At 41.0% G+C, this 288,358-nt stretch overlaps 3 protein-coding genes, 3 non-coding genes and 1 pseudogene across 7 annotated transcripts; 5 read left to right on the top strand and 2 right to left on the bottom strand.

Moving 5' to 3' along the window:
• Window positions 1-9,377: 9,377 nt before the first annotated feature.
• Window positions 9,378-117,843, top strand: UTP20 (UTP20 small subunit processome component). The gene is made up of 62 exons (XM_031000985.3): window positions 9,378-9,613; window positions 10,404-10,484; window positions 14,878-14,944; window positions 15,057-15,189; window positions 15,629-15,817; window positions 18,263-18,344; window positions 19,432-19,569; window positions 20,028-20,183; window positions 21,030-21,176; window positions 21,258-21,392; window positions 22,456-22,533; window positions 24,779-24,957; window positions 28,977-29,132; window positions 29,268-29,356; window positions 31,701-31,806; window positions 35,161-35,311; window positions 35,945-36,007; window positions 37,418-37,576; window positions 38,996-39,072; window positions 40,922-41,001; window positions 41,239-41,479; window positions 46,681-46,866; window positions 48,742-48,832; window positions 50,053-50,138; window positions 50,704-50,829; window positions 56,278-56,444; window positions 58,429-58,637; window positions 64,508-64,651; window positions 65,632-65,711; window positions 69,264-69,490; window positions 70,026-70,170; window positions 71,734-71,821; window positions 73,627-73,770; window positions 73,968-74,018; window positions 74,122-74,274; window positions 75,775-75,930; window positions 76,728-76,868; window positions 77,629-77,766; window positions 83,225-83,364; window positions 84,218-84,300; window positions 86,006-86,292; window positions 87,733-87,872; window positions 88,105-88,261; window positions 93,162-93,260; window positions 94,770-94,937; window positions 96,645-96,811; window positions 97,744-97,885; window positions 99,050-99,166; window positions 100,932-101,102; window positions 101,640-101,771; window positions 102,271-102,381; window positions 104,391-104,470; window positions 104,908-104,977; window positions 105,092-105,274; window positions 106,010-106,141; window positions 106,825-106,957; window positions 110,594-110,781; window positions 112,366-112,437; window positions 114,266-114,538; window positions 114,768-114,894; window positions 116,807-116,952; window positions 117,192-117,843. The coding sequence occupies exons 1-62, from the start codon at window positions 9,569-9,571 to the stop codon at window positions 117,345-117,347; spliced, it is 8,358 nt and encodes a 2,785-aa protein (XP_030856845.2). The 5' UTR covers window positions 9,378-9,568; the 3' UTR covers window positions 117,348-117,843.
• On the bottom strand, window positions 89,926-90,027 carry LOC115930372 (small nucleolar RNA U13). The gene has a single exon (XR_004067004.1). It is a non-coding gene; the product is annotated as a small nucleolar RNA U13 (small nucleolar RNA).
• A 6,512-nt stretch (window positions 117,844-124,355) lies between the features above and the next one.
• On the bottom strand, window positions 124,356-139,111 carry ARL1 (ARF like GTPase 1). Of its 2 annotated transcripts, XM_004053747.4 has the most exons (6): window positions 138,803-139,111; window positions 137,010-137,147; window positions 134,025-134,106; window positions 132,228-132,339; window positions 127,586-127,764; window positions 124,356-126,863 (listed from the first exon to the last, which is right to left on the bottom strand). In XM_004053747.4, exons 1-6 carry the CDS (start codon window positions 138,804-138,806, stop codon window positions 126,833-126,835), a joined length of 546 nt encoding a protein of 181 aa, XP_004053795.1. In that variant the 5' UTR covers window positions 138,807-139,111; the 3' UTR covers window positions 124,356-126,832. The 2 variants fall into 2 exon arrangements, with proteins under 2 accessions (XP_004053795.1, XP_063550312.1); XM_063694242.1 differs by having other exon boundaries at window positions 124,356-127,764; window positions 138,803-138,969.
• A 3,405-nt stretch (window positions 139,112-142,516) lies between these two features.
• LOC115930282 (U6 spliceosomal RNA) lies at window positions 142,517-142,619 on the top strand. Its single transcript, XR_004066933.1, has one exon. It is a non-coding gene; the product is annotated as a U6 spliceosomal RNA (small nuclear RNA).
• A 13,046-nt stretch (window positions 142,620-155,665) lies between these two features.
• LOC101146012 (small ribosomal subunit protein eS27-like) lies at window positions 155,666-155,925 on the top strand (annotated as a pseudogene).
• Window positions 155,926-197,959: 42,034 nt separating this feature from the next.
• LOC115930394 (U5 spliceosomal RNA) lies at window positions 197,960-198,075 on the top strand. Its single transcript, XR_004067019.1, has one exon. It is a non-coding gene; the product is annotated as a U5 spliceosomal RNA (small nuclear RNA).
• Window positions 198,076-206,566: 8,491 nt separating this feature from the next.
• SPIC (Spi-C transcription factor) lies at window positions 206,567-216,475 on the top strand. Its single transcript, XM_063693727.1, has 6 exons — window positions 206,567-206,732; window positions 208,058-208,142; window positions 208,792-208,885; window positions 210,703-210,815; window positions 212,216-212,324; window positions 215,821-216,475. Exons 2-6 carry the CDS (start codon window positions 208,140-208,142, stop codon window positions 216,246-216,248), a joined length of 747 nt encoding a protein of 248 aa, XP_063549797.1. The 5' UTR covers window positions 206,567-206,732; window positions 208,058-208,139; the 3' UTR covers window positions 216,249-216,475.
• The last annotated feature ends 71,883 nt before the right edge of the window (window positions 216,476-288,358 follow it).

The following is a 288,358-nucleotide window of genomic DNA, read 5'->3' on the forward strand; positions in this document are numbered from 1 at the left end:
TGCTGAAAAGAGAGGACAAGGAAATCTACAAATATCTACAACAGCCAAGCATTTATTTATCTTTTTTTCCTTTTTTTGAGACGGAGTCTCGCTCTGTCTCCCAGGCTGGAGTGCAGTGGCATGGTCTCAGCTCACAGCAACTTCTGCTTCCTGGGTTCTAGCAATTCTCCTGACTCAGCCTCCTGAGTAAGTGGGACTACAGGCATGTGCCACCACACCTGGCTAATTTTGTATTTTTAGTAGAGACAGGGTTTCATCATGTTGGCCAGGCTGGTCTCAAACTCTGACCTCAAGTGATCCACCCACCTCAGCCTCCCAAAGTGCTGGGATTACAGGCGTGAGCCACCACGCCTGGCCAATTTATCTAAATTTGCCCCTATTAGTTTACACTCTTAAGATGTGGGATAGTGTGGGGACATGAAACAGAGCACTGAACATGAAGTTAGAAGACCCAGCTTCAACTCTTTCTACTATTTAGCAGTTCTCTGAGCCTCAGATCCCTCATTTAAAATGAGGCTACTTATAAAGAACAAAGCTAGAGGCATCACATTACCTGACTTCGAATTATATTGCAAAACTATAGTAACCAAAAACATAATATGCTGGCATAAAAATAGACACATAAAACAATGGAACAAGATGGAGAACCTAGAAATAAATCCACGTTTACAGTCAACTCCCCCCTCCTTTTTTTTTTTTTTTTTTTTTGAGATGAGTCTCACTTCGTTGCCCAAGCTGGAGTGCAGTGGCATGATTTTGGCTCACTGTAACCTCCGCCTCCTGGATTCAAGTGATTCTCTCACTTCGGCCTCTGGAATAGCTGGGATTACAAGCGTGTGCCACCACATCTGGCTAATTTTTTGTATTTTTAGTAGAGATGGGGTTTCACTATGTTGGCCAGGCTGGTCTCAAACTCCTGACCTCAAATGATCCGCCCACCTCGGCCTCCCAAAGTGCTGGGTTACAGGCAAGAGCCACTGTGCCCAGCCAGTCAATTCTTTTTTTGACAAAGGCATCAAGAACATACATTGGGGAAAGGACAGTGTCTTCAACAAATGATGCTGGGAAAACTGGATATCCACATGCAGAAGAATGAAACTAGACTCCTTTCTCTCATCATATACAAAAATCAAATCAAATCAAAATGACTTAAATACTTAAATCTGAGACCCCAAACTATGAAATTACTAGAAGAAAACATTGAGGAAATGCTCAAGGACATTAGTCTGGACAAAGATTTCCTGAGTAAGACCTCAAAAGCATAGGCAGCCAAGGCAAAAATGGACAAATGAGATTACATCAAACTAAAAAAGCTTCTGCACAGCAAAGGAAACAACCAACAAAGTGAAGAAACAATCCATAGAGAGAAAATATTTTCAAAGCCCATCTGGCAAGGGATTAATAACCAGAATATAGAAGAAGCTCAACAGTAAAAATAAATGTGATTTAAAAAATGGGCAAAATATTTGGATAGACATTTCTCAAAAGAAGACATACAAATGGCAAATAGGCATGTAAAAAGGTGCTCAGCGTCACTTATCATCAGAGAAATGCAAATAAAACTACAAGTAGTCCCAGCTACTTTGGATGCTGAGGCAGGAGGATGCCTGAGCCTAGGAGTTCAAGGCTGCAGTGAGTTATGATCATGCCACTGCACTCCAGCCTGGGAAATGCTCAAGTCTGACAAAACAAAACAAAATTTTAAAAAGCTCCACAAACCACTACAATGAGGTATCATCTCACTCCAGTTAAAATGACTTTTATAAAAAAGACAGGCAATAATGGGTGCTGGTGATAATGTGGAGAAAGGGAACTCTCATATGTTGTTGGTGGAAATGTAAATTAGTACAATGGCTATGGAGAACAGTATAGAGGGTCCTCAAAAAACTAAAATTAGACCTATGATATGATCCAGCAATCTCACTGCTGGGTATATATCAAAAGAAAAGGAAATCAGCATATCAAAGAGATATCTGCATTCCAATATTTATTGAGGTAGTATTCATAATAATCAACATAGACTCAATCTAAGTGTTCATTAATGGATGCATGGGTAAAGAAAATGTAGTAAATATACACAATGGAATATTATTCAGCCATAAAAAATATGAAATCCTATCATTTGCAACAGCATGGATGGAACTGGAGGATGTTATGTAAAATGAAGTAAGCCAGGCACAGAAAAACAAATAATATGAGTGTTCTCACTCATATGTGGGAGCTAAAAAAATTGATCTCATGGAGATAGAATGTAGAATGATGGTTACCAGAAGCTGGGAAGGGTAGTGGAGGAAGCATAAAAAGGGGCTGGTTATTGGATACAAAAATACAATGAGATTGAAGGAATAAGATCCAGTGTTTGGTAGCATAATAGAGCAACTGTAGTTAACAATAATTTATTGCACATCTCAAAATAACTAGAAGACGGGAGCTGGATTGTTTCTAACAAAAAAATAATAAAAGCTTGAGGTGATGAATATCCCAATTACCCTAATTTGACCATTACACATTGTATACTTGTATCAAAATATCACATGTAGCCCATAAATATATATAATTATTATGTATCCATAAAAATAAAAAATAAAAAGGCTAATACTATCATACTACTATATCAGAGAGATGAATAGAAGAATTAAATAATGATGATGCAAACATTTATGTAAAGACTAGACAGTAATAAGAATAAACACTTTCTGTAGCACATGGTATGTGCTGGACAATGTTCTAGGTGCTGTAGTATATGTTAAGTCAGTGATTCCCACGCTAGAGCCTGCCTCAGAATCACCTGGAAGGCTTATGAAAGCAGTTTGTTGGGCCCCATCCCCAGAGTTCTTGATTCAGGAGGGCTGGAGCAGGGTCTGAGAATTTACAGTGCTAACCAAGTTCTCATGAGGTGCTGATACTGCTGGTCAGGGACCACACTTGAGAAGCAATGTATGAGGTCATTGCCTCCTCATAACCACTCCATGAGGGGCACTAGTATCCCCCCTATTGATGAGTAAATGGAAGCTCCTAGAGCAGTGGCAGCCCAAGTGTGTGAGCCTGGGAGGGCTGGGTGCAGAGTCCAAGCTCCTTTGTACTGTGATGTAGCGCCTTGTGTTCAAAGAAGCAATCACACTGTAACAATGGAAACCAAAACCAAACCAAGAGAAAGGTGAGAAAATAAAGGGGAGATACAACCCAGTGGTGAGACTACTCATCCTTCCTAAACATGATGCCAACAGTTTAGCTAATGATCAAAAGAAAGGATAAAAATCATAAACAGGGGTAGGTAAAAGTATGTGGATGTTTAAATTGTTCTAAAAGCAGGTTAATTTAGATTATCCTCTGAGATATCTTACTTTAAAGAATAAGGAAATTAAAGTCCATGACAGAAATGCAAATGGTGAGTGAAAGTGAGGAAGGAAAACAAGCTGAATACAGACCACAGTGGTGTGTGTGTGTGTGTGTGTGTGTGTGTGTGTGTGTGTGTGTGTTCAGGGATAGGGAAGGTGTTACAAATATTTGAATACCAACTGAAAAACTGCACTGACTCCGTTTTAAAAAGTTGAATCACTCAACTGGGCGTGGTGGCTCATGCCTGTAATCCCAGCACTTTGGGAGGCTGAGGCGGGTGGATCACTTGAGGTCAGGAGTTCGAGACCAGCCTGGACAACATGGCGAAATTCCGTCTCTACTAAAAATACAAAAATTAGCCAGGCATGGTGGCGGGCGCCTGTAATCCCAGCTATGTGGGAGGCTGAGGCAGGAGAATCACTTGAACCTGAGAGGTGGAAGTTGCAGTGAGCCGAGATCACGCCAGTGCACTCCAGCCTGGAAGACAGAGTGAGAGTCTGTCTCAAACAACAGAAACAACAACAGCAACAACAAGTTGAGTCACTCACTGCATTAAACAATAAAAGCAGCTGCAGAAGCAACAAAAAAATAATCTGCTGCCTATGAGGCATGTTTAAAACCAAAGACGAGAACAGCCTTCTGCCTGAGGAATATTCTGATGCAGAGGCTACACACTGAGCTTTCCACAGGGGCCAGGTATCCACCTTAAGTCATGACATGGGCCTGGGGAGGACAAAAAGGAAGGAGTGGTGTGCACAGAGACAAAGTGGTGGCATCAAAGAGCCACTACTACTCAACTCCAGCTGGTTGTTGCTTCTCAAAATATGGGCCCAGTGTTGCAGTTTTCTTTTTTTTACTTTTCAAGAGAAGTTGAAAATCTAGAGTTTTACCTAAAATTTTCAGATTTTTAACAAATTAAAACATTTATGATTCTGCTGAGAGAGTATCCGATTATAAAAAATAAAAATAAATTTCAAGAATATCATCTGGTATGCTGGGCATGGCAGCTCATGTCTGTAATGCCAGCACTTTGGGAAGCTGGAATAGGAAGATCACTTGAGCCCAGTAGTTCGAGATCAGCCTGGGCAACACAGCAAGACTCACCTCTAAAAATGTTTTTAAAATTAGCTGGACATGGTGATGCACACCTGTAGTACCTGTAGCTACCAGGGAGGCTGGGGTGGGAGGATTGCTTGAGCCAAGGAGCTTGAGGTTGGCAGTAAGTGACGATCATGCTGCTGTACTCCAGCCTGGACAACAGAGCGAGACACTGTCTTAAAAAAAAAAAAGAGGAAGAATATGTTTGGTAAACAAAACTTATCTGTGGGCTACCTGAGCTTATAGGCCCCACAAATCCGCAATTTCTGGTCTAATGTTTCTAATGCCTGAGCTTCAAAATAAGGAAAGGAGAATAGAAGCTCAGTGGTCTCAGGGCTGAACATGATCACACAATGCAAAGGGAAACAATACTTAGTGTTTCTGTAACTCCTCTGTATTGGTTACAGGGGACTTTGCCTGCTTTATATCAAATGGTCTTCTTACTAACTGTTAAGGGAAAAGGCAGAACTAGTTATTATGCCTGTTTTAAAGATGAGGAAACTGAGGCTGAAAGGTTAAGTCAGTTGCCCAGTTACTGGCTAATACATGAAAAATGCTAGAACTGGGACCCAGTTGTCCCAAATCCAAACTCCATGCTCTCACTGCTTCCTGATTTACACACACTGTGAACAATACACAGTTTTCTCAAGAAGAGATATGTGGATCAGCTTTCCTTACTACCACAGTCAAGAACTACTTGGCTGGGCAGGAGGATCGCTTGAGCCCAGGAGTTCAAGACCAGCCTGGGCAATGTAGTGAGACCCCTGTCTCTATTTAAGAAAAAACCAACAAAGAATTACTAAAACTTTCTCTTCTCTTTCTTTTTTTTACATTCACTTCCTTGGTCCCTTGTTCTGAGTCAAATTCTCTCTGCCTTGATACACAGCACTCCTTGAACTGCTTTCTAAACAAGACCATGCCACTAGGTCGACTTGCCCCCTTCCAGATCACCACATACAACGTGTTAATTACTAGACTTGATCTTAGCTAAAAGGCTGAGAAGCGATACAATGTATTAATTAATCTTTCAACTGTCTCATATGACTGTGAGAAGTGATACAATGTGTTAATTAATCTTTCAACTGTCTCATATGACTGTTGACTTTCTCATATGTCTATCTCACTTTACAGATGAGAAAACCAAGGCTCTTCTTACCTCTGAGCTTCATCTTCTCCCTATTCTTTCCTATTATTAGTCCAAGGATGCTAAAGATGATACCCATGGCCAATGCTAATTTGACAGGGTGTGGCTTTGCCTTGGAAACTAAAAGTAACCAAATTTGTCTCAACCGGTTTGAGACAAATGCCTATACTCCTCCCTCTACCTAGATAACACCATTCATGTCCATTCCTTGCCTGGCTAATTCCTATTCATTTTCCAGGTCTCAGCTTAGATGTCACTTCCCCCAAGAAGCCTTCTCTGGATTCCACTTTCTTGTCTAGGCTGAGTAAACTCCTCATGTGCTTTCTTCCCTTCCTTTCCCTCCTCTCCCCTCCCTTCCTTTCCTTTCCTTTCCCTTCTTTCTCCCTCTCCTTCCTTCCTTCCTTTTTTTTCTTTCAAGACAGGGTCTCACTCTGTTACCCAAGCTGGAGTGCAGTCGCAGGATCACAGCACTGGAGCCTTGACCTCCTGGATCAAGTGTTCCTCCTACCTCAGCCTCCTGAGTAGCTGGGACTACAGGTGCACATCCCCATGTCTGGCTAATTTTTGTATTTTTTGTAGAGATGGGATTTCACCATGTTGCCCAAGACTGGTCTCAAATTTCTGGGTTCAAGCAATCCTCTCACCTTGACCTCCCAAAGCTCTGGGATTACAGGCATGAGCCACTGGGCCTAGCTCTCACATGCTCTTAAAGTTTCTTGGCTTGAAATTGCAGCACGCTAAGCAATAAGGAAACAAAAATTAAAAAGCAAAACTTCCAGGAGCACCCTATAAAGCTTAAGAATAAAAGAATGAAAAAATAATGTATGTTATTTACTGGCTGGAGTAGTTAGGACAGGCAGAGCCCTAATGGAAAAAGGATATAAAGGATGGTATAGGATATTCAAAGGCCTTGACAGAGGACAAACGCTGGAGGCAAGGAAATGTTTATAAGAAACACTCGTGCTCTTCACGGATGCTTTTGGTATTCCATTAAAGGTTAGAAACTTAGTTTTGAGAGATCCAAAAATCATGTGGTGCAATTCACATCCAATGCTGGAACTATATTACTCTTAAATTTGTCCGGGTCAATGTAAGTATTATAAGCTTTGTTAATTCAACAGACATTCATTAAACAACTCTTATGTTCAAGGGAACTGATGACACAAAGTTGAAAAAGTATGAGGTGTCAGCCCTTAAGGAACTTGTCAGGTAGCCAGGTAGTAGAGAATAAATGGTCATTTATTTATCCACTTAGCAAACATTTATTTCATGCTCTATGCACCAACACAGTATCTTGAAAGACTGGTATTATTGTCATCTCTATTTTATAGATGAGGAAATTGGGTCTCAGAAAGGTTAAGTAATTTCTGAGCTTGCGCAATTATGGTGTCTGGCACATTCTAAGCATCTTTTATCCATTAGCTTATTTACTCTGCATAATCACCACCCGTGAGGTAGCTACTTTTGTTAGCTTCATTTACATATACGGAAATGTCACTCTGAAAGGGTAATTGACCCTACTAATAAATGGCAGAACCAGGATTACCTCCAGACAACCTGGTTCCAGCATCTATGCTCTCAACCACCATGTTCTATTGACATATTGTTAAGCCAGTCAGAGTCAAGTCAATGTATGAGAGTCATGTAAGGAAGAACAACGCAAACAATAAATGGTCAATATAACTTGTGTCAGTTCTTTCAGTTTCTTTGATTTTTCTCTTCACTCCTTATTGTCCAGTTAACTCCATTACCAAAAGTAAATTGCAGAGAAGGAAAATGGCACAATGATGTGGGGGTGATTTTGGCAACAGGTTGGGAAAATATTGCTTTGAGTGGGGGCTTCTACCCTCAGTTAACTGCAGGCTTCTAACTCTCTGAAACATGCACATTTTAGTGTGGATGAGCTTCTTTGCATCTTTCTGGGAGAAGTTCTACAGCTTTCTTAGATTTCCCTGTGACCCATAAAAGGCTTTAAAAAAAAAAAAGACCAATTATTAGCCTACTGAAAGCCAACGGAACATTAGGCACGTCAATATTTTATTATAAAAAAATCTATAAATGCTATGGAGGCATTAAAATATTTAGAACAACCCTGTGGTGACACAGAAAATGTTGATGCGATAATGCCAATAACAGTTTGAAAGTGTTATGTTCACTTTCTCAACTCTGATTACCTCCTCAATCCATGCATATTTCACTTCCTTTCTTTCAACTAGACTGTACTTAGCAAGGTCACCAGTGACCTTCACCTTGTCAGATCCAGCAACCACTTCTCTATCCTCGAATTTGCAGTATAGTTGGCCACCAGCTCTGCTTCCATGCCATAACTAGTCTGTTTCTACCTTACTGGCTCTCTTTCCCAGTCGCAAATGCCTCACACTTGAGGTATTTAGGTGTATTTAAGTCACGTCTGCAGCCCAGACTGCTACAGTGAGCTCTGTACAACAATATATCCAATTGTCTACTTAACATCACTCCTTGACTAAAATGTAAGCATCTCAGACCAAGTATTTCCAGTCTGGGCGTGGTGGCTTACCCCTGTAATCCCAGCACTTTGGGAGGCCAAGCCAAGAGGACTGCTTGAGTCCAGAAGTTTGATACCAGCCTGGGCAATATAGCAAGATCCCATCTCTACAAATAATAATAATAATAATAATAATAATAATAATAATAATAATAATAAAAGAGCTGGGTGTGGTGGTGCATGCCTGTAGCCCTAGCTACTTGGGAGGCTGAGGTGGGAGGCTCACTTTAGCCCAGGAAATTGAAGGCTGTGAATATTTTCAAATAATTATTAATACTATTATTGCCTTTCTCGTTCGGCTCCCAGAACAGTACCTGGTCCACAGAGGACTCTCAAGAAATAGTGGCTGAATGAATGAATGAATGTAAAATGGGGTAAATAATTATATTTTTAAATTATTTTTTAAAATTGTACATATATATATAACTGTACAGTTTAACAACATGCTATGTGTAGACATTAAAGTGATGGGAAAAACACCAAACATTAAAAGCGGTTGTGCATGAAATTAAAAGATTTTTCTTAAAACTCCTTCTCTATTTTTCAATTTTATTTACAGCGTAGTGGTTAAGAATACCAAAATTTAGAGTCTGAGTGAAGACTGCCAGTTACCAGCTGCACAACCTTGGTTTCCTCTTGTGTCAAATTGGCTTAAAAATATACACAGTACCGGCCGGGCGCGGTGGCTCACCTGTAATCCCAGCACTTTGGGAAGCCGAGGCGGGCGGATTGCCTGAGCTCAGGAGTTCGCGACCAGCCTGGGCAACAAGGTGAAACCCCGTCTCTACTAAAATACAAAAGAATTAGCCGGGCGTGGCGGCGGGTGCCTGTAGTCCCAGCTACTTTGGACGCTGAGGCAGGAGAACTGCTTGAACCCGGGAGGCGGAGATTGTAGTGAGCCGAGATCGCGCCACTGCACTCCAGCCTGGGAGACAGAGTGAGACTCCGTCTCAAAAAAAAAAAAAAAAAAAAGTATATATCTATATATAGATAGACGCAGTACCTCCTTTGTATTAACATCCCTAATAAGCTTTACTGTGAAATTATGGATGAAAGGATCTTTGCACGATGCAGGGTACATAGTGAGGGGCAGTAATGTTAGTTGATAATGATGACAGGTATGTTTTATTTTATAAGGAAAATACATTTGTCTTCTAAACCTTTACCGAAGGCAGTGAAAAGAACACCTCACCCAAACGCCCGCCCTTATGTGCGCAGCCCCACCTCCTGTAGGCCCCCGCCAAAGGGTGCGCCTGCGCCATTCTTTTTTTTGTCCACGTGACCCACTCAGGCTCCTCCTTGTCTCCAACATGGCGGCGCCGAGGGGCTCAAGCCGCACGTGAGAAAGTCTGGGCATCTGGGAATCGGAGAGTATAGCCTGTGAGCCGCTTTCCCCTCCTTACTGTCGGTTGCATCCCTTCGACCCTCCCGAGGCCGTCGCGGGCCACTGGCCCTCTGCAGCCATGAAGACAAAGCCCGTTTCCCACAAGACCGAGAACACCTACCGGGTGAGCGCGGGAGCTTAGGCAGGGAGCCGCGGGTCTCCGCTGCCTCAGTCGTGAGACAGGCTCTGAGCGAGACTCCAGGGGCCTCAGACTTCTAGGCCGAGTGTGTCACTTTCCTGGAGGCTCCGGCGAAAGAGGGAGACACTGGATGTAGTAAACATGGGTTGGGGGAGGAAAGAAGTCTGGACAGCAAGTTTCACCCATGTTTTATGGGGTCTGGCCAGTCCTGGGAATTTCCTGTAGTCCAGAATTAAATTCACTATTCCGGGAGATTGCTTAGGACCGATTCTCCCCTGCTCTTTTATCTTTAAAGACCGAATTGGGCGAGTCGGCTGGCGGTGAGTGATTCCCAGCTAAGGGCAAATATACAGCGCTTTCTCTGTTTGCCCCTTGGTAGATTGTTTCCAGGTCTTCGTTAGGATACAATCATAGGTCTGTATATGTTTAAAAACACTTTTATTGCAGCGACTTTGCTAGGTCCCCATGCTTATGGGAGGGTATGAAACCTAATAGATCTAGCGAGACTAATTGCCAGCATCCACCTAGGCTCACCAGTCTAGCAATGGAAATTTTATTTGAAATGACATAGCTGAGAGAAATTATGCAAACATATAGAAGTATTCATTATCTTTGAACAGTGATGCAGTAAATTTGTTTACGGCCATATGTTTTTAAGTTTATTTTTCCACTTATCCTTTGTGATTAGAGATGCCTACATGCAGCATTCAAATAGATATTAAAGATCTGATAAATATTAAATAATTATGTATCTTAAATATACTTTCCCTTCCAGTTTCTTACATTTGCTGAACGACTGGGGAATGTTAATATTGATATTATTCACCGGATTGATAGAACTGCAAGCTATGAGGAGGTAAGAGAATGTGATACTAGTCAGTCTTCAAGTGTTCATGGTGTTTTAGTTTCTTCTGTTAGTAGAAGTGAATTGTTTTTCAAGGTATTCCTTTTTGAACATGAAATGCTTTAGACCTGTGCTGTTTCATACAGTAGCCACATATGACAAATTGGATTTAAAGTAAATTAAAAATTTGGGTGCCCAAATGTGGCTAGTTGCTAACATATTGAATAAATATAGAATTGGAACATTTTCATCTTTGCAGAAAGTTCTATTGGGTGAAGCTCTATTAGACAATTGACTTGACTTTCAGCTGGGTTTGTGATTCTAGCCTCTCCCTTTCCCTTATGCATTCCAAGCACTGCTGCAGATCCATATTCCTGAAGCTACAACTTTAAAGTGATTTTGAGGAAGCCCTTTTCCCGGGGCTTAATTTTCTCCTTTATAAAAATAAAGGGGCTAGACTACATAATATTTTCCAGTTTTAACCATACTCTGACTCTGTCATCCCTTTATTTTATTTTTTTTTATTTATTCATTTTTTTGAGATGGAGTCTTGCTGTGTCTCCAGGTTGGAGTGCAGTGGCGTGATCTTGGCTCACTGCAATCTCCACCTCCCAGGTTTAAGCGATTCTCCTGCCTCAGCCTCCCGAGAGGCTGGGATTACAGGTGCGTGCCACCACACCCAGCTAATTTTTGCATTTTTAGTAGAGACGGGGTTTCAACATGTTGGCCAGGATGGTCTCAATCTCCTGACCTCGCGATCTGCTCGCCTTGGCCTCTGAAAGTGCTGGGATTACCGGTGTGAGCCACCACGCCCGGCCTTGTCATCCCTTTACGCAGAAGTCTTTTTCTGCATCATGTCATTATTCCTCCTAGCCTTTTAAGGCCCTGTGTAACATGCCTATACCTTGGCGATCCAATCTCAGTTCTTAATATTCTTCTTTACTATAATCAGACTCCACTCACTGTGTCTTTGAATGCATTATCTCCACCATATAAATTCAATGTGTTAAATGATGTTGTCTAGGTGAGCACATTGTGCTTTGGGAACTCATAGTAAAGGGAACCTAACCTACATTCTTTAGGGGTGTCAAAAAGGGTGATCTAGACAAGGCGACACCTGAATTGCATCTTGTTTATATAGGTTTTAACATGATAAAGAGGACAGGAAAGGCTGTTCCAGGCTGAGGGAGAAGCCTATATAAAGGAACAGAAGCTAGAGAATGCATGTCACGTTCAAGAAACTGCAAAGCAGTGCAGTGTGGTTATAGGTGTGTATAGGGTGTTTTTTTGTATTCATAGTGACTGGGATGGGGCAAGGGGGTAGCTGGTGAGATAAAGCTGGAGAGGTAGGCAAGGATCATAAAGGGCTTCATATGTCAAGCTAAGTTTGGGTTTTATCCTGAAGCCATAGGGACTTAGAGTTCTAGGACTGTAGGCAGACGAATGAATGACATGGTCAGGTTTAAATTTCCAATCTCTGGCTTTGGTGTGGAGAAAAGAGCAGGACTGCAGTCCTGCATCATGTCATGATTCCTCTGCTAGCCTTTTAAGGTCCTGTGTAACATGCCTTTAACTTGGAGATCCAATCTCAGTTGTCTAGTTGTGAGGATTTGACTGTCATCCAAGTAAGAAATGATTGTGGTAGCAGGAATCAAGATAGAGAGAAGAGAAAGATTCCAGAGATATTGAGGAAGTAGAATGAATGGATAGGACTTGTGACCTGCTGGGTTTGCAGCAAGGAAGATAATGAGGTTAAGGCTGAATGGTTGAGGATGTTACTCATCAAGATATATTTATAGGTAAAGGAGCACAAGGTTGTAAAGATAAGATAATTAGTTCCATTTGGGGCTTGAGTTTGAAATATCTGTGGCCATCCAAATGATAGTGTCCAAAAGATGTTTGTATATATGGATCTGGAGTATAGGTGACTTCAGAGGTGAAATTACAGATTTGGCATTTAGAATATGGTTAATAGTTTAAGCCACAGGAGAGGTTGAAAGTATCAAGAGGCAGTGTTAAGAAGGCAGAGAAGACAGCCTGAAATTAGAATCCTGGACTGGATGGTCCAGAATGGCCTCTGTCACGTGTCTGGCAGTTGGCTGTGGCTTGTTGATCTTGGTTCTTTTCATGGCCTCTTATTCCCCAATAAGCTAGACTAGGCTTCTTTTCATGGTGGCAGAATCTTTTCAATAGAGTGAAGGCAGAAGCTGTCAAGACCTCATAAAGTTTTGCTTTGGTCATCAGAGTCACTTTCATCGCATATTATTAGTCAAAGCAAGTCAGGAGGCCAGGCCAGATTCAAAGGGTGAGGAAACAGACTCCGTCTCTTGGTGAAAGGAGCTCCAGAGTTACCTTGTAAAAGGATGCGACATGGTCTCTCACACATAGCTGACATGTGCCAGGTCTATGCTAGGCTAGAAATGCGTTCTGCATTTAAGTTTTAAACTGTGTGGCATATTTTCCTTCTGCCTTAAAGGACATGAAAATGCCTTAAAGGACATGAAAATGCCTTAAAGGACATGAAAACAACAACAAAAATTTTTTAATATTTTTACTTTTGAAAAATAGAGATAGGATCTCGTGTTGTTGCCTAGGCTAGTCTCAAACTCCTGGGCTCAAATGCTCTTCCTGCCTCAGCCTCCCACTGTTGGGATTACAGGCATGAGCCATTGTCCCCAGCCTAAAACAAAATTTAATGGGATTCTCTTTCTTTTCTGCCTTTTTCTTTTAATTTTTAGTTTTTAATTTTTGTGGTTACATAGTATCTATTCTGCCTAACTATTGATTTTAAAGATTTCCAAAGAACAGTTTAAGGATTTTTTTTTTTTGAGATTGTAGATTTGGCATGCTGTTTGCATGTGTGCTTATGTGTTTATTCTCTCTTTTTTCTCTCTCTCTATAAACACATATTTGTATTTATTTTTATTTTTATTTCAACTTTGATTTTAGATACAGGGGGTACCTGTGCAGGTTTGTTACTGGGAATATTGTGTGATGCTGAGGTTTGGAGTATGGATCCTGTTACCCAGGTAGTGAGCATAGTACCCAACAGGTAGTTTTTTTTAACCCATCCCCACTTCCTCCACCCTCTAGTAATCCACAGTGTTCATTGTTCTTATATTTATGTCTATGTGTACTCAATATTTAGCTCCCACTTATAAGTCAGAACATGCAGTTTTTGGTTTTCTGTTCCTATGTTAATTTGCTTAGTATTATGGACTCCAGCTGTATCCATGTTGCTGCAAAGGACATGATTTCATTCTTTTTTAAGGCATATAATATTCCATGGTGTATATGTACTATATTTTCTTTATCCAATCTACTGTTGATGGACACCTGGGGCAATTCAATGTCTTTGCTATTGTGGATAGTGTAGAGATGAACATACGAAGGCATGTATCTTTTTGGTAGAATGATTGCTTTGGGGGGGGTATGCATTTATTTATACATCTCTATACACACATACATACATGTATACATACATGTCATACATGTATGATAATTTATTGGCTTTACCTTTCAAAGTACAAAGTAATTGATACCATGTTAACAAGTTAAGTAACATAGTGGTAAACTTACGAAAAGCCCATTATCTCACTCCTCCCACCCCTAATTCCCAAGGAAGCCAACACTGACAGTTCAGTATAGTTGTATTCTTCCATACTGTCCTCTCATGTTCGTATGTACAAACATTTATAGAGGGTTTTTTATTTTTGTTTTTTAAGGAAAATTGAATTCTGCCATACCCTCTCACTGCATAACTTTTATCATTTTGGGGGCATATCTTCAGTGTAGTTCTAGTTCAGTAGAGATATAGCTCTTTTTAGTAGCCACATAATATACCTTAGTATATATAGACCATGGGCTATTCCAACCATTTTCCTATTGTCAGATATTTTAGCCTGTTTAATGTTTCCCCACACTGTAGTTAAGCTGAATAAACATCTTTTACTTATAGGCTTGCAAACTTTGTAAGAACTACCTGGGTCAAAGAGCATAACTATTTTGAATTTTAATAGGAATGCCATATTACTTCTTTATAAGGTTGTAGTAATTCATATTTCTAAAAGCAGAATGAAGGAACTGTAAAGAACCAACACCTTATTCTTTGCCTAAAATTAGAAAAAAACACAGAAAATAATTTTCCCTTAGTGGACAATATATATAGACTACAGAAAATTATTTGCTGAAACCAAATCAACAAAACAGTATTTTATAAGTGGCCTATTGATAACTTCTGATTGCTTTTTAGTGTGTTACTTAATGGCCTGTTTTAAAAAACTAAAAGGAGTTCTTAAACTCTTCAGTATCATTGTCTTAAGATATTAATATATCATTATTCTATTTACCTTGATCATTGCTTTCTTAGAGTTATTTGATTAATGGACTGCTTTAATCTTGACAGGAGGTTGAAACCTACTTTTTTGAGGGTCTGCTGAAATGGAGAGAATTAAACCTCACAGAACACTTCGGTATTTTCTATTTTGTTTCTATTTTATTCACCCATAGTTTGCACTTTATATCTTCCATACAGCTGAATAGTGGTGTGATAGAAAAGAACATATTTTTTTTTCCCCCACTCAGGAAAATTTTACAAAGAAGTTATTGACAAATGCCAATCATTCAATCAGTTGGTCTATCATCAAAACGAGATAGTTCAGAGTTTGAAGACTCACCTGCAAGTTAAGAACAGTTTTGCCTATCAACCCCTTTTGGAGTAAGTAGCATCTTGAGAGAAAGCGCATAACTATATTTGTCTGAATTTTAAGAAAGATTGTGTTTCAAAGCTACATATGCCGCAGATCAGGTGCTCATAATTTAGAAACAAGAAGGATTTTCCTTTTCTGTTAGGAATGAGTGCATTACCATAAAGTGGAATCTTGGGGTATAGTTTCGCATTTGTTATATACTAAGATAATCTCATTTTTCTTTGACACTATAGGAACAGTTGGCTACAACTTGTGATGCAATATAACTTCTTGCCTGATTTCTTTGCTGAGGTCTTAAGATTTAAAGAATTTTATAATTTTTCAGACTTGATTTAGAAGTATTTTTATTTAATTAATCCTATGATCATAGGCCACCTACTATCGTTAAGTAGATTTGTAGCCTTTTAAAAAAATCCACATGATCACTTGCTTCTTTTTTTAATCCAGTTTGGTTGTACAGTTGGCACGAGATCTGCAGATGGATTTCTACCCACACTTTCCAGAGTTTTTTTTGACTATCACCTCGATCCTGGAGACTCAGGACACAGAGTTGTTAGAATGGGCTTTCACCTCGTTATCATATCTTTATAAGTATCTGTGGAGACTGATGGTGAAGGACATGTCCAGTATATACAGGTAACCCCTTTCTCTCTCTAGTATGTTTTTTAATTGCCTGCTTCTTTTTCCCTGGCTTCTTTATGACTCCAAACCACTTTGCCAGCTCAGTGCCTAATTGTTTCCATGTACAAAGTTGATTCTCCAGCCAAAGTGGTCCACAATCTAGTCTGCCAGTCTGAGTTGCCATGACCATCTCTCCTCTCCAGCTACTGGAAGTGTACCCACCCAAGAAGGCCTGACTTGGTCCCTACAGCCTCCACAAACAGGCACCTTTGCCAGAAGTATTAATAAAATTTTGTACTCTCTATCCTCTTGGCATTGTTTAACCACCTATGTCACACAACTTTTACCAGAATTGTTTGGTTATAATGTATTGCTGTCCTCTCTACACCTGGTATAAGGGAGGTTTAAGACAGGTTAAGAGCCCTGTTTTAAACACTGACATTTCCCCAGCCACTAATACTTACTAAAGTGAAAGAGACACTCAGTATTTGTGAGTAAATGTGGACAAGGAAAGAGAATGAATTTCGTATAACCTTTTGTTTAAGCATAAATTGTCTTATTATCTGTTTAAGTCTGGGGTTTGGTGGGATTTTCCACTTGGTCTTCCGGTTGTTTTCATGTTCTATAATTGCCACGGGAATGTTTAATATCAGTCATCAGCCCCTTACCCCACAGTAAATGGTGTATGCATGGTATGGGACAATAGACTTTGTTTTATGCCACCCCTTTCACTCAGCCCACCGTTCTCTTTTAGGAACTTTGAATGAAGAAAGAGAAAGAAATCTTTCTCCAGCTTTTACTAGTTCCCTATGAAGCTTTTGGTCAAATATGTTAGAAACCAATATTATTTCATTAAACAACCAACAAGGTCTTTGGGGAATAATTGATTTAGTTTTATGACTTCAGCTGTCATAAAAGCTGCCACTTTTATGTCTCCTAAGTCAGGCTCTTCAGTTCTAAATTTATTTGCTTTCGGTATGACAATTTCAGTAGCCTGGCTATTTTCACTTGTATTACTGAAACTGAACTCAACACTTTCCTGTTAAATCAACTCCTCTTATCTGTACATTCATTCAAGTGTTCAGTAAATAGGTATTGAGTGTCTGCTGTATGCCAGGGCCTGTTTGGTTGCCCATTTTCTGTCATTAATACTAATGTTCTTCCTGTCTCTGAGTTTTGGGATATCAGAGGCATCACTAACCCAGTTGTCTTCAGAGGTGTCCAAATCCTCTTGATTCTGTCATTCATGCATTTGCTCAGTCAATATTTATTGGACACTGTCTGTATGTCAGGCACTTGAGATACAGTCACAGATAAAACAGATAAAAAACGCTCTTCTCACAAAGTTTACATTTTAGCAGGGGGAGAACGTCTTGGTCACATGCCCGGCAAGAAGTTTTAGGTGGCCGAGCAGCCTGTATAAGGGTGAGACTAGCTAAGTGATGTCAGAGAAGCAGTAGTAAGGGGCCAGACCATCCAGGGCCCTGTGGACCGCTGTAAGGTCTTCAGCTTCATTGTGGGCACTCCTGAAATGTCTACTGGGTTCATCCCTTGCCATTTTGCCTCTCCTTCCAGTCTCTTTCATGCCTCTTAGCCCAAGCTTGTATGACTTGAGCACCTTTCTGATTGAATTAGCAGACTGTTCTTTCCTCCTTTGTTTTATCCTGTATATTGCTGCCAAATTAGTCTTTCTGAAAATAGTCATTTCTCATTCAGCCAACATTTATTAGTACCTGCTGTCAGCAAGGAACTATTAGGTACTGGGGTTATGAGAAAATTGGAGAGAGATATTCCATACCCTTCTATCATTAGGGAGACCAAATTTAACAATGTGATTATATATAAGTAATTATTTAGTTATAGATGCATGGCTGCTTGACCTTGAGCAAGTTGCTTATGCTTTCTGCCTCACTTTCATTATCTGTAGAATGGGGGGATTATAATAGTACCCATCCCATAGAGTTATTGTGCTGATTAAATGGAGTAACACAGAGTAAGTGCTTATACAGATGTAAGCTAGACCTGTCTACCTGACCAACTTTATCCATAGCTGCCCTCCTCTACTGTACCATCTTTCCTCTTTTAGATGGACCAGCCTCCTTGTCATGACCATGATCATTTCCACCTGCCTCATCTTTGCTCTTGCTTTTATACCAGTAATATAGACTGCAGTCCCCACCTAATTCTTCTTTCATTCAGAGCTCATTACAAATTTCAACTTTTCCTGGAGTCTTGTTTGTAAAACCAGTACCACCAGTCCTAGGACTCTTCATGTCTGTGGTCAAGTCTTCCTTTCAACATGTGGGTGTCTCCATAAATGAATGAGATTTTAAATTTGTTTGATACCTGCTGTGTATTCCTTGCATACCTAGCACATTGTTGCCCATATTGTTGACATGTAGTATGTATTTATTACAATTATATGATTAATGAAATATATCTTATTTTTTTCATGTATAGCATGTACAGCACACTCCTGGCTCATAAAAAACTACATATAAGAAATTTTGCCGCTGAAAGTTTTACTTTTTTGATGAGAAAGGTTAGTCTGGTATTTTATCTGTTTGTTGCTAATCATCAAGAATCTGATGAATAGGCCAGGCGTGGTGGCTCATGCCTGTAATCCCAACACCTTGGGAGGCCGAGGCAGGTGGATCACCTGAGGTCAGGAATTGGAGACCAGCCTGACCAACATGGCAAAACCCCGTCTCTACTAAAAATGCAAAAATTAGCCGGGCGTGGTGGCGCGCACCTGTATCCTCAGCTACTCGGGAGGCTGAGACGTGAGAATTGCTTGAGCCCAGGAGGTGGAAGTTGCAGTAAGCTGAGATCACACCACTGCACTCCAGCCTAGGCGACAGAGCAAGACTCCATATCACACACACACACACATACACACACACACTAGTAATAATAATAATAATAATCTGATGAATAGAAGTAGATATCTTTTAAAAATGTGGTTATTATGGGCTAATTTTTTCTATGTATCTATATATATACTTAACAGAAATCTGTTACTATTTTGGATTTATCTCACAGTAAGACTTATTTGTTGCTCACAAATTGATGTGATCTAATTTGGGTCACTATTGTTATTTAGGTTTGTGATAGCTTTCAGTGTGTATATATCAAAAATGCTCTCTAATTCAAGTCAGTAAATACATGAACTGTGACATTAACAAGAACTTTTCTAATAGTTTCCTGGAAGTAACTGGTAGCATGGTGTCATTTGTGTTCGTATAAAATATTCATAGTAAATTTTAGAGGGTTTTTGTAATAAAACAAAAACATTAATATTAAATTTTTTATTTCATAAAATACAAATATTTTACTGTATACAATACAAAATACAAATGTATTTACTTTAAAAGATAGAATGTTGACTTCTGTAGTTTTTTTTGTAGTACATATCTTCCTGTAATACCAATGAATTCACTCTTTTGTGTGACATTCCAAGTGAGAACACACTATTAGAGTAGTTTGAAATCATTACAAATGTCTGTTCCTTTCACAATTTTTTCCTAAGTATATTTAAATAACAATATGTAGAATAGCAAATGAGAGTTCTTCATTTGGATATGTTTATGTTTGTGAATATAATTTTCCATTTCTACTTTATATTTTAGGTCTCTGATAAAAATGCACTTTTCAATTTAATGTTTCTTGATCTTGATAAACATCCAGAAAAAGTTGAAGGTGTTGGACAGTTGCTCTTTGAAATGTGCAAAGGAGTTAGAAATATGTTTCACTCCTGTACAGGCCAGGTACATAATGGGGAGGGGTGCTTAGAGTCTATGTGGATGGATGAAACAGAAAGTAGAAAAGAATGAGGCAAATGATGTGGAGGGAAGACAGCCTAGAGTAGATAGCACTAGATGAGGAGTGTTGGGTGTTCAGTAACAATGCTTACCCAATGTAGGCCTTGGACAGTGAGATGTTACTTACAGAGCCATTGATGTCTTCTTTATTTTGGATGCTAGGGGGTAAGATAAATTGATTAATGGGCAAGGGCAGGTGGGGAGGGAACAGTTGTAATGATAAAATTCCCATCCTAGTTTAGAAGTTCCTTTTGGGACACGTTATTAACCATCAAAGTTGCCATATCCTTGACTATTCCAGACCTGATTTTTAAGGTAGCTAATGTAATCAGAGTGGTGACTCCCAGAGCAATACTTGAAAATAAGAGTTTATATATTAATGTTAATGACTTGTATTCCCACAGGCAGTGAAGCTAATTTTGCGAAAGCTAGGACCAGTCACTGAAGCAGAAACTCGACTACCATGGATGTTAATTGGAGAAACACTCAAAAACATGGTCAAATCCACTGTATCCTACATCTCCAAGGAACATTTTGGTACATTTTTTGAATGTTTGCAAGTGAGTTCTAATCTTTAAGGATGGGTTTTTGATAAGGAGTCTAAGAATTTGTCTGCTCTCAGTTTTGCAAATCACTCCTAGAAGTTATATTTTATAATTATTTTATTTATACTTCTATACACATATTAAAATTTTCCTTCCCTCTGCCCCCCGTGCTATTTTTTATTTGATATGTTATCTTGAGATGCAGTAGAAGGCTCTGGAGCCAGACTGCCTATTTGAATCTTGACCCTTCCACTTACTGCTAGTGTAACCTGGGAAAATTATTTGAAATCTCGATTCCCCAATCTCTTCAGATAATAAATGGGGGTAGTAATATTCTCTCCCTCAGGGTTGCTGTGAGGATGATGAGTGAATACTTGTAAAAAACTTAGAATGGGCCGGGCACAGTGGCTCACACCTGTAATCCCAGCACTTTGGGAGGCCGAGGTGGGTGGATCACCTGAGGTCGGGAGTTCGAGACCAGCCTGAACAACATGGAGAAACGCTGTCTCTACTAAAAATACAAAATGGCGCATGCCTGCAATCCCAGCTACTTGGGAGGGTGAGGCAGGAGAATCGCTTGAACCTGGGAGGCAGAGGTTGCGGTGAGCCAAGATTGCGCCATTGCACTCCAGCCTGGGCAATAAGAGTGAAACTCCACCTCAAAAAAAAAAAAAAAAAAAAAGACTTAGAACAATGCACTCAGCCAATGTTAGCTGTTATCGTTAGTGAGTCCTGGTAAATGTATCATTTTCTTCCAAAGCAAAAGAATGGGAAAAGTTGAACTGTCCCACAGTTTTCATTGTTGGATTAACAGTTGAGTTTGATACTTTATATTCTCTCTGTTAAATTCTTTGTTTGCAGGAATCGCTCTTGGATCTACATACAAAAGTAACAAAAACTAACTGTTGTGAAAGTTCTGAGCAGATTAAAAGGTTGTTGGAAACATACCTTGTACTTGTAAAACATGGAAGTGGGACAAAGATAACCACGCCTGCTGATGTCTGTAAGGTGAGTTCCCAACTTAATATGCTCGAGAGTCTGGTTTTTAAAAGCTGATTGCTGAGTATGCATTGTTTTTTCTTTTTGCAGGTGTTATCTCAAACACTGCAAGTAGCCAGTCTCTCCACATCTTGCTGGGAGACCCTCTTGGATGTAATTTCTGCTTTGATCCTGGGTGAAAATGTTTCCTTGCCGGAGACCCTCATCAAAGAAACCATAGAAAAAGTAATTTACTTCAACAAATATTAATTGAGCAGTTAATAATATGTTTAGCATTGAGTAACCTTCAGAGGAATACAAGTGAATTGTGACAAAGGCTCTGCCCTCAAGGAATTTATAATCTTGTTAAGGAAATGGGAATTGCATGCAGTAATGTAAATAAGCAAAATAAAGTGTGATAAAAGCTTAATTTATATAGCAAATAAGCAAAATAAAGTGTGGCAAAAGCTAAATCTATACATACTCTGCAATATATGTAAGCACATATTGCAGTAAGCAGTAGAGCTTACTGTGTGCTGGGTATGAGCTGGGTATTCCAGGGTAAACAGTGATGCCTGCAGGTTTTGATAGTTGTTGGAGAAATGGAGCCTGGAACCGAGTAGTTATAGTCTAGCGAATTTGTCTGTTGGAGATATATTGAATTATAACTATTAATTCTGCCTGGGGTTGAGGAACAGAGAAAGCTTTTCAAAGGACTTGTATTTGGGATAGTCCTTAAAGATTGAAAAGCAGTCTGCCAGTCAGAAGCGGGGTTAAAAATACTAAGAGAGGGAACAGAAAGGACATGTGTTCATAAATGTTTGCAGTCTGAGCACATGGACACATGATATGACATGATATCAGCAAAGCTCTGGCTTGGCTTTGAAAAGTTAGGTTGGGTTTTATCCTGCATTAGTGGAGGACCCTGAAAGAATTCCAAGCAGGAATATGATTTGATGAGATTTGCATTTTAGTGAATTTGGAAGTGGGATTGAAAATAGAAAGGTTGGTTAAGTTCTTTCTAGCTTAATGGAGCACAGTAGTACACTTTGAGGGGAGATATACAATCATGCTGTTTGCCCTTTCATAATTCACTGTAGCTGGGCAAGAGTTGAGCAGCCTTTAGGAAGAGCCCTGTGTAATCAGCAGAAGCCCTTTGCATCTGTGGAAGCACCTTTGGAGAAGGCCGGGCAACTGGACAGAGCACTGAGTGAAGTGTGCCTGCCATTCCCTTCTATAGCTGCTTGCTGTGGGGATGGGGAAAATACTCTCTGTGTACTTACATTAATATTTTTTACCTTGGTCACAGATATTTGAGAGCAGATTTGAAAAACATTTAATTTTCAGTTTTTCTGAAGTCATGTTTGCCATGAAGCAGTTTGAGCAGGTAAGCAAGTTACTAAGTTCGGAGTATTTTTAAAAACAAATCTGTCAGGAAAAAACGATCAAATTTGAAATCCTGTTATTTCTGTTTGTTTTTTGAGAGGAACAGGATAAGTGCTTGATGTTTTAGTCAATATGTTTTTTAAAGAAATTATATTCAATTCTAGATTACTTGTTTTTTTAATAATCCTTTAGGTAGTTACAGAACCATGTGGTCAAATTGAAAAAACAGTTTAAGAAACTTTTATGTGAATTTGAAGCATAGAAAATAGTTTGTGAAACAATTTGCACTGGCGGAAGTTTGCAAATTGATTTCATTGCTCCAAAATAAGGTAACTGAGTGAGGGAGAAAATGTTCTTATCTAATCCTGAATTTATTTTATTTTTTTCTCTTCCTTCTCATCAAACACTTGGCCCTCCTCCTAACTAGTAACCCTACAGTATACGTCATGGAAACATATCTCTGTATCTGTCCTCTCAATATTCTTCCTTTTTGCCTTTAATACTATATATTCTCATTTGCCTAAAAAGAACACTTTTGTACCTGTCCAAGATCTGTTTCTTTCTGCCCCAGGAAGACTCTTCATCTCGCTCTGTTTAACAACTGCATTTTTCCTTTCTCCCGTGTTCCCTTTGGTCTTTTTATTTTTTTTAATCTTATTTTTATCCAAATACTGCTTACACGTCTGTAGTTTAGGAAGTCAAACCAGGTTAAACGGCAGTCATTTGTTTTCTGCTCCCATCTTATTAGCAGCCATCGGGTCTAATGATTTTTAGCTATTTTTTTTCTTTTCTTTCTTTTTTTTTTTTTAGAGACGGAGTCTCACTCTGTCGCCCAGGCTGGAGTGCAGTGGCACGATCTCGGCTCACTGCAACCTCTGCCTCCCAGGTTCATGCCATTCTCCTGCCTCAGCCTCCCAAGTAGCTGGGACTACAGGCGCCCGCCACCACGCCTGGCTGATTTTTTGTATTTTTAGTGGAGACGGGGTTTCACCATGTTAGCCAGGATGGTCTCGATCTCCTGACCTTGTGATCCGCCTGCCTCGGCCAGCTATTTTTTTCTTATATTTACTTTATACTTTTAAATCATCTGAATATACTGCTTTACCTTGGTTTGCTAGTTTTGGTTCTCATGTGTAGACTTCCTCCTATGGCAGATGGACTTTAGTTCCTTTATACCTCTCATGCTCCCAATAGAATTATATTAGAAATTTTGGTTGAATCCATATTCACCACATACTTATATAAACAAGGAGTATTTTATGATTATATGACCTTTTTGTATACATTCTCATTTTTCTTTCTTTTTTTTTTTTTTTTTTTTTTGTTGAGACATAGTCTCACTCTGTCACCCAGGCTGGAGTGTAGTGGTGCCATCTCTGCTTACTGCAACCTCCTCCCCCTGGGTTCAAGTGATTCTCCTGCTTCAGGCTCCTGAGTAGCTGGGATTACAGTCATGTGCCCCCACGCCTGGCTAATTTTTGTATTTTTAGTAGAGACGGGGTTTTACCATGTTGGCCAGGCTGGTCTCTTAACTCCTGACCTCAGGTGATCTGCCTGCCTCGGCCTCCCAAAGTGTTGGGATTACAGGCATGAGCCACCACACCTGGCCTCATTTTTCTTAGAGTTTATAATTGCCTCATTCTTTAAAAACTGGAAATTGTTTTCTTTGAATGGCTGGCCAAAGAGTCTGTCTTCCAGCAGCTTTATAAATGTCCTTCACATGACAAAACTGTCAGATAATTTAGCAGCTCAATTTTTCTTTTTCTTCTTTCTTGGAGACATTTCTCCTGGAGCAAGTCCAGTCTAAATGCATTGCTTTCTCTGCCCAGTGCACAAATGTTGTACTGGGACTTCCTTTTGCTTCTCTCTTGTTTCCTGGGTTCCGTGTTTTCTTCTTCTTATAGTTTAGTCTCTAATTTTGGTGGAATTTATTTTTCATAATTTCCTGGGGGTAGGGAGGGTTCATGGAGATAAAATATTGAGATGTAATACATCTGAAAATGTCTTTATTCTCTCCTCACACTGCATTATTAGTAGACAGGCTATAGAATTCTAGATTCTAAGTCATCCTTCCTCAGAGTTTTTAAGACATGGCTGCACAGTCTTTAGTTTCCATTGTTCCTATGTAGAGGTCTAATGCCATTGTGATTCTTGATCCTTTGTTTTTGGTCTAGTTTTTTGAATTGTTAGCATCTTCTCTTTATTATATCTGTTAATAAGTGTGATTTTTTTTTTCTTAACTTTAGCTTTTTCTACCAAGCTTTCTGTCATATATTGTGAATTGCTTCTTAATTGATGATGCTGTAGTCAAAGATGAAGCTCTGGCCATTCTGGCCAAGCTCATTCTGAACAAAGCAGCACCTCCCACTGCTGGCTCGATGGCAATTGAAAAGTACCCTCTGGTTTTCTCACCGCAGATGGTGGGGTGAGTTCTAACTTTTTATTCCTGTAATGATGATAAGTTTACCCATTTAAATATAATGTATCAAGAATACTGTAAAAAAAATGATCTATATGTAACGGGAAAGATGTCCATGATAAGTTGTGTGAAAAAAGCAAGTTGTAGAGCTACACACATAGTACGTATAGTATGATCTCATTTTGCAAGGTAAAGCAAAAAGTGTGTATGAACATAGGAAAACATGTGGAAGGATACACAAACTTGTTAACTTTGTTTCATCAGAAGGATGGTAAGGGAAAGACAGAGGTGACTTAATTTTTTAACCATTTATTTTAAAGTTATTGTAGATTCACGTGCAGTTGCAAGAAATAGTACAGAGAGGTTTCGTATACTCTTCACTCAGATTACTCCATTGGTACATCTTGCATGAGCATACTGCGATATCACAACTGTAGAATTGACATTGGTGTAATCCATCAGTCTTATCAGATATCATCAGTTGTATGTGCACTCATCTGAGTTTGTATACTTATATAGATATATAGTTGTATGTAGTTTTATCATGTGTTGATTTGTAACCACCACCAGAGTGAATATCTGGAACTGTTCCCTCACCACGAGGATTCCTCATGCTACCTTTTAATAACCACACTCCTGGCCAGGCGCGGTGGCTCACGCCTGTAATCCCAGCACTTTGGGAGGCCGAGGAGGGCAGATCACGAGGTCAGGAGATCGAGACCATCCTGGCTAACACGGTGAAACCCTGTCTCTATTAAAAATACAAAAAATTAGCCAGGCGTGGTGGCGGATGCCTGTAGTCCTAGTTACTCGGGAGGCTGAGGTAGGAGAATGGCGTGAACCCGAGAGGTGGAGCTTGCAGTGAGCCGAGATTGCGCCACTGCCCTCCAGCCTGCACGACAGAGCGAGACTTCATCTCAAAAAAAAGAAAAATACAAAAAATTAGGTGGGTGTGGTGGCGGGCACCTGTAGTCCTAGGTACTGAGGAGGCTGAGGCAGGAGAATGGCGTGAACCCAGGAGGTAGAGGTTGCAGTGAGCCGAAATCACGCCACTGCACTCCAGCCTGGGCGACAGAGCAAGACTCTATCTCAAAAAAATAAAATAAAATAAAAATAAAAATTATATACCTTTGTATTGTTTCAGTTGTTAAGTGTCATGGATTACTTTCTTAATTTCATTCAAAATGACACATTCTTTAGAAGTTAAAAACAAAGCTTATTTACATACATGAGAAGATTCATTGTATCATTTCTCAAATAGTTAAGTGGGTATGCTTCTAGAAATTGTAGCTTAGGAAACCAGTTCCCTTGTCATTCCTTTGTTTTTATACTTAATCTTCTTATTTCTCTTGGAGTAGTTAGACCTGTTATTGTGTTTTTGGTTTGCTTTGAGGCGGAATTGATGGGCATTCCTTGAGTTTGTGCTGAATACTCGACTTTGAAACATCCATGGAGGTGGGAGTTACTGCCCCACAGTCAGAGAGCAGAGCTAGCTTTTGAGTTTGATCAGCTTGAGATTCTGGAGGAACCTATTTTCTTTTTTAAATGTTTTATCTATTATTATTATTATTTTGAGAGCAGGTCTTGCTCTGTCGCCCAGGCCGGAGTGCAGTGGCACAATCACGGCTCACTGCAGCCTCGATCTCCAGGGCCCAAGCTATCTTCTCACTTGAGCCTCCCAGGTAGCTGGAACCATAGGCACGCACCACCATGCCCAGCTAATTTTTTAATTTTTGTAGAGACGAGGTCTCGCTATGTTGCCCAGGCTGGTCTCAAACTCCTGGACTCAAGTGATCTTCCTACCTTGGCCTCTCAAAGTGTTGGGGTTACAGGTTGACCCACTGTGTTTAGCAAACTCATCTTAACACCTACTTATATCTTCTGTATACCTTACAAATTGCTTCTCTATTAAAATATGCCAACAGAATCTTGTTGGTTTTTAAATGTATTGAATTCTGATTCCTGAGGAATGGGTAGTGAGTAACTCCAATAGAATTATTCCTTTGAAACTTTTCCCTTGATTTGTCAACACCCAAGCCCATCTCCAACAGGCAGATTCCTTGCACATGCCAAAACTGGGTTCTGTGCAGGGAGAGTGAAGCTGCTTTGTTGTTTGGCTTCCATGAGGTGAAGCTAAGGGACTGACTGAGACTGGGCGTCAGACCTTCTTACCCCATCATCTCAGCCATCTCAGATCCTCCCAGGAGGGTGACGTGTTAAATAAATAAATTTCGATGTGCTAACTCATGGCAAGTTCTTCCACTTCTGTGTTTCTTTCTCTGCAAAAACACCCCTCTGCCACCCCCAACAGAGATATGGTATGTGTGAATGGTCACCTTTGTTTTGATTCCTTCTATGACGATTTTAAAATCATAGTTTGAATATTACTAGTAACACTCTATCTACCCATTTCACCAGTTTGCTGTGAGAAAAAATAAAGATAATAAATGTGAAAAGACTCTTTAGGAGATAAACTTACTGTCATTTGACAACTACTTACGGTATCAGGCACTGGATACTGGGGCGCAACAAAGAATAAGAAAAAAGTTCCTTCTTTTGGGGAAAGGAATGTGGTGAGGCGGGTAAGCAAATAAGCAAGATGATTTCAGATCGTGATCGTGATAAAAGAAGACAAAGCAGTGTTGAGAGGGAGACTGAATGGAGAGGGGCCACTTTCCAGAGAGGGAACGTTTGGTCCAATTTTAAGCTGGGAAGGATCCAGCCTTGCAAAGATCTCAGTGAGAGACTCTCCAGACAGAAGGAAAAGTTAACCGCAGAGACTCTGGGACAGGAATAAGCTCAGCATGTTTGAAGTACAGAAAGAAAACCTCTGTGGGTAAAGAGCAAGGAGGAGATTGGGATGAGAGGAGATGGAGGTGGGCGAGGGTCAAATCACAGAGGGCCTTACAGGATGACTTAAGGAGTATGGACTTCATTGGTGGAGCATTGGCAGGTCTAGAAAACGGGAATGACGTGGCAACTAATGACTCATTTTTGTTTTTTAAAGCATCTTAGTATTTTGTAAGATTTTTGCAGATTGTTGAGTCATGATTATTACTAAAAAGACTATATATATCAAGATGTGGTGACTTTAAGGAATTGATAATTAAATTAACTTAATTATCTATCATGATTTCCAAACACTAAACATCCTGGTAAGTATGAAACAAAAGAGAATGTAGCTTTTTGGAGAATTTTTTTTCTTTGTTTTTGGTTTTTTTTTTTTCCTTCCTTCCCCTACCTGACCATTTTTTGGTGAATTTTAATGATAAAAAGGGTGCAAGAGTAAAAACCTGATATTCCACTTCTATTGCATAACAAGCTAACCAAACTGGAGTTGGAGGATAAATTGTAAAACAGATCATTTAACTTAAGATTTCTGTGATTTTTCTTTTGATTAGATTTTTGTCTTTCAAATAGGACCGAGGTGTAGTACACTGGCAAAAATAAAAAGAGGCTAACAAGAATAGTTAGCCTCTATCTAATCTGTGACCAGAGTCACAGATATTCAAAACAGAACGTCATGTCAGAAAATGTCATTGAGCAACTGTGTATCTGATCAAAGCAGCAGGAGAAAATTACTTATATGTCATAATCATTTTAGTGGTATTCGTCAACTTCATCACAGTAACTTTGCAACATCATTCCACATTTGTGGAAAGTAGTAAAATTCATGTCAAAAAAAGGAAAGGGAGAATGGAGGAAGTCAGTTCATTCCAGTGAATTGCCAATCAAAAACATGCCCAGGAGCACAAAATTGAGAAATCATACTTAAAACTAGAAGAAACTTGGTTTAAGTTATAAAGCAAATTAAAATAGAAGTGAAAGGAAGTAGAGCCAGTGGAGTTGAAAAAGCTTCTCACTGAAAACTCAGTAAATGACTCACATTTGTTTAGCTCAACCACCACCACCAATTCCTTCCCTCTAATGCTCCACAATGGTAAGAATCCAATTTTATTTCAGACTTCAGAGGGCAAGAGCGATTACATTCTCTGTTATTTTAAACATTTTTTTTAATCCTTCAGATCCTATATAAAGCAGAAGAAGACTAGATCCAAGGGAAGAAACGAACAGTTTCCAGTATTGGACCATCTTTTATCTATAATTAAGTTACCCCCAAATAAAGATACTACTTACCTTTCACAGTCTTGGGCAGCCCTCGTGGTGTTACCTCATATTAGGTAAGAAAATAAACTATGTTTAATTTTGAAAGAGATAACATGCTGATTAAAATATGTTAGCCATTCCTTGCTGTTCTCTGAAACAAACCATTGAATGCCGGTTTGAACTTTTCCCTTTTTCTCCCCCTTGGACAGACCTCTTGAGAAAGAGAAGGTGATACCACTCATCACCGGCTTCATAGAGGCACTCTTCATGACTGTTGACAAAGGAAGCTTTGGGAAAGGTCAGTTACAATCATCATTTGTTCTCTTCTTTTCTTTTCTGGCACACTCAAAGTAATTGTAAACACATGAGCTATTAGAGAATAATACTTACATTGTGTTCTGGCATAACCCCCTGGATGATAAATCTGGAAGAAATGAGGATATGATGGGCATGTCTCACTTGTACCACATAATGTGGTGACTGGGTCACGGTGGCTTGAGCATAAGGAAGGGGACATATCAAAAGGATGCCATGGCTTAGAAGGCCATTTGTTTTTGAGCCCCATACCAGGTCCTCTTTTTCATCTCCCACGTACATCTGACTCCTAGTATACACCTTATGCTCCAAGCAAATCCATTTGCTTACCCTGAGAAAGACACATTCTTTTGCAACTTTTACAACTGTATGGCTGCCTTTGCCCATGTGTTTCCTCTGCATGGAGACCCTTCTAGGTCTTTGTCATTCAGTGAACTCTTGCTTATCTTTCAAAACTCAGCTCAGGCACAACACCTCTAGGAAGGCCTTTATGACTCTTCAGGCAGAATTAGACTGCCCTGCCCAAAACACCATTTCCTATTAGATATTTATATGTCTCCCCCAGTAGCCTGCAAACGGCAATTCAAAAGCAGTTATTTAATATTTTGTTTTATTCTAATGCAAAATTTTTTAAAAATCACGTGTATATAGTGGTCATTCATTCACTGAAATATTAATGTGCTACATTCTGTGTTAGATACTAAGCAGACGTATTAGAGAATAAAGTGGACTCGCCGCATGTCAAGTGCTCTGTAGCCATATGTGACTGGTGGCTGCTGTACTGGATTGTGGCGACATATTAGGACAAGTATTTTTACCATTGTAGAAAATTCTATTATACAGCACTGATCTAGAGCCTAGAGCAGGGACTGGTAAAATCTTTTTGTAAAGGACCAGACAGTAAATGTTTTAGGTCTTATGGGCCACATTCAGTCTTTGTGGCATATATATGTATATATACACAAATACATATATATATCTTTTTAAACAACCCCTTCAAAATGTAAAAAACATTTTTAGCTTGCAGTCCATATAGAAACAGGCTTCTTACCAGATCTGACTTGCAGACCATATAGTTTGCTGACCTCTGGGCCAGAGACTAAATGAGTGTTTAATTAATATCATTAATTATGTTGGATATCATGGCTTAGGCCTGTAATCCCAGCACTTTGGGAGGCTGAGGTGGGAGGATCACTTGAGGCCAGGAGTTCAAGACCAGCCTGGGAAACATAGTGAGACCCCCGCACAACCGACTCTCCATTTAAAAAAATAAGGCTGGGTGTGGTGGCTCATGCCGGTAATCCCAGCACTTTGCGAGGCCGAAGTGAGTGGATCACCTGAGGTCAGGAGTTTGAGACCAGCCTGGCCAACACGGGGAAACCCCATCTCTACTAAAAATACAAAAATTAGCTGGGTATGATAGCACATGCCTGTAATCCCAGCTACTGGGGAGGCTGAGGCAGGACAATCACTTGAACCTGGGAAGTGGAGGTTGCAGTGAGCCGAGATCACACCACTGCACTCCAGCCTGAGCGATGGAGCAAGATTCTGTCTCAAAATAAATAAATAAATAAATAATATCATTAATTGAATGTATTATGGGTAGTAGCCATTGAATATGTGACTTCTTATAAACTTGAAAAATAAAATCAACAAGTTTTATACCAAGATAATTTCTTAGCTATTGATAAATCCAAGCCTGCACTCCTCAAAAGTACTAGTTTTGATAACATCAGTGAGTGGGACCATTATACTTGATACTCATTTTGGTTAATGGAACATACACATTTTTATTCTCTACTTCTGAGTATTTATTTATTTATTTATTTTGAGACTGTCTTGCTCTGTCACCCAGGCTGGAGGGCAGTGGCACGATCGTGGCTTACTGCAGCCTTGACATCCCAGGCTGAAGCAATCCTCCCATCTCAGCCTCCTGAGTAGTTGGGACTCCAGGTGTGAACCACCATGCCCAGTTAATTTTTAATCTTTTATAGAGATGAAGTCTCACTGTGTGGCCCAGGCTAGTGTTGAACTCCTGGCCTCAAGTGGTCCTCCCACCTCAGCACCCCCAAAGTGCTGGGATTACAGGTATGAGCCACCATGCCCAGCCTGTATTTTTCTTAAAAAAGGTAAAATATAGGACTTGGAAACTTCTCTTTTCTGTTTCTTTCTGTTATATTCGGATGTTTGACAGACAGTTCTTTGGAAGGCATAAATTCACTTTAAGAACTTCCCATAAGTAGCAGGTATTCAATAAATAAGGTGTTTGATAGTTAATAATGTCAAAGAAATAAGTAATGTGGTTTCTCCTGTTTTTCTGCCCTTAGGAAACTTATTTGTTCTTTGTCAAGCTGTAAATACTCTACTAAGTTTGGAAGAATCTTCTGAACTTCTTCATTTGGTTCCTGTGGAACATGTGAAGAATTTAGTATTGTAAGTAAACATCTTCCAGTTGGCTTAGTAATGAATAAAATATAAAAGCCTCTATTGTTGTGAAATCTTGGACACAAAGAAAATCCCTTTGATCTATTTTATACCTGAGTTGTATTCACGTAGTGAAATTTAATATTGATTTAGATCCTCCAGTTAAAATAAGTACATTTGACAGTCTTTAAATACAGATTCATCTTTGTAAAGGGTGTTTTATTGGGTGTGTAGATTAATGTCGTAAAGTTTGAAGGGTTTGTAATGCTGATCATTCCCAACTGTAACGTGGCATGATGTTGACCTTTTATAACTTCTTTAGTGGTTCCAACATGCACATTCCCACTCTTGTTCGGCCTCAACTTGAGGTGATCAGCATTTCAGAAAACTTCCCTGTGGTCTTTTTACTGCACAGTGAAACAATCCAGTTTCTTTTTTTTTTGTTGGTTTGGTTTCTTTGTTTGCTTTTTAAGTATAGTTTAGCCAGCCTTTGATTTTGATAGCAGCACAGAGCCATTTGAGAGGAGCCAACAATATATCTTTTCTAAAGGTCAAGCCTTGCTGCTTTTTCCTGAAGTCTACTCCATTTTATTTCCAAGTGTTTTAAAGATTTATTCATTCACTTTGTTCAGTAGGTAATCATTTGCTTTTCTCACATGCCAAGCCCTGTTCCAGGCGCTGTGAAACATAGTGAATAAAACAGACAAAATTCTCTGCCTTCTTGTAGCTAATGCTCTAGCCAGAAGAGGCACTAAACAGAATAAAAAGTAAACTATATAGCGTGTTAGGAGGTGCTAAGTGCTGTGAAGAAAAACAAAGCAGGGTCAGGAGATAGGGAGAGTCCAGAGGTGAGGGGAGCAGTAGCAGTTTTAAATCAAGGTGAACTTACTGAGGAGGAGACACTTAAGCAGAAGGCGGAAAGCAGTGAGGGACGTAAGCCATGAGGATACCTGCCGTCTGGGCTGCTCCCTGGGTTCCAGACCTGAGGCGACATGAATGCCAACGCTCTGTGGGGGTGGTGGGTGCCTGGCTTGAACAGCAAGGAGAAGTCATCTTGGCTGAGCAGAGCACGACAGTGGGCGGTAGGAGAAGAGGACAGAGAGGTGGAGGCAGTAGACCTCCTTAGGTCACCGTAGGGCCTTGGCTTTTACTCTGAATGAAAGGGGAGGCCATGGGAGGATTTTTGGCAGTGGAATGACTTTGACCTAAACAGAATCACTCCGGCTGCTGTGTTGAGACTGTAGGGGAATACTATAATAATCTGGAATCTCTTTGCCTTTCCAAATCTGGGTGAAGTTGGCATTTCTCCATGGTTAATTGCATTGGTTTAAATTAACTTCCTGTAGAGAGGATTAGTTCTTTGACACCACCGCATTTACCATATTACATAGTCTCCCTTTTAAAATCATTCTGTTTAAACTTCTCATACTTTCACCCTTGGTATAAACAATTGAAGGTGGCTGTAGAAGTTGAAACAAAAGACACACGTAGCGCAGAATGGGGTCCATGTTCCCCTTGGGGAAGGCCAGCTTGCCTCCCAGCCAGGTGGCTCTAAGCCTTGGAGACACAGTTGTCCAACAGGAGTGGCTCTGGTTTTGAGGGCAGGGGCATAAACTTGCAGAGTTGACACAGGATTCTGTTCTCTTTGCTATGCTATGCTATGCTAGTAGACTGATGAGCACCTAGGTTTCACAGCCAAGACTGCCTGGTTTTGACTCTTGAATCCACCACTTACTAGCTGTAGCCTTGGGTGACTTAGTTAACCTCAACTTGATTGTCTCTCAAAAAGGGGTAGTGAAGAAAAAAAGGAAGGAATAGAAATCTCACCTTGTAGAGATTAAGTTATACAATGCATGCAATAATAGTAATAAACAATTGCATTGATTGTGTCACAACAATTCCATGATGTGTGGGTACTGTTATCAGTATAGATGGAGGAACTAAAGTTTCAAAAGAAAGCCCTGGTCTGAACTCCTTTCTTCTGCTCTTGCCCTGCTGCTTCTAAGTATAGGACAGATCATGCCACTCCTTTGCTCATCACCCTCTAATACAGTGCTTCTCAACTGGGAGCAACCCTGGAGACTTTCCAGCTGTCACAGCGTGGGGAAAGAGCACTGTTACTGGCATGTAGTGGGTGGAGGCCAGGGATGCTGCTGAGCCCCCTGCAGTGGGCAGCACTGCCCTCCACCACAAAGAGTTCTCTGGCCCAAAATGTCAGTAGTGCTACTGTAGAGAAACCTTGCTCGAGAGGTATCCCATCTCACTCTATAAAATCCAGCATCCTCATCATGTTCCTTGGGGCTCCGTATGAGCTAACCCCTGGCTAGTTCTGACATCTTCAGGCACTCTTTATTAGTTCCAGCTGAGATGGCCTCCTCGATGTTCCTGCAGACAAGCACACCTCAGACTTGGCATTGCATTTCCCTCTGCCTAGAATGCTTTTCTTTCAGATACCCTTTTAGGTGACTTTTTCACTTCCTTCGGTCTCCGTTTTTTAGGAGCACCCCTGTATCAAATGGTGCTTCTCTTCACCTCCACACCATCTCCCCACAACTTCCTGCATGTCAATCTCTTTGTCAAGCCTTTTTCCCCTGGTTTTCTGGAGAAAACCAGGGTTTTCTCCAGAACCTGGTTTCTCCAAACCTGGTTTCATGGAGCCTTTCTCCATGACGCTCATCACTGTCATAGTACTTATTTATTGGCTACTTTCCCCTACTAGAATATAAGTTCCAGGAAAAGGAACTTTGTCTTTTGTTAACTGCTATATCTACAGTATCTAGAAAAGTCACAGTACATAGTAGGTACTCAATGAATATTTGTTGCATAAGGATGGTACCAAGAGGTTAAGCAACTTGCCTGAGGTTACGCCGCTTATGAGTAATGGTGCCAGATTCAACCCTGGGCTGCCCTACCCCAGAGCTCGTGTGTGAGACCACTCCTCTCTACTATCCTCATTAGCTCGGTGCCTGGCACATGACAAACACTTAATATATATATATATATATATATATATATATATATATATTTAACAAAAGCCATATATATATATATATATATATATATATATATATATATATATGTGGCTGTCATTTACAACTATGTGGATTGAAGAGGCAACATTGGAGTCTAGCATATTCTGCTCCCACCTCTGCCTGCAACCAGCTGTGTGTCCATGCATATGTCACTCATTGTTGCTGGGCCTCAGATTCTTCATCTATGAAGTGAGCCAGATATCCATGTGAGACTTTTGCCTGTTACCTTTTACATTTTCTTCATCAGTGATCATTTTCTGTGGCTTATACTATAGTCTAGATACTCTGGGTTATATGGTACAATTTGGGTCTAATGAACATCTCGTTGCAGAACCTTTCCCCTGGAGCCATCTGTGTTGCTGTTGGCTGATCTCTATTATCAGAGATTAGCCTTGTGTGGCTGCAAAGGGCCACTTTCCCAGGAGGCTTTAATGGAATTATTTCCCAAGTTACAAGCAAACATTTCAACTGGTGTATCCAAGGTAATGGTGTTTTGTGGTAGTGTGTCCTCAGTCTCTCTTCTCCTGTTTCTATATGGACTGCAGTGGTTTTCAGAGCATCTTAGTTAGAAAGTGTTGCTGTGGGATGATTTCTGTTTAAAGCAATGATTCTTAAATGTTGGCCTGCAAACCGATTGCAGTAGGATTAGTTAGGGAGATAAATAAAAATACAAATTCTGGGTCCCTACCCTCAAAGATTCCAATTCAGTAGGGCTAGGGTAGAACTGAAAAATCAACATAGTTTTTTTTTTTTAAGTCTTCTAGGTGGTTCTCCTGCTCATTTAGGTATGCGGAAATACCTGAATATTGTACATTACTTAGGAATAAAAATCACTAACTTTAATTGAATTGTCAACTTAATCAACTTCTTTGTACTTATTTACAGACATGGTTATAGTGTCATAGTTCAAAGAAACTACTAATTGTTCCATGTACTATTTTAACTAGGTGTTGGTTGGTGTTGAATATGAAATAAGGGCTAGAATAGGCACATATTACTCTGGTCAAATGGTATTTTTTTTTTAATTGTATAAAACTTAAATCTTGCTGACTGTGAATCAGTTTCTTTTTATGGTTAAACTTTGGAATTTGAAAGATGCCTTTTACTTTCTCCAGATTCGGCTTTTGACAATAAGGATCCTAAACCATTTTGATGTCCAGCTTCCGGAATCAATGGAGGTATTTTAACTGTTTGAGTGGATAGGTTTCAAAAAAACATAGTTTTACATATTATTGTGGTTTCCAAAATGATACCTTTGTAGAAAATTAACACACTATATAAATATCTATCGTAAAAATTGATTTTTTTGGCTGGGCGCGGTGGCTCACGCCTGTAATCCCAGCACTTTGGGAGGCCGAGGAGGGCGGATCATGAGGCCAGGAGATCGAGACCATACTGGCTAACATGGTGAAACTCCGTCTCTGCCAAAAACACAAAAAAAGAAATTAGCCAGGCGTGGTGGCAGGCACCTGTAGTCCCAGCTACTCGGGAGGCTGAGGCAGGAGAATGGTGTGAACCTGGGAGGCGGAGCTTGCAGTGAGCCGAGATCGCGCCACTGCACTATAGCCTGGGCGACAGAGAAAGACTCCATCTCAAAAAAAAAAAAAAAAAAAAAAATTGATTTTTTGTGGTAACTCTTACTCCTGTCTACCAGTAAAGTCACCACTGAAAATCCACCATTAATCGGCAAATATTCTTTCAAACTTTTTGAATACACACACACACACACATAATTTAAACAAATGGAGTTTTTCCATATGATTACCTCTATTTCTACCTCATACCTCATTTCTTTTCTTTTTACGGGGTCTCACTCTGTCACCTAGGCTGGAATGCAGTGGCGTGATTTCGGCTCACTGCAATCTCCACCTCCCCGGCTCAAGCGATCCTCCTGGCTCATCCTTCTGAGTAGCTGAGATTATAGGTGCCTGCCACCATGCCTGGCTAATTTTTGTATTGTTAGTAAAGATGGAGTTTTGCCATGTTGGCAAGGCTGTCTCGAACTCCAGACCTCAAGTGATCTGCCCACCTCATCCTCCCAAAGTGCTGGGATTACAGGTGTGAGCCACTGTACCCAGCCAATATTTATCTCATTCCTTTTGAAGTTTGAATACTACTCCACAGTTGAAAATGTCTTATTTAGCCATTTTCTTGTTGACGGATGGTTAGGTAGGTTTTGCATTTTTTTAGGATTTCAAACAATACTGCAGTGAACATCCTTATATGGATATGTTTATGTAGGGAAATAGTTCCATAATGCAGATTACTAGGAATAGATTTGTGAAGCAAAAGCATATATACATTTTATTTTTATTTCAACAAATGTTGCCAATCAATTTGAGTGACTTGAGAATGATTTTCCTGTTGTTTAGTTGTCATTTATGCACTAGACACTAAATTATCTACCAAGAAGTAAATGGTATGGGGAGAAAAGAATCATTTACCAAAAAAAAAAGTGTTGCTTATTTCATTAAAAATATTAACATATTCCAGTTTTTCTATTTTTAGACCTTTGGTCACATTTAATGTTCTTTTTGGAAAATCAAAATACTGACCGGTCTTCTCCATGGTTTTCTCTGGTTATTCAGGATGATGGGCTCTCAGAGCGGCAGTCTGTCTTTGCTATATTACGCCAGGCAGAACTTGTTCCAGCAACTGTGAATGATTATAGAGAGAAGCTTCTTCATTTGAGAAAACTAAGACATGATGTGGTACAGACTGCTGTCCCTGATGGGCCGTTACAGGAGGTAAAAATAGTGTTCTTTTATTTTTCCTTTTTAATTCATGCTTTAAATCCTGTTTGGGGAAGCACACCAAGTAGTCACCAAAATAATAATAATAATAATAATAATTTATAAATAATAAGGGAAATCCCCAGTTCTCTTAGATGCTTTGAGTTAAATAGCTCTACCAGCTTTTTAAGTAGTAGGAATAATTTAGTATTCTCTGTTTCAGGCATGAGCCACTGTACCTGGCCATGTTAGTACCTTTTTAGAAATGAGTAAGCAGGGGCTCATTGAACCTGAGTGACGCAGGTAGGTAGGTAGGTAGTGGCAACAGGACTTAATGTCAGGTTTAAAGCTTGCTCTTCTTCACTAGATTTGTTTGCTGCTGCAGAACATCAGCCCTCTATGTTTTTTTTTTTTTTTTTTTGGAGATGGAGTCTCGCTCTGTCGCCCAGGCTGGAGTGCAGTGGCGCGATCTCTGCTCACTGCAAGCTCTGCCTCCCGGGTTCACACCATTCTCCTGCCTCAGCCTCCCGAGTTGCTGGATCTACAGGTGCATGCCACCACACCTGGCTAATTTTTTTGTATTTTTAGTAGAGATGGGGTTTCACTGTGTTAGCCAGGATGGTCTTGATCTCCTGACCTCGTGATCCGCCCTCCTCGGCCTCCCAAAGTGCTGGGATTACAGGCATGAGCCGCTGCGCCCGGCCCAGCCCTCTATGTTTTATATCAGGGTTTTCATTCCATGACCCTTGAAGATACATCACAGACCTCTTTGGGAGTAAGGCCGAAAGGAGGCATTCTCCCTTCAGTCAGAGCAGTTCTTCTCTTACCTGTTTTATAAATTAGGTATATAAATATACTTCTGTTTCATTTGGAAAAAAGACTGCTGCTAGAATATATACAAACACCCCATCCCTAAATAATAATAAAACTACCAGTCTGGATGGTGCCTCCCTAGCACATGGGAATGTTAGTAATAATGACCCTTATTCCAAAAGGTGACCGGGAAACTTTAGACCCTCTTACTGAACTTGCAAAGCCTCAGTCATTCACAGCATGTTTCCTTGCGTTCTTCGGCATGTGTGCATTTCTGACTACTGTTGAAGTTTTGTCTTAATCTGGTGACAGCAACATTTGTTAGAAGGGAATTTAATCATTAGTCAAATCTGTTCATTTAAATGAATGAATACCTGGAGTGAATTTGAATACTGTGTTTGCTGTAGCGATTCTTCTATTTTAAATAGTGAGTGACATTTTGGGGAGAAGAGGAAAATTAGTATACATTGAATTTTGGATTGGTGCCTGCAACTTTTTTTCTTATCGCACAGGCTTCTTTCCAAACCTCAGGTTGTCCAACTTGGGATGTTTGCATTTCAGTACTTCTGTTCTGTATTGTATTTCATTACCCAACACTAAACTAGTCTTTTGTAATTGCAGGTGCCGCTTCGTTATTTGTTAGGCATGCTATATATTAATTTCAGTGCACTCTGGGATCCTGTTATTGAACTCATAAGGTAAACATGGGTTAAATGGGATGAAACTATTATACTTTACTGCAGAATGATGGGGCCCAGATTATACTCCTTCTGGGTGTGATTTAAATGAATGGGTGTATATGGTATTTACAGTACTTTAAATCCTTTGTGAGACAAGGTGAATTAAAAATAAACATGAATTATTCTCTCTGATGCCACATCTTCAGTAGTTCCAATATTGTACGTGTGTCTCTTTGTGTGTTGAAATAACTTGGAGGAGTTTCTCTTTTTGCTTTTTATGATACTTTTTTGTTATTAAAATTTGTTACAGGAAGGAAGTATAATAATTGCATAATTTTATTTCTATATTTTGAGTCATTGAGCCATACTTTAAAAATAAAGACTTTTTCAAAACCTTGCTGTCTAGCATCCAAAATCCCTTTAGCCCCAAAATGTCTTCAGTGGTCACATAGAAAATACATGTTATAGGCCGGGCACGGTGACTCATGCCTGTAATCCCAGCACTTTGGGCGGCTGAGGCAGGTGGATCACCTGAGGTCGGGAGTTCGAGACCAGTCTGACCAACATGGAGAAACACCATTTCTACTAAAAATATAAAATTAGCCAGGCATGGTGGCACATGCCTGTAATGCTAGCGACTCGGGAGGCTGAGGCAGGAGAATCACTTGAACCTGGGAGGTGGAGGTTGTGGTGAGCCGAGATTGCACCATTGCACTCCAGCCTGGGCAACAAGAGTGAAACTCTGTCTCCCAAAAAAAAAAAATACGTGTTATGGCTGATGTGTAGAAATCTGTCTTCAGACATTTGTCTTCAGATAATACACACTCACTTTTTTATCAGATTGGAAATATGTCATGTGAGGCCTTTCAAAACCCCAATGATTTAGTTATTAGTTCTTATTTGACAGAATAAGAGAGTTAACATTTATAGACAGATCCCTTTACAATTTGAAACTAATTTGTCTACCTATACTACCCTTGTCTACCTTTTACTATAATTTGTCTACCTTTTACTACCTTTCAAAGCCATCAAAACCAGTGTGCCAAAAGCAAGATTCTCCCAACATCAGCTTCATTATTTTGTTTATTACACTTTCAGAAGAGAGAATTTGACATACGTGTTACCAGTAGCACACTATCAACAATGTTGGTTCTTTACTGAATGCCATAAGGCATTCTCCCTAGTGGCTGGGCTGTCTTCCTGTTGGGTACCTCTTTCTGTTTGGAAGGATAGAAACAACAACATACCTGTTGGTTTGTTTTCTGAGTAGAGTCAGTTCCTAACATATATAATACATGTCATGTGTAAAGTTTATGCATATTCTTAGAAAATTAGTGACAGAATATTTGAGAGTATTGTTGCTAGGATATCAAACTACATAAGCACTTTATGTAATACATCTAATGTCTCCTTTTAAGTTCTGAAAAGTGTGTTTCATGTAGTTAGTGAATGTTTATTTTGTCTTTGTGTTAATAAGTATATTTAAATTTGGTGGAGGGAAACTCATTATTTTTAAGTTAGTTTTGAACAAACTGACTTTTCTCTCCAGAGGGCCCCTTCTTCTCTTAATGGATCTTATTCATGCCCCACGCCCCAGTTTCATCAGTGTGCCTTTAAAAATGATTTTCTCAAGGATCTACTTATATTTTTAAAAATACTCTTTAGTGCTTTATGACTATAAAAATAATTTGTGCTCAGTGCAGGCATTTTGAAAAATATAGAAAAGTGCAAAAGGTGTTTACGACTCCACATTGAGGGATAACCTAATTGACATTTTAGTTATATCCTTTCACTCTTTTTTTTTTCTATGAGCAATCTTAAAATGACCATACCACACTTTTCATTTTGTGATTTTTTTTTTCCTTAGTTCTCATGCACACGAAATGGAAAATAAGCAATTTTGGAAAGTCTACTATGAGCATCTAGAAAAAGCAGCTACGCATGCTGGTATGTAAAGGGGTTGTGAGGAAGCTGCGAAGAAAAGTGGTTGTTTAACTGTTTTGTTTTTACTGCTTAATTACTCACGGAATTGGAAAACAGAGATGAAACATATATTATCATGATAACTTTTGGGAGTGACATTCTTTCCTTACATTATAGAGAAAGAAATGCCCTCTCTTGAGAAAACACTTAAGATAAATGTTGATATTTGTCTGGTGGTTATGACAACTTTCTTTCTTGCAGAGAAGGAACTACAGAATGATATGACAGATGAGAAGTCCGTTGGAGATGAAAGTTGGGAGCAGACCCAGGAAGGAGATGTTGGAGCTCTTTATCATGAGCAGTTAGCATTGAAAACTGACTGTCAGGAAAGACTTGACCACACCAACTTCAGATTCCTGCTCTGGAGAGCTCTGACCAAATTCCCAGAAAGAGTAGAGCCACGGTCCAGGGAGCTTTCCCCGCTTTTCTTGAGATTTATCAAGTAAGTTTCCTCTTCTAAGAATATGTCCCTGGTGGGGCATGAAGAAGAGAATGTGAGAAGTATTAACCTCCCAAAGTGGCTGAGTTCTTTGTTTTTTGCCTTCTTTCTTTCTGCTTCCAATCATCCATTAAGCTGAGGTATTTTTTGTTTGTTTTTGTTTGTTTTTGTTTTTGTTTTTTTTTTTTTAGACAGAGTTTTGCTCTTGTTGCCCAGGGGTGCAGTGGCGCGATCTCGGCTCACTGCAACCTTCACCTCCCAGATTCAAGCGATTCTCCTGCTTCAGTCTCCCAGAGTAGCTGGGCACAGGCATGCGCCATCACGCCTGGCTAATTTTGTATTTTTAGTACAGACGGGGTTTCTCCATGTTGGTCAGGCTGTTCTTGAACTCCTGACCTCAGGTGATCCACCCACCTCGGCTTCCCAAAGTGCTGGGATTACAGGCGTGAGCCACCACGCCCAGCCTAGGCTGAGTTCTTTATACATCTGTCACGTTTTCAAATCATTGGCACAGCTACAAAGCACTGGCTCTCTCAGATGACAACTAAACTAGTTTAGTTCACCATTTGATTTTGATCTAAATCAAAATTTAACCAGCACACCAGTGGTATTAATAAAAAATTCCGGGTTACAGTATAAGAAGGGTCACACTGAGTTTGATTCATGTAGAAAGGCCTTATTATTTCTTGCCCTGTTATTCATTATTTTATTGCCTGCCTGGGGCTTGAAGGTATTTTCCAGTGACCCAACAGCAACACTGCTTGGGGCCTCTTGATGTTTCTGCCTATGATGCTGAGGAATAACAAGAGTTTTCTGGAGCATTGTTTTGTTTTAACTGGATATGCTATGTGAGAGTCTGATTGTATTAAAACTAAAGATGAGGGGTGTGGTGTGCAGAACATTATTAAGTAATACATAAAAAGCATGTTTTCCTATAGTAGTTTCCTGGGAAAATGCTGTAGGGTTAGGTCAAGCAGGCCATAAACCACAACATGCCTGGCTTGTTCAAAGAACAGCAAGATCTGAGTGGTTCTAGCAGAATGATCCAGGGAGGACATGGTTGGAGATGAGGGCAGAAAGTCAGCAGGAGATGAAAGTGTGTAGGCCTTTAAGTGATAGGAAGGACTTTGGCTCTTACTTTTGGTGAAATGAGAAGCCATTTGGAGGTTTAAGCAGAAGGCTGACCTGACCTAAGTTTTCTTAAGGATTTTTATGGCTGCTGTGTTGAGAATAGACTGTAGAATGACATTGGTGAGAGTAGAGAGACCAGTCATGAGGAGATTGCAAGTCCAAGCAAGAAGTGATGGCGACTTAACCAAAGCTATAGCAGTGAAGATGGGCATTTTTTGAATGATTTCAATTCGATAAGATAACATTTGTGAAAGGTTGCAACTAGATCAGCCTGTGAGATTTGCCAGCAGATCAGATGTGGGACGGGTGTGTGTGGTGGGGAGTGGGACAGGAAGGAGGGAGGGAAGGAATGGGGGAGGGACAGAATCAAGGATGTTCCCTAAGGCTTTGGCCTGAGCAACTAGAAGAAAGTTCTCATTTACTGAGATAGGAGGAATGCAGGAGTTGCAGGTCTGTGGGGGAGAATTAAAAGTTCATTTTTAGATGTTTTAAGTTTAGGACACTGAATAAATAACCAAGTAGAGTTGTCATGTAGAGAGGCATTTAATTTAGAAGTTCAAAGCTCAAGGGAAAGGTTTGATCTGGAGATAACAAATTGGAAATTATCAATATATGGATGGTATTTTAAATGATCAGATAGGGAATAAAGTCATCTAGAGTGTGACTGTAGAGAGAAAAGACTTTCAGGGACTGATACCAATATTTAGAAGTTGGGAGATAAGGAACCAGCAAAGGAAGCCAGGAAAGAGTGATAAAAGAAGAAAGACCACTTGCTATCCTGGAAACCAAGTGAAGAGACTAAAGGCGGCAGTAAACAGTTGACTCAGATGTGTCTGAAAAGTCCATCAGGTGAGGAATAAAGTGACCATTGGCTTTGGAGTGACCTTAGTCAGAGTGACCCACATGAAGGTGACCTTAACGAGTTGTTTTATTAATCTGATAGGGATGACAGCCTAATTAAAATAAGCTTGGCTGGGTGCAGTGGCTCATGCCTGTAATCCCAGCACTTTGGGAGGCCGAGGCTGGTGGATCACAAGGTCAGGAGATCCAGACCATCCTGGCTAACACGGTGAAACCCTGTCTGTACTAAAAATACAAAAAATTAGCTGGGCGTGGTGGTGTGCGCCTGTAGTCCCAGCTACTCGGGAGGCTGAGGCAGGAGAATGGTGTGAACCCGGGAGGTGGAGGTTGCAGTGAGCCAAAATTGTGTCACTGCACTCCAGCCTGGGCGACAGAGCAAGACTCTGTCTCAAAAAAAAAAAAGAAGCTCAAGAAAGAGGAAAAGAAAAATGAAAACAGCAAGTTTGGACAGTTTTTGTAGTAAAAAAGAAACAGACATAGGGATGTAGGTGGAGGGAAATGCGGGGGCAGAGAGGGAGCTGTTGTTGTTGGGGTTAAGACTTAACAGTGTTGGCTGGGCACAGTGGCTCACACCTATAATCCCAGCACTTTGAGAGGCCTAGGTGGGCAGATCACATGAGGTCAGGAGTTCGAGACCAGCCTGGTGAAATCCCGTCTCTACTAAAAATACAAAAATTAGCTGGGCATGGTGGTGCCTGCCTGTAAGTCCCAGCTATTTGGGAGGCTGAGGCAGGAAAATCACATGAACCCGGAGGCAGAGGTTGCAGTGAGCCGAGATCGTGCCACGGCACTCCAACCTGGGCAACAGAGACAGAACGAGACTTTGTCTCTGCTCCCAAAAAAAGACTTAACTGTGTGTGTATGTGATACTAGTGCAAGTGATCCAGACGGGAGGGGAAAATTGGTAATGCAAGAAAGGATAAAATGGCTAGAACCGGCCAGGCACGGTGGCTCACGCCTGTAATCCCAGCACTTTGGGAGGCTGAGGCAGGCAGATCATGAGATCAGGGGTTCAAGACCAGCCTGGCCAATATGGTGAAACCCTGTCTCTACCAAAAATACAAAAATTAGCCGGGCCTGGTGGCATGCACCTGTAGTCCCAGCTATTCAGTAGGCTGAGGCAGAAGAATCGCTTGAACCCGGGAGGCAGAGGTTGCAGTGAGCTGAGATTGTGCCACTGCACTCCAGCCTGGGTGACAGAGCGAGATTCTGTCTAAGAGAAAAAAAAGGCTAGAACCATGTCATCAAATAGGTAAGAGGAGATGGATACAGTACATAAATTCAAAGGTTTGCATGGATAATTCATTCTGGCAAGGCACAAGCAAAGATGTAGCAGGTCAGTAGATATAGTGGCAGAAAAGCAATGATTTTCTCTTTTTCAAATAATTCTTTGGGCATAAATTTATAGAATAAGAATGATATTTAGCTTTTTTTGCTTTGTTTTGAGGGTTATATAAAATAACATTTATCAGTTTTTTGAACTGCAAGGGCTGTACATATGCCAGCTGGCATTTATGGTGTTAGTAGCATATAAACTTCATACCATGTTAATTTTCCAAGTTTTTCCCTAAAGAATTAGTTTACCCCATGGCTTAAGGATAAGATCTTAGTCTAATGGTACAAGATGCTGTGGGGTAGAGGTAGAAACAGGAGCCTGTAACAGGGAGTGGGTCTCTGAGTTTAGAAAGATTTAGAGACTAAAGATACACAATTCTAAGGAATGTTTAATACTGGTTGGCATGGATTACCTATAAATAATACATTTATAGATGATCCGAACTAATGGAAAACCCAAATGTCACCTTTAATTCTGTCTTTGAAGTATATTACAGGCTTTTTATTTTTTGGCTAGCAATTTATATTTCTAAATATGTTTCAATTAATTTGGTATTACAACTAATTTGTGAATCCCTTGTAAACATTCTCTGAGACGAACCAAACCAGGAACAAGAACGAATGACTAACAATGGCAACAGCATCCCAATAAAAGGTGACATTTAGTGAGTACTCACTGTGTGCTGGACACTCTTATGGATGCTTTGTGTGAATTGTTTTATTTAATAGATGAATGAGTGAACATGCTGTTCACGGAGATAAAGGTTACAGCATGTAATGTGTGGTTAATTGAATGTTGTGAGTGTAATAGGTATGATATTAAGTGGATGATGGTGCAGTTTGTAACTTACAGAAACTTTACTTGTTTCATTCATCCATTTTTTGATTTATTAAGTGCTAGATTCTGCCAGGTGAAAATACCAAGTACCATAGTGTCCCGGCCCTCAGATTGTAGTTTAGTGTTATTGATCTGGAGGTTAACTTGGGCTAAGCTAGAGTTTCTTTTAGGAGGGTTGGTAGGGTGCTGTCCTCAAACATGTTATTTTATCAGTGTGTTTTTGAGTGAGGACTTGAAAGGCCATCCAATCAGTTTCCTAGCATCTTTAGCCCAGTGCCCTGCATTCAATAGACAACAAAAGGTTAATTGTTTGGGTGAGTGAATGAAAGTGACATAAACTAATGCATTAAATGACAGACTTCAAGATAATGTTCATTAATTGCAACATTGGACTAAAAATAAAGGATGAAATTTAATAAGAACAAAGTGAATACTGTATTAAGCTTAGCTGCACAAGCTTAGTTTAGAGGAGATAAAACATAAAGACTCACTGATTTTCATTACATGGACATTCAGTTTCAATCTTTGTCATGTTGTGGCTGCTCAAAAAAGTTCTGGAGATGGTAGTTCCATCTGTCTTATCAATCCATACCTGGAGGACTAAATTTTGTGGTGGTACTATATTTTCAAGAGAACTTTGGCAAAGTAGAATATATCTGATGGAAAGTGACCAGCACAGTCCTAATGCTATACTTTAATCATTTAATATCATCCATCCCTAACCCCTCATCCCCCAGTGGTGGTTCCAGAGATAGGGAGGCTGATTTCCACTTAGTCCAAAATAGACATTTCAAATATTTTCAACAGTATAACAGTGGAATGGGCTATCTTCTACAGTTAGTGATTCGCTTGTCAAATAGCATACTAAAGAAGGACCAAGTTAGAAAAGAGTAATATTGTGGAAGCTTGACTAAGGTGCCACTATGTCTCTTCAGTGTGTGATTCTGTGAACTGTGGACATCTCTCATGAACAGAATCAGCACCTTTCAGATTGGTGTGCGTTCTTCATCAGTATCCTGTGACTTTCTTTCCACGGTAGCAATGAGTATTACCCAGCAGATCTGCAAGTTGCTCCAACCCAGGATCTACGGAGAAAAGGCAAAGGGATGGTGGCAGAGGAAATCGAAGAGGAACCTGCCGCAGGAGATGATGAAGAGTTGGAGGAAGAGGCAGTGCCCCAAGATGAATCCTCACAGAAGAAAAAGACGAGGAGAGCTGCAGCAAAGTAAGTTCACCACTGCTGAAAGATCACAGATCCACAGTTCTGGGAGGAACAGGAAGAGGTCTTTTACGGCTTTATACAAAATCAACTACTCAGATAATTATTTACGTAAGTGCTACATCTTCCTGGGATTTTCTTTAACAGCCTAGAACTGTCAGGCTTCCAAGTTTTTTGGTTGATTACTTATTAGTTTTTTCTTGGTTAGCTACATAATGTTAGATTGGGGGACTTTTGAGAGTCATCTAATTATAGCTCCTTTTTATAGATGAGAACTTTGGGACCTGGAGTGTTTGGATATTCTTTTGACATTTGTCGTGCACTTTCCCAGTGTGAGGGTATTGTGTTTGCATGCTAGGGGAGCATGTAATGGAACATCCTTTTTCTTAAAAATAAGCATGTTAGCACTTTTTTTTTCCTTCCACCAACCTTCCCCACCATCCTGTTAGCACTTTTCTCTGCCTTTTAACTTGCCTTCTACTGGTTACTTTTTTCTCATGCTGTTGTTATACTCTCTTTCTTATTCTCTTAGTTGTTCATTTACCTAAATTGTTAGAAACCTAAAAGAGGAAGTGATCATGCTTTTAGAAGTTACTTCAGCTTACTTGATGATTGTCTGAATTGAGTGTCTCAGGTCCACTGGATTGGTGCAAATGTTATTTTAACACTTTAGATCTCAATCTGATATGCCCATTTGTTGCGTATTTCCCCTGAGCCATTTATTAGTTCATCCATTCAACAACTGTATTGAGTACCCTTTGCTAAGTGCTGGTGTGCAGAGATGAATTGTACAGAGCCACTGCAATGCAGGAGTCATAGTCAATCCTGCCTGGGTAAAATATTTTTATAGGAGAAATATTTTTAAAGAAGTTATTGGAGCACAGTAAGGAATTCCAGGCGTGGTGGCTCATACCTGTAATCCCAGCACTTTGGGAGGCCGAGGTGGGTGGATCACTTGAGGTTAGGAGTTTGAGACCAGCCTGGCCAACATGGTAAAATGCTGTCTCTACTGAAAATATAAAAATTAGTCAGGCATGGTGGTGCACGCCTGTAATCCCAGCTACTTGGGAGGCTGAGGTAAGAGAATCACTTGAACCCAGGAGGCAGAGGTTGCTGTGAGCCGAGGTTGTGCCACTGCACTCCAGCCTGGGCCACAGATTGAGACTCCATCTTGAGGAAAAAAAAAAAAGACCCAGGGAAGGCCCTCTGATGCTGAAAGATGAAAATTTGCCAGACAGCTAGAACCAAGAAAGTCTTGTCCACTAACAGAAATAGTGAATGAAGCACAGGGGCAGGAAAGATTATGGCCAGCCTTCATGTCACTATACAATACTCTCCCCTTATCCATGGTTTCACTTCCCACGATTTCAGTTACCCATGGTCAACCACAGTCTGAAAATATTCAGATATATTTCTTCTTCCTTCTTGGTGAGCAACAGCCATTGGTTGCCTTAACCTGGACCTCTGTTGCCTGACATCTGTATTTACATTATATGAAAGTGAGGGAGAATATATTCTACTACTTTCCTGTCTGCCACATAGAACCTAGACAAGGAATAATTCCAAAAATCATCTGAGTTCAATTTTGGAATATTTTACTAGTTTGGTTACTTTCTAATTTTTGTTCAATTTAAACCATTCTGAGCACACACTGAATGATTTTTTGGTGTGGAGAACCTGAATTTTAGGGACAGGCCTGCCCAAAATACGGGATTTCTGGAGAATAATTTCCTAAATGTAAATAACTAAGTCTTGTTTATATAATAGTGAAACTATAGGCGGGGTGTTTGAAGTTCTAGTCAGAATAAAATTGTAGATGTCAGTTTAAGAAAATGATCTCAATTCTTTAATTCTGTAACACTCTGTTTTGTTTTTGTTTAGGCAATTAATTGCTCATTTGCAAGTTTTCTCTAAATTTTCAAATCCACGGGCCTTATATCTGGAATCCAAACTATATGAGTTATATCTTCAGGTCAGTAAAATAAACTCTTGGCATTATAATTCTTTGTGAACTTTTCTCTATCATTTTCTTTGTCAGAGTAGCTTAGATTTTCAATAATTGCTGAATAGGGCCCATGTCTACATTTTAAGTATTAAAGCCTTTTTTTTTTTAATTAATAGATATATTTTCTGTTATCTTGAGAAACAATTTTAGCACTAACTTAGCTGATTTTGAAGGCATTTTGGGTGACTAAACATTGATTGGCTGTGTTAACAGTGAGAATAGCAAAGCATGAATTATATCATGGAAATTAGCTTTTAGAAGGGAGTAGGGTTTATACAAAAAAACAAGTGACTACTTTTCCCTTCTAGTTTAGTCAGACTTCATAGAGGACTGGGATTTCAGGATCTATTGTAGTCCATTGCAGTCATAATTATGTGGCCCTGAATTTCAGATAAGCTTGCAGAAAAAAATTAATATCAGAAATGAAGTAAGCATTGGATGTCATTCTAAGCCATCTGGGGAAACAAAATTTTCGTTTTTCATTTGGATGTTTCTTCTGGCATCTTATTGACTATCATTACCTTCATAGGATAAGAGATTTTCCTTAGTACATGACCAGCCTAGTTGGCTTAAATCCAGATTCACATAGAGAATCGACCTCACCAGGCCGCACACAGTAGCTCACGCCTGTAATCCCAGCACTTTGGGAGGCCAAGGCGGGCAGATCACCTGAGCTCAGGAGTTCGAGACCAGCCTGGGCAACATGGTGAAACTGCGTCTCTACCAAAAACATAAAAAAATTAGCCAGGTGTGGTGGTGGGCACCTGTGGTTCCAGCTTCTCAGGAGGCTGAGGCAGGAGAATTGTTTGAACCCAGGAGGCAGAGGTTGCAGTGAGTCGAGATCGTATCACTGCACTCCAGCCTGGGCAACAGAGCAAGACTCTGTTTGAAAAAAAAAAAAGAGAAAGAGAGAGAGGATTGGCCTCACCCAAAAGCTGGTAGACCCCAGGGTATGACTGTGGGATGCAGGTGTCAGAGAGTTTTGTTTCCATTTTTACTTTGCACGTATTCTGTTCATCTTTTTTTACTTCCAGGAAAATGTGAAGCTGTTGTTAGCAATCAGGTTTAGGTCTTGTGTAAAAATTTAGAATTTTTCAAATCTCATTTAGCAAATAACCACAAGTAAATTGCTATCCTATGGTATATGTATATATGACTTCATTAATTCTGTAAAATACTGTTCTTAGTTGTTGCTACACCAAGATCAAATGGTGCAAAAAATAACCTTGGATTGCATAATGACATATAAACATCCTCATGTCCTCCCTTACAGGTAAGTTACTTGAAGCTTAAAGAACTGTTATTTCTTCAGCTGATTTTTATATTTCTGCCTAAGAGCCTCTTCTAGAATAATTTATTAAAGGCCTAGAAAGTTTCCCTTTTTTCTGAGGTCATCGTATTTCCAAGCAGAAAATGAAAACGAGTAGTATATTTGTTGCGTTGTTCTCCATAGATACTAAAATAGAGAATGTTAATTTTAAAACTGTGTTGTAAATATTATGTCATTTTCCTCTTCTTATTAATATAATGCCATAAAATCTTGGTGGTTACTTAGAGAATCAAAGTCACTCTAAGAACTGAGGAAAGCTTTTTGTATCATGCTTTTTTAAACAGCTGAGTTATGGACAGAATCTAATCTTTTCTAATCCATTATACTTTTTGAAATGTACAAATCTGTCATTTTAGGAGATTTTTTTGAGGATTTTCCTTTATGGATATCAACCATAATATGTACTATATACCTTATTTTAGTTATTACTCTGTACATATTTCACTCTTTCATTATTCAAAAGCACTGTTGATAAAGTGGTGATTTGTGCTGTTCTCTGTTTTTAAAGGGAAAACTTACAAAGGTTGCTTGAAGACAGAAGCTTTAAGGAAGAGATAGTGCATTTTAGCATTTCAGAAGATAATGCTGTAGTGAAAACAGCCCACCGAGCAGATCTATTTCCTATTCTGATGAGGTATTTATGCTGTTCAAACACTGATTTTTAAAAAGTTAATAACAAACACAATTGTGAGTACAGTATTATGGTTCTTTCAACAATTATAATAGAATATTTCATTTTCTATTTTCTTTTGATTGCATTTTCCTTGGAGATGGGGTCTTGCTCTGTCACCCAGGCTGGAGTGCAGTGGCATGATCACAGCTCATTGCAGCCTAGACCTCCCAGGCTCAAGTGATGCTCCCACCTTGGCCTCCCAACGTGCTAAGATTACAAATGTGAGCCATCACCGCCAACTGCTTTTTTTTTGAATTGTACCTTTGGGAGAAGTCAAATTGTTATAGAGACTAAATTTTGTTCCTAACATAAAGAAAGATCTTTATTTATTTTTTTTTTAGAGGGAGTCTCGCTCTGTCACCCAGGCTGGAGTGCAGTGGTGTGATCTCAGCTCACTGCAACCTCCGCCCTCCCAGGTTCAAGCTATCCTTGTGCCTCAGCCTCCTGAGTAGTTGGGATCACAAGCGTGCGCCACCATGCCTGGCTAATTTTTGTATTTTTAGTAGAGAAAGAGTTTCACCATGCTGGCCAGGCTGGTCTTGAACTCCTGACCTCAGGCGATCCACCCGCCTCTGCCTCCCAAAGTGCTGGGATTACAGGCGTGAGCCACCGCGCCTGGCCCCTAATATAAAGAAGATCTTACCATAGTATTATTGTGATAATAATATAATTAAATTTAATATTTTCCTAAATTTTACTGTTGAGATACAGTAGAAATATTTCACTCTGTTGTCCAAATATCATGTGATATTTAATGATGTTATTATTCCTTTAATTATAAATGGTAGAGCAAAAAGATGATCCATAAATAATACAAAGTTTATATATGCTGGGTATAAAGAAAAATGAAGCTTAAATCTTTCATCTCACCAGCTCTGGAATGATGAGAATTGGAAAGATCATGGGATTGGGATTTAACAGGTTTGCTTTTGGTCCAGCCCCGTACTGTGTAGTTCTATCAGATAGAGAAAGTCTTTTAGATCCACTGGGCTTCTGTTTCCTTAATAGGAGCTGGTTCAGATATGCTCAGGGACTCTGCTAGCACTTATCTAATGGCTCTGTTTAGTTCCATTTGTAGCCAGCATTAAGATTCCATTTATAGCAAGCTTTAAGAACTTTACTATAATAGACATAAAAATATTTGAGGGAGTGAATAAGTGAATATACAAAATTACAGTTATTGGTGGATAACAGAAACAATAAAAATAGAAAGCAGAAATCATCTTATATCCAAACACTCAAAAATAACTACTATCAACTTTATAATCTCAAAAACAATAGTAAATAGGAAACATCCACAATACTTGTATATTTTAAATTTCTAAGAGTAAAAAGCAGATGGTTGTATAAAGTCCAGAGTAGTTGAATACAAGCTACCAAAAAACATCTAAATAATACACCCATACAAGTTTTTGAAAGAAAATTGAGATGATATTTTATAAAATGTTTTATAACCTTTTTTCACTTAATATTTTACAAGAATTTTCTTAGATCATGAAATGTTTCAAAATGTGATTCTTCATCATATAGACAAGCTGTCATTTACTTGTGTTGAGCATTTTGCCTGTCTGTAGTTTTTGTTGTTTATTTTGGTTTTTTTGCAAAATAGAAAATCTTACATTGAATACCTATAAATCTTATTCGATTGATGGATTAGAATAGATTCTTGATAGGAAAATTGATGAAAATTTTAAAACTTTTTGGTGTGTATTACCAAATTGTTGTTCAGAACTACTTCTTTCCAACCATAAGTTTGAACCACTTTATATTCCTACCAGCAGTAGGATGCCTGTTTCACACCATTCCAACACTAGGGTGTTTGTTGTTATTATTTTTTGATTGTTTTAATTCTTAATTTGTCAGTGATAAATGATATCATGTTGTATGACTTCACATATTTTAGATTTACTAGTGAAGATGAATTGTTTTAAAAGATTATGGGTCATTTGTGTTTATTTTCTCATGAAATTTTTTTTTAATGTCTGACAACTTGTATTTTCTAAAACCAGGTAAATAATATTCCTCTCTGTTTTCTTCTCATTCTGCTTGTTTTAATTTGATTATTTTATTCATCTGGAATTTATTTTGATGTATGAAATGAAGTAAGGATTAAACCTAATTTCTTTCCAAATAGTGTTACCCAATTGTCGCGAGACCATTTCATTTAAAAAATCCAGACTTTCAGCTGGACGCCCCCTGGTGGCTTACGCATGTAATCCCAGCTCTTTGGGAGGAGGAGGTGGATGGATCTCGAGGTCAGGAGTTGGAGACCAGCCTGACCAATATGGTGAAACCCCATCTCTACTAAAAATACCGAAATAAGCTGGGCGTGGTGGCGCGTGCCTGTAATCCCAGCTATTTGGGAGGCTGAGGCAGGAGAATCACTTGAACCCGGGAGGCGGAGGTTGCAGTGAGCCGAGATCGCGCCACTGTACTCCAGCCTGGGTGACAGAGCGAGACTCTGTCTCAAAAACTAATAATAATAATAATAATAATAATAAATAAATAAATAATAATTTTTTTAAAAAAGTCTAAACTTTCTCTACTGATTTGAGAGCCACATTTATTTATTTATTTCAGAGACGAGGTCTCTCTCTGTCACCCAGGCTGGAAGGCAGTGGTGCCAGCACAGCTCACTGCAGCCTCGATCTCCTGGGGTCGAGCGATCCTCCCGCCTCAGCTCCCCAAGTACCTGGGACTACAGGCACGTGCCAAAACGCCCAGTTAATTTTTGTATTTTTTTGTAGAGATGGAGTTTCACTGGATGAAAATTTTTGTATTTTTTTGTAGAGATGTTGTCCCGGCTGGTCTCAAAACTCCTGAGCTCAGGCTGTCCACCCACCTTGGCTTCCCAAAGTGCTATGATTACACACATGAGCCACCACGTCCAGCCAGAGTGCCACTTTTAATATGCACTAAATATCCATGTATAATTGACTCTTCAGTTGGCTTTTGCTGGTTTTACATTAATCTGCCTTGTTCCAATTCTGCACTGGTTTGTTTATAATAACAATCAAAAATCTCATTAGTCCTTTCTTTCCAAAATATTTTGTTTTTTTTAAGAATCTGGATGAACATTTACTTTGATTTTCCCAAAGTAATTTCCCCTTTTGATTTGAGGAGAAGTTGCATCAGTATTTATATTCATTTATTCAAATCATTCCTTTTTTGTAGTCTTTCAATAAAGTGTTTTCATTTTATAACTACGTTTTGTTCTTGTAGAGGGAATTTTCCATTTATATTTTCTAGCTTATTTTTGCTACATAACTAATTATATATAAAAGCTACTGATTTTTGTGTTATTTAGCCATCCACATGACAAAACTTTTATTAGTTTTAGTAGTTTTCATTGGGTTTTCTTGTATTTTCTCTATTAAAAAAATCATAAATGGTAATAACAGTCACAGATTATGTTAGTCCCCTGTTTACAAACCTTTTGACATCTCATTTTACTCAGAATATAATAGAAAGTTCTTACTGCTACCTACAGGGCTTGATATGGTGGCTTCAAATGATATCTATAACCATATTTCTTCCTGTTTACCACCTCTCTCAGAACCCACTTTAAATTCTTTGCACTTGCTCATCCCCCTGCATAGAAGACATGCCAGCTGACATCTCATTCATTTGGTCTCATCTCAAATGTGTCCTTATCAGCGATGCCTTCTTCAAGTAGTTTGAGCCTCTGCTGCTGGCCAAAAGTTTTTTATGCTGCTACTACTAAGACATTATCTTTTTTCACTGTGTTGACATTTGTACTGACAAGGCAAAAACAATGGTGGGTAAAACTCCTAGTACCCTAGCACGTGAGTCAAGACGGTAGCACCAAATTCTACCAGTCATTCTTCATTGCCACATACTTGGAGTTATTTAACAAACAAACACACTTGATGAATCTTGACCCTGAGTACATGTATGATAAAGTGGGAAGAATACATAAAATACTTTTGCTGTGCATGGGCTGTCTCAACGAATGGCACCCATGTGAGTATTTGATGTACAAGCTGAACTAGCTACTTTTCTTATTTGTAAGACATATAAGCTAGGATTCTTTTCACAGGCATTTTCTTGAACATGAACGCAGTGAGTCTGCCACTTCAAGGAAAACAACTGTCAGCATTTATTTCCAATAACTAAATTCTAGCATTCAAGTGGAAATTAGGATTGGAGAAAACTTTTATCTGGTACTGTGAACCTGACATCTTCCCAATGCTTAAAGACTTTTCTGATGAGATGATTAGTGATATTAACAAATGTTAATAAACAAATTTTTTTGTTTGTTTGCAATGAAATGTGTCAACATTTGACATTTCTGCATAACTTAGTAAACCAATATTTTCCAAGTAACTGATGCATGTAATAGTATCATGTGTGGGTAAAAGATTCATTCAAAGTGCAAGATAGATGGATTTTAGTGTAACAGAGTTCATCAAGTTTGTTGAACATATATTAAAATGATTATATTAACTTTTACCAGGAACGATTAATCTGTATTAATCTAGTAGATTTTACTAATGACTCTTTCTTGCATTTCCTGGGGCAATCCTTATTTGGTTTCAGTGCAGCACTGGATACTATAGTTACAAATGTTGTATTTGATGTTTGTAAGCAAGATTGGCATGTAGTTTTATTTTCATTAACCCTTCTCAATATCACAATTATGCCACATTAATAAATGAGAAAAGACTGTTTCCCTCTTTCTCTCTGCTATGAAACTTCATAGCATAGAAATTATTTTTTTTCCTTGAAAGTTTAAAAAGCCCACTTGTAAACTGTATTAGCTTTGTGTTTTCCAATAAGTATCGGTCTCTGTGGGTTTTCTTCTCAAGTTCCTTTTATTTATTATATTTATGTGTTTTTTCCTGAAAATTAGCTTTTTCATTGAACTGTTTCCAGCTTCCTTATTTTACTTATAATTGTATTCTCTTCTTTTATTTCCTTTTAATCTATATATTCTCATTTTCATTTTTTCTTGATTAGACTTACCTTTGATTTGCCTACTTTTTCTCCCATAACAAACCACCTTCTGGCCTTTGTCCTTCCTGCTTCCCTTAGCTTTGTTTTTTGTTGTGTTTTGTTTGAATTTTTGAATTTTTTTATAGAGACGTGGTCTCACTAAGTTGTCCACGCTGGTTTTAAACTCCTGAGCTCAAGTGATCCTCTGGCCTCAGCCCCTCAGGTAGCTGGGACTACAGGCACGTATCACTGCACCCAGCTCTCTTAGCCTTATTTTGTTGTTGACTTTTTTCATTGTCTGTGTTAAATATCTAATTTCTGTTTTCATGTTTCTGTGTTTTATAATATATCCATTTAAATCTATTGAGTTGCTCTTCTAGCCTTTTAGGCAAATAAAACAACTCATATTTTAGAATTAATGTGCAAACAAATAATGTGCTTTTGCCTTTTCAGAATTTTGTATGGGCGAATGAAGAATAAGACTGGGAGTAAAACTCAGGGGAAATCTGCTTCAGGCACCCGCATGGCCATTGTCCTGCGGTTCCTGGCTGGGACCCAACCTGAGGAGATCCAGATATTCTTAGACCTGCTGTTTGAACCTGTGAAGCATTTCAAGAATGGTAACTATCAGCTACCTCTCACTCTAATACCTGTTGTCTGCGGTGGACTTCTCACATCTCAGGCTACATTTCCCATGCTCCTGGGCGTCTAACAGGGTTGTTCCTCCCAATCTTGATGGCAGTCTTTTTGCTGAAGTGCAGCTCATTTTAAACTTCGATTAAATTGCGTGAAACTGACTGTTGGCCCTGTGGATTATCGGCACCCTTGTGTTAGAGCCCCTGATGAGAAATGTGTATTTTTATTGCATATTTAGGCCATTTGAAAAATGGTTATTACTTACCCATATAATACAAAGAATAGGTTTCTTCTAAGAAATTCAAAGCACACTGCAAATTAATCTTAATTGTTTGGCATTTATTCATTCCCTGAGTCATTCATCTATTCAGTAATGATTTATTGAATACCTCCTGTGCCCTGGACACTCTGTTAAGTTAAAAATAGAAAAGTACAATCTCTGCCCTCAACCTGATAGTTGAGATGAAATGGATGTAATCGTGTATACATTGAGCTAGAGTGCTCTGTGGTATGTTCTTTGGTATGCAGTGTCAGTAATTATTAATAACAGTAATGACTAACATGTATTGAGTGCTTACTTTATGCCAGATGTTATGACAGACCCATTTACTTATAACTCAGTTGATCCTTCAGACAATCAACCACATGAGCTGTCATTACTTGATTATCCCCATTTTACACATGGGGAAACTTAGGCTTAGAAAGGTATTTCACCCATCGTAACTCAGATGAAAACTGGTAGAGTTGGGATTCAAACTCAGACCTTTCTGGTTATGAAACCTCTGTTCCAGTCCCCAAATTGCTTTGCTTGAGGCCAACATAGAGAATTATTTATAGGGTATTCTGTTGCATTTGTTTTTGTATTTTTTCTATGATAATAGGTCCAGTTGTTAACAGGTTTTTCATTCAGTATAATATTGCCCTGTAAAGGAGGTTGGCTCTGATGAATGCCAAAAAAAGTTTCTGTTCAATGTATAACTCCCACTGTAGGAGGTAAGTATAGATGATACTCTTATGGATGGCCCGTTTGGGTGTATGAATCCATAAGCTCATGACCTCACATCAGATGGTTTGAAATAAAGGTCAAGCAATAACAATTCATATCTTTTCAGTAAATTTTGAAATTAATATGGCAGCAGCTGTTTATAAGGGACTCTGATTTTATTTACTAACTAGGATTTACAAGAGAAATAAAACTTGATTCTCAGCCTTCAAGGAACTTGTAATACAGAAAGTTACTTCTAGTGAAACTGCCAAACTCAGTAGAGCTGAGTGAAACGGAAAGTAAGAAAAGTGTATAGAAAGTTACCAGATGGAGGGCCAGGTGCAGTGGCTCAGGCCAGTAATCCCAACACTTTGGGAGGCTGAGGTGGGTGGATCACCTGAGGTCAGTAGTTCGAGACCAGCCTGGCCAACATGGTGAAACTCCAACTCTACTAAAAATACAAAAACCAGCCAGGTGTGGTGGTGGGCACCTATAATCCCAGCTACTTGGGAAGCTGAGGCAGGAGAACCGCTTGGACCCGGGAGGCAGAGATTGCAGTGAGCCGAGATCGCGTCAGTGCACTCCAGCCTGGGCGACAGAGTGAGACTCTGTCTCAAAAAAAAAAAAAATTACCAGATGGAATAAGAAACTATTCATAACTCAGGTTTTGAGGGATAGTGTAAAGAAATTGGATGAGAATTAGGCTTAGAGACTTAGTTCTGTCGCAGATTTCTTACCCTCTTATTCCTTAGTTTCTTCTTCTCTAAAGTGGGGGTAGTTAAACCTGTCTTATGTAGCTCATTGAATATTTGGTAAGAGTCAAAAGGAGATAATACATAAGAAAAGTGCATTGTCATCTATAAATTACCATGACAGTAGAAAATACTGTATTATTAAGGGAAATGGAAATAAAACTACAATTATAAATAGTAACAAACTAATATGTTACCTTACATGACCTCTCGTCCTCTTTGTTTCACTAGGAGAGTGCCATTCTGCAGTCATTCAAGCAGTAGAAGACTTGGATTTGTCTAAAGTTCTTCCTTTAGGTCGTCAGCACGGTATCTTAAACAGCCTTGAGATAGTATTGAAAAACATTAGTCATCTGATCAGCGCATACCTGCCGAAGATTTTGCAGATACTGCTCTGTATGACAGCAACCGTATCACACATCCTTGACCAACGAGAAAAGGTTAGAGATTCACTATAGATGCTTTCTTCTTGGGCTGATGGGTGTCTGTGTTGTCCTTGGGCATTGGGTTGGGCCTGGTTTACTAACACTCTCCCAAGTTAAATCCTTATACAACCCTTTGAAAGTATCTTCTTAAAACAGTCTTCCACATAGTGGGACTCTTTGCTGTTATAAATATTTACTTATAACCAGAAAATGCAAATTGTTTCAAGTGTATATTTTAAAAAGAGATGGATTAGTAGTGAGTGGGTTAGTTCTCTGTGTTTCTCAGGAATCCAAGTCAAGTGCTTGAGCTGATATTTCTTGGATTTTAATTCCAAGAGCCTAGAAGTATAAGGTATCTTCCAACTCTCATTTCTCCAGAATGGCTGGAGAATGAATAGACCATTGTTACCATCAGCCCTGTTATTTTGAAAGTTGCCTGGAAGTCTTTTAAAAAGTAAATGCTTACCTACAATAAGTGCAGTGTTTTGAATAAATGTAAGTAGCAAGATGGAGCAAGACAAAGCAGCTGGCCAACTGCCAAAAGGTACTCAGGAAGTGTTTTCTAATTGTCTTCAAAACTATTTGTGTTGTATTGAAATAGATCTGTGGACATGAGTGAACTCTTTGGAGTTTAGGGAAATAGTCCATAATGTCTTTTTTTTTTTTTTTTGAGACGGAGTCTCGCTCTGTTGCCTAGGCTGGAGTGCAGTGGCGTGATCCCGGCTCACTGGAACCTCCGCCTCCCAGGTTCAAGTGATTCTCCTGCCTCAGCTTCCCGAGCAGTCCTCAGCTGGGACTACAGGCGCCCACCATCACGCCCAGCTCATTTTTGTATTTTTAGTAGAGACGGGGTTTCACCATATTGGCCAGGCTGGTCTCGAACTCCTGACGTCAGGTGATCCACCTGCCTCGGCCTCCAAAAGTGCTGGGATTACAGGCATGAGTCACTGCGCCCGGCCTCATAATATCTTAGGGACTGAAGGCTTCTGGGAGAAAATGCAACTTGAAGTAGAGCTCCAGACTTAGATTTCTGCTGTTGACTCTCAGTTAATTCCAGATAGGCACAGTTTTAGTTTGGCCAAAATTTATTTCATTTGATTTCTAGATATGCCCAGTGAACTGCCTGTCAAATATGATCATGATAAGTGAAAATTGACTGCCAAAATTTTAGGCTGCTGGTTTGGGCTATGCATGGATGTGAATCTGTTTTAGTAATGAAATTATATTATCTGATAAACAAGATGCAGAGATTTAGAACACTTCTTCCATTTTGGTAGGCACCATTTTGTTTTTCTCATTCTTTCATTCATTTCTTCAATAAATATTGATTGAGCCTCTACTATGTGTCAGGCACTGTACTAAGCACTGGGAATAGTCAACAAAGCACACAGACATTTATGTTCATTTATTTGTTCATTAAGTACTTATTGAGCACCTACTGTGTGCCAGATATTGTTCCAGGTAGGGAGTGAGACATGTGAGGACTCAGTATATGGGGAGAAAAAGAATAAATAAATAAATACACATAATTAAAATAATGTCAGAGGGAAGTATATTCTGAGAGGAAAATAAAATGAGGAGACCCTTCTGCAAGTCCCTGAGGCTCATTCTCTTTGTAGCTCTCTCCTGTCCAGTACTCTGCCCTGTGAGTTCTAGCTGTCTTTGCCTCCCCAAGTTGCCCAGCTCTGTCTCTTTATCTCAGGGTCACTGGACTCTGCCTGGACTCTTCCTCCCTGCACTGAGGACTGAAAACTCTCCAGGCAGTAAGCTAGGGAAATCACAGGGCTCATTTCCATTGCTTTCCGCCTCTCAGGGATCACTGTTCTCTGCTGCCTGATGTCCAATGTCTGAAAATTATTGTTTATATATTTCGTTCACTTCCTTAGTTGCTTAAGAGAGGAGGGTAAATCGAGTCCCTTTTACTCCATCTTGGTTGGAAGTGCAAAACCACTATAAAGGAGCAGGCAAAACAGTCCTCAGACTAACACAGGACTGGAAATAGCCTACATCCCCAACAGCCACAGTAGAAATCCAATAATACACAATGCACCAGGGGAGAGTCTTTGGAAGATGTTGCCTCTGTCATGGATCCAAATTAGCACTAGAATAGAGGCTGCTATGGGCTCACTTTAAAAGGTCAAACGTTTTTCAAGTTTGATCCCAGAACAAAGCCCAAAATTTAAAATGATTTAAGTGAAAATAAATTTCACAATATCTGACATGCAGTCAAACATTACTAGGCATACAAAGGAGGAGGAAAATTTTACCCATAATGAGGAGAAAAGGCAATCAATAGAAGCAGATCCAGAAATGACACAGATAATAGAATTAGACAAGGAGGCTGATGCCACCACTTTGGGAGGCCAAGGTGGGAGGATCACTGGACGCCAGGAGTTTGAGACCAGCCTGGACAACATAGCAAGACCCCATTTTTGCAAAAAAGTAAAAAATTAGCCAGGTGCGGTAGCGCACACATGTACTCAGGAGGATAAAGTGAGAGGATCACTTGATCCCAGGAGATTGAGGCTGTAGTAGGCCAAGATCACACCACTGCATTCCAGCATGGGCAACAGAGTGAGACTCTGCCTCTTAAAAAATAAAAAGAAAAAAAAAAGGGACATTAAAATAGCTATTATAAAAACACTCCATATATTAGAGAAAGTAGAAGAAATCATGAGCATGTTAAGGAGAGACATGGAAGATGTGCAAAATTTAATGTAAGACGAGGAAATATAATAGAAAGTGATCAGTGTAGGGGTGGATAGGTGCTGCATTTACTAGGATGGTGAGGGTCCTCTATAAAAAGGTGATCTTTGAGCTTACACCTCACCATGAGAAGAATATTTCAGGCAAAGAAAATGACTAGTGCAAAATCCCTGGTTGGGAATGGTCTTGACATGTTGTAAGAATAGATGAGGCTGTGGTGGCTAGAGCACCAGGAGCGGGAAGAGTCATGTAAAGTGAGGATGAAGAGGTAGGTTGTAGGGGCTCTGTAGGACCTTGTAGGCTATGACGAGGGGGTGAATTTACTTCTAAGGATAATGGAAACTGCTGAGAAGCTCGAAGCAGGTGAGTGATAAGGACTGTGTAGTGTTTTAAAAATATTGCTTTGGTTGCTTTGTGGAAAAGGGACTATAGGAGGCCAAGAATGGAAGCAGAAAGAGGTCTTAGAAAGTTCTTTCTCTGTTATATGAGAGCGTAATAAGGGCCATGGGAAGAATCAGGTGAGAACCTGTTTATGCTTTGTAGCAAGTGATAGTGACTTTATCTGTATATGAATATATTAAATTGTGAAAGGTTTGCCTGTGTAGTGCCTTCACATTTTTGGTTAACTTAGGAGTTACTTAGTAATGCAGCCTCACTCCCAAGTCAATAATCAGTAACTCAAAGGATCATTTATGCAGTTTCACAGTTCATTAGTTAATGAGATTTTAAGCTTGTTGACAGATAGGAGCTTTCTTATATTTTCCTTTGAAATTCTTGGACCCATCCAAGGAATTCCTTAAAGTGAATTATTGCACAGTAGTTTTGCTTAAGTGAGTTAAAGTTCTACATTTATGTGCTTGAGCTCAGTTATATATTTACTTTTTTGTGTCTTTCCTTCAGGGCATTGATGGACATTGAAAGATACTTGAAAATTGTTGGTTTTGAGGTTTTTTTGTACATTTAAGCAACAGTGTAACTTGTAAACATACACAAACTCAATCATATTGACTGTTCCTCTAGGAATTAAATTCTATGATTGCTCATTTTCAGGATTTTTCTCTAGTTTATTCAACAATTATTGAGTAAATTGGGCAGCTGGCACTTTAGTTACAGAAATGAATAGAACATGCAGATTGTACCCGATGGGAAGGGTGGTTGGTGGGAATGGGAGACGGGTAGGGAGTGTCTATTTGATATAATGTTTGCAGTTGTGAGCTTCATATTTGCTCCGGATACCATGTTTTTTCAAATATCAGGGATAATTTTTATCTTTCACTAAACTTGATGCAGCTGATGAAAATATTGCTATTAGAATTGAAGCAGAGCAGAATGACTTGTAACTACATCACCTTGTGCTTGCTCACCTGTCATTTCCTTTGTAACTTATATAAGATAATAAGCTAAAAGTAGACCATATGTGAGATACCGTGATTCCTCAGGCTTGCTCAGCAAACTAATGACATCCTTGTTCATATTTACTTGAATTTAAAATGTGCTGTATCAGATTCAAATACCTCTGTCTGTCAGATTATCAGATTTTCATGATAAGTAATTTTCCTATTAGTTTTCTTCATGTTATCTTGGCCATAAGACTTGATATTCACTATATGAGAGCATTTGTGTTGTCTTTATAAATTGCAAGGTGGCTTTTAGGTTTTAATGTAGGTAATTAAGGTGATATATAAAAATAAATTATCACTCGTATGTCTAGAGCCCACAGTTTACTAATCAAGTGGGAAAACAATTAGGGGTTGAATCTTCTCCCATTTGTTTTGTTTTTTTTTAACATTCTGTGCTAGGGAAAAATCCCTTTGAGGCCCTTGTCTTTCCTCTGCTTGGCCTAAAGCTCTTCATTCTTTAATACCCAGTAGAAATCTGCCTATTCCATGAAGCTCTATCCTGAAATTTGTAGAAATTCCTCCTACTGAAATATCTTTGGGCTGGGTGTGGTGGCTCACGCCTGCAATCCCAGCACTTTGGGAGGCCGAGGCAGGCAGATCACCTGAGATGGGGAGTTCGAGACCAGCCTGACCAACATGGAGAAGCCCCGTCTCTACTGAAATTACAAAATGAACGGGGCGTGGTGGTGCATGCCTGTAATCCCAGCTACTCGAGAGGCTGAGGCAGGAGAATCACTTGAACCCAGGAGGTGGAGGTTGCGGTGAGCCCAGATTGTGCCGTTGCACTCCACCCTGGGCAACAAAAGCGAAGCTCCATCTCAAAAAAAAAAAAAAAAGAAATGTCTTTGGCATTTTCAGTCTCTCACATACATTCAATAAATTTGCCTTTAATAAGATTTTCAGTTGAAGACGGACCTCAATTCATACTCATGGCATGCCATTGGAGCCATTAGTAGGGACTCAATAAATTGTCCTACTCTGAGCCTGAACAAATTGGCTGCGTATTTGTGATTTTAAAACTCACAGGGAAGGAGATGCCAGTGGAAGTAGCAATATTTGTTATTTTAAAGGTTTGCTTTTATTTCACACTCATTCCAGCCTCTACGCCTCTAAACAGACAAATCGTATTTCTTTCTAAATTGCATTTTTCTTTGAACTATGTATGTTGAGATCTTCCTATCCCTTGACTCAGTCACATCATCCTCTTGCTGTACAAAGTATTTCACTGTATGGAAAAATCATAAATTCCTTAACTAGTCCCCTAGACTAATTTTAACAAGAATAATTTATAACTTCTAGTCTTAAAAAAGTAAAATAATAAGTATGGAAATAAATAGAAAAATGGCTTTTATTTGAAATGAAGATTTAATTTTTTTCCCCCTAATATAAGGCATTATGTTGGTAAAATAATTTTTTAAAAAAGTTTTGCTTTGTTTAGAATGTTCTGTTCATGGGAAGAAATCAGGATTTTACTTGAATGAAAAAGTAAAACAATACAGAATACAAAACAACTATTCCAGTTGTAATATTTTTTCTTAAGGATAACTAGTGTGACTACTAGGCAGTGATATTGTTTTAGGACTCTGCTTTCTTTTCTTGTTCAATGAGAAAAGTAAAACAGTTTGCTTGGTTGGTGTTCCCAAGTAAATCAAGTCAACAGATTTAGTAACAGGATTTCCAGTTTGATTCTTAGCCACCTGAGCAAGAGTGCCTCTCTGAGGAATCAGGGATAAAAATGATACATATGTATTTTTTGAACAGAAGATCTTTGTTTTACAGATACAGCTGAGATTTATTAATCCATTGAAAAATTTAAGACGTCTTGGAATCAAAATGGTAACTGATATCTTTTTGGACTGGGAATCATATCAGTTTAGAACAGAAGAAATTGATGCTGTGTTTCATGGTGCAGTTTGGCCCCAGGTAAACCTCAATTTCTACATCTGCCTATGTACCTTCTGCTTTTTCCTTTATTACTAACTCACCAACATAGCTACCACCCAGACATGAATGCTTACCCGGATCTTTCCTTTTACATTGAGCCCTTCTTTCTGGAAGTTTTTAGAACACTTTTCTTTGCTTTCACTACCACCTAAAACTCAAGAGTTAGTTTCTGCTATACCATGGCATTTACACTTAAGGCTCAGTTGAATATGAATGTGTCTCTTAAGCAACTGTAACATAACTGTTTTTTTGAGATAGAGTCTTGCTTACTGCAATCTCTGCCTCCTGGATTCAAGAAAGAGATTCTCCTGCCTCAGCCTCCCAAGTAGCTGGGATTACAGCCATGCACCACAATGTCCAACTAATTTTTGTATTTTTAGTAGAGATGCAGTTTCGCCGTGTTGGCTGGGCTGGTCTTGAACTCCTGACCTCAGGTGATCTGCCTGCCTCGGCCTCCCAAAGTGCTGGGATTACAGGCATGAGCCACTGTGCCCGGCCTGTAACATGACTTTTATAGCACCTCACATAGCGTTGCCTCTGGCTTTGGACAAGCGTGAGGGAAAACACCCAGGTGTTTTTATTACATACTTCCTATTTTGATTTCTCTGGTTGTAACCCCTTGGTGATGGTAACTGGTATAGGTATAGACTGAAGGAGAGACTTGATTTTAGGAAATGTTTCTAGGTGTTTGAGGTCCCAGTCATTTCCAACACTCTGAAACCTAAAATACCATTTCCTTTCAGGTGTCTAGCACTTCCATGCATCACCTTTGCCATTTTTCCTATGTAGATGTTCTTTTGGATCTCTTTATACTTTTTCTTATTATGTCATTTGGATGTTCATCTCTGTCCCTTGTCTTTTTCATCCTGTGCTGTGATTTCTGTACTTGTTAGTTATTTGTGGTTTTTCTATAATTTGGTATATGTATTTGGTATTCTGTTTTTTACTTTGTCTCCTAGATCAGCAGGCTTGGATCTGAGAGTCAATATTCTCCTACTCCTCTGCTGAAACTGATCAGTATCTGGAGCAGAAATGCCAGGTATAACCTTTCTTTTTTCCTTCTTTAAAAAGGGCAGTGTTTTAGATGAATCTGGTTAAAGCAGTCCAGGAAACTAATAGTGTAATTTATGGTCTTTCCATACAGTGAACTACTTTTGGTACAGTTAGAGAATGAGGCAGCTGAGTAAAAGCAAGGAAAGATCTCAAAATACATAGTTTAAAGAAAAATGTAGCCATGCACGGTGGCTCACACCTGTAATCCCAGCACTTTGGGAGGCAGAGGCAGGATTGCTTGACCTCAGGAGTTCGAGACCAGTCTGGACAACGTAGTGAGGGCTTGTCTCTACTGAAAATCAAAAAATTGGCTGGGCATGTGGCGCATAACTGTAGTTCCAGCTACTTGGAGGCTGAGGTGGGAGGATTGCTTGAGCCCACAAAGTTGAGGCTACAATGAGCCATGATCATGCCACTGCATTCTAGCCTGGGTGAAAGCGAGACCCTGTCTCAAAAAAAAAAAAAAAAGATAAAAAGATAAATTGCTAGACAGTATATATAGTGTGATCCAGGAAGGTATGTGTCTATGTGTATAAATATGAAATGAAATAGAAACTGTCCAGAAGGACACATGAGAACTGTTAACAGTGTGGCCATAGCACGTGGAGGTTTGGGTAGACCAGAGCAGGGAGAGGAGACTTTTCATAATACATCCTTTGGACTGTTTGAATTTTTTATATTAATTAAACAGGAAAAATAGGTAAAATAACGTCTTGCAAAGTAATGAAAATTTTAGAGTATGTATTACAGCTAAAACTAATACTTTTTAATAATTTTTACAGTTTGATTAAAACTTGAAAATTTTAAGTATTAGAATTGATAGAGATGTTCTTCCAATATATGTAATAATTATGTCAGCAGTTTGATTTGGCCTGGCAAAGGGAGAAACAATGTGAAACACACCAGATAGTTATATCATCACATAAATATTATCATTTTCTGCATGCTTGCTTAAAAATAAATGCTGACTTGTAGTTGGCATTCTATGTCTTTCTCCCAGTTCCCACTGAAAATCAGGAAAACCTCACAAGCTTTCTAGATTTTCTAGACCGTTGTCTTCTTTGTGAAACTCCATCTAAATGTACATTCAGCTCTCATGGTCAGAAAAGGTTTTATTATTGATTCAGTGATGTTAAAATCATAGTCTTGGTTTTTTACAAGATTGGAATCATACTGTACTGGCTTTTGATTTTGTTTTTTTCATGTATCTTTATGTCATGAACATTTCTTCATGTTACTAGTCTTCAGAAACAAACCAAAAACCTTGACATTGTCTTCCTCAGGAAAACTTGTTTATTTTACTAATAGTATGTTCTCTACATTTATTCCCCAATTTGACACAGCAATTTTATATCTTTATCATTGGACATTTGTAAGCGACACTTCATAGGCTTACTTGAGAAATGTTGTATAGTTTTGTCATTTCTATGCAAATAAGCCATGAAGGACTTTCATCCAGGAAGACTTTACAATAGAGATTCATTTTTATATTAATTGGGTCCTTATTCAAGGTATTGAGCCACATTGTTGGATGCCACTTCATTCTTTTCTGTAATTTCTCATTTTTTGGTTGGGTAAATAGAAGCCATATAGCAATGGAAGAGTTAGGCAGCAGAACCTTTTTTTCCCTTTTATACTTAACACTCACCTGAAGAAATCTATAAAAGTGTTGACTTCCCTTGGAATCCACATAGCAATAGATATGCATATAAAGTTGTGTGTGGAAGAATTAACGAATGAATATTTCAGAACCCCTTCAATGGGAATGTTACTTTTTAATTAAAAAAATTTAGATTTTGAAGTGTAGTTGCAGTTTACATAGTGTCAATCAGAAATTAAAACAGATTTTTCATCTATAGAGAAGTCTAGCATTTTACTAGCTTATAAGTAAGTTTAAATTTTCTCAGAAATAGCTGAACTCAGGACAGCAAAAACTTACTAATTAGGGTGAACATGTACTTTTTTGTCCAAACTGAAAAACTCCTGAGGTTGAAAAGAGTTGTAATAAGTAAGTCAAAACAGCCAATGTAAGCTGGGACTGTCCCAGACCCCTCTCTTAGCTGCTCTGGTTCTAGTCACCACAGCCCCAGCATAGCAGTCTCTTCTTCCTGCATGCTCTTTCCAGCTCTGTAAGGCCCTGTCATCACATACTGCCTTTGTTGTATTCATCTATCTTCATAACGTATTATCCACAGCTCCTTCAGGGCAAAGACCATGTCTCATTTGTTACTCCACAGAGGGTTACACATCTTCATCCATGTGTAGCTGATGATCATTGCATGTTGTCTAAGTGATTGGAATTGCTGATTGAGCCATTCACGTTAGCATGTAGCATGCTCATTGTACTGTGGCAGCAAGTTACGTTGGTCGAGGGAAAACGGTTTGGTCACTGGGAAGTTGCATTTTATCTGAATGGGCTCTTGCTAGGACTTTACCCGCAGTTGAAAGCAGTTCTCTTCCCTTTTCTGCTAGAAAAATTTTAAGACAACAAAACAACATAGTGGTTAAGAGCACAGTTTCTGAAGCCACACTAACCTAGCTTCAAATCCTAGCACCACTGTGCGTTCTTTTGGTCAAGTTTGCCTCTGAGCCTCAGTTTCATCACCTGTAAAATGGATATAATAACAGACCTACTTCATTGATAATAGAGATGATAATATATAATATAGTGTCTTGTGTAGAGCCTACCCCATACCATGCACAGTATTTGTTGGACAGAAAGATGTATGAATATAACCTCTTAGAACTTTTCTGTCAGTTTGTCAATGCTAAGTATGTTAAAGAGCTCAAGCTCTTTTGTTTTTTTTCCAGTGATGATAAATTGAAAAAGGCAAACTATCTGAATTGTTTCTGTTTGACCTTCCTAGTAATTGTTAGGATTGCATTTCTGACTGAATCAACTGCCGGTTTACCCTTGGCTGGAAAGCCTTTGTCTCTCTGCCCTTGTTGGTGCATTTGCATCAGGAAGGATATTTATAACTTTCATGTAAGTCTTTCATTATTGGGGATGGATTCATCCCTGTCTCCCAACATTGAATGTTCCATATCCTAATCAATAAATGTTTGTTTGGTCTGTACTCCTAACTCCTATGTTCTAGTACATAGGGTTTTATGTGAGTGTATAAACATTCACATTCTTGAAAGCTTATAATTGAAAAGTAGTTTGTTTTCAGTAAGTCTCTTTTAGAAAGAGCTTAGACATTGGAATTAGATTGTGATTCAAATCTCAGCTCTATTATTAGCTCAGTGGCTTCGGACAAATCTGTTTTTTCATCTGTGATGTAGGGATAATGATACGACCACATAGAAACGTTGTGAGAATTAAATGAGAAATATATATAAAGTGCCTAAGTAATGTGTTTGTAAGTTAATACTTAGAATTATTATCCATCAAATTTTAGATTTAAACTAATTCCCCTTTGAATAATCTTATTAATGTTGAAGATTTGTCAAACTCACGGTGAAAATTCATATGGACATGTTTTTAGAAGTGAACATATTGAGAATAAGATGATTACTACAATGTTTTTTCTTCCAGATATTTCCCTTTGCTGGCTAAACAGAAGCCTGGGCACCCAGAATGTGATATCCTGACCAATGTTTTTGCAATTCTCTCAGCGAAGAATCTTTCTGATGCCACAGCCAGTATTGTAATGGACATAGTTGATGACCTTCTTAACCTTCCAGATTTCGAGCCTACAGAAACAGTTTTGAACTTGCTGGTAACTGGATGTGTATACCCTGGCATAGCAGAAAACATCGGTGGTATGTATGCTGACAAAGCAGATAATTCTTAGACTTCTGCTGTAGCAATTGTTTCCTTGGAAGAGAAAAAAAATCAGTATAATTTGACTCACTCGAGAGCATATGCTCAGAAGTTTCTTTTCCCTGGGAACTAATACTAATTTATATAAACTGAATTTTCTTTGTAGTTATAAGAATAGATTATTTACTCTCCAAGAAGTCTCAACTCTGCTGCAGGAAATTATGAAAATGATTTCTACTGTCATGTCTCTACATTCTTCTTACCATATTATCCCAAATAATTCCCTTACTGTTACCAAAAAATGGTTTAAATAAAGCCTCAGGGGTCTCTTAAATAAGTTCTTGATTTAGCTAGTAATATAGCTATTTTGAATAAGAAGAAAGTTGTTTATTTAGAATTTAGAATTTATTTAGAATTGAAATTTAACTTAAATGTTCATAGTGGTTGAGTGCTTTTCTTATCATCATGAAGATTTTGTACAATTATGCCTTAAGAGAGTTTATTAAAATCAAATCAAATCACTATCTATTTCAGAGTCTATCACAATAGGAGGAAGATTAATTCTACCTCATGTACCTGCAATTCTTCAGTATCTCAGCAAGACCACAATAAGCGCAGAAAAGGTGAAAAAGAAAAAGAATAGAGCACAAGTCAGTAAAGAGCTTGGCATTCTTTCAAAGTAAGTGATATGTTGATACTTAAAAGATAACATTACCATCCTTGGTTTTAACTTTTTAAAAAATTATTATCTTGGCCAGGCGTGGTGGCTCACACCTGTAATCCCAGCACTTTGGGAGGCTGAGGTGGGTGGATCACCTGAGGTCAGGGGTTCAAGACCAGCCTGACCAACATGGCAAAACCCTGTCTCTACTAAAAATACAAAAGTTAGCTGGGCATGGTGGTGGACACCTGTAATCTCAGCTACTCAGGAGACTGAGGCAGGAGAATGGCTTGAACCCAGGAGGCGGAGGTTGCAGTGAGCCGAGATCGCGCCACTGCACTCCAGCCTGGGCGACAGAGTGAGACTCCATCTCAAAAATAAAATAAAATAAAATAAATTAAAAAAAATTATTATCTTGTTTTTCAGGTGTTGGAATCTGTCAATAAGAAGCTAAAAAGTTTTTTACTATTTTTGAATGCCCTTTACTTTTAAGTTAATGCAGAATTCCCTTTCTCTGCTGGATTACTTACTAGAAACCGTTTATAGCATCTGCCTTTATTTAATAAAATTAAAGGGGACAGATTTTTCAAAATCCTAAAGTAGACTAATAGATTTGTTTGTTTAGCCTTTGTGTATTTTGAGTTTTGTGGAATTGCAGTTTTTTACTCTTTAGTGTAATGATAAAAATAATTAACTTAAAAGAGCAGATTGTTCGGTTTTTTGAGTCAAGATCTCACAAGGGTTGTTAAAGAGTCTGTTTGGCAGTAGACCTAGGAGTGTATTGTGATTTCGGTAAAGGGAAAGGTTAATAAACCTGAGTGCAAGAAACAATTCTATCTTAATTTTAAGTTGACCATTACAAGGCTTAGTTGTTGAAAATGTATTTTTTCTGTTACTTACAACAATATCAACTAAAAGTGATATGTTCAAATCCTCTAGAAACTTCTTTGCAATGCATTTTAAAATACTATTGTATTTCTAAGTTATGCAGAGTGGGAAATCATACTCATACACTCATTAAATTTCATCCCAGGCTATGTAGTAGTAGAAAGATGATGAGAGGAGATTAGGAACCAGAAAGACCAGAGTTTGAAAGACCTGCTGTACTTCTTCTAGCTGTGAGACATCAGTTTCTCTGAGTCTCAGTTTTTTTCCGGGCAAAATCAGGCTGATGATTCCTATATTGCAGGGCTATCGTGGGTGTTAAATTGAAATACTGTACATAAACCCTTAAGTCTTGGCATTTAAAAATGTTATTTCTTTTCAAAATAAAACAATTACTAATTACCAGACTGGAGTTCACTCTAACCCACCTATTCACCTGTTCACTCTAACCCACACAATCAGATATTGCAAAAGAAATAGAATAGTGGCCATGAGCTTGATGTTGGAGAGGAGTAAGAGTGAGCACAGCTAAGTAACTGAGGTAAACTTTTTATACATGCACACATACTTAAAAGCTAGCTGTGTATTGGAATGCTAAAACTGTGTCTTTAGTCATTGTTTTTCTACAAAAAGTTTAACTTCTTAGAGAAATATCCTTGTATATGTTCCTTACATACCCGTTTTTTCCTTCTTTAGGATCAGCAAGTTTATGAAAGACAAAGAACAAAGTTCTGTACTCATTACGCTTCTCCTTCCATTCCTCCACCGTGGCAATATTGCTGAGGTACAAACTCATAGGACACTTACTTTGTCTCTAGAGTGGCACTTTATCACTAGGTTTACTTGTGAGCAGCAATTTTACTGGCTAGATTTTGTGATGCATTTGTCCCAAGGAACTTAAAATACTTTATATAGAAATAAAAAAAATTAGAAATAGAGGGAAAAGATTGGGACAGACACTAGGAATGGGGGCAGGCAAGAAAGCGGAGACATCGTCATCTACAACAACAAAGTACTAGCCCCTTTATTTCCCTTGTTTAGCTTCTGATTCATTTCAGGGGTTTTTCTTTCTCTAACAAGCCTGGAACCCAAGAAGTGCATTGTGTAATCTTTTTTTTTTTTTTTTTTTTTTTTTGAGATGGAGTTTCACTCTTGTCCTCCAGGCTGGAGTGCAGTGGCACAATCTTGGCTCACTGCAACCTCCACCTCCTGGGTTCAAGCAATTCTCCTGCCTCAGCCTCCCAAGTAGCTGGGACTACAGGTGCCTGCCACCATGCCCAGCTAATTTTTTTGTATTTTTAATAGGGATGGGGTTTCACCGTGTTGGCCAGGCTGGCCTGGAACTCCTGACCTCGGGTGATCTGCCCGCCTCGGCCTCCCAAAGTGCTGGGATTACAGGCATGAGCCACCGCGCCCGGCCGCATTATATAATCTTAATTGTAGATCACAGGGGCAAAACAGAATAAAAATCAGACTTTCAATATTCAGACACAGCTAAGTGTTCCTGATATGATTTTCAAACCCTAGTTCAATCTTAATTAGGAGTCCTCCAGTGGCTCAAGCTCATTTGTCAGACCTCAGTAGTGATACTAAACATTTCTCCCCACATAGTTGTTCAATTTAGAAGATCACAGATCTGTAGACAACCAGAAATGTATACAGTTGGCCCTCTGTATTCACATTTCCACATATGTGGATTCAACCAATCATAGATGAAAATATTTGGAGAAATAACAATATAATTATAAAAATGATAGAAACTTTAACTGGCAGGGCACGGTGGCTCACGCCTGTAATCCCTGCACTTTGGGAGGCCGAGGCGGGCAGATCACGAGGTCAGGAGTTCAAGACCAGGGTGGCCAACATAGTGAAACCCTGTTTCTACTAAAAATAAAAAAATTAGCCTGGCATGGTGGCGTATGTCTGTACTCCCAGCTACTCAGTAGGCTGAGGCAGGAGAATTGCTTGAACCCAGGAGGTGTAGGTTGTGGTGAGCTGAGATCATGCCACCGCACTCCAAACTGGACAACAGAGTGAGACTCCATCTCAAAAAATATATAAATAAAATAAAAATAATACAAATTTTAAAAATGCAGTATAACAGCTATTTACGTAGCATTTACATTGTATTGGGTATTATAAGTAATCTAGAGGTGACTTAAAATATACAGAAGGGTGTGTGTGGGTGATATGCAAATACCATGCCATTTTATATAAGGGACTTAAACATCCTTGGAGTTTGGTATTTTTTGGGGTCCTGGAACCAGTTCCTCTTGGATACTGAGGGACGACTGTACTTCAGCAAGCTCATTTTCTTGTATCTTTTTTGATTAGATAATAGAAGAAATTATGTTTCAAAACTACATATATTGCTTATTAGAATTAAAGGAAGAAACTGGTTCACACATTCTTATGGGTTTTACATTAAATTAAAATGCTAAAAACTTTTAAAAGACGATAAAATAATTTTTCGAATTACTACTTTTACATCTTATTCACAATTGTTTTCTATGCTATAATATATTAAAGTATAAGTTGACCAGTTTATAACTTACTGAAATATGATTTCTCTGATTATTTCTTCTCAAGGATACAGAGGTTGATATTCTGGTGACAGTACAAAACTTGTTAAAGCATTGTGTGGACCCTACAAGCTTCCTCAAGCCTATAGCAAAACTTTTCTCAGTTATTAAGAACAAATTGTCAAGAAAATTGCTTTGTACGGTTTTTGAGGTCTGTACTATTCATTTTTACTCCAAATCACCCTTTTAAAAAAATTTAATTATGACTTGTAAACCATATTAGGGGCTTTCTTCATGCCAGGGTGATGTTTTTATATGAATTTGAATGGGGACAGGTAGCTGAGGGGAGGAGGGCAGAAAAGTTAAAGTTTTATTCACTGATAAATACACTGTTTTCTTTCTTTTCAGACTCTTTCTGCTTTTGAGAGTGGGTTAAAATATATTACTGATGTTGTCAAGGTAAGAAAGAAGGGTTTCTCTTTGGCTTCAAAAGTATTATCATTTTTGTTTACTGAAGATTTATATGCCTTCTTTTATATAATTTCAATGGCATTTCTTACAGCTTAACGCCTTCGATCAAAGACATCTTGATGATATCAACTTCGACGTTCGCTTTGAGACTTTCCAGACCATCACCTCTTACATTAAAGAAATGCAAATTGTGGATGTTAACTACCTAATTCCAGTTATGCATAATTGTTTCTATAATCTAGAGGTAGGTTATTATAGCAAAATTTTTAAATTATTTTTTATTGTTTTGGTAATACGGCTGCCTAATACAGTGACCTGATCTTTAAATTTGTTTTTTGAGGGGGGACAAAGGTTTTTAGGATTAAATTTCTTTTAGATGAAGAATCTTATGTCTGGCAAAACAGTTATTCTCATGATTTAAAAGGCAAATATTGTGAATAAAATAATACATATGAAAGCATTTTGAAAAAAATCAAGAAGTTATGTATTAGAATAGGGAAATTCATAGAGATGAAGTACATTAGGTCACTAAAGGCTGCAGAAAGGGAGGAATGGGGCGTGATTTCTAATGGGTATAGGGTTTCTTTTGGGAGTGATGAAAATGTTCTGGAATTAGTGGTGATGATCACACAACCTCGTGAATATACTTAAAACCACTGAATTGTAAATTTTTTTTTTGGAGACAGGATCTCGTTCTGTCACCCAGGCTAGAGTGCAGTGATGCGATCTTGGTTCACTGCAGCCTCTGCCGCCAGGTTCAACCAATTCTCCCACCTCAGCCTCCCGAATAGTAGCTGGGATTACAGGGGCATGCCACCACACCCACCTAATTTTTGCATTTTATTAGAGACGAGGTTTCACCATGTTGGCCAGGCTAGTCTCGAACTTCTGACCTCAGGTGATCCGCCCATCTTGGCCTCCCAAAGTGCTGGGATTATAGGTGTGGGCCACCGCACCCAGCCAAATAGTCAGTTTTTTAAAAGGGTGAATTTTATGGTGTGTCAATTATGTCAATTTTTAAACATGCAACTATACTAATTGAAAATTATCCCTTTTTTATTGAAGTTATAAGAGAATTAAAAAGTGTTGGGAATATATTAAGTGCTATGTTGCTGAACTGAATTAAAATCCAAAAATGCAGAAAATGAAACCTTTGATTATTGTTAATCATGTAGTGGCATCAGTGATCTCTTTGTGGCATTTTATAGTTATTCATCTAATATTAAGGATTACGTAATATATGAAAAAATAATCTCCCCGTTTTATACTCATTCTTCATAATCATGCCAAAATTCAGCACAAAAAATTCTAAGTCGCTGCCTGGCTGGCTGAGTCAAGGATACCTTCCCTACACTCACTTTGACATTCTTCAAACCACAAACTCTGGAGCAGCCAATTCTGTCATTTTCAGTAATGACCTAATACTGAATATTGAAAACTGGCTTTAGTGAACCTTTTAGACTGCCTGCTTTGGGAAGTAAAACTAATTAACAAGGACATTTCGTAGTGCTGCCTGAAATGAAATGACACTTCTTGGGAAGCGTGGTTTTTCAGCCATTTACAGTATTATATTCCTCACAGAACATTTGGTTCTCCCTTAGGTTTGAAATATTTGTGGGAACTTGCTTAGTAGGCATTTTTACAAGCACAGTGACAGATTTTTGTAGATGCTTGCACTGGGAAGTAATATTCCATATTGTAGTTATTACAGAGAATAATTTCTTTTTTTTTCTCTTTTTTGCAGTTAGGAGATATGAGTTTAAGTGATAATGCCAGCATGTGCCTGATGAGTATCATCAAAAAGCTAGCTGCCTTGAATGTCACAGAGAAAGACTATAGAGAAATCATCCACCGTTCACTCCTGGAGAAATTGAGAAAAGGTCTGAAGAGCCAGACAGAGGTATATAACTTTGTGTTTTAGGCACTACTGTCTGAGGCTGTGTTTTGTTTTGTTTTCCCACGTTTGCTACTGTTGTATAGAAAAGTAGTCAGGCTTAGTACATTTAATGAGAATACTTGGTTGAGTAAATAGTCACCAGACTTTTAATGGGAGTGGGTCTAGAAAGGAGAGCACTTTTTTTTGTTGTTTTTTTTTTTTTTTTGAGACGGAGTCTCGCTCTGTTGCCCAGGCTGGACTGCAGTGGCGTGATCTTGGCTCACTGCAACCTCCGCCTCCCGGGTTCAAGTGATTCTCCTGCCTCAGCCTCCAGAGTAGCCGGGATTACAGGCACATGCCACCACGCCCAGCTAATTTTTGTATTTTTAGTAGAGACAGGGTTTCACCATGTTGGCCAAGCTGGTCCCGAACTCCTGACCTCAAGTGATCCACCTGCCTCGGCCTCCCAAATTGCTGGGATTACAGGTATGAGCCACCGTGCCTGGCCACCAGTCACTTTGGATCTAATATAGCTGTCAGGTTTTTTTTGTTTTTTGTTTTTGAGACAGGGGCTCACTTTGTTGCCTAGGCTGGAGTACACCACCACACCTGGCTGATTTTTGTATTTTTTGTAGAGACAGGATTTCACCATGTTGTCCAGGCTGTCCTCAAACTCCTGGGCTCAAGCAATCCTGACTTTTTTTTTAACAGTGGAAATATTTTACTTTTTAAATTTTTATGTTTTTTTCTGTTTCCTCATATTATCTCAGAAACAAATTCTTTTTAAAATAAAATGTTTTTTCTCCACTTCATATTTACAGAGTATTCAGCAGGATTATACCACGATACTTTCCTGTTTAATTCAAACCTTTCCAAACCAACTGGAATTCAAAGACTTGGTACAACTTACTCATTACCATGACCCAGAAATGGACTTCTTTGAGAACATGAAGCACATTCAGGTAGAAGACAATTCTGCTTTTTCCTACCTACGACATAAGCATACATATTTCAAACAGTTCTACCTCATTTGGAAAGACATGTTTTAACTTTCCAAAAAGGTTTAAGCTTCTCTTTCCTTGGTCTTTATGATCATCATTGAAATTTGTGTTAAGATGATCATTTCCTGGATTCTAATTTCTTTGGTGGTATCACAAACCACAGTTAATAATAGTGTCGCTTTTCTCTGCCTTTTCCTAAGAAGTATAAATGCTTTGGGTCCATTGTTAAACAAATGCTACGGATTTTATCTCTGAAAGCAAATCAAGGCACAGGTGTTTGCTCTTGTAACACATGGACTGTGTTTCACTTCCTTAATCTTTGTCTTTTTTTTTTTTTTTGAGATGGAGTTTCGCTCTTGTTGCCCAGGCTGGAGTGCAATGGCGCAATCTCAGCTCACTGTAACCTCCGCCTCCAGGGTTCAAGTGATTCTCCTGCCTCAGCGTCCTGAGTAGCTGGGATTACAGGCATGCACCACCACACCCAGCTAATTTTGTATTTTAGTAGAGACGGGGTTTTCTCCATGTTGGTCAGGCTGGTCTTGAACTCCCGACCTCAGGTGATCTGCCCATCTTGGCCTCCCGAGTGCTAGGATTACAGGCATGAGCCACCGCACCTGGCCACTCCTTTAATCTTTTCATGAAATGAGAATACGATACTAAAATGGAGCTGGTTGTAGGTGAGATTATTCGGTAACTAATTCATATTTTATCTTACCCATAGATCCACAGAAGAGCAAGAGCCTTGAAGAAACTTGCAAAACAATTAATGGAAGGCAAAGTTGTTCTGTCTTCTAAATCTCTTCAGAATTACATCATGCCTTATGCCATGACTCCAATTTTTGATGAGAAAATGCTCAAGGTAGGTCATTAGATCTAGAAACCAAGGACCCTCTTCCCATACCATGACACACTTTGCCAGAATATACATGGAGTTGGTGGTGTTTGTGTTGATGTCATCACCATAATTAGAGGTTTAGAATAGTTCTAAAGTTCTTAGAACTGTGCCTGACACATAGTAAATGCTATATAAATGGTGGCTATTATTTGTGTTTTTGCTATTATTAGCTCACAAAGGCCGAGCGCAAAATATTCTTCCTCCTAGAAATTATCCCATTATTAAAATTGCATACTTTTATTTTTGTGTCATAGGACTTAAATCTGGTTAACTCCCCTAGTCAGCAGTCATTATTTTTGCAAATGATTTACAAGAAATGAAATGAAATAGTAGGTTATCATTAACACCATACCAGGTACCAGGCACTATTTCAAGTGCTTCATTCTCACAACAACTCAACTCTCTGGAGTAGGGTAGGGACTATTCTTCAACTACTATTTTACAGGAGAGTAATCTGAGAAGAAGTGAGGTTATATAACTTTCTCAGAGACACCCAGAGTCAGAACTGGTATTCCAACTTAGGGCTGTTTTAACCTTTATATTACACAGTGCCTAGAATGGTGCCTGGCACATAGTAAAGACTAGATAAGTAATTATTGATTAAAAAGATTAATGAGGTCAAGTGCAGTGGCTCACACCTGTAATCTCAGCACTTTAGGAGGCCGAGGCAGGTGGATCACTTGAGGTCAGGAGTTTGAGACCAGCCTGGCCAAAATGGCAAAAACCCGTGTGCACCAAAAATATAAAAATTAGCCAGGCATGGTGGTGCATGCCTGTAATCCCAGCTACTCGGGAGGCTGAGGCAGGAGGATCATTTGAACCCAGGAGGCAGAGGCTGCAGTGAGCCGAGATTACGCCACTGCACTCCAGCCTGGGCGACAGAGCGAGACTATTTGAAAAAAAAAAGATTAATGAAAGGTGATATTAAATGATCATAGAAATTCAAATCTAACTGCAGTAATGTCAGGATTTGTGACTTAAATTTATACTGTTGATTACATGGCCTTATACAATAATAGATTTCCTCTGTTGTTTCAGGATATTCAAAATGTTTAAAAGAATTACCTAAGTAGTTAAAAGATAGCTCCCTTATATTCTAGTTTAAAAGCTAGTAAGCACAACCTAACTGTTTGATGCCATTGAAATATGAATGGTGTGTAGACAGGAAAAAAATAAAGTATACTTAGCTTTGGTTGATGTTCACATGGTATCTCCTTTTTTTGAGATGGAGTCTTACTCTGTCACCTAGACTGGAGTGCAGTAGCATGATCTCAGCTCACTGCAACCTCCACCTCCCAGGTTCCAGTGATTCTCCTGCCTCAGCCTCCTGAGTAGCTGGGATTACAGGCGCCCGCCACCACACCCAGCTAATTTTTGTATTTTTAGTAAAGATGGGGTTTTGCCATATTCTCCAGGCTGGTCTCTAACTCCTGACCTTAGGTGATCTGCCCACCTCGGCCTCCCAAGGTGCTGGGATTACAGGTGTGAGCCACCACGCCCGGCTGGTATATCCTTTTCTAGCCTTATATTTTTAACCTAATTATGACTTTACATTTAAAGGTGGTTTCTTATTGGTAGCTTGTAACTGGGTCTTGTTTTTTATCCAGTCCAACAACCTTTTAACTGGTATTTAGACCATTCACATTTAATATGATTATTTATAAGGTTGTGTTTAGATCTGAGTCTTGTTATTTTCCATTTGACCCAATTTTTTTCTTTTTTCTCTTTATCTTTTTTCTATTGGATTAATTGTACTTTTTGAGATTTTATTTTATCTCCATTGGCTTATTAGTTATTGAGGGATTTTTGCCATAGGTTTTGCCTCTCCATTCATTTTAAACCACACAGTACATTGTTGTCATTTTCACTTTAAGTAGTCAATTATCTTTTAAGGAGCTCTTTGAAAATAAAGAAAAGGTCTTTTATATTTGCTTACATATTTGTAGTTTCTGGTGCTCTTTTTTTCTTTGTGGAGATCCGGTTATTGATCTGGTATCATTTTTCTTCTTTAAATTATATTTTTAAAATTTCTTATTTATTTGTTGTGGCAGGAAACAAAGGAGGATTTTTTTGTTGTTGTTTGCTTTTTTTGTGTGTATGTGAGTTTTTGGTTTTTTTTTTTTTTTGGAGAGACAGGGTCTCCTTTGTTGCTCATGCTGGTCTTAAACACCTGGCCTTAAGCAACCATCCCACCCCAGCCTCCAAAGTACTGAGATTACAGGCATGAGCCACTGTGCCTGGACTTCATTTTATTTCTGAGAAGAGGACTTCCCTTAATTTTTAGTACAGGTCTGCTAGTGATTGATTCTTGCAGCTTTTGTTTGTCTTTTCTTGTCTTTGTTTTTGCAAGGTAATGTTGCTGGGTATAGAATTCTAGATTGACAGGTTTATTGTTTTTTTTTGTTTGTTTTTTCCTTCCAGTACTTTAAAGATGGTGCTCAACTGTATTCTGGCTTGTATTATTTCCAATGAGAAGTTATTCTTAACTTTGTTCCCCCAAATGTAATGTGTTTGGGGTTTTTTGTTTTTGTTTTGTTTTGTTTTTTGTTTGTTGTTGTTATTTTATGGCCTGGCCCTTGTAGACAGTTTCTGGATTTTTTTCATAGCTTTTTCTTAACTGCTTTTAAAAATGTATCTCTTTACCTTTGGTTTTAAGCCATTTGATTGTGAGTACCTTAGTGTTGTTTCTTTTATGATTCTTGTGCTTGGGGTTCATTGACCTTCTTGAATATGTAGATATGTAGTTTGCATCAAACTTGAAAATTTTTTTTCTTTTTTTTTTTTGAAACAGAATCTCACTCTGTCACCCAGGCTGGAGTGAGAATGTCACTCTGTCACCCAGGCTGCAGTGGCACAATCTCTGCTTACTGCAACCTCCTGTCTCTCAGGTTCAAGCGATTCTCCTACCTCAGCCTCTCTGGTAACTGGGACTACAGGCATACGCCTTGACTCTTGGCTAATTTTATTATATTTTTGGTAGAGACAGGGTTTCATTATGTTTTCCAGGCTGGTCTCGAACTCCTGACCTCAAGTAATCCACCCACCATGGCCTCCCAAAGTGTTGGGATTACAGGGTTGAGCCACTGTTCCCAGCCAAACTTGGAAATTTTCAAATATTATTTCTTTAAATATTTTTGGGTCCCCTTCTTGCCTTTGGAGACTCCAGTGTACATTATTAGGTCACTTGAAGTTGTTCCATAACTCAGAGACTTTTATATTGTTTTGCTTTGTTTTTTTCATCTTTTTTTTTTTCTGGGTTTCATTTTGTTTCATTTTTCTGCTGCTCTGTCTTCAGGTTCACTAATCTTTTCTTCTGCATTGTCTAATCTGCTGTAAATCCCATCCAGTAAATCTTCCCTCTCAGAATTGTCTTTTTTATCTCTAGAAGTTCAATTTCATCTTTTAAAAATATCTTTCATGTCTCTCCTTAACATGCTCATATTTTTCTCTCACTTCTTTTATTTTTCTAAATATTAATGTTTTAACCACTTATAACCATATGAGAATTTTATAAATTATTGCCAAGGCTGCTAGAAAACTTGCACAGTGTCTCGCTCTGTCTCCCAGGCTGGAGTGCAGTGGTATGATCATAGCTCACTGCATCTTCAAACTCCTGGACTCAAATGATCCTCCTACCTCTGCCTCCCAAGTACCTGGGACTCCAGGTGTACACCACTGCACCTGGCTAATTTTTAATTTATTTTTTGTAGAGATGGGGTTCTCGCTTTGTTGCCCAGGCTAGTCTCAAGTGATCCTCCCACATTGGCCTCCCAAGTAGCTGGGACTACAGGCAAGCATCACCATGCCCAGCTGTAATTTCTTATTAGGTGTCAGACATTATGAATTTTACCTTACTGGGTGTTGGGTACATTTGGATGTCTTTAAGTATTCCTGAGAATTATTCTCAGGTGCAGTTAGGTTACTTGTGAATAGTCTAATTCTTTAGAGTCTTGCTTTCAAGCTCTCTTAGGGCAGGAGCAGCCTTTAGTTTATGACTAATATGGCCCTGTTACTACTGAGACACTACCATTCTGAGTACCTAAATACCCAATGCCCTGTGTAGCATGAGGCATTTCACTCTGGCTGATAGGACTGTGAACTAGCCTCAACCTTATATGGTCTTTGATGATTGTTTTGCCTGTTCCCTTCTGTGGTTCTTTTCCCGTGTCTTCCTTACTCACGCTTACTGCTCAGTACTCAGCCGAAGACTCTAGGGGCTTGCTCTGTGCAGCTTTCCTCTGTGCAGCTCTCCTCTCTGGTGCTGTGCCCCGTGGACTCTAGCTACTGTAGCCTCAACCCTGTCTCCTAACTCAGAAAGACCACTGGGCTCTTTTTGGGTTTCTCTTCCTGTGCTGCAACTTAACAGTTCTCTCCACACAGTAAATTGGGGTAATTATAAGCCTCACTTTATTTATTTCTTTTCTCTCAGAGATCACTGGCCTGCAGTGGTTGATATCCAAGATTTGGAAACTGTCGTTTCATGTATTTTTTTTTTTTTTTCCCAAGACGCAGTCTCACTCTGTCGCCTAGGGTGGGGTACAGTGTCACAATCTTGGCTCACTGCAACCTCCGCCTCCCGGGATCAAGTGATCCTCCTGCCACAGCCTCCTGAGTAGCTGGGATTACAGGTGCACACCACCATGCCCAGCTAATTTTTGTATTTTTAGTAGAGATGGGGTTTCACCATGTTGGTCAGGCTGGTCTTGAACTCCTGACCTTGTGATCCACCAGCCTCAGCCTCCCAAAGTGCTGGGATTACAGGCGTGTGCCACCGCGCCTGGTCCGTTTCATGTATTTTGCCTGCTTTTCTAGTTTAAGGTCTAAAGGTAAATCCACTCTCTGTTTTTCATCATGGCCTGAAAGAGATGGCTCTGAGGCAGTGTACTTTTTTTTTTTTTTTTTTTTTTTTTTTTTGATAAAAGTTGCAGGGTACATGTGCAGGATGTGCAGGTTTGTTACATAGGTAAACATGTGCCGTGGTGGTTTGCTGTACCTACTAACCCATCACCTAGGTATTAAGCCCAGCATGCATTAGCTATTTTTCCTGATGATCTCCCTCCCCTCAACCCCCACCACCCACAATGTACTTTTGAGGGCTGAGTAGCACAATATATAGTTTTTGTCATTTGTCGATTTTTCTACATTGAATTTATTTCATTCGCTTTCTGTAGTCTTGAACCTATCAGGGAGGTCTGAGTGGAAAAGAGTCCAAAATATGTTAATAGCCTTTAAAGAATTATGTCATTCCTTTAAATCTATAGCATGTTTTCCTAGGGTTAGAGGGAAAAAATTAGTATAGTTTGGACATTCTTTCTCTTCTGTAATTACTGAGAACTTACTAACTTTTTCAATATACTGAGTTAGCCTTGCATTTTATTAGCAAATACTTGTTCTGCATGGATGTTCTTGATTTATTTTACAGCATGAAAATATAACCACTGCTGCCACAGAGATTATTGGAGCCATTTGCAAACATCTGTCTTGGTCAGCGTATATGTATTACTTGAAGCATTTCATTCATGTCTTACAAACAGGACAGATCAATCAAAAACTGGGTGTCAGGTGTGGTCAAACTTCTTATTTTTGTTTTGTTTTTTAAATGTAATTTATGGCTGCATAGTATTCCATGGTGTATATGTGCCACATTTTCTTAATCCAGTCTATCATTGTTGGACATTTGGGTTGGTTCCAAGTCTTTGCTATTGTGGATAATGCTGCAATAAACATACGTGTGCATGTGTCTTTATAGCAGCATGATTTATAGTCCTTTGGGTATATACCCAGTAATGGGATGGCTGGGTCAAATGGTATTTCTAGTTCTAGATCCCTGAGGAATTGCCACACTGACTTCCAAAAGTGATAAGTTCATGTCCTTTGTAGGGACATGGATGAAATTGGAAATCATCATTCTCAGTAAACTATCGCAAGAACAAAAAACCAAACACCGCATATTCTCACTCATAGGTGGGATTTGAACAATGAGAACATATGGACACAGGAAGGGGAACATCACACTCTGGGGACTGTTGTGGGTTGCGGGGAGGGGGGAGGGAGAGCATCGGGAGATATACCTAATGCTAGATGACGAGTTAGTGGGTGCAGTGCACCAGCATGGCAGATGTATACATATGTAACTAACCTGCACATTGTGCACATGTACCCTAAAACTTAAAGTATAATAATAATAAATAAATTTTTAAAAAAAGTAATTTAAAAAATATTTTCTGAATTAGTCTTTCTGTAATCTCAATTTACTTTTATCTTGTATTAATAAGGTTATGCTAATACTTGTTAAAATTAAAAATACTAATAAAAATAATTTTAATGTTTATTAGTGTTTAAATTTCCTCTCCTTTTATAATCCAATGATATTAATAATCAAATGAACATTTCTGTGTACTTTTTTTTTTAACAGTTTGCTAGTAATAGTGTTAGAAGCATTCCACTTTGACCACAAAACTCTTGAAGAACAAATGGGAAAAATTGAGAATGAAGAAAGTAAGTTTCTTAAACTTTCTTAAACAAGATTTTCATCTTATTCTTGGATAGTGTATGGCAATGGATTAAAGATGGTGACATTCAACTTAATCCCTTTGTCTGCTCTTACTAGCAATGGACAGTTAATGAGTCAGGAAGGAGACTAAAATAAATGGTTTAAGTATTCTTGGAAAACTTTATTTAACAAAGGAGAAGGCTAGTCTAAATTGTATTAGTGAAAAAATGTGAGCTGTAGATTATTTATATAGAAATCCAGTTTTATCACCTTCTTGTGTGAAAAGAGCATTACACAATGAATGGAAAGAAAGTGTAAGAAAATAAGTAATTAAAAATTAAAGCAGCAATTGGTGAAAAATAAACTGGATACAATAGAAAAGATCAACAAAGCTAAAAATAAATAAGTATTTGAAAAGATTATAAATTGGGCCAGGGACAGTGGCTCACAACTGTAATCCCAGCGACTTGGAAGGCTAAGGCAGAAGGATCAGTGGAGCCCAGGAGCTGGCTGCAGTGAGCTATGATCACCATAGCACCACTGCCTTCTAGCTTGGGTGACAGAGTGAGACCCTATGTCTAAAAAAAAAAAGAAATTAAAATAAATTTTTTAAAGATTATAAATTGGCAAATGCCTGACAAGATTGATCTGTAAAAATAGAAGATGTAATAAACATTACTAGGAATTAAAAAGGGTCACGATTAAGTGAAAAGGTATCTTTGTATTTATAAATGTGAATACTTGGCTGAGATGTACAAATTCTTAGAAAAATATAATACAAAAACTGACTTTAGAAGAAAATAGAAAATCCAGATAGATTTCTAACCATTAAAGGAATTGAATGCACAGTTAGGCTGGGGCACGGTGGCTCACACCTGTAATCCCAGCACTTTTGGGAGGCCTACGCAGGTGGATCACTTGAGGCCAGGAGTTCGAGACTAGCCTGGTCAACATAGCAAAACCCTGTCTCTACTAAATATACAAAAAATTAGCTGGACATGGTGGTGCACACTTGTAATCTCAACTACTCAGGAGGCTAAGGCATGAGAATTGCTTGAACCCAGGAGGAAGATGTTGCGGTAAGCTGAGATGTCACTACTGTACTCCAGCCTGGGTGACACAGCAAGACTCTGTCTCAAAAAAAAAAAAAAAAAAAAAGAAAAGAAAAAGAAATTCAATCTGCAGTTAGTCATCTGATGAAAACACCAGGCACAGATTGTTTTATGGCTTTTACCAAACATTCAAGGGGTAGATCGTTTCAGCCTATACCAGCTATTTCAGATGATTGGAAAAGAGGAATTCCCACTAACTTGTAAAATTGTTGTAATCGCATACCAGAAACTGACAAAGACTCTGGGCAGTTGGCTGTCATTAGGATTTTCATGCTCGTGAAGGGAGGTGCTTTATTTGGTTAAGATGTTCCTGCCCCCCAAGCCTCCCAGTGTGTTCCCCAATTACCCTGTACTTGCAGTTCTGTGTTCTTTTATAATCGGCAGTTTATTTGTCTCTCTTTAAACTCTAAACTGTGAGAAAGCAAAACCCATGGCCCTCTCATTTACTGCTCTTTCCTCAGCGCTTACCTTGCCTGCCCACATTTGCTGATTAGATATTTTTTATCGGAAGTTGGATGTTGGTGGGAAAAACTGCTTACCACAACTGTGTGGTTTCATTATTTGCTTTAAGGTGACTTTTGTTGTTTATTAAACATAGATGCAATTGAAGCAATTGAGTTACCAGAGCCTGAGGCCATGGAGTTAGAGCGTGTGGATGAGGAAGAGAAGGAATATACGTGCAAGAGTTTGTCAGACAGCGGACAACCGGGAACCCCTAATCCAGCTGACTCTGGAGGAACATCAGCTAAAGAATCCGAGTGTATCACAAAGCCTGTCTCTTTCCTTCCTCAAAACAAGGAAGAAATAGAGAGAACAATTAAAAATATCCAAGGAACCATAACTGGGGATATTCTCCCCAGGCTACATAAATGCCTTGCATCTACGGTAATAACTTTATTCGGGGTCCAGCAGGTCTGTGTGAATTCTTGTGTTGATGGGGCCCTGTCACACTGAGGCTCTTGGTGATTATTGGTTGATTTCAGCTTTTAGATTTCCTTTTATCTCAACACTTCACAATTCACCCCTCTACTCTTATCTCTTCAACTTCAGGCTTATCCTGCTGCAACTAAGCAGTAACGCTCCTTCTTTATGATTTTGATAGGGTAGATAAATGCTTTTCCATCTCCAAAGTAGTTATTAAGAGACTCCCATGTCCCAAAAAGGTTATTAAAAATTAGAATGTTTCCAATTTTCTACTTTTTGGTCAGTTCTGCACTATTCAAAATTCATCTTTCCTAGTTAACAGGGATAACATTCAGCAGTGCATTCTCATGAAGCCAGAGCCTTTCCTTCCTTCTCAGGGTGAAACACGGGTTGGCCAGCTATGGCTCAGGGACTAAATCTAGCCTGTGGCCTGTTTTTGTACGGTTTTATTGGAACACAATTATCCACTTGTTTACGTAGTGTTTAGTACTGCCTGTTCATCACAACAGCAGAGTTGAGTAACTTCAACAGAGCCCATAAAGCCAAAAATACTATATGGCCTTGTTCAGAAAAATTTTGCTAACTCCTGGTTTAAAATACGGATTTATATTTTGTATATTTGTAAATATTTATTTATATTTTGTATATTTGTAATACAAATTTATATATTTGTAAATAAACCTTTATTTGAGGCCCTGTATTTATTATATACTAACAGTGTCACTCACACAGTTGACAGTTCCCACCGACACACGTTTTATATGAGTTTCCTATACTTGACAGCAGTCTTAAGCCACATTGGTGAAAATCTGGCTTTATTTTTTTCTCATGGCTTCTTCGAAAAGTAGAACATGCTTACACCTGTTATTTTGATAATTTTTAGAGGGTTATCCTCAAATTAGATATTTGGTTTGTTTTTAAATAAACTTAGAAATGGGCTTAAGATCTATAGAAAGAGCGAGCTGTTTTTGTTTTCTTTCTTTTTCTTTTTGAGATGGAGTTTTGCTGTTGTTGCCCAGGCTGGAGTGCAGTGGCACGATCTCGGCTCACCACAACCTCCGCCTCCCAAGTTCAAACGATTCTCCTGCCTCAGCCTCCCAAGTAGCTGGGATTACAGGCATGCACCACCACGCCTGGCTAATTTTGTATTTTTAGTAGAGATGGGGTTTCTCCAGGCTGGTCAGGATGGTCTCAAACTCCCGATCTCAGATGATCTGCCCACCTCGGCTTCCCAAAGTGCTGGGATTACAGGCATGAGCCACTGCACCCAGCCTTTTCTTTCTTCTTTTTATGATCATCCATCCTTCTAGAAAAACTTGTCTTTCAAATACAAAGTTGCAGTGTTGGTAGATCACTGATCCATTTATTTTCATTTTAGCTTAACCTAAATTTTTCTTACAGACTAAAAGGGAAGAAGAACACAAGCTTGTCAAGTCAAAGGTTGTAAATGATGAGGAAGTTGTTCGAGTTCCATTAGCTTTTGCCATGGTTAAACTAATGCAGTCCCTTCCACAAGAAGTTATGGAAGCTAATCTGCCAAGGTATGTTTTTTAACAAATTAGAAGTTTAGTGAAACTCAAAAATTGGTTCTTTTCTTCCTTACTTTTGAGTCTCTTTTGTCAGGAAGAGGAAAAAGTACTGTCATAACTTGCTGTGGTTTCGAATCTTAACAGGAAAATTTGAGTTACGAGTAATTAAGAGACTAAAGGATATGTGTATGTTTAATTGCTTCTGTTTATTTGATTAGTCATTTTTCAACTTCTCATTTTCTAGTATTTTGCTGAAAGTGTGTGCCCTACTCAAGAACAGAGCCCAAGAAATCAGAGACATTGCACGCAGCACTCTTGCGAAAATAATAGAGGATCTTGGTGTGCACTTCCTCCAATATGTTTTAAAAGAATTACAGACTACTCTTGTCCGTGGATACCAGGTAAATTGCATCTTGTGCTTTATATTCAAGTTGTATTGGAGTTAAAATATTTGCAGCTTGAACACTGTAAGTTATGGAACTTCGGGCCTGTCTTTAATAAATTTGATCCACTGAAACACTGAGCAGTAATATTCAAAAGTTTCCAATTAGTATTAAGGAAATCTGTTGTTTAAATAGTTCCTATATCTGATTTTTAAAAGATCCTTATAGGCCTGGGTTACATGACCTATCTTTTTCTCTCAAATTACTTCATATCAAGTTTTATATTCTCTGAGTTCTTAATATAATTCTTTTGGGATGTGTATTGACTGTTATCACTGGTGTGAACGATAAAGAACATACACATCTGTTTAAGAGTTGGAATATAAAATGTAAATTACAAAATAAGGGGCTGGGTGCAGTGGCTTATGCCTGTATACCCAGCACTTTAGGAGGCCAAGACGGAAGGATCACTTTAAGCCAGGAGTTCAAGACCAGCCTGGTTAACATAGTGAGACCTTTTCCCTACAAAAACTAATAATAAAAATAGCCAAGTTTGGTGGCACACGTTTGTGGTCCCAGCTACTCAGGAGGCTGAGGTGGGAGGATTGCTTGAGCCTGGAAGGTCAAGGCTGCAGTGAGCTGTGATCGTGCCACAGAACTCCAGCCTGGGCTGCAGAGTGAAACCCTGTCTCAAAAAATAAAATAAGAGCGCCAAGTGGAATATACAGCACTCCAAGTAGTTACGTGGTATCTAGCCCCTCGCTGCTCCAAGCATGGCACCTGGACAGACAGTATCAGCAGCATCTGGGGGGTTGTGAGAAATGTATGATTTAAAGGTCCTACACCTGACCCTACAGAAACTGCATTTTCATATGATCCCTGGGTGATTTAAAGTTTGAGGAATGCTGCAGCTTCTTTTCAAGTAAGCAGCCATGTTACTTGTTGGGGTGGGGATGAAGAATGATGCTCAGAGAAAACAATTTTGGTACAGTCTACATGATTAAGACTCCTGGTAGTTAGCTTTACTTTGTACATCCTAGTTTGTTGATGGGTAAGGTTCCTAGTCTACAGACTGTAAGTCTAACACACTAAGAAATGTCATATTCATTTTGACTATCTTTCTTTGTATAGATTTTTAGTAGTTGCTCTATCGATTACCATATATTTCAATAGTCTACTGAGAATCAGTATTTTACCAATTCAAGTGGAATGTAGAAACCATATCACCCTGTATGGCCCTTTGCCCTTCACCCTTTGTATTATAGCTCTTTATGTATTAACGTTTCCGTATATTGAAAACTTCATTAGGCAATGTTATAATTTTTGTTTATAATTGTCAAACAAGTTTTAAGCACTCAAGAGGAGAGTAGTCTGTTCTACCTAGATATTTACAATTTCTGGTGTTCTTCCTTCATTTCTGAATTTCCACACTTCTTTCTAATATTTTGCTGTAGTCTAGAGGGTGTCATTTAGCAATGCAGTGGAGCAGGCATGGTGGGAACAGATTCTGTTAGTTTTCTTTCTTCTATGAATGTCTTCCTTTTACCTTCATTCCTGAAACATATTGTTGCTGGATATATAATTTCACTTTAACAGTTTTTTCTTTTTAGCTGTTTAGTTCTTTCCTTTAAAAATATTGTTCTATTTCCTTCCAGCCTTTGTTTTCTTTTCTTTTTTTTCCACATCAGGCAGATAATGCCCAACTATTGTAACAAGGTTGAGGGAGACATATCTCACACATAAACACAGAAAGCCAACCATCACACTTATAAATTATGAAGCATCCCTTCCTACCTTTCTGTTGAGTTATTCAATTTGTTGTCCCCCTCTTACTAATGTGCTGTTTTTCTCAGGCTGCTTTAAAGACTTTATCGTTATTTTTCAGCAGTTTGATCATGATGTGTCTAAGTGTGGATTTCTTTGGTTTACTCTGGTTGGCATTTTCTGAGCTTCTTGATCAAATTTGAAGACTTCGGCCAGTATTTCTTTGTTTTTTTGTTTTGTTGTCTTTTGTTTCTGGAGACAGAGTCCTGCTCTGTTGCTCAGGCTGGAGTGCACTGCGATCTTGGCTTACTGCAACCTCCACTTCTCGGGTTCAAGCAGTTCTCATGCCTCAGCCTCCGAAGTAGCTGTGATTACAGGCATGAGCCACCATGTCCAGCTAATTTTTTTGTATTTTTAGTAGAGATGCGGTTTCACCGTGTTATCCAGGCTGGTCTCAAATTCCTGGCCTCAACAGATCTGCCTGCCTTGGCCTCCCAAAATGCTGGGATTACAGGCGTGAGCGACTGCACCCAGCCCCAGTATTTTTTAAAGTAAATTTCCTGCAGTGCACTCTTTCTCCTCTCCTGGGACTCCAGTGAAATGAATGTTTATTTTTCTCCCACTGGTTCCTGAGGCTGTGTGTGTGTGTGTGTGTGTGTGTGTATGTGTATGTATGTGTGTATACATACATACATATATATATATATATATATATATATATTGCTCTTCTTCCACTCTGTTTAGGTTGGATAATTTATTTCAGTCTATCTGCAGCTTCACTGACTCTTCCCTCTTTCATATCTTTCTGCAATTGAGCTCATCCAATGAGTTTCTTATTTCAGTTTTTGGGTTTTTCAGTTCTAAAGTTTTCATTTATTTTTTCTTTAGATCTTCTGTTTCTTTGCTGACACTTAATTTTTGCATTTGTTTCAGTCTTTCAGCTAGAAAACTGGGGCTTTATTTTTCCCACTCTGCCATGTGCCTCCTGCAGCTGTGCCCATGTCAGGGGCCAAGCAATGGCAGCACAGAAAGAGAAAAGCAACTAGACTAGGCCAACCCTCTCAGAACTGTAGTTCCAATGAATGGAGAGGAAGCTTCCTCTCCCAGAGTTGTAGCTCCCGCCCTTCCCCGTTTCAAGGCCACTGCCACCACCACAGCATTGCGAGACATGGTACATTGAGAACTGGACATACAAGGAGGAATACATCTCTGTTCTTGAGGATTCATGCACACATTTTTAAGGAACACCTGAGGTGTTTAAATGAGTAGCCCTTTTTTTCTCTAACCATCTGTTCTTCAAGTCTATCCCATTATTAGTTAAAATAACTAAATTAGAGTTGAGAGAACAACTGATTTCAGCTTTAGTGTTAATCATGTAGACTGTACCAAAATTGTTCTCTTCGAGCATCACTCGTCATCCTCACCTCCACCAAAAGGATTTTTTACAGTTACAGGAAAGTTGGGCACAGTGGTGTGTACCTTTAGTGCCAGCAACTCAGGTGGCCGAAGTGGGAGGTGAACACCTTGAGCCCAGGGTGTTCAAAACCAGCATGATAACATAGCGAGACCCTGTCTCAAAATATGTATGTTAATTTCACAGCAAACATTTCAAATACAGGTGCTTTTTGACTTTTATGATGAGACAGTGTCCCAATAAATCCATCATAAAGTTGAAAAATCATAGATCAAAACATTGTAAGTCGGGAACCGTCTATATATAAAAGTACTTAAAGATCACAAGTAGGGGCCGAATGCTGTGGCTCACACCTGTAATCCCAGCACTTTGGAAAGCTGAGGCGGGCAGATCACTTGAGGTCAGGAGTTCAAGACCAGCCTGGCCAACATGCTGAAACCCTGTCTCTACTAAAAAATATCTGTATATAAAAATTGGCATGGTGGCACATGCCTGTAATCCCAGCTACTCGGGAGGCTGAGGCATAAGAATTTCTTGAACCCGGGAGGCAGAGGTTGCAGTGAGCTGAGATCGCACCACTGCACTCCAGCCTGGGTGACAGAGCAAGACTCTGCCTCCAAAAAAATAAAAGATCACAAGAAGGTACATAAGAAACTATGCGTTTAAGACCCAATCTACATTTTGACAACTAAATGTGTTTCCTTAGCCTATGACCATTATCTGTTATTTACCTTGTTAATTTCACAGCACTAGAAGCAGCATAAAGAATTCAAAAAGCCTGAGAGGCAGGATAACCTGTTGTGGAGCCTGGGACTCTGGTTTCTAATCTTCACTCCACCAGTTCCTACCTATGACCTCTTTGTGCCTCAGCTTCCTCATCTAAAAACTGCTGATGATGTAGTACCTACTCCATAGATTGGATGAGTGAGGCTTAAATGATTTAATACATGTAAGGTATTGATATAGTACCTACCCTGTAGTAAGCTCTCAGAAAACATCAGCTTGATTTTTGTTGGGTGCAAAAACTTGTTTCCTTCATAATATTTTATTTACAAGCTTTGATTACATTCAACATGGGCAAGCTCCTTAATTCACAGGTTGGTCTTCTTTCTTTAAAGTTCAAGACTCTTGGCCAGGCATGGTGGCTCACTCCTGTAATCGCAGCACTTAGGGAGGCTGAGGCAGGCGAATCACCTGTGGTCAGGAGTTCGAGATCAGCCTGGCCAACATGATGAAACCCCATCTTTACGAAAAATACAAAAAAATTAGCCAGGCACGGTGCCGGGTGACTGTAATCCTAGCTACTCAGGAGGCTGAGACAGAAGAATCTCTTAAACTCGGGAGACGGAGGTTGCAGTGAGCCAAGATTGCACCATTGCACTCCAGCCTGGGCTACAAGAGCAACACTCTGTCTCAAAAATAAATAAATAAATAAATAAATAAATAAAAAAAAATAAAGTTCAAGACTCTTGTGCCTTTCTTTATAAATCACTGGCCTGGTTTAGTCACAACAATAGATCCTAAGAATGGTAGTGGGTTTCTGAACACCTTTGGTACAAAGTGATCATTTGGTTACAAGATTTTAGATAGTGAAATAACTATGTGTCATTTGTCGAAGCTTCTTCTGGCAATAAAAGACATATAAACCCTGAGTGTTCTCTTTGCAGTGCTTCCTAGATCTTATGTTTTCCTAGTGTGACATTGTTAATATTCATGTTGTTGCTGTGTGTCTCATGTTAGGTCCATGTGCTGACTTTCACTGTTCACATGCTGCTGCAAGGCCTCACCAATAAGCTGCAGGTCGGAGATTTGGACTCTTGTTTAGATATAATGATTGAGGTAAGACTTACAGAAACGAATTCTAATTTTTTTTTAAGTGGGCCAACGACACAAAAAAATCAATTCACAAAATAAGAAATATCCCATAAAAATGAAAATAATGTAACACCTCATCTTTTAGATTAGCAGAGGTTTAAAGAGCTAAGACTAAAGCGAGATGGGCACTCTGTCACTGCAAGGAGGTCATAAATTGATATGATCTTTCCGGAAAGTAAGTTGCCATTTTGTATCAAGAGCTTTTGAAATGAGAAAAGATTTTCAGTCACATCTAAGAATCTATTTTTAAGAAATAAGTTATGTTCACAGGAGCTTTATTTATAATACAGTCGGAAATTAATAATAACTTTTAAAATTGGGCCGGGCACTGTGGCTCATGCCTGTAAACCCAGCACTTTGGGAGGCTGAGGTGGGCAGATCACTTGAGTCCAGGAGTTTGAGACCAGCCTGGCCAACATGGTGAAACCCCGTCTCTAACAAAAATACAAAAACTAGCCAGGCATGGTGGTGCGCACCTGTAATCCCAGCTACCTAGGAGGCTGAAGCAGGAGAATCCCCTGAACCTGGGCCGTGGAGGTTGCAGTGAGCACAGGCTGCGCCACTGCACTTCAGCCTGGGCGACAGAGTGAGACTCTGTCTCAAAAAAACAAAACAAAACAAAATTGGATAGTGTGCTAATTTGGAGGCTACCATTGTGAAGATAATAAATTTGCCACATAACCTTTTGTTCATTTGTTTTAAAATGTAGACACTAACATTTTGAATCTCAATTTAAATATTTACATTAGGCCAGGCACAATGGCTCACACCTGTAATTCCAGCACTTTGGGTTGCTGAAGTGGGTGGATGACTTGAGACCAGGAGTTTGAGACCAACCTGTGCTACATGGTGAAACCCCATCTCTGCTACAAATACAAAACTTAGTCAGGTGGGGTGGCACATGCCTGTGATCCCAGCTACTTAGGAGGCTGAGACACAAGAATTGCTTGAACCCAGGAGCTGGAGGTTGCAATGAGCTGAGATCATGCCACTGCACTCCAGCCTGGGTGCCAGAGTGGGACTCTGTCTCAAAAAATAAGGTAATTAATTAGACTAATAATTAATTAGATTGCAAATATTTGTAATTTATAATTAGAATGTAAATAATTAATTAGATTGCAAATATTCTGAGAACTTCTTGAAGGGAAATTAAGCTACTCTTTGGTACATCAAAAAAGAAGTAACTGTCTGTAAAGTCATACAATTATATATGTACATCTGTGAAGGATTTTTCTTTGTTTCCCATTAGTATCACCTTTAAGTGTTTCTTATGTGTTTGTTCTTTTAGTAATTGGTCCCTAAATTGCATTGAAAACAAGTGCATTCTAAAAGAAATTTCTTCCGTCTAATTTGAGTCCAGTCCAACTTGCATTTCTTTGATTTGGACATACCAGGGCCTTTTTTCAGTGACTGCTTATGTTGGCATATCTTGCTGAGTGCATATAATTGCCATTTGTCCTTTTTCTTCCAAAGATTTTTAACCATGAGTTGTTTGGTGCTGTTGCTGAAGAGAAGGAAGTAAAGCAGATCCTCTCCAAAGTCATGGAAGCACGAAGAAGCAAAAGTTACGACTCTTATGAAATCCTCGGCAAGTTTGTAGGAAAAGATCAGGTTACAAAACTCATCCTTCCATTAAAAGAGGTAAGGACATAAATGCAATTCAGGAGATCACAGCATTACAATCTCATGAGTTCCTAAAAGGAACCATGCAGGGCAAACTGAAACACTGTTCTTGATCACCCATGATTTCCTTTGGTGATAGGGCCCCAGGACCATATGGCCAGTGAGTGAATGCTTTGATTCAAAAATCATAGTCCCCTATGTAAACCATGAGATGAGAAAGAAAGGCAACAAGAATTGAGTGCAGGTGAATATTATAGCTGGGTCAAGTCAGCAGCTAAGAACATGAAGAAATCCAGAGGCACACAAGCCGCATAGTGCTTATCTCTGAGGTTGAGGTTATGAGTAACATTTCCTTATATGTTATGTCCATGTTTGAAATTTTATTAAGAATTTATTTTAGGCCAGGCATGGTGGCTCACACCTGTAATTCCAGCAATTTGGAAAGCCAAGGCAGGAGGAATTGCTTGAGCCCAGGAGTTTGAGACCAGCCTGGGTAACATAGCAAGACCATGTCTCTATTTAAAAATGTATATTTACATTTACAAAAAAATTCATTTTAGTTAGGAGTAAATATATATTAGAAAGCCTTTGGACAAATTGCCACTTCCAGGTTGCCAAGAGGAAGAAAACTGGCATTTATTGACATATTATATTCTAAGCACTGCTACATTATCTCTCCTAATCTTCACACCCTGTGAGATTGCTGGTACTTCCATTTTACAAATAAGAAAATTCAGGCTTGGAAAGGTAGAAAGGAACATGGTTAAAGAGAAAAGTCAGGGTTTAGGGTTTAGTTCCAGATCTTTCTGATCCAAGTTCACATTCCTACCATGGTTTCATTCTGCCTCCTGAAGATCAGGGAATGTAATTTACCCACCTTCCTATTGACTTCTGTGCCTATTGCAGAGGTGAACATCCAGTAAATGTTATTAATTTATTAGTTTTGTGTATTAAAACTAGAGCAAAGAGCACTATCTATTGACATGAATTACATTAGGTCTAAATGTTCTGGTGCTAGATGAACTCCATAATTACTCCTAGAATGCATTTACTTTTATCTGAGCCTTATCTAAGAATGTTAGATGCATTTTCAGGATGAAAAAGAGTCAACAGAGCACATATATCCATGATGTATATTACAAAGTCCCTCCAAGGTATTGAGAGTTAATACTATGTCTCATGCAAGATAATAGCTCTGAAGCACCAAGTATTTCCTGAGGTTGCTGATCCTGGTTCCCATTAGGTTCCTCTGATTTGGCCCAATAATTGATATCAGACCCTGAGGCTTGGCCATAGTAGCACTTCATTCTCGTGGTTTTCTATGAGGAGTGAATACATTTTGTTGATTTTGTGTGTGTGTGTGTGTGTGTGTGTGTGTTTGCCTCTAAGTCACCCCTGTTAATGTACCAGGAGAGTTGATGTTAACTTAGAAGTCTCTTATCTCTGGCATTGTGCTCTGAGGCCTCACCAGCAGAGAACAGGGAGGGAGTGGAGGAAACCCTGAGGCTCACAAGCCTGCACAGTGGTTCTTCCTGGGATTGAGACTATAGTTAACTTTCACCTTATATGTTATATCTGTGTTTGAAATTATATTAAGAATGCTTTTTAATTAAGAGAAAGCCAAACGTATATTAGAAAGCTAATATATAAAAGAAAACTGCCATTATGACAAATCAAAATGCATTTCTGTGTCATCTCAGCATGACATTTATGTTTTGCCTTTAGATCTTACAAAATACCACGAGTTTGAAACTGGCCCGGAAAGTTCATGAAACTTTACGCCGAATCACAGTGGGATTAATTGTAAATCAGGAAATGACAGCTGAATCCATTCTATTACTCAGTTATGGTTTGATCAGTGAAAATCTTCCCCTGTTAACAGAGAAAGAAAAGTAAGTTGGAAAAAAAACAAACTGTCATTTAGGTCTCTGCGTCTGATAAGCCATTCTGTGGGTTGTTTTAATAATTTGCTTTAGTAAAAAATAAAATTATATCCACCTGAGTTCTCAGATGGTACTTTATGGTGTGATACATTTCAACATGAGATTTTCTCATAAATGAGGTAGCAGTGACAACAGCCAATTATTTTGGCATTTCCCTGATACCATTTTTTAAAAAGATTTATTGATTCAAAGATAGGATAGATTTTAAATCTGTATCGTGTATTCTGATTAAACAGAGATTGAGACCTTAAAAGATTTTAAAATATCTTATAGGCTGGGCACAGTGGCTCATGCCTGTAATCCCAGCACTTTGGGAGGCTGAGGAGGGCAGATCACCTGAGGTCAGGAGTTTAAGACCAGCCTGGCCAACTTGGTGAAACCCCGTTCTCTACTAAAAACACAAAAATTAGCCAGGCATGGTGCTGGGCACCTGTAATCCCAGCTACACAGGAGGCTGAGGCAGGAGAATCACTTGAACCCGGGAGGCAGAGGTTGGAGTGAGCCGAGATCGCGCCACTGTACTCCAGGCTGGGCAACAGAGCGAGACTGTCTCAAAAAACAAAATCTTATATATTAGTAAACTTCATTTTGGTCTTGCTTCTGTGGTCTAAGAGAGACTCGTTGGCATTTATTTTCAGAAATCAAACAAGGGAGTATCCTGCTGTTGATCCTAATATAAAGATGTTGTCCTAGTAACCTTAATCAACAGCCTAATAATCTCTTCTGTGTCTCATGGTTTGGGGGTTCGGGGAGGGGCAAAACCCAAGCAAATGGCACATTATTTAGTGCTGGGCTCTCGTCACTTTAGAAGGGCCACTCTAATTTCTTGGAATGCAGCTGACAGTGTTCTTTACCCTCTTCTCATGCCACGTGATTGACAGAAATCCAGTAGCCCCAGCACCAGATCCACGTCTACCACCCCAGAGCTGCCTTCTGCTTCCCCCAACTCCAGTTCGAGGTGGACAGAAAGCTGTTGTGAGCAGGAAAACCAACATGCACATATTTACTGAGTCCGGGCTTCGGGTAAGAATTAACCTTAAAATGAGACTTGCTACTTTCAGGGAGTCTGCACCTTTTAATCTTCTGTTGAATTTCTAGTACTGCTCACTTCCATTGGAAATGCCTTACTGTAAATACATTTTAGATTTTTTTTTTTACAGGTGCATTGGTCCATTTATTATTTATCTCTTGCAGCACTTACATTGAAGATGTAACTGTCCCAGAATTAATGATTCTGCTCTAATATGTATTAAGGTCTTACTGATGCTTTGCCCATGAGTCCCTCTGAACTACTTTGAATTTTTTTAAGAGATGGTGAGTGGCCAGACATGGTGGCACACACCCATAATCCCAGCACTTTGGGAGGCTACGGCGGGGGGATCACTTGAGGAGAGGAGTCTGAAACCAGCCTGGGCAACATAGCAAGACTCTATCTCTACAAAAAAAAAAAAAATATTTTTTAATTAGCCAGGCATGATTGCACGTACCTGTAGTCCTAGTTACTCAGGAGGCTAAGGTGGGAGAATCACTTGAGCCCAGGAGTTTGAGGCTGCAGTGAGCTATTAACGCACCACTGCACTCCAATATGGACAATATAGTGAGACCCTATCTCTAAAAAAAAATAATAAAAATAAAATAAAAGATGGTGAGCTTTTAAAAGCATAAATCTAATCATTTCCTTTTTAAAACCCTTCATTGACTCGCATTTTTCTAACACACGTTCCAGCCACCCTGGCTTCCCTTCCCATCTAGAAAGTCACCATACTCTTTCCTGCCTTAGGAACTCACCGCCCACTCTTTGCTCTACAAAGATTCCCACAGAACTCTCAAAGCACCCTACCTGTACGCATCATCATTTCCTTAGAGTCTGGCTAAGATCCATCAATACAGAGACCATGTCCATCCTGGTTATTGCCATATCCTGCGTACTGAGCCAGTGCCTGGAATCACAGTAGATGCTGAGAAAATTGACTGGGAAACAGTGGTAGCATCTCAGCTGCACAGCGAGCTCTCACTTTGACTTACTGAGACCCTCCCAGACAGTTTGTCGTTCCTTAAAAATTTTTTATTATTTCTAATAGAAGTATCTTAACATTTCTTGCTTTTCTCTAAACATCATTTCACATTTACCTAACTCATCTGGTCTAATGGGCAACTAATGTGAAATACCTGTTTGAACTCTCTTAGCTGCTGCATCTGAGTCTGAAGGCTTCCAAGATCAAGTCTTCAGGTGAACGTGTCCTGGAAATGCTGGATCCTTTTGTGTCTCTCCTCATAGACTGCCTGGGCTCCATGGATGTAAAGGTAAGCATCGGTTTGCACTCTGCATTGGAGCATTTATTTCTTCAGAAGAACTATGTTTTGCAGAATACCTAATGGTTGTATTTGGGCTCAAGCTTTATGAGATGATTGAGGTTTTTTTGTTTGGTTGGTGGGTTTTTTGGGTTTTTTGGGGTTTTTGGTTTTTTTTTTTTTTTTTTTTTTTTGAGACAGAGTCTCGCTTTGTCACCTAGGCTGGAGTGCAGTGGTGCAATCTTGACTCATTGCAACTTCCACCTCCTAGGTTCAAAGGATTCTCCTGCCTCAGTCTTGCCTCAGCCTCCCAAGTAGCGGGGACTACAGACGCACACCACTACGCCCGGCTAACTTTTGTATTTTTAGTAGACACGGGGTTTCATCTTGTTGGCCAGACTGGTCTCAAATCCCTGACCTCAGATGATCTGCCCTCCTTGGCCTCCTAAAATGCTGGGATTACGGGCATGAGCCACCGTGCCCGGCCGAGATTATTGAGTTTTTAAAGAGATTTATGACATCGTGAACCAACCACTATTTGCTACATTAAATCGCTTCTCAATTTACTAATTCTATACATTTGGATAGCCTTTAACAGTTCTAAAAGCCCTCCTAGGTACCTTAAGGATTTCACTGGATCCTCACAACTTCATGAGGGTGAATGATTTTGTCCCCTTACCAATCATCATCATCATCACCTTTGTCACTATTACTGCTCCGTGCTATGAATCCCAAGAACATTATTTCTGATCCTCACAACCACCCCTGAGGCATATATTCTTACTATTTATGTTTTATAAATGAGAAAATTAGGGCGAGGGCCTAGGTACAGATCTAGGCTATGAACCTAGGTGCCGAGAGGTTAAGTAACATCTCTAGAGTCAAACAGGTAATCAGCTGCAGAGCTGGGATGTAAGCCAAGGTCTTTCCGACTCCCAAGCTCGCTCTTCTGTGTCTTAATCCAGCCCACTGAAGAGCTCTCAGCAGCCAGAGCAGCACGGGTGTTATTAGATGGAGCTGAACTAGCTGATCCTGGTGCTTTCAAAGGTTTGGCCTTAGAGGTTCAGGGATCTCAGCACACTTTTTCCATGTCTTTTGCCGTAGCACTTTACTATATTAAATGATAGTCAACTGTTCCCGTGCCTAATTTCTGAGTTAACTGTCTGCTGCATAAATGCAGAGATGGTATCCTTTTTATCTTTGTATTTATAATACCCAGTAGAGTGCCTTGTATACCTAATTCAAGCTTAGTAAGAGTAGATTACATTAAAGTACCATTCTAGAAAACAGAAAAGTCATTTAAGATGTATTTTTCCAAAAAAATTGTAAAATTGACCAACCTATCCAAATCATATAACCTCCATAAACCCCTATAAGTAGGTTAAAAATATGGCCGGGCATGGTGGCTCAGGCTTATGACCCCAGCACTTGGGAGGCTGAGGCAGGAGGATTGCTTGAGCCCAGGAGTTCAAGACCAGCCCAAAAATGTTTAAACAAAGATTAAATTGTAAAAAGAATATGGTGCCTTTTCTTATTTCCTCATGATCTACCATCATAAGGATCCATTGTTACGGATAAGCAATAAATTCTTCTACAACCACGAATTGTAAATGTCTTTATCTTCTTACATTTTGGGCACAGTTCTTCCAGAGTGGGCTGCGCTTAGCATCTTATTTATTCAGCACAATCATTTAAAGAGTCTGCATAGCCTCAGGTGCTGGATAGTTGGATTCGGTCACATCACAGGTTGGTGGTGTTTTGTTTTGTTTTTTTTCAGGTGATCACAGGTGCTTTACAGTGCCTCATCTGGGTCTTGAGGTTCCCACTACCTTCCATAGAAACAAAAGCAGAGCAGCTGACAAAACACCTCTTCCTTCTGCTGAAGGACTATGCAAAGCTCGGGGCCGCCAGGGGCCAGAACTTCCACCTTGTGGTCAATTGTTTCAAGGTGAGATGTCTTCACTTGCACTTGGAAAAAGCCAGGATGGAGCCGGATGCAGTGGCTCGTACCTACAATCCCAGCACTTTGGGAGGCTGAGGTGGGAGGATTACTTGAGCCTAAGAGTTCAAGACCACCTGGGTCAGCATAACGAGACCCTGTGTCTACATTAAAAAAAAAAAAAATTAGCTGGGCATGGTGATGTGTACCTGTAGTCCCAGCTACTTGGGATGCTGAGGCAGGAGGATCACTTGACGGGAGTTAGAGGCTGCAGTGAGCTATGATCACATCACTGCACTCCAGCCTGGGTGACAGAGTGAGACCTCGACTCATAAAAAGCTAGAACCAGGATTAACATCAAAGTTAGTTTTCTCCATTGCCCTTTGTGGTTATGGCCAAAATTTTTTCCAGAGTAATTTGCCAAGGCTAGAGGGCTGGCACCCTGTTTGGAAAAGCATACTTGTGTGTTGTGTTAAGTCCTTGTCATTTCACTGGATCCCAACTGTGGGATGTGCTGGCTGTTAACATCACTATTGTAACTTGCAGTGTGTGACCATACTTGTCAAGAAAGTCAAGTCTTACCAGATAACTGAAAAACAGCTCCAAGTTCTACTGGCCTATGCTGAGGAGGACATTTATGATACTTCAAGACAAGCCACTGCCTTTGGTCTTCTGAAGGTATGGTGTCGCCAGAATGTTGACTGTTAACGGTTTATGAGTTTCACAGCAGATATTTTGAACACATAGATCATAGTGTTTTGACTAGCCGTAGACTTCTGAAATTGAGTAATTTGTAAAGATTATTATGATTTTGGTGGGTCAATTACAGGCGAACATTTGCTTATGAAAAATGTTTAAATGTGAGCTCTGTATTAACATTTCCGGGGAATTCTGTACAAATACAGGTATTCTGTTTTTATTTATATGTTTTTCTTCTTAGTGTAGTAAAATGTACATAACATAAAACTCACCATTTAAAAAAATTCACCATTTTTACCCATTTGAAGTGTATGTTTAAGTGTTGTGTGTTCTTTGTGCTTAAGTGTCTATCCTTTTTCTTTTGAAGATACTTTCTTGTGTTTGAAAATGTCCTGTGGTTGCTTTAGCATCAAATCTGCTTCCACGCATCTGCAGCAAAACACATGAAATGAGAATGTCTTTTCCTTTTGTATCTTAGGCAATTTTATCAAGAAAGCTGTTGGTCCCAGAAATCGATGAGGTCATGCGGAAAGTATCCAAGTTGGCAGTCTCTGCACAAAGTGAACCTGCCAGGGTCCAGTGCAGACAGGTTTGTAGAGAGCACTTATCCCCATAGCAAGGGCTGGGCCCTGCTGCATCTTTGTGGCAGAGGTGTCAACATTGGCTGAATTCTGAAGACTACCTTGTGTCATATTGTTGCTTTATGCTGAGACTTGGGCATCCTGGTGCAGGTGGTCAGGGGAGGCTTTTCTGGGGACTGACAGGCAGGCCAAAATTTGAAGGAAGAAAAAGGCTTAGCTTTCAAGGTGAGGGGGCAGTAGAGGCTTGAGGTGAGTGAGAGCTTAGCTTGGTTGAGGAACTCAACACAGGTAAGTGAATTGAGGGGTGGGGAGCCAGGTTGGGCAGGACCTTGTGGTCTTGTTAAAGATTTGGGGCTGGCCGGGCGCGGTGGCTCACGCCTGTAATCCCAGCACTTTGGGAGGCTGAGGCGGGCGGATCACGAGGTCAGGAGATCAAGACCATCCTGGCTAACACAGTGAAACCCCGTCTCTACTAAAAAATACAAAAAATTAGCCGGGCGTGGTGGCGGGCGCCTGTAGTCCCAGCTACGCGGGAGGCTGAGGCAGGAGAATGGCGTGAACCCGGGAGGCGGAGCTTGCAGTGAGCCGAGATCGCGCCACTGCACTCCAGCCTGGGCGACAGAGCGAGACTCCGTCTCAAAAAAAAAAAAAAAGATTTGGGGCTTTGTTCTTTTTTTTTTTTTTTTGAGACGGAGTCTCACTCTGTCGCCAGGCTGGAGTGCAGTGGCGCGATCTCGGCTCACTGCCACCTCCACCTCCCAGGTTCAAGTGATTCTCCTGCCTCAGCCTCCTGAGTAGCTAGGACTACAGGCATGCACCATCACGCCCAGCTAATTTTTGTATTTTTAGTAGAGATGAGGTTTCACCATGTTGGCCAGGATGGTCTTGATCTCTTCACCTCGTGATCCACCCACCTTGGCCTCCCAAAATGCTGGGATTACAGGCGTGAGCCATGGCGCCTGGTGGGGCTTTGTTCTAAGAATAGTAAGGAGCTATTTAAATCCTTAGGGAGAGGAGTGATAGGATCAGGTTTATATCTATACATCTGTCAATCTCTAATTTTATGAGCACATACTGTGCCCAAAGAGGTGACGGTCTAAGTTGGAAATGGGAACTCAGGGTTGCAGGTGGGTTTGGGCTGCTGAGGAGGCCAGGGTGGAAGGGAAGATGCATGTCTCTGGAAATAATTGCTTGGCCACTATTAGGAAGACGAAGGGTCAGCTGCTATTAAGCACTAGCTGTGTGCCTGGCACTTTAAATGCATGACCTCTGTTTACAGGTACCCTTCAGAAGAAATGGTATCCCCATTTTACCGTGAGGGAAAGGCAGGCCTTGGAAACTTGAATGATGTTGCTTAGTTCTCACAGTTTATTAATAAAGGAGGCTAGATACCATAGTGGTTTGAAAGTGCAGCCTTTGGACACAGACTAGGCATGGAATTCTGGCAGTGTCACATGAACAAGTTTCTTATTGTCTCGGCCAACTTCATTCCCTTCAACTAGAAAATGGGCTATTATCACGAACTTCTTAAGGGAATGATGAGATTTAACTGAGAAACACTTAATGCAGTGCTTGGCACATAGAGGGTTTTTAGTAAATGCATTAGTTATTATTATCAGTATTGATATTATCACTATGTTGTTATTCTTGTTGAAGGGGAGATACCAGATTGGACCACAGTCCATACTGTGGTACACCTGTCACCACCTGTCACAGAGAGATCAGCTTCCAACCTGTGGGCTTAGATTTGTAGTCTTAAACCACAGTGCCAGTGGCAGGCCAGGGCTTGCCTCTGTCAGGCACATAGGGCAGGACCAGATAAATGGTGGGAGAAATGAAGGGTCACAGTTGCCTATTGACTTCATAGGCAGATTTAGCTGGAGTGCATTGGAAAGCCTGATTGATTGCCATTCTGTAAAGTTTTTATAACCTACCAGTGAGTTCCAGAAAGCAGCTTAGGAAACAGGAATACTAGAGGTGAGATCCAAATAATCATCTGTGTGACTTTTGTTCCTAGGTTTTTCTGAAATATATTCTTGACTATCCCCTGGGTGACAAATTGAGACCAAACTTGGAATTCATGCTCGCTCAACTGAAGTAAGCTTAAGCTATTAACTACACAGGGGCGGAGGGTAGTTTCTTCTTTCCCTTTAACATGGCGGCTGTCTTAAAAAGGATGGGGCCTAAGTATAATGGTACATTCTCTGAGCATACTGTTATATGACTCATTGACTTGATAATCAGACATTGTGCTTGGCTTCATATAGCCGTTCTCTGAGTTGCTTTTCAATCTAGTTTAACCGTTGATTGTCATAAGAGTCCACTTAGGAGAATGTTGAAATCTGACACACTTACATTTAAAACTGTACAGTGATAGCTTAATGGATACATACAAGCATTAAAATTAGGAAAACAGAGCATTTTCCATTTTTTTAAGAAGTAAACTGACACCTTGATACAATATTTTCATTTTTTAAATAATTATTTGTAAATTTAGAAGATACTAACAAATCCACCTAATGTCCTTCCCCTAGTTACGAACATGAGACCGGGAGAGAGTCCACCTTGGAAATGATCGCCTATCTCTTTGACACGTTCCCTCAGGTACTATGACCCCAGAGATAAGCCCTGTGACTCCTGGAAGTCCTCAGTCCCCCTTTGCTAGAGCATCTGTAGGAATTCCACTCTGAGTGCTCACACATGCCTCTTTTCTTTTAGGGGCTGCTCCATGAGAACTGCGGAATGTTCTTTATCCCTCTTTGTCTAATGACGATCAATGATGACTCTGCCACGTGCAAAAAGATGGCATCCATGACAATCAAGTCCCTACTTGGTAAAATCAGCCTCGAGAAAAAAGATTGGCTGTTTGATATGGTTACCACTTGGTTTGGAGCAAAAAAGGTGTGCGTTGCTTTTAGTCACAGTTCAGTGACAAGTCTTAGCTTTGGGGATCATAGTTTAAGTAAGAATATATGTCATACACTGTTGAATTGGCTTTTTTCCCAAATAGTGTTATTTTTGTCTGATTATGCAAATAGTATATTCTTAAAGTTTCCCAAAATGTAAGAAGTTATAAAAAGTAATATAAAAATCACCCGTATTCCTACTATGTTATTGTTAGGAAAGTATTCCACTACATGAATGTAATATAATTTACTTAACCAGCTCCTAATGATGAATACGTTTGTTTCCAATTTTGCATATTTGATTACTTAAATGTAATTTTTATCCTTTTATTCACTTGGTACCTCTGCCACCATCATTGTTGGCCCATCTTTGTGAAACATAAACAACATGTGCCCTGTGTTAATGAGTAACTTGTTGCATACCCACTTAATGTGGGGTGGGCATGAGACTTCTTTCCATTTCCTTTTAATTAAAAATGGAAAAAAAAATTAAAGTATTCACTGGATAATAATAATGCCTCTTTTTAAAATGTTATTCTTGAGTGTAAAAATTTCCCCACATTTTGTATATTGGCCATCAAAGCTCCATAATTTACTGATTTCTGGCATCAGAAAGAAATGTTTATTTTCTCTGAATGTTGAGGAAAAAATAATGCCCACCTTTATTTTACAGTTTCAGTAAAGGCCTCCCAAGTTCTCTTGACATTGTCTTGTGGTTTATTTTTGCTAGCGCTTAAATAGACAACTTGCTGCCCTGATCTGTGGCTTGTTTGTGGAAAGTGAAGGAGTTGATTTTGAGAAAAGACTTGGAACTGTCCTTCCTGTGATTGAAAAGGAAATTGATCCTGAAAACTTTAAAGATGTAAGTAATTTGCTAGGGAATAAAACTTTTCTAACTTATAGTTTCACTTGAGGTAATGTAGCTAACAGATTAGATATCAGCTTATAGGTTAAATATTTATATTTATAGCTATAGCTATTTATAGCTAATCAATTAAATATTTGTGTTCAAACAGTGTCCTTTATCATAAAAGCAAAAATTCAGTGTAATTGGAACTTTTTAAAATGAGCATTATAGCCAGGCATGGTAGCGCATGCCTGTATTTCCACCTTTTCAGGAGGCTGAGGCAGGAGGACCGTTCCACTGTACTCCAGCCTGGCTAACAGAGCAAGACCCTGACTCAAAAAAAAATGGGGGGTTGGGGGATTAAAGTTAAAGTATCTTCATGGTATATGAAGATCAAAGGTTCTCAACTCAGGCGATTTTGCCCCCCCAGGTGACATTTGGCAATGTCTGGAAACATTTTTGATTGTCACAACTGGAGGGTGGAGGTGCTACTGGGATCTAGGGCATAAAGGAGCAGGGATGCTGGTAACATCCTACAGTGCACATGGCAGCCCCCACAGGAAAGGATCATCTGGCCCACAATGTCAGGAGTGCCGAGGGAGGTTCAGAAACGGGTGGATTGACGTGCTGGAGTAAAATTGTCCATCAGATACTTTCAGATTGTTGTTTTCATTGATTTACATCCGTCTTGTTTTTAGATCATGGAAGAAACTGAAGAAAAAGCTGCAGATCGCCTTCTGTTTAGTTTTCTTACACTGATAACTAAACTTATCAAGGAATGTAATATTATTCAGTTTACCAAACCCGCTGAGACTTTGAGTAAAATCTGGAGTAAGTATTTCCTTTTTTATTTAAATCAAACACATTTGTTGTCATAGAATTACTGAAAGTAGATTTGAGAAATTCGAATATGAATACTTCAGAAAGTATACAATGTCAGGAAAAGAGTCCATGAGAAAAAACTTAAAAGGTTCTGTCAGAGTGATCACAGTGAAAATGTTCCCTTCGGAAAAAAAACGTATCTGTGATTTCATAAGTAAACCTTTGAAAGTAAACCTTTCAAAGTCCTGTTTGGTACTTAATAATTTCAGATATGTGTCTCTTTTTTTCCTATTTATTTATTTTCCCTCAGGTACAACTGACAAGTAAAAACTGTATATATTTATGGTGTACAATGTATTGTTTTGATGTATGTACTTGTGGTCTATATTTCCATCCAGTCTTTCTTTTTGTTCAGTAGGCATAGGGTTTTTTTGAGAGGTTGCTTAGTTCCATATAAACTTTGATATCCTGTTTGTACCTAAGTAAGTATATTACTATCTATAAGACACCTAGTAGATATCCTTTTAAATAGCTATATAGTAGTCCATTATGTACATATGCCATTATTTACTAAATGATTTCACAAGTTGTCACACAGTTGCACATCACCTAACAATAGAGATACATTCTGAGAAATATATTGTTATGGGATTTTGTTGTTTGAACTTCGTAACAGTACACTTAGACAAATCTAGATGGTATAGCCTATTACACCCCTAGACTATATGGTCCAGCCTGTTGCTAAAAACCTTTACAACATGTACTGTAATGAACACTGTAGGCATTCGTAACAGGGTCATTGTGAATCTAAACACAGCCAAAAATAGAAAGGGTACAGTAAAAATACAGTGTGTATTTTTTTTTAATGAGTAGTGCCAAACTGTTTTATAATCTTATGGAACCACTTTTTTGTTTGTTTGTTTGTTTTTTGAGACAGTGTCTCGCTCTGTCACCCAGACTGGAGTGCAATGGCACGATCTCAGCGCACTGCAACCTCCTCCGCCTTCCGGACTCAAGTGATTCTTCCGCCTCAGCCTCCCAAGTAGCTGGGATTACAGGCATATGCTACCACACCAGCTAATTTTTGTATTTTTGTAGAGATGGGGTTTCACCATGTTGGCCAGGCTGGTCTTGAACTCCTGACCTCAGGTGATCCACCCGCCTCGACCTCCCAAAGTGCTGGGATTACAGGTGTGAGCCACCACACCTGGCTAATTTTTGTATTTCTGTAGAGACGGGTTTCACCATGTTAGCCAGGCTGGTCTTGAACTCCTGACCTCAGGTGATCCACCTGCCTCAGCCTCCCAAAGTGCTAGGATTACAGGCATGAGCCACTGTGCCCAGCCGGGACCACGTCTTATGTGGTCTGTTGTTAACTGAAATAAAGTATTCACCTGGTTTAAGAGCCAGAACTCAGATTTGTGAGAAATAACAAGGTTACTGTATGACCTTCTCAGGTGTGGCTTCATTGCAACATGGCCAGATTATTACAAAGATTCATGTAGATCAAAAGTAAAAACATGTCTATGAAATATAGCAGTAAAGACTAAAACTGAGATATGACATGGTTAATCCATCCTGTTCCCCAAAACCCACATTATAAAACTTTTTCTTTTGAGATGGAGTCTCACTCTGTCACCAGGCTGGAGTGCAGTTGTGCGATCTCAGCTCACTGCAACCTTTGCCTCCCGGGTTCAAGCAATTATTCTGCCTCAGCCTCCTGAGTAGCTGGGACTACAGGCGCATGCCACCGTGCCCAGCTAATTTTTGTATTTTTTTGTAGAGACAGGTTTTCACCGTGTTGGCCAGGATGGTCTCCATCTCTTGACCTCGTGATCCACCTGCCTCGGCCTCCCAAAGTGCTGGGATTACAGGCATGAGGCACCACACCCAGCCTAAAACTTTTTTTTCTTTTCTTTTTCCTTTACACGGAGGGGAGATAACAGCAGGGAAGGGGAAGTTTGGGTCTCAATGGAGTGGTGGTCACTGGAGAGGGGTCACACTCAAGGCCAAGGTTTCTTCAAAGATAATTTTTAGACCATTAGTGTAGTCAGACTTTTAATTTGCTTATTTAGCATGCCCATCTTCCATTATATGTTTAAGTCCTTTACCAGCATTGGGAAATAAGATTAATACTGTCTGTGCTGCCTCCTAAGAACTTTGTTGATGGTTAAATGAGATCATGTTCATGAAAATGTTAGGGTCTCAGCTGGGCATGGAGGCTCATGCCTGTCATCCCAGCACTTTGGGAGGCTGAGGCTTACAGATTGCTTAAGCTCAGGAGTTCGAGACCAGCATGGGCAACATGGTGAAACCCCATCTCTATAAAAAATAACTTTCTGAGTATGGTGTATGGAGAATGGCCACGTAGCCAAATGCTGAAGAATTAAGAGTTTGAAGGTCAGATCAAGCTAGGGCCCAGGCCTGGCTCTGCCTGTTATAGCTTAGCATGTCACACAGCCTTTCTGGAACACTTGTTTCTTCATCTGTAAGATGGAAATTATAATTCCAACGTCACAGAATTGTTATGAGGTCTAAATGAGATAATACATGTAACACAATTAGCCCTGTCCCTGGCATATAGAAAACCTTCAGTAAGTAAATGATAGCTTTACAGGCAGCTACTTGGAGCCACCAATTCTATTGATTAGAAACAAGCCTGTACCTATATACATACTTACATTACTCACTTTAGAAAATGTAACTGTTGGCCAGGCACAGTGGCTCACACCTGTAATCCCAGCACTTTGGAAGGCTGAGGCAAGTGGATCACTTAAGGAGTTTGAGACCAGCCTGGCCAACATGATGAAACCCTGTCTCTACTAAAAATACAAAAATTAGCTGGGTGTGGTGGTGAGTACCTGTAGTAGCAGTTACTCAGGAGGCTGAGGCAGGGGGATTGCTTGAACCCAGGAGGCAGAGGTTGTAGTGAGCCGAGAGTACACCACTGCATTCCAGCCTGGGCAATGGGAATGAAACCCTGTCGCAAAAAAAAAAAAAAAGAAAAAGAAAAAAAAGAAAATGTAACTGTTAATGTCACCTTATCTCCCTTGAATCTGAAACTAGTTCTTACGGAACTGGTCTGTTTGAGGGCTGTTTATACCCCATTAGAGTCATTTAACCACTCTAGGAGTTGGTTTTCTAGTCGTTTCCAGTACCTCTCCCACCTCACTTCTCTCTAGCTCCTGTGAGCTTCTAAGAAGCAAGGACTATTTGTCTTTTTCTAAATTGATACATAATTATGCCTACTTATGGGGTATCTATGATATTTTGATACATGCATACAATGTCCAATGATCCAATTGGGGTAATGAGAATATCCTTCCCCTTGAACATTTATTCTCTGTGTTGGGAACATTTCAAATCTTCCAGCTATTTTGAAATGTACAGTACATCAGTGTTAACTATAGTCACCCTACTGTGCTGTCCAACACTAAACTTATTCCTTCTATCTAATTCTATTTTTGTACACATTAACCAATCTCTTTTCATCCCCTGCCCCCACTTCCCAGCCATTGGCTTATTTTGTTCATCTTTGGTTCCCCACTCCAAACACATAATACTCTGTAAATGCTTAACTTAGTCATATTTACCTCTAATCAGGAAGGCCATGTGTCATCCATGAATGCTTTTTGGTTCCCTTAGGTCATGTGCATTCTCACCTGAGACATCCACACAACTGGGTGTGGCTCACAGCAGCCCAGATTTTTGGGTTACTCTTTGCCTCTTGCCAGCCAGAGGAGCTTATTCAAAAATGGAATACCAAAAAGACCAAAAAACACCTCCCAGAACCTGTAGCAATCAAGTTCCTAGCCAGTGACCTTGACCAAAAGGTAAGGTTTCTCTCAAACCTTTTCCTTCCCTCGTGACTGTAAGATGTTCCTTCTGGTTCATGTAACTATCTTCGGGCCAGCCCTTGGGAGAAACTCTTCCAACCAACAATTTGTTGTACAGGTGAATCAATAGGAATATTAGTCACTGGAGAGGGGTGACTCTCAAGGCCAGGGTTTTTTCAAAGATAATTTTTAGACCATTAGTGTAGTCAGACTTTTAATTTGCTTATTTAGCATGCTCATCTTCCATTATATGTTTAAGTTTTTTTTTTTTCTTTTCTGAGATGGAGTCTCACTCTGTCACCCAGGCTGGCGTGCAGTGGTGTGATCTCGGGTCACTGCAACCTCTGCCTCCCGAATTCAAGGGATTCTTCTGCCTCAGCCTCCCGGGTACCTGGGATTACAGGCACACGCCACCACGCCCAGCTAATAAGTTCTTTATCGGCATTGGAAAATAAGATTAATACTGTCTGTTTTGCCTCCTAATAACCTTGTTGATGATGTAAATGAGATCACGTTCATGAAAATGTCAGGGTCCAGGCCAGGCATGGTGATTCACATCTGTCATCCCAGCACTTTAGGAGGCTGAGGCAAGCAGATCACTTGAGCTCAGGAGTTCGAGACTAGCCTGGGCAACATGGTGAAAACCTATCTCTACAAAAAATACAGAAATTAGCTGGGCATGGTGGTGTACACCTGTAGTCCTAGCTACTTGGGAGACTTACATAGGGGGATCACCTGAGCCTGGGGAGGTCAAGGTTACAGTGGGCTGTGATCAGGCCACTGCACTCCAGTCTGGGCAAGTCCGAGATCTTATCTCAAAAAAAGAAAAAGAAAGAAAGAAAAGAAAAGAAAATGTTAGGGGCCATGATATGTGTGTCTCTGGTTTCCTAGGTCCTAGCACAATGCCTCACTCATAGTGGAACCCCATAAATATTGAATGAGTGGAGGGTAGAAGGGAAGAAAAGAGGAAGAAAAAAATATTGGACGGTAGTAAAGTGCTCTACTAGTAATGTAGAGGATTGGCCGGGCGCGGTGGCTCATGCCTGTAATCCCAACACGTTGGGAGGCCGAGGTGGGTGGATCACCTGAGGTCAGGAGTTCGAGACCAGCCTGGCCAACATGGTGAAACCCCATCGCTACTAAAAATACAAAAAATTAGCCGCATGTGGTGGTAGGCGCCTGTAATCCCAGCTACTTGGGAGGCTGAGGCAGGAGAATTGCTTGACCCCAGGAAGCAGAGGTTGCAGTGAGCCGAGATCACTCCACTGCAGTCCAGCCCGGGCCACAGAGTGAGACTCTATCTTAAAAAAAAAAAAAAAAAAAAAAAATGTAGAGGATTATTACCTGTTTCTCCCCAGAATGTGAAAGTATCCCATTTATTTGGGATGAAATGCTTAGGGCAGGTAGAAGGGAGCAGTATACCACTTCTGGTCATGAACCTTTCCTCTCCAAATCTATACAGGTGGTCATTCAGAGCAAAATCCAGTATGTTAGTTGTATTATAGTTATTATGTTTAGCTTTTTAAAAACAATCAGAAATGTCCTGTGTTTTGTCTACCAATGTCCATTTTCTTTTCACAGATGAAAAGTATCTCTCTCGCCTCTTGCCATCAATTGCATTCCAAATTCTTGGATCAGTCTCTAGGAGAACAGGTAAGAATTGTAGTTCTCCCAGTTTAAAAGAAGGGGCCGGCTGGGCATGGTGGCTCGCGCCTGTAATCCCAGCACTTTGAGAGGCCGAGGCGGCCAGATCACCTGAGGTCAGGAGTTCGAGATGAGCCTGGCCAACATGGCGAAACCCCATCATCTCTACTAAAAATACAAAAAAATTAGCAGGGCGTGGTTGTGGGTGCCTGTAATCTGAGCTACTCGGGAGGCTGAGGCAGGGAGAATTGCTTGAACGTGGGAGGCGGAGGATGCAGTAAACCGAAATCACGCCACTGCACTCCATCCTAGGTGACAGAGCGAGACTCCATCCCAGAAATAAAGAAGGGGCCTATTCTATCAACAGTCTAAGCTTACATTTGTTATTTTGTTTTGTTTTGAACCTATCTTAATGCTTGGGGGATTAGATGAAATACAGATATACACTCAAATATATGTTCAAATACACATATGTCTTGTCAACGCTGGGTCCGTATTGGGATTACTCTTTGCTCCATTTAAAATTCCCAATAAGGGTCTGGATGCGGTGACTCACGCCTATAATCCCAGCACTTTGGGAGGCTGAGGCAGGTGGATCACTTGAGGCCAGGAGTTCAAGACCATCTTGGCCAACATGGTGAAACTTCATCTCTACTAAAAAGACAAAAATTAGCTGGGCGTGGTGGCGCATGCCTGTAGTCTCAGCTACACAGGAGGCTGAGGCAAGGGACTCACTTGAACTGGGGAGGCAGAGGTTGCACTAAGCTGAAATCACCACACTGCACTCCAGCCTGGGCAACAGAGCTAGACTCTGTATCAAAAAAAAAAAAAAAAGAGAGAGAGAAATAGTTATTTCTATGTAGAATGGCAGAAGGAATTTAATGGAGGTAGAGATGAAAGCTGTTGTTAAAAATGTAAAATGGGGCTGGTGTGGTGACTCTCACCGGTAACATCAGCACTTCGGGAGGCCGAGATGAGCAGATCTCTCGAGGCCAGGAGTTCAAGACCAGCCTGGCCAACATGGTGAAACCCTGTCTCTACTAAAAATACAAAAATTAGCTGAGCACAGTAGCCTGTAGTCCCAGTTGCTGGGGTGGCTGAGGCATGAGAATTGCTTGAACCCAGAGGCAGAGGTTTCATTGAGCCGAGATCGCACCACTGCACTCCCGCCTGGGTGACAAAGTGAGACTGTGTCTCAAAAAATACCCAAAAAACAAAACAAAACAAAAAATGTAAATGGAGGGCCTAGAAGGAAATTGTTTCCTTATTCTGTGTGACTTTAAAGGGTAGAACTAGTCCAGATAGATCAAAGTTACATGGAAATGGGTTTGGATGCCCTATGAGGAAGAACTTAAGAATGATCTAGGCCAGGCACCGTGGCTCACACCTGTAATCACAGCACTTTGGGAAGCTGAAGCGGGCAGATCACCTGAGGTCAGGAGTTTGAGACCAGCCTGGCCAACATGGCGAAACCCCGTCTCTACTAAAAGTATAAAAATTAGCCAGGCATGGTGGTGCACGCCTGTAATCCCAGCTTCTCAGGAGGCTGAGGCATGAGAATCATTTAAACCTGGGAGGGGGAAGTCACAGTGAGCCGAGATTGCACCACTGCCCTCAGCCTGGGTAACAGAGTGAGGCTCTGTCTTTAAAAAAAAAAAAAAAAGGAATGATCTAAAAATGGAGCCATCATCATTTAATAGTCGTTAAATAGTTGTAATGCCTAGTTTGTTTTTGTTTTCTAATTGTAGAATACCTATTTTAGCTTATGCTCTACTAAGCCTTATTTATTTCAAAATCAATGTCCAATTTCTTCCCCCACCCCGTTTTTTTTTTAAAGGTTGTTAAGAATTTGTTGTTCGTAGCCAAAGTCTTGTATTTACTGGAACTTTATTGTGAAGATAAGCAAAGTAAGATAAAAGAAGACCTGGAAGAACAAGAAACTTTAGAAGATGGTGTGGCCTGTGCAGATGAGAAGGCGGAGTCTGACGGAGAAGAGAAGGAAGAGGTGAAGGAAGAGCTCGGCAGGCCGGCCACGCTGCTGTGGTTGATCCAGAAGCTGTCCCGGATTGCAAAACTGGAAGCTGCTTATTCGCCGAGAAACCCCTTAAAGGTGCGATGAATGCACAGAATGACTGAGAGTAGTCATTTCTCTTTAAAAAGTATTTTAATGATATTAGTGATCCTCCTAAGTCCCTAGAAACTTTATCTTTGAACCCCAAACTGCAGCAATAACATCCGTCCCAAAATAGACTGAGCCCTGTTTTCTCAATTAATGCTGTGTCTATGATTGAGTGCTAAAGAGAAGTATTTCAAATGAAAAAAATGATCTGTACTTTCAGAGAACATGCATCTTTAAGTTCCTCGGCGCCGTAGCAATGGATCTTGGGATAGACAAGGTAAAGCCGTATCTCCCAATGATCATAGCTCCTTTGTTTCGAGAACTGAACAGCACCTATTCAGAGCAAGGTAACCCTGCCTCGTCTGTTCTCCTGCCTTTTGCACATGAGGATTTCTAACTTCTCTCCTGAATGTTTCCTTCTTCCTTTCTGTCCTCCCTCCCTGCCTGAGATTTATTTTTATTTATATATATATTTTTAATTATATATTATATACTTATATATGTTTATATTTATATATATATATATATATATATACACACACACACACATACATTTAAAAAAGAGAGAGAGACGAATAGTGGTCTATGTTATGCCAGGCTGGTCTTGGTCTCAAACTCCTGGCATCAAGCAGTCTTCCAACCTCAGCCTCCCAAAGTGTTGAGACTATAGAAGTGAGCTACTGTACCCAGCCAGAGTTTATTTTTAAAAAGAAAACTTATATCAAGATAATTAACAAATAGGCATATTTGTATTATATTTGATTGCCCTCTTCTGTATGCTTTCTGCTGTCCCAGAAAGAATGTTTCTCACATAAAAGATGATGCTTTATCCTCAACATAGATTAAATAGTCAAAGAAAACTATGGTTCAGGGTAGTTTTAAACCTCATAGCACAATGAATAATAATGAACAATAAAATGTCATTACATTCTCATCTTAAAAATTATAGGCTGGGCGTAGTGGCTCACGCCTGTAATCCCACACTTTGGGAAGCCAAGGTGGGAGGATCACTTGAGCCCAGAAGTTCAAGACCAGCCTGGGCGACATGGCAAAACCCCATCTCTACAAAAGATACAAAAATTAGCTGGGTGTGGTGGTGCACACCTATAATTGCAGCTACTTAGGAGGCTGAGGTGGGGGGATCTCTTGAGGCTGTGAGGTCTTCAGTGAGCTGTGATTGCACCACTGCACTCCTGCCTGAGCAACAGAGTGAGACACTGTCTCAAAAAAAAGATTATATGGCAAAAATATAAGTATTATCATTTTTATATGAAATAGTTTTAAAATATCATTTTAACATTTCTTCTTTTTCCTTGCCTGATACATTTCCCTCACTTATTCTAATTGTTGGTAATAACAGGTAAAGAGGGAACTGGGGGCAGGAAGGAAAGGAGGTAAAGTGAATGTTCAGAGTTTGAAAATAAAACAAATGAAGCAAATGTCAAAGCAAGAGCTTTTACAGTCCTACAACCTTGAGAGAAAGTTTCCTCACTCTTACAAAGGAAAAAGCAATGGTAAAGGTTGAGGCTGCTGACAAAAGCAGGTTCAGGTGTGCTTTGGTTCAACCCAGTCAACATTTAATGAGCATCTAATATCTGCCAGGCACTAGGGATTCAACAGCAGGAAAGTTTTCAAGAAGCTTGTGATCTAGAACAGATGTCCTGAGCTCCTGTGAAATTGAAATCGGGGGTTATTTGTATATAGGGGTGAGTGGCAGAGAGGGGTGGGAGAAATGGCTTTTTTGTCAACTTCACAAAGGAGGCTTTGACACTCCCCCGCCAAAAAAAAAAAAAAGTTACTGTGGGCAGAGCTAAGCCTCTGTGACCCATCATGGATTAGAGAGGGAATCTCACTTTTCCCCCCATCTGCAAGAGCTCAACAGGTAAACAGAGGTAATTCAAAATGTTTCTGTCAAGGTCCCAAGTTACTTTAATGTCTTCAGGGCCAGGTTTCCGCTGGGAAGTGGGCCTCATGTTCTCTGATTTCTTATTGCATCCTGGGTGAGGTGGTGGCTGGAGTGCTATGTCTAGCATTGCTGGTTTCCCCATCCCAGGAACATAGAGGCTAGTTTTATATCAGTGTTTAATGTTGAAGTAACAGTGATAATGCTGCAAGAGTTTAAATTTTTTTTTGTCTTATTTGGGGTTTCTTGCCAGATCAGTAGCTGGATATAAATGTTGTACATATTGTTGATTTTGTTGATGTTCAAATGTGTCCTTTCCTACCTGTCTCTGATCATTACTCTTTGTGTGTGATTAGATCCTTTGCTGAAGAATCTATCCCAGGAAATCATAGAATTACTCAAAAAGCTGGTTGGGCTTGAGAGCTTCTCATTAGCCTTTGCCTCTGTACAGAAACAGGCTAATGAGAAAAGGGCACTCCGGAAAAAGAGGAAGGCCCTGGAGGTAAGTTTGCTCTTTGAAAATATGGCATGTTCATTGGACTTGATAACTACTAAGTGTGCATGTTTGTGTCACACTTACACTTAGGGAGGATCAAGGGTTTGAGCGGTTGGGGACTTTATAGCTGGGACTTCAGATTTTCTTTAATGAGCATGTGTTTTTTACATTTATTTCTGTATTTGATTCTTATTGGTTTAACATTTACTTTAAAAGTAATATAAAATTTCTATTCTCTTTTCCAGTTTGTAACTAATCCTGATATTGCTGCCAAGAAAAAAATGAAGAAACACAAAAATAAAAGTGAAGCAAAGAAGAGAAAGATAGAGTTCCTGCGTCCAGGATATAAGGCCAAGAGACAAAAAAGTCATAGCCTGAAAGATTTAGCAATGGTGGAGTAATGTTTCCCTGTGCTGATACAAGCATGAACTTTCTGGAATATTCTGCTAGTCTGAAATTACAGCAGGTTGTCTGGGGTAGCGGGGAGGGTTTTTTTTTTTTTTTTTTTTTGAGACAAGGTCTCACTCTGTCACCCAAGGTGGAGTGCAGTCACGACATCACAGCTCACTGCAGTCTCAACCTGGGTTCAAGTGATCCTCTCACCTCAGCCTCCCAAGTAGTTGTGCCTCCTAGGCACACACCACTATGCCCGGCAAATTTTTTGTATTTTGTATTTTTTGTAGAAACAGGATTTCGCCATGTTGGCCAGGCTGGTCTCGAACACCTGGGCTCAACTGATCCGCCTGCCTCGGCCTCCCAAAGTGCTGGGATTACAGGTGTGAGCCACCCTGCTCAACCAGGTTTTATTATTTAAGTTAAACTTTGGATAGATTGTATAATATATAGTTTAATGTAATCATGCTCATATTTTTTAAATAAATAAAACACTTTATACTACTGCTGGGTCTTCACTGTCTAAAAAGCATGTGACACTAGTCAGAGTTTAAAATATAATTTGTAAATAAAAGGATACATTTTTAAATAGCAAGAAAAAATGTAGAAGTTAGCAATTAATCAAACAAAAGATTTGCAAATACTGCTCTATAGTACTTGCTAAAATTTTAGGAAAAGGCAGTAAGAAAGATCTGCACAAACAGAATTATAACCATGTTCATGGCTAGGAAGATTCAGGATCATAAAATGCTACTTTTTCCCAAGTTGATCCCTTTGGTTAAATGTGTATCTGAGCAAAATCCCAAGAGTTCTTCACGTTAACCCAACAAGCTAATTCTAAAATGTATATGGAAGATACTAAGCCGAGAATAACCATGACACTCTCACAAAAGTAGAACAGGATGAGGGGCTTGCCCTATTGGATATCAAAAGTAAGACACAAAAACTATCTATAGAGAGAACGTGTAATAAATCCTACTTCATTAAGAACTTCTGCTTAGGAAAAAACACCAACTGCGACATGGCATACAACACATACTGTTAAACAATTAGTAGTACCAGGACATATAATGAATACTGATGAATCAACACAGATAATCTAGTGGAAAAAGTGGCAAAAGAGAGAAATGAGCATTGCACAAAAGGAGAAACATAAATGGTCCTTAAACATTGTTAGCTGATATGGCTGTAACTTTTTTTTTTTAAGTATTATGCACTGCTTGGTAAGTCATTACATTGAGACCCCCAAGTGCCACCCTGGCTACATGAAGTTCTTAGATTTACATACCTTCTCACACCAGAAGTTAAAGTATACCTGGACTAGTCGGAGTCCTACTGTACTAGCTATGTCTAGTTGTTAAATTGTTTGAGTCACTCCTGTATTTAGCCTCATTAGTAATTAGCAAAATGCCAGTTATCACCAGAATTAGATTCCATTTTGAAATCATCAGATTGATAAAGCTGACAATACCAAGTGCTGGCAAGCATGGTGGAGCCATAGGAAATCTTATAAACCACTTTGGAAAGCAGTTTGACATTATCTTGTAAACCTGAAGACAGGTATACTCCCTGATCCCGAGTTCCACTCCTAGAGAAACCATGAACCATGGATCTGAAGAATGTTCTTGAACCATTGCTAAAAGTCAAGAACTAGAAGCAATCCAAGTGTCCTTCCACAAGAGAACAAATAAAATGGTTTATTCATATACTGAAATAAAGTAGCGGAAATCAGCTAATTATATATATATATATAAATACAGATGATATTCTAGAAACAATGTTGAGTGGGGGGAAAAGAAAAATTAGAGTTGAATACCACTGTAATAAAATTTTGTGTACATATATAAAGCTGTAGAAAAAAATTAACGATTTCAAAGTTTTCAGGATAGAAGGTACTTCTGAGAAGGAATAGGATCAAGGGAGAAGAACACGGTGGGGTTGGAGGACTTAAACTGTCCTCATAATGTTCAGTGTCTTACATTTGGTGCCAGATTTCCAAGTTTATAATGCTTCATTACATTACTTTCTGTACATAAAATATTTCCTGATAACATTTTCTAACGTTCGGCCAAAACCACATTAATACAAAGTTATTAGTACAAAGAAAACAGGTGGTTTCTTTGAAACTTTACTTTGAAGGCAAATTGGATAAAGAGTCAAGACCCATCAGTGTGTTGTATTCAGGAAACCCATCTCACATGCAGAGACACACATAGGCTCAAAATAAAAGGATGGAGGAAGATCTACCAAGCAAATGGAAAACAAAAAAAGGCAGGGGTTGCAATCCTAGTCTCTGATTAAACAGACTTTAAACCAACAAAGATCAAAAGAGACAAAGAAGGCCATTACATAATGGTAAAGGGATCAATTCAACAAGAAGAGCTAACTATCCTAAATATATATGCATCCAATACAGGAGCACCCAGATTCATAAAGCAAGTCCTTAGTGACCTACAAAGAGACTTAGACTCCCACACATTAATAATGGGAGACTTTAACACCCCACTGTCAACATTAGACAGATCGAGACAGAAAGTCAACAAGCATACCCAGGAATTGAACTCAGCTCTGCACCAAGCGGACCTAATAGACATCTACAGAACTCTCCACCCCAAATCAACAGAATATTCATTTTTTTCAGCACCACACCACACCTATTCCAAAATTGACCACACAGTTGGAAGTAAAGCTCTCCTCAGCAAATGTAAAAGAACAGAAATTATAACAAACTATCTCTCAGACCACAGTGCAATCAAACTAGAACTCAGGATTAAGAAACTCACTCAAAACTGCTCAACTACATGGAAACTGAACAACCTGCTCCTGAATGACTACTGGGTACATAACGAAATGAAGGCAGAAATAAAGATGTTCTTTGAAACCAACGAGAACAAAGACACAACATACCAGAATCTCTGGGATGCATTCAAAGCAGTGTGTAGAGGGAAATTCATAGCACTAAATGCCCACAAGAGAAAGCAGGAAAGATCCAAAATTGACACCCTAACATCACAATTAAAAGAACTAGAAAAGCAAGAGCAAACACATTCAAAAGCTAGCAGAAGGCAAGAAATAACTAAAATCAGAGCAGAACTGAAGGAAACAGAGACACAAAAAACCCTTCAAAAAATTCATGAATCCAGGAGTTGTTTTTTTGAAAGGATCAACAAAATTGATAGACCGCTAGCAAGACTAATAAAGAAAAAAAGAGAGAAGAATCAAACAGATGCAATAAAAAATGATAAAGGGGATATCACCACCGATCCCACAGAAATACAAACTACCATCAGAGAATACTACAAACACCTCTATGCAAATAAACTAGAAAATCTAGAAGAAATGGATAAATTCCTCGACACATACACTCTCCCAAGACTAAACCAGGAAGAAGTTGAATCTCTGAATAGACCAATAACAGGAGCTGAAATTGTGGCAATAATCAATAGCTTACCAACCAAAAAGAGTCCAGGACCAGATGGATTCACAGCCAAATTCTACCAGAGGTACAAGGAGGAACTGGTACCATTCCTTCTGAAACTATTCCAATCAATAGAAAAAGAGGGAATCCTCCCTAACTCATTTTATGAGGCCAGCATCATCCTGATACCAAAGCCTGGCAGAGACACAACAAAAAAAGAGAATTTTAGACTAATATCCTTGATGAACATTGATGCAAAAATCCTCAATAAAATACTGGCAAACCGAATCCAGCAGCACATCAAAAAGTTTATCCACCATGATCAAGCGGGCTTCATCCCTGGGATGCAAGGCTGGTTCAATATACACAAATCAATCAATGTAATCCAGCATATAAACAGAACCAAAGACAAAAACCACATGATTATCTCAATAGATGCAGAAAAGGCCTTTGACAAAATTCAACAACCCTTCATGCTAAAAACTCTCAATAAATTAGGTATTGATGGGACGTAGCTCAAAATAATAAGAGCTATCTATGACAAACCCACAGCCAATATCATACTGAATGGGCAAAAACTGGAAGCGTTCCCTTTGAAAACTGGCACAAGACAGGGATGCCCTCTCTCACCACTCCTATTCAACATAGTGTTGGAAGTTCTGGCCAGGGCAATTAGGCAGGAGAAGGAAATAAAGGGTATCCAATTAGGAAAAGAGGAAGTCAAATTATCCCTGTTTGCAGACGACATGATTGTATATCTAGAATACCCCATTGTCTCTGCCCAAAATCTCCTTAAGCTGATAAGCAACTTCAGCAAAGTCTCAGGATACAAAATCAATGTCCAAAAATCACAAGGATTCTTATACACCAATAACAGACAAACAGAGAGCCAAATCATGAGTGAACTCCCATTCACAATTGCTTCAAAGAGAATAAAATACCTAGGAATCCACCTTACAAGGGACATGAAGTACCTCTTCAAGGAGAACTACAAACCACTGCTCAATGAAATAAAAGAGGATACAAACAAATGGAAGAACATTCCGTGCTCATGGGTAGGAAGAATCAATATCGTGAAAATGGCCATATTGCCCAAGGTAATGTATAGATTCAATGCCATCCCCATCAAGCTACCAATGACTTTCTTCACAGAATTGGAAAAAACTACTTTAAAGTTCATATGGAACCAAAAAAGAGCCCGCATCGCCAAGTCAATCCTAAGCCAAAAGAACAAAGCTGCAGGCATCACGCTACCTGACTTTAAACTATACTACAAGGCTACAGTAACCAAAACAGCATGGTAGTGGTACCAAAACAGAGATATAGATCAATGGAACAGAACAGAGCCCTCAGAAATAACGCCACATATCTACAACTATCTGATCTTTGACAAACCTGAGAAAAACAAGCAATGGGGAAAGGATTTCCTATTTAATAAATGGTGCTGGGAAAACTGGCTAGCCATATGTAGAAAGCTGAAACTGGATCCCTTCCTTACACCTTATACAAAAATCTATTCAAGATGGATTAAAGACTTAAACGTTAGACCTAAAACCATAAAAATCCTAGAAGAAAACCTAGGCATTACCATTCAGGACATAGGCACGGGCAAGGACTTCATGTCTAAAACACCAAAAGCAATGGCATCAAAAGCCAAAATTGACAAATGGGATCTAATTAAACTAAAGAGCTTCTGCACAGCAAAAGAAACTACCATCAGAGTGAATAGGCAACCCACAAAACGGGAGAAAATTTTCGCAACCTACTCATCTGACAAAGGGCTAATATCCAGAATCTACAATGAACTCAAACAAATTTACGAGAAAAAAACAAACAACCCCATCAAAAAGTGGGCAAAGGACATGAACAGACACTTCTGAAAAGAAGACATTTATGCAGCCAAAAAACACATGAAAAAATGCTCCCCATCACTGGCCATCAGAGAAATGCAAATCAAAACCACTATGAGATATCATCTCACACCAGTTAGAATGGCAATCATTAAAAAGTCAGGAAACAACAGGTGCTGGAGAGGATGTGGAGAAATAGGAACACTTTTACACTGTTGGTGGGACTGTAAACTAGTTCAACCACTGTGGAAGTCAGTGTGGTGATTCCTCAGGGATCTAGAACTAGAAATACCATTTGACCCAGCCATCCCATTACTGGGTATATACCCAAAGGACTATAAATCATGCTGCTATAAAGACACATGCACACGTATGTTTATTGTGGCACTATTCACAATAGCAAAGACTTGGAACCAACCCAAACGTCCAATGATAGACTGGATTAAGAAAATGTGGCACATATACACCATGGAATACTATGCAGCCATAAAAAATGATGAGTTCATGTCCTTTGTAGGGACATGGATGAAACTGGAAATCATCATTCTCAGTAAACTATCGCAAGAACAAAAAACCAAACACCGCATATTCTCACTCATAGGTGGGAATTGAACAATGAGAACACATGGACACAGAAAGGGGAACATCACACACTGGTGACTGTTGTGAGGTGGGGGGAGGGGGGAGGGATAGCATTGGGAGATATACCTAATGCTAGATGACGAGTTAGTGGGTGCAGCGCACCAGCATGTCACATGTATACATATGTAACTAACCTGCACATTGTGCACATGTACCCTAAAACTTAAAGTATAATAATAAAAACTAAAACGGTAATAAGTCACACTTATTTAGAGGTGGCTCAAGTTGTTTCTGCTGTTCAACCATATAGCATCTTTTGCCTCACTCTATACTTGATGTGGAAGAAATATTCTTTAGTGCCCCATATATTTGGGGGCATATGGGGTGGGAAATCCACCCTATGTGCCAGGCACTTTGGATACATTTTGTTTAATCCTAGTATTCCTGAGAGATTTCTACAATTGGTTCCTATTTTACAGATGAATAAACTGAGACTCAGAGTAAATAACTTGCCTAAGGGTGATACAGGATGTAGGTGGTACAATCAAGATTCAAAGTCCATGCTTTGAGCTGAGCGCGGTGGCTCACACCTGTTATCCCAGCGCTTTGGGAGGCCAAGGCAGGTGGATCACTTGAGGTCAGGAGTTCGAGACCAGCCTGGCCAACATGATGAAACCCTGTCTCTACTAAAAATACAAAAATTAGCCAGGCGTGGTGGCACGGCACCTGTAGTCCCAGCTACTCAGGAGGCTGAGCCAGGAGAATCGCTTGCGCCTGGGAGGCAGAGGTTACAGTGGGCTGAGATCGTGCCACTGCACTCCAGCCTGGGTGATAGTGAGACTCCATCTCAAAAAAAAAAAAAAAAAAAAAAAAAGGTCCATGTTTTATAATTTGTAATTACGGGCTTAGAATATGACAGCATGTGGCACAGAAATCAAATGTTCATTCACTTCAGCATCTGTGCTTTGATGTAGTGTGTATCTCAAACGGGAGTTCTCACCCTTCTAAGGGCTTTGTAATGTATCAAAAGGAGGCCATCTTAGAAGACTGATTTTAATTAATTCTAAGTGACTTAAATGCATGTATTGCTTTCATAAAATTTTTAAAAATAAACTACTAAGGCAAAGATCAGAAAGGACAAATATATCTGGCATATTGAAGACGTCTTTGTTTTTAATCAATACATATTTATTGAGTGCCTACTGTGTGCCAGGTGCATCACACTAGATGCAAGGGATACTAACAGTAAATAAGATACGGTCCCTGCCCTCAGAGCTTACATTTCAACAGTTTAAAATGCATCTCAGGTATTTCAGATAACAGAAGTAATTCTACCACTCTCAAATTTTTTTTTTTTTATGCAAGACACAACACAACCATAGGCCAGAGTTATAAAATAGAATGTTAGAAAGAAACGTTTGGTATCATTTGTCCAGATCCCATTTTACAGAAAAGAAACTACAGGAGTGGCCATTTGCACCTATGTTCTGATTTCAAGTTTGGTGTTTTTCCCATTGCCAGGCCTCTCATAAAACAATATTCAGATTTGCCATGTATATATCAATATCCAAATGCTGGTAGCATACCTGTGCAGTTGTCTCCTGCTAGACAAGGACCATATAATTTATAGCTTATTTAAGTGTCCACTTTCTTTATCCCATCCTATTCTTTGTGATAAACCAGAGGGATCAGGCTTAACCAAGTGCTGAACTTTGGGGCAACTTCACGCCCTAGGATTCAAGATGGCCAGCAGCTACATGCCAGGTCTGCCTGCCAGGACCTTACTTTCCATTTTTTGCAGTTTTCCTGAACTGCCGGGAGGCAGCTGTACAAGCTTTACAAGCCTCAGGCTGTAAGTGAACTTGCTTTCTGCATTTTCCAGCCATGTGCCACTGACCAGAAGTGAACTCAAGTATAAATTGCAAAGGGCTACTTGTCAAGATGACAAATATCTATCCTACTGTTTCAACTATGAACATATTCTGAAATGCCATATGCCAGGTGCCATACCAGATACTAGGGACATAAATATGAAAAAGTCTTTGCCCCTTAGGAGTAATATTGGTTGTACTGGAACACTTGTAGCTGAAGGAAAATCTCCAAAAAAGATTTCAAAGAGACTAAAGTAGGAATGGGTGCTGGTGAATGAGCAAGAAGGGTGAGAGTCCCGCGGGTGAAGGGAGAAAGCAGCAGAGAATGAATATAAGCCCGGAGAATGAACATAAATGTGAGGGGAAGAGGCCAGAGGCCAACACTGGAAGGACAGTGAGGGCCAAGAAAGGAACTACTACTGTTTCTGAGACCTGCGGGGAACCATGGTATTAAGCTCTCATTACCAGCACCTAATTTTTTAGAGGCTGGTTTTCCAACTTCAGTGAAAGAAATTCACCCTGTTTTTAGCAATTATGAAGCACTATATTTACTTCTGTCACATTAGCTGATTCTGTGGTAGACTGGGTAATTTGAAAAGCTCCTTTGAACATGAATTGTTTTTAAACACAGTCTAGCAATAAGCCTAATTTTTAAAACAGAATGCCTAATTTCTCCCTGTACAACCAGTAAGATTTTGATTTTTAACAAGTTTACATGTCCAATTACATGTAGATAATGAAAACCAGTAAAGACACCTTTTATAATCTGAAAATAGATTTTTAAACCTTCCTTTAATGTGTTATGAATTCCATCAAATATAACCATTTAGGATTATTTATAGTATGTCACTGATCACTTCTACTAGTATAGACAAATAAATTTATAGACATTATTTTGAATGTAACTAATTAGCATAATTTTATTTAAGAGTCAGACTGTGTTGTCAATACTGACATTTTTGGGAATATATAGTATAGTTTATGACTCAAGCTTCTGAACCAAAAGTTTTACTTTGAGCCCTATTCCTACCTTACCAGCTAGCAGGTGACCTTGGGCAAGCCAACCTATTAGAACCCTGGGTTCACGTCCATACAGTGAAGACATCATAACCTGTCCTACCTACTTCACAAGCTTCCTCTACCGATCAACTAGATCAATATATGTAAGATTTTTTTTGACAACTGTAAAGTACTATAAAATGACAATTACAGATAAGTCAGTGAAGTTAACCATCAAAACAATATTCATGCCTATAACCAAAAGCTTTTAAACAAAACAGCTTAATAAAAAGTGGTCAGGTAAGCAAATAAAGATTATATTATACAAACTATGTTCCTCACCTACTCTCATACTGAGTCTAATCTTTGGAAAGATAATTCATTTTAAGGGGAAAAAATCTGTTAAGATATTTTTTAGTATTTATACAAACAAGCTGCAACTACTATTCAAAAATAGGTTTTTTTCATCCAATAGGAGTATACTCTTTAATAGAACTGTATTTGAATAAGAATCCCATACAAATAGAATATATACCTTAACACAATAAAGCAAGAAAAGAATATTTTACATTACATAGAACATTCAGGTGATTCGATCAAATTATCCCTCCAACTAAATACTTATTTTCCCTATTTACTACAAATATTGCAGTCAGTCAGTATATGCCAATAATCATATAGTTTTAACATCTAGTAGTGTGAAGTACACTTGACTGTTTCCAAAGGGAGAGAGGTGACGCAGTCTTCATTTCAGGGGAGAAGAATGGACTGAATTACTGTCTGCTTTTTAATGTTTCAACTAACCTGTAAAGAGAAAATGAACTGTTTTATAAAATTAATTTTCAGGTATAAAGCATGATCATCTATAATAAACTTTGTATTGGAGGTGGATTCCAAAGTACTTAAAATGATGACAGCTAACACAGATGAGGTTATGCACTAGATATCCATAAGGTTCCTTTAAGCTTTGAATTTGTCTATGATTTGAATGAAAAATTCAAAAAAGACCAAATATCTATTTTCCAGGCTACTACTTCTGGGCTACATATGGATGACTCAGAGGTGAAACTAGTCTCAATCCTCAAGGAGGTGATTATCTAATGAGTAGATGAACAAATCAAACTTACAAGACAGCAAAACAAGTACTATGTCACTAATTTGTGACAAGGGCATCTAACTTTAAGTGAGTGATTAGGCAGTAGGAATAGAGATACATTAGGAAAAGCTCTTCAGAAGAGTCTTAAGCTAATTCCTGAAAGATAAGGAATTGGAGGGTGAGGTGAGGCAGGGAAAAGGCTAAAAATTGGCAAAGAATTTGCTTATCTAAGTAACTGTAATCAGGTAGGTGTGGTTGAGAAGACAGATGCACCTGAAGACCAGTGAGAGAAAACGCTCGAGGAACTTATGAAATAAGCTGCTAAGTAAATCAAAGTTCATCCTCAACACTGGAGAAAAATTACACGTGGACGTGCGTAGCTGCAAGCACACACAAATGCACAGATGGCTTCTGGAAGCATGATACTTGCCATTCCATTGCCTCATCAAGGCCGGTGCCTTTGGTTGCTGACGTTTTGAATATTTGCCATTTTCGGTCCTTCAAGGCAGGTAACCCAAGTGAATTTGCCATCTCTGAGGAAGTCATGGCCTGTTCCATGTCCTGTTTATTTGCAAACACCACTAAAATGGCTTTTCTCAGCTCTTCTTCCTAAATGAAATTGAAAATATTTAATTTCTTTTAACTGAAGTGCTCTCTCGAGTTTAGAAAATGTCCAAAAATGCATTTTAAACATGTATTTTATAATTATTAATATATTATACATTATGAAATTATATAGAAATTATATAGAGAAGTATAAAGAAAAGAAGCTTCACTCATAATCCTACCTCCCAAATATGATCACTGTTAACATTTTGGGTGTTTTCTACTAGTACTTTGTTTTGCAGATACTTCAGAGTTTATTTAGTAAATACATTTACACATTTAAGATCACATTTATATATAGTTCCATACCCTGCCTAAAAATTAAAATCATGTTTCTCCAAACTATAACAACTTTTTCAAAATAAAAAAATGGCTAAACATGCTCTACGCTATGGATGCATGCACCATAAACTGTGTTAACTATTTTCTAGTATCTGACTCTTATAGAGTCTTTCCACTAGACTATTAGATAAACCCAAGTGACAGGGTCTTTATACAAAAATTTCTGTTTGAATCTGTTTCCTTAACACAATATTCTAAAAATGGAGTCAAAGTATGAACAGTTTTTTTCAGGCTTTGATAAACTGAATACATGCATGAACAGCTTTCCAGAAAGGTTACCCTACCAACAGTGTATAAAAGTCTCCATCTTCAATGCAGCCTTTGTAGAGTTGGGAATTATTTACTTTTCCAAACATAGCATCTCATTATATATTACTAGGGTATTCGAAATGCACGTGGGCTGAGGCAGGAGGCTCGCTTAAGTCCAGGAGTTTGAGACCAGCCTGAGCACCACAGGGGTCTCTACAAAAATTTTTTTAAAAAAAAAAACAAAAAAGGAAGCAGAGAGAGGAGCTCAAGGTTATAAGAAGCTTTGGTTGTGCCACTGCACTCCAGCCTAGGGGACAGAGGGAGACCCTGTCTCTTTTTTTTTTTCTTCTTTTTTTAAGACAGTGTCTCGCTCTGTTGCTTAGGCTGAAGTTGCAGTGGTGCAATCTTGGCTCACTGCAGCCTCTGCATCCTGGGTTCAAGTGATTCTCCTGCCTCAGCCTCCTGAGTAGCTGGGACTACAGGTGCCCGCTGCCACGCCCAGCTAATTTTTGTATTTTTAGTAGAGATGAGGTTTCACCATGTTGGTCAGTCAGACTGGTCACGAACTCCTGACCTCGTGATCCAACCGCCTCGGCCTCCCAAAGTGCTGGGATTACAGGCATAAGCCACCGCGCCCTGCTGACCCTGTCTCTTTAAAAACAAATGCAAATGTTATTAGCAATGTTTTTCCCCTACGAATTGCCTTTTGCTCATTTTGCAAAAGATCTTGCTATGATTCAGATCACTAATCCTTAGTCATTGGCTTCTGGTTAGGCCTGGTTTCTTACCTTAATCTTGCTTATATTTGCCATATCTGAGCTTTGGGGGAGTTTTGTTTACATTAATATAATTAAATCTCATCTTTTGAATTCCTTATATGTTCTTATAATTTTCATTTTTTACATTTAATTATTTATCCATTTAGAATTCATTTTTGTGTATAAGAAAGTTGAAAGGCCAGGTGCCGTGGCTCACATCTGTAATCCCAGCACTTTGGGAGGCTGAGGTGGGTGGATCACCAGGTCAGGAGTTCAAGACCAGCCTGACCAACATGGTGAAACCCCGTCTCTACTAAAATTACAAAAATCAGCCGGGTGTGGTGGTGTGCGCTTGCAATCCCAGCTACTCAGGAGGCTGAGGCAGGAGAATTGCTTGAACCCGGCAGGTGGAGGCTGCAGTGAGCCGAGATTGCGCCACTGCACTCCAGCCTGGGCAACAATAGTGAGACTCCGTCTCAAAAAAAAAAAAAGTTGAAACCTAAACTGCTTTTGTGTCTATACTATATATTTTTTGTTTGTTTGTTTTGAGATGGAGTCTCACTCTATCACTCAGGTTGGAGTGCAGTGGCACTATCTCAGCTCACTGCAACCTCCGCGTCCTGGGTTCAAGTGACTCTCCTGCCTCAGCCTCGCGTGTAGCTGGGATTACAGGCGTGCGCCACTACACCTGGCTCATTTTTGTATTTTTAGTAGATATGGGTGGCCACGCTGGTCTCAAACTCCTGACCTGAAGTGATCCGCCTGCCTCGGCCTCCCAAAGTGCTGGGATTACAGGCGTGAGCCACCACACCTGGCCTGTGTCTATATGTTTTAACATTAACAGTCCTGACTCGTACTTGGCCCATACTTAACATAACATGATATTTATTGATGAATTAAAAGTGACTCCCTAAAGAAAGAATCCAACTTTTACTTCTTTCTCTGTAAGACTTTATAAGTCAAATCCTAACACTGCAAGTAACAACAATCCTGCACAACTCAAGAATTGTAAACTGAAGTTAATAATCCATTCCTTTTAAGCAATACTTTATATGATAAAAATACACTATATCATGTGAATTATACCTAAATAAAACTGTTCTTTAAAAAACCCATTATACCCAAGGCAATTAAACCTTATCCTTACATTTAAATTTGGTCTAAGAAGCTCTTATAATAAATATAATGCTATGATGTAAAAAAAAAAAATTAAACAAATGTTTAAAACTATTAAGTCTGCAATTTATAATTTGGAAGCCATTAAGAAGTCAGTAGTTCAAGAAATCAAAAGTCCTGGGCTGAGCGCGGTGGCTCATGCCTGTAATCCCAGTACTTTGGGAGGCCAAGGCTGGCAGATCAGGAGGCGGGCAAACTGCTGAGGTCAGGAGTTCGAGACCAGCCTGGCCAACATGGTGAAACCCCATCTCTGCTACAAATACAAAAATTAGCCGGGTGTGGTGGCAAAAGCCTATAGTCCCAGCTACTCAGAAGGCTGAAACAGAAGAATCGCTTAAACCCAGGAGGCGAAAATTGTAGTGAGTGGAGATCACGCCACTGCACTCCAGCCTGGGCGACAGAGCAAGACTCTTTCTAAAAAAAAAAAAGAATTCAAAAGTCCATAGTCCCCTCATCTGAGGATGCTTTTACCTAGGTATCAACTGGCCTAGAACTTATATTTAAACATCCCTCGATTAAACAATTCAGAATCCAGTTTTTGACAAGAGAAAGAAACTTATCCATCTAATTTTCCAGAGCAAGGGCAATTTTATTATTATCATAGTACATTTGATTATTTTTTCATTTTTTAAAAATGGATTATTTAATGCATCCTCTGAATTTGATCAGTTAGCCAATATATGATCTTATTAACTTCAGTGAATAAGATGTGTTGAATTCTTAATTAAGTGCTATACATTGTTCCTCCTAACAGGGTAAACTCAAAGAACTTAATTTTAGAGGGAGAGATACATAAGTAAACAAATATATTTTTTTTTAATTTTTATTTTTTGAGACGGAGTCTCACTCTTGTCACCCAGGCTGTAGTGCAGGGGCACGATCTCGACTCACTGCAACCTCTGCCTCCTGGGTTCAAGTGACTCTCCTGCCTTAGCCTCCCAAGTAGCTGGGATTACAGGCACACACCACCATGTCCGGTTAATTTTCTTGTATTTTCAGTAGAGATGAGGTTTCACCATGTTGGACAGGCTGGTCTCAAACTCCTGATGATCTCTGGTGACCTGCCCGCCTCGGCCTCCCAAAGTGCTGGGATTACAGGCGTGAGCCACCACGCCCAGCCAACAAATACATTTAAAAATAATGTAAAAAACCAGTAAGAAGGGTGCAATGGCTCACACCTGTAATCCCAACACTAGGAGACCGAGGCAGGAGGATCACTTGAGGACAGGAGTTTGGGACCAGCCTGGGCACCATAGGTAGACCCCGTCTCTACAAAAAAAAAAAAAAAAGAAAAGAAAAAGAAAAAAAAGAAATAATATCGGTATAAAGAATAAAGAAGGGTAAAGGATTAGAGAATAAATAAGACTTCTTTCTGGGGAAGAGATGTGGGAAGAAACACGTCAGGAAGGCAGCCATGCAAAGATGCTGGAGAATAGTATTCCAAGCAGACGGATCAGCAAGTACAAAAGGCCCTGAGCCAGGTGTGCAAGCTCGTGTCCAAAGAACAGAAAGAAGGTCAAAAGCACTGTAAACACTGGGAAGGGTAAAAAACGATAAACGTGAGGCCAGCATTGTGCCAGTAACCCAGAAATACATATTTCTCTGAACTTGAATCCTTCTAAAACAGCTAAAAATAAAAAGACATATTTTAAAAGTCACATCAAAGAAGTGACTTAGAATAGATGCTTTTGTTTAAGTGAGCTCTGAACCTCCTGGAAAATCAAGCAATCTGGCTTAAAGAGGAAGTTACGAGGTTAGTTTTTGTTGTTGTTTTGTCTCCAACCCTCCTCAACTGTATTTTTGGAATAGAAAATCATTTCCATAAAAGAAAATAATTTTAAAAGGATGGAGGGAACAACCCCTGCATTCTTTTTAATTATTCTTCAATGTAATAATATGTAAATGACTGCCCCACATTTTAAAGTGGTTACGTTTTCTTACCTCCAACATGGCAACTAACTCTGATTTGGAAATGCCAATTCGGTCTCGGTCACAACTGTCTACTACATAAATGACTGCATCTGTGTTTGAATAGTAACATCTCCAGTATGGCCTAGAGAAAATTCAAGAGGGGAGAACATATTGTTATTGTTTTAAAGAAGAAACTGACATATCAATTGCCAATTCTGTCCCACACGTTAGAATCAATGCCTTAATGATTCACTGTTTCTGGTGGATACATGTACCATATCCCTCAGATGTGATGTAGTCAAAAGAATGTTGATAAACATTGGCTGGGCATGGTGGCTCACATCTGTAATCCCAGCATTTTGGGAGGCTGAGGCGGGCAGATCAACTGAGGTTGGGAGTTCGAGACCAGCCTGACCAACATGAAGAAACCCCGTCTCTACTAAAAATACAAAATTAGCTGGACATGGTGGCAGGTGCCTGTAATCCCAGCTACTCGGGAGGCTGAGGCAGGAAAATCACTTCAACCAGGAAGGCAGAGGTTCCAGTGAGCTGAGATGGTACCATTGCACTCCAGCCTGGGCAACAAGAGTGAAACTCTGTCTCAAAAAAAAAAAAAAAAAAAAAAAAAAAGAATGTTGATAAACATTGACTCACAGGACCAGGGAGTTTCAAAATGAATTCAGACTTCAGGCTGACAAAATTTATTTATAATCTATGAAATCACTAAATATACTGATAGAAAAGTTGTACACAGACCTGATCATTACATCTTCTTAAACAAATCTTTAACTAGGCACCCCTTAAGAGGAATAAACTTTTTAAACGTGATTTTATTTAACAGTCATGAAATTAATCACTGACATCAAGCAGTAGAAATGGCTAAAATTGTAAATAAACTCAAAAGTGATTCAATGGAGTCTCTCTGAGCCTACTCTGGCTTGGGAGGCTGCACAATTTAAAAAAAAGAAACGTGATTCAAGAAATGAGTTAAAAGAAGTCAGAATGTTTGGAGAATGCATTACTAATCTTTTAAGATGGTACTATCGTGACCAACTACTGACGGTCACCAAACATTCACTGTTGCCATGTCAAGCCCAAAATGCTAAGCAGAAGACCTGAACTTCAGAAGGCATTTATTTTTTATTTATTCATTTATTTTTTTTGAGACAGAGTCTTGCACTGTAGCCCAGGCTGGAGTGCACTTGCGCGATCTCAGCTCACTGCAACCTCCAGCTCCCAAGTCCCGGTACAAGCAATTCTCCTGCCTCAGCCTCCCAGGTAGCTGTAATTATAGGCACGCACCACCATGCCCAGCTAATTTTTGTATTTTTAGTAGAGACGAGGTTTCACCATGTTGGTCAGGCTGGTCTCCAACTCCTGACCTGATGATCCGCCCACCTCGGCCTCCCAAAGTGCTGGGATTACAGGCGTGAGCTACCATGCCTGGCCAATGGCATTTATTTTTATATTAGCCCTAAATGGTATGCCTGCAAGGTACTTTAATGAATTCCAAAACAATGTGTTTCAGAGAGGAGAGACTGACAAGAACTAAATGGAGGGTCCTTTCTAGTTGAGAATAGCTGAAGTAATAAGATCTTGAGATTTTCGTGAAAAGATGTTCATTAAACAGGTATCTGGAAAACTGGGCTTCCTTAAGTTTTAACTCAATGGATGCTCTAAGGAAATAGTTCCAAATTTTACCTCATTTTAAACTAGGTGGCTCCATTTAAATTACAATAGAACACATATTCGGGTTTACTGATTTTATCCCTTAAAAGAATCAATAAATGTCAAATACTACCAAATAACCTGGTCTTTGTACCATACCTGATACTTGTCTGTCCTCCTAAATCCCAGACTTGGAATTTAAGGTTTTTGTACGTCACCGTCTCTACATTAAATCCAATGGCTGGAAGAGAAATCAAATCAGTGGTATGTGTAGGTAGACTAATACATTCCACCTTCAAAATATCCTATCTAATTGAGTTACAGCAATTAATGGTAACTGTTATTAGAGTTTAAAATATATATATATATATAGTTTGTCTTAGGATTCGAGTTAAAAAGAAATGGTAATTGTTGAATCACATTATTGGTTGAGATTTTATACCATTTAAGACGAAATAGTATGCTCTGCTCCCCCACACATGTGCAGGTGTGTGCACAAAACATCAATTAGCAAGATCAATACCATCTTCAAGATATTTTTTAAAAGCCAGCAGTTCTGCAAATAAAGTATATAATTTTAGCTCAAATAAATTAAAAAAAGAATTTAAAAAAGAAATAAAAAGGAAAACATAATTTTTAGCTCAATGGAAATCCTATTATACTAAACTCCCCTCATAATAGAGTAGTTAAAAGTGTTCGAAAGCTGTATTTAGAAAGTACAGTTGTGGATGTACTATAAAAAGCAGAATTTTGGCTGACAGCAAATAAACAGACCAAAAGCAAAAAAAGCTAAACTTCAGTTCTAAACTACAGCATAGACACAGCCATGGCTGCAGCTTTCAATCTCACAGCCCATCTGCAGACATCCTCAAAAACTCACTTGTAATAAGGTCATGGCTGGGTGGTCAAAGGGCAGGTGTCCCATCCCTTTTCTCTGCCATCCTTCTTAGGTGAAAAATAGGTAAAAAATAACTTCCATGGCTGGGTGCGGTGGCTCACACCTGTAATCCCAGCACTTTGGGAGGCCAAGGCGGGTGGATCACCTGAGGTCAGGAGTTCGAGACCAGCCTAGCCAACACTGTGAAACCCCATCTCTTCTAAAAATATAAAAATTAGCCGGGTGTGGTGGCACATGCCTGTAATCCCAGCCACTCTGGAGGCTGATGCATGAGAATCGCTTGAACCTGGGAGGCATAGGTTGCAGTGAGCTGAGATCTTGCCACTGCACTTCAGCCTGGGCAATAGAGTGAGACTCTGTCTCAAAAAAATAAATAAATAAAAAATAACTTCCAGCTATAACTGGACAATTAGCTTTTGTTTTATATTTAAGTCTGCAGTGGTAAGTGATACCTTTGAGTATTTGGCAAGTATGTCTATTACAATTAAAAAATAACAATACTATGACAAATTTGAGCAAAAAACTAAAATGCAAGTTCATGATGTCTCCCTTAGAATTAGGTAGGAGTGTAATCACAATGTTCACCAATAGTAAAAAACATCGTTTATATGTGCAAGACAAGAGAATGGTGTAGACTGGGTGCAGTGGCTCATGCCTGTAATCCCAACACTTTGGGAGGCTGAGGTGGGAAGATTGCTTGAGCCCAGGAGGTAGAGGTAGAGGTAGAGGCTGCAGTGAGCTATGAATGTGCCACTGCACTCCAGCCTGGGCAAAAAAGCAAGACACTGTCTCAAAAAAGAGTGTGGTGTAAAGCAGCACTCACTGAAACTCGAAACTATCCACTGTGCTGCTCTGTGCACTACAGGAGATGCCCAGACAGAGACGGGTGATTTTGAGAAGCAAAAACTAAGGGAACTAAAATTTACTGAAGGTAGCAAAAAGGAATAACAGACATTACAGGGTTCAAAACGCTCTTCTTTCTTAGAGGCTAGCCTCTTTCGTTTTAGTCCATAAATTTAAACAGTAACAATATAGAAATACCCTGAGTGACAGACTAACATTAGAGGCGTAATTTAAAAAATCTTGAGCAAACTGTATGAACTCTTTAATTTAAATGTACTACTCTTCTCTAAGTAAATTCAAGGCAACAAATCAAAAAAGTATAAATAACAACAGTATTCTCATATAGTCAGTAAGACTGTTGGAGAATATTTTTGTAAGACAGTAATAATTGATTAAAATTGAGGTATTTCTTCTCTTAATAAATATATACATATACACATATATATTTTGAGACCCAGTTTTGCTCTTGTTGCCCAGGCTGGAGTGCAATGGCGCAATCTTGGCTTGCCACAACCTCTGCCTCCCAGGTTCAAGCGATTCTCCTGCCTCAGCCTTCCGAGTAGTTGGGATTACAGGCATGCACCACCACGCCTGGCTAATTTTGTATTTTTAGTAGAGATGGGGTTTCTCCATGTTGGTTGGGCTGGTCTCCAACTCCCGACCTCAGATGATCCACCCGCCTTGGCCTCCCAAAGTGCTGCCATTACAGGCGTGAGCTCCTGTGCCCGGCCTTCTCTTGATATTTTTAAGGTACCAAATTACTTCAACACTCAGTCTCTGCAACTCAGATCTTTAAAAGTAATCAATAGAATTACCTAAGATAAACTAATCTTAATTAAAATAGTAACAAATACAGGAAAAAAAGGCACTTCACATGTAATATCACCTAACATTTATATAATTCTTTACACAGATTTAAAAGGTACTTTTACCTACTTCGTTTATTTCCCCCTGAAAACCAGTGGGTATTTGTTATCTTATGTATTTTATTAGTAAAGATACTGGCTCTCAGTAAGATTTAGTAACTTAAACCTATAAACAGCCCAACCCGGCCGTAAACCAGAACAAGGGTCCTTAAATTACACTAAGCTGCCTCTTAGTTGATGGAAAAAGTGTTATCAATGTTATGTTCATACTAGCAGTTTACAAACTTTATCAAATCCTTTATTATATGAATTAATTTATTCAGAAATAGGCCTGGCATAGTGGCTCATGCCTGTAATCCCAGCACTTTGGGAGGCCAAGGCAGGAGGATCACTTGAGGCCAAGAGTCTAAGACCAGCTTGGGCAACATAGTGATACCTGATCTCTACTAAAACAAACAAAAAAGAAAGAAAGAAATAGAGTTATGTTGGATGGAGACCAGAAAGCCCCTACAATTAGCTCATCATACCAACACTTACTAGGTATAGTAGTAACAACTTCTCCAACTTGTAATCTGTACAAAATTGTGGTTTTTCCTGCTCCATCTAATCCCAAAATTAAAATTCTCATTTCCCGAGTTCCAAACAGACTGGAAAATATACTTGAGAAAAAGCCACCTAAAAAATAATAAAAGAAAAAGCATACACAATGTCATTTTGTGAACTAGGTATACAAAACATCTAACCTTGTCCTTTGAGAGCTAAATACCAAATTAAATATTATAATTTCCTGGATGCCTAGGTGCATATTTTTCCTCCCAATGAAATATATTATTCAATATCAAACAAGTAATTAGTTATGTTACTATGTCCTTAGTTATGTTACTATTGTGTCATGCAGGCACAGAAGATAAACCAAATAATAAGAGAAATATGGCTGCGGCCTTTGGGAATCTCATTTTCTAATCAGCAGAATAGGAATATTTTAGCATGATCCCCTCACTACCCCTAAAAACCAAGGGGCCAGTAAGGAGGATAGTGGGACAATGTAATCCTCGCACAGGAAAAGTATTGTACAGCAGTAGTACCACTATAACCAACTTCAATCAGAGTTCTCCACGAAGCAATATAACTAATACAAGAAATTGAGAAAAAAGCTGAAAACAATAACTATTTTTGACAGAAACCCACTTTTAAAAATAATAAAGCTCTATCCAATGCATCACAAAATATTCCCAGAAAGCTTCCTGTACACCAAGTATTGTGTAGTATAAAAAGCACAGTCCTTTTCCCATCCAGAGCCATTAGAGAAGATTAAAAACAAGTTACATTAATACAAAAAAAATAGTTAACATCAGAAGTGATGCCACACTGTTATTTGGCAAAGACATGGCATAACTAAGAGCTGCGAGTTGAAAAATGAACACCATGGGCTAGAGAACCTTGGGAAAGTTCAACAGAATGGGTGTGACTTGACAAAGTCCTTTCTACCATTTACAGGTAGAAGAGAGGCGGAACAAAACTGAAGGCGGTTATGGAAGACAGGACAGCGCCTGTGATGCTTGGGAGCAAGAAGTATGCTCCCCAGAAAACTGTGGAGGGATTTAACCAAGCCAAAGAATCTGCACCTTCATTTGGAGGGTGGGAAACGAGTTAAAGAATGTGCACCCTCATTTGGGTTCTAGCGGGGCGAGGGTGTTACCTGATGCTTGTGAGAATGCGGTTCCCTCAATCAGCGGGCCAAGAACTGAGAATAAAATTTCATTTACCGACTAGAAATACCCGTATTATTACATGAAACGCTACAGCAGATTAGCAGACAAATGCCAAACTGGCCATAAAACAACATAAGCAACACCTGCTCTCAGATTTTTCAAACTGACGCCGTCCCAGCGCCCCTGGTAAAGAGAATAATTAAGCTTCCACTCTGGGGCCGCAGCTCATCTTTCACCAAGAAACCTCAGCGAACCTGCGACTGACGCGTTGCCAGCCTCCGTAAGAACAACTCTGCCCAACAAGCGGAGCTGGGGATGAGGGAAAACTTCATGATAAGGGTAAAGAACTCGAACCCAGGCTCTGCGGATGTCCCCAAGCTGTCCGGGTCCCTGGACCCCGCGGGAATGAAGGGGAAACGAGAGAGGGCGGAGGAGAACGCGAGAGGCCGGATCCACCCCTACAGATGAAGATCCAAAGTGAGTCAAGTCCTCCGCGACCCGCCCCCTGAGGAGCTGGCTACTCTAGGGTTCCCTGGCCGGCCCCTCTCCTCCTCTGCACCCCAGCCCTCGGCCGCGGCTCCCTCGAGCGCGCCCAGGTGCCCTTCTCGAACTCCTCACCCATGATGAACCCCCTGTCCTCCCTCGCCGATCTTCAGTGATTCCTTGGCCTTCGGCTGCAGCTCCGAGCCGGTTTCCTCGCAAGCCCAGTCAGCCAGCAACTTCCACGTCGGACTCCAGGCGGGGGCGGGAGAGAGGGTCAGCTGCGACTGCGCGCCGGGAACGGTGGCCTGAGCATCCGCGTCGTCGCTTTCGACTCACGGTCCCCGCTCACTGGATGTAGATACTGTGGAGGCCAGAAGAGACGAATAATTCAAAAACCTGAAGTCTCTCCTGCTTGTGTTTTCCTAGACAGAAAGAGCTTCTGAAATAGAGAAATTGGAATTTTTGTTTTAAATTCTGACACCAAAAAGTGGCGAATCTGACAACTAAAAATGCGAGTCGGGCCTCGATGAGACGTCCAGGTCGAACGCTGGCGCAGGCTGCGGCGTTACAGAGGACGCGTGTCCCGAAGCGCCCTGCGGGGCCAGCCCGACTCTCCCTAGGTGCTTTCTCCCAGAAAGAAACAAGACTACGTAATAATAATAGGAATGGTCCCGCGCGGCCAATGCGGAGCAGCCTTGCACCTGAGGCCAGTAACCAGAGGTTTTTGTCTTCGCTGTGGCCTGCAGGACGAGGACCTCGCCGGCTTTTTTTTCTCGCTGACCGAACAGCTGAGACCGCCTTTCAGGGGTCGGCAGTGTGGACTGGCTGGTCCCGATCGTGGGGACCAGGGACTTATTCCCTCGAGGGTCGACTGTTGGAAGTAATGTAGGTTTTGATAGTGAAGTGTGTGGAGAGGAAGAAGGAAGCACACCTATAGGATGTGGAGAAGGGATTTCCCCTAGAGTAATTTTTAAAGGTTGAGCATGTATGTTTTGAAACTTCCCAAAGATCCATTGAAAAGTAAACCTTCCGGCCGGGCGCGGTAGCTCACGCCTGTAATCCCAGCACTTTGGGAGGTCGAGGCGGGCGGATCACGAGGTCAGGAGATCGAGACCATCCTGGCTAACACGGTGAAACCCCGTCTCTACTAAAAATACAGAAAATTCACCTGGCGTGGTGGCGGGCGCCTGTAGTCCCAGCTACTCAGGAGGCTGAGGCAGGAGAATCGCTTGAACTCAGGAGGCAGAGGTTGCAGTGAGTCGAGATCGTGCCACTGCATTCCAGCCTGGGCGACAGAGCGACACTCCGTCTCAAAAAGAAGAAAAGTAAACCTTCCATCCCTAATACCCTGTATCTCGGTGATCCCCAGTAGTCACTACTGTTAATACTCTCTTAGGTTTTCTTCCAAATCTTATTAATACCTTTGCATATTATGTTTTTATTTATGGTAGAGATTTTCATCCATTCAACAGAAGTTTATGGATTGCCTTTTTAGTTTATTTTAAAAGAATTTTTCTAGCTTTAAATAAAAATTGTATATATTTACAGCGTACCATGTGATGTTTTCATAGATGTATATGTTGTGAAATGATAACATACCCATCACCTCACATAGTCGTGTGTGCTTGTGTGTATGTTTATTTTGTGCTAAGAATATTTAAGGTCGGCCAGGTGTCGTGGCTCAGGCCTGTAATCCCAGCACTTTGGGAGGCCGAGGCGGGCAGATCCCTTGAGCCCAGGAGTTGGAGTCCAGCCTGGGCAACATAGTGAGACCCCATCTCTACAAAAAAAATAAAAAAATTAGCCAGGCACAGTGGCACCTGTAGTCCCAGCTACTTGAGAGGCTGAGATGGGAGGATCACTTGAGCCTGGGAGGCAGAGGTTGCGGTGAGCCAAGATCCCGCCATTATTCTGCTCTCTAATTCTATGAGTTCCACTTTTTTTGACTCTACATATAAGTGGGATCATGAAGTATTTGTGTTTCTGTGCCTAGCTTATTTCCCTTAGCATAAATTCACCCATGTTGTCATAAATGACAGGATTTTCTTCTTTTTAAAAGCTGCATAGTATTCATTATATATATAAATACACATACATATACCACATTTTTATATTTCACGTTTTCTTTATCCATCAGTTCACTCTTAGGTGATTCCATACTTTGGCTATTATGAATAATGCTGCAATGAGCATGGTGATGCAGATATCTCTTTGACATACTGATTTCATTTTCTTTGGATATATACCCAGAATATATGGTATATACGTATATATTGTATATATGGTACATATGCATATATGATATATATGGTATATACTACACGGTTTATACTGTAGTTCTATTTTTAATTTTTTGAGGAGCCTCCATACTGCCTTCCATAATGGTTGTACCAATTTACATGCTCACCAACCATGCCTATCTTGGTTTTGATTTGTTTGCAGACCCCGCTAGTTGTCTAGGTTCTGAACTAGTTTTTGCCTGTTGCTCTCATCCTTGCCCCCAAAACCACAGGTTCATGGAAATTTTCCTGCAAGGAAAAGTTTTGTTTTGTTTCTTTTTATTTTTGTTAATGGTTTGAGAAGGGGAGAAGGGCTCTTTACCTAAACACCTGAACCTTTCTAAGGCTATCCTTTGTAAGCATTGTGTGGTCTAATTATTGGACCTCTGTGCTTATGATTCTATAATACCTCCTCTTAAACAAGATTAGTTTGCTACTGCTTGAAAGATCTTGGCCATTACTACTTCAAACTTACGTCGATGTCAGATTTATATTTGAGTATGATGTGTGTAATTCTTGAAAATACAGATTCCCTTTAAAAGAGAACTGAGACGGGGCACAGTGACTCATGCCTGTAATCCCAGCCCTCTGGGAGGCCGAGGTGGGTGGATCACCTGAGGTCAGGAGTTCAAGACCAGCTCGGCCAACATGGTGAAACCCTGTCTCTACTAAAAATGCAAAAATTAGCCGGGTGTGGTGGCAGGTGCCTGTAATCCCAGCTGCTCGGGAGGCTGAGGCAGGAGAATCTCTTGAACCCGGGAGGCGAAGGTTGCAGTAAGCTGAGATCGCACCACTGCACTCCAGCCTGGGCGCCAGAGCAAGACTCCATCTCAAAAAAATAAATAAAATAGAACTGAAAGGAAAAATGTGCTGTAATATAATTGTGTATTCAAACTACATATTCTGAACCAGATAAATGAGATATATATTGCGATGCTTTGTAAACTGAAATACTATATACAAATTTAAATGTATTGACAGCCTTTCAGAATCTATATTAAGCACCTAATTACAAGTCACTGTGGAAATAACAGTGTAATAAAGACTAAAAAAGACCCATTAGGCATTTTGATCAAAAAATCTCATTTTTCAAAATTTGATCATATAATGCTTTGCTTTGTTAGTAAAGAACTGACCTAATTCCCTACAGGCATTGAAAACAAAACAAAGGCCAGAGCAATGGCTCATGCCTGTAATCCTAGCACTTTGGATTGAGGTGGAAGGATAGATTGAGGTCAGCAGTTCAAGACCAGCTGGGCAATATAATGAGACCCCGTATCTAAAAAAGAAAATTATTTTTGTAATTAGCCAGGCCTGGTGACACACACCTGTGGTCCCGGCTACTTAGGAGGCTGAGGCAGAAGGATTGCTTGAGCCCAGGAGTTCGAGGCTGCTGTGAGCTATGATCAAGCCACTGCAATCTAGCTAGGGCAACAGAGCAAGACCTTTTTGCTAATAAATGGATAAATAAAGCGTTGAGACATTGAATAAAGAGATTTAATGAGCCAACACACATGAAATAGAGTAGTTATCAACACATAATACTCAAGGTTTTTTGAAAAAGTATTGAGAGCTTGTTTCAGCAGCACATATACTAAAATTGAAGAATACAAGGAAGATTAGCATGGCCTCTGCACAACAATGACATGCAAATTGAAGTGTTCCATATTTTTAAAAATTTTTAAAAAGAATAAAAGTGTTGAGACAAATTTATAATTAACAAAGCCATAAATAGCCAAGAGAAACTTAGCTAATCTTTATTGGTGATTACATCCCACCTCCACCACGGCTTCTCTCAATTTATGACCACAGAAAGGTTCCTACTTTTATAGGAACGCAAATGCATAAAGTTCATGATAAGGTGTTGAAAAATAAAATAACAAAACTGCCATTTCCTGTATATTTTATGATTCTAACTAATGACAGCCATTACTCTGTAGGAAAGATACATATCTTTAGGGCAATGTTGCTTTTCAAAATGTAGTCATTCCTGTTAATATTGACCTAGCATTATAGTTTCCTGCTTATTAAAATGAAGTCTTTGAGGAAGTAGAATTATAGCATCATGCTAGAATTAAAACTAAATGTTTGGTTTTCATTTATTTATGTATTTATTTATTTGAGACAGGGTCTCACTTTGTCACCTAGGCTGGAGTACAGTAGTGTCATCATGGCTCATGTCAGCCTAGACCTCCAGGGCTCACGCGATTCTCCCAGCTCAGCCTCACAAGTAACTGGGACTACAGGCGTGAAAAGCAAATTAAAAAAATTTTAATTTGTTCATAGAAATGGGGTCCCATTATGTTGCCCAGGCTGAGCTTGACTTCTTAGACTCAAGTGATCCTCCTGCCTCAGCCTCCCAAAGTGTTAGGATTACAGGTATGAGCCACTGCACCTGGTCAAAACTAAATGTTTAGATTTTAAGTCTTTGGAATTTTTTTCTTTAAAGTCTTTAGAAGTTTTTTCTTTAGACAACCGTGTAGAATTGATCTCACCTCAAATGTCATCCTTTTTAAAAATTGCAACCATGAATTGGCTCTCTGTTTGTCTGTTATTGGTGTATAAGAATGCTTGTGATTTTTGCACATTGATTTTGTATCCTGAGACTTTGCTGAAGTATCAGCTTAAGGAGATTTTTGGGCTGAGACAATGGGGTTTTCTAAATATACAATCATGTCTTCTGCAAACAGGGACAATTTGACTTCCTCTTTTCCTAATTGAATACCCTTTATTTCTTTCTCCTGCCTGATTGCCCTGGCCAGAACTTCCAACACTATGTTGAATAGGAGTGGTGAGAGAGGGCATCCTTGTCTTGTGCCAGTTTTCTTCAAAGAGATTAAAATACCTAGGAATCCAACTTACAAGGGATGTGAAGGACCTCTTCAAGGAGAACTACAAACCACTGCTCAACAAAATAAAAGAGGACACAAACAAATGGAAGAACATTCCATTCTCATGGATGGGAAGAATCAATATTGTGAAAATGGCCATACTGCCCAAGGTAATTTATAGATTCAATGCCATCCCCATGAAGCTACCAATGACTTTCTTCACAGAATTGGAAAAAACTACTTTAAAGTTCATATGGAACCAAAAAAGAGCCCGCATTGCCAAGTCAATCCTAAGCCAAAAGAACAAAGCTGGAGGCATCATGCTACCTGACTTCAACTATACTACAAGGCTACATTAATCAAAACAGCATGGTACTGGTACCAAAATAGAGATATAGACCAATGATACAGAACAGAGCCCTCAGAAATAATACCACACATCTACAACCATCTGATCTTTGACAAACCTGAAAAAAACAAGAAATGGGTAAAGGATTCCCTATTTAATAAATGGTGCTGGGAAAACTAGCTATCCATATGTAGAAAGCTGAAACTGGATCCCTTCCTTACACCTTATACAAAAATTAATTCAAAATGGTCCCTTAAAGACTTAAATGTTAGAACTAAAACCATAAAAGCCCTAGAAGAAAACCTAGGCAATACCATTCAGGACATAGGCATGGGGAAGGACTTCATGTCTAAAACACCAAAAGCAATGGCAACAAAAGCCAAAATTGACAAATGGGATCTAATTAAACTAAAGAGCTTCTGCACAGCAAAAGAAACTACCATCAGAGTGAACAGACAACCTACAGAATGGGAGAAAATTTTTGCAATCTACTCATCTGACAAAGGGCTAATATCCAGGATCTACAAAGAACTCAAACAAATTTACAAGAAAAAAACAAACAACCCCATCAAAAAGTGGGCAAAGGATATGAACAGACGCTTCTCAAAAGAAGATATTTATGCAGCTAAAAGACACATGAAAAAATGCTCATCGTCACTGGCCATCAGAGAAATGCAAATCAAAAGCACAATGATCTCACACCAGTTAGAATGGCAATCATTAAAAAGTCAGGAAACAACAGGTGCTGGAGAGGATGTGGAGAAATAGGAACACTTTTACACTGTTGGTGGGGCTGTAAACTAGTACAACCATTGTGGAAGACAGTGTGGCAATTCCTCAAGGATCTAGAACTAGAAATACCGTTTGACCCAGCCATCCCATTACTGGGTATATACCCAAAGGATTATAAATCGTGCTGCTATAAAGACACATGCACATGTATGTTTATTGCAGCACTACTCACAATAGCAAAGACTTGGAACCAACCCAAATCTCCATCAATGATAGACTGGATTAAGAAAATGAGGCACATATACACCATGGAATACTATGCAACCATAAAAAAGGATGAGTTCATGTCCTTTGTAGGGACATAGATGCAGCTGGAAACCATCATTCTCAGCCAACTATCACAAGGACAATAAACCAAACACCACATGTTCTCACTCATAGGTGGGAATTGAACAATGAGAACATTGGACACAGGAAGGGGAACATCACACACCGAGGCCTGTAGTGGGGTGAGGGGAGGGGGGAGGGATAGCATTAGGAGATATACCTAATGCAAATGACGAGTTAATGGGTGCAGCACACCAACATGGCACATGTATACATATGTAACAAACCTGCACCTTGTGCACATGTACCCTAGAACTTAAAGTATAATTAAAAAAAAAATTGCAACCTACCCTTAGCCTGATGTTTTAATACAACTTCTCACCAGATTATAATTTACTTGCTTATTATGCTGATTATTTATTGTCTTACATTCACTAGAATGTAAGATCTATGAATGCAAGTATTTTTGTCTATTTGTTCACTATTTTGTTCTTGTACATGGCCATTAAACAAATATTTAAATTACAAAATAAGTTTTTGAGGCCAATGCCCTAAATATTAGTTTAGTTCTTAAGCATATATTCTGCAATATGATTAAACTTGTTTCCTAAGATAGTCGTAACTGAAGCACTTGTCCTAATTTGATACAAGAGGCCAAACCATCATCTTCAAGGAAATTGTGATATTTGAAGAGAAGCCACCAGGTGGTGGTGTTGTTTCAGACTAATTCCTACTAGAATCAGGTCAATTGGTCAGTTTACTAAAAGCTGAGAGGGCAGTTTCATCCTTTTCAGATCTTATGGTCCAGGAATCACTAAATTTTAAAATGTGAATGTTTTAATGCAGTTCAAGCAAATAAAATAATTCAAAAACTCCTTTGACTATAAGTCACAATAAGATCAAATAAGCTCAGAATTTTAAAGCTAGAAAAATCCTCAATTTCAGCCAACTCAATTACACATAAAGAAGTAAAAACAAGCTAGACAACAAAGCCAGGACAGCAAATTTGATAATTTAACTTGGCCTGGAATAACTAAATTATGATGTCTTTTGTAACTGAGCCATGATCTATACATTTCATAAATTTCTTTTCAAATACATACCTATGCCTCAAGTATTTGCTGTAGTTTCCAAAGTTAAGAACTTAGCATTTATGTGTGTTCCATTGCCTATTGGAAGTTACATTCTGTTGTTCAGATTTTATTCTACAAAGAAGAAACCCATAATAAGTATAAATATATAAGTATAATATAGGCTTCATAAGGGCTTATAACTATGTATATTTATAATTGTATTTTAAATTTAGGAGCAATTTGAGATCATAACTAGGTGTGTTGAGTTTCCCAAATTAGGATGTGTATAGTGTGTTTCAAACATGTTTCCTTTTAATGACATGTATTTTGCCAACAAAGCAGAATTTCTCTTTAGACTAAAGGTTGTTATTTTTTCAATTAAGATACAATTCACATTCCATAACTCACCATTTTTAAATGTACAATTCAGTGGTTTTTAGTAGATTCACAAGGTTTGCAACTGTCACCACTATCTAATACCAGAACATTTTCAGCACCCTGAATAGAAAGTCTATACCCATTAAGTAATAATTCTCTAGTCCTTGTCCCAAATTCCTGCCTCTGGTAACCTCTAATCTACTTTCTTTCTCTATGAATTTGCCTAATCTAGGTAGTTCATATAAGTAGGATCATACAGTATTTGTTCTTTTGTGTTTGTCTTATTTGGCATAATGTTTTCAAGGTTCATCCATATTGTAGCATGTATCAATATGTCATTCCTTTTTATGGCTGAATAATATTCTGTTATATGAACATACCACAATTTGTTTATCCATTCATAAGTTAGTGGACATTGGGTTGTTTTCACTTTTTGGCTCTTTGAATAAAGATGCTATTAACATCTCTGCACAAGTTTTTGTGGTTACATATGTTTTCAGTTCTCTTGGGTATATACCTAGGAGTGGAATTGGTGGGTCATATGTATGTTTAACTTTTTGAAGAACTACCAAACTATTTCCCATGGTGGCTATGCCATTTTACATTCACACCAGCAATGCATCTGGGTTCTGTTTTTTCCACATTCTCACCATCACTTATTTTCCACTTTTTAAATTATAGCCATCCTAGCAGGTGGTTTGCATCGTGGTTTTGATTTGAATTTTGCTGATAAAAACTAATGATTTTGAAAATCTTTTCACATATTTCTTGGACATATGTATATCTTCTTTGGAGAAATGTCTATTCACATCTTTTGACCATCTTTTAGTTGGATTATTTTTCTATTGTTGAGTTGTAAAAGTTCTTTATATATTCTGTGTACTAGATCCTTATCAGATTTATGATTTACAAATATTTTCTCCCATTCTGTGAGTTTTTTCACTTTGTTGAGCATGCCCTTTGACACACAAATGTTTTTAATTTTGTTTGTTTGTTTGAGATGCAGTCTTGCTCTGTCACCCAGGCTGAAGTGCAGTGGCACAATCTCGGCTCACTGCAAGCTCCACCTCCTGGGTTCATGCCATTCTCCTGCCTCAGCCTCCTGAGTAGCTGGGACTACAGGCGCCTGCCACCACGCCCAGCTAATTTTTTTATGTTTTTAGTAGAGATGGGGTTTCATCGTGTTAGCCAGGATGGTCTCGATCTCCTGACCTCGTGATCCACCCGTCTCGGCCTCCCAAAGTGCTGGGATTACAGGCTTGAGCCACCGCGCCTGGCCAAAAGTTTTTAATTTTGTTGAAGTCCAGTGCTCTGGTTTGAATGTGTCCTCCAAAGTTCATGTGTTGGAAACATGATCCCCAATGCCACACTACTGAGAAGCGGGACATTTATGAGGTGATTAGATCATGAGGGCTTTATCCTCATGAATGAATTCATGTTGTTATCAAAGGAGTGGGTTTGTTATCACTAGAGTAAGTTTGTTATGAAAGCGAGTTCTGCCCTTTCTCTCAAGAATGCTCTCTTGCCCTTCCACCTTCTGCCATGGGATGACAGAGCAAGAAGGCCCTCACAGGATGCAGACATCTTGATGTCGGACTTTCCAGCCTCCAGAATTGTGAGAAGTAATTTTTTTTCTTTATAAATTACTCATTCTACGATATTCTTTTATAACAACACAAAATGGACTAAGACATACAAGCTATCTATTTTTTTTTTCAGCTGGGTGTGGTGGCCCATGCCTGCAATCCTAGCACTTTGAAAGGCCGAGATGGGTGAACCACCTGAGGTCAGGAGTTCAAGACCAGCCTGGCCAACATGGCGAAACCCCGTCTCTACTAAAAATACAAAAATTAGCCAGGTGTGGTTGTACACACCTGTAATCCCAGTTACCCAGGAGGCTGAGGTAGGAGAATCCCTTGAGCCCAGGAGGTGGAGGTTGCAGCGAGCCAAGATTGTGCCACTGCACTCCAGCCTGGGCAACAGAGCAAGACTCTCTCTCTCAAAAAAAAAAAAATCTACTTTTTTCTTTTGTAGCTTGTGCTTTTGGTATCATATCTGAGAAACCATTGCCTAACCCAAGCTCACAAAGATTTACAGTTGTATTTTCTTCTAGGAGTTTTATTGTTTTAGCTCTTATATTTTGATCTTTTTCTATTTTGGGTTGATTTTTGCAAACTGTGTGAAATATGGATCCAAATTCATTTGCTTGGCCAGGCTTGGGTGGCTCATGCCTGTAATCCCAGCACTTTGGGAGGGCAAGGCAGGCAGATCGCTTGAAGCCAGGAGTTTGAAACCAGCCTGGCCAACATGGTGAAACCCGTCTCTACTAAAAATACAAAAATTAGCCAGGTGTGGTGTTGCATGCTTGTAATCCCATCTACTCGGGAGGCTGAAGCAGGAGAATCACTTGAACTTGGGAGGTGGAGGTTGCAGTGAGCCAAGATTGCACCACTGCACTCCTGCGTGTGTGACAGAGAAAGACTGTCTCAACAAAACAAAACAAAACAAAACAAAACAAAACAAACCCTGCCATGTGAATATCCAGTTGTCCTGGCACCTTTTGTTGAAGAAAGTAGACTTTCTCCATTAAATGGTCTTCACACCTTGTCAAAAATCAATTGATCATAGGTAATATAAATTTCTTTTTTCTTTTCTTTTCTTTTCTTTCTTTTTTTTTTTTTTTTTGAGACAGAGTCTCTCTCTGTCGCCCAGGCTGAAGTGTAGTGGCGCAGTCTCCACTCACTGCAACTTCCACCTCCTGGGCTCAATCGATTCTCCTGCCTCAGCCTCCCAAGTAGCTGGGACTACATGTGTGTGCCACCATGCCCGGCTGATTTTTTTTTTTTTTTGAGATGGAGTCTCACTCTGTTGCCCAAGCTGGAATGCATGGTGCAAACTCGGCTCACCACAACCTCCACCTCCCAGGTTCAAGTGATTCTCCTGCCTCCTTCTCCCAAGTAGCTGAGATTACAGGCGCCTGCCACCATGCCTGGCTGATTTTTTGTATGTTTAGTAGAGACAGGGTTTCACCATGTTGGCCAAGCTGGTCTTGAACTCCTGACCTCAGGTGATCTGCCCACCTTGGACTCCCAAAGTGCTGGGATTACAGGTGTGAGCCACTGCATCCAGCCTCTTTTTTTCTTTTTTCCCTTTTTTTTTTTTTCTTTTGAGATGGGGTCTTGCTCTGTCACTTAGGCTGAAGTGCAGTGGCATAATCTCAGCTCACTACAACCTCTGCCTCCCGGGCTCAAGTGATCCTCCCACCTAGGATTCTGAGTAGTTGGAACTGCAGGTGTGCACCACCACACCCAGATAATTTTTGTATTTTTAGTAGAGACAGGGTTTCACTATGTTGCCAAGGCTGGTCTCAAACTTCTGAGCTCAAGTGATCTGCCTGCCTTGGTCTCCCAAAGTGCTGCTGGCATTGCAGAGGTGAGCCACCACACTTGGCCCATCTTTTTTCTTTTTTAAAATAATTTTAACTAATTTTACAAAAAAAGTCAGTATTCATTTCACATTACTACATTACAAGTTTATTTATGAATTCTCTCTCTTTTTTTTTTTTTTCTGAGACAGAGTCTCCCTCTGTTGCCCAGGCTGGAGTACAGGGACACAATCTTGGCTCACTGCAACTTTCACCTCCTGGGTTCAAATGATTCTCATGCCTCAGCCTCCCAAGTAGGTGGCATTACAGGTGCACACAACCATGCCTGGCTAATTTTTGTATTTTTAGTAGAAACGGGTTTTCACCATGTTGGCCAGGCTGATCTCAATCTCCTGGCCTCAAGTGATCCACCGACCTTGGCCTCCCAAAGTGCTGGGATTACAGGCATGAGCTACTGTGCCCAACCTCTGAATTATCAATTCTAGTCCATTGATGTATATGTTTATCTTTGTGCCAGTACCACACACACCGTATTTTTTTTTTTTTAATTTTGAGACAGAGCATCACTCTGTTGCCCAGATTGGAATATGATGATGCAATCATAGCTCACTGTAGCCTCAAACTCCTGGACTCAAGCAATCCCCCTGCCTCAGTCTCCTGAATAGCAAGGACTATGAGTGTGCAACCCATCCCTGGCTAATTTTTTAATTTTTTGCAGAGATGGAGCCTCACTATGTCGCCCAGGCTGGTCTTAAACTCCTAGCCTTGAGTGATCCTCCCACCTTAGCCTTCCAAAGCAGCTGTTGATTGTTGTAGCTTTGTAGTAGGTTTTAAAATTAGGAAGTGTGAGTCCTCCAACTTTGTTCTTTTCCTACTTTGTCTTGGCTATTCTGGGTCCCTTCCATTTCCATGTGAATTTTAGAATCAGTTTATTCATTTCTGCAAAAAAAAAAAAAGGCAATTGGAATTTTTATAGGGATTACATTGAATCTGTAGATTAATTTGGGAAATGTCTTAGCTTGTTCCTGCTGCTATAACAAAATACCTTAGACTGAGTAATTTATAAACAATAGAAATTTATTTATCGCTGTTCTAGAGCTGGGAAGTCCAAGATCAACACACTAGCAGATTTGGTGCTTGGTAAGGATTGCTATCTGCTTCCAAGATGGCGCCTCTTGGTCCTTTCTCATATGGTTGAAGGACAAAAGGCATGGAGCACTCCTTTCTACCTTTTATTTTTCAGATGGAGTCTCACTCTGTCAGCAGGCTGGAGTGCAATGGCGAGATCTCGGCTCACTGCAACCTCCGCCTCCCAGGTTCAAGCGATTCTCCTGCCTCAGCCTCCCAAGTAGCTGGGACTATGGCACGTGCCACCACACCTGGCTAATTTTTGTATTTTTAGTAGAGACGGGGTTTCACCATGTTGGCCAGGATGGTCTTGACCTCCTGACCTCGTGATCCACCTGCCTCGGCCTCCCAAAGTGCTGGGATTACAGGCGTGAGCCACCACGCTCGGCCCCCTTCAACTTTTTTAAAAAGAGTACTAATCCATACATGAGGTCAGAGCCCTCGTGAATTAATCCCTTCAATAGAAGTCCTACCTCTTAATACTGTCACATAAATAGAGTAGTTTCCCCTTATCTGTGGTGAACTTTTCTAGGTTTCACTTACCCATGGTCCACCTCGGTCCAAAAATATTAAATTGAAGATTCCAGAAATGATTCATAAGTTTTAAATTTCTTGCTATTCTGCGTAGCATGTTAAAATCTCACACCATCCTGCTCTGTGCTGTCCTGGATGTTAATTTTATCCCTTTGTTCAGCATATCCCTGTGGTATATGCTACCCACCTGCTAGTCACTTAGTAGCCATCTCAGTTATCAAATCAACTGTCACAGTATTACAGCGCTTGTGTTCAAGCAACTCTTGTTTTGCTTAATAATCACCCCAGGGTGGGCGCGGTGGCTCATGCCTGTAATCCCAACACTTCAGGTGGATCACCTGAGGTCAGGAGTTTGAGAACAGCCTGACCAATGTGGTGAAACCCCGTCTCTACTAAAAATACAAAATTGGCGGGATGCGGTGGCTCACGCCTGTAATCCCAGCACTTTGGGAGGCTGAGGTGGCAGATCATGAGGTCAGGAGTTCAAGACCAGCCTGGTCAACCTGATGAAACCCCGACTCTACTAAAAATACAAAAATTAGCTGGGCATGGTGGTGTGTGCCTGTAATCTCAGTTTACTCGGGAGGCTGAGTCAGGAGAATCACTTGAACCCCGGAGGCGGAGGTTCCAGTGAGCCGAGATCGTGCCCCGCATTCCAGCCTGAGCAACAGAGTAACACTCTCACAAAAATAAATAAATAAATAAATAAATAAATAAATAAGCCGCGTATGGTGGCGCATGCCTGTAATCCCAGCTACTAGGGAGGCAGAGGCAGGAGAACCACCTGAACCCAGGAGGTAGTGGTTGTAGTGAGCTAAGATTGCACCATTGTACTCCAGCCTGTACGATAAGAGTGACACTCCGTCACAAAAGAAAAAAAAAGAAAAGAAAATCACCCCAAAATGCAAGAGTAGTGATCCTGGCAATTCTGATATGCCAAAAAGAAGCCTTTGCTTTTTCCAACCCTCCCTTCCATACTACTCATTTTCTGACTCCCATGCTTTGTACTCTGATGCAGCGCTCTTAGTAATCAGCAGTGAGGAGATCTAGTCCTGGGCGCTCCAGAGCATTGTCATATACAGTTTGATACTATCTGCAGTTTCAGGCATCCACTAGGAGTCTTAAAACATATCCCCCATAGATAAGGTCAAGAGGAGGGAACCGTGTTGAATTCCAACATATGAATTTTGGAGGGATACCTACGTTCAAACCATAGCAGGAAGTGCTGTCATCTTAACAACATTTATGGGCCAGGCACAGCAGTTTATGCTGGTAATCCCAGCATTTTTGTAGGCCAGGGCCTGGGTTTTGTAGGCCAAACCCAGGAGTTTGAGACCAGCCTGGGCAACATGGTAAAACCTCATAACTATTAAAAAAAAAAAAAAATTAGGCTAGGCGCAGTGGCTCACGCCTATAATCCCAGCATTTTGGGAGGCCAAGGCAGGCGGATCACGAAGTCAGGAGTTCGAGACCAGCCTGGCCAACATAGTGAAACCCCATCTCTACTAAAAATACAAAAATTAGCCAGGCGTGGTTGCATGCGCCTGTAGTCCCAGATACTTGAGAGGTTGAGGTGGGATAATCGCTTGAACTTGGGAGATGGTGGTTGTAGTGAGCCGAGATCATGCCATGGCACTCCAGCCTGGGCGACAGAGTGAGACTCCCTCTCAAAAAAAAAAAAAAAAAAAATTACAAAAATTAGCTGGGCATGGTGGCACACACCTGTAATCCTAGCTACTCAGAAGGCTGAGGTGAGAGGATCGATTGAGTTCAGAAAGTCAAGGTTGCAGTGAGCTGTGATCGCACCACTGCACTCCAGCATGGGAAACAGAGAGAGACCTTGTCTGAAAAAAAAAAAAAAAAAAAAAAAAACCCATAAAAAACAATATTATATAGGCCAGGAGTGGTGGCTTATGCCTGTAATCCCAACACTTTGGGAGGCCGAGGTGGGTGGATCACCTGAGGTCAGGATTTCGAGTTCAGCCTGGCCAACACGGCAAAACCCCGTCTCTACTAAAAATACTAAAATTAGCTGGCGTGGTGGTGTGTGTCTGTAGTCTCAGCTACTCGGGAGGCTGAGGCAAGAGAATTGCTTGAACCCAGGAGGCAGAGGTTGCAGTGAGCTGAGATTGTGCCATCACACTCCAGCCTGGACGACAGAGTGAGATACAAATACATATATAAATTTTTTTCATTGTTTTGGAGTTTTCAGTAACAGGTATTACAGTTCTTTGGTTAAACTTACTTATTTTGTTGAGACAAATGGTTCTTAACCTGACATTCTGTTAATTCACAGTAGACTTCTGGGAGCCTGCACACCTATTAAAATTATTTTCAGAATTTTATCTCTGTGTGTACATGCATTTTTTTTTTTTTTGAGATGGACTCTCGCTCTGTCACCCGGGCTAGAGTGCAATGGCGTGATCTCGGCTCACTGCAACCTCCGCCTCCCGGGTTCAAGCCATTCTCCTGCCTCAGTCTCCCATGTAGCTGGGATTACAGGCGCGCGCTACCACGCCTGCTACCACGCCCAGCTAATTTTTGTATTTTTAGTAGAGATGGGGTTTCACCATGTTCGTCAGGCTGGTCTCAAACTCCTGACCTCATGATCTGCCTGCCTCGGCCCCCCAAAGTGCCGGAATTACAGGTGTGAGCCACCGCACCTGGGCCATGCATTCTTTTCTCAGAAAGACAGTCTGGAACCTCTATCAGAATCTCAAAGGATCTGTCTGTGACCTAAATTTTTTTTTTTTTTTGAGATGGAGTCTCACTCTATTGCCCAGGCTGGAGTGCAATGGCACGATCTCGGCTCACTGCAACCTCCACCTCCCAGATTCAAGTGATTTTCCTGCCTCAGCCTCCTGAATAGCTGGGATTATAGGCACGCGTTACCATGCCTGGCTAATTTTTGTTTTTTTACTAGAGACGGGGTTTCACCATGTTGGCCAGGCTGGTCTCGAACTCCTGCGCCTGGCCTGGAACTCCTGCGCCTGGCCTGTGACCTAAATTTGTATTTTTGTTTTTATTTATTTATTATATATAATAAACAGAAATGTATTGGCTCATGATTCGGGAGGCTGGGAAGTCCAAGACTGAGAAGCTGACATCTGGCAAGGGTCTTATTCTGTGTTATCCCATGGTGGAAGGGCAAAGAGAGGGCAAGAGAGAGCCAAAAGGGGGCCAAACTCATCCTTTGATAAAGAAACTTTGATGCCTGGGAGCAGTGGCTCATGTCTGTAATCCCAGCATTTTGTAAGGCTAAAGAGGGTGGATCACTTGAGCCCAAGAATTTGAGACCAGCATGGGCAACATGATGAAACCTCATCTGTATAAAAAATTTAAAAATCAGCCAGGCACGATGGCTCATGCCTGTAATCCCAGCACTTTGGGAGGCTGAGGTGGGTGGATCACGAGGTCAGAAGTTCGAGACCAGCCTGGCCAATATGGTGAAACCCCGTCTCTACTAAAAATACAAAAATTAGCTGGACATGGTGGCGTGCTCCTAGTAATCCCAGCAACTTGGCAGGCTGAGGCAGAAGAATCACTTGAACCCAGGAGGTGGAGGTTGCAGTGAGCCAGCATTGCCCCACTGTACTCCAGCCTGGGCAACAGAATGAGACTCCATCTCAAAAAAAAAAAAAAAAAAAAGTCGCCTGGCGCAGTGGCTCACGCCTGTAATCCCAGCACTTTGGGAGGCTGAGGCTGGCAGGTCACCTGAGGTCAGGCGTTTGAGACCAGCCTGACCAACATAGAGAAACTCTGTCTCTACTAAAAATACAAAATTAGCTGGGTATGGTGGCGCATGCCTGTAAGCCCAGCTACTTGGGAGGGTGAGGCAGGAGAATCGCTTGAACCCGGGAGGTGGAGGTTGTGGTGAGCCAAGATTGCGCCATTGCACTCCAGCCCGGGCAACAAGAGCGAAACTCCGTCTCAAAAAAAAAAAAAAGTAAAAAATCCTTTCTGGCAGTGATGACCTACCCACGAGAACATGCCTCTTGCAAAGGATCTCCTTCATCCCTCTTCAGGAGAGAAGAAGAGGAAACACAAGAGGAAACGCCTGGTGCAGAGCCCCAATTCCTACTTCATGGATGTGAAATACCCAGGATGCTATAAAATCACCATGGGCTTTAGCATGCACAAACAGTAGTTTTGTGTTTTGGCTGCTCTACTGTCCACTGCTAGCTCACAAGAGGAAAAGCAAGACTTACAGAAGGATGTTCCTTTAGGAGGAAGCAGCACTAAAAGCACTCTGAATCAAGATGAGTGGGAAACCATCTCAATAAGCACATTTTGGATTAAAAAAAAAATTAGCCGGGCATGTTGGCACACATCTGTAGTCCCAGCTCTTTGGGAGGCTAAGGTGGAAAGAATCACTTGAGCCTGGGAGGTGGCTCATGCCTGTAATTCCAGCACTTTGAGAGGCTGAGGCAGGCGGGTCACTTGAGTCCAGGAATTCAAGACCAGCCTGGGCAACATGGTGAAACCCAGTCTTTATTATTAAAAAAAAAAAAAAAGTTCAAAAAATTAAAAGTTAAATTATTTGTTACATAATTTTTAGAGGAACTTAAATTACCCAGCTATGCATTAACTATAATAACTATTTATATAGTTGAGCAAATTTTTCAGGCTATAGGACAGCTGTTGTTTCTGAAGTTGAAGTTAGCTAAAGTATTTTAAAAAGTGAAAACTTGCATGATAAAATATATTACAATAGGACTTGGAAAATGGAGTTAAAAAAAACTTGGTTACTGGCATTTTTGCTGTTAATGTTGCACTGGCAGGAAAAAGAAATTAGGTGACTTTTGTGATGTAGGGGCCAAAGGAAAGGTTCCTTTTGGCCTTCTGAAGGGTATTGAAAAATCAATCCACAAAAAGGCAGATTAATTGAAGAAAATGCATACAACAACTGGGGACAGTTGGTGCACATCTGTAATCCCAGCAACTCAGAAGGCTCAGGCAGGAGGATTGTTTGAGGCCTGGAGTTGGAGACCAGCCTGGGAAACATAGCAAGACCCAGTCTCTAAAGAATAAAATAAAATAAATGAAAAACAAAAACAGAAAAGACATACGGATTTATTTAACATGTATACACAGAAGCCTTTAGAATGAAGATCCAAAAATACAGGGAAAATTGTCCTTTAATGTTTAGGTTTACAAACTAGAACAGTGGTGTAGAAATGCGATTGGACAAAAAGGTTATGACCTAATGCTAATAGCCTGAGTAGGACACCCAGAAATGCCTGTGTGTCTAGATTCTTTTCAGCCTCTCTGGGTATTTTTTTTTTTTCTGGTTATGGGGCAGGACCCTCTCTGGAATGGAGGGTCTTAGGATCAACAGTCAAAGAAGAGAGCTCAGATAATTTTTTTTGGCCAATTTTTACACAGAAAGATGGAACGGAAATAAAAGTAATCTTTTTAGGTTTTATGGCTGGCTTTGGGGAAAAAGGGTTCTGATTTCTATGATCTGCCTTGGGAAGAGGGATTCTGGTTTCTATGGCTAGTTTTTGGGGAGAATGGGACTGAAAGAACATCAGGAGAAAGACAAAAAGTTTTGCTTCTGAGGCCTTCATTTTGGGGGTATTGTGTTTTTTTTAAGAGACAGGGTTTCACTCTGTCACCCAGGCTGGAGTGCAGAGGCATGATCTCGGCTCACTGCAGCCTCAGCCTCCCAGGTTCAAGCGAACCTCCCACCTCAGCCTCCCAATAGCTGAAACTACTACACCACCACATCCAGCTAATTTCTAAATTTTTTTTGTAGAGACGGGGTCTCACTATGTTGCCAGGCTGGTCTCAAACTCCTGGCCTCAAGTGATCCTCCTGCCTCAGCCTTCAAGTAGCTAGGATTACAGGCACATGCCACCATGCCTGGCTATTTTGTTTTTGTTTTTGTAGAGACAGAGTCTTGCTGTGTTACCCAGGCTGATCTCGAACTCCTGGCCTCAAGCAATTGCCCGCCTCAGCCTCCTAAAGTGCTGGATTACAAGCATAAGCGACTATACTCAGCCAGATATTGTTTTCTGAGTCCCAAAAGTGACATAACGATTGTTATAATTAAACATAACTGTGTTAGTTGTAGCTGAGAAAGCAAAGGCTTTGGAACTTTATTTAAAGGCAAACAAAGCCAGGCGTGGTGGTGCATGCCTGTAGTCCCAGCACTTTGGGAGGATGAGGCAGGAAGATTACTTGAGCTGGGGAGATTGAGGCTGCACCAGTGAGTGACATCCTGTCTCTAAATAAATAAATAAAAGCAAATGAAATATATCTAACCAATCAACAACTTGAAACTGCCCAATCAGTCCTATTGACTTACCAGTGATTAAAATGAACTGTTGGCCTTTTTTTCTGTCTTTTTTTTTTTTTTTTAAGAGACAGGGTCTCCTTCTGTCACCCATGCTGGGATGGATGGCACGATCATAGCTCACTGCAGCTTTGAACTCCAAGGCTCAAGCAATCCTCTTGCCTCAGCGTCCCAAAGAAAATGGATTCTTATGAACAAAAACATCTGATGAACCCTTTCTCCAGTCCTGATTTTCTCTCAAGCTTCTGTTCTGAATCTCCAACTACTTACTAGAGAGTTCTTTATGGGATATTCACTCAAGCTTCATATGTCTAAAACCAAACATACCTTTTTTGCTAACTAAAAAGTAAAACAAACACAACTCTAAAAATTTGATTTACTCTCCCAACTTTCTTATTTCTCTGCTCAATGAGCCAAATTCTACCTCTCCTTGCCACCTATGGGTTAATGCAGAGGGCCTTTCTCTGGCCTCACAGTGACCAAATCTTGTTCATTCATCCTTTATCTCCTACTCTCGGACAGTAGCCTATTTTTCCTCACCCTCAAATACCTTTGAATACCGCCACTTTGCATCTAATAAAGTCTGTCCTGTACTAGGTACTCAATAAATGTTCACAGAATATATCATGTTAATTTCTCTATTAGAAACCTTTAAAACTCATTGCCAAGGATGTTCGTAATTGTTGGTTACTATCTTAATCAGTTTTCTGCTGCTATAATGGAATACCACAGGCTGGGTAATTTATAAAGAAAACAAATTAATTTCTCACAGTTCTGGAGACTGGAAAGTCCAAGAGCTTGGCATTGCCTCTGGCGAGGCCTTTGTGCTGCATCATAACATGGCAGAAGGTTAAGCAAGCTTATGCGAACAAGAGGAGAAATAGAACTGAATTCATCCTTTATCAGGAGCCCACTCCTGAGATAATAGCATTAATCCATTTATGATGGCAGAGCTCTCATGACTGAATTACCTCTTAAAGAAAGCACCTCTTACGCCTGTAATCCCAGCACTTTGGGAGGCCGAGGCAGGCGGATCACGAGGTCAGAAGATTGAGACCATCCTGGCTAACGCAGTGAAACCCCGTCTCTACTGAAAATACAAAAAAATTAGCCAGGCGTGGTGGTGGGTGCCTGTAGTCCCAGCTACTTGGGAGGCTGAGGCAGGAGAATGGTGTGAACCTGGGAGGCGGAGCTTGCAGTGAGCCGAGATCACATCACTGCACTCCAGCCTGGGTGACAGAGCAAGACTCCATCTCAAAAAAAAAAAAAAAGAGAAAGCACCTCTTTTTTGTTTTGTTTTGTTTTGAGGCAAGGTCTTGCTATGTTGCCAAGGATGGTCTCAAACTCCCGGCCTCAAGTGATCCTCCTGCCTCAGCCTTCCAAAGTGCTGGGATTATAGGCATGAGCCTCTGTGCCCAGCTAACAGCACCTCTTAATACTGTTATAATGGCAATTACACTTTTTTTTTGAGTTGGAGTCTCACTCTGTCACCCAGGCTGGAGTGCAATGGTGTGATCTCAGCTCACTGCAACCTCCTTCTCCCAGATTCAAGCAATTGTCCTGACTCAGCCCCCCAAGTAGCTGGGATTACAGGCGCCCATCACCACACCCAGCTAATTTTTGTATTTTTAGTAGAGACAGGGTTTCACCATATTGGCCAGGCTGGTTTCGAAACCCTGACCCCGTGATCCGCCCACCTCGGCCTTCCAAAGTGTTGGGATTACAGGCGTGAGCCACCGCACCCGACTGGCGATTACATTTGAATATGAGTTTTGGCAGGAACATTTAAATAATAGCAGTTACTTACTTTTTTTAGAAGGCTAACTTTTTAAGGGCAGCGTCTTTCTTATTCTTCTCTGTATTCCCAGTGCTACCACACTGGAGTTCAATAAATGTTTGTTGAATTCATGAAGGATGAGGCTTGAATTTCTTAACTTAGCATTCAGATACTTCCATAATCAGATCCAACTGACTACCTCTCTCCAGTTCAGTCAAACATTGTGGAATCGAGGGGAAACTCACTGTTTCCAGGACTCTGTAGATTTTGCTTCTATAGTGAGGTTTGCCATTACCATTGGGAAAGCCATCAAGCCACTCTGTGGTTCAGATTCCTCTGCAAAATGAAGGATTAGTCAAGAGTGAAACTCCTCAGACTTTAATGTCTACATACAAAGCACCTGGCCGGGCGAGGTGGCTCAAGCCTGTAATCCCAGCACTTTGGGAGGCTGAGGCAGGTAGATCACGAGGTCAGGAGAACGAGACCACCCTGGCTAACAGAGTGAAACCCGGTCTCTACTAAAAATACAAAAATTAGCTGGGCATGGTGGCGGGCGCCTGTAGTCCCAGCTACTCAGGAGGCTGAGGCGGGAGAGTGGCGTGAACCTGGAGGTGGAGCTTGCAGTGAGCCGAGATGGTGCCACTGCACTCCAGCCTGGGCGACAGAGTGAGACTCCATCTCTGAAAAAACAAAACAAAAAAACAAACAAACAAAGCACCAAAGACCTTGAACATGCACAATCACTGTGATTCTGCATTTCTACAAGCTCCCAGGGGATGCTAATGCATGAATATTTGTACCTTTTTCTACCTTTCAAAGATCATGTTGAAATTTAATCCCCAGTGTGGCAGTATTGAGAAGTGGGGCCTTTAAGAGGTGACTGGGCCATGAGGGCTCTACTTTCATGACGGATTAATCCATTTCTGGATTCACGGATTCATGAATTAATGGATTATTATGAGAGTAGGACTGGTGGCTTTCTAAGAAAAGGGAGACACCTGAGCTAGCTTACTCAGTCCCCTTACCATGAGACATCCTGCACAGCCTTGGGAGTCTGCAGAGAGTCCTCACCAGCAAGAAGGCTCTCACCAGATATGGTCCCTTGACCTTGGACTTCTCGGCCTCCATAACTATAAGGAATAAATTCCTTTTCTTATAAATTACGCAGTTTCAGTTATTCTGTTTTAAACAACAGAAAACAGACTAAGACAACTATTGAAGTAATTATGAAGTTCTATGTTCTCTGGTCTATTTATTGTCTTTTTCATGACTGATGCTATAAAGTTCTGTATGTTGCTTCTCTTTCCTGAGATGCTTTCTCTATTCATTTCCCTCCATATAAATCCAACTCACCTTTTCAAGCTCTTTCTCCTGGGCAAAGCCTTCCATTACTACTCTAGTTCCCCAATTCCCCCCATCTTTCTTTATTATATTATAGTATCCATTGCTGGCACTTGGAAAGTTACACTAATCACCTACAACTATTAATTGTTGCTTATCATTATGTATACAAGTAACCAGTTATATATATTTTTTTCTTTCCTAGGAGGCTTACCACAGTGGCTCAGGTATAGTAAGTTGCAAGTTTTGTTGAATAAATGAATGAATGAATGAATAACTTACTACAGCATTGGTGCTCCAGAGAGATATCAAATGTTTCAGTATTTTATAAAATTGTTTTCCAGAACATAGAGGAAACTGCCAATTTGGAATTTCCCCAGCCTATTCAAATGAGGCAGTCCGAGCTAAGCAATAATTTGATCCATTCAAAAGTTAATGATATTAAAAATAAATGTTGATATTAAATTTCAAATTTCTCTTTAGCTTCTGAAACACTGGCATTTGCTACTGCTGTTTTTGTCTCACTTTTCAAAGCCAAATACACACAATATATTATGCATGAGAAATTAGCATCATATTGCATAAAAGATTTGTCCATAGAGTATGATTTGTTATTATATCATGATTTCAACAGCTTGGTCAAACAATCTGCTTTATACTAAATATCATGCTGCATATCAAATAATGAAGTGGACTTTCTGCCTGTTGAAAGACAAAGAATCTTTATTATTGATATAGAGAAGTTGTTTTAATCTTAAAGTTAAAATAAGGAAGTTCTTTGAATATTGCTTAACGCACAACTGTGGGAAAAAACGTAGAAGCATTTCAGAACCTACCATCCTGCTTTGCATTTCTATTGAACAGTTGCGTTTTAACCACCTTGCAATATTTGTTGTATAAAATACACTTTAACCCTAATGTCAATTTATCATTTTTGACAAGAGTAAATAACTATATTACATATTACCAAATTTTTGATCAGATAAATATTTTGGTTGTAAGTCATTATAATTGAAATTTACTGTAAAATCTCTTGGTAAACTTGTAAAGTATTAGCTCCACAAATGTAAAGCATTATAATCATTACTATGCAAAACATATAATATTTCTGAAAACGCTGGAAAATATAAGCTAAATGAGTACACCTAGTAAAAGTAATATATCACTTGAATAGGAGCTATAAAGTATAATGAATCTTATTCTTAACAGATTTTAGTCATTTAAGTTTGTTTTCTTTAAAGAATTTCTATTCTTAATTTAGTTTACATACCTCTGATGGAAACTTCTCTTCACAAAGTAAAGTGAAGATTCTCAGAAGACAGACATTAATATTCACTTTTAACTATCTTTTCATTTATGTAGTTCTCTAGCTTCTGATAAAATATTTATAGAAGGAGGTCATCTTTAGTTCTGGTTTTGCAAAGCTCTCTGTCACCTGTAATCTCAGTTCTTCAGAATAGAGCAACACAGAATACAGAATTCATAGAGACCAGAAGCATTTTTATAGAATGCTTAGAGCCAGAAGAACCTCGGAGATCATCTGTTCCAGTCTCCTTGTTTTACAACTGGGGATGCTGTGGCCTTGAGGTCACCCTGCTCATTAACTTGAACTCTTCTCTTCTTCAGTCTGTAGTTCTTTCCATCTTGTGAAGTGAGACATGGGAAAACTAAGAATACTAAGAGCATCAGAAAACACAGGTAGGTGAAGGAGGTAACAAAGTCTCTTCCAGACGGCCGTGAAGCCCTGCCATTTGCAGCTTGCATCTCCACACCTGGCTCAACTCTCAATGGCTGCCATCCTTGAGAGGCTTAAACCTCAACCAGTGACTGGCAATTACTAGACTGTTGATTAGACAAATGGAATATCTCTAAATGGGTTTTATTATCTGTATCTGTCACAAAATAGCCACACTTTTCAAAAAGGAAAACAAATGTTTACTTTATCCCACAGATTCTTATCGTGTGTGCACTGAATGTTCATTACATGTACTTCCTTCTAACATTTATCAAGCGCTTACTGTGGGCCAGTCAGTATGCTGTTTGCTTCAACTGCATTGCATAGTCCCCCCGTGTCTGCAGGGGATACGTTCCATGACTCCAGTGGGTGCCTGGAACTGCAGATAGTATCCTGAACCCTATATATACTGTTTTATCCTATATCTACAAACCTATGATAAAGTTAAACTTACAAATTAGGCACAGAAATAAATTAACCACAATAACTAACAGTAAAATAAAACATAACAATTATAACAATACACTGTAATAAAAGTTATGTGAATGTAATCTCTCTGTCTCAAAATGTCTTACTGTACTGTATTCACCTATTTTCCTCAACCAGGGTTGACCGTGGGTAACTGAAATCAAGGAAAGCAAAACTACAGATAAGGGGCAACTATTGTACTTCATTAAATCTGTATAGCTGGCTGGGCGCGGTGGCTTAAGCCTGTAATCCCAGCACTTTGGGAGGCCAAGGCGGGTGGATCATGAGGTCAGGAGATCGAGACCATCTTGGCTAACACGGTGAAACCCCGTCTCTACTAAAAATACAAAAAAATAAGCCAGGCGTGCTGGTGGGCGCCTGTAGTCCCACCTACTTGGGAGGCTGAGGCAGGAGAATGGCGTGAACCCGAGAGGAGGAGCTTGCAGTTAGCCGAGATCGCGCCACTGCACTCCAGCCCGGGTGACAGAGCGAGACTCCATCTCAAAAAAAAAAAAAAAAAAAAAATCTTTATAGCTGAGTGCGGTGGCTCACACCTGTAATCCCAGCACTTTGGGACGCTGAGGCGGGCGGATAACCTGAAGTCAGGAGTTCGAGACCAGCCTGGCCAACATGGTAAGACCTTGTCTCTACTAAGAATACAAAAAATTAGCCAGGTGTGGTAGTGGTGCCTGTAATCCCAGCTGCTCAGGAGGCTGAGGCAGGAGAATCGCTTGAACCTGGAGGCTCACTGGTTACAGTGAGCCAAGATTGTGCCATTGCACTCCAGCCTGGGAGAGTGAGACTCCATCTCCAAAATAAATAAATAAATAAATCTTTATAAACAACACCATTAAGTAAATACTATATTATTCTTCCATATTTTAAAGGCAATGAAATTGAAGCTTAGGTAAGTTAAGCAATTTGCCCAAGGTGCATAGCTAGTAAGCAGCAGAGCTAGAATTAGAGTCCAAGCTGTCTGACATCAGAACCAGACCTCCTCAGCACTATTTCTGTGCTCTGCCTCTGGGGAAAAAAAACTGGCCTACCCAAAATAAGAAATTTCCTTATAAAAAGAAATAACACATACACACATACACATATGAAAACTGAAAATATTTACAAATTATTCTCTAAATGGCGTGTTCTTCTTTTCCTATTATTTGGGAAGAGTAAGTACATCATCAATACTATGAGAAACTTCAGAGTAATTCACCAGTATTTTTTTTTTTTTCTTTGAGGCAGGGTCTTACTCTGTCACCCAGGCTGGAATGAAGTAGTGTGATCTTGGCTTACTGCAGCCTCAACCTCCAGGCTCAAGCAATCCTCCCACTTGGGACTACAGGCATGTGCCACTATGCCTGGCTATTTTTTTTTTTTTTTTTAATGTTTTGATAGAGTTGAAGTCTCACTATGTTGTCCAGGCTGAGTCATTTTCAATTTCAATTTTATTTTTGCAATGCATCATTTTAAATATATATATATATATATATATATATATATATATATATATATATCTACAACCCTAACTTCCTCACCCAGAATCTCCTTCTCAGAACTAATCACTTTTTTTTTTTTTTTTTGAGATAGACTTTTTCTCTTATTGCCCAGGCTGGAGTGCAATGGTGCGATCTTGGCTCACCGCAACCTCCACCTCCCAGGTTCAAGCGATTCTCCTGCCTCAGCCTCCCAAGTAGCTGGGATTACAGGCATGCACCACGACGCCCAGCTAATTTTGTATTTTTAGTAGAAACGAGGTTTCTCCATGTTGGTCAGGCTGGCCTCGAACTCCCAACCTCAGGTGATCCACCCTCCTTGGCCTCCCAAAGTGCTGGGATTACAGGCGTGAGCCGCTGCGCCTGGCCAAACTAATTACTATTAATGGTCTTGTGTTTCTTTCTAAATGTATTATATGCATATACAGATGCATGCATATTTCCTTTAATATAAATAGCAGCATAATATTTACACTGTTCTGTATCTTTTTACACTTAAAAATAACATATCTTGGCAAATATTCTCTATCAATACATGTAGAGTTACTTCGTTCTTTTCAACAGCTGTAAAACATTCTGTTGGGGAGATACTGGGAAGAAGATGAACTGAAAAGGTAGAAATTTATTAACAATAATACATAGCATTTCTCAGGCTCTGTTTTCTATACATAAAACTGTAAGATTCCTAACCCCCATGCAAAGCCCATGCGTGCGTGTTGTCTCAGCCTACAATGGGGAGATATTCAGGTGCACTCTCGGATGTGCCAACACACAGAGAGGTTCAAGCCATGCAGGGTAATCCTTTCCCCATCACGTCTCATAAAAACTTCTGTGTCAAGTCAAAAGAACTTACTCGGCCGGGTGCAGTGGCTCATGCCTGTAATCCCAGCACTTTGGGAGGCTGAGGTGGGCAGATCACTTCAGGTCAGGAGTTCGAGACCAGCCTGGCCAACATGGTGAAAACTTCTCTTCTAAAGATACAAAAATTAGCTGGGCGTGGTGGCACGTGGCTGTAGTCCCAGCTACCTGGGGGGCTGTAGAATTGCTTGAACCGGGAGGGGGAGGTTGCAATGAGCTGAGATCGAGCCACTGCACTCGAGCCTGGGAGACAGAGTAAGATATCTCCAAAAAAAAAAAAAAAAAAAGAGAAAAAAAAAAAAACAACTTAGTTCTGGTTTCAACATGATACATAAACTCTTCAAATCTGAGTGAGTAGCAACATGCAACATTCAGAATTGGCTTTGTCCTACAGTAACTAAGTGAATCCTTGGAATAAGAATCTTCTTAGAAGGCTCCTGATCTTTCATGCAAATAGACCTCTGGTGGGCCCTCTCTAGCTAACCTCCCAACAGTCCCATTAGGGTGTCAATCCATTTAATGAAACCGTAACCACTGGCTCAAGATGAGTGATTCCAGTCTTCCCTGCCATCCCCTAAATACACACAATTAGGTGCTCCTGTAGAGTCAGCGCACCTCCTGTAAGCCTCATTGGCATGCATGGAGAAAAGAGACTTCCATTAATGGACACCAAAGTTGATGTTATTGCTCTCACTTACAGCTGAGGAAAGTGAGGTTAAGTACTAGCTAAGGAAAGAAGTGGGGCTGAAGTATTCATACAGGGGACAGTTATTAGTCTTCTGTTCCCACAAACTGCCTCTCCAGGGCTGGAGAACCCCTGTCTATCCACAACCATTCCAAGCACAACCTGTATTCACACTCCTATTAAATTCTAAGTTTATCATGTACAGCTGTGTGCCCTTGGGCACTATGCATGTTTGATCATTCATTCATTCAATAAATATTCATCCCAGCACTTTGGGAGGCCAAAGCAGGTGGGTCACTTGAGGTCAGGAATTCAAGACTAGCCTGGCCAACATGGCAAAACCCTGTCTCTACTAAACATACAAAAATTAGCCGGGTGCGGTGGCTCATGCCTGTAATCCCAGCACTTTGGAAGGCCAAGGTGGGCAGATCACCTGGGGTCAGGAATTTGAGACCAGCCTGGCCAACATGGCAAATCCCTGTCTTTACTAAAAATACAAAAATTAGCTAGGGATGGTGGCAGATGCCTGTAATCTCAGCTACTGGGGAGGCTGAGGCAGGAGAATCACTTGAACCCCGGGAAGCAGAGGTTGCAGTGAGCCAAGATTGCACCACTGTACTCCAGCCTGGGTGACAGAGCAGACTCCATCTCAAAAATAAATAAATAAGGCTGGGCATGGTGGCTCATGCCTGTAATCCCAGCACTTTGGGAGGCCAAGGCAGGTGGATCACCTGAGGTCGGGAGTTTGAGACCAGCCTGACCAACATGAAGACGCTCCGTCTCTACTAAAAATATAAAATTAGCCAGGTGTGGTGGCGCATGCCTGTAACCTCAGCTTCCTGGGAGGCTGAGGCAGGAGAATCGCTTGAACCTGGAAGGTGGAGGTTGCAGTGAGCCGAGATCATATCATTGCACTCCAACCTGGGCAAGAAGAGTGAAACTCCATCTTAAAAATATATATAAATAAATAAATATTTACTGAGTCCTGGCCATTGAGCCCAGGCATGCTTTCTCCTGGGGCTTTGTCCCAAAAGAGGCACAACTTGAAGCTTTCAAGATGTAAACAAGTAGGTAAGTAAGATATATACAGTTAGCAATAAATTCTCTGGAGGAGAGGAAGGGTAAGGTGATAAAGTGTAACTAGGAAGAAGAGGCTGTTTTAGATAGAAGTGCCAGGAAAGGGCTCAAAGAAGGTGACATTCCAGCTGAAGCCTGAAGTGTGGGAGGTAAGAAGGAACCAGTCATGCAAAGACTGAGGATAAGCATATAGGCACAGTGTACAGCAGCTGCTGGACCTGTTCGGCTCATTTCAGCATAGCACAATGTGTCACTCAAAATATACCTCTCAAATAAAAATGAATCCACATTGCTTTGCCAAGGGCTAAAACATATTTTAAGGCCAAGTATTACCATAAAATTTTACTTAAAATATATTGAAATAGGCTGGGCGCAGTGGCTCATGCCTCATGCCTGTAATTCCAGCACTTCGGGAGGACGAGGCAGGTGGATCACCTGAGTTCAGGAGTTCAAGACCAGCCTGACCAACATAGGAAAACCCCATCCCTACTAAAAATAACAAAAATTAGCCAAGCATAATCCCAGCTACTTGGGAGGCTGAAGCAGGAGAATCACTTGAACCTGGGAGGCAGAGGTTGCAGTGAGCTGAAATCGTGCCTGGGCAACAAGAGTAAAACTCTGTCTCAAAAAAAAAAAAAAAAAACAAAAACAAAAAAACAGTTAAAATAGTTTATATTATTACATTTATTTATTTATTTATTTTGAGAAGTAATTTTGCTCTTTGTTGCCCAGACTAGAGTGCAATGGTGCAATCTTGGCTCCCTGCAACCTCCACCTCCTGCCTCCCGAGTTCAAGTGATTCTCCTGCCTCAGCCTCCCAAATAGCTAGGATTACAGGTGTGCACCACCACACCCAGCTAATTTTGCATTTTTAGTAGTGATGGGTTTTCACCATGTTGGTCAGGCTGGTCTCGAACTCGTGACCTCAAGAGATCCACCTGCCTAAGCCTCCCAAAGTGTTAGGATTACAGGCATGAGCCACCATGCCCAGCATTACATTATTTTAATAAAATTTTTAATGTGTATTATAATGATAACCTTGGTTAGGCAAGATGGCTCACACCTATAATTCCAAGCACTTTGGGAGACCAAGACATGCAGATCGCTTGACCCCAGGAATTCAAGACCAGCCTGGGCAATATGGCAAAACCCCATCTCTATAAAAATTTTTTAAAAAATCATTAAAAAATATATATATATAATAAGTGATTATCTCTATTTGATATTGACTGAGTCAGCATAATATATTCTTTCACTATCCTATGATATGTTGAACTCTGTGTGATAAAATAGTGATGCAAAGAAAGTTTATTTAAAAATGAATGCTGGGGCCAGGCATGGTGGCTGACGCCTGTAATCCCAGCACTTTGGGAGGCCAAGGCGAATGGATCACTTGAGGTCAAGAGTTTGAGACCAGCCTGGGCAACGTGGTAAAACCCAATCTCTACTAAAACTACAAAAATTATCCAGGCATGGTGGTGCATGCCTGTAGTATCAGCTACTTGGGAGGCTGAGGTAGGAGAATAGTTTGAACCCGGAATGCAGAGGTTGCAGTGAGCCAAGAGCGTGCCACTGCACTGCAGCCTGGGTGACAGACTAAGACTCTGTCTCAAAAAAAAATTTTTTTTTAATGAGTACTGGGTTGAGAATCAAAGACCAAGGTTCTAGTACCCGGTTCTCTCTCTCTCTCTTTTTCTTTCTTCTTTTTGAGACGGAGTCTTGCTTTGTTGGCCAGGTTGGAGTGCAGTGGCATGATCCCAGCTCACTGCAACCTTCACCTACCAGGTACAAGAGATTCTCCTGCCTCAGCCTCCTGAATAGCTGGGATTACAGGTACCTGCCACCATGCCCTGCTAATTTTTGTATTTTTAGTAGAGATGAGGTTTCACCATCTTGGCCAGGCTAGTCTCGAACTCCTGACCGCAAGTGATCATCCACCTTGGCCTCCCAAAGTGTTGGGATTATAGGTGTGAGCCACCTTGCTGGGCCCCAGACTCTCTTTCAAACCAGCTTTATGTTTTGGGACCAGCCAGTTAACCTAAGTTAGGCAACCTAGTTTTCCTTTTTGAGCAGCATCAACAGCTTGGGATAGATCAGAGATTTTTGAAACAGTTCTATGACGCCTTTGGAGGGCCAGATGCGAGGCGCAGTCTCAGTTACCTTCCCCACTACGGTAGCTTTCCTGTGTTTTATGTGTTGACATTCCATGTGACAGTCTGTTGTAGGAATATGTTCCACTGGTTAAAAAAGAGAAAGATTTGAAAACCACTGGATCCCCAAATTTCCTTCTGTAATACAAGATATGGATATAATTGTGAAGAATTTTTTTCTCTTTTCTTAGAATTCCTTACAAACTATATGTGTACATCATATTTGAGACCACTCAAGAATAATATGAAATATGGGAGCTAAGCTATGAGGATGCACAGGCATAAGAATGATACAATGGACTTTGGGGGCTACACATTGAGTACAGTGTACACTCCTCGGGTGACGGGTGCACCAAAATCTCAGAGATTACCACTAGAGAACTCATCCATGTAACCAAAATCCACCTGTTCTCCAAAAACTATTGAAATAAGAATAGTTAAAAAAAATAATTTCATTGACCAGCAAAAGAAAAGAATAACATGAAATAAAGTGAATTGGCCGGGCGTGGTGGCTCATGCCTGTAATCCTAGCACTTTGGGAGGCTGAGGCGGATGGATGACCTGAGATCAGGAGTTCGGGACTAGCCTGGCCAACATAGTGAAACCCCATCTCTACTAAAAATACAAAAAGTTAGCCAGGCGTGATGGTGGGCACCTGTAATCCCAGCTGCTTGGGAGGCTGAGGTGGGAGAATTGCTTGAACCTGGGAGGTGGAGGTTGCAGTGAGCTGAGATCGCACCATTGCACTCCAGTCTGGGCAAGAAGAGCGAAACTCTGTCTGTAAATAAATAAATAAATAAATAAAGTGAATTACTTCACTTGAATGAATGCAGAAAATATATTTACTTTTAATATAAATATGACATTTTCCTCCAAGAACACAGAACATTAACCAAAGTTCCTTGCCCTTTCAATTAAAAAAAATGTAATTGTTTCTGATTTAAATTCTACTTGTTCTATCAGAATTGTTGAGAATATTCTACACACATTCGAATGGACTTCTTTTCTCCTTTCAAAATACTGACAATATTTAACAATAAGGAAGGAAATGCCAATCTGGCAAAATGCGGGATGTGAAAATGGTGCTATGGGCATGAGAAAACTCCTCCTATTAAGTTAGCAAGTTTCGAGTCCTTTACAAAAAGAAGAACTGACTTATTAATACCAGCTTTGCTTAGTCATGTCGTTTTTTTAAAGTTATTTTGCTGTTATGTATTGACTTTTTCGCTGGCATCAACGTGGGAATCAATGTCACATGAATTCATGTTCATGCTAATTTTTTCTTGTTCTTTTTGTCTTTAACAGCTATCTGAGGTACACAGATGTTATGGATCTGGTAGCAAAGACCTTCAGTCACTCAAAAAAATTCACACTCCTTTCTTCTCTTGTTTGAAGTACTTAGACTATGCTTCTTTCTTTAGAGTATGCAAGACCATTGTTGCATGGTGTAGTGCTTCATAATAGGTAGTGAACATATTTGGTAATGAACATGTCAGGCACTCATTGTTATCCCCTGAAAACACTGTGCAGTAAAGTTATTTTTCCTTGACTTTTCTTTAAATTAAAAAAAATTTTTCTTTGAAACAGGTCTTGCTCTGTCACCCAGGCTGGAGTGCAGTGGCTCAATCACAGCTCACTACAGTTTGACTTCCTGGGCTCCAGCAATCCTCCTACCTCAGCCTCCCGAGTAGCTGGGACCACAAGCACGAGCCACACACACCTGGTTAATTTTTGTATTTTTTGTAGAGACGGGTTTTTACCATGTTGCCCAGGCTGGTCTCAAACTCCTGAGTTCTATGACACTGTGTCTGGCTTGATCTTTGATTTTGGGTCCCCTTGGCCTGGCAGCCAGGGTCTTCCTAGGGCATCCCTGTTTCTGGACCCCAACTTAAGTCTGCATTCTCTGGCCAAGTCCCTCAAACTCCAGGTCTTTCTGAACTCCTTCCTTAGCGTCCAGTGACTTCAACATGAGCAAAACTGTCTCAAAAAAGAAAAAAAAAAAGAAATTCACACTCAAGTATTAGATAGGAATGGCCGGGCATGGTGGCTCACACCTGTAATCCCAGCACTTTGGGAGGCCAAGGCGGGTGGATCACGAGGTCAGAAGATCGAGACCATCCTGCCTAACACGGTGAAACCCCGTCTCTACTAAAAATACAAAAAAATTAGTCGGGCGTGGTGGCGGGCGCCTGTAGTCTCAGCTACTCGGGAGGCTGAGGCAGGAGAATGGCGTGAACCCAGGAGGCAGAGCTTGCAGTGAGCCGAGATCGCGCCACTGCACTCCAGCCTGGGCGACAGAGCGAGACTCCGTCTCAAAAAAAAAATAAATAAATAAAGTGTTAGACAGGAAAAAAAAAAGTGGTATTGTTTCCAAGTAAACACATTCATTGTCATTCAATAGTTTTCTGAAGAGTTATGAATACCATGGGATTTCAGGTAGTTAGAAGGAGATGTTATCCCATTACCAGCTTTCTTAGCATTCTTTCCAAATGCCACCACAGAGAGGGCCATCTTTGCTAAATGAATGTAAGCTGCCTTTTTCTTATTCAATGAAACTTGCTTACTCATAGCTCACAAAGTTCCTCTGAAGATGATTAGTAAGCAATATTTCAAAGTTTCAGCAAAAACATTGAAGGAGGCTACCCATGACTATTGGATTCACATTAGCAGTATGAAAAGAAGTCACACTGCCGTATCAGCTAGCCAATGTTTCTGCTAAATTGTTTTTTTCCATTAAAAAACTGCTTACACACATAAAGAGAAAGGACTTCACAAAGAAATATAGAATATTAGAGCTGGAAGGGAGCTTTATGATCATCTAAGCCAATGTACTTATACAGAAAAAAATGAGGCTATTAAGTTACCAAAGATCATCCAGCTGGTGGTAGATCTCATTTCTCAGCTACAGGCTCTCATAGCACCCTGGTTCCCTCTTTTCTTTAGAGCATGACACCAGTAACACTTTTCAAAAAATTAATACATAATAGTTGTACACATTTTGGGGGTGCATGTGATATTTTTATACATACATACAATGTGTAATGATCAAATCAAAGTGATTGGGGTATCCATCTCCTCAAACGTTTATTCTTTATGTTGGAAACATTCCAATTCTTCTCTTCTAGCTATTTTGAAATATATAATATATTGCTGTTAACTATAGTCACCCTACTGTACTATCAAACATGAGATCTTGTTCTTTCTAACTGTACTTTTGTACCCATTCACCAATCTCTCTTCCTTGTCCCCTGCCCCACTTCTCTTGCCAGCCTCTGGTAACCACCAATCAACTCTCTACCTCTATGAGATCCACTTTTTAAGCTCCCACATATGAGTGAGATCATGTGGTATTTGTCATACTGTGCCTGGCTCATTTCACTTAACATAATAACCTCCAGTTCCATCCATGTTGCTGCATTTCACAGGATTTTACTCTTATGTATGGCTGAATAATATTTCATTATATATGTACCATATTTTCTTTAACTATTTATCCATTGGTGGACACTCAGGCTGATTCCACGTCTTGGCTATTGTAAATGGTGCTGCAATAAACATGGGAGTGCAGATAATTCTTCCATACTGTGATTTCCTTTCTTTTGGATATATACCCAGCAGTGGGATTGCTACATGATATGGTAGTTCTATTTTTAGTTTTTTGAGGAACTGCCATACTGTTCTGCATAGTGGTTGTATTAATTTACAATCCCACCAACAGTGCACAAGCATTTCCCTTTTTCCACATCCTCATCAGCATCCATTATTTTTTGTCTTTTTGGTTATAGCCATTTTAACTGGAATGAGATAATATCTCAGTTTGGTTTTGATTTGCATTTGTCTGATGATTAGTGATGTTGAGCATTTTTTCACATACACTTGTAAGCCATTTGTCTTCTTTTTGAGAAATGTCTATTCAGATCTTTTGTTCATTTTAAAATCAGATTATCCTTTTTTTTGCTATTTGGTTGTTTGAGTTCCTTATATATTTTGGCTATTAAATACTTTCTCCCATTCTGTAAACTCTCTCTTCATTTTGTTGATTGTTTCCTTTGCTGTGCAGAAGCTTTTTAGCTTGATGTAATCCCATTTGTCTATTTTTGTTTTTGTTGCCTGTGCTTTTGAGGTCTTACCCAAAAAGTCTTTGCCCAGACCAATATCCTGAAGCATTTCCCAATGTTTTCTTCTAGTAGTTGCATAGTTTCAGGTCTTAGATTTAAGTCTTTAATCCATTTTGATTTGATTCTTATATATGGTGAGAGATAGGGGTCTAGCTTCATTCTTCTGCATAGGGTTATCCTATGCAGTTTTCCCATCACCATTTATTAAAGAGGCTGTCCTTTCCCCAACGTATCTTCTTGGTGCCTCTGTCAAAAATGAGTTGACTGTAAATTTGTGGTTTTGTATCTGAGTTATCTATTGTGTTCTGTCGGTCTATGTGTCCGTTTTTATGCCAGTGATACATCCACTTGTCATTATTTCATTAATGCCTGTCTCCCCCACTAGACCATTCCTTCTTGAATGCAAGAACCCTGTCTTGGCCGGGCGCAGTGGCTCACATTAGTAATCCCAGCACTTTGGAAGGCCGAGGCAGGTGGATCACTTGAGATTAGGAGTTCGAGACCAGCCTGGCCAACATGGTGAAATCCCATCTCTACTAAAAGTATAAAAATTAATCAGGCACGGTGACACGCCCCTGTAGTCTCAGCTACTCAGAGGACTGAGGCAGGAGAAGTGCTTGAACTCAGGAGGCGGAGGTTGCAGTGAGCTGAGATCGAACCACTGCACTCCAGTCTAGGCTAGAGAGGGAGATTCTGCCTCGAAAAAACAAACAGCAACAACAACAAAAACCCTGTCTAGTTTTCCTTGCTGTTTGACAGTACAGTATCAGATATGTAGTCAGTGCTCAGTAAATATGTGTTGAATGAGTATCAGGAAACACAGAATAAACTATCGATAAACTATCAATAAACATACAATCAATAGTATACTTAGACTGGGCATGGTGGCTCACATCTGTAATCCCAGCACTTTGGGAGGCTGAGGTGGGAGGATCATTTGAGCCCAGGAGTTCAAGATCAGCCTAGGCAACATAGTAAGACCCCATCTCTACAAAAAGTTTGTTTATTTATTTACATTTTTTGCGATGGAGTTTTGCTTTTGTTGCCCAGGCTGGAGTGCAGTGGCACAATCTTGGCTCACTGCAACCTCTGCCTCCTGGGTTCAAGTGATTCTCCTGCTTCAGCCTCCCAAGTAGCTGGGACTACAGGCAAGCGCCACCACTCCCAGCTAATTTTGTATTTTTATTGGAGATGGAGTTTCACCATGTTGGCCAGGGTGGTCTCGAACTCCTGACCTCAAGTGATCCATCCACCTCGGCCTTCCAAAGTGCAGTGATTACAGGCGTGAGCCACCAAACCCGGCCTTATTTATTTATTTTATTTTATTTTTTTGAGATGGAGTCTTGCTCTGTCACCCAGGCTGGCATGCAGTGGCGCAGGGTCTCAGCTCACTGCAACCTCTGCTTCCTCAAGTGATTCTCCTGCCTTAACCTTCCAAGTAGCTGGGATTACAGGCACCCACCACAATGCCCGGCTAATTTTGTATTTTTAGTAGAGGCGGGTTTTTGCGATGTTAGCCAGGCTGGTCTCAAACTCCTGACCTCAAGTGATCCGCCCGCCTCGGCTTCCCAAAGTGCTGAAATTACTGGTGCAAGCCATTGCGTCTGGTCCCCCAATTTATTATTTTTTTAAATTAACCAGGTGTGGTGGCACTTGCCTATAGTCCCAGGTATTCGTGAGGCTGAGGTGAGAGGATCATTTGAGCCCAGGAGGTTGAGGCTGCAGTGAGCTGTGATTGCACCACTGCACTACAGCCTGGACTATAGAGGGAGACTCCGACTCAAAAAAAAAAAAAAGGAAAAGAAAGAAAAAGAAAAAAGAAAAACAACTATAAAAACTCGTATATTTAGTCTGTGGAATAATTGTCAAACTATCATTCACACCTTATATGGACATGCTACTTACATTAGTCCAGGATATGCTAGATTCTGCTGCAGTAAAATACAAACCTTGATATGTCTGTGGCTGGAGACAAAAAGATTTACCTTTTTTTTTTTTTTTTTTTTTTTAGAGAGAGTCTTGCTCTGTTGCTCAGGCTGGAGTGCAATGGCGCGATCTCAGCTCGCTGCAACCTCCACCTCCCTGGTTCGAGCGATTCTTCTGCCTCAGCCTCCTGAGTAGGTGGGATTATGGGCATGCGTCACCACGACCGGCTAATTTTTGTATTTTTAGTAGAGACGGGGTTTCACCGTGTTGGCCAGGCTCAACTCCTAACCTCGTGATCCGCCCACCTCAGCCTCTCAAAGTGCTGGGATTACAGGCGTGAGCCACCGCACCTGGCCAAGATTTACTTCTTATTCATTGAAATTCTATATGTGACAGGCAACCTATCTCCATCTTGTAGCTACTTCTCCTGGAGCATGCATCCTCCAAGGTCCCTGTAGCAGGGGAAGTTCCAGATAGAGGCAGCATATGGCACTTCCACCTATAGTTTTTTGGCCAGAACGAATCATATGGCCCTATCCCAGTGGCAAAAGAGATTGACAAAGTCTTAGGGAGAACAACCGTCTCTGCTTGATCTTGTGTGTATTAATTATAATAATAGGCCGGGCGCGGTGGCTCACGCCTGTAATCCCAGCACTTTGGGAGGCTGAGGCGGGTGGATCACGAGGTCAAGAGATGGAGATCATCCTGGCCAACATGGTGAAACCCCGTCTCTACTAAAAAACACAAAAAGTAGCTGGGCGTGGTGGCGCATGCCTGTAGTCCCAGCTACTCGGGAGGCTGAGGCAGGAGAATTGCTTGAACCTGGGAGATGGAGGTTGCAGTGAGCCCAGATCACGCCACTGCACTCTAGCCTGGTGACAGAGTGAGACTCTGTCTCAAAAAAACAAAAACAACAAGAAAAAAAATTGTAATAATAACAATCATGCCCCTAGTGGTCTAGTGGCTAGGATTTAAAAAAAAAAAAATCTTGAATATTTATTGAGCTCTTACTTTGTGCCAGGCCACGTGCTGGGTGCTTTATTACATTGATTGCTTCATTTAACACTATTACAAGCAAATGAGCTGCAGGGACTCTCATTACAATCAGTTTCTAAATGAGGAAACTACAGAATTAGTTAATTGTTCAAGGTTACTCCTGATAAATGAGATCAGGGGTTTGAACCACTATGTGTCAGGCACTCTAGCCTGTGCCCTTAGCCACTCTGACTTAATATCGTCTATGTGTTTCAACAGTGGAGGCTTTTGAAGAACACCAGATTGGTTTTTAATAACACAAATAGAAGATAGGAAAGAATTATAAAATCCATTTGTTGTTGGGTATTGTGGTTCATGCCTGTAACCTTAGCACCTTGGGAGGCCCAGACAGGTGGACTGCTTGAGCTCAGGAGTTTGAGACCAGCCTGGGCAACATGGCAAAACCCCGTCTCTACCAAAAAATACAAAACTTAGCTGGGTGTGGTGGTGCACGTCTGTGGTCCCAGCTACTTGGAAGGCTGAGGTGGGAGAATGGCTTGAGCCTGGGAGGCGGAGGTTGGTTGCAGTGAGCCGAGATCACAACACTGCACTCCAACCTAGGTGACAGAGTGACAGAGTGAGACCCCATCTCAAAAAAAAAAAAAAAAATCCATTTGTTTGTAACTAATATCAATTTAGCTACCCAGCTCAAGAAGCGTCTGTCATTAACATCACCAATAGTGAAGAAAGCTGAGATCATATATGCCTCCTGATATAATGCACTGAGGACACAACATTTCATGTAGCATATCTGCCCAAAGTGCATGATCAGAACCTAATCATGAGGAAACCCAAATTGAGGGACAGTCTATGAAATAACTAGCCTGCAGTCTTCAAAATGTCAATGATGCCATGTGCCATGGCATGCAACTGTAGTCCTAACTACTTTGGAGGCTGAAGCAGGAGGATTGCTTCAGTCCAAGAGTTCAAGACCAGACTGAACAACATAGCAAGACCGTGTATTAAGAAACAAAAAAAAAGTTACCTGTAATCCTAGCAATTTGAGAGGCCGAGGCAAGAGGACCACTTGAGATCAGGAGTTCCAGACCACCCTGGGCAACATGGCAAAACCCCATCTCTACAAAAAAAAAAAAAAAAAAAAAAATTAAAAAAAAGAGTTAATGCTGTGAAGGACAAAAAAAGGCTGAGGAACTCCTCCAGATTTAAAGGGATGAAATGGAACCACCACAAAGTGCAATAATTGGTGATATTCTAATATGAACATTATATTAGATAACAATATTATAACAACAATAAACTCCTCAAATGTGATCATGATACAGTAGTGATACATATCATCAAAATACTGAGATTTTTAGACATGAAGTCATAAACCTGGCTATTCCGAAGGTAGTGAGTGACCTCAATTGATTGTCTGCAGTCAAAGATTGAAATCCTTATTCTCCTCTTTTCCCCCTCTCAGTACTGCACTTGACTAGTCTTAAAAAGATAAATAAACATAATAAATATGCTGGGCATGGTGGCTCACACATGTAATCCCCACATTTTGGGAGGCTGAGGTGGGAGGATCACTTGAGCCCAGGAGTTCAAGAACAGCCTGGAAAACATGGCAAAATCCCATCTCTACAAAAAATACAAAAATTAGCCAGGCATGGTGGCACACACCTGTAGTTCCAGCTACTCAGGGGACTGAGGCAAGAGGATCATTTGAGCTTGGGAGGTCGAGGCTGCAGTGAGCCAAGATCACACCACTACACTCCAGCCTGGGCCACAGACTGAGACCCTGTCTTTAAAATAAATACATAAATAAATAACATAAACTTTAGATACTTGATTTCAAGTTTCATAACTTTATAACTTCAGCATATTGCATAGGCAAAGAATAATGATGAAGAAATAAAATAATTTATATACCAGGAGAAATACTAATTGAAGCATAGATAGATTTTCAATTTCCCATGAATTTCTTTAATCCTGCCAGCCATTGTCATTTTTAGGAGAGGATGAAAAGCTTTCTTTTTTTAATTGTTAGAATTTTATTTATTTATTTATTTTTACTTTTAGTATTTATTTATTTATTTATTTTTGAGATGGAGTTTCAGTCTTTTTTCCCAGGCTGAGTGCAATGGCATGATCTCGGCTCACTGCAACCTCCACCTCCTGGCTTCAAGTGATTCTCCTGCCTCAGCCTCCCAAGTAGCTGGGATTACAGGCATGTGCCACCATGCCCAGCTAATTTTGTATTTTTAGTAGAGACAGGGTTTCACCATGTTGGCCACGCTGGTCTCAAACTCCTGATCTCAGGTGATCCACCCGCCTCAGCCTCCCAAAGTGCTAGGATTATGGGCGTGAGCCACCTTGCCTGGCCTAATTTTTAGAATTTAAAAATTTTAAATTTTTATTTATTTATTTCATAAACACAGTAAATAACACTGTTTAGGTGTTCTTTGGTTTTTCTCAGTCATGTGTAGCATATAGGTATTGCACATATTTTGTTAAATTTATCCTTGAGTATTTCATTTTGTTGCTATCATGAATGATATTTTAATATATATACTCATTTATTTCAATAGCTTTTGTGGTACAAGCAGTTTCTGGTTACACTGATGAATTGTATAGTTGTAAAGTCTGAGATTTTAGTGCACGTATCACCCAAGTAGTATACATTGTACCCAATATGCAGTTTTTTAATCCATCATCCCTCTTCTACAACTCTGCCTTCTGAGTTTTCAAAGTCCATTATATCAATCTGTATGCCTTTGCATACCCATAGTTTAGCTCCCACTTATAAATGAGAATATGTAGTATTTGGTTTTCCATTCCTGAGTTACTTCACTTAGAATAATGGCCTCCAGCTCCATCCATGTTGCTGCAAAAGACATTATTCGGTTCTTTTTATGACTGAGTAGTATCCATGGTGTATATATATCACATTTTCTTTGTCCACTCATGGGTTGATGGGCACCAATCAACCAATTGGTTGGTTGCATATCTTTGCAATTGTGAACTGTGCAGCAATAAACATGCATGTGCAGGTGTCTTTTTGATATAATGACTTATTTTCCTTTGGGTAGATACCCAGTAGTGGGATTGCTGGATCAAATGGTAGATTTTTAAGAAATCTCCATACTAGACATTAAAAGATCAGTGGTTGTCAGGAGTTGTGGGCGGGGAGGGAGGGATGAATAGGTGGAACACAGAGGATTTTTCGGGCAGTGAAAATACTCTGTGTAATACTATAAAGATAGATTACATGTCATTATAAATTTGTCCAAACCCATAGAATGTACAACACTGAGAGTGAACTTTAATGTAAACCATGGACTCTGGGTAATTACGATGTGTCAATGTAGGTTTGTCAATTGTAACAAATGTACAGGTGGGGGATGTTGACAGTGCGGAGGCTGTGCATGTGGCAGGGCGGGTGGGGGGATTGGGGGGCGGGGTATATGAGAAATCTCTGTACCTTTCTCTCAATTTTGCTGTGAACCTAAAACTTGTAAAAATAAAGTCTTTAATAAAATTAAAAAAAAAAAAGAACTCTCCATACTGTTTCCATAGAGGTTGTACAAATTTACATTCTCACAAGCAATGTATAAGCACTCCCTTTTCACCACATCCACATCAAAATCTATTGTTTTTTGACTTTTTAATAATGGCAATTCTGGGCCAGGTGCAGTGGCTCATGCCTGTAATCCCAGCACTTTGGGAAGCCTAGGTGTGTGGATCGCTTGCGTCCAGGAGTTCAAAACCAGCCTGGGCAACATGGTGAAACCCCATTTCTACAAAAAGTACCAAAAAAAAAAAAAAAATTAGCAGGGCATGGTGGTGAATGCCTATGGTCCCAGCTACTCAAGAGGCTGAGGTGGGAGGATTGCTTCAACCCAGGAGGAGAGGTTGCAGTGAGCCAAGATTGTGGCACTACACTCCAACCTGGGTGATAGAGCGACACCTTATCTCAAAAAACAAAACAAAACAACGACAACAACAAAACAAAACTCATTTCTGGCTGGGGTAAGGTGGTATTTCATTGTGGTTTTAATGTGCATTTCCCCGATGATTAATGATATTGAGCATTTTTTCATTTTTTTTGGCCATTTGCAATATCTTTTTTTTTTTGAGAAGTGTCTATTCATCTCATTTGCCTACTTTTCGATGAGATAATTTTTTTTTCTTGACGATTTGTTTGAGTTTTTTGTAGATTCTGGATATTACCTCTTCGTGGGATGCATAATTTGCAAATATTTTCTATCACTTTGTACGTTGTCTGTTTACTCTGATGATTATTTCTTTTGCTGTGCAAGAAGCTTTTTAGTTTACTTCTGTCCCATTTATTTATTTTTGGTTTTGTTGCATTAGCTTTTGGGGTCTTAGTCATAAATTCTTTATGTAGGCCAATGTCCCAAAGAGTTTTTCCTAGGTTTTTGACTAGAATTTTTATGGTTTCAGGTTTTAGATTTAAATCTTAAATTCATCTTGAGTTGACTTTTGTATATGGATCCCTATGGAGATAGGGATTCAGTTTCATTCTTCAGCAGGTGGCTATCCAGTTTTACCAGCACCACTTATTGAATATTGTTCTTTCCCCAATTTATGTTTTTGTATGTTTTGTTGAACACTAGGTGGTTGTAAGTATTTGGTCTTATCTCTGGATCCTCTATTCTGTTCCTTTGATCTATGTATCTACCTTTATACTAGTACCATGCTGTTTTGGTAACTATAGCCTTGTAGCATACTTTGAATTCAGGTAATGTGATGCCTTCAGATTTGCTCTTTTGCTTAAGATTGCTTTGTCTACTTGAGCTCTTTTTTGGGTCCATATTAATTTTTGGATTTTTCTAATTCTGTGAAAAATGATGTTTGTATTTTAATAAGAATTGCACTTCTTGATAAAAAACCCATCTCTATTAAAAATACACAAATTAGGCTGGATGCAGTGGCTCATGCCTGTAATCTCAGCACTCTGGGAGGCCGAAGTGGGTGGATCATGAGGTCAGGAGTTCGAGGCCAGCCTGGCCACATAGTGAAACCTCGTCTCTACTAAAAATAAAAATAAAAAATTAGCTGGGCATGGTGGTGTGTGCCTGTAGTCCCAGCTACTTGGGAGGCTGAGGCAGGAGAATCGCTTGAACCTGGGAGGCAGAAGTTGTGGTGAGCCAAGATGGTGCCACTGCACTCCAGCCTGGGAAACAGAGGAAGACTCCATCTCAAAAAAAAAAAAAAAAATTAGCTGGGCGTGATGGTGGATGCCTGTAATCCCAGTTACTCAGGAGGCTGAGATAGAAGAATCGCTTGAACCCAGGAGGTGGAGGTTGCAGTGAGCCGATATGGTGCCGTTGCACTCCAGCCTGGGCAACAATAGTGAAACTCCATCTCAAACAAACAAACAAACAAACAAACAAACAAAACAATTGCATTGAATCTGTAGATTGCTTTGGGAAATATGGTCATTTTCACAATGTTGATTCTTCTTCCAATTCATAAGAATAGGACATATCTCCATCTGTTTGTATCATCTATGATTTCTTTCAGCAGTGTTTTGTAGTTCTCCTTTTAGAGATCTTTCACCTCCTTGATTAAAAGAGATACTTTCACCTCCTTGGTTAAGTATATTGCTAGGTATTTGTTTTGTTTGTTTATTGTGTTTTTTTTTTGCAGCTATTTTACTTTTTTTTTTGAATCAACAAAAGCAGAGATTTATTGAAAATGAAAAGTACACTCCACAGGGTGGGAGCGGGTCCTAGCAAGCAGCTCAGGAGCCACTATTATTATTGTTACTTTTTTTATAGAGACAGGGTCTCGCTATGTTGACCAGACTGGTCTCGAACTCCTGCCCTTTCATCTCCTTGGTTAAAAGAGATCCTTTCACCTCCTTGGTTAAGTACATTCCTAGTTTTTTTTGTTTGTTTGTTTTGTTTTTTTGCAGCTATTTTATTTTATTTTTTTGCATGCAGCTATTTTATTATTATTTTTTTATAGAGATGGAGTCTTGCTATGTTGACCAGGCTGGTCTTGAACTCCTGGCCTCAAGTGATCCTCCTATCTCAGCCCCCAAAGTGCGAGGATTACAGGTTTGGGCAACCACACCCTGCCTTTTGCAGCTATTTTTAAAGAGATTGAGTTCTTGATTTGATTTTCAGCTTTGTTGTTGTTGATGCATAGCAGTGATACTGATTTGTGTACATTGATTTTCTTTTTTTTTCTTTTTTTTTGGAGATGGAGTCTCTCTCTGTTGCCCAGGCTGGAGTGCAGTGGCATGATCTCAGCTCACTGCAACCTCTGCCTTCCAGGTTCAAGCAATTCTCCTGCCTCAGCCTCCCGAGTAGCTGGGATCACAGGCATGCACAACCATACCTGGATAATTTTTGTATTTGTTTTTTTTAGTAGAGATGGGGTTTCACCATGTTGGCCAAGCTGGTCTGGAACTCCTGACCTCAGGCAATCCAACTGCCTCAGCCTCCCAAAGTGCTGGGATTACAAGTATGAGCCACTTCACCTGATGTGTACATTGATTTTGTACCCTGAGAGTTTACTGAATTCATTTATCAAATATAGGCATCTTTTGGAGGAGTCTTTAAGATTTTCTAGGTATATGATTGTATCATTGGCAAAAAGATAGTTTGACTTCCTTTTCCAATTGGGATGCCCTTTATTTTTTTTTCTTGCCTGATTGCTCTGGCTAAGAATTCCTATTTATTTATTTACTTTAGTTTTCAGAAAACCGTAGGTAAAAAGCTAACTTTCAAATTTCTCTTTTTTTGCAGGCATGCTTCTTTTTTTTTTTTTTTTTTTTTGAGATGGAGTCTTGCTTTGTTGTCCAGGCTGGAGTGCAATGGCATGATCTCAGCTCACCGCAACCTCCACCTCCTGGGTTCAAGTGATTCTCCTGCCTCAGCCACCTGGGCTGGGATTACCAGTACCTGCCACCATGCCTGGCTAATTGCTGTACTTTTAGTAGAGATGGGGTTTCGTCATGTTGGCCAGGTTGGTCTCGAACTCCTGACCTCAGGTGATCCGCCCCCTTTGGCCTCCCAAAGTGCTGGGATTACAGGTGAGCCACTGCACCCTGCCACAGGCATGCTTCTTTTGCAGACCAATATAGAAAACATAGAATACGGCCACGTGTGGTGGCTCACGCCTGTAATCCTAACACTTTGGAAGCAGAGGCAGGTGGATCACCAGAGGTCAGGAGTTTGAGACCAGCCTTGCCAGTGTGGTGAAACCCCATCTCTACTAAAAATACAAAAGTTAGCCGGGCGTGGTGGTGCATGCCTGTAGTCCCAGCTACTTGGGAGGCTGAGGCAGGAGAATCACTTGAACCCCGGAGGCAGAGGTTGCAGTGAGCCAAGATTGCACTGCTGCACTCCAGCCTGGGTGACAGAGTGAGACACTCAAAGAAAAAAAAGAAAGAAAGAAAGAAAGAAAGAAAGAAAGAAAGAAAGAAAGAAAGAAAGAAAGAAAGAAAGAAAGAAAAAGTCAATACAGAATAAATGATTTAATATATGTGAGATGCTTAAAACTTAAAACAATGCTAGACACATAGTACATTCTCAATTAAGGATAGCTGATTTTTGAAAAGTGATAAAATATAAATATTAGCTGAGCAGAGTTGAAATTGACCCTCACTTAACCTATAGTTATCTCAGAACAGGTAAGGATCCATTGCAAAGTGTTCTAGGTACCTAGAACTTCATTCAAAGCATTAGAAATGTTTACCTGGAAGGGCATGGAATTGGGAGACTGGTAGTTCTAGGTTCAAATCACTCGGATTAGTAAACTTTTGAATGCTTTCGTTGTCAAGTTGGACTTTGTTCTGACATTCCTGGGTAGTCTAAGTTCCTTAGAACCAACCACAGCTGATTATTTTTCTTTTTTCCATTATTTTTTATGTTGTATTTTATTTTAAGACAAGGTCTTATTCTGTGGCCCAGGCTGGAGTGCAGTGATGCCATCTTGGCTCACTGCAACCTCCGCCTCCTGGGTTCAGGTGATTCTCTTGCCTCAGGCTCCAGAGTAGCTGGGATTACAGGTTCACACCACCATGCCTGGCTAATTTTTATATTTTTAGTAGAGATAGAATTTTGCCATGTTGGTCAGGCTGGTGTCGAACTCCTGGCCTCAAATGAGTCACCTGCCTCGGCCTCCCAAAGTGCTGGAATGACAGGCATAAGCGACCACTCCCAGCCTGTTTTATGTTTTAGAGGCAGGGTCTTGCTCTGTTGTCCATACTGAAGTGCGATGACACAATCATAGCTCACCGCAGCCTCAAACTCCTGGGTTCAAGCCATCCTCCTGCCTCAGCCTCCAGAGTTGCCGGGATTACAGGCGCACACCACCACACCCAGTTCCAATAGCAGGCTATTATTATGTGTGCCCAGAAGGAAAGAACAATGGAGAAAAGCGTGAACTTTAGAAGGTCACTGTGCTTGGTTCCACCACCTCCTAGATTTTGACCTTGAGAATCTGTGTGACTTGATTTCCTTCGTTGCATCATGGTACTGATACTACTAATTACCTGGGGGTAAAACTGTCGGGCAGATTAAAAAGAGCTAACACATCCAAAGTGCTTAGAACGGGGAACACCCAAGATATTCTAGATAATTGATAAATGCTAGCCCTCTTGTTATGGCTATGCTAAGTACGCCTGTGGTGACCAAGTCATCCTGGTTAACCTGGGACTTTTTTTTGTTTGTTTAGATGGAGTTTCACTCTTGTTTCCCAGACTGGAGTGCGATGGCATGATTTCGGCTCACTGCAACCTCCGCCTCCCAGGTTCAAGTGATTCTCCTGCCTCAGCCTCCTGAGTAGCTGGGATTACAGGCACCCGCCACCACGCCTGGCTAATTTTTTGTTTTTTTAATAGAGATGGGGTTTCACCATGTTGGCCAAGCTGGTCTGGAAATCCTGACCTCAGACGATCCACCCACCTCCACCTCCCAAAGTGCTGGGATTACAGGTGTGAGCCACCATGCCCAGCTAAAATTTGAGTTTTATTATTATTATTATTATTATTATTATTATTATTGAGAGATGGTCTAGCTTTTTTGTCCAGGCTGGAGTGCAGTGGTGCAATCTCAGCTCACGGCAACCTCCACCTTCTGGGTTCAAGCGATCCTCCTGCCTCAGCCTCCCAAGTAGCTAGGATTACAGGCATGTGCCACGATGCCCAGCTAATTTTTGTACTTTTTGTAGAGAGGAGCCTCACCATGTTGACCAGGCTGGTCTCCAACTCCTGACCTCAAGGGATCCACTCACCTCAGCCTCCCAAAGTGGTGGGATTATAGGCGTGAGCCACTGCACCCAACCAATTTTTCTACTACTATTAGTTTATTTATTTATTGAGACAGAGTCTCATTCTGTTGCCCAGGCTGGAGTGCAATGGCACAATCTCGGCTCACTGCAACCTCTACCTCCTGGGTTGAAATGATTCTCGTGCCTCAGCCTCCCAAGTAGCTGGGATTACAGGTGTGCACCACCACACCCAGCTAATGTTTTTGTATTTTTAGTAGAGACAGGATTTTGCCATGTTGCCCAGGCTGGTTTCGAACTCCTGAACTCAAGTGATCTGCCTGCCTCATCCTCCCAAAGTGCTGGGATTACAGGCGTGAGCCACCCCATCCAACAAGACCAAAACCCTGTTTCTTTTCTTTTTTTTTTTTTTTTTCTGGAGATGGAGTTTCGCTCTTTGTTGCCCAGGCTGAAGTGCAATGGCATGATCTCGGCTCACCGCAACCTCTGCCTCCTGGGTTCAAGATTCCCCTGCCTCAGCCTGCCAAGTAGCTGGGATTACAGGCATGTGCCACCACACCTGGCTAATTTTGTATTTTTAGTGGAGATGGGGTTTCTCCATGTAGGTATGTAGGTCAGGCTGGTCTCAAACTCCCGACCTCAGGTGATCCGCCTGCCTCAACCTCCCAAAATGCTGGGATTACAAGCGTGAGCCACCGTGCCTGGCCAACACTTTTAATATTAAACAAATAAATGGAAGCTATGTATTCATTTAAGAAAGATAAATAAAAACAAGTAAGATAATTATTTACCTAATTTTGGGGGAATCAGTGATGAAGGCAGTCGCAGTGGCCATGGGTTAAATTAAGGAATAAATGTTTGCAAAGCAAAAATTGTTGAAAGTGCCTCCCCTCACCCAAAGCAAACACTGATGAAAATGGTGGCTCTCTGAGCGCTCTTGTGTCACATCACTTATTGTCATGCATTTGTATAATTATCCTATACTTTACAAACTTTTATTTTACAATAATTTGTATAAATTTCTTCATTCCTTTCCCAATCTGCTTATTCCATTTCCGGGTTGAAGGTGGCCAGAGCCTCTCCAACAGCTCAGGGCTCAGGTTGGAAACAGCCCTGAAAGGACACCATCCCATCTCAGGGTGGGTCCATACCCACAACCACACCTACACTCGCTCAGACTGGGACCATGTAGACACCCCAGTGAACCTAACGTACCCATATTTGGGATGTGAGAGGAAACTGGAGTACCAAAACAAACCCATACAGACTACGGAGAGAAGGTGCCAACCCCACACAGGAAGTGCCAACCCCACAGAGGAAGTACCAACCCCATACAGGAAGTGGCCCAGGCCAGGAATCCATTTGTTTTCTCATCAAAGTTAGAGCCAAAGGACAAAAGAAGGTGGACGGAAAGGATGTGTTATTTGAGGGCTTGATGTATGTTTTTTCAGTTTGTGGCTTGGGTTTTAATTTTCTTCACAGTGTCCTTTGAAGAGACAAAGTTAAATTTTAATGAAGTTCAGTTTTTCAAGCCTTTCTTTTTTTTTTTTTTTTTTTGAGACAGAGTCTCATCCTATCACCCACACTGAAGTGCAGTGGTGGGATGGCACATTGCAACCTCCACCTCCTGAGTTCAAGCAATTCTCCTGCCTCAGCCTCCTGAGTAGCTGGGATTATGATATTGGTATATAGAAATACCCTCATATTCTGCAACCTTTTTGTGAATTTCTTAGGATTGTAATCATAACCAATCATATCATATTCAAATAAAGACAGTTTTACTTCTTCCTTTCCAATCTGAATGCTCATTCCTTTTTCTTGCCTTATTACATTGGTTAGGACCACCAATACAATGTCAAATAGAAGTGTACACAGAGCCTCACTCCGTCGCCCAGGCTAGAGTGCATTGGTGTGATCATGGCTCACTGCAGCCTCAAACTCCTGGGCTCAGGCAGTCCTCCCATCTCAGCCTCCCAGATAGCTGGGTTTACAAATGCAAGCCACCACACCCAGTTTAACTTGCTTTTTAAAAAGAGCTAAACTTTTCTGGAACCTGAACAATGGATATGGGGCAAGAGGTAATCCTGCTTAAAATGTAAGTTTTAGGCTGGGTGTGGTGGTTCACGCCTGTAATCCCAGCACTTTGGGAGGCTGAGGCGGGCAGATCACGAGGTCAGGAGATTGAGACCATCCTGGCTAACACGGTGAAACCCCGACTCTACTAAAAATACAAAAATTAGCTGGGTGTGGTGGTGGGCGCCTGTAGTCCCAGCTACTCAGGAGGCTGAGGCAGGAGAATGGCGTGAACCCAGGAGGCGGAGCTTGCAGTGAGCCAAGATCACACCACTGCACTCCAGCCTGGGCAACAGAGCAAGACTCCATCTCTAAAAAAATAAAAATAAAAATAAAATTAAAAAAAAAAAAAAGTTTTAGGCCATGCCCAGCCAGTGTTTAAATGCATACTGAAGGTTTTGTTTTTCATTTTGTCAACACCTAAGAGGGTTTCTTTATTCTGTTGAGGCTATGTATTAATGGAATATTCCTAAGTGTTTTCAAAGTACATTTTATTCCTAATTGTGAAAAATTTCTTCCAAAGGAGGAACATATATATTAAACCTCTGTTACATGAGAAAATTTAGCCTTTAACTTTTAAAAGTTTTTATATTTTTATTTATTTAGTTGTTTATTTATTTATTTATTTATATTTTGAGATGGGGTCTTGCACTGTCACCCAGGCTGGAGTGCAGTGGTGCAATCTTGGCTCACTACAACCTCTGCCTCCCAGATTCAAGTGATTCTCCTGCCTCGGCCTCCCAAGTAGCTGGGACAACAGGCGCGAGCCACCATACCCAGTTAATTTTTTGTATTTTTATTAGAGATGGGGTTTCTCCATGTTGGCAAGGCTGGTCTCAAACTCCTGACCTCAGGTCATCTGCCCACTTTGGCCTCCCAAAGTGCTGGGATTACAGGTGGGAGCCACCGCACCAGCTTTATATTTTTAAAAACTAGATGATTAAAAAATTCAGAGTACCAAAAGGTATATAGTGAAAAATAAGTCTCCTACCTGTAGTATCCAATCTCTAGTCTTGCCTAGAGACAACCATTTTTAGTAATTTCTTATGTATCCTTGCAGGCTATTCCATGGATACCATGTATAGATAAGCACTTATAATATTTAACGTATTTTTTTCTTTTCTTTTTTTTAGAGAGAGAGACAAGGTCCTACCATGTTGCCCAGGCTGGTCTTGAATTCTTGAGCTCAAGTGCTCTAGCGATCCTCCCTCACTGGCCTCTCAAAGTGCTGGGATTACAGGTGTGAGCCACCCCACCTGGCCCAATATATCCTTTAAAATATAAATTAAATTAGGCTACACATGGTATGGCTCCTCACATTTTTTATTTCATAATATAATATACCTTAGGGTTCCATATTGATATAAATAAAATAATTCATTCTAATGGCTACACAGCATTCCTATCAGGTGGATTACCATGGTTTGCTTCATAAATCTTTATTGATGGACATGATTTGTTTCCCATCTTTTGCTGAAATGAATACTTTTTTATTTTTTACTTTTTTTTGAGACGGAGTCTCTCTCTGTTGCCCAGGCTGAAGTGCAGTGGCACGATCTCATCTCACTGCAACCTCTGCCTCCCAGGTTCAAGTGATTCTCCTGCCTCAGTCTCCCGAGTAGCTGTGATTATAGGCACGCACCACCACACCCAGCTAATTTTTGTATTTTTAGTAGAAAAGGGGTTTCACTGTATTGGCCAGGCTGGTCTTGAACTCCTGACCTCAGGTGATCTACCCACTTCGGCCTCCCAAAGTTCTGGGATTACAGGCATGAGCCACCGTGCCCATCCAATGAATACTTTATTATTATTATTATTATTATTATTATTATTATTATTATTATTTTGAGATAGTCTCACTCTGTTGCCCAGGCTGGAGTGCAGTGGTGAGATCTCAGCTCACTGCAATCTTCACCTCCTGGGTTTAAGCAATCCTCCTGCCTCAGCCTCCCCAATAGCTGGGGTTACAGGCACGTGCCACCACGCCTGGCTAATTTTTGTATTTTTAGTAGAGATGGGATTTCACCATATTGGTCAGGCTGGTCTCAAACTCCTGACCTCAAGTGATCTGCCTGCCTCGTCCTCCCAAAGTGTTGGAATTACAGGCGTGAGCCATTGCACCTGGTCTGAAATGAATACTTTTATATACATATCCCTGTGTATATTATCTGTGAGTGTATCTGCAAAAAAAAAAAAAGAAAAAAGAAAATCCTAGAAGTACTGCGGGTAGAAGGGATACAACATGCTGTTTGTAATCTTCTGAGACTTGATATTTTACTCAACATTGTGTTGCTGAGATTCCATTTCATTGGTGCATACTATTCAGTTATGTAAATATACTCTACCCTTGTTCTGTCAATGGGCATTTGAATTATCGTCTCCTTTTTGCTATAATGAACAACACTGGTTTGCACATGATTGTCTATGTCCCTTGGTACACATTAGCCAGAGTTTCTCTTGAATATATGCATAAAAATGGTATAAATATTTGTGAATGTTCAAATTGCCAGATAATACTAAACTATGTTCCAAAATGATTGTGCCAATTTACACTTCTGCCTCACTGGTGTCTGAGTTTCAGTTGCTTATCTTCTCCAGTTGCTTGTCTTTTCATTTTCTTTAATTTTTTTTTTTTTTTAAACGTGGTTTCACTCTTGTCTCCCAAGCTGAAATGCAATGGCGTGATCTTGGCTCACTACAACCTCCGCCTCCTGGGTTCAAGTGATTCTTCTGCCTCAGCCTCTTGAGTAGCTGAGATTACAGGTGCCTGCCACCATGCCCAGCTAATTTTTTGTATTTTTGGTAAAGACAGGGTTTCACCATGTTGGCTAGGGTGGTCTTGAACTCCTGACCTCAGGTGATCCACCCTCCTCGGCTTCCCAAAGTGCTGAGATTATAGGCATGAGCCACCTTGCCCGGCCTCATTTTCTTTAAATTTTTTTTAATGTTATTTTTAAAATTTAAATTGGCAATACTTCATTCCATAAAATTGAGTAAGTGGTGGCTCTTTTCATTTTCTTTAAGATGCTTTTTAATTATTATGAGTCATGCTTGCCCCTCTAGGTTGATTTCCACCTCCCCTCTGCCCCTGAATGCCTTCCTATATGAAGCTCATCAGTGGGCTTTATATTCCCTACTTTCTACTTGAGTTTGGCCAGAAAGAGGAACCCCAGCAGGAAGTTGGAGGGAACAGAATGAGGTCAGGGTTTTTTTCTTCCTAGCTCTTTCCCTGCGAGGTTGCATGAGGTGCTGCATTTCCTGGCCAAAGGAGCCCTGTCTTGGAGGATTCTCCTTCTCTTTCAGGTTCTGTTTACCTCTCTGTCCCTCCTGTTGGTGGAGGGAGCTCCTCTACTGCTAACCCAGGCTTCCTGCATTGTTTTCTTGATAGTTCCCCAACACTCTGTTCCTTCTGTTATAGTTAATCCCTTTGTAAACAAACTCTAGTTGAATCATCTCGGCCTGAGTTTGTCATCTGTTTGCAATTGAAACTTGGCCTGGGCCAGGTGCGGTGGCTCAGGCCTGTAATCCCAGCACTTTGGGAAGCCGAGGCGGGTGGATCACCTGAGGTCAGAAGTTCAAGACCAGCCTGGCCAACATGGTGAAACCCTGTCTCTACTAAAAATAAAAAAATTAACTGGGTGTGGTAGCGGGTGCCTATAATCCCAGCTACTTGGGAGGCTGAGGCAGGAGAATTGCTTGAACTGGTGAGGCAGAGGTTGCAGTGAGCCGAGATTGTGCCATTGCACTCCAGCCTGGGCAACAGAGCGAGAGTCTGTCTCCAAAAAAAGAAAAGAAGAAGAAGAAGCAGAAACTCTGCCTGACACAGAAGTTCTTCACATTAAGATTAAGGTGAAATGTTTGAATTTTTATTTGATTAGTATTTGTTTTGTGTGTTCTTCTCTAAAGAAGTTCTTTTCAGCTGGGTGCAGTGGCCTGTAATCCCAGCTACTTAGGAGGCTGAGGCAGGAGAATTGCTTGAACCCGGGAGGCAGAGGTTGCAGTGAGCTGAGATCGCACCACGGCACTCCAGCCTGGGCGACAGAGTGAGACTCTGTCTCAAAATAAATAAATAAATTAGCCAGGCATGATGGTGCATACCTGTAATCTCAACTACTTGGGAGGCTGAGGCAGGAGAATCACTTGAACCCTAGAGGCAGAGGTTGTAGAACCTCCCAGGTTCAAGCGATTCTCCTGCTTCAGCTTCCCACGTAGCTGGGACTACAGGAGCCGGCCACCACGCCCAGCTAATTTTTGTATTTTTAGTAGAGACGGGGTTTCTCCATGTTAGTTAGGCTGGTCTCGAACTCCCGACCTCAGGTGATCCTCCCGCCTCAGCCTCCCAAAGTGCTGGGATTACAGGCGTGAGCCACCACAACCCAGCTGACACACACCATAATTTCTTAAGCCATTCATCCATAAAAAACACTTTATTCGTTTCCATATCTTGGTTATTGTGAATAATGCTGCAATGAAAATGGGAGTGCAGATACCTCTGCAACATACTGGTTTTCTTTCCTTTGGGTACGTACCCCGAGGTGGGATTGCTGGATCATGTGGTAATTCTATTTTTAATTGGAACCTCTGTACCATTTTGCATAGTGTCTGCACCAACTTACATTCCCACCAATAGTGTACAGTGGTCCCCTTTTCTCCACACCCTATTTAATGCATCAGAAGAGATGGAAACAAATAGGCATCTGGTTTCTAATTTGGTACACTCTCAAACGCACATTCCTTAAATATCAACTTGATGTTTAAAGCATTTAGGAGTGCATCCGACTACAAGAAGGATGAAAAAAAGATACTTTCTTTCTTTCTTTCTTTTTTTTGAGATGGAGTCTCACTCTGTCACCAGGCTGAAGTGCAGTGGCGCGATCTCGGCTCACTGCAACCTCCGCCTCCCGGGTTCAAGTGATTCTCCTGCTTCAGCTTCCAGAGTAGCTGGGACTACAGGCATGCACCACCACACCCAGCTAATTTTTTTGTGTTTTCAGTAGAGACGGGGTTTCACCATGTTGGCCAGGATGGTCTTGATCTCTTGACCTCGTGATCCGCCTGCCTCGGCCTCCCAAAGTGCTGGGATTACAGGCGTGAGCCACAGCGCCCGGCCTCTTTCTTTCTTTTTCTTTTTTTTTGTTCCTTTTTTTTTCTTGAGACAGAGTTTCGCTCTTTTTGCCTGGGCTGAAGTGCAATGGTGCGATCTCGGCTCACTGCAATCTCTGCCTCTCTGGTTCAAGCAATTCTCCTGCCTCAGCCTCCCAAATAGCTGGGATTACAGGCGTACGCCACCATGCCTGGCTAATTTTTGTAGTTTTAGTGGAGACAGGGTTCCACCATGTTGGCCAGGCTGGTCTTGAACTCCTGACCTCACGTGATCTGCCCATCTCAGCCCCCCAGAGTGCTGGGATTACAGGCATGAGCCACTGTACCCAGCCAAAAGATCACTTTCATCAGTGCCCCCAAGCAACCAATATAGTCCTCCAATGAACTGGGACCCTCCCTCTAGAAAGGCACTCAAACCCTCAGCTCTCATGTTCTTGAAGCCTATGAGCTGCTAGCTGTCTCTCTTTTTTTTTTTTTTTTGAGACAGAGTCTCATTCCATCACCCAGGCTGGAGCGCAGTAGCATGATCTCGGCTCAATGCAAACTTCACCTCCCTGATTCAAGCGATTCTCCTGCCTCAGCCTCCTGACCTCAAGTGATCTGCCCATCTCGACTTCCCAAAGTGCTGGTATTACAGGCATGAGCCACTGAGCAGGGCCCTCTTATTTTGCGGGGGGACAGGATCTTGCTCTGTCACCCAGGCTCTGTCACTGCAGCCTCGACCTCTTGAGCTCAAGCAATCCTCCCACCTCAGCCTCCCAGGTAGCTGGGATCACAGGCATGTGACACCATGCCCGGCTAATTTTTGTATTTGTTGTAGAGATGGGGTTTTGCCATATTGCCCAGGCTAGTTTTGAACTCCTGAGCTCATGTGATCCTGCTGTGTTGGCCTTCCAGAGTGCTGGGATTACAGGCGTGAGGAGCTGCTATTTCACTTGCTGTTCCCTTGTCTGAGTCATCTTCCCACAGATGTTCACACGATTAACTTCTTCATCTCCTTCAAGTCTTTGCCCAATGCTACTGTCTTAATATGGCATGGCTGGATCACTCTATGTAAAGGGGGACCCTCTCGTATTCTAGATTCTCTTTACCCTGCTTGGCTTTTTATTCTTTCACAAACTATTCATTTTCTACTATGGATTCTAATTCATGCATCAGACCCATGCTTATTGTAGAAATGATACAAAGACAGGAATCTCTGTCTGCTTTGTTCATTGATGTATCCCAGCATCTAGAGCAGCAACTATTGGTGCTCAGTAGATGTTCATGAGACGATTAAAGGAAGGCATCTCAGGGACTATCATGGAGACAAGAGCAGATCCCTCAGCTGCTCCACGGTTTATCAAACATTTTTTCCAACCCATATAATCCAGTCCTCAAGAGGAATTCTGGTAAATAGATTTCGCCAATATCCTTACATTTATGGTAATATTTTAGAGCTCATTGTAAACTGTTGTTCTGGATCTTGTCTGTCTGGCCCACTTTTGGTCTGTCTCTGCATCTCACAAGGGTGCTGGTCTCCTTGAACATTTCTGAAATACTCTAAAATTCACGGCCTATCACACCCTGCATCCATCTTCGCAATAGCGATGACTTTGTTCAGAAATGGATTGCTTCCTCCTCCTCACTTCGGAGGCTGAGGTGGGAAAATCACTTGAGCCCAGGAGTTCGAGACCAGCCTTGGCAACATAGTGAGACCCTGTCTTAATCAAGTGTTTCTTCTTTCATATTTACCCACACTGGCACACCAAGAAACATGAATCGAGACAGTCCATATGTTAACTATAGTGTTATCTGATGGCAAAATTATTCCCATTTGAGTACAGGACTTTTTTTTTATTTTTTATTTTATTTTATTATATTTTTTGAGACAGAGTCTCGCTCCGTCACCCAGGCTGGAGTGCAGTGGTGTTATCTTGGCTCACTGCAACCTCCAAATCCTAGGTTCAAGTGATTCTAGTGCCACAGCCTCCCAAGTAGCTGGGATTACAGGTGCACGCCACCACACCTGGCTAATTTTTGTATTTTTAGTAGAGACGGGGTTTCACCTGTTGGCCAGGCTGGTCTCAAACTCCTGACCTCAGGTGATCTGCCCACCTCAGCCCCCCAAAGTGTTAGGATTACAGGTGTGAGCCACCGTGCCCAGCCGAGTATAGGACTTTAAACAAGAAAAAATCTTTTGCAATTGAAGGGAGCAGAATGAGTTTCTTTTTTTTTTTTTTTCTTTTCTTTTCTTTTTTTTTTTGAGACAGGGTCTTGCTCTGTCACCCAGGCTGGGGTGTAGTGGCATGATCATAGCTCACTGCAGACTGGACCTTCTGGGTGCAAGTGATCCTCCCACCTCAGCCTCCCAAGTAGCTGAGACCACAAACACATGCCGCCATGCCCAGGCTATGTTGCCTGGGCTGGTCTCGAACTCCTGGGCTCAAGCTATTCTCCTGCTTTGGCCTCCCAAAGTGCTGGGATTAGAGGCTTGAGCCACCATGCCCAGCCTGTTCTCCAAACTTTCATAATTTATTTCTGTCATAAATTGAACTATTATACTTAAATCAGGCAAGAGTTTTCACATAATGAAAACTAATTTTACAATACTGAATGATGAATGTTTTCACTGTTAAAAGCAAAATTGTGTCACTGCACTCCAGGCTGGGTGACAGAGCAAGACCTTGTCTTAAAAAAAAAAAGAAAAAAAAAGAAAGAAGCAGCAGCAGCAAAATTGTTTCCTTAGAATTTTTTTTGAAACTTCACTTGCTTCGTTAGTTGACCTTCTCTTATCCCTTGTTCCTTTTGTCTGTCATTGTTTATTATTATTTTCGTTGTTATTATTTTTTGTCTGTCATTATTTTAGTTGTTTATGATGTTATGTTTTTTGAAACATACAAAAGCATATATGTGATACTTCAGTGAAATAAACACCCATGAGCCCATCTCCTGGCCCAAAAACAAAAAAAAAAAATTTTTTTTTTTTTGAGACAGAGTCTTGCTTTGTCACTGATGCTAGAGTGAGGTGGCATGATTTTGGCTCACTGCAACCTCCACCTCCCGGGTTCAAGTGATTCTCCTGCCTCAGCCTCCCAAGTAGCTGGGACTACAGACATGCACCACCACATTCGGCTAATTTTTGTATTTTTAGTGGAGACGGGCTTCGCCATGTTGGCCAGGCTGGTCTCGAACTCCTGATCTCAGGTGATCTACCCGCCTCAGTCTTCCAAAGTGCTGGGACTACATGCGTGAGCCACCATGCCCAGCTAAAAAAAATTGTTGTGATAAATTATGTGCCACACCTAGACCATCTATTTCCCTTTCTTCCCATTCCTAAAAGTATCCATTGCCCTAAATTTTGTGCTTATTATTCCCTTGCTTTACTCACACACACACACACGATTGATGATAGATAAATAGACAGATAGATAGATAGATAGATGATAGATAGATGTAGACAAATAATATATTGTGTAGTTGTTTATTTTTGAACTCTATAGAAATCTTATCATATTTTAAGTGGTTTTCTAGGTTTTCCTTTTTTCACTGAATATTATGCGTTCAAGATTCTTCCAAGTAATTGCACTTAGCTATAGTTTATTCATTTTCACATTTCTATATTCTATTATGTGAACATACCACAATTCACTCATTCTCTTGTCACTATGTATGTGAGTATATATCTATCAGACCTATATATGTTTATCTATCTATACTTACATATCTATAGAAAGATATATAGTTTGTAGTTCTTTCCCCTTATAAACATGGCTGCTAAAACCATCTTCTTTCCACATATGTCCTGATGCTTGTATACAAGAATTTCTCTTATATATATGCCTGAAAAGGATTTGTGAGCTAAGCTTTGCTAACGACTATTTTCTTAAATGGTTGTCCCAATTTAGACTCCTACCAGCAGTGAATTCTCACTGATGACAACTGGAACCAGAAACTTATAGCCAGTTATAAGCACATAGCTGAAACTTGGGATCCCATTAATGTGCCTGTTTCCTAAACTTCTTTGAGTTTACAGGACTCCCCAACCCTTCTTCTCTACTCCCAGTTAACCAGCTAACTTCTGTAAGAACAGGATGCCTCTTCCCTGTAAAAAGGACATTATTGCCCTGCTAATTAATTTTGTTAAAACAGGGAGAGTTGCCACTCACAAACTGCTAGAAAAAAAAAATTCCTTATCAAAAGGACCTAAATTTAAAGCAGAATCAATTGCAAGTCTGTCTTCTTAGTAAACTAGAAAGTGAAAATAAGTATTACAAACCCACTAAGAGATGAAGGGAGGAGTCATTTTCCTCTTCCCTTTCCCAGGCTGGTAAATGGCTTAGGTTTAGAAACTTCTGAGGCCAAAAGGGATGAAGCAGAGGCATATGTGTTCTTCAGGCTTAGGATAAAGATGTATAAAGAATTTGGTAGACCAGCCTGGGCAACATGGTGAAACCCCGTCTCTACAAAAAATACACAAATTAGCCGGGCGTGGTGGTGCGCACCTGCAGTCCCAGCTACTAGTGGGGCTGAGACGGCAGGATCGCTTGAGCCAGGGAGGTCGAGGCTGCAGTGAGCCATGATTGCACCACTGCACTTCAGCCTGGCAGAGTGAGACCCTGTCTCAAAAAAAAAAAAAAAAAAAAAAAAAAAGGAGGCTGGGCGCAGTGGCTCATGTCTATAGTCCTAGCACTTTGGGAGGCTGAGGCAGGAGGATCACGAGTACAAGAGATCCAGACCATTGTGGCCAACAAGGTGAAACCCCGTCTCTACTAAAAATACAAAAATTAGCTGAGCGTGGTGGCATGTGCCTGTAGTCCCAGCTACTCGGGAGGCTGAGGCAGGAGAATTGCTTGAACCCGGGAGGCAGAGGTTGCAGTGAGCCAAGATTGCGCCACTGCACTCCAGTCTGGCAACAGAGAGAGACTCCGTCCAAAAAAAAAAAAAAAAAAAGTCTGGTATCTCTTCAGATTATATCAATTTTTCACCTTTTCCTAAAGATTTATGTGAAGAGAAACAATTCTGAGTCTTAACCAAATTTTTTGAGGCCTTTAGTCTTCAAGGCAATTTTATTTTATTATTATTATTTTTTGAGATGGAATCTCACTTTGTCGCCCAGGCTGGAGTGCAGTGTTGCGATCTTGGCTCACTGCAACCCCCACTGCCGGGGACCAAGAAATTCTTCTGCCTCAGCCTCCCAAGTAGCTGGGTTACAGCCATGCACCACCATACCCAGCTAATTTTTGTATTTTTAGTAGTGGCGGGGTTTCACCATGTTGGCCAGGCTGTTCTCGAACTCCTGACACCTCGGCTTCCCAAAGTTCTGTGATTACAGGCATGAGCCACTGCCATTCAGGGCTAATTTAAAAAGAACAAAAAAAAAAAAAAAGAATTTGGCTGTAATTTAGCCCACTTCTCTGTGCCTAGAATTAGAATGCAGTAAGATACACCAGTAGGTCCTCAGAGTTTAGCTGCTTCAGAAAGACTAGAAAGTGCCCTTTCACAATCAGTCATGGTTCAGAACACAAGACTAAAAAAGTCACTACCTTGCTGGCACCCAAGGGGGATGATGAGAATGGGTCTGTAGTCTCATCTTTTTCTGTGCAGCTGTGCTGTTCCCTACCAGTCCTGTGTCAGAGAAGTTTCCTCTGTTGGTATAAACACTGGCAGGAGCCACTAAAGTAATTATGGTCAATACATAGAGGCTACGGGGAATAGTTGTGCAACCTGATGATCAGGAAGAGGTACCAGACATGGCAAGGGAAGAACTGAGTTTGAGCCCTGGTTCTGCCACTTACCAGCGAGGCTGCAGGTCCCAGACATGGTAAAAGCAGAGCACTTCTGGTGATATAACAGCTATCATGGTGAGTGTTTACTCCTGTTCTCAAGCACCATAAAAGCTCTCAAGGCCAGGTGCGGTGGCTCACGCCTGTAATCCTAGCACTTTGAGATGCCGTGGCGGCCGGATCACCTGATGTCAGAAGTTAAAGACCAGCCTGGCCAACATGGTGAAACCTCGTCTCTACTAAAAATACTAAAATTAGCCTGGCGTGGTGGCACACGCCTGTAATCCCAGCTACTCGGGAGGCTGAGGCAGGAGAATTGCTTGAACCTGGGAGGCGGAGGTTGCAGTGAGCCAAGATCGCGCCACTGCACTCCAGCCTGGTGACAGAGCAAGACTCTGTCTCAAATAAATAAATAAATAAATAAATAAATAAATAAATAAATAGCTCTCAAGAGCCATAGGACATAAGGCCATTGCTATCACATTCTTCTTCTTCTCATCCTCACTCCATATAAGGAAAGAAAGATAGGCAGAATGGTTAAAAACCTCTAGTTAGAACCGGTTTGAAAACCTCCACCTCTATCTCTTCCTAGCTGCGTGACCTTGAATATGCTACTTAGCCTCCCTGAGCCTGTTTCTTCATCTGTAAAATGAGGGTAATTAAGAAAGCAAAGGCTGGGCGTGGTGGCTCACGCCTGTAATCCCAGCACTTTGGGAGGCTGAGGTGGGCGGATCACGAGGTCAGGAGATCGAGAACATCCTGGCTAACAGGGTGAAACCCTGTCACTACTAAAAATACAAAAAAATTAGCCAGGCATGGTGGCGGGCGCCTGTAGTCCCAGCTACTCAGGAGGCTGAGGCAAGAGAATGGTGTGAACCCGGGAGGTGGAGCTTGCAGTGAATCAAGATAATGCCACTACACTCCAGTCTGGGAAACAGAGCAAGACTCTGCCTCAAAAAAAGAAAGAAAAGAAAAGAAAAGAAAGAAAGGAAGGAAGGAAGAAAGAAAGAAAGAAAGGAAGAGAAAGAAAGAAAGACCTAGCCTTCTAAAATGTTTATTTATTTATTTATTTTGATATGGAGTCTCGCTCTTGTCTCCCAGGCTATAGTGCAATGGCGCAATCTTGGCTCACTGCAACCTCCATCTCAACTGATTCTCCTGCCTCAGCCTCCCTAGTAGCTGGGATTACAGGCATGTGCCACCACGTCAGGCTAATTTTAGTATTTTTAGTAGAGACGGCGTTTCACTATGTTGGCCAGGCTGGTCTCAAACTCCTGACCTCAGGTGATCCGCCCACCTCGGCCTCCCAAAGTGCTGGGATTATAGGCATGAGCCACCACACCAGGCTGAGCATGTATTAAAACCAGGACTTCCCCAAGCACATTACATAGATTCCCTGGGATAAATTTACACACTAACCTTACTTATAAGTAAAATTATTATCCACAATTTACAGAAGAAGAAACTGAGAGATTAAGTTATTTGTTCAGGTTTACACAGCTAGCAGATACAGAGTCACAGATAGAACTCAGGGACAATAATACCACCTCACAACATTACTGTGAGGCTTAAATAGTCAACTGTGATAACATGTGGGAGTTATCACATGTGAATAGACGACAACAGTAGCACAAAGAATGGGAGGTGACGTAAAGGGAATTATCCTTCTTCCATTATACATAAAGTGATATAATATTAACCCAAAGTAGACTGTGATAAATTAAAAATACATATTGTAATCCCCACAGCAACCACAAAAAAAAATCTACAAAAGTGTATCATATAATCAGGCCAGGCGCAGTGGCTCATACCTGTAATTCCAACACTTTGGGAGGCTGATTCAGGAAGATTAGCCCAGGAGTTTGAGACCAGCCTCGGCAGCATAGCAAGACTCCTGTCTCTACAAAAATAAAAACAAAAATTAAAAATATTTAAAACCCCCCCACACACAAAGAAAAGAAAAATATATAATCACATTATAATGAGATGATAGAGGAAATAAAGTGAAATAATAAAAATATTCAATACAAAAGAAAGTAAGCAAGCAAGAGCAAAGGAACAGAAAATAAGTGGGATCAATAGAAAACAAATAGCAAAATGGTAGACTTAAACCGAGCTATATCAGGAGTTACTACATTGGACTAAACACTAAAAAGGCAGAGATTGTCAAACTAGATTAATAAGCCATCCCCATCTATATGCTGCTTAAAGCGACATATTTTAAATAGAGAGACACAGACAACTGGGACAGGCTGCAAGTAAAAATATAAATGGCATATACACTAAGGAGAAGAAAACTGAGGTGGTTAATATCAAAGTAGACTTCAAGACAGGGAGGATTACCAGAAAAAAAAAAAGACAGAAATTTTATAATGACAAAAGTCTCAATTTATCAAGAACACATAGCAATTAATTATGAGTATGCAGCTAATGAGAAAATTTCAAAATACATGAAGCAAAAATAGACAGAACTAAAGAAGAGAAATAGACACACTCACAATTATAATTGGAGATTTCCCTTACACTAATTTATAGACCGTGAACACAAAAGAAGCCCCTCAAAATATAAAAGATTTGAACAATATTATCGGCCAACTAGATATAATTAATATTTATCAGCCACTGCATTTTATAGCTGCAAAGTATACATTCTTCCAAGTGCAAATTCAGTCAAAATGGACTCCGTGTTGGGCCACAAAACAAGTCTCAGTAAATTTCAAAGAATATCTATTGCAAGTAATTATTATTAAAATGAGGGTGAGGGTTAACTATTTGTCTCATAATCTCTGGTTCTATGACTCCTCCTACTCAAATGTGAGGAATTGTTTTTCTTTTTCCTTTTTTTTTTTTTTTTGAGATGGAGTTTCGCTCTTTGTTTTGCTTTTTGTTTTTGTTTTTTGAAACGGAGTCTCGCTCTTGTAGCCCAGGCTGGAGTGCAATGGCGTGATCTTGGCTCACCGCAACCTCCACCTCCTGGGTTCAAGCAATTCTCCTTCCTCAGCCTCCTGAGTAGCTGGGATTACAGGCACCCGCCACCACGCCCTACCAATTTTGTATTTTTGGTAGAGACGGGGTTTCTCCATGTTGGTCAGGCTGGTCTCGAACTCCCGCCTTGGCCTCCCAAAGTGCTGGGATTACAGGCATGAGCCAGCGTGCCCAGCCTTCCTTTCTTTTTTTTTAAAAATAATTGAGATGGGGGTCTCACTATGTTGACCAGGCTGGTCTTGAACTCCTGGCCTCAAGCGATCCTCTCACTTTAGCCACCCAAAGTAATGAGATTATAGGTGTGAGCCACTGCACCCAGCCAAACATGAGGAGTTTTCTAGCACCTTCTCCCCAGTCTGCTAACAATCTTTATTATTTGCTTATTGGAGTTTCCAAAGATCTTGCCAAGATTAAGACCAAATTCTTTAGTCACTTCAACAACTGAATTATTGAAGAAGAAATTGTGACGAATGATAAGAGCTTGAACTTGATCTCGCTTTTTGGGTTCTGCAGTTCCCTATTCTCAGAAAACACAGTCTTCCACCTGAAGCGTGTCACCATATGATTTGTACGCCAGCACATGTGTTGCTTAAGATTTTCTAAAATAATCTCCATTGCCACTGAGGACAATGAACTTCTGCAAAAGTGAACCTGTCAATCAGGGATCCTCTCTTCAGAGCCCTTAGCTTGTTACTCAGCTCATTTCTGGAGTTGAGGGAAACACTGGTGTCCATATATTAAATAAATACTGCAGGGGCTCCGAAATTGGAGTTCACTGGCCCTACTGGGAGGGTTTGCCTGCAAATGTGTGCTGATGGCATTTTCCTGGGAAAATAACTGCCAGCTTTCATCAGATTCTCAAGAAATAGGAGTTTTGACTTCTAAAATGCTAAAAGTCTATTGCATTATCTTTTCAAGTTGCCAAAACAACTTCACATCTTAGCCCTACAGAGAACCCTAAAGCTGCATTTCTGTTTTCGCATCTGTAACGTAGGGTTGTATATATATACATGTATCTCCAATAGGCCGTATGCAGTGTCTCACACCTGTATTCCCAGTACTTTGGGAGGCCGAGGCAGGAGGATGGCTTAAGCCCAGGAGTTCGAGACCAACCTGGGCAACATGGTGAGACCCCATCTCTACAAAAAATTTAAAAATTAGCTCGGCATGGTGGCGCCTGCCTGCAGTACCACCTACTTGGGAGGTTGAGGCAGGAGGATCACTTGAGCCTAAGAGGTTGAGGCTTTAGTGAGCTATGATTGCACCACTGCACTCCAGCCTGAGTGACAGAGTGAGACCCTACCTCAAAAAAAAAAAAAAAAAAAAAATCAACACACTCATTGACTTCACTAAGGAAGTTCTAGGCAGCAACCCTAGCTTCCACTCAACACTTTTGCCAGGTTCATTTATTAATATCCTGCATAATCAAACTCTAGAGACAATAGTTGGGGAAATGCTAGCTTAGAAAGTTTACTTGTTGGCTGGGCACGGTGACTCATGCCTGTAATCCTAGCACTTTGGGAGGCCGAGGCGGGCAGATCACTTGAGGTAAGTAAGGAGTTTGAGATCAGCCTGGCCAACATGGTGAAACCCCATCTCTACTAAAAATAGAAAAATTAGCCAGGCATGGTGGCAGGCGCCTGTAATCACAGCTACTTGGGAGGCTGAGGCATGAGAATCGCTTAAACCCAGGAGGTGGAGGTTGCATTAAGCTGATATGGTGCCACTGCACTCCAGCCTGGGCAGTAGAGCAAGGCTCACTCTCAAAAAAAAAAAAAAAAATTCACTTTTTTATGGCCATAACACCTTGAACAGGCCTGACCTCTTCTGATTTTGGACACCGAGGAGTGTAGGGCCAGTTTAGTACTTGGATGAGATCCCGCCTAGAAATATCAGGGTTTTAATTTATTTACATTAAAAAAAAAAAATAGGCCAGGCGTGGTGGCTCATGCCTGTAATCCCAGCAATTTGGGAGGCCGAGGCAGGCATATCACCTGAGGTCAGGAGTTTGAGACCAGCCTGGCCAACATGGTGAAACACCATCTCCACTAAAAATGCAAAAATTAACCCGGTGCGATGGCGTGGGCCTGTAATCCCAGCTACTCAGGAGGCTGAGGCAGGAGAATCACTTGAACCCGGCAGGCAGAGGTTGCAGTGAGCCGAGATCACGTCACTGAACTCCAGCCTGGGCGACAGAGACTCCATCTTGGAAATAAAAATAAAAATTAAAAATTAAAAAGAAAAGAAAGTTCAGGTTGGGTGTAGTGGCTCAGGCCTGTAATCCCAGCACTTTGGGAGGCCAAGGCGGGCGGATCACCTGAGGTCAGGAGTTCAAGACCAGCCTGGCCAACATGGTGAAACCCCATCTCTACTAAAAATACAAAAATTAACCAGCCTGAGTAGCTGGGATTACAGCCTGGCCAATATGGTGAAACCCCATCTCTACTAAAAATACAAAAATTAGCTGGATGTGGTGGTGGCCTGTAATCCCAGCTACTAAGCAGGCTGAGGCAGGAGAATCGCTTGAACCCAGGAGGTGGAAGTTGCAGTGAGCCAAGATCATGCGATTGCACTCCAGCCTAGGGGACTGAGGGAGACTCTGTCTCAAAAAAAAAAAAAAAGTTCACTGTGTTTACATTCATTTCAAATACTCACCACACCTGTAGTATTAATATGTGACAAGCATGGGCTGGGTGCTGTGGAGTTTGCCGTTGGGACTGAGCACCTGGTCGAAGGCAGCCTCAACTGCACACACAGGTCTCCAGGGCTGAGAGCGTGCACATGAAGTGGAATTAACCCAAATTTGGATCTGGCCCAGCCCACCTCACTAGAAGTTGAACCTTAGGGAAAATCACAAAACATCTTTGAACTTCAGTTTAGATTCCTCATCTGTGACATGGGGGTACACAGGTAACGACTGCCATACATGACTTGTGATTATTTTAGGGCTTGATGTGTATGTTGATCTGGATCCTGCCTCTTTCTTCTCCAACTTTGCCTCTTAGCCCCCAGGTGCATTTTCCTGCAGCCTCCTCTCCTCCTCCTGCTTTTTTTCTGTGTCTTGAATGCCAAACTCATTTCCATCCCAGGCTCTTTGCACCTGCTGTTTCCTCTGCCAGGAGGTGCTCCTCCAAATATTTGCATCTCTGCTTTTTGTTTTGCTCACTCCTTCATTTTTCTGAGGCAGGGTGGGGAGGCAGGGCTTGGGGGTTTCACTGTGCTGTCCAGGCTGGTCTCAAACTCCTGGCCTCAAGCCATCCTCCTGTGTAGCTGCTTAGCGGGGATATAGGCACCAGACACCCTGCCCGCCTGCTCACTCTTAAGTCTTCTTCTTGGGTTTCAGCTCACACCGCTTTCCTCCTCAGAGATTTTTCCTGGCTATTCGCACACTGTCTTCATAATCTTTCTCTTTTGTATTGTTGTTTTTGACACTTCTTATCTAATACTTTACCAATGTGTTTATTTTTTAAAAATCATTTCTTCTCATAAGGATTTGTTCAGGGCTGTAGCTCCTGGACATGGGGCAGTGCCCAGAAGAGTGAAGAGCTCAGTAATATGTTGAACGAATGAACCAAATAAGGTGGCTTGAAAAGGGTGTAGACTAGTACAGATTAAAAACAAATCAACATTAGTGATTACCGTTTTATACTTGTTATTATAAGATCTACATATCAGAAGAAGGACTGTGTGTTAACATTTGCATAACAAATTGGCTCAAAAAAGTAATTGGTCCAAAACAATAGTCCCCTATCAAAGGTGAGGTCAGGCTCCAACAATGCAAACTGAAATTACTGGCAGCTTTGAAATCACAGACCCTCTTCACTCTCCCCACCCACAAGGTTTACAAAAAATTCTTAGGCGGTTTTCCCCCTGGCCAAAATGTGACAGCTATTAAAATGGCAGGTTTCAGGTTAGCCAAGTGAGAGGCAGACATGTGTTTCAGGGGACGGGAAGGTTATTTCCACCGTGTACAAGTGGATGCTGCTTTGGACACTGATGGACAGGTAACATAAAATGGGCGAATCTGCAGGGGGATGAACTGGGAAGAAAGTATTTTAGGTGGAAGGAGCGTCTCATAATTTCCAACAGAGCCACCCCAAATAAACCTTGAGGCCAAGTAAGAGAATGGGACCTGCATTAGGAATGCAGCAGCCTCAGGTATGTCCAACCACATGGCCCCCCATAAGGTTTTCCTAACCATTTTGGAGCCGTTACTGAATTTAGGTGTGGAGGAAAGCAAGAGCATGGATTCCATTATCCCCACTCAAGTGAGTGGCAAGATATAAGGCTAAGGCTCAAGAGCCTTGAATGTCAGGACAAGGGCCCTAAGCCTTTAAGCTCTCTAAGTAAGGCGATCAGTGAATGGCAGTGTAAGTAAAGTGGTTTAGGAGGAAAGACCGATTTGGAGAGTCCAGAGTGAAGGCTGTTGACAGTCCAGGCAAGAAAGAGAGTATAGAGTCCAGAATTGGGAGAGAAGTAATATGAATTAAAAAAAGAAGGGTGGGCCTGAGTTGCATGGGTTAGAAGTTTCCGGTGGGGCTACGCAATCTGAAGAGCTGCAACCTAAGTTGGGCGGGGGTTTCATGGGGCTTGTTCTAATGCTTTTTTGCTTTTTGGCTGATGGGATGCAAACTACTACGTGCCTCTTCAAAATAATAGCCCCTGGTGTCTACTGGTCATATCATGAAATAGAAATTGTGAAGGCACTGTATCTTTTAAAAAAAATCCCCTTTTGAAGAACTTCCTTAAAAACAGCTATTTAATGCAACTCTGCCAGTGTGTTCTTGATGGTTATGTCTTAACAATTCTAATTTTTAAAAAAATTATTACTATTTTTTTCATCAGAGCCATTGCACTGGAAAATAATTTTTTATTCTCATGATAGCCTACCATTGAATTTACCGTTCTGATATTAATGAAACATCTCTATAAAGGGTTGAAGTGTCTTCCCGGTAAGTTCTCAGCTTATGTTTTTCTAAATATCTTCTAATCACTGTTCATTTTTTCCTTTGGCCTAATGAGTGTTTCTCACTGTCTGCGTGTTCAGATGCAAGAAATATTAAGCAATCGTAGTAATCAATAATGTTTTCAAGCTTTTTCTTCCTTTCAGATTTGCTACTTGTAATAGTTGCGATAGTCTTGTGGAGCATTTTAGTCAAAGAGAACATGTTCATTTTTAAATATTTAATTCAAAATACAACATTCAGTGCTTCTGCACTTTTGAGTCAAAGCAGTTAATTGAAAATCACTGACATGGCTTTTAAAAAATATGTACTACTGATAATATTCACTAAAGACCATGAGCCAAAGAGTGATTTCTGGATTTTCTTCTATTTTCTTTTAACTGACATGATGTAATGATTTCAAAGAGCCAAACAGAATTTTGATATTTAACATGTTATGTTGATATATGATGGATATATATAATATTGGCATCAGATTACATCATCTCATTTTATTATTCAGCGTTAAACACTAAAGAGTAAACACTTTGTGTTTGCGGGTAAATACTAAGAAGATAAATACTTGCATAAAAAGAACTGCTGGGTTTACTTAATGGAATGATAAGCAATTTTGGACCCACCACAGTTCTTTTTATTATGCGGGCTGGTTTTTGTTTGTTTGTTGCTTGTGTTGGTCTATAGAACGTAGAGTTAAAAGCATTTAATTGTGAGTCGGTGTGATAATTGTTTATCTAAAGCAAAATCAGAATTACTTAGAGATAAGAAAGTAAATAACAAAATTATAGACGAGTTTTCTTAGCCTAGGATTCAAGCAAGTCCAAGGATAGTCTTCACAGGCTAAATTTTATTTGCAATATAAGTCCAATTTTCATGGGAGGAAAAGGATGGCTTTTGCCAGATTCTCAGAAGGCAATATAACACCAAAGAAAGGTTTTTAAAAAAAGCCCTACTTTTATAAAGCTATGCTAAGGTAAAAAGGATTTTGATTTTCAGAATTTTAGAATATTTAAAATAATTTTGAAATACTTATATATACTTTTGAGTGATTTCCACTTTCTCTTATGAATCAAGCAGCTTAGATAATTAAATATATAGCTATTTTAATATTTAAAGCATTTTGTAATCATGGAAAAGCAAAAAGAAATGTTTGTAGAAAATTTTGTAGAAAAAAATTTGTACTCATCAAAGAGAATTCAGGAGGTACTCTTGGTTTATGTAAGGTATTTTCAGAAAATATTTTTGAGCAAGATCTTATTCAGAATCAAATTAGAGACTGCATTTAATTTTGCTTTTTAAATATTAAACTTTTTCAGGATTGTCAACTTATTTTATTTTGTTTTATTTTCTTCAAGCAACAATTGCTAAGGAACAGAATTGTCAATTTATTAATGAAATATGGTAAGCTGACATTTTAAAATTTTCTTTACTCTGTCCACAGAGGAGCTCTACAGCATAATAATTTCAAAATTTTTTTCTTTATTCTCCCTCCATTTTAAAAATAAAATATATCGATCGTATTAATAAGGATATGAAATAGTTTGCAAAGCAATTCAATTTTAGGTCTTGGAGACATAAGAGCATTTCATTTTTAAACAACAATTCATAGGTTCTGTTTCATTGAAGATATTTCCTTGACCCTTTTTTTCTAAATCACTCTCCTCTGCTCTACAACTCCTTGCTAAAATTTTGCAATAATGTTAAATACTATACTACAGAATGAATACCATTCTCTAAATACTATACTATAATGGAGTGTGTTTCAACTGTGATTGATTTTGTGCCTCAGGGTACATTTGGTGATGTCGGAAACATTTTTGACTGTCACAACTGTGAAGGTACTACTGGCAACCAGTGGGTAGGGGTCAGGGAAGCTGCTAAACATTGTACAATGCACAGGCAGCCCCCTGACAACAGAGACAGCCAACACCAAATGTCCATAGTATCAAGATTGAGAAACCCTCCTTTAGACTAAATACTATTTTAAATCAGGGAGATTAAGTTTAATTGGTAATTCTAAAACTCCAGAATTCTATCATTGTTCCAACAGACGTGTGTTGAACAAGACAAGCTGGGTCAAGCATTTGAAGATGCTTTTGAGGTTCTGAGGCAACATTCAACTGGAGATCTTCAGTACTCGCCAGGTAAAGATGAGTCATTTACCCTCTTCTGCTGGTACATCAAATGGCTTGTTGGTCACATACACATATAAGAATAATGATCAGCTGACCAGGTGCTGTGGCTCACATCTGTAATCCCAGCACTTTGGGAGGCCAAGGTGGGCAGATCACTTAAGACCAGGAATTCAAGACCTGCCTGGCCAACATGGCTAAACCCTGTCTCTACTAAAAATACAAAAATTAGCTAGGCATGGTGGCGCGACTGTAATCCCAGCTACTCTGGGGGCTGAGGCTTAAGAATTGCTGAACCTGAGAGGCAGAAGCTTTAGTAAGCCGAGATGGCGCCACTGTATTCCAGAATAATGATCAGAACAGAGAAGACCTTTTTTTTCTTTTTTCTTTTTTTTTTTTTGAGACGAAGTCTCACTCTGTCGCCCAGGCTGGCGTGTAGTGGCGCAATCTCGGCTCACTGCAAGCTCCTCCTCCCGGGTTCACGCCATTCTCCTGCCTCAGCCTCCCGAGTAGCTGGGACTACAGGCGCCCGCCACCATGCCCAGCTAATTTTTTGTATTTTTAGTACAGACGGGGTTTCACCGTGTTAGCCGGGATGTTCTCTATCTCCTGACCTCGCGATCCGCCCATCTCGGCCTCCCAAAGCGCTGGGATTACAGGCATGAGCCACTGTGCCCGGTGACCTTTTTTATCTTTAATTTAATTTTTATTTGTTTATTTTTTTGTAGAGACAGGGTCTCACTATGTTGCCCAGGCTGGTCTGGAACTCCTGGACTCAAAAACGAGATCATTTTTACCTGAAGCATCCAGGATTAATTCTAGCAAAGGCAAAATATGTCCAGGAGTATCTAGCCTAAATAAAACGAAAGTCTCACATATAAAAATGCAGAGAATATACAGGATGACATTCCACACAGGAATACAAAGATATATAATTATCTGCTATTAGAAATATCTGGTTGACATTTATTTATCTAATAGACAGTTCATTTTAACTATTCACGAAAGGCTTTTAAATTGTTCCAATGAATCTTATAGACCTTCCACCCACACAACAAGATATATTCTACTTGGAAGAATAAGTATTTTTATCCTTCCTCACCCATTATCCTATGGACTATATAGTCTAAATAGAATGCAAATATGTTATGTATTAAGTTTATATAGGGTATTACAGAGTGTTCCAAGATAAGAGAAATCATGTGGGCAGGGCACGGTGGCTCACACCTGTGATTCCAGCACTTTGGGAGGCCAAGGTGGGTGGATCACTTGAGCCCAGGAGTTCAAGACCAGCCTGGGCAACATGGCAAAACCCTGTCTCTACAAAAAATACAAAAATTAGCCAAATGTGGTGGTGTGTGCCTGGAGTCCCAGCTACTTGGGAGGCTGAGGTGGGAGGATCACTTGAGGCCAGGAGGCACAGGCTGCAGTGAACCGAAATAATGTGGCTGCACTCCAGCCTGGGTAACAGAGCAAGACCCTGTCTTAAAAAAAAAAAAAAAGAAAGAAAGAAAGAAAGAAAGAAAGAAAGAAAAAAAGAAAGAAAAAAAGAAAGAAAGAAAGAAAGAAATCATGTGGTTTCAGCCTGCAAGGAGCATGTTCTCCAAATGGGATATGTATAACAGTATCCATAATAGCAGCATAATGAGATAAACACCACAGGAGAAGTGCAAAGTGGCAAGAAAACATAGATGAGAGCAATTGCCTCTATAAGTGCATATATATATATATATATATATATATATACACATATATATACACACACACATATTTATATGCACAAATACAAACTTTGACTTTTTTAGTTTCTTTCTCTGATTTAAAATTAGATTACAGAAACTACCTGGCTTTAATCAACCATCGTCCTCATGTCAAAGGAAATTCCAGCTGCTATGGAGTGTTGCCTACAGAGGAGCCTGTCTATAATTGGAGAACGGTAATTGTAAGTATCAGACCATCCCTTAGTAACAGGCAAATATCCTATTCTTGCCAGCCTTCCATTTCACATACACTGTCTGAAACCCAGCTTAAAGACAGCATTGACTATGAAAATGGTTTTTTCTTTCTTTCTTTTTTTTTTGAGATGGAGTCTGGCTCTGTCACCCAGGCTGGGGTTCAGTGGCTCAATCTCGGCTCACTGCAACCTCTGCCTCCCAGGTTCAAGTGATTCTCCTGCCTCAGCCTCCCAAGTAGCTGGGGTTACAGGCGTGCACCACAACGCCCAGTTAACTTCTGTATTTTTAGTGGAGACAGGATTTCCACATATTGGCCAGGCTGATCTCAAACACCTGACCTCAGGTGATCCACCCACCTCGGCCTCCCAAAGTGTTGGAATTACAAGTGTGAGCCACTGTGCACCCAGCCAATTTTTTTGTACTTTTAGTAGAGACGGGGTTTCACCATGTTGGCCAGGCTGGTCTTGAACTCTTGACTTCAGGCGATCCGCCTGCCTCGGCCTCCCAAAGTGCTGGGATTACAGGCATGAGCCACCGCGCCTGGCGTACAAAAAGGCCAGGCATGGTGTCTCATGCCTGTAATCCCAGCACTTTGGGAGGCCAAGGCAGGTGGATCGCCTGAGGTCAGGAGTTCAAGACGAGCCTGGCCAACATGGAGAAACCCCATCTCTACTAAAAATACAAAATTAGCCGGGCATGGTGTCACGCCCAGCTACTAGGGAGGCTGAGGCAGGAGAATCGCTTGAAACTGGGAGGTGGAGGTTGCGTTGAGCCAAGATCGCGCCATTGCACTCCAGCCTAGGCCACAAGAGTGAAACTCTGTCTCAAAAAAAAAAAAAAAATTTTTGTAGAGGTGGGGTCTCTCTAAGTTGCCCAGGCTGGTCTTGAACTCCTGGGCTCAAGTGATTCCCCTGCCTTGGCTTCCCAAACTGTTGAGATTACAGGCATGAGCCACCGTGCTCGGCCCTTTCTTGTCTTGTAAAATTTTTATTGTTTTCATTACTTTTTTATTTTATCTTCCCAGCTGCCTACTGACATCTTTCTTTTCTTATCTCCCCTTGCCTACATGGGCATCCAACACAGGAATGGAAGCCCATCTTCCCTTTCTGATGGTACCACAGACTTTAAGCAATCCCTTCTTTCTTGTAGGGAGGGTAGGACATGACACTCCTCACAAAGCCAAGGATTACCCTCTGTCCTCTGGTCCTCTCCTTATGTGGGTTTGATGCTAGTGCTGCCCTGGGAGCTATCTGGCTGCAGTTGGGGGTAATTCCTTTTGCAATCTGGGAGACGCTTAGCCTCTTTTTCCCCTAACTTTTGACTTCAGCCTATAATAGGGGGCAACAGGGAAAGTCTCACTTAACATCCTGCTTCATTATTTATATAGAACAGTGCTGCGGACTTCTATTTAGAAGGAAATATTCATCAATCTCTGCAGAACATAACTGAAAACCAGCTGGTACAACCCACTGTTCTCCAGCAAAAGGGGGGAAAAGGTACGTTGATCCATCATTCGTTATACAGGTAAAAGAACCAGATCTTCCTCATAGCTGCTTTAAAGGGATTTTATAACTGAGTTTGGAATTGAATTTGCGAAATATTCTTTTATCACATTTGAGAGTAATTTAACTCTGACTTCTTGAACCAGTCCAAGCCATTCATCTTGGGTGAGACTTCCTGTGTTTTTTTTTTTTTTTTCTGAGACAGAGTCTCACTCTGTTGTCCAGGCTGGGTCTGAAACTCCTGGACTCAAGCCATCCAAAGTGCTGGGATTACAGGTGTGAGCCACCACACCCAGCCTCCTATTTTTAAATTTTTTTATTTTTATTTTTATTTTTTACTTTTTGAGCTTATGTTGTTAAAAACAGAGACACAAACACACACATTAGCCTAGGAGTAACAGTGACAGGATCGTCACTATCACTGTCTTCCACCTCCACATCTTGTCCCACTGGAAGGTCTTCAGGGACAATAACACATAGAGCTGTCATCTCCTATGATAACAGCGCCTTCTGGAATACCTGCTGAAGAACCTGCCTGAGGCTGATTCACAGTTAGCTTTCTATTTTTTAATTTTTATTTTATTATTTATTGATTGTTTTACAGTTAAATTTAAAAGAAAATTAAGTAGAAGGAGTACAATCTAAAATAATGATAAAACATATATATAGTAGATACTAGGTAATAGGAATTTTTCAGCTCCACTATCACCTTTTTTTTCTTTTTTTAAATTGTTGCCCAGGTTAGGATGCAGTGGCATCATCTCAGCTCACTGCAGCTTCTGCCTCCCCGACTCAAGCAATTCTCCTGCCTCAGCCTCCTGAGTAGCTGGGATTACAGGCTCTCACCACCACGCCTGGCCCATTTTTTGTATTTTTAGTAGAGACGGGGTTTTGTCATGTTGGCCAGGCTGGTCTCGAACCCCTGGCCTCAGGTGATCCAGTCTTCCAAAGTGCTGGGATTACAGGTGTTAGCTACCATGCCTGGCCATATAATTTTTTTTAAATGTGATTCAGGCAGCCCCCCGAACCAAAATAGGTTCAGAGAGACTCCCTCACCAAAACATTTTATTTTTATTTTTATTTATTCATTTATTTATTTTTTAATTTTTTTGAAACAGAGTCTAGCTCTTTTTATTTTTCAAAATAGAAGTATTATATACTCATGGTAAAAGACTCAAACCAAAGTACAAAGTGAAAGTAAAAGTTCCAGTGTATTTTACATATTTCTAGAAAAGCTTTTTTTAAAAAGTTTTCACATATACAAGTATATGCATATCCTTTGAAATTACACATGGGATTGTACTCTTGCACTTTTTCCAGTAAATAATATATCTTAAGTAAATTCTGGGCATGGTGGCTCATGCCTGTAATCCTAGCACTTTGGGAGGCCAAGGTAGACGGATCACATGGGGTCAGGAGTTCGAGACGAGCCTGGCCAACATGGTGAAGCTCCGTCTCTACAAAAAATAAAAAAAAATTAGCCGGGCATGGTGGTGGGTGCCTGTAATCCCAGCTACTGGGGAGGCTGAGGTGGGAGGATCACTTGAGTCCAGGAGGTGGAGGTTGCAGTGAGCCAAGATCAAGCCACTGCACTCCAGCCTGGGTGACAGAGTGAGACTCCAACTCAAAAAATAATAATAATAAAGAAAATAAAGAAAATAAATAGATAGATAAATATATAGTTGAGGGAGTCTCTCTGAACCTATTCTGGTTCAAGGAGGCTACCTGATTCACTTTAAAAAAAAATTATAGGCCAGGCATGGTTAAAAAAAAATTATAGGCCAGGCATAGTTAAAAAAAAATTATAGGCCAGGCATGGTTAAAAAAAAATTATAGGCCAGGCATGGTGGCTCATGCCTGTAATCCCAGCACTTTGGGAGACTGAGGCAGGCAGATCACTCGAGGTCAGGAGGCTGAGGCAGGAGAATCGCTTGAACCCGGGAGGCAGAGGTTGCAGTGAGCCGAGATTGCGCCACTGCACTCCAGCCTGGGCGACAGAGCGAGACTCCATCTCCAAAAATTAATAAATAAAATAAAATAAAATAAAATTTAAACATAAAAAAATATGGAAAACTTTAAAAGATGATGATCCATTAAGACCAATTTGATCACTGAATGAGAGACAGAGGAGTTTTGTTTAAGCTGTGACTTTAATTCATGATGTGTTTTTTGGTAAGTCCCTTTCATTTCTCAATTCATAAACTCAAGATAATATAATACAAAAGATAATCTTTGTAAAAATGTTTGAGGTCTTTGGATGAGTGATAAATGCATCATGCAAGAGTATTATTCCCCAGAGACTGTTTAAAGCAGTTTGGGAATCCACTAGTATACCTCCTCAAGGGAAAATGGAATTTGGCTGCAAATTTTTTAGCTACTGACAGATCTGGCAGAGCACAGTATTTACAGACTAACTCAGAAGTCACAAAATGGGCTGTCACTTTTGTTCTCATGAGCTGTTATGCAAAAGAAATCCTATCAACTGAACAAAACCCACACAGATTCTCTCAAAATTTCCTGCCTAGTTATTTTGAAATATAAATGGCTGTGTTCCTAAGATTCTAGTGGTACTATTTATTCCACAACAATGAGAAATATCACAGTGCCCATTGCATTGTTAAATGAATAATGTTAAAGTGATATAAAAACATTTTTGGCATTTCCATATGAGCTTTTCTCCTTTTTTATTTTTCAAGTAATTGTGCAAACCCAGAGTTAGCACTTTTACCTAGGTCTTCGGTATTAATTTCCTTAATATTAACTTACATTTGCATTCTATTTTGCATTTTACAAAGTGCATTTACATCCCTTAAGTCATTTGAATAAAGCCCCTTAAAATGACTTGTTTTCTGGAAATGGCTTTTTGAGGCTTCTCTTCGAAACTGCTAAACTTGTGGTCCATTTTGCTCAATGTTGTTCTGTGGAAAGTTTGTTTTGTTTTGTTTTTTGAGACAGATTCTCGCTCTGTTGCCCAGGCTGGAGTGCAGTGGCGCGATCTCGGCTCACTGCAGCCTCCACCTCAAATGATTCTCCTGGGTTCGAGGGAGAATCCTCAGGGGACTGCCTCAGCCTCCCGAGTAGCTGGGATTACAGGCGCGTGCCACCCTGCCTGGCTAATTTTTGTATTTTTAGTAGAGACGGGATTTCACCATATTGGCCAGGCTGGTGAACTCGTGACCTCAAGTGATCCGCCCTCCTCGGCCTCCCAAAGTGCTGGGACTACAGGCGTGAGCCATCACGCCCGGCCAGGCAACATTCTTAACAACTTCTCCAACAAAGAAAGATCCAGTTGAAACTTCAATAGGCCAAATAGATCCTCTACCTTCGAATCCCATAAAATGATGCCATCATGCATTCGTAAGGGCAGTGAGTGGGAGAAAAACCAGTCTCGATGCAGCTTTTAATTCGGTAGTTGCTCAACAAACCCTTTCTGAGGATGTTCTCGGTTTACAGCCACGGTGGAGTTTGACCTTGTTTCCCTTCATTTTAGGCAGGAAGAAGCTCCGACTGTTTGAATACCTTCACGAATCCCTGTATAATCCGGAGATGGCATCTTGTATTCAGTGGGTAGATAAAACCAAAGGCATCTTTCAGTTTGTATCAAAAAACAAAGAAAAACTTGCCGAGCTTTGGGGGAAAAGAAAAGGCAACAGGAAGACCATGACTTACCAGAAAATGGCCAGGGCACTCAGAAATTACGGAAGAAGTGGGGAAATTACCAAAATCCGGAGGAAGCTGACTTACCAGTTCAGTGAGGCCATTCTCCAAAGACTCTCTCCATCCTATTTCCTGGGGAAAGAGATCTTCTATTCACAATGTGTTCAACCTGATCAAGAATATCTCAGTTTAAATAACTGGAATGCAAATTATAATTATACATATGCCAATTACCATGAGCTAAATCACCATGATTGCTAAATATGCTTTCATATTTCATGGTTTACTGGCATCGGAAATCTCTACAAGTTTTAATGATTTCTCCCTCCCTCTCTTTTTTTCCTCCTCTGAAGAAATTTAGGATTTTTCTCTTAAAGCAAATACTAAAGAGGAAAAAAAAATTTTCTTTATTGTTGCTTTTATGAAAGAGTATGAAATCTATACTAACTTGTTGGGAAATTCTGCCAATGAACAACTTTTTTATAATACTTTGTGAAGATTCAATGAACAACTTTATTGTTTCAAATGATCAAGACCATTTGAAAGTATAGACTAAGGTCCTTGCTCTGCTCTTACTATTCTCTCTCTATTAAAATTTTTATTTTTTTATTTTATTGTTTTTTAAAGAGGTCTCAGCCAAGATAATTTTTTATTTTTATGGATTTAGGAGTACAAGTGCAGTTTTGTTGCTTTGATATATTGCATAGTGGTGAAATATATTGCATAGCATCCTCATCACCAGAATAGTGAACACTGTACCCAATAGGTAGGATTTCATCCCTCATCCCCCTGGCATCCTCCCACCTTTCAGAGCCTCCAGTGTCCATTACTCCATTCTGTATGACCATTGCTAAGCTCCCAACTATACCCACTTTATTTTATTTTAAAAATTGTTTTCTTTTGCTGCATACTTCAATGGATGCAAAGTCTTTTTTCTTTTTTCTTTTTTTCTTTTCTTTTCACAGACGATGACTTCTTTTTTTGTTTGTTTGCTTGTTTTTGGCTGCTAACTCCCAAGCACAACACTGACAGTGACTTATATTTTTAATTTTTTTTTTTTTTTTTGAGACTGAGTCTCGCTCTGTCGCCCAGGCTGGAGTGCTGTGGCGCAATCTCGGCTCACTGCAAGCTCCACCTCCTGGGTTCACGCCATTCTCCTGCCTCAACCTCCCGAGTAGCTGGGACTACAGGCGCCTGCCACCACGCCCGGCTAATTTTTTTGTATTTTTAGTAGAGACGGGGTTTCACTGTGTTAACCAGGATGGTCTCGATCTCCTGACCTCGTGATCCGCCCACCTTGGCCTCCCAAAATGCTGGGATTACAGGCGTGAGTCACCGCGCCCGGCTATTTTTAATTTTTTTAAGAGGCAAAGCCTACCTCTGAAGCTCTCTTTTTTTTTCTTTTCACACTTCAATAAGCTGGTTTAAATTCTTGCTATTCTCTATGCAACCACCTTCTTCTAGATTAACAGTGCCAGTACAGATGATTTGATTTATATATTGATTTCAGCATTTTCTTGCCATGTACTCAGGTGAGAAAATTCACACTTTTATATGATGGCTTTACAAAAAAATTTTGTAAATGACTGCATATGATAAAGCCTTTGTGCCAAAATGGGTTCATGGCTTTAAAAACATCACTAGAAATGTCTGTTCAGCTTCCTTACACATTTTTTTATTTCCTTCTCTTTTGATCTTACCCATTTTTACAACTTAAAGCTTTTTTTTTTTTTTGAGACAGGGTCTCACTCTGTCACCTATGCTCAGGTGCAGTGACACAAACATGGATGAAGCCCAGCTAATTTTTTTTTTTTTTTTTTTTGGAAGAGACTGTTTTGCCATGTTGCCCAGGCTGGTCTCTAACTCCTGGGCTCAGGTGATCTGCCCACCTTGGCCTTCAGAAGTGCTAGGATTACAGGTGTGAGCCACTGAGCTGGCCCCAAAACTTTTTTATTGTTTAAATTTTACCACTGTACTAAGGAGGAGTTACCCATTTTTTTAATTGCCTTTTTTCTTCCTTCTTATTAGGGAGGGGTAAGGAAGAAGACTTTGTCAGCAGAAAGCAGGTCTTAATTGCTTTTTTGTTTGTTTGTTTTGTTGCTATTCAGTTGTTTGAGTTCCTTATATGTATTGGATATTAACCCCTTGTCGGATGTCTGGCTTGCAAATGTTTTCTCCCATTCCATAGGTTGTCTCTTTACTCTGGTGATTATTTCCCTTGCTGTGCAGAAGCTTTTTAGTTTGTTTGTTTTAGCTACACGTCATGAACTAAGAAGATTTTTAGTTTGATGTGATACCATTTGTCTATATTTAATTTTGTTGTCCATGCTTTCGGGATCAAATCCAAAATATTACTACCCACACCAATGTCTTATATGTTTCCCCTATGTTTTCTTTCTTTTCTTTCTTTCTTTTCTTCCTTTTCTTTCTTTCTTTCTTTCTTTCTTTCTTTCTTTCTTTCTTTCTTTCTTTCTTTCTTTCTTTCTTTCTCTCTCTCTCCCTCTCTCTTTCTTTCTTTCTTTCCACTGTCATCTGACCCCCTATGTTTTCTTCAAGTAGTTTTAGGGTTCTTGGTCTTATGTTTAAGTCTTTCTTTCTTTCTTTCTTTCTTTCTTTTTCTTGTTGACAATTTTCCTGAGCAAACTAATGCAGGAATGTTTAAGCTTTTAATCCATTTTGAATTGACTTTAGTATATGGTGTTGAAATAAGGGTCCAATTTTATTTTTCTGTTTGCCGAAATTCAGTTTTCCATACACCATTTATTAAATAAAGCTGTCTTTTTCTTCTTGGCACGTTGAAAATCAGTTCCATTTTCAACATACCATCTGGGCTTTCTAATCTGTTCCATTCATTGATATATCTTTTTCTTTTTTGCCAATTCCATGCTGTTTTGATTAGTATAGCTTTGCAGTGTAGTTTAAAACCAGGTAGTGTGATACCTCCAGCTTTGTCAACTTTAGAGACCTCTGAAGCAAATACCTCCAGCATTGTTCTTTTTGCTCATGATTGCCTTGGCTTTTTTTTTTTTTTTTTTTTTTTTTTTGCTGTTTCATATGAATTTTAAATTTTTTTCTTTTGTTAATTTAAATTTTTACTTTACTTTAGGTTCCAGGATACATGTGCAGAATGTGCAGGTTACATAGGTATACATGTGCCATGGTGGTTTGCTGCACCTATCAACCCGTCATCTAGGTTTTAAGCCCCACATGCATTAGGTATTTGTCCTAATGCTCTCCCTCCCCTTGCCCCCTACCTCCTGACAGGCCCCAGTGTGTGATATTCCCCTCCCTGTGTCCATGTGTTCTCATTGTTTGTCTCTCACGTATGAGTGAGAACATGCGGTGTTCGGATTTCTGTTCCTGTGTTAGTTTGCTGAGGACAATGGTTTCCAGCTTCATGTCTCTGCAAAGGGCTTTTCTTTTTTTTTTTTTTTTTTTGACACAGGGTCTGCCAGGCTGGAGTGCTGTGTCACAATCATGGCTCACTGCAGCCTCAACCTCCTGGGCTCAAACAAAGAATCCTCCTACTTTAGCCCCTGGAGTAGCTGGTACCACAGGTGTGCATTGCCAGGCCGGGCTAAGTGTTTTTGTGTGTGTGGGGGTAGAGACGAACTCCTTGGCTCAAGCAGTTCTTCCACTTTAGCCTCCCAAAGTGCCGGGATTACAGGCTAGAAATTTTTTTTTTTCCTTTTTGAGACAGGGTCTTACTCTGTTGCCCAGGCTGGAATGCAGTGACACAATTATAACTCATTGCATCCTTAAACTCCTTGGCTCAAGCAAACCTCCCACCTCAGTTGCCCATGTAGTTTGGACCACAGGCGCACACCACCATGACTGGTTAACTTTTTGATTTTTTGTAGAGATGGAGTCTCTCTCTCTCTCTCTTTTTTTTTTTTCCTGAGACAAAGTCTCACCTTATTGTCCAGGCTGGAGTGCTATGGTGTGATCTCAGCTCACTGCAACCTCTGCCTCCCAGGTTCAAGTAATTCTCCTGCCTCAGCCTCCTGAGTGGCTGGGATTACAGGCATGTGCCACCACACTTGGCTAAGTTTTTGTATCTTTAGTTCAAGTGATCCTTCCCATCTTGCCCTCCCAAAGTGCTGGGATTACAGGCATGAGCCACTGCGCCCAATCAAGAGCTGATTGTTGAAAAGATCCTGGCACCTCCTGCCCCTCTCTCTTGCTTCCACTCTCTCACCATGTAATCTGCACATTCTGGCTCCCCTTCACTTTCCACCATGTGTGGAAGCTTCCTGAGGCCCTTACCAGAAGCAGATTTGGCACCATGCTTATACAGCCTGCAGAAACATGAGCCAAATAAATCATGTTTCTTTATAAATCACCTGGGCTCAGGTATTTTATTGAGCAACAGAAACAGACTAAAACAGTATAAATCCTTGTCTTCCTCCAGATCTTACAGGAAAGGTTTTGAGTGTAATGTTAGCTGTGGGCCTCTCATAAATGACCTTTATTGTGTTGAGTTACATTTCATTTCTTCTTTTTTTTTTTTTCGAGAAAGAATCTCACTGTGTCACCCAGGCTGGAGTGCAATGGCATGATCTTGGCTCATTGCAACCTCCGCCTCACAGGTTCAAGTGATTCTCCTGCTTCAGCCTCCGGAGTAGCTGGGACTACAGGCGTGTGCCACCACACCCAGCTAATTTTTTATATTTTTGGTAGAGATGGGGTTTCACCATGTTGACCAGGCTGGTCTCAAACTCCTGCCCTCAAGTGATCCACCCACCTTGGCCCCCCAAAGTGCTGGGATTATAGGCATGAGCCACTGCACCCGGCCTTACATTTCTCTTTTAAAAATTGGCACTCAAGGGTATCCTCAAAGAGGTATATGCCCTCTACATCTAATTTGGTGAACATTTTTTTTGTCATCTTTCTCTCTCTCCCTCTCTCTTGCTCTCAGTGTCTGCCTAGAGAATAGAAGATAAGAGAGAGTTTTTATCATAAAAGGATATTAAATTTTGTGAAATGATTTTTGGTATCTAATAGATGATTATATGGTTTTTGTCTTTCATTCTGTTAATGCAGCATGTCACATTTATTGATTTTCATCTGTTGAACTATCCTTGCATTCCAGTGATAAAAACATTTCTCAAAAAAAGACAGGCAAATAGCCAATAGACAATGAAAACATGCTCAGCATCACTAATCATTAGAGAAATGCAAATTAAAACCACAATAAGATATAATCTCTCACCTGTCACAACGACTTAAAATGTTTATTATTATGTTTTTAATCATCCTGTACTTTATTTCAAAACAATGTTTTCAAATGAAGACACAAAAGATAAGTGTTGGTAAGGATGTAGAGCAAAGGAAACACTTGTACACTGTTGGTGGAAATGTAAATTTGTGTAGCCATTATGGAAAATGGTATGGAAAATCCCCCCCCCAAAAAAAAACTAAAAATAGAATTATATGATCTAGAAATCCCACTTCGGGGTATTAATGCAAAAGACTCGAAATCAGTTTGTGGAAGGGATATCTGCATTCCTATGTTCATTGCAACACTATGCACAATCGCCAAGTTAGGGAATCAATCTCTGCCTATCAACAGATGAACGGATTAAAAAAATGTATTGCATATACACAATGGAATACTATTCAGCCTTTAAAAAGAAGGACATTCTGGCCAGGTGCAATGGCTCACACCTGTAATTCCAACACTTTAGGAGATCAAGGCAGGCAGATCACTTGAAGTCAGGAGTTTGAAACCAGCCTGGCCAACATGGTGAAACCCCATCTCTACTAAAAATACAACAATTAGCTGGGTGTGATGATGCATGCCTGTAATCTCAGCTACTTGGGAGGCTGAGGCAGGAGAATGGCTTGAACCTTGGAGGCAGAGGTTTCAGTGAGCTGAGATGGCACTACTGCGCTCCAGCCTGGGCGACAGAGTGAGACTCCATCTCAAAAAAAAAAAAAAAAGAAGGAAATCCTGAAATTTGTGACAACATTGATGAAATTGGAGAACATTATGCTAAGTGAAATAAGTCAGGGCTAGAAAGACAAATACCACATGTTCTCATTTATATGTGGAGTTAAAACAATGAACTTATAGAAGTGGAGAGTAGAATTGTGGTGACAGAAGCTGGAGGAGGGGGAGATGGGGAGGTGATGAGCAAAGGGTATATAATTTCAAACGGAGAATATGTTTTCTCTTTGTGCATTCTATTGCACAGCATGGTGAATATAGTTAATAGTAGAGTGCTGTACATTTCAAATTGCTAAGTAAACTTCAAACGTTCTTACCTCAAAGAAAGTTAAGTATTTTAGGTGATGGATATGTTAACTAGCTTGACTGAATTATTTCATATGGTGTTCACAAATCATAACATCATTTTGTACCCCATAAATTTTTTCCCCACGCAACTCTCTCTTTACAGAACCCATAAATCTATAAAATTGTAAATAGTCAATTTACAATAAAAAAGAAAAAAAACTTTAGTGTGTATCTTGAGTCTGTATTTTCTCTGCACTTCCACTCATGATCTGTAACCATGTGGCATTCAACAGATGACAGCCTAAGGAAAATGCCACTTTCCTTAATGATAATAAAAATCTAAAGCTTACACCTCCTACAAATCCCCCTCGTGGTTGACCTTTCTGTTAGGTAGATCCAGGTGCTAATATTTCTTGCTATCCTGCCACGAAGCCATAGGGAGGTGCTGTCGCCCTGGTATCTATCTGGCACATGGTCTCTTCCCTTGAACTAGCCCAGTGGAGACAGGCTAGAACAGTTAGAGAAGGAAAATAAAAAGACTTTATAAAGGCTAGATACCAGCAAATAGTAAACTCAGGAAGGAACCAGGATATAAGCAGTCTGGCTTGAAAGCTACGGCTTATTCTCCACATTTCACAAAGAACCCTGGAAATAAACACTTTCTTTCTTCATGCTTGGCAGGTGACTGCATATGTCATTTGTATTACCACAAGGCAGGAAAACTTTCTAGACTACATGGGGCATCTTCAGTCCAGGCCAAGAGCTCCCTGGGCCTGACCTCTGGGAGCTGTAGAATGTCCAGTGTCCTCTTATCCTTCATGTCCCTCTCTTGTGTGCCCTACCTTCCCCAGGGACTCTGAGGAAAAGACATGATCAATCCAGAGTGACTGAGGGAAGGTGGACTTGATATTGGCCATCTCCGAGTGTAGTCTATTTCAATCCATGCTCATCTCAAAGCAGGACTGAGATTTACACCCATGCCCCCACAAAGAAAATGCCTTATAAAGCATTAATAAGAAACATAAATTTTGTCTGGGTGTGATGGCTCACACCCATAATCATAGCACTTTGGGAGGCCAAGGCAGGAGGATCACTTGAGACCAGGAGTTTGAGACCAGCCCAGACAACATAGTGAGACCCCATCTCTATTTAAAATAGCAACAACAGTGAAGTTAAAAAGAAACATAAGTTTTACCAAAGATTGAAAGGGGAAATGGCCCCTGGGCAATGGGAACTTGAAAAAAAATAATAAAAAAAAGAAAGGAGAAAGGGTAAAAATGGTGTATCACAGAAATCATTCAGCCAACAACTTAATACAATTCCATCAACATTTAGTTCTCCCCATAGTTCCTCCTATAACCAATGCCAGCTTGAGGGGTTCATCTTGACAATTCTTCCCCAAAGCTCCCAGTCAGTTCTAACTCTCTTCCCTACATTATACGGAGTTGCTTTCTCTCAGGCAGAAGCCTGGGCTCTGCCTTCAGTGCAAAAAGCGCTGACCAAAGCCCATTTCTGTAAGCAGGTTCCTCCTTATAAAGACATGCTCATACCAGTGCTCAGAGATTAAAACCCTCTTCCTCTATTATGAAAAATGATGTCCTATTACAAACAGGGTCATTCTTCCCTGCCGTGGCATGTGCACCCACCTGCTAAGGACAAGGAAGGAAGACTTCCTAGTTTTATTCATGGCCCCTCAATCTCTAGTGTATGGTACTCCATCCTCCATTTTGTCACTTTCATCTGGTTGAATGGCTCAGTTAAACTCTTCTCCACTGAGCTGGAGGTCTGAGAAGCAAACTTGACCTACTCACTGTGCATCCCATGGGCAGCTTCCCATTACTAGTTTTCTTGGCCCAGGTATTATGCATTAAACTTCTGCGTCCATGTGCTTCCTGTCAGTGCTTCCTTTATTTTATTATTTTTGTAGACCTGATTTTATTTATTTTTTAAGAGCTTTATTGAAGTATAATTGATATACAATAAAAACTGCACATTTAGTGTATACAATTTCATAAGTTTGATATATGTGTACACCCATGATACCATCACCACTATCAAGGAAATAAACATATCCACCACCTCCAAAAGTTTCCCTGTGTCCCTTTGTGTGTGGAGGGTGGGTCAGGGAAGGTAGGTAGGTCAGGGGTGTCCCAGTAGTAAGAAATCTTTTTTTTTTTTTTTTTTTTTTTGAGACAGTCTCACTCTGTTGCCCAGGCTAGAGTGCAATGGCATGATCTCGACTGACTGCAACCTCTGCCTCCTGGGTTCAAGTGATTCTCCTGCCTCAGTCTACTGAGTAGTTGGGATTACAGGCGCCCACCATCATGGCCAGCTAATTTTTGTATTTTTAGTAAAGATGAGGTTTTGCCATGTTGGTCAGGCTGGTCTCGAACTCCTGACCTCAGGTGATACGCCTGCCTTGGCCTCCCAAAGTGCTGAGATTACAGGCATGAGCCACCATGCCCGGCCTAGTAAGAACCCTTAACATGAGATCTACCCTCTTAACAGATTTTTAGGAATACAATACCATATTGTGAACTATAGGCACTATATTAGTCTCATGCTGCTAATAAAGACATACTCAAGACTGGGTAGTTTGTAAAGGAAAGAGGTTTAATTGACTCACAGTTCCACATGGCTGGGGAGGCTTCACAATCATGGCGGAAGTCATGTCTTACATGGCGGCAGAAAAGAGAGTGTGCAAGGGAACTCCCCTTTTTAAAACCTCCAGATCTCGTGAGACTGATTCACTACCATGAGAACAGTATGGGGGAAACCATCCCCATGATTCAATTACCTCCACCTGGCCCCGCCCTTGACACTTGAAGATTATTACAATTCAAGGTGAGATTTGGGTGGGGACACAGGCAAACCATATCAGGCCCTATGTTGTACAGCAGATCTCTAGAACATTTTCGTCTTAGCATCACTGAAACTTTATATACGTTGAGCAACAACTCTCCCTTTCCTCCTTCCCCCTGCCCCTAGCAATCTCTGTTCTAGTGTCTCCTTCTGAGTATGACTATTTTAGATATCTCATATAAGTGAAATCATGCAATATTTGTCCTTCTGTGACTAGCTTATTTCATTTAGCATAATGTCTTCCAGGTTCATCCATGTTGTCACAAATTGGAGAATTAGCTTCTTTTTCACAGTGAATAGTACTATACACACAGACATACACACACGCACACACAGACACACACCACACCACACCACATTTTCTTTATCTATTCATCTGTTGATGGACATTTGGGTCGTTTCCATATCTTGGCTATTGTGAATGATGCTGCAACAAATGTGGGAATGCCGATATCATTTCAATATTCTGATTACAATTCTTTTGGATTAAAGTCTTTTGGAGTGGGATTGTTGGATCTCATGGTAGTACTATTTTTAAATTTTTGAGGAACCTCCACGTTGTTTTCCATAGTGGCCATGCCATTTTACATTCCCACCGACGATGTACAAGAATTCTAATTTCTCCACAGTCTTACCAACATTCAGTCTGATAAAAACCATCTTAACAGGTGTGAGGTGATACCTCATTGTGGTTTTGATTTGCATTTCCCTGATGATCAGTGATAGCACTTCTTTTAAATCACTGGATGCTCCTCTGAGCTCTGGTCCTGAAGCAGGTGGGTCTTCTGGTTGATTTATCCTTTTTTCTCCTTTCAGTTCTTCCTATTCATAGGCATAAGTGCCAAGGATTTTTTTTTTTCCTCATCTCATCTCAGCCATCTGTTCTGTACAAAAAATACTCTATGGAGCAGCCCTACTCAAAGTCATCTTCCTTACTAAATTAAGGAAAAAGCCAAATGCATTAAGTGGAGGATGGCATTAATTATAATAAACTGAAAGACAGCTTCAATATGTGTCCTTCCTCTCTCCCACCCTCTATTCTTCCTTCCTATTCTTCTCCTGCTTTTCCTGTGCAAGACAGATTATGCCACATCAGGGGTATCCAGTATGAAGTGAAAAAGCTTTTTAAATAAAAAAGAAATTAAAAAAAGAAAAGATCCTTTCAATGAATTCAGTGAATGTCATTAGTTATATGCTGATCTTCTTCCCCCCACCCCCCTCGCCCCATTTTCTCCTTCCTTATTGCTAAGGTCTTCTAGTCTTCTCTCTGGGCCCTCTTGCCACTTCCCTGTCTCTTCTGAGTCCTCTCACCTTCTTCTGCCAAAGCCAACATCAAAGAGCTGTGCAGGGGGTGAAGTTAGCACACCAGGGAGAAGGGTGACAGGTAAGTTCCTCTCTGAGCCACTTTCTTAGCAGTAACAATGGCTAACATTTACTTGGCACTTTTATATGGCAGGCATTTTGCTAAGTACTTTCCATTTTCTATTCACAGCAATCCTGTAAAGTACGTGATCCTTTTATCTTCATTTGGCCGGGCACAGTGGCTCATGCCTGTAATCCCAGCACTTTGGGAGGCAGAGGTGGGCGGATCACGAGGTCAGGAGATCGAGACCATCCTGGCTAACACGGTGAAACCCCGTCTCTACTAAAAATACAAAAAATTAGCCAGGCGTGGTGGCGGGCTCCTGTAGTCCCAGCTACTTGGGAGGCTGAGGCAGGAGAATGGCATGAACCCGGGAGGTGGAGCTTGCACTGAGCCGAGATTGCGCCATTGCACTCCAGCCTGGGTGACAGAGCGAGACTCCATCTCAAAAAAAAATTAAATTAAATTGAATCAAATAATAAAAATCCACTAAGAATGCCTTGAGGCATATGCTACTTTCATTTTTTTTTAAATTTTAATTTTGACTGGAGTCTTGCATTTCTTTTTTTTTAATTTTAATTTTGACTGCTTCTTTTTTTTTCTTTTTGAGACAGAGTCTCACTCCATCACCCAGGCTGTAGTGCAGTGGCGTGATCTTGGCTCACTGCAATCTTCACCTTCCAGCTTCAAGCAATTCTTGTACCTCAGCCTCCCAAGCAGCTAGAATTATAGATGCATGCCACCATGCCTGGCTAATTTTTGTATTTTCAGTAGAGATGACGTTTCGCCATGGTGGCTAGGCTGGTCTTGAACTCCCAACCTCAAGTGATCCACCCACCTCGGCCTCCCAAAGTGTTGGGATTACAGGCATGAGACACGCCTGGCTTTTTTTTTCTTTTCTTTTCTTTTTGAGACAGTTTCTTGCTCTGTTGCCCAGGATGGAATGCAGTGGCACAATCTTGACTCACTGCAGCCTCTACTTCCCAGGTTCAAATGATCCTCTAGACTCAGCCTCTTGAGTAGCTGGATTACAGATGCCCACCACCAGATCTGGCTAACTTTTGTATTTTTTATAGAGACGGGGTTTCACTATGTTGCCCAGGCTGGTCTCGAACTGCTGAGCTGAAGCCATCTGCCTGCCTTGACCTCCCAAAGTGCTGGGATTATAGGCATGAGCCACCGTGCCCAGCCTGCTACTTTCATGGAAACAATTTCCTATGATTTCCAAGATTCAAATCCCCTAATTCTAGGTTTTTAAAGGTAGAGTATATCTAAGTTGAAATCATTCAAAGGCTCCTGCTGGCTAGCATCAGATGGATAACAGCCTGGTTTAGACTTAGCTTCTAATTTTTTTCAAGGGGTATAATAAATATAAAGTGCACTAATATTTACTGTATATTGTGATTGATGTATACACCCATATAACCAACATCCAGACCAAAATACAGAATATTCCCAGCACCTTCTAATGTTCCCTCACGTTGTTTTCCAATCTATACCCACCTTCTTGACTATCACATAAGTGAATTCATATAGTATGTAGCGTTAAGACTCCCTTTCAAAAAAAAAATCTTTTAAATATTTGGTAGAATTCAGTGGTGAAGCCATTTAGTTCTGGGCTTTTATTGCTGTTTGTTTTGTTTTGTTTTGTTTTGTTTTGTTTTTGAGATGGAGTCTTGCTCCATCGTTCAGGCTGGAGTACAGTGGCATGATCTGGGCTCACTTCAATCTCCACCTCCCGGGTTCAAGCGATTCTCCTGCCTCAGCCTCCTGAGTAGCTGGGACTACAGGCACATACCACCACACTCGGCTAATTTTTCTGTATTTTTGGTAGAGACTGGGTTTCACTGTGTTAGTCAGGATGGTCTCAATCTGCTGAGTGCGTGATCTACCTGCCTTGGCCTCCAAAAGTGCTGGGATTACAGGCGTGAGCCACTGCGCCCGGCCTTTAAAAAAAAAAATTACTAATGCACTCTCTTTACGTATCATAGGTTGTGGTATTATATTTTTATTTATTTTTTATTTGTGTATTTATTTATTTAGAGACAGGGTCTCACTTTGTCACCAGGCTGGAGTGCAGTGGCACCATCTGAGCTCACCCAAATCTCTGCCTCCCAGGTTCAAACAATTCTCCTGCCTCAGCCTCCTGAGTAGCTGGGATTATAGGCACACACCACCATGCCCGGCTAATTTTTGTCTTTTTAGTAGCGACAGGGTTTCGCCATGTTGGCTAGGCTGGTCTTCAACTCCTGACCTCAAGCTGTCCTCCTGCCTCAGCCTACCAAGGTACTGGGATTACAAGCATGAACCACTGCGCCCGGCCTTATATTTTTAAAAATTGGTCTTTGTCCTTCTTTCTTGGCATGCAGCTCCTAAAACCCTTAAAATTTCCCTGAGTGATAGGAGTATCTTTTTTATTTGATTTGATTTTTAGAAAGGTCTTGCTCTGTCACCCAGGCTGGAGTGCCATGTCATGATCACGGCTCACTGCAGCCTGCCTTTGTCTCCCAGGTTCAAGCAATCCTCCCACCTCAGCCTCTTGAATAGTTGAGACTACTGGCATGTGCTACCATGCCCAGCTCATTGTTTATTTTTTTAGTAGACACAGGTCTTCCTATGTTGCCCAGACTGGCTTTGAACCCCTGGTCTCAAGCAATCCTCTGGTTTCAGCCTCCCAAAGTGCTGAGATTACAGGCATGAGCCACCATGCCCTAGCAAGGGAGTATCTTTTACTATTTTTAACAAGTCCCCTTTTATCACATGAAATTTATGCTAATGAGATGACTTAGGGTGGGGCCTCTAGATAGCCTAAGGATGGGGTGTGTCCCAGAAAGAGCCGGTGATTAAAGAGTGTGAATTTTCAGCCCCACCTACAGACCTGTGGGAAGGAGATGGAGACGAGATTGAGCTCTTTTTTTTTTTTTTAATTTTTTAATTTTTTTTTTTTTTTGAGAAAGAGTCTCACTCTGTCACCCAGGCTGGAGTGCAGTGGCGTGATCTTGGCTCACTGCAACCTCCACCTCCGAGGTTCAAGCAATTCTCCTGACTCAGCCTCCTGAGTAGCTGGGACTACAGGCACCTGCCACCACACCTGGCTAATTTTCGTATTTTACTAGAGATGGGCTTTTGCCATGTTGGCCAGGCTGGTCTCGAACTCCTGACCTCAAGTGATCCACCCGCCTCGGCCTCCCAAAGTGCTGAGATTACAGGTGTGTGCTGAGATTACAGGTGTGAGCCACCACCCCAAGCCAGAGATTGAGCTCTTTAGAAACTCTTGAACAATGAGACCGGGAAAGCTTCAGCTTGGCAAAGACATGGACTTGCTGGAAGAGTGATGTTAAATTAAACAGCTGGTCTCTATTGTTTCAGGTGTCCTAAATTTCTTCTAGATGTCCAGAATAAATTATAGGAATTTGGACCAATTGAACAAGTGGGCAGTGTTAGTGCTTGCTCAGACACCTGGTCACTTTGAGGATTTGTTAAGACACAGTCAGGTGTCCAGTTGATGTACATGTGGATTGGGGGACCCTCTTAAGGTGTGAAAATATGGATCCAGGAGTCTGTTACAACTCCAGGTTTCAGTGGGCACTGAGATCCCCTATTAAGACAGTATTAACAACTGTATTTCTTAACGTTTCTTGACCACAAATCTAAGCTCAAGATACCTTAGATTTGCCCTTGCAATATGAAGAAAAAGTGTTTTGAGTTTGGTGGATGGCTGCCTCTCTAATTTAGGCCTGGATGGATTTTAAGGGCATGGATAGATTCAAGAGAGAAAGAGGACTGCAGGTAGGGATTGGGTGTGCTTTGCTGTGGTTGTGTGAAATAGAGTACTTCAATAATTTTCTGGCCAGGCACGGTGGCTCACAGTTGTAATCTTAGCACTTTGGGAGGCCAAGACCAGCCTGGCCAACACGGCAAAACTCCGTCTCTACTAAAAATACAAAAATTAGCTGGGTGTGTTGATGCTTGCCTATAATCCTAGCTACTTGAGAGGCTGAGGCACGAGAATCACTCGAACCCAGGAGGTGGAGGTTGCAGTGAGTGGGGCTCATGCCACTGCACTCTAGCCTGGGTGACAGAGCAAGACTCTGTCTCAAAAATACAAAAATAAATTTTCTGTCAGGGGCAGTCCCAACTTACTCCAGTCATGAATAAAGAGCTGAAAGTGGAAGATGAATCTGTAGCATCCAGGTTTCTCAGCCGTGGACCACATGATTAAAAACCCAAAAATAGAGTACCACATGAATATGTTATGTAACATATTCATGGTGATCTTGAGCCAATAATTGGTGCCAGAGAAGCAGATGTGGTTCAAATAAGAGACATTTGCAATTTGTGCAAGAACAAAGCGTTGCAAAATGTTTGGATTAGCTGTCAGAGGTAGCTTTATTCTCTACAGCTGTAGGAACTAGTGAAGATTTTCTTTGACAAGTAAACCCATCTGGGATCTGTAGTGGTGAATTAATCAATGAAAGCCTGATAAGTCCACATGCAGCTCAAGTAAGCAAACCAAATTTCTTATAATAAACATTTTTTGTTTGTCGTGTGTGTGTGTGTGTGTGTGTGTGTGTGTGTGTGCGTGTTTAAGAGACAGGGTCTCGCTCTGTTACCCAGGTTGGAGTGCAGTGGCAAGATCAGAGCTCACTGCAGCCTCGAATTCCTGGGCTCAAGCAATCTTTTCACCTCAGCTTCTCAAGTAGCTGGAATTACAGTTGTACACCACCATATCTGGCTAAATTTTAATTTTTTTTATAGAGACTAGGTCTCTATACGTTGCCCCTATCGGTCTTGAACTTCTGGCCTCAAGCGATCCTCCCACCTTGGCCTCCAAAAGCGTTGGGATTACAGGCATGAGCCACCATGCCTGGTCAATAAACACCTTATGATGTAAGCGAACAATAAGTTTTTATATAACCAGCATGTTTTACACAAGCAATTAAATTCTAGCAAGTCATGTGGTGAAAGATCACATTTACAAGCTTTGCAGTCAGAATGCTATTTCTTGGAATACTTTGTTTCTTCTCATTAACTCAGTAAAAGCAAGAAGATTGGTTAGGATACTGTGAGCATTAAGTAACAAAAAAATTCTGACGTGAACTGGTTTAAACAATAAAATTTATTATGCCACTGACCAAGAAGTCCAAAGGAAGAGTGGGCTACAACCGTGATACATGCTTGCTCTGCCTTCAGTTTTAGTTGAGTCTTTGGTCTCCTCTTCTTGCCACTGGCCTTATCTTCACACTGCAGTTCCAGATACATCTCAACACAGCAATGTTCAGGGGCAGAAAGGGTCATTTCTTCCAGTGTCTCCTTTGTGGCCATGAGGAAACCACCTAGAGCCCCCCAGAACACATCTCCTCATGTCTTGGTGACCAGACCTGGGTCTCATGCTCAGCACTGAATCAATCACTGGCAAGAAGGGGACAGCTGTGACTGATTCAAACCAAATAGGATTTCTCTCTGGAGGAGGAGAAAGGTCACTGTAGAAAAGGACAAATGCCTGAACAAAATGAGTTTTTCTTGGAATGAGAAAGGGAGTAGCGGATATTGAGTAGGAAACCAACAACTTTTGCTCTAGTGCACCTCTTTGCCCACGTTTTCTGAAAACACTTAAAAGATGTTCATGTCTTTGTGGAAATTATTCAAATACTCTAAGGAATGGCAACCCTAAGTCTCATGGGGTCACTACCTCCAAGCCCAGGATTGCGGTGTAACGTTCAGTTGTCTCCTCTGATCCATGACTGAATTTGCTCTTCCAGCAACACAGCAGTCCTGCAATAGACAACAATATAAAGTCTGATCTGGAAAGGGGAGGAGCAGAAAACAACTCCCACTTGTCTATAACACATATTAACACGTGTCTTATCCAAGAAAATGTGGGACATATACACCATGGAATAGTATGCAGCCACAAAAAAGAAACAAAATAATGTCCTTTGCAGCAACATAGATGCAGCTGGAGGTCACTATACTAATTAACACAGAAACAGAGAAGCAAATACCGCATGTTCTACTTCTAAGTGGGAGTTAAACAATAGCTACTCATGGACATAAAGATGGCAACAGTAGCCACTGGGGACTACTAGAGTGGGAGGCAGGGAAGGGGGTAAGGACTGAAAAACTACTTATTGGGAATTATGCTCACTACCTGGTTGACAGGATCATTCATTCCCCAAACCTCTTCATCACACAATATACCCTTGTAACAAACCTGCACACGTAATGTACTCCCTGAATCTTTTCTTTATTTATTATTTATTTATTTATTGAGACAGAGTCTTGTTCTATTGCCCAGGCTGGAGTGCAGTCTGGCTAATTATTGTATTTTTTGTAGAGACAGAGTTTTGCCGTGTTGGCCAAGCTAGTTTCAAACTCCTGAGCTCAGGTGATCTGCCCTCCTTGGCCTCCCACTGTGCTGGGATTGCAGGTGTGAGCCACTGTGCCCAGCCCTGAATCTCAACAGAAGTTGAAATTATAAATAAGCAAGCAAGTAAGTAAATAAAACACATGTTTTGTAAGTAAATAAGTAAAACACATGTCTTATCCAACATCACACGAGTGGTGAGATTCCTGCCTGGGAGCGGACGTTCTTTAGTCATCCCCTCAGGCTGGCCCTATTTCCACTCTCTTCAGGCAATACTCTTTATCATATCCTCCACGGGCCCTGGCCCTGCTTCTGCCTTTTGGGATAATTTTCCTGTTTATGTTTTTCTATGGCACTCCCTGAGATGGACATTAGAAAGATGTTTTTCTTGGTGCTGTATAGCAATATGTTCATATGCGTTCAGGGGTTTGGGACTGCCAGTTCTACATTTTGGTATTTGCTACTGACAACACCCTTCTTCCTGGGTGCTGAATTTTGAAGCAGTAAACTTTCCTGTTTGTAACTAACTGAAATCAGCTTCGCCTCACTTAGGTGCAAAGGGAACTTGCTGAGTGGTATTAGATGGCTTACGTAATCTCTGAGAAGGCTAGAGAACATGCAGTCAGACAAAGCCCTGAACCACACCAAAGATCTATTCAAGAGAAGACATCATTGTCACTGTTACCAACCCCTAGTTGCCTCTAGTTTATGTCACTCAGACATCACTGAACAGAACTAGCATATCATCCACAGTGTCGTGGCTGCACCCAGAAGCTCTCTGGCTGCAACTGCCATTGTGTTCAGAGATGGTTCTCCATCATCCCTGCCTCTTGACATCCCTAACCTCCCATTCAAATTCTTGGGGAGGGGGCTTCTGATTGGCTGAGGTTTCCCTGCTTCTTCTCGATATCCCTATCACCCATTCAAATTCTGGAGGAAGGGGCTTCTGATTGGCTGAGGCTAAGTCAGGAGCCCATGTTTGGCTGTGAAGAAAGCTAGAAAATTGATTATCTGGAACTCTCAACTCTTATACTGGGAGACTGTTTCTTCTTCCTACCAAGACACAAGGTCAAGAATTCCCCAAACATAGGAAGGAGTTCAGATGCTGGGCAGCCAGAAAAATGACAAACATTTATTAGATTTTTTAAACCATAACAACAAGGATCACAGCATGTATAGTTTAATTCTAAAGACCTTTGCCCCACCTGGCTAATCTCCAAAAATACTGTTTGTTCTTAGTACTTCTGCGGTCATAGGAATTTAAATAGCTCCTAAACAACTTTTCCTTATCTTTCTGAGAGGGCAATTTCAGCACAGTATTTAAATTCTCCAAATAGCAAGTAAAATTGTAACTTACATTTCTGTAACTGAAGCTAGTCTAAAAAAATTAAAGTCTGCAATTTCTAACTTTCTCAATATAGAGGCTTTCTTTATATGGTTTCCTTCTTCCAGGAAGCTCTTATCATATTCCGGTTTTATGATTTAATTTCACTAAAATTAAGTTTGAAGAGCTCAAAATAATGCAATCAATCAGTTACAATTATAGAAGATAATTGATGCTGCCTCTTTGCCCAGGAGCACTTTCTGGCTGCCAGAGCTCACTTTGAGGACTTGAGGGGTACCTTGGAAGTACTCAGGTTTTAATGTCCCCTTGGGAGTTGTTCTTAATCAATGACAACTGGGAGTGGTAGACACATGCCTCTGTTTCTTCACCCTTAGTTGGGATAATTCTGAGACATGTTCTACACGGTTTCCCCAGAATTACCCAGTAGGACCGAGTTCCAGTAACCTGCTGGATAACTTGCCTTCAATTGACTTTCTTCTCTTCTCTGTCTTACTTCCCTACTCTCCTACTGATGCTTCCTGGACCACCTCTTATAAACTAACATTCACATTCTTGTCTCAGTGTCTGCTTCTGAGGGTGAAGGAGAACCCAACACAAACCATTAACTGAATCAATTTACTTATGACACTCAGTTGATCAATTATAAATAAGAGCAGTGGTCAGGTAGTCAGAGCTTAGTGGAATACTAGCATGTTTGCTAACTGACTCTCTCTGTCTCTTTCAGGCAAGCTACACCATGATCAGGATGGGTGTTAACAGCTCCATTTTATAAATGGAGAAACTGGTGCTGGAAGAATTTTAATATCTTTTCTAAATTCATACAGCTAACGAGTCAATTTGAACTCAGGTTTCATTGTCAATTTGAATTCAGGTCCATCTAATTATTTCTACTATTCCACCCTACTCACTGACTAAGGACTATCTAAGGAATGCATTCCTGTAGGTTCTCCACCCGCAGCAATGTCAGATCTCCATAACATTATCATTTGCCAAAAAGCCTTTGCTAAGTTTATTCAATGTTATTAGCAAAAATCATATGCAAAATAACTGCCTCCTCTCTGTCACTGTTAATGGGAGTATACATTAGTACAACCTTTGGAGGACAACATGGCAATTGTTTTTTAAACCTGTATTTCAGGTCCAGGGGTACATGTGCAGGTTTGTTATATAGGTAAACTTGTGTCCCAGGGGTTTCTCTGCCTTCTCATTTTGGAACTTCTAATTGGTAGACCTAATGAATTGACTGTAGAAGTCTTATCATTGTTATTCTCTTTTTGTATTTCTTCTACTTTCTGGGAGACTTTTTTCAACTTCTTCTTCCAATTCCTCATTTAAAGTTTATTTTAGCTATTATATTTTTAGCTTCCAAGTGTTTTATCTTGTTTTCTGATTGTTTCATTTTCATTATATCTTGTTTTTATTCTATGAAAGCATTATCCTTTATATCTGTAAGTTATTAATTACATATGTAGCTTTAAGTTTTCTTCCGTTTCCAGTATAATCTTTCTTTCCAAGCCCCTCCTTTACTTTATGTTTTTCCTACTTTCTTTCCCCTCTCTTTTATGTTTGTTACTTTCTTCAACTGTCTATTGATTCTTGTCTCTTTACTAATGTGTAAGTGTGAGGCACTGAAAGGCATTTATGGATAGAACTTGCTGACTATGGGGTCCATTTTAAGATGATATAGTTGGGAGCAGGATATTTTGGAGGGAACCCAAATATCATCACATGGAGAAAAATCTTTCTTAGAAGAATATTCCAGTCTCTTGACTGGAGGGGCATATGCTTGGTTCCTGAGGTTCTCAGAGCAGATTGAATAAGAATCTGAGGCTCCTACCATTCAATAAGCAGATGTTCACTAATCTTCATGTTTTCAGGTTCTAGTGGAGCTGTGAGAAGAAGGCCCCTGTCCTCCGGACCTCAGAATGGTAGATCCACCTGTAGTTTGCACCGTGAAGCTGGAAAAGCTGCAGACATTCAATGCCAGCCCATGAAAGCAGCCCGGAGGGAGGCTATACCCTGCAAACCATAGTGGCATAGCTGCCCAAGACCATGGGAACCCACCTCTTGCATCAGCGTGACCTGGATGTGAGACATGGAGTCAAAGGAGATTATTTTGGAGCTTTACAATTTCATTGCCCTGCTGGGGTTCGGACTGGCATGTGGCCTTTAGTCCCTTTGTTTGGGCCAATTTCTCCCATTTAGAATGGGTGTATTTACCCAGTACCTGTACCCCCCCATTGCATCTAGGTAGTAACTAGCTTACTTTTGATTTTACAGGCTCATAGGTGGAAAGGACTTGCCTTGTCTCAGATGAGACTTTGGACTGTGGACTTTGGGGTAAATGCTGAAATGAATTAAGACTTTGGGGACTGTTGGGAAGCCATGATTGGTTTTGAAATGTGAGGACATGAGATTTGGAGGGGCAAGGGGTGGAATGATATTGTTTGGCTCTGAGTCCATACCCAAATCTCATCTTGAATTGTATTCTCATAATTCTCACCTGTTGTGGGAGGGACCCAGTGGGAGATGGCTGGATCGTGGGAGTGGTTTCCCCCATACTGTTCTCATGGTAGTGAATAAGTCTCATGAAATCTGATAGTTTTATCAGGGGTTTCTGCTTTTGCATCTTTCTCATTTTTTCCTGCCGCTGCCATGTAAGAGGTGCTTTTCACTTCCTGCCATGATTAAGAGGCCTCCCCAGCCATGTGGAACTGTAAGTCCAATTAAATCACTTTTTCTTCCCAGTCTCAGGTTTGTCTTTATCAGCAGCGTGAAAACAGACTAATACACTCTAGATTAGGGACAATAAAAATTATTATTTTAAAATTAATTCCAATATGTCGAAGATAGACTGCAGTATTTTAATGAATTCTTACGTTAAATTGCAAAATGATTTCTCACTTCTGGCGGATTGTTTCAGTCTATGCACCCCAGGAGTCATTCTCTTTGAAGTCTATGGGAAAAGTTTCAGAAGCACTGATTCTATCTAATTCTACTTCTTTCTCCTTCTTTCTTCTTGTTTTGGTAGCCAGGAACTTCAAAACATTACATAATAGACATTCAGTAATAATCTTATTAATTTATTCATTTATTTAAGCACTCTAATTTATGACTTCTGATTTAATTTTCACTTTTTTGTTTATATTTGGTTTCTGTTTTTTCCTTATCTTTATCCAATATGCTTTTTGTGTGTTTATTGTCTACTGCTTTATAGTCTTTTGAGGTACTATATCAATCTATTATTTATATCTGTATACATGTACCTATCTATTGCATTGATTATTTTGTTTATTGCTTTTTTTTTTTTCTTTTTCAAGGCAGAGTTTCACTCTGTCACCCAGGCTGGAGTGCAGTGGTGTGATCTTGGCTCACTGCAACCCTGCCTCCCAAGTTCAAGCAATTCTCCTGCCTCAGCCTCCTCAGTAGCTGGGATTACAGGTGCCCGCCACTGCACCCTGCTAATTTTTGTATTTTTAGTAGAGACGAGGTTTCACCATGTTGGCCAGGCTGGTCTCCAACTCCTGACCTTGTGATTCGCCTGCCTCGGCCTCCCAAAGTGCGGGGATTACAGGTGTGAGCCACCGCACCCGGCTTCATTGCTTTTTTTGTAAGGTGACAATTTCCTTCAAAGACAGTGACATGATTTGTTAATTTTGTGTAACATTTTTTGATAAGTCACTGGGAAATCAACTTAATCTAAGACAAAGAAGTTAGATAATCAGCGTTAGAGACATTTGGTGTTTCTTAGACTGTGTAAAAAATTTCTTAGACTTTATTTTGCTATACTTAAAATATGTAAGACATTTTAAAATACAAGAAAAATTTTCTACCTCTCCTCACATTAATACAAAAAAATAAAATACAAGGAAAACTATCAGTTATATGCATTTGCCCACATGAAATTAATATTTCTTATAGGTTTCTCTATGCAAATTTATTCGGAGGCAAAAACAACCCAGTATTTATTATAGATATTTTTAGAAACATTTCTATGTAGGGACTACTTGATAGCAGGATGATGTAAAAACATTTTTGTAGAGCAAGAATATCCTATCATGTCCCCTGAGTGGCAGAAGGAATATGTCAATCCAACTCATAAAAATATTTTGCTATCTTATTACCTTCATACTGAATAAGTTATTCAACTCATTTGACTTTGGTGGAGTACAGAGACTTACTTTGGTTGGTAAATAAATAAAAAATAATGAAGAGAACTTAGCCATAAATTCTTTGCCTAGGCCAATGTCTAGGAGATTATTTCCTAGGTTATCTTTTAGGATTTTTTTATAGTATGAGGTCTTACATTTAATTTTTTTTTTTTTTTTTTTGAGACAGAGTCTTGCTGTGTCACCCAGGTTGGAGTGCAGTGGTGCCATCTTGGCTCACTGCAACCTCCGCCTCCCAGGTTCAAGCAGTTCTCATGCCTCAGCCTCCCAAATAGCTGGAACTATAGGTATGCACTAACACACCTGGCTAATTTTTGTATTTTTAGTAGAGATGGTGTTTTGCCATGTTGCCCAGGTTGGTCTGGAATGCCTTGCTTCAAGTGATCTACCTGCTTCAGCCTTCCAAAGTGATGAGATTACAGATGTGAGCCACCATGCTCTGCCACAGTTATGTCTCTAATCCATCTTGAGTTAATTTTTGTACATGGTGAGAGGTAGTAGTCAAGTTTCATTATTCTGCATATGGTTAACCAGTTTTCCCAGCAACATGTATCGAATAGAGTGTCCTTTCCCCATTGTTTATTTTTGTCAGCTTTGTCTAAGATTAATTGGTTGTAGGTGTGCGACTTTATTTCTGGGTTCTCTATTCTGCTCTATTGGTCTATATGTCTATTTTTGTACCAATACCATGCTGCATTGGTTATGATAGCCTTGTAGTATAGTTTGAAGTCGGGTAATGTGATGCTTCTGGCTTTGCTCTTTTTGTTTCAGATGGCTTTGGCTATTAGACTCTTTTTTGGTTCTGTATGTGTTTTGTAATAGTTTTTCTAATTCTGTGAAGAACGATGTTGGTAATTTCATGGGAATTGCATTGAGTCTATAGATTGTTTTGGGCACTGTGGACACTTTAATGATATTGTTTCTTCCAATCTATGAGCATTGACTGTTCTTCCATTTGTTTGTGTCATCTACAATTTCTTTCAGCAATGTTTTGTAGTTCTCCTTGTAGAGGTATTTCACCTCCTTTTTAGATATATTTTATTTTGTGTATAGTTATTGTAAATGGCATCATGTTTTTTATTTGGTTCTTAGCTTGAGCATTATTGGTGTATAGAAATGCTACTAAATTCTGGCTAGGCACAGTGGCTCATGTCTGTAATTTCAGCACTTTGGGAGGCTGAGGTAGGAGGATAGCATGAGTCCAGGAGTCTGAGACCAGGCTGAGCAACATAGGGATACCATATCTCTTAAAAAAAAAATACAAAAATTAGCTGGGTGTGGTGGCACACACCTGTGGTCCCGGCTACTTGGGAAGTTGAGGTAAGAGGATCACTTGGACCCGGGAGGTCAAGGCTGCAGTGAGCCATGATCATTCTACTGCACTGCAGTTTGGGTGACAGAGTGAGACTCTGTCTCAAAAAAATAAAAATAAAAAAAATTAGAAGTGATACTGGTTTTTATACATTGATTTTGTATCCTGGAAATTTACTGAAGTTGTTTATCAGGTCTAGGAGTCTTTTGGTGTAATCTTTAGGGTTTTCTAGGTATGGAATCATATAATCAGCAAAGAGAGATAATGTGACCTCCTCCTTTCCTGTTTGGATGCCTTTTTATTTCTTTCTCTTGCCTGATTGCTCTGGCTGGGAATTCCAGTACTACATTGAATAGGAGTAGTGAGAGTGCGCATCCTTGTCTTATTCAAGTTCTTGAGGGGAATGCTTCCAGCTTTTGCCTATTCAGCATGATATTCGCTGTGGGTTTGTCATAGACGGCTCTTATAATTTTGAGTTACGTTCCTTTAATGCCTAGTCTGTTGAGGGTTTATATCATGAAGGGATGTTGGGTTTTTGTTGTTTTTTGAGACAGGGTCTCACTCTGTCACCCAGGCTAGAGTGCAGTGGCATGATCACAGCTCACTGCAGTCTCGACCTCCCAGGTTCAAACAATCCTCCCACCTCAGCCTCCAGAGTAGCTGGGACCAGAGGCACATGCCACCATGCCCAGCTAATTTTTGTATTTTTTGCAGAGAAGGGGTTTCACCATGTTGTCCAGGCTGTTCTCAAACTCCTAGCCTGAAATATCTGGCCACCTTGGCCTTCCAAAGTGCTGGGATTATAGGCATGAGTTACCACAACTGGTCAGATGTTGGATTATATAGAATGCTTTTTCTGCCTCCATTAAAATGATCGTATGGTTTTTGTTTTTAATTCTGTTTATGTGGTGAATCACATTTGTTGATTTGCATATGTTGAAACATCCTTCCATCCCAGGAATAGAGCCTACTTGATTGTGGTGAATTAACTTTTGATGTTAATTCAACTACCAGATTCAGTTTGCTAGTATTTTGTTGAAGATTTTTGCATCTATGTTCATCAGAAATATTGGCCTGTAGTTTTCTTTTTTGTGTGCGTTTTTGCCAGATTTTGGTATCAGACAATACTGATTGCATAGAATTAATTGGGGAGGAATACTTCCTCCTCAATTCTGTAAAGCAAACGCAACAAAAACAAAAACTGAAAATTGGAACATAATTAAACTAAAGAGCTTCTGCACAGCAAAAGAAACCATTAACAGAGTAAGCAGACAACCTACTGAATGGGAGAAAATATTTGCAAACTATGCATCTGACAAAGGAATAATATCCAGAATCTATAAAGAACTTAAACAAATCAATAAGAAAAGCACAAACAACTCCATTAAAAAGTAGGCAAAGGACATGAACAGATACTTCTCAAAAGAAGGCATACAAGTGGCCAACAAGCATATGAAAAAAATGTTCAACATCACTAATAATCAGAAAAATGCCAATCAAAACCACAATGAGATACCATCATGCACCAGTCGGAATGGGTATTATTTAAAAGTCAGAAAATGACAGAAGTTGGCAAGGTTGCAGAGAAAAGGGAATGCTCATACACTGTTGGTGGGGTTGTAAATTAGTTCAGCCCCTGTGGAAAGCAGTTTGGAGATTTCTCAAAGAATTAAAAACAGAGTTACCATTCAAACCAGCAATTCCATTACTGGGTATTGGAATTACTGATTCAAAAATCAATCATTCTACCAAAAAGATACCTGCATTTGCATGTTTATCACAGCACTGTTCATAATAGCCAAAATATGGAATCAAACCAAGTGCCCATCAACAGTAGATTGGATAAAGAAAATGTAGTAAATATATAACATGGAATACTATGCAGCCATAGAAAGAATGAAATCATGTCCTTTGCAGCAACATAAACGCAGCTGGAGGCTCTTATCTTAAGTGAATTAACATAGGAATAGAAAACCAAATACCACATGTTCTCACTTACAAGTGGGAGCTAAACATTGTGTATGCATGGACATAATGCTGGGAACAATAGATACTGGGGACTCCAAAAGGCAATGAGAAGGAAGGGGGCAAGAATTGAAAAACTGTCTCTTGGGTACTATGTTCACTATCTGGGTGTTGGGTTCAATCAAAGCCCAAACCTCATCATCATGCAATATATCCATGTAACAAACCTGCACATGTACCCTCTGCATCTAAATATTGAAAATAAAAATAATTAAAAAACATGTAAAAGAGAAGAGAATTTTTAAACTTATTTATTGGATTGGTATATGGTTTTTTTTTGTTTTTTTTTTTGAGGTGGAGTCTCTCTCTGTCACCCAGGCTGGAGTGCAGTGGCGCGATCTCGACTCACTGCAACCTCCACCTCCCAGGTTCAAGTGATTCTCCTGCCTCAGCCTCCTGAGTAGCTGGGACTACAGGCACACACCACCACCCATGCCCAGCTAATTTTTGTATTTTTAGTAGACAGGGTTTCACCACGTTGGCCAGGATGGTCTCGATCTCCTGACCTCGTGATCCGCCTGCCTCAGCCTCCCTAAATGCTGGGATTACAGGTGTGAGCCACCCCACCCGGCTAATTTTTATATTTTTAGTGCGGATGGGGTTTCACCATTTTGGCCAGGCTGGTCTCAAACTGCTGACCTCAGGTGATCCTCCCATCTCAGCCTCCCAAAGTGCGAGGATTACAGACATGAGCCACTACGCCTGGCTGGTATATGGCTTTTGATGAGGAGACTATGACTATCTGGCAAGTCATTTGTAGGAGAAAGGGAATCACAAGTAAATTAAATAGTTATAGCTGAAATTAAATAGATGAAAGAGCATTACAACAAGGCTTATGGCATAGAAAATTAAATAGATGAAAGAGCATTACAACAAGGCTTATGGCATAGAAAATTAAATAGATGAAAGAGCATTACAACAAGGCTTATGGCACAGAAAATTAAATAGATGAAAGAGCATTACAACAAAGCTTATGGCATAGAATATTAAATAGATGAAAGAGCATTACAACAAGGCTTATGGCATATGGTGTTGTGCTTTTTAATATGAGTGGTTGACAAGTATTAAGTTCCTTCTGTGAAAGTACACCAGACTTAGAGTAGAAAAATCTGAGTTTGAATCTTCATTCTTGGACAAGTGACTTAAATTATTTGAGACACAAAGAATTATTATTATTTGCTGTTCTAATGTAGATATTACTGTCTCTCAAGGCTATCGTGAGGGCTAAATGACATATCTGCCCCACAGAAAAGCTATATTTCCCCCAATTAAAACTGACTCCATATATAACTCAATCCTTTGTTTTCTCACTGAGAAGTCCAAAAAACAAGTTTTCAGTCACTGGAAAATACAAACTTCAGCCAGGCACGGTGGCTCATGCCTGTAATCCTAGCACTTTGGGAGGCCAAGGTGGGTGGATTGCCTGAGTCCAGGAGTTTGAGACCAGCCTGGGGAACACGGTGAAACTCCATCTCTACTGAAAATACAAAAAATTAGCCGGGCCTGGTGGCATGCACCTGTAATCCCAGCTACTCAGGAGGCTGAGGCAGAAGAATTGCTTGAACCCGGGAGGCAGAGGTTGCAGTAAGCCAAGATCGCTCCATTGTACTCCAGCCTGGGCGACAGAGGGAGACTCCGTCTCAAAAAAAAGAAAAAGAAAATACAAACTTCTAGGGTATAGATTAGTCAAATGACTACATTTAGTATAGTAATGTTATTACTCATAAATATTTAAAATTATGTATATAAAATAATATAGAATAATTTATAATTATATCAATAATATAAACGTGTTATTGGTTTAAAGAGATATGTATGGGTGCCAAGTTGACAAGAGGTGGACTGGTGATGGTTGATTTTATGTGTCAACTGGACGGGGCCACAGGTTGCCTAGACATTTGGCCACACATTATTCTGACTGTGTCTATATTATTCAGGTGTTTCTGGAGGAGATTACCATTTGAATTGGCAGACTGAATAAGGGAAATTGCCCTCTGTTATAGCAGAAGAACTCAAACTGTTCTTTTGCTCTCACACAACAAAAATCAACCCAGAAGACTTCTGTAACCTGATGTGCATGGGATTTTCCCCACCAGCAAACGAGTAAGTGATTCTGCAGCAGATACCAGCTAGGTGTCCTCTGGTTCAGTTCTGACACTATCTATCTGAAGATAGTGTCAAATCCCACAGGTCGAGAGCTCAGTCCCACAAGACTGCCTCCCCTATCTTCCAGGTGCCAGTCACAAGCCTGGGCCTCCAGAACTTCTGATTGGCTTCAAGTTGAAGTTCCCATGACTCTTCTTTATTAATTTGCTCCAGTAGCTGGCAGAAATCAGGGAAACACTTACTTATGTTAACTGGCTGATGGTAAAGGATATTATAAATGATACAGATGAAGCAACGCACAGGATGAGCTATGGGTCTAAAAGCATGGACCTTCCATGCTCTCCCTGAGTGTTCCACCCTGCAGGAACCTCCACATGTTCAGCTATCCAGAAGCCCCCTGAACCCTGTTCTCTAGGGCCTTTTATGGAGATTTCATTGCATAGGCATGATTGACCAACATGCAGAAAAGTGACTGGACAAAAAGGGTGTGATCTAATACTATAAACCAAGTGGGGAAACACATTCAGATTCTTCTTGGCCTCTCTGTGCAGCATCCCCTCCTCTAGAGTACATGGCAGAAACCCTTCTGAAATGGGGGTCTTATGACCTACTATCAGACAAGGTGGGTCAGAGGATTTCTTCATGGCCAACTTTATTTATTCATTTATTTATTGAGATAGGGTCTCACTCTGTCACCCAGGTTGGAGTGCAGTGGCATGATCTCAGCTCACTGTAACCTCTGCCTCCTGGGCTCAAGCGATCCTCCCTCCTCAGCCTTCCAAGTAGCTGGGACTACAGGCACACACCGCCACATCTAGCTGATTTTTGTATTTGTTTTTGGTGGATATGAGGTCCTGCCATGTTGCTCAGGCTGGTCTTGAACTCCTGGGCCCAAGGGATCCACCTGCCATGGCCTCTAAAGTGTTGGGGTTACCAGCATGAGGCACTACACCAGGCGTACATGGCCAACTTTAAGATATTAATAGGAAGATGTCTGGGTATGGTGGCTCATGCATGTAATCCCAGCATTTTGTGAGGCCGAGGCAGGCAGATCACCTGAGCCAGGAGTTGAAAACCAGCCTGGCCAACATGGCAAAATTCCGTCTCTGCTAAAAATACAAAAATTAGCTGGATGTGGTGGCACACACCTGTAATCCCAGCTACTCGGGTGGCTGAAGCAGGAGAATCACTTGAACCTGGGAGGCAGAGATTGCAGTGAGCTGAGATCATGCCACCGCACTCCAGCCTGGGCAACAGAGTGAGACTCCATCTCAATTAAAAAAAAATAATAAAATAAAAGAAAGGTGAGGGGAGATTCTTGCCTTGGAAAGAGAAAGGAGCAGGTAAAGGGAGGGCAGAAGAAGGTCAGAGAGAGAGAGTCTGGTTTCTGGGCCTATTTCTGAGGTCTAAAGCACCATAACATTATAACAAAACTATAGGAATTATAAGCCAGGAACCATGGACGAAAACCTATACACACACGCACCCACATATACACATGCACGCACATACACACACACAATGCATGTACACATACATATCATACCACACCCTCCCTAATGTGTATGGGCCTCATTCAATGAATTGAAAGCCTTAATAGAGCAAAAAGGCTAAGTAAGAAAGAACTCCTGTCTCACTGCTTGAGTTGGGACATTGGTCTTTTCTTGCCTCTGAAGTCAGACTGAAACCACTTAACACTACAGGCTCTCCTGGTTCTCAGGCCTTCAAATTCAGACTGGAGCTACACCATCAGCTGTCCTGCATCTCCAGCTCACTGACTGCTGATCTTGAGACTTCTCCGCCTTTATAATTGGATAAGCCAATTCATTACAATAAATCTCTTTACACACACACACACACACACACACACACACACACACACACACACACATTCTATTTTTTTGGAGAACCCTGACTAATATAAGCTTCTACAACAAAACACAGCAGACTTGGTGGCTTTAACAACAGAAATTTATTTCTCACAGTTCTGGAGTGTGGGAAGTCCAAGATCAAGGTGCCAGCCAATTTAGTTCCCAATGAGGGCTCCCTTCCGGGCATGGCAATTGCTATCTTCTTGCTCTGCCCTCAAGAGGTGGGGAGGAGAAGGCGAGAGACAGAGAACTCTTTAGTGTCTCTTCTTATAAAGACACTAATCCCAGGAGATCAGGGCCCCACCCTTAAAGACCCCTTTTAAACTTAATTACATCCTTACTCCAAATACAGTCACATTGGGAATTAGAGATTCAAAATATGAATTTGGAGGGGACACATACATCAACCCACAGCCAATATTAACTTAGAAAAACTGCTTTTTTTTTTTTTTTGAGACAGAGTCTTGCTCTGTCACCCAGGCTGGAGTACAACAGCGCGATCTCAGCTAACTGCAAACTCCACCTCCCGGGTTCAAGTTATTCTCCTGCCTCAGCCTTCTGAGTAGCTGGGATTACAGATGGCTGCCACCACACCCAGCTAATTTTTGTATTTTTAGTAGAGATGGGGTTTCACCATGTTGGTCAGGCTGGTCTCAAACTCCTGACCTCGTGATCCACCCTCCTCAGCCTCCCAAAGTGCTGGGATTACAGGTGTGAGCCACTGCGCCTGGCCAGGAAAAGTGCTTTTTAAAAGTGTTCTTATTCTACGGAATGTTTTTATTCCATTTTTACTGGGGTCTTTAGCATCCAAGTCACTGGGGCCACTTTTTAAGCCACCAACCTAATTTGTCCTTGCCGTCTGAATTGTTTCTATAGCTCTCCTTGAATCACTTATGATTCCATTACAAGAAATGTCATTGCAAGACCAAGTACTCATTTGCAAACATTAAGGTGATCTTTTTTGTACAAAAAAATAACAGATGGCTAGGATGTGGAAAAAAAAGAACTCTTACACACTGCTGGTGGGAATGGAAATTAGAATAGCCACTATGGAAAACAGTATGGAGGTGTCTCAAAAAACTAAAAATAGAACTTCCATATAATCCAGCAATCCCACTACTGGGTATCTACCCACAAGAAAAGAAATCAATTTATCAACGGGATACCTGTCCTCACATGTTTATCACAGAGCTATTCGCTATAGCAAAGATATGGAATCAACCTAAATGTCCATCAACAGATGACTGGATTTTAAAATGTGGTATATATGCACAATAGGAAACTATTAGACCATAAAAAAGAGTAAAATCATGTCATTTGCAGCAACATGGATGGAATTGGAAGCCATTATCTTAAGTGAAATAAGCGAGGCACAAAAAGACAAATACCACACATTCTGGCTCATATGTGGGAGCTAAAATATTTGCTCACATGGAGGTAAGAGTGAAAATATAGATAACAGAGACTGGGAAGGGTGAGCTGTGGGGAGAGGAGGGGATGAATAGAAGTGGATTAAAGGGTACAACATATAGTAAGATAGAAGGAATAAATTTAAAGTGAACTTTAAAAATCTTGCTGACACCAACACTCACAATTGTGAAGTCACATCCTCAGAAATTATAACTAAATCTGTGTTAGATTTTTCGTCTCCATTTTTACCAATTTTATAAGCCTTTCAGATGAACATTGATTGAGGTGGTTTCAGACAGATAACTCTTCCCCAAACAGAGCTTTATTGCAAAAAATAAAATAATTGCAAGAGTATGGCAGTGTATTAGTCTGTTTTCACACTGCTATAAAGAACTACCTGAGACTGGGTAATTTATGAAGAAAAGAGGTTTAATTGACTCACAGTTCTGCAGGCTTAACAGGAAGCATGACTGGGAGGCCTTAGGAAACTTACAATCATGATGGGGAAGCAAGCACTGTCTTCACAGGGAGGCAGAAGACAAGTAGTGGGGGGAGATGTCACACTTTTAAACCATCAGATCTCGTGAGAACTCACTCACTATCATGAGAACAGCATGGGGGAAATCTGTCCCCATGATGCAACCACTTCCCACCAGGTCCTTCCCTGACACATGGGGATTACAGTTTCACATGAGATTTGGATGGGGACAGAGAGCCAAACTATATCAGTCATAATATAAATTTTTCTAAGGATTCAAAAATAGGGAGACTCCTAAGTCTCCTATTCAAAGTCTCCTTTGAATGAAACATCTTATAAACTTCCAAACTTCTTTTTTTTTTTTTTTTCTGAGAGACAATGTATTTGGGGAAATTAATTTTCATTCCTTAAAGATCTACTAGTTGAACTTGAAACTTGTCTCTTCTCTGGACACTGGTACTCCCCAGGGACTTGTTGAGACACCCACCCTCCCTTGCCCACTTTGGAAAACCCTGTTTGATTGTTTGTTTAGAAGGGGACCTTATGTTACTCTTCTGAGCATCCACATGGCATCGATGCAGCAGGGAACATTTGTTGAGCCCTTATTATGTGCCAGGAACTCTGCTAAGGGCTTTTAAATCTTATCTTACTAAATCCACTCAACAACCCAGTGGTGGTACCAACAGGTATCTTGGAAGGTCTACACAAAGTCCACCAAATCTCCATCAGGGCCTCAAAATAAACAATCTAAATAAAGAGCCAAACCAGCTCTAAACAAATCTCCTCACATCTCTTTCCAACCACACTGCTGCTCCTAAGCCCTTGCTACATACGAATTCTGGATCTAGTACGCAATAATTATCATCCACACAGATGAAGAAAGTGACACTCTGAAAGGTTATGATTTGTGTAAGGGGTCACAGTGAAGAAGGGGCAGAGCTGGGGTACAAGCCCAGGCTGACTGACAATAGAGACCCTGATCTAACTAACATGCTTACTGAACAAAGCTGGTGAAGTCAGTGGACCGGGAAGGAAATTACATTTGCTACTCTTATGCAGGAGCATTTCTTTTCTATGGACTGTTCAGGTTTTCAAGCCCAAACTGCATCATCATATGCAAGTCCTCACTTAACATCATTGACAAGTTCTTGGAAACGGTGACTTTGGGCGAAATGACATATAAAGAAACCAATTTGACCATAGGCTAATTTATATAAACAAGAGCTAAGTTCTTATGGCATATTTCTGGTCATGAAAACATCACCAAATTTCTCTTTTTTTTTTGTTTTTTTTGAGATGGAGTTTTGCTCTTGTTTCCCAGGCTGGAGCGCAATGGCACAATCTTGGCTTACCACAACCTCCACCTCCCGGGTTCAAGCGCTTCTCCTGCCTCAGCCTCCCAAGTAGCTGGGATTACAGCCATGTGCCACCACGCCTTGCTAATTGTGTTTGTTTGTTTTTGTATTTTTAGTAGAGACGGGATTTCTGCATGTTGGTCAGGCTGGTCTCGAACTCCCGACCTCAGGTGATCCACCTGCCTCGGCCCCCCCAAAGTGCTGGGATTACAGGTGTGAGCCACCGCGCCCAGCCAACATCACCAAATTTCTAAATAAACATCAAAACACTTCTCATGTTAAACATTGAAACGAATGTAAGCTATACATATGTTTAAGAAAAATTAATAAAAACAGGTAAGATAATGATTTACCCAATTATTTCAGTTCAGGGTCTCAGGAGGCTGGAGCCTGATTGAGGCACTCAAGGCACAAGGAGGCAGGTACCATCCCCGAACAGGACACCATTTCACTGCAGGGCACACTCACAGCCACACCCATACCCACTCCCACACCCACGCTTACTCACCCTGGGACCACGCAGTCGTGCCAGTTAACCTAACATGCACACACCTTTGGAATGTGGGAGGAAACCGAAGAACCTGAAGAACATCTATGCAGACATGGAGGGAACATGCAAATTTCAGACTGCAGCCCCAGCTAGGAAGCATTTTTTTTCCTCATCAACGTTATAAGGAAACGATGTTGAAAGGAAGGACATTTCGTGAGGACCTGGTGTACTGAGATTCTTCTATACGTCATACAACCACACTCTCCTACTCTAGGGTCAAGAAAGAAACCATTCAGCCAGGCTGGGCATGGTAGCTCACGCCTGTAATCCCAGCACTTTGGGAGGCTGAGGCGGGTGGATTGCTTAAGGTTCGGAGTTTGACACCAGCTTGGCCAACATGGAGAAACCCCATCTCTACTGAAAATACAAAAACTAGCCAGGTGTGGTGGTGTGTGCCTTTAGTCCCAGCTGCTTGGGAGGCTGAAGCAGGAGAATAGCTTGAACCCGGGAGGTGGAGGTTGCAGTGAGTCAAGACTGTGCTACTGCACTCCATCCTGGGCGACACAGCAAAATTCCAGCTCAAAAAAAAGAAAAAGAAAAAAAAAAAAAGAAAAAGAAAAAAGGGAAAGAAAAGAAAAAGAAACCATTCAGCCTCTCACAGTGTGTGTGGCATGCTTAATTTTGTTAAACACCTCCCCCCTATACTCCTGCACTAATATTATATTAATAATTGGTACCAACAGAATTTCAATGAAACATTCCATAAACTGCCAAAAGAGATGAGGTCTCAGCATATTGCCCAGGTTGGTCTCGAACTCCTGGCCTCAAGCGATCCTCCAGCCTCAGCCTCCCAACGTGCTGGGATTACAGGTGTCACCCACCACAGCGGGCCCAAACTTCTTTATTAATTTAAATGAAAATTGCCCATTCATTTATTCAGCCAACATTTATTGAACCCCACTGAGCATTGCGAGGAACACAGGGCAGATGAGGTCCCAGCTTTCATGGATCTCATTTTCTAGAATGGAAAGACAGATCATGACCAAATAAATAGTTAAACAAAAATGTCCTAAGTGCCCTTCAGAGAATTCAAAGTGGAACATGGAATCAAGATGGTGGAGGGGGTCCATGTTACATCAGGTAGGCAGGGAAGGCCTCCCTAAAGAGATGATCTCTGCATTGAGACCTGAAGAATGAGCCAGTCATGTGAGAAGCTGGGGGCAGCATGCACGTGATGAGAGAAAGAATGAGATGAGACGAGTTGGAGGGCAGGCCTTGGAGGTCAGGGCTGGAGTGTGATTTGATCCTAAGGGCCATAAGAAGGATTTTAAGAACTTTGAAGGAAGCTAACAGGGGAATAACATGGTCTCAATACTGAGGTCAGTTGCCTCCCCTGCCTGGTTATTTATTTTGTGTATTTTGCTATTATGTCTTTTCCCCTCCTGCCACCCTGAGTATCAATCCACTGATACCTGCCACTACTCAGGGATGCTTGCAGCTTTTCATGTTAAATGATGATTTTTTTCTTTTGGAGAAAACTCAGCAAGCACAAATTCCTCCTTAAATTTTTCATGGTACTTTTTTTTTTTTTTTTTTTTTTTTGACAGAGTCTTGCTGTGTTGCCAGGCTGGAGTGCAGTGGCTCAATCTTGGCTCACTGCAACCTCTGCCTCCCGGGTTCAAGTGATTCTCCTGCCTCAGCCTCCCAAGTAGCTGAGACTACAGGCACACACCACCATGCCCAGCTAATTTTTGTATTTTTCATAGAGACGGGGTTTCACCATGTTGGCCAGTATGGTCTCAATCTCTTGACCTCGTGATCCGCCCACCTCAGCCTCCCAAAGTGCTGGGATTACAGGCTTGAGCCACTGCGCCCGGCTGGTACTTCTAATAATTGATCCAGCATCCTTTCTGCTATTAATGGGTAACAAAGTCTGCATCCTCAGCAAAGGTTTGGTTTGCTAGGGATAAATGACTTTACCACTTGTGATGTCCTTCTAAGGATTTAGGTGGAGAATTGTTTCTGGGGAACCTAGATTTAGAAAGAGAACATGGAGACAATTTGTGGCTCTACTTGACCTTGGTCAAGCCCTTTACTTATGAGCTTTGGGGACGTCGCCCATAAATGAGAAAAACATGATGAGTCACCTTCAATACTTCTTGGTAGAATTAAACACACAAATATCATTAGAATATATTGCATTCTGTGTTAGTTTACTGAAGCAAAGTGTTGCAAACTGAGTGGCTTAATGACAGTAATATATTATCTCACAGTTCTGGAGGCTAGAAGTTCAAAATCAAGGTGCCAGCAGGGTTGGCTCCTCCTGAGGGCAATGAGGGGAGGATCTGCTCCAGACCTCTCTCCTTGGCCTGCAGGTGATCACCTTCTCTCTGTGGATCTTCATGCATGGTAACACTCATGTAGATCTTCTCTCTGTGTCTTCCTTCTATGTATGTCTGTCTCTCTGTCCAGATTTCCCCTTTTTATAAGGATACCAGTCATATTTAATTAGGACTCACGCTATTCTAGTATGACCTCATCTTAACTAATTACATCCCTATCTACTGTGTTTCCAAATAAGGCCACATTCTGTCAGGGCATGGTGGCTCACGCCTGTAATCCCAGCACTCTGGGAGGCCGAGGTGGGTGGATTACCTGAGGTCAAGAGTTCGAGACCAGCCTGGCCAACATGGTGAAATCCCATCTGTACTAAAAATACAAAAATTAGCTGGGTGTGGTGGTGGGTGCCTCTAATCCCAGCTACAGGGAGGGTGAGGCAAGAGAATCACTTGAACCTAGTAGGCAGAGGTTGCAGTGAGCCGAGATCATGCCACTTCACTCCAGCCTGGGCAACAAGAGCAAAACTCCATCTCAAAAAATTTTTTAAAAATAAAAATACAAAAATTAGCCGGGCGTGGCGGTGGGTGCCTGTAATCCCAGCTACTGGATTGCTAAGGCAGGAGAATTGCTTGAACTTGGGAGGTGGAAGTTGCAGTGAACCAAGATTGCTCCACTGCCCTCCAGCCCAGGCGACAAGAGCAAAACTCTGTCTAAAAAGAAAAAAAAAAAAAGAAAAGAAAAAGTCCACACTCTGAGATATTAGGGGTTAAGACTTCAATATATGAATTTTGCAGAAACATAATTCAATCCATAACACACCCACATAGAACTTTGTGCTCTGTATCATAATTGCATCATATTTAATATATTTCATATCTTCCAAACTGTTAATGAAAATGACAACACCTCTTTTAGGTTAAATATTTACTCAAAATATTATGCCATTTAAATGAATCAAGGTTTAGGAGAATATCTAGTCAAGAAGAAAATTGAGAGTGAAAACCGTCTCTCTAAATTGGAGAGCTGAAGACTGAAGAGGACAGGTGAGTTATGCGCTGTCACATGATGAGGTGAACTTTCTATTTCCCCTATTCAATGTGTTCTTTGTCAACTCTCATAGTCACAGTGCTGGAAGCTCTTTGATGTCCTGCCTTGCAGACTTCATCTCTCCTCTCCCAGGGCTCTCTGCCTTTAGTAGATGTCTGTTAGCCCTACATAAATAGTTGTCTTGGCTCTGGCCAAAGCATTCAACGTTAATTAGTCCCTGTGCACTGACTGTAAACTTTTGGACATGATGCCTGATTAATTTTTACAGCTTCTTTTTACCTTCATTGACTTTTTAGATGTTGTTTGAATACAAATCTATACATCTAATCTGCAAATCACATCAAATCAACATTATATAAACAAATTGAGGACAATTTTAGAAGCAGAACACTTTGTTTTACGAGAATAGCAGAAACAAAGTTTGAGCTAAGGATGTGGGTGCTTTCTTACCCAAACTTCACCCTAGAGGATTTCCCTTAATCGCTTGTCTTGGATCCCTTGATCACTGTATTTTTTCCTTAAAAATGGAAATTGCTTCATCTTTTATTTTCTGGTTATATCCACATAATCTATATTTATAAAAATTTCATAGGCCAGATGCAGTGGCTCTTGCCTGTAATCCCAGCACTTTGGGAGGCCGAGGTAGGTGGATCACTTGAGACCAGTAGTTCGAGACCAGCCTAGTCAACATGATGAAACTCCATCTCTACTAAAAATACAAAAATTAGTTGGGCATGGTGGCACACGCCTGTAATCCCAGCTACTTGGGTGGCTGAGGCACGAGAATCGCTTGAACTCTGGAGGTGGAGGCTGCAGTGAGCCAAGATCGCACCACTGCACTCCAGCCTGTGTGACAGAGTGAAACTCAGTTTCAAAAAAAAAGAAAAAAAAGTTTATCGACTAAATATAAAGACTCAATAACCACCATTTTAGGTCTCCTTTTTCTATACACATACACACATGCAAATACTTTATAAAATGATGCCATAACTTACACTGTTTTGTAACCATCTTTTTGCATGGAAAAATTTCATATGAATGTATTTCCTTGTTGACAAGCAACACTTCGTATCCTCATTTTATAGCTGCATGGTGTTCCTTTGTGCAGCCGTCTTATGATGGACTCAACAGATTGAATCTCCAGTCTTTATCTGTGACATTTGCCAGTAAGGTTTTCAAATTTCATGTCAACTTTTACCTCTTTCCTAGGGGGCCGGCCCTTTTAGAGTTCAAATTGCAAGTTTAGCAATAAAAATAGAAACCCAGAGCACTGACACCTGAGCTGTAACTCATGTCAGGTCACATCCTGCTGCAGAGTGCCACCACTTTTCCACTGTGAAACATCGCTTGACCAGATTCTCAAAATAGCACTCCCTCTTTTTAGCATGCTGGCATCTGGCTTGTGTTATCTGGCTCTCTTGAGCCGCCAGCAAGAGTTCTCAGCTCCTAGGCCTTGGAGTCCCTCTGCCCCTGTGCCAGACCAGACTTAGCAATCAAGGCACGACGTCGGGGAACTGCAAGCGATTGGGCCTTTGGGACAGCGAGTGGGAATGCAGACACACAGAGCCGGCCAGCTCCCTGTCTCCACCCGTGGCAAGATATCCTGGTGTCAGGCATAGGAGTATTCTGAGTTGGGGATAAAAGGTCAGGGGTACAGGCTTATGGTGTGCTCTAAACCCAGCCTAACCAGCTCCCATTTTGTACGTGCTGTTATCTGTAAATTACGGAGCAGGTTTAGCAAGGTTATACATTTTTCTTTTCTTTTCTTCTCTCTCTCTCTCTTTTTTTTTTTTTTTAGAGGTGGGGGGTCTTGCTATGTTGCCCAGGCTGGTCTCAAATTCCTGGGCTCAAGTGATCCTCTCGCCTCAGCCTCTGGCGTACCTGGAACTACAGGTATCTGCCACCAGGCCCAGCAGAATTTTCAATTCTTTAATTATTACTAGAGGTAGTATAACCTAGTGAAAGTGCATGAGCTTCAAAATCAGACTGTCCTGGGTTCAAAACTAGCTCTGCCACTTATTATTCGTGGAACCCTGCACATAAGACACTGGATACACACTTACAGAGTAAGTGTATTGAGTATATATGTTTGTGAATTTGTTTTCCCAGCTGTAAAATGGGGATGATAGTAGTACCCATTTCATAGGGTTGTTGTGAGGACAAATTGATGAATGTATAATTGGCTTACAAAAGGTACTCCGTAAATTAGAGCTGCCAGAAGAGAAGAGATCTTAGCACTCTTCTTACTGAGTCCATTTTAGAGTCCTCATGCTGGATTTATTTGTTCAACAAATAGTTATTAAATAGGCACTGTATTAAGTACTGAGGAGACATGTTGACTAAGACACTGTCCAGGGGTGGGATCTAGATCTATCTCATTCATTGAGTACATAGTTATTCACTGACCACCCCTCCTTTTTTTTGAGACAGGGTATCACTCTGTTGCCCAGGCTAGAGTGCAGGGTGTGCTCATAGCTCACTACAGCCTCAAACTCCTGGGCTCGAGCAATCCTCCTGCTTCAGCCTCTCTAATAGCTGGGACTCCAAGTGTGCACCACCACATCCGTCTCCACCGTCTATTAATCAGGTACTGAGTACACTATCATCTTCCTCCAAAATGTCTCTTGTGTCTATTTACTTACCTCCATCTCCATTGCCATCATCCAGTCAGCCTCCTAACTGATCTCCCTACTTCCACCCTTGACTCTTTTGTTGTCGTTGTTGGGGGGACAGGGTCTTGTTCTGTCACCCAGGCCGGAGTGCAGTGGCATGATTATAGCTCACTGCAGCCTCAACCCCCTGAGCTCAAGTGATCCTCCTGCCTCAGCCTCCCGAGTAACTGGGACCACAGGCACACACCACCATGCCTGGCTAATTTTTAATTTTTTCTAGACAAGGGGTGTCACTATGTTGCCCAGGCTCGTCTTGAACTACTGGAATCAAGTGATCCTCCTGCCTCAGCCTCCCAAAGTGCTGGGATTATGGGCATGAGCCACCGTGCTTAGCATCACTCTAGACTCAAACCATTTCACAGCCAGAGTGATCTTTCAAAACTGTAAAAGACTGTGATCAGATCGTGCTGCTCCTTTATTAAAGCACAAACACTCATTCACAATAAAATGCAAACATTTTACCTTGGCCATGGGGCCTTGCATGACCTGGCCTCTGCCTACCTCTCCAGAATCAGTTCAGCCCACCTGTATCCATTGTCCTCTATGTCCCACAGCCTGCCAGCTCCTAGAACTGGCCAAGTTCTTTCCCACCTCAGGGCCTTTGTAAATGCCATTGTCCCTGTCTGAAATGCCATCTCCTAGGCTCTTCAGAAGACAGGCATCTTCTCATCCTTTATACATCAGCCTAAACATCACCTCTGCAGAGTGGTCTTCCCTAATGGCCATCATTTACTCCCTAAGACAGCAGCCTTCTTACTGTGGTATGCAATCTGCATTTATTGTTTTTATGTATTTGCTTATGTATTGTGTGTCTCTCCCACAAACAATATAAGAGTATAGTTTCTTATAAGACACTAAGAATATAAGCCCTGTGAGGGGAGGAGCCTTGTCTTTTATTCATTGCTGCTTCTTTGTTGCCTAGGACTGTGTGTTTCACACAGTAGGTATTCGATAAAGATCTGTTACATGGAAGAATAAACGGAGGGATGTCTGCTATTTGAAAACCTCCAGAAAGTATATGGCCATACCACCCAGAATGGGCCTGATCTTATCTGAAAACCTCCAATGATAGAAATTCTGAATCTTGGCCAGGCACAATGGCTCACACCTGTAATCCCAGCACTTTGGGAGGCCGAGGCGGGCCAATAACTTGAGGTCAGGAGTTCGAGAGCAGCCTGGCTAAGCCTCGTGAAGCCTCATCTCTACTAAACATACAAAAATTAACCAGGCATGGTGGTGGGCGCCTGTAATCCCAGCTACTTGGGAGGCTGAGGCAGGAGAACCACTTGAACCTGGGAGGCGGAGGTTGCAATGAGCTGAGATTGCGCCACTATACTCCAGCCTGGGCAGCAGAATGAGTGAGACTCTGCCTCAAAAAAAAAAAAAAAAAAAAAATTCTGAATCTCAGGTTGGCATGCTCCAGGATAGAAATCTTTTGAGGTGAAAAGTTATTATTCTGTTGGGCTAGTTATTTTTTAAAAATCGATAGAATGTTACCTGGAGGGGAAAAAGGGATAGTCTGTTTCCTTTAGGAGAATAGAAGTGAGGACACTCCAAGCAGTAGATTAAAAAAGGAATTTGTATTTAGGGACAGGACGTGTTACTTCTTACTCAACAGGTCCACTAAATACTGTCCACTGACCTGGTGGGGAAGAGGAGAGCCGGTGGGGTCTGGGTCCTGGCTTCCCATTCCGTAGCCCACCACGTGTGAGCCGGGTGACCACGGGAAATCAGATGATGGCTCTGAGTCCACTTCAGCGAAAAATGGACCCCCAACTCTTCTGTAGGGCAAGTGCTCAGTGCATGTTAATTAATAATTATTCTTTTTATTCTGTTAAAAAGATTCCTTGGACACATTATTTCCTGTTTAAAAGACTCCAATAGGCAAGGCTTAGCATTGTGCTGGGCATGTCAGAGACGCTTAAAAAGTGGGATGCAACATAGAAAAGTGCCGTGGTCAAACCTGAGCTTGCATCAGCGTCGGCTGGGGGTGAGGGGGCTGATTAAAACCTATGGCTGGACACCCCCACCATGAGTTTCTGATTCAGCGGTCTGGTGGGGCCTGATCATTTGAATTTCAGACAAGTTTCCAGGTGCTGCTACTGCTGCCTGGGGCATCACACTTGGAGAATGACTGACACAGTGGTTAAGTCACCCACTCTGGTGCTAGACTAACTGAATTCAAATCCCAACTATACCTCCTCACTAGACACGTGATCTTGAGCAAGTTGCTTAATCCTTCTGGCCTCAGTTCTTTCGTCTGAAAATGGAGATAATAATAGAGCCTTCCTCGTGAGGTTGTTACAAAGTTTAAATGAAGTCTCATGTTAATAAGCATTGATTATTATTTGTTAATACATGCCAATTAAAATGAATTAGTAGTAGTGCTAGCTTATAGAATTTTCTGGAATTATGGAAATGTTCTATTCTGTGCTGTTCAATCTGGTAGCCACTAGCTACAAGTGGCTATTGAGAATTTAAAATGTCGCTGGCACCACTGAAAACCTGAATATTTAATATTTTTTAATTAATTTCAATTTAAATATCCATATGTGGCTAGTGGCTGTTATTGGAGAGCACAGATGTCTGCTTGGAGTTCCTTCTCAATATGTGTGCAGAGCCTTCTTGTGGTAGTGCTTTGAAAAGGTGATAATGCTGGGTAAAGGCCGGCTAATGTGTGGGTCTACCACTTTCTTTCTTTTTTTTTTTTTTTTTGAGGCAGAGTCTTGCTCTGTAGCCCTGGCTGGAGTGCAGTGATGCGATTTCAGCTCACTGCAACTTCCGCCTCCCGGGTTCAAGCAATTCTCTGCCTCAGCCTCTTGAGCAGCTGGGATTGTAGGCATGCACCACCACGCCTGGCTAATTTTCGTATTTTTAGTAGAGACAGGGTTCACCCTCTTGACCAGGCTGGTCTTGAACTCCTGACTTCGTGATTCACCCGTCTCGGCCATCCAAAGTGCTGGGATTACAGACGTGAGCCACCGCGTCTGGCCTGGATCTACCATTTTCTAACCATATGATCTTGAGCAAGTACCTCAGTTTCTTAGCAGCATAGCCTCATCTGTAAAATGGGAATAATAGCACTTGCCTGACTGACTTCTTCAAAAATGCTCTATGTATTTTAATGTGATGACTAAAGTAATATGGTAAACCCAATACAATTGCAAGGATTTTTTTAAAGCAATATTTCACTTCTTCAGATTTTCTTTTCCGTGATCTTCTTCAAGGACAAGAACTTTATCATTCAGCCTTCTATGTCCGTAGTGCTCATCTGCTCATCACACGGTAGGTCCTCATAAATGTTTGCTCAGTTAAAATGCAGCTTCCAGGTCAGGCGCAGTGGCTCACCCCTGTAATCCCAGCACTTTGGGAGGCCAAGGCAGGTGGATCACTTGAGGTCAGGAGTTCAAGACCAGCCTGGCCAACATGGTGAAACCCCCTCTCTACTAAAAATATAAAAATTAGCTGGGCATGGTGGTGGGTGCCTGTGATCCCATCTGCTCTGGAGGTTGAGGCAGGATAACCCAGATGCTTGAACCCGGGAGATGGAGGTTTCAGTTAGCCGAGATGGTGCCACTGCACTCCAGCCTGGGTGAGAGAGCAAGACTCTGTCTCAAAAAAAAAAAGAAAAAGAAAAAGAAAAAAAAAGCAGCTTCCATACCAAACGTCTTTTAATTTGGCCTGTTATATAAAGATGTTCTAAAATATGTGGTCAAAAGGAGGAACTATGTATGTTAATTAAACACACCAATATACTTTAAGAAGTTATTGTCTAAATGTCTTTCTAAAGTGATATCTATTTTGTCCCAATTACAAATTATTCATGGTTATTCCTAAAACTGGTAAATGCAGAATATTATAAAGAAAAAATACAATTCACTCACAATCATAACCCTCTTTGACATTTTGAGACATTTCTTTCTAATTATATGAGTGGGACTGGGCATTCACTCATTCCTTTATGTATTCAACAAACATCTTTTTAGTAGGTGCTACGGGCCAGACACTTTTCTAGGTGATGGTGATACAGCAGTGACCAAAACAGACAAATAACCTTTGCCATCATGGTGTTTACATTCTAGTAGATGATATTTAAAGACTCACGAAAATATACAAATTTAACAACTAAATCAGGCTAATGATTTTCTTATTGTTCAGTAAGCTGTTTATTGTTTCTTCCCTTTCCTATATGCTGGGAGCATTTTCCTTTTCTTTTTGTTTTTTTTTTTTTTAAGCAAGATTGTCATTACATTGCTTTGTGAGCCAACATAAAGGCCTTGCTGGGGTAAAAGGAAAACTCAATGTTTAAATTATGACTTCAGGAAGTTTATCCCACGGTGTGATGTTCTTAGCAGACCAATGACTGCCCAGTGGAGGCCTCAGAGTGAATTCTGGAGTACCCTGTCCTGAGAGCCAGACAATCCGAGTCCAGGACTCAATGTTCATGTCTCAGGTTTTACCAAGTTGTCAGGCATCACCGTTTCTTCTTATGACTCTGAAACATTTATTTTGGTTTTAAAAAGAAAGTTTCCTGGAGTTAACAGAACGCATATTGTTTGTAGTGCATCGTTTTCTATTCCTGCAAGACTAACCTGGCTAATTACCCTGCCCCTTTGGTGGTTCTGATGAAAACAACTAGAACTTAAATCTTGAAAGAAGCTTCAGAGTAGTGAGAAGCATGGAGGTGGTTGGAGGGTGGGGATGGAGCAAAGCTCATCCTGTGATGGGTATTGTCGCCCCTGGACAAAGAGCGCAAGGACAGTGGGTCCCCTTCTATGTCTGGGCCACGACCATCGTGGCCTCCTCCTTTTCACACTGAGTCTCTCACTTCTAATTCCTCCCATTTCTCCTCTCTCCCACAGCCCCACATCCTTTGTCCCATAGAATCTGCAAAAAGGAAGAGAAGACTGTATTCCTCAAAATATCAAGGACGAGGATACTGTCTGACTTGGGAATAAACCAATGGCATATACGAAGGTGCTTAACATCACTAATCACTGGGGAAATGCAAGTCAAAACCATAATGACATAGCTCCTCAAACCTGTTAAAATGACTGTTATCAGAAAGTCAAATGATAAGTGTTCATTGAGGGTGTGGAGAAAATGGAACTCTTGTACACTGTTGGTGGGATTGTAAATTGGTGCGGCCATTATGAAAAACAATGTGGAGGTTGCCCATAAAACTAAAAATAGAATTCCCATATGACCAGCAATTCTGCTTCTGAGTGTTTATCCAAATAAATTGAAATCAGTACTTCGAATTGATATCTACACTCCCATGTTCATTTCGGCATTATTCACAATAGCCAAGACATGAAAACAACCTAAGTGTCCACTGATGAATGAAGAAATAAAGAAAAGGTGGAATGTATACATATACAATGGAATATTGTTCAGCCGTAAAAAATAAGAAAATCCTGTTATTTGAAGCAACATGGAAGAAACTGGAGGACATTTGCTAAGTGAAATAAGCCAGACACAGAAAGTCAAATACTGCATGATCTCACTTATATGTGGAAACTAAAGAGGTTGAACTCATAAAATCAGGAAGTACCAAAGGAGGTTCCCAAGGGCTGGGGTGTTGGAGAAATGTGGGATTTTGGTCAAAGGATACAAATTTTCATTTATAGGATGAATAAGTTCTGGAGATCTAATGTACAGCATGGTAACTATAGTTCATAACAATGTATTGTATCCTTGAAATGTTCTGAGAGAGTAGATCTTAAGTGTTCTCATCACACATTAAAAAAGGTAGGTATGCTCCCTCTCCCTCTCCCGCTCCCGCTCCCGCTCCCGCTCCCGCTCCCTCTCCCTCTCCCGCTCCCTCTCCCTCTCCCCTTTCCACGGTCTCCCTCTCATGCCGAACCGAAGCTGGACTGTGCTGCTGCCATCTCGGCTCACTACAACCTCCCTACCTGATTCTCCTGACTCAGCCTGTTGAGTGCCTGCGATTGCAGGCGCTCGCCGCCTCGCCTGACTGGCTTTCGTATTTTTTGGTGGAGACGGGGTTTCGCTGTGTTGGCCGGGCTGGTCTCCAGCTCCTAACCGCGAGTGATCCGCCAGCCTCGGCCTCCCGAGGTGCCGGGAGTGCAGACGGAGTCTCGTTAACTCAGTGCTCAATGGCACCCAGGCTGGAGTACAGTGGCGTGATCTCCGCTCGCTACAACCTCCACCTCCCAGCCGCCTGCCTTGGCCCCCCAAAGTGCCGAGATTGCGGCCTCTGCCCGGACGCCACCCCGTCTGGGAAGTGAGGAGCGTCTCTGCCTGGCTGCCCAGTCTGGAAAGTGAGGAGCGTCTCTGCCCGGCCGCCCAGTCTGGAAAGTGAGGAGCGTCTCTGCCCGGCTGCCATCCCACCTAGGAAGTGAGGAGCACCTCTTCCCGGCAGCCATCCCATCTAGGAAGTGAGGAGCGTCTCTGCCCGGCCGCCCATCGTCTGAGATGTGGCGAGCGCCTCTGCCCCACCGCCCCATGTGGGAGGTGAGGAGCGTCTCTGCCTGGCCACCCCGTCTGAGAAGTGAGGAGACCCTCCGCCTGGCAACCGCCCCGTCTGAGAAGTGAGGAGCCCCTCCGCCCGGCTGCCGCCCCGTCTGGGAAGTGAGGAGCGTCTCTGCCCAGCAGCCACCCCGTCTGGGAGGGAGGTGGGGGTCAGCCCCCGCCAGGCCAGCTGCCCCGTCCGGGAGGGAGGTGGGGGGGTCAGCCCCCTGCCCGGCCAGCCGCCCCGTCCGGGAGGTGAGGGGCACCTCTGCCCGGCCGCCTCTACTGGGAAGTGAGGAGCCCCTCTGCCCGGCCACCACCCCGTCTGGGAGGTGTACCCAACAGCTCATTGAGAACGGGCCATGATGACAATGGCGGTTTTGTGGAAATAGAAAGGGGGGAAACGTGGGGAAAAGATTGAGAAATCGGATGGTTGCTGTGTCTGTGTAGAGGGAGGTAGACATGGGAGACTTTTCATTTTGTTCTGTACTAAGAAAAATTCTTCTGCCTTGGGATCCTGTTGATCTATGACCTTACCCCCAACCCTGTGCTCTCTGAAACAGGTGCTGTGTCCACTCAGGGTTAAATGGATTAAGGGCGGTGCAAGATGTGCTTTGTTAAACAGATGCTTGAAGGCAGCATGCTCGTTAAGAGTCATCACCACTCCCTAATCTCAAGTACCCAGGGACACAAACACTCTGTCTAGGAAAACCAGAGACCTTTGTTCACTTGTTTATCTGCTGACCTTCCTTCCACTATTGTCCTATGACCCTGCCAAATCCCCCTCTGCGAGAAACACCCAAGAATGATCAATAAAAAATAAAATTAAATTAAAAAAAAAAAGGTAGGTATAAGAGGTAATGGATAGGTTAATTAGCTTCACTGTGATAATCACTTCACAATGTATATGTGTATCAAAGTATCTCATTGTACACTGTAAGTATACACAAGTTTTATCTGTGAATTCTACCTCAATAAAACTGGCAGGGAGAGAATAAATCCATGAATGAATACAACTGCTGGGTAGAGGGAGGTGTTATATTAATAGACACAAAGGTAAGTCATCAAGAGGCATGGTTTTTCTTCTGTTGTCTAGAAGGGAACAAGAAAGGTGTTGATTTGTTGTTGGTATCTGCCTATCAAAGCCCTAGCCAGGACAGAGTCTAGACATGAGGAGGCATTGCATACAATGAATAGCTCCACAGAGCTATAGGTGATGAAGACAATAGCTAACTTGTCTCCCTGCTTCAGGATTTTAATGCTGATACTTTTGGATGACATCTCTGCTTCTCTTCTTGTTTTTCATTCCACATTCTTCAATGCTTATTCACTTTACCGACAGCCTTATGCAAAATGCAGCCATTAGCCACAAAGGGCTTTGCTACCAGATGGAGAGACAGTATAATGTAGTGTGAGATTGTGGATCGGCACTGTCCAACAGAAACAGAATGAAAGCCATGAATATCATTGCAAATTTTCTAGTAGCCACATTAAAAAAAGAAAAAGAACAGATTAAATTAATTTTAGTAATGTTGGTTGGGCATGGTGGCTCACACTTGTAATCCCAGCACTTTGGGAGGCCGAGGCCGGCAGCTTGCTGGAGCTCTAGAGTTCGAGACCTGCCTGGGCAACATAGCAAAATTTGTTCTCTACTAAAAATATAAACAAAAAAAAAAACAAAAATTAACAAGGCGTGGTGTTGCATGCCTGTGGTCCCAGGTACTGGGAAAGCTGAGGTGGAAGGATCGCTTGAGCCTGGGAGGTTGAGGCTGCAGTGAGCCCAGATCGCACCACTGTACTCCAGCCTGGGTGACAAAGTGAAACCCTGTCTCCAAAAAAAAAAAAAAAAAAAAGGAAAAAAGGAAAGAAAAATTAATTTTAATAATGTCTTACCTAACCCTGTGTATTCAAAATATTATCATTTCAACACACAATCAATAGAAAAAATTATTGAGATTTTTATATAGCATTTCATACTAAGTCTTCAAAATCTAGTATGTATTTTATACTCAGAGCACATCTTAATTCTGTCTGGGCCACATTTCAAGTGCCCAACAGCCCCATGGGCTAGTATACACATAGAAGACCTAAGTGTATAATCTTGGGAAAATTACATAATCTCTCTGTGCTTCAGTTTCCTTGTCTATAAACTGGGAGAAGTTATAGTACAAACCTCATTTAGAATTGTTATGGAGATTAAAAGAGCACTTAAAACATTGCCTGGCACAGAGTTGGTGTCCAATAAATGTTAGCTCTTACTGTAATCAGATATAAGTTTAACAACCTCCTAATGATCAAAGCAATCTCTCAGTAAGGTCTGACTTTGGGGTTTCTAAATTAGAACCGTATGTCTGATATCTTAAGATGATGAAAATCATATGCCATTTCAAAATTCCTACCTCACTTCAAAGCTTAACAGGGAAAGTTTGGTCTTGAGCTGTACTTTCACAGCTGGGCAACCTGTAATCTGACAAACTTCTTTACACCATTAAGTCTGCAAATAGACTGTTACTGAATTTTGAAAATAAGCAGTATCATATTTTTATTAGGAGGTAAAATTAGGTTCACAGCTATAGAATTTTCCCAGCTTGTTTTTGGTGATCTCTCAAGAGATTTAAACCCTACTTTACCAGGGTAAGAAGATAGTACTTGTCTTCTCAAAACTATGGCTTCCAGCCACAAATCCATATTAATATCACAGGATAACTTTGAGAGGCTGAGGTGAGTGTGTCACTTGAGGCCAGGAGTTCAAGACCAGCCTGGCCAACATGGTGAAACCCTGTCTTTACAAAAAGTACAAAAATTAGCCATGCTGGTGGCACGCGCCTCCCAGCTACTCAGGAGGTTGAGGTGGGAGAATCACTTGAACCTGGGAGGTGGAGGTTGCAGTGAGCCAAGATCGCGCCACTACACTCTAGACTGGGTGAAAGAGTGGGACCCTGTCTCAAAAAATAAATAAATGAATAAAAATAAAAATCACAGGATATATTTGAGGGCCTAAGCGCCGTGATATGTAAATTGTGAGCTTACTGTCCAGTCGAGGAGAAAGACGTTAATTGAATAATCACACAAATAACCTTGCCAACTGGTATCATTGCTATTAAGAAGAGGAAAGCTTGCTCAGATTGTCTATGAGGAGGAAATTTGATTTGGTCAGTGATGTTTTCCCCGAAAGAAGTGCTGATGAGGCTGACAGCTGAAGGATAGGCAGAGTTAACCGGGTGGAGAGGGAGGGAAATGCATCCTAGGTGAGGAAACAGCATGAACAGAAATCCTGGTGTGGCAGAAGTGTGGTGAGATGGAAAGAGGGCAGTGGGCCTTACACAGAGAGTAAGGACAGAGCTGAGGTTTGGCTGGAGAAATCAGTAGGACCAGAGCAGGCTCTTGACAGCTATTAAAGAATTTATATTTATATGGAGAACACCGGGAAGCTGTTACTGGGTCTCCAACACTTCAGGATGCTTTTCTTTGCTGGGTTAAACCACACTTTGATTCTTTATAATGGTGATTAAATAAAAATGTCAGTGCATCAAGAGATAGAGAGACTAGGCAAAGGGCTTCACGTGCCTTTTATTCCCTATCAAGTGCAACCTGACACTATAGCCATGTAACCCCTGTCTCTGGTCTTCCCTTCGGCTACCCTTCTCCAGTTATCCAACCAATTCTGAGCCTCTGTCTCAGGATTTCTGTCTTGACATTTGGGAGGGCAGACAACAGAGAAGTTGGACCGCAGCTTAGAGGTGAACTTCAGAAGAGACCAACTCTTCCAGACAAGGAAGTGAAGCTCTTACACGTTTAAGGCCATGAGTCTCAATTCTAGGTAGGAGGCAAAGGCAAAATACATAATTAGATTTGCCTTAGAAAAGACAACTGGCTGGGTGCAGTGGCCCATGCCTGTAATCCCAGCACTTTGGGAGGCCAAGGCAGGTGGATCACCTGAGGTTGGGAGTTCGAGACCAGCCTGGCCAATATGGCAAAATGCCCCCTCTACTAAAAATACAAAAATTAGCTGGGTGTGGTGGCACACACCTGTAATCCCAGCTACTCATGAGGCTGAGGCAGGAGAATTTCTTGAACCCGGGAGGCAGAGGTTGCAGTGAGCCGAGATTGCGTCACTGCGCTCCAGCCTGGGTGACAGAGCGAGTCCGTCTAAAAAAAAAAAAAAAAAAAAGACAACTAAATATAATGTGAAAAAAAATTGTTAGAGGAGCTAAAGAGAACATGCAGGGAGACAAGAATCCTATTTGCTATAGTCCAGGCAAGAGGTGATATTAAATATGAGTCCAAGTAGACAAATTTGAAAGATACTTAGAAGGTCAGAACTGGACTTGGTAATGACTGGATATAGAAGGTAAGGGAGAGGGAGATGTCGAGAATAATTCCTAGAGTTTTCAGCTGTATAGCTGGATGGATGCCTGTGCCCTTCTTCAAGATACAGAGCACAGACAGAACAAGATTTGAGGGAAAAGACTATGTGTTCAATTTTTGGCTTGTGGAATTTGAGATGCCTCAGAGATATCCAAGAAAAAATGTGGTGTAAGCAGTGATGTTAAGGTTCAGACCAGAGACACATATTCTCCACTAATACATGCACAATGTGACATCAACAATTTCTGTTTAGCTTTTGAATCACCTACAATGTCTAGTTCAAACCCTTAAAGGTCTTGCTCAAAATGGCAACATGTGTGAAATCTCACTGGTTCATGCTCATTCTAAGTGTAACAAAGGTCATATCAGACTCAAATCTAATCTAGATCAAGATTCTACCATGTGTCAGACGCCAGGGTTACAGACATGAGTCAACCATGGGCTTTGTCCTTGAGATCGCTGCTGAGAAAGAATACTCAGCTTCAAACTATAGGAGGCTCAATTGTGTCTACTTCTTGGCTCCTCCATTGCAATTCTTGCTATTGTGTTTTCCTTTCAGAGGAAGAGATCATAAACATTTTGAGAACAGAAGCTATGCCATTTTCAGTGATGTGCCCCTTAGGCCCAGCACAGTGCCTGGCCCGTGGTATTTATTTAATAAGTATTTGAATGAATGAAGGGCATACTTCCATCTTTCTTTTGGAATACAGTATTTCCCTATAAATATCAATCTGTTCTAGATAAAGATAGCAGATGAAATATATGCAGTAATCTCCATGCTGTCCTAAATACCCCACTAAAAAGCCAGTAAAAGGGTTAAAGAAGAGTTACAAACCCAAACAAGGACAAAGAGAATGGATGATAAGACTTTACCCGCAACACTTTGGAAGTTTGAATGTACATTGGTAATTACTAACCGGCTTTAGCAGATCTGAGAAAACAGAAGCCCATGCCAGAAGCAGGGAAACCCAAGAAGAATTGCACAACACTATCAGTTATCTGGGGAAGCATGAGGAGATGAGGCTGAAAATTGGAAGATCATTTAAAAGGCTGTTTTTAAGAAAGATTTTAATTCCTAGTGTTAATACCTGGAATGGTGCTTGGTACATAATAGGGGCTTGATAAATATTGTTATGTGGATGAAGAGGTAATGAAATTCAGCTACATAAAACCTTGCATACCTAAAAACATTTTTATTTATTTATATTTTTTATTTTTGTAGAGACAGGGTCTCCTTCTGTCACCCAGGCTACACTAGAATGGTGCTATCATAAGTTACTGCAGCCTTAAACTCCTGGGCGCAAGTGACCTTCCTGCCTCCCAGGTAGCTAGGATTACAGGCTTCTGCCACTTCACCTGGCTTTTTTTTTTTTTTTTTTTTTTTTTTTTAGAAATAGGGCCTCACAATGTTGCCCAGCATGGTCTCAAACACCTGGCCTCAAGTGATCCTCCTGCCTCAGCCTCCCAAAGTGTTGGGATTACAGGTGTGAGCCACCACGCCTGGCCCTAAACATTTTTATTCTGCTGGTGCACTTAATTGCTGATTTGGCTGGTGTATCAGTTATCTACCACTGCATAACAAACTACCCCAAAACTTGGTAGCTTAAAACAACAACCATTTATTTAGCACACATTTCTATGGGATGCCAATTTTGGCTGTTCGCTACTGAGATCATTCACTAGTGTATCTGAGGCCAGCTGCTAATTACCTAGGTTGTTTTGCTTCTTGGGATCAGCTAGTTGTTGGCTAGGGTGACAAGGTTTACTGGGCCATACGTCTCTCATTATCCACCATCCTGGCCCAGGCTAGTTCACCTGGTAGTTGCAGTTTCTAAGAGCAGCAAGAGAAGAAGCTTCAAGGCTTCTTGAGGTCTTGGAACTTGCAGAACATCACTTATGCCACATTCTATTGTTCAAGCCCAGATTCAAGGGGCGGGATGGGGTTGGGGTGGGTGGTGACTCTACCTCTTTATGGGAAGAACTGCAAGTCTTGAGGTTATTTTTCCACACTTACACAGCTGGGCATAGAATTCTTGGATGGAGCTAATTTTCTTTCAGAATTTTGAAAACATGGCTTTCTTTTTGTTTGTTTTGCTTCCCAGTTCCTGGCATTGCTACTGAAAACTCTGATACAATCCTGTCTTGTTATTATTTATATATAATCTGTTTTTGATTTTGTTTTTACCATCTCTGAAAGCTTTGTGGATCTTTTTTTAATTGAAAGAGTGCTAAGATTTTATAATAATGTGACTTGGTATGGGTCCATTCTTATGCTTTGAGCAAGATGCCTGATGGATGCTTTCTGTCTGGAAGCTCAGGTACTTCAAGCTGAAATATTTAATTGATGCTTTTCTTCCCTTCATTTCCTCTGTTCTTTCTATAACTCTTGTTATTCAGGTGTTGGAGCTCCTATACTGGCCCTGTAATTTTATCTTTCTCTCTCCTTTTTTTTTTTTTGAAAGAGGGTCTCACTCTATTGCCCAGGCTGGAGTGCAGTGGCACCATCTCGGCTCACTGCAGCCTCTGCCTCCTGGGTTTAAACGATTCTTGTGCCTCAGCCTCCCGAGTAGCTGGGACTATAGGCATGTGACACCATGCCTGGCTAATTTTTTGTATTTTTAATAGAGATGGGGTTTTGCCATGTTGTCCAGGCTTATCTCGAACTCCTGAGCTCAGGCAATCCACCAGCCTCAGCCGCCCAAAGTGCTAGGATTACAAGTGTGAGCTACCCAGTATCTCTCCTTATTTTCTTTTTCTTTTTCTTTCTTCTTTCAGTATCTCACTCTGTCACCCAGGCCAGAGTGCAGTGGCACAACCACGGCTCACTGGAGCCTTGATCTCTTGGGCTCAAATGATCCTCCCACCTCAGCCTGCCAAGTAGTTGGGACTATAGGCATGTGCTACCATGCCCAGCTAATTTTTCTGTTTTTTTGTAGAGACAGGTTCTTACTGTGTTGCCCAGGCTGGTCTCGAACTCCTGGGCTCAAGCGATCCTCCTGCCTCAACCTCTTTAAGTGCTAGGATTACAGGTATGAGCTACCACTCTCCTATTTTTCTTTTTTTGAGGTGGAGTCTTGCTCTGTCGCCCAGGCTGGAGTGCAGTGGCGAGATCTTAGCTCACTGCAACCTCTGCCTCCTGGGTTCAAGTGATTCTCCTGTCTTAGCCTCCTGAGTAGCTGGGATTACAGGCGCATACCCACCACACCCGGCTAATTTTTGTCTTTTTAATACAGATGGGGTTTTGCCATGTTGGCCAGGCTGGTCTCGAACTCCAGACCTCAGATGATCCACTCGCCTCGGCCTCCCAAAATGCTGAGATTACAGGTTTGAGCCACCGTTGCCTAGGCAACTTCAGGTCCTATTTTTCATATCTTTCTTTTTGCCAGGTTTTCTGGATGATTTCCTCAAATTTGTCATACAGCATTTATATCAACTGTCGAGAAAAACTAATAAATGTAGGCCTGGCCTCACAGGGTGTTATCTGAAAATCATCACACACCTGCCTGGTCATCAATGTTCTTTAAAGTTTGGGAATTGTTGCCTTTCCTAATATGGTGAAGATCTTCATTTCTTTTTCTTTTTTTAAATTATAGATTCAGGGGGGTACAAGTACAGGTTTGTTACATGAGTGTATTGTATATAATGCTGAGGTTTGAGCTTCTAGCAAACGCATCACTCCAACAGTGAACGTGGCTCCCAATAGGTCATTTTTCAGACCTTGCCTCACTCCCATTCTCCCCATTTTTGGAGTCCCCAGTGTGTATTATTTTCTTTCTTTCTTACTTTTTTTTTGAGACAAGTTTTGCTCTGTCACCCAGGCTGGAGTGCAGTGGTGCTATCTCAGCTCACTGCAACTTCCACCTTCCAGGTTCAAGCGATTTTCATGCCTCAGTTTCTTGAGTAGCTGGGATTACAGGTGTGCACCACCATGCCTGGCTAATTTTTGTGTTTTTAGTAGAGATGGGTTTTCGCCATGGTGGCCAGGCTGGTCTTGAACTCCTGACCTCAACGGATCCCCCTGCCTCAGCCTCCCAAAGTGCTGGGATTACAGATGTGAGCCACCGCACCAAGCCTATTGTTTTCGTCTTTATGACCAGGTGTACCTATTGTTTATCTCCCACTTTTAAGTGAGAACATGTGGTATTTGATTTTCTGCTTCTGAGTTATTTCACTTAGGATAATGGCCTCTAGCTCCCATCCATGTTGCTGCAAAGGACATGATTTCATTAGTGTTTATGGCTGTGTTATATTCCATGGTATGAATTCCCTATACATGCCACATTTTCTTTATCCGGTCATCTCTTGATGGACACAGATTGGTTCTACACCTTTGCTATTGTGAACAGTGCTGCAATACACAAGCAAGTGGAGGTTTCCTTTCGATATTAGGTTGGTACAAAAGTAATTGTGGCTTTTGCCATTAAAAATAACGGCAAAAATTACTTTTAATGGCAAAAACCACAACTACTTTTGCACCAACATAGTATATTGATTTATTTTGCTTTGAGTAGATATGCAGTAGTGGGATTGCTGGATTGAATGGTAATTCTATGTTTAGTTTTTTGAGAAGTTTCCATACTGTTTTCTGCAGTGGCTGTACTAGCTTACATTCCCACCAGCTGTGTATAAGAGTTTCCTTTTCTCCTCATCCTTGCCAACATCTGTTATTTTTGTCTTTTTAATAAAAGGCATTCTGACTGGTATAATAGTCTATCTCATTGTTTTGATTTATATTTCTGATGATTAATGATGCTGAGCATTTTTTACAGATGTTTGTTGGCCACTTGTATCTTCTTTTGAGAAGTGTCTGTTCATATCCTTTGCCTACTTTCCTCCCCTCCCCTCCCCTCCCCTCCCCTCCCCTCGTCTCCTCTCCTTTCCTTTCCTTTTTTGAGATGGAGTTTTGCTCTTGTTGTCCAGGCTGGAGTGCAATGGCACGATCTTGGCTCACTGCAACCTCTGCCTCCTGGGTTCCAGTGATTCTCCTGCCTCAGCCTCCCGAGTGGCTGGGATTACAGGTGCCTGCCACCACACCTGGCTAACTTTTTGTATTTTTAGTAGAGACAGGGTTTCACCATGTTGGCCAGGCTGGTCTTGAACTCCTGACCTCAGGTGATCCACCTGCCTTGGCCTCCCAAAGTGCTGGGACTACAGACATGAGCCACTGTGCCTGGCCCCATTTTTTTTTTTTTTTTTTTTTAGAGATAGTGTCTCCCTGTGTTGCCCAGGCTGGTCTCGAACTCCTGGGTTCAAGGGTTCCTCCCACCTCGGCCACTCAAAGTGCTAGGATTACAGGCATAAGCCTCCATGCCTGGCCATTTGCCTTTTTTTTTTTTTTTTTTTTTTTTTTGAGATGGAGTCTCACTCTGTCGCCCAGGCTGGAGTGCAATGGCACAATCTCGGCTCACTGCAAGCTCCGCCTCCTGGGTTCATGCCATTCTCCTGCCTCAGCCTCCTGAGTAGTTGGTACTACAGGCGCCTGCCACCACGCCTGCCTAAATTTTTGTATTTCTAGTAGTGACGGGGTTTCACCGTGTTAGCCAGGATGGTCTCGATCTCCTGACCTCGTGATCCGCCCGCCTCGGCCTCCCAAAGTTCTGGGACTACAGGCGTGAGCTACCTTGCCTGGTCCCATTTGCCCATTTTTTAATGGGATTATTTGTTTTTTTTCTTGTTGATTTATTTAAGTTCCTTATAGATTCTCAATACTAACTAGTCTTTTGTTGGATGCATAGTTTGCAAATAAATTACTCCCACTCTGAAGGTTGTCTGATTACTGTCTTGATTGTTTCTTTTGCTGAGCAGAAGCTCTTTTCTATTCCTACACACTCATCTGGAAGGTTTTTTTCTACTCCTGCAAACTCATCCTGAAGGTTAAGTTTTGCTATGGGTCTAAGCAGTACCCATGGGTGCTACCGGAAAATCTTATGCTTGAGAAAGAAAGAGGCCAGGCATGGTGGCTCACGCCCGTAATCCCAGCACTTTGGGAGGCCAAGGCGGATGGATGGCTTGAGCTCAGGAGTTCAAGACCAGCCTGAGCAACATAGCGAAACCCCGTCTCTACAAAATAAACAAAAATTAGCCAGGCATGGTGGTGCGTGCCTGTAATCCCAGATACTTGGGAAACTGAGGCATAAGAATCTCTTGAACTCAGAAGGTGAAGGTTGCAGTGAGCTGAGATCACACCACTGCACTCCAGCCCGGGCAACAGAGCGAGATTCTGTCTCAAAAAAAAAAAAAAGTAAAAAAAAAAAAAGAAAGTAAGAAAGAACCTAACATAGATTCAGAAAATGGGAAGAAGGGGTGAAAAGGAGAGTAGGTTTAAAAAAAAGATGAGTGCATGAGTCAAAACACTTTGGGTCTAAAATGACAGAAATTGTACCCACTGAGAGAAACAGAATTTTTTGCTTATGTAATTGACAAATTCATCTATCCATTTATTTACCTGCTTAACAATACTTATCAAGTACCTAATCTTTTCCAGGCCCTGTTTTAGGCACTTGAGATACATTAGTGTACAAAACAAAACAAGATCCCTTCCTGTTGGAGCTAATAGTAGAAACACATTCTTTCATTTTACTTTTGTGTTTCCTGAATGTACATAGTGCACTAATTGTAGATGCTTCTCCAACATCTACTCTCCATCTTTGTTTATAGTTTGAAATGTGAATTTGAAAATCTGCTAATTACCTCTGCATACCTTTGGTTATTTTTTCCAAAAAAAATTATTAATTATTCTGGAAGCTTGATTTGCATCCCATTGGAGGGAGAAAGGGGAGATTAATTCCATCTAAAAGTTCATGACTTTACTATCCTAAGGAAAAAGAGGAAAACTGGAGGAATCACATTACCTGGTTTCAAATTATACTACAGAGCTGTAGTAAACAAAATGGCATGGTACTGGCATAAAAACAGACACATAGACCAGTGGAACAGAATAGAGAATCCAGAAATAAATTCAAACATTTACAATGGACTCGTTTTCAGCAAAGGTACCAAGAACATACACAGGGGAAAGGACAGTCTCTTCAATAAATGGTGCTGGGAAAACTGCATAGCCATATGTAAAAGAATGAACCTAGACCCCATCTCTTGCCATATACAAAAATCAAATCAAAATGGATTAAAGACTTAAATCTATGACCTGAAACAATGAAACTGCTAAAAGAAGATGTTGGAGAAACTCCCCAGGACATTGGAGTGGGCAAAGACTTCTCAAGCAATATCCCACAGGAATAGACAACCAAAACAAAAATGGACAAATGGGATCACATCAAATTAAAAAAAAACTTTTGCACAGCAAAGGAAACAATTTAAAAACTGAAGAGACAACCCACAGATTGGGAGAAAATATTTGCAAACTACTCATCTGACAAGGAATTAATAACCAGAATATACAAGGAGCTCAAACAACTCTATAGGAAAAAAAATCTAATAATCCAATTAAAAATGGGCAAAAGATCTGAACTGATATTTCTCAAAAGAAGACATACAAATGGAAAACAGGTATATAAAAAGGTGTGTGACATCACTGATTATCAGAGAAACGCAAGTCAAAACTATAATGAGATATCATCTCACCCCAGTTAAAATGACTTTTATCCAAAAGACAAGCAATTACAAATGCTAGCAATAACGTGGAGAAAAAAGAACCATTATACACTGTTGGTGGAAATGTAAATTAGTAAAACCATTATGGGGAACAGTTTGGAGTTTCTTCAAAAAACTAAAATATAGAGCTACCATATGATCTAGCAGTCCTACTAATAGGTATATACCCAAAAGAAAGGAAATCAGTATACAAAAGAGATAGCTGCACTCCCATGTTTATTATAGCACTATTCACAATAGCCAAGATTTGGAAGCAACCTAACTGTCCAACATCAGATGAATGGATAAAAAAAATGTGGTACTTATACACCATGAAGTACTATTCAGCCATAAAAAAAGAATGAGATCCTGTAATTGGCAACAACATGGATGGAACTGGAAGTCACTATGTTAAGTGAAATAAGCCAGGCACAGAAAGACAAACATCGCATTGTTCTCACTTATCTATGGGAGCTAAAATGAAACAATTCAACTTATGGAGACAGAGTAGAAGGATGGTTACCAGAAGCTGGGAAGGGTAGTTGGAGAGGATGGAGGAAGGGGGTTGGTTCACGGGTACAAAAATAATAGTTAGAACAACAAAGACATAGTATTCGCTAGCACAACAGAGTGACTATAGTAAAACATAATTTAATTGCTCTTTTTTTTTTTTTTTAGACAGAGTCTTGCTCTGTCACCCAGGCTAGTGGGCAGTGGCATGATCTCCACTCACTGCAACCTCCATCTCCTGGGTTCAAGCAATTCTTGTGCTTCAGCCTCCCGAGTATGTGGGATTACAGGCATGTACCACTATTCCTGGCCAAGTTTTATATTTTTAGTAGAGACAGGGTTAGGCCATGTTGGCCAGGCTGGTGTTAAACTCCTGACCTCAGGTGATCCACCTGCCTTGGCCTCCCAAAGTGCTGGGATTACAGGCATGAACCACCATGCCCAGCCTTAACTGTTCATTTAAAAATAATTAAAAGAGTAGAATTGGATTGTTTGAAACACAAAGGATAGATAAATGCTCGAAGTGACAGATACCCTGTTTACCCTGATGTGATTATTACTCATTGCATGCCTATATAAAAATATCTCATGTAACCCATAAATATATACACCTACTATGTACCCACAAAAATCAAAAATAAAAAAATAAAAAATACAAGTTTATGACTTTAAAGCAGCTCAGGCCAACGAAACTCAAAAAATGAGTATGAAGAAAGTGATTTCATGGCTTAAAAGTTGCAGCTATTTCTTCAATGTGAGATTCCAAGAGGGGCAATGTTAGATTGTCTCTTAGTTTGTGCTTTTTGAAAGAGAGGCTTGAGTTGACATTTGACACATGCTTAGCTTGACCTGAACCTTAATATGGAAAAGAATCCCTACTGAGAGCATCAACAATGCCAGGCGAGAAGTCTTGTTAACTTACTTCAGTATAATTTCCCAAAATCAGCCCTATGCTTTGAGTGGATTTTTTTTCAATATTTACTGTATTAGTCTGTTTTCACCTGCTGATAAAGACATACCTGAGACTGGGCAATTTATAAAAGAAAGAGGTTTAATGGACTCACAGTTCCACATGACTGGGGAGGCCTCACAATCATGGCTGAAGATGAAAGGCAGGTCTCACAAGACAAAATCATGAAATCACTTTCTTCAGACTCACTTTTTGAGTTTGATTGGCCTGAGCTGCCTTAAAGTCATAAACTATTATTTTTTATTTTTTTTAATTTTTGTGAGTACAAAGTAGGTGTATATATTTATGAGTTACATGAGTTTTTTTTTTTTTTTTTTTTTTTTTTTTGAGATAGAGTCTTGCTCTGTCACCAGGCTGGAGTGCAGTGGTGCCATCTCAGCTCACTTCAACCTCCGCCTCCTGGGTTCAAGCAATTCTCCTGCCTCAGTCTCCTGAGTAGCTGGGACTACAGGTGTGCGCCGCCACCACTCCCAGCTAATTTTTTTTTTTTTATTTTATTTTATTTTATTTTATTTTTTTATTTTTTATTTTTATTTTTTATTGATCATTCTTGGGTGTTTCTCGCAGAGGGGGATTTGGCAGGGTCACAGGACAATAGTGGAGGGAAGGTCAGCAGATAAACAAGTGAACAAAGTTCTCTGGTTTTCCTAGGCAGAGGACCCTGCGGCCTTCCGCAGTGTTTGTGTCCCTGGGTACTTGAGATTAGGGAGTGGTGATGACTCTTAACGAGCATGCTGCCTTCAAGCATCTGTTTAACAAAGCACATCTTGCACCGCCCTTAATCCATTCAACCCTGAGTGGATACAGCACATGTTTCAGAGAGCACAGGGTTGGGGGTAAGGTCACAGATCAACAGGATCCCAAGGCAGAAGAATTTCTCTTAGTACAGAACAAAATGAAAAGTCTCCCATGTCTACCTCTTTCCACACAGACACGGCAACCATCCGATTTCTCAATCTTTTCCCCACCTTTCCCCCCTTTCTATTCCACAAAACCGCCATTGTTATCATGGCCCGTTCTCAATGAGCTGTTGGGTACACCTCCCAGATGGGGTGGTGGCCGGGCAGAGGGACTCCTCACTTCCCAGTAGGGGCGGCCGGGCAGAGGCGCCCCTCACCTCCCGGACGGGGCGGCTGGCCAGGCGGGGGGCTGACCCCCCCACCTCCCTCCCGGACGGGGCGGCTGGCCGGGCGGGGGGCTGACCCCCCCACCTCCCTCCCAGGGGGCTGACCCCCCCACCTCCCTCCCGGACGGGGCGGCTGGCCGGGCTGGGGGACTGACCCCCCCACCTCCCTCCCGGACGGGGCGGCTGGCCGGGCAGAGGGGCTCCTCACTTCCCAGTAGGGGCGGCCGGGCAGAGGCGCCCCTCACTTCCCCGACGGGTCGGCTGGCCGGGCGGGGGGCTGACCCCCCCACCTCCCTCCCGGACGGGGCGGCTGGCTGGGCGGGGGGCTGACCCCCCCACCTCCCTCCCAGACGGGGCGGCCCGCCGGGGGGGGGCTGATCCTTCCACCTCCCTCCCGGACGGGGCGGCTGGCCAGGCAGGGGGCTGACCCGCCCACCTCCCTCCCGGACGGGGCGGCTGGCCGGGCACAGGGGCTCCTCACTTCCCAGTAGGGGCGCCCGGGCAGAGGCGCCCCTCACCTCCCGGACGGGGCGGCTGGCCAGGCGGGGGACTGACCCCCCCCACCTCCCTCCCAGACGGGGCGGCTGGCCGGGCGGGGAGCTGACCCCCCCACCTCCCTCCCGGACGGGGTGGCTGGCCGGGCAGAGGGGCTCCTCACTTCCCAGTAGGGGCGGCCGGGCAGAGGCGCCCCTCACCTCCCGGACGGGGCGGCTGGCCAGGCGGGGGGCTAACCCCCCCACCTCCCTTCCGGACGGGGCGGCTGGCCGGGCGGGGGGCTAACCCCCCCACCTCCCTCCCGGACGGAGCGGCTGGCCGGGCAGAGGGGCTCCTCACTTCCCAGTAGGGGCGGCCGGGCAGAGGCGCCCCTCACCTCCTGGACAGGGCGGCTGGCCGGGCGGGGGGACTGACCCCCCCACCTCCTTCCCAGACAGGGCTGCTGGCCGGGCGGGGGGCTGGCTCCCCCACCTCCCTCCCGGACGAGGTGGCTGCCGGGCTGAGACGCTCCTCACTTCCCAGACGGGGTGGCTGCTGGGCGGAGGGGCTCCTCACTTCTCAGACGGGGCGGCTGGCGGGCGGAGGGGCTCCTCACTTCTCAGATGGGGCGGTTGCCAGGCAGAGGGTCTCCTCACTTCTCAGACGGGGCGGCCGGGCAGAGACGCTCCTCACATCCCGGACGGGGCGGCAGGGCAGAGGTGCTCCCCACATCTCAGACGATGGGCGGCCGGGCAGAGACGCTCCTCACTTCCAGGATGTGATGGCGGCCGGGAAGAGGTGCTCCTCACTTCCTAGATGGGATGGCGGCCGGGCAGAGACGCTCCTCACTTTCCAGACTGGGCAGCCAGGCAGAGGGGCTCCTCACATCCCAGACGATGGGCGGCCAGGCAGAGACGCTCCTCATTTCCCAGACGGGGTCGCGGCCGGGCAGAGGCTGCAATCTCGGCACTTTGGGAGGCCAAGGCAGGCGGCTGGGAGGTGGTTGTAGCGGGCCGAGATCACGCCACTGCACTCCAGCCTGGGCGCCATTGAGCACTCCAATGTTTTTTCTTTTTTTTTTTTTTTTTTTTTTTTTGTATTTTTACTAGAGACAGGGTTTCACCATTTTGGCCAGGATGGTCTCGATCTCTTGACCTCATGATCCGCCTGCCTCGGCCTCCCAAAGTGCTGGGATTACAGATGTGAGCCACCATGCCTGGCCGAGATATTTTTACGTAGGCATGCAATGCATAGTAATGACACCAGGGTAAATAGGGTATCTACCACCTCAAGCATTTGTCCTTTGTGTTTCAAACAATTCAACTCTAGTCTTTTAGTTATTTTTAAATGTACAATTAAGGCCAGGCACGGTGGCTGATGCCTGTAATCCCAGCACTTTGGGAGGCTGAGGCAGGTGGATCACCTGAGGTCAGGAGTTCGAGACCTGCCTGGCCAACATGGCCTAACCTCATCTCTACTAAAAATACAAAAATTAGCCAGGCATGGTGGCACGTGCCCGTAATCCCAGATACTCAGGAGGCATAAAACCATCAGATCTCATGAGACTTACTCACTATCACAAGACTAGCATGGGAAAGAAACACCCCTATGTTTCAATTACCTCCCACAACACATGGGAATTATGGGAACTACAATTCAAGATGAGATTTGGGTGGGGACACAGCCAAACTATATCTTTCTGTCCCGGCCCCTCCCAAATCTCATGTCCTCACATTTCAAAAGCAATCATGCCTTCCCAGCAGTCCCCAAAGTCTTAACTCATTTCAGCATTAACTCAAAAGTCCACAGTCCAAAGTCTGATCTGAGATGAGGAAAGACCTTTCCACCTATGAGCCAGTAAAATCAAAAGGAAGTTAGTTACTTCCTAGATAAAATGGGGGTGCAGATATTAGATAAATACACCCATTCCAAATGGGAGAAATTGGCCAAAATGAAGAGGCTAAAGGCCCCATGCAAGTTTGAACTCCAGCAGGGCAGTCAAATATTAAAGCTCCAAAATGATATCCTTTGGCTCCATGTCTCACATCTAGATCACACTGATGCAAGAGGTAGGTTCCCATGGTATTGGGCAGCTCTGCCCCTGTGGCTTTGCAGGGTACAGCCTCCCTCCCAGTTGTTTTCATGGGCTGGTGTTGAGTATCTGCCACTTTTCCAGGCACACAGTGCAAGCTGTAGGTGGATCTACCATTCTGGGGTCTGGAAGACAGTGGACTTCTTCTCACAGCTTCACTAGGCAGTGCCCCAGTGGGGACTCTGTGTGGGGGCACCCACGCCACATTTCCCTTCTGCACTGCCTTAGCAGAGGTTCTCCATGAGAACCCCACCCCTGCAGCAAACTTCTGCCTGGATATCCAGGTGTTTCCATATATCTTCTGAAATCTAGATGGGAGTTCCCAAACCTCAATTCTTGACTTCTATGCACCTGCAGGCTCAACACCAGGTGGAAACTGCCAAGGATTGGCACTTGCATCCTCTGAAGCCACAGCCTGAGCAGCACCTTGGCCCCTTTTAGTCATGGTTGGAGTGGCTGGGATGCAGGGAACCAAGTCCCTAGACCATATATAGCATGAGGACCCTGGGCCCAACCAACAAAACCATTTTTTCTTGCTAGGCTTCTGGGCCTGTGATGGGAGGATCTGCCCCAAAGGTCTCTGACATGCCTTGGAGACATTTTCCCCATTGTCTTGGTGATTAACATTTGGGTCCTCCTTACTTACGCAAATTTCTGCAGCCAGCTTGCATTTCTCCTCAGAAAATGGGATTTTCTTTTCTATTGCATTGTCAGGCTGCAAATTTTCCAAACTTTTATGCTCTGTTTCCCTTTTAAAACTGAACACTTTTAACAGCACCCAAGTCACCCCTTGAATGCTTTGCTGCTTAGAAATTTCTTCCACCAGATACCCTAAATCATCTCTCTCAAGTTCAACGTTCCACAAAGCTCTACGGTAGGGGCAAAATGCCACCAGTCTCTTTGCTAAAACATAACGAGAGTCACCTTTGCTCCAGTTCACAAAAAGTTTCTCATCTCCATCTGAGACCACCTCAGCCTGGATGTCATTGTCCATATCATTATCAGCATTTTGGTCAAAGCCATTCAACAAGTCTCTAGGGAGTTCCAAACTTTTCCACATTTTTCTATCTTCTTCTGGGCCCTCCAAACTGTTCCAACCTCTGCCTGTTACTCAGTTCCAAAGCTACTTCCACATTTTCAGGTATCTGCAACAACATGTCACTCCTGGTATCAATTTACTGTATTAGTCTGTTTTCACGCTGCTGATAAAAACATACCCAAGACAGAGCAATTTAAAAAAGAAGAGGTTTAATGGACTCACATTTCCATGTGGCTGGGGAGGCCTTATAATCATTGCTGAAGGTAAAAGGCACATCTCACATGGTGGCAGACAAGAGATGAGAGCTCTTGCAGGGAAATTTCCTTTTATAAAACTATCAGATCTCATGAGACTTGTTCACTATCACAAGAATAGCACGGGAAAGACCTGCCCCATAATTCAATTACGTCCCACCAGGTCCCTCCCACAACATGTGGGAACTGTGGGAGCTACAATTCAAGATGTGATTTGGGTGGGGACACAGCCCAACCATATCAGTGTATGTCCTTTTTAGATTTTTTAAACACTGTATTGATTTATTTCCTTCTATTATTTAAACCCCCATCCTTTAAGCTCTCAGCATTTTCAGATCACTTAAAAATATTTCTCAAGTAGTCTTTGCAAAATTCTACAACATAAACTCTTTAAAATGTCCTTAGGATAACCACTGTAGTCCCTTATCAAGATAGAGTGACCTTATATAACTCTCTGTACCTCAGTTTCCTCATCTGTCAAAGGGCAGTAACAATGGTACCTATATCAGAGGGTTGTCATAGGGAGAATATCAGTTAATGCATGTAAAGTGTTTGGAATAGTTTCTATCTATAGTAATCATTCAAAAAGTAATAGTGACTTCTCTATTATGAAGTTCAGTACTATTAGTATACATGAGAGCTGAGTGGTTGGAAGGAGATATTTCTGGCCCAGTGTTATCGTAGGATGATATCAGAGAGTGAATCGGTATTTGATCTTTTCAGGATGAATAAATATAACACAGTGTTTGTTCTTTTTTATTTTTTATTTTTGTCATTTGAGACAGAATCTCACTGTGTCACCCAGGCTGGAGTGCAGTGGCATGATCACAGCTCACTGCAGCCTCACCTCCCAAGCTCAAACAATCCTCCCACCTCCACCTCCCAGGTAGCTGGGACTATAGGTGTACCATCACGCCCAGCTAATTTTTATTTTTACTTCAGTGGAGACAGGGTCTTGTTATGTTGTGGAGACTACTCCTGAACTCCTGGCCTCAATTGATCCTCCCACCTTGGCCTCCCAAAGTGTTGTGATTATAGGTGTCAGCCACTGCACCCAGCTAATTTTTTGTATTTTTTGTAGAGGTGGGGTTTTGCCATGTTTCCCAGGCTGGTCTCAAACTCCTGAACTCAAGAAATCCACCTGCCTCAGCCTCCCAAAGTGCTGGGATTATAGGCATGAGCCACCACACCCAGCTATCACAGTGTTCTTTCTGTATCCATCAAAGACTTGAAGGGACCTTAAACTCTGCCCTTGAGACTTTTGTAGGATACACAGAGTCACCAGGCAGACAGAGATTCCTTGCGATTCTAACCACGTGACATTTAAACCTGTAGATCCAAAAACTAATGCCTTGCACCTTTATAAGGAACTGAAAACAGACAGGGTTTGTTATTCACCCTGCCTCCTCATACTAAGAGTACAAACTAAAGCAAGGGTGGCGTGGTCATGATTGGGAAAGTGACGTGGTTGATGTGGCACAGCATAATCTCACGAAGCAGTCCCTGCATCCCTGCCCAGCTTCTTATTTAAAGAATGATAGGCCATGCCAGTCTGAGGGCTGACCCATTTGCACAGCAACCCCTGCCCCCTGCCCCTCACCCTGGCTGTGATTTATGCATGGCCAAAAGCACATCAGCTAATTCTCTTGCAGCCTAAGTGTCTCCCCAGCATGCCATTTGAAGATGGCTTATGGGCAAAGAGCTCATCTCTGGAATGCTGAAAGAGTTAAATATTTGCTCAGTGGGCACTGCACCAAAGGCAGCCCTAGCTTTTTCACTTTGATTGTTGCTTTAAGGTAGGATTTTACACCTCTATCTGCTGTATACTTAACCATCGAGACAGACTTGTCAGCCTCAGAAAAGCAGACCAATATACACACTCCCTTTACCTAATCAGAATCAATTTTCCATTTCTGATTCCCAAGCCTAATCCTTTCATACTACTTCTCTAAGTTCAATATGACTGGAGAAGGCTCAAAGAGCTTCAGATAAAATTTAAATTAATATTAAAGTAAGGGATTATCTCAGCTGAATTTGAGGAGGTCCATTTTTTTTTCAGCAGCTGGTGCTGTGTTTTCACACGCATGTAAAAGTATTCTGTAGAAAATGTCAATCCTACAAATCTGGGGGCAGGGCATAAGGTTGATTTAACCAATTGGGAGATATTTTTCATGCCTTCTCAAAGTAACTCGCAGATGCCTGACAGCAGCAGCTGTTTGGGCTCCTGCAACGGCATTGCTCTATGACTCAGAGGGATGTTTACGCCAGAGAATGTTGCCACTGCAATACTACCCTCAGATGCCCCAGGAGAAAATAATTTGGAGCAATGAGTGGGAAAGGCAGGTCCCTGGGAAGATTTAGTCAAACTCAGATCCATATCTGAATGTAATTAATTAGCGGAATATGGAAAGGTGGAAAATACATGGGCTTTGGAGTCAGACAGACCCATCTATGATTCTTTGCTCTGAGCACTTTAGTTAGTCCAGCATTTATCTACTCTCTCTCACTCAACTAATATTCATTAAGGATCTATGTGCCAGACACTGTGCTAGGTGCTTGAGATATAATGATAAGCAGGACCGGCTGTATAATTTGTGGGACTAGTGCAAAAGAAAAATGCAGGACCTCTTGTTCAAATATCATTACCAATTTCAAGATGGCAATGGCAGACCATGAAACCAAGCGTGTGGCCCTTCTGAGTATAGGGCCCTGTGGGACTGCACTGTATGTCCATGAAGCTGGCCCTGATGATAAGCCTCAGGAAAGAAGAGACTTTGTCTTCATGGAGCTGAGTTTCTGTGAAGAAATTTATTAATCACACTAATTAATCTAAAATTATGGCTGGTCGTGGTGGCTCACGCCTGGAATCCCAGCACTTTGGGAGGCCAAGGCGGGCGGATCACGAGGTCAGGAGATCGAGACCATCCTGGCTAACACAGTGAAACCCCATCTCTACTAAAAATACGAAAAATTAGCCAGGCATGGTGGCACGCGCCTGTAGTCCCAGCTATTCGGGAGGCTGAGGCAGGAGAATCGCTTGAACCTGGGAGGCAGAGGTTGCAGAGAGCCGAGATTGCACCACTGCCCTCCAGTGTGGGCAACAGAGTGAGACTCTGTCTCAAAAAAAAAAAAAATGACTATGACAAGGGCTGTGAAGGAAAGGAGCCTGTGCTATGCATGCTTATGAGAGAGGTTTGACTAGTCAAGGAGACCAGGAAAGGCTTCCCCGTAAGAGTAATGCTTGGGATGAGATTTGGAGGCTGGATAGGAGTTAACCAGGCAGAAATGAGAGCTGATCTTTGAGGGTCTTCATCACTCCAAAGCCCATGGACAGGGGTAAGCCTGCAAAGGAGAAAGAGGAGAAAATGCGTAGGAAGAAAACTAGGAGAGGGTCATGGAAGCCAAGAGAGGGTAGTGCTTCGAGAAGCAGAGAAGATCCACTCAGGTGACCCTGGCAAGTGAATCTCACATGCAACACAGAGATACACTCCCAAAGGCTTAGTGGAATTCCTGGCACATAGGTCATTTTTGTTTTTATTTTCATTTATTTATTTTATTTTATATATTTTTTGAGACAGGGTCTCACTCTGTCACCCAGACTGGAGTGCAGTGGCACAATCTTGGCTCACTGCAACCTCTGCCTCCTGGGCTCAAGTGGTCTTCCCACCTCAGCCTCCCAAGTAGCTGGGACTACAGGCACGCGTTATCGCACCCAGCTAATTTTTGTATTTTAAGTAGAGACGGGGTTTCACCATGTTGCCCAGGCTGGTCTTGAACTCCTGATCTCAAGCAATCTGTCCCCCTTGGCCTCCGAAAGTGCTGGGATTACAGGCGTGAGCCACCATGCCTGGCCCACATAGGTCATTTTTATTCCTTTGTAGTAATTGTCCTTACTTGAAAGCAAGTTCATCTTTTCCCAATCAGATGATCCAATTCTCAACCTTGGTGCATATTTCAGAGAGGGAAGTTGAGGCACAGAGAAGCCAAGTCGAAGGTAAAAAAGCTAGGGCTGCCTTTGATGCAGCACACACTGGGCATTCCAGAGATGAGCTTCCTAGGAGGTGGATAATGATCTTCAACAGGCATGTGAAGCCACCCAACTCGTGGCCCATCACCACACTCTCTCTCATTCACTGCACATCCACCTCTCTATTCTTTCAGTCCCAGGATGTTGCAGTCTTTTCCACCCTGTGGCCTTGGCGTGCTGTTTCCTCTTCTTGGAGCATTCTTCTTCATGCCAACCCCACATGCTTGACCTTTCTTAATGTTTCCTCATTCTTCTGATTTACTTTAATACTTCCTTGCCCCGTCCAGCTCAAACCAAAGTAGATGCTCTGTTTTTCTCTTCAAGTTATCACAAATATAATATGTAAATAAATAACAAATATAAAATGTCATTATTCTTGGCCAGGCATGGTGGCTCACACCTGTAATCCCAGCACTTTGGAAGGCCGAGGCGGGCAGATCACTTGAGGCCAGGAGTTTGAGACCAGCCTGGCCAACATGATGAAATCCCATCTCTACTAAAAATACAAAAATTAGCCTGGCCAACATGATGAAATCCCATCTCTACTAAAAATACAAAAATTAGCCAGGCATGGTGGAACACACCTGCAGTCCCAGCTACTTGGGAGGCTGAGGCATAAGAATCTTTTGAACCTGGGAGGTGGAGGTTGCAGTGAGTCAAGATGATGCCACTGCACTCCAACCTGGGCAATAGAACAAGACTCTGTCAAAAAAAAAAAGTTATTATTCTTACAGGTCCTTCTTTTTTCTTGATACCATTTATCCTCCTTATGCATCTACTTGCTAATAAAGGTGCGTCATTTCACTGTGGACTCCCGGCAGGCAGGTACTGTGTCTGTTTGTATTCCCACTGCACACCAATCATCTGGCACACTGAAATTACAAAATGAGTGAACACAGAGACATGTTCACCACAAAGTCAAGGAAGCCCCAACAATGTTCCAGTCTAAGCTTGACTCAGAGAGGAAAATGGTCGTGAAGATTAATTAAGGCTCCATTTATGATAACGTCTGCAGGTGCATGTCAATTCCGCAGATCTCCTAGCAGCATAGCAACCCACATATCAAAAGGGAAGTTTTCTGTATCTTGTACGCAGTCTCTTCATTGAGGTAATGGGGTGTGGGGGTGAATGGGTGGATGTGGAGGGGTGTGTGTGTGTGTGTAGGAAGAAGTACTTACAATCCATCAAACAGGACACAGTGTCAAGATCAACATTGGGCTCTGAGATCCCCTGTGACTTAACAATTTACCTATCATTCAGGATGGATGTCTGATGAGAGGTGGGGATGGGGTAGCACTGGCATAGGGAATGTAAACACCTGAGACTTAAAAACATGTGGTTGTTCAAGAGTGGTCAGCTTACAGAAGTTCATATCAAATTCCTTTTTTTTTTTTTAAATGAATCAGGGTTTTGCTCTGTTGCCCAAGCTGGAGTGCAGTGGTAGAATCGTAGCTCACTGCAGCCTCAAACTCCTGGGCTCAAGCAATCCTCCTGCCTCAGCTCCCAAGTAGCTGAGACTACAGATGCACACCACCATGCCTGGCCAAGTTTTTAATTTTTTTATAGAGATAGGGTCTTGCCATGTTGCTCAGGCTGGTCTTGAATTCCTGGCCTTAAGCAGCCCTCCCATCTCAGCCTCTCAAAGCACTGGGATTACAGGTGTGAACCACCATGCCCAGCCCATGTCAGATTTCTAACAAAGAATAGGAAAAGGAGCAGATTCCAAGTTTTCCACCCCTCTGAATTCATGCTGATACTGTTTGAATATTAGGCCTCTTTATGATAATATTGGGTCTCTGCAGAAGCTGTTTTCTGCAACCTGCACTTGTTGATGCTCTTCAACAAATTTGGAAGGACAGGAATTGGAAATCATGTGGCTAAAATCACATGGTCAAGGACCTTGGGCATCTTCTTCATTGGTGTGGATTCAGCAGTTCACAAAGTGCCTGGCTAAAAGTAGAGGTTCAGTAATATTCCTGAGGAAGCATGAACAAGGAGATGGTGAAGTAATACAGAAAAGTGGAGGAAGCCAATACAGGGTGTGTTTCTCAGCAATTGAGACAATTTTACTGGGGGTTCTGGGAGGCCATATCACACACATCTCAAAACTCTCTCTATTCCCCAGCAGGGAGGAAGCTAGGGCGTTTATACTTCATCTCCCATCCACCTGGCCTGTCCCTAAAGGGTCAAGAAATGACCATTGGGTGGAGAGTCAGTAAGATCCTGGAGGCACATACTGGCATGGTCAGTGCCAGGGGACATGGGTAGGGCACCAACAGGGTCTGCTATAGAGGAAGAGAAAAGCAGAGCAAAGGGCAAGAACAAAGGAGAAGCTAGAGATGAGCTGAGTGTGTGTGTATGTGTGTTTGCTCATGTGTGTTCGTGTTTGTAGAGTAGTGAGATCCATTAACAAAACATTTTAAACAATAAATAGAAAATCTCCACGATTAACTCTATACAACTCTTATCTCCATCTGAAACAAGCACTTTTAAATTTATAAATTTATAAAAATTGTTTCTCTTGCATGAATTTTCAAACAGAGCAACACATTATAAAGTGTTTATGAATAAAAATAGCTTCATAATAGAGAATGTTCTCCAAAGGGCTAACAAACATATTCAACCTCCTTGGTGATCAGGGAAGTCCCTATCAAAACAATGAGATATTGACTCTTGGGCGGGCGCGGTGGCTCATACTTCTAATACCAGCATTTTGGGAGGCCAAGGTGGGTGGATCATTTTAGGCCAGGAGTTTGAGACCAGCCTGGCCAAAATGGTGAAACCTGCATCTCTACTAAAAATTAAAAAATTAGCTGGGCAGAGTGGCATGCGCCTGTAATCAATCCCAGCTACTGGGGAGGCTGAGGCACAAGAATTACTTGAACCCAGGAGATGGAGGTTGCAGTGAGCCGAGATTGTGCCACTGCACTTCAGCCTGGGTGACAGAGCGAGACGAGACTCCATCTCAAAAAATAATAATAATAATAATAAGATACCATTTTGGGGGGAAAATATTGGGGGAAATATTTAAAATATTTGTAGCATTCAGTGCTGACAAAGATATTGTGCAATAGACATTGCGATATGTTGCTGTTAAGACTTTGAGTTACTACAAGTTTTGGGGAAGGAAATGTAGCAGTATGCACCGAAATTAAAAATATGATACCCCTTTACCCAGGAATTGTTCTTCCTGAAGTCTCTCCTAAATAAGTGAAAGTACCAGAATATAAAGCTATTCATATAAGGATGTTTACTGAAGCATTATTTGGGCAAAAATTTTGGAAGCAACTCGAATGACCAATAAGATGGAAAAAATGAAAAATTTTTATATATTCACACTAATAAAAATAGTGAATTAGTGCTGTATGTATTGCCTTGGTAATATTCGAGATATATTGAGGGAAATCAAACATTTGTACTATAATGTGCATAGTTCAATCCATTCAACATTTTTTTTCCCTCAGAGATGGGGTCTTGCTCTCTTGCCTGGGCTGGTGTGTTGTGTCATGATCAGAGCTCACTGCAGCCTTAAACTTCTGGGCTCAAGTCATCCTCCTGCCTCAGTCTCCCAAGTAGCTGAAATTATAGGTACAAGCCATGGCGCCCAGCACATTCAAATATTTAAAAAGGAAAAAGTAAAAGGCTTACATATGCACAAATGTATTTGTCCAAAATAGAAAAATGTGTGGAAGGATACACATCAACTGTTACCATTAGTTACCTTGAGGTTGGAGGTATAAACTGTTGAGAAAAAGACTCCTCCGTGTTGGCGGTCCATTGAGAAACCGGTATGTGGACAGATATTTGGGGACCTTGAAAATGAGTGGAATCATTATGTGGAGGATTAAATGAATTATACTCTCTTTGGGATATAGCCAAAGAAATAGCTACATCTCTTCTCTTTATGACTTCTTTCCTTTAAAAAAAAAATGGTATGACCATTCGGGACATAGGCATGGGCAAGGACTTCATGACTAAAACACCAAAAGCAATGGCA

Source organism: Gorilla gorilla, chromosome 10 (genome assembly GCF_029281585.2).
Source record: "Gorilla gorilla gorilla isolate KB3781 chromosome 10, NHGRI_mGorGor1-v2.1_pri, whole genome shotgun sequence".
In the NCBI taxonomy this organism is placed as follows: domain Eukaryota; kingdom Metazoa; phylum Chordata; class Mammalia; order Primates; family Hominidae; genus Gorilla; species Gorilla gorilla.

Coding starts and splice junctions, on each gene's coding strand:
- ARL1 (XM_063694242.1), bottom strand. Junction 134,107..137,009: donor AGTTGTTACTACTATACCTA/GTAAGTGTTGGT, acceptor TTTCTCTTCCAG/CCATTGGATTTAATGTAGAG. Junction 132,340..134,024: donor GGAGGACAGACAAGTATCAG/GTATGGTACAAA, acceptor AATTTTCTCTAG/GCCATACTGGAGATGTTACT.
- SPIC (XM_063693727.1), top strand. Junction 208,886..210,702: donor AGATCTTCAGTACTCGCCAG/GTAAAGATGAGT, acceptor ATTTAAAATTAG/ATTACAGAAACTACCTGGCT. Junction 210,816..212,215: donor ATAATTGGAGAACGGTAATT/GTAAGTATCAGA, acceptor TTATTTATATAG/AACAGTGCTGCGGACTTCTA.
- UTP20 (XM_031000985.3), top strand. CDS start 9,569: ATGAAGACAAAGCCCGTTTCCCACAAGACCGAGAACACCTACCGG. Junction 14,945..15,056: donor AAACCTCACAGAACACTTCG/GTATTTTCTATT, acceptor TCCCCCACTCAG/GAAAATTTTACAAAGAAGTT. Junction 15,818..18,262: donor GACATGTCCAGTATATACAG/GTAACCCCTTTC, acceptor TTTCATGTATAG/CATGTACAGCACACTCCTGG.